At 43.9% G+C, this 208980-nt stretch overlaps 15 protein-coding genes across 23 annotated transcripts; 13 read left to right on the forward strand and 2 right to left on the reverse strand.

Moving 5' to 3' along the window:
- Window positions 1–4303: 4303 nt before the first annotated feature.
- Window positions 4304–33122, forward strand: LOC311112999 (uncharacterized protein). The gene is made up of 9 exons (XM_084156120.1): window positions 4304–4496; window positions 11349–11402; window positions 16381–19002; window positions 25013–25220; window positions 26516–26654; window positions 28013–28082; window positions 30347–30393; window positions 32065–32123; window positions 32270–33122. The coding sequence occupies exons 1-9, from the start codon at window positions 4400–4402 to the stop codon at window positions 32316–32318; spliced, it is 3345 nt and encodes a 1114-aa protein (XP_084012246.1). The 5' UTR covers window positions 4304–4399; the 3' UTR covers window positions 32319–33122.
- Window positions 33123–35402: 2280 nt separating this feature from the next.
- On the reverse strand, window positions 35403–40716 carry LOC311113028 (zinc finger translocation-associated protein-like). The gene is made up of 5 exons (XM_084156151.1): window positions 40284–40716; window positions 39306–39830; window positions 38454–38795; window positions 37716–38201; window positions 35403–37603 (listed from the first exon to the last, which is right to left on the reverse strand). Exons 1-5 carry the CDS (start codon window positions 40417–40419, stop codon window positions 37113–37115), a joined length of 1980 nt encoding a protein of 659 aa, XP_084012277.1. The 5' UTR covers window positions 40420–40716; the 3' UTR covers window positions 35403–37112.
- A 2649-nt stretch (window positions 40717–43365) lies between these two features.
- LOC311112876 (uncharacterized protein) lies at window positions 43366–53408 on the forward strand. 2 transcript variants are annotated; one of them, XM_084156017.1, is made up of 8 exons: window positions 43366–43451; window positions 45380–49151; window positions 49571–50479; window positions 50659–50714; window positions 50809–50870; window positions 51179–51496; window positions 51623–51734; window positions 52026–53408. In XM_084156017.1, the coding sequence occupies exons 2-7, from the start codon at window positions 45603–45605 to the stop codon at window positions 51724–51726; spliced, it is 4998 nt and encodes a 1665-aa protein (XP_084012143.1). In that variant the 5' UTR covers window positions 43366–43451; window positions 45380–45602; the 3' UTR covers window positions 51727–51734; window positions 52026–53408. The 2 variants fall into 2 exon arrangements, with proteins under 2 accessions (XP_084012143.1, XP_084012142.1); XM_084156016.1 differs by having other exon boundaries at window positions 51623–53408.
- Window positions 53409–55039: 1631 nt separating this feature from the next.
- LOC311112877 (evolutionarily conserved signaling intermediate in Toll pathway, mitochondrial-like) lies at window positions 55040–60475 on the reverse strand. The gene is made up of 7 exons (XM_084156018.1): window positions 59900–60475; window positions 59437–59598; window positions 57229–57640; window positions 56803–57084; window positions 56233–56381; window positions 55894–55999; window positions 55040–55727 (listed from the first exon to the last, which is right to left on the reverse strand). The coding sequence occupies exons 2-7, from the start codon at window positions 59575–59577 to the stop codon at window positions 55450–55452; spliced, it is 1368 nt and encodes a 455-aa protein (XP_084012144.1). The 5' UTR covers window positions 59578–59598; window positions 59900–60475; the 3' UTR covers window positions 55040–55449.
- Window positions 60476–61131: 656 nt separating this feature from the next.
- LOC311113053 (echinoderm microtubule-associated protein-like 3) lies at window positions 61132–92141 on the forward strand. Of its 3 annotated transcripts, none has more exons than XM_084156187.1 (25): window positions 61132–61317; window positions 61405–61563; window positions 77957–78133; window positions 78338–78452; window positions 78682–79182; window positions 81182–81298; window positions 81595–81623; window positions 84183–84212; window positions 84552–84672; window positions 85042–85191; window positions 85378–85447; window positions 85543–85653; window positions 86071–86166; window positions 87247–87381; window positions 87891–88029; window positions 88372–88523; window positions 88651–88776; window positions 89319–89450; window positions 89542–89609; window positions 89865–89953; window positions 90113–90210; window positions 90446–90533; window positions 90666–90764; window positions 90875–91005; window positions 91108–92141. In XM_084156187.1, exons 2-25 carry the CDS (start codon window positions 61539–61541, stop codon window positions 91306–91308), a joined length of 3000 nt encoding a protein of 999 aa, XP_084012313.1. In that variant the 5' UTR covers window positions 61132–61317; window positions 61405–61538; the 3' UTR covers window positions 91309–92141. The 3 variants fall into 3 exon arrangements, with proteins under 3 accessions (XP_084012313.1, XP_084012314.1, XP_084012312.1); XM_084156188.1 differs by having other exon boundaries at window positions 61156–61317; window positions 61452–61563; XM_084156186.1 differs by having other exon boundaries at window positions 61156–61563.
- Window positions 92142–92864: 723 nt separating this feature from the next.
- mta2 (metastasis associated 1 family, member 2) lies at window positions 92865–135550 on the forward strand. Of its 2 annotated transcripts, XM_084156287.1 has the most exons (19): window positions 92865–93267; window positions 98888–98955; window positions 99680–99697; window positions 99927–100020; window positions 103033–103150; window positions 103703–103766; window positions 104041–104158; window positions 120701–120803; window positions 121233–121332; window positions 121560–121748; window positions 122051–122125; window positions 123875–123933; window positions 124018–124118; window positions 128200–128339; window positions 128765–128993; window positions 129149–129238; window positions 129485–129606; window positions 132143–132291; window positions 133180–135550. In XM_084156287.1, exons 1-19 carry the CDS (start codon window positions 93240–93242, stop codon window positions 133331–133333), a joined length of 2019 nt encoding a protein of 672 aa, XP_084012413.1. In that variant the 5' UTR covers window positions 92865–93239; the 3' UTR covers window positions 133334–135550. The 2 variants fall into 2 exon arrangements, with proteins under 2 accessions (XP_084012413.1, XP_084012414.1); XM_084156288.1 differs by lacking the exon at window positions 99680–99697.
- A 910-nt stretch (window positions 135551–136460) lies between these two features.
- Window positions 136461–138461, forward strand: LOC311113000 (uncharacterized protein; the record flags this gene model as incomplete). The annotated part of the gene is made up of 2 exons (XM_084156121.1): window positions 136461–136469; window positions 137412–138461. 2 exons carry the CDS (start codon window positions 136461–136463, stop codon window positions 138423–138425), a joined length of 1023 nt encoding a protein of 340 aa, XP_084012247.1. The 3' UTR covers window positions 138426–138461.
- Window positions 138462–142520: 4059 nt separating this feature from the next.
- LOC311113029 (metastasis-associated protein MTA2-like) lies at window positions 142521–148039 on the forward strand. 2 transcript variants are annotated; one of them, XM_084156153.1, is made up of 4 exons: window positions 142521–142790; window positions 143004–143182; window positions 144614–144762; window positions 145652–148039. In XM_084156153.1, exons 2-4 carry the CDS (start codon window positions 143036–143038, stop codon window positions 145803–145805), a joined length of 450 nt encoding a protein of 149 aa, XP_084012279.1. In that variant the 5' UTR covers window positions 142521–142790; window positions 143004–143035; the 3' UTR covers window positions 145806–148039. The 2 variants fall into 2 exon arrangements, with proteins under 2 accessions (XP_084012279.1, XP_084012278.1); XM_084156152.1 differs by having other exon boundaries at window positions 142523–142790; window positions 142990–143182.
- Window positions 148040–148949: 910 nt separating this feature from the next.
- LOC311113001 (uncharacterized protein) lies at window positions 148950–160670 on the forward strand (the record flags this gene model as incomplete). The annotated part of the gene is made up of 2 exons (XM_084156122.1): window positions 148950–148958; window positions 159623–160670. 2 exons carry the CDS (start codon window positions 148950–148952, stop codon window positions 160634–160636), a joined length of 1023 nt encoding a protein of 340 aa, XP_084012248.1. The 3' UTR covers window positions 160637–160670.
- Window positions 160671–164915: 4245 nt separating this feature from the next.
- LOC311112915 (metastasis-associated protein MTA2-like) lies at window positions 164916–170264 on the forward strand. 2 transcript variants are annotated; one of them, XM_084156056.1, is made up of 4 exons: window positions 164916–165004; window positions 165218–165396; window positions 166842–166990; window positions 167879–170264. In XM_084156056.1, exons 2-4 carry the CDS (start codon window positions 165250–165252, stop codon window positions 168030–168032), a joined length of 450 nt encoding a protein of 149 aa, XP_084012182.1. In that variant the 5' UTR covers window positions 164916–165004; window positions 165218–165249; the 3' UTR covers window positions 168033–170264. The 2 variants fall into 2 exon arrangements, with proteins under 2 accessions (XP_084012182.1, XP_084012181.1); XM_084156055.1 differs by having other exon boundaries at window positions 164923–165004; window positions 165204–165396.
- On the forward strand, window positions 169180–173233 carry LOC311113002 (uncharacterized protein; the record flags this gene model as incomplete). Its single annotated transcript, XM_084156123.1, has 2 exons — window positions 169180–169209; window positions 172114–173233. The coding sequence occupies 2 exons, from the start codon at window positions 169180–169182 to the stop codon at window positions 173125–173127; spliced, it is 1044 nt and encodes a 347-aa protein (XP_084012249.1). The 3' UTR covers window positions 173128–173233.
- A 4143-nt stretch (window positions 173234–177376) lies between these two features.
- On the forward strand, window positions 177377–182724 carry LOC311112893 (metastasis-associated protein MTA2-like). 2 transcript variants are annotated; one of them, XM_084156033.1, is made up of 4 exons: window positions 177377–177481; window positions 177681–177873; window positions 179311–179459; window positions 180348–182724. In XM_084156033.1, the coding sequence occupies exons 2-4, from the start codon at window positions 177727–177729 to the stop codon at window positions 180499–180501; spliced, it is 450 nt and encodes a 149-aa protein (XP_084012159.1). In that variant the 5' UTR covers window positions 177377–177481; window positions 177681–177726; the 3' UTR covers window positions 180502–182724. The 2 variants fall into 2 exon arrangements, with proteins under 2 accessions (XP_084012159.1, XP_084012160.1); XM_084156034.1 differs by having other exon boundaries at window positions 177393–177481; window positions 177695–177873.
- On the forward strand, window positions 181642–185639 carry LOC311113003 (uncharacterized protein; the record flags this gene model as incomplete). Its single annotated transcript, XM_084156124.1, has 2 exons — window positions 181642–181671; window positions 184590–185639. The coding sequence occupies 2 exons, from the start codon at window positions 181642–181644 to the stop codon at window positions 185601–185603; spliced, it is 1044 nt and encodes a 347-aa protein (XP_084012250.1). The 3' UTR covers window positions 185604–185639.
- A 4008-nt stretch (window positions 185640–189647) lies between these two features.
- LOC311113100 (metastasis-associated protein MTA2-like) lies at window positions 189648–195163 on the forward strand. Of its 2 annotated transcripts, none has more exons than XM_084156233.1 (4): window positions 189648–189916; window positions 190130–190308; window positions 191748–191896; window positions 192785–195163. In XM_084156233.1, the coding sequence occupies exons 2-4, from the start codon at window positions 190162–190164 to the stop codon at window positions 192936–192938; spliced, it is 450 nt and encodes a 149-aa protein (XP_084012359.1). In that variant the 5' UTR covers window positions 189648–189916; window positions 190130–190161; the 3' UTR covers window positions 192939–195163. The 2 variants fall into 2 exon arrangements, with proteins under 2 accessions (XP_084012359.1, XP_084012358.1); XM_084156232.1 differs by having other exon boundaries at window positions 189649–189916; window positions 190116–190308.
- Window positions 194081–198148, forward strand: LOC311113004 (uncharacterized protein; the record flags this gene model as incomplete). The annotated part of the gene is made up of 2 exons (XM_084156125.1): window positions 194081–194110; window positions 197029–198148. 2 exons carry the CDS (start codon window positions 194081–194083, stop codon window positions 198040–198042), a joined length of 1044 nt encoding a protein of 347 aa, XP_084012251.1. The 3' UTR covers window positions 198043–198148.
- Between the last annotated feature and the right edge of the window lie 10832 nt (window positions 198149–208980).

A 208980-nucleotide genomic window follows, 5' to 3' on the forward strand; every position in this document is an offset into this window, starting at 1 on the left:
TATCGACTGAACAGATGCATTTATGGAGATGTAGTTCAACATTGCACCATTGTTGCCAAAACATCCTAATAAGGATCACCGGCAGAGGGCAACATTATAACGAGATATTGATACATTGTTACAAAATGGGAACGTGATAAACATTACATAATGAAAAAGAGGCGTGTACACCCCCCATGTGAAATGGAATGGTCTCGCAAAGCAATGTTTTTTTTTTTTTTTTTACGTAATAGGCCTAACATATTTCAATGGAATGTTTTTAGATTATTGTATGTAGAAAGATTGATCCTAACACATGCATACACTGGGCTTCTTTTTATTATAGCCTAAGTAAAAAAAAAATAGGGTAATGTTTGCATAATAAAATGTGGTTTGTCTTTTGCCATGAATAGGCTATGCATATACAGTGCATTCGGAAAGTATTCAGACCCATTTACTTTTTCCACATTTTGTCATGTTACAGCCTTATTCTAAAATTGATTAAATTCTTTCCCCCCCCTCCTCAATCTACACACAATACCACAATGACTAAGCAAAAACACGATTTTAGAAATGCTTGCAAATGTATTAAAAATAAAAAACTGATATTACATTTATGTATGTATTCAGACCCTTTACTCAGTACAGTCGTGGTCAAAAGTTGAGAATGACACAAGTATTGGTCTTCACAAATTTGCTGCTTCAGTGTTATGATATATTTTTGTCAGATGTTACTATGGTATACTGAAGTATAATTACAAGCATTCCATAAGTGTCAAAGGCTTTTATTGACAATTACATTAAGTTTATGCAAAGAGTCAATATTTGCAGTGTTGACCCTTCTTTTTCAAGACCTCTGCAATCCGCCCTGGAATGCTGTCAATTAACTTCTGGGCCACATCCTGACTGATGGCAGCCCATTCTTGCATAATCAATGCTTGGAGTTTGTCAGAATTTGTGGGTTTTTGTTTGTCCACCCGCCTCTTGAGGATCGACCACAAGTTCTCAATGGTATTAAGGTCTGGGGAGTTTCCTGGCCATGGACCCAAAATGTCGATGTTTTGTTCCCCGAGCCACTTAGTTATCACTTTTGCCTTATGGCAAGGTGCTCCATCATGCTGGAAAAGGCATTGGTTGTCACCAAACTGTTCTTGGATGGTTGGGAGAAGTTGCTTTCGGAGGATGTGTTGGTACCATTCTTTATTCATGGCTGTGTTCTTAGGCAAAATTGTGAGTGAGCCCACTCCCTTGGCTGAGAAGCAACCCCACACATGAATGGTCTCAGGATGCTTTACTGTTGACATGACACAGGACTGATGGTAGCGCTCACCTTGTCTTCTCCGGACAAGCTGTTTTCCGGATGCCCCAAACAATCGGAAAGGGGATTAATCAGAGAAAATGACTTTACCCCAGTCCTCAGCAGTCCAATCCCTGTACCTTTTGCAGAATATCAGTCTGTCCCTGATGTTTTTCCTGGAGAGAAGTGGCTTATTTGCTGCCTTTCTTGACACCAGGCCATCCTCCAAAAGTCTTTGCCTCACTGTGCGTGCAGATGCACTCACACCTGCCTGCTGCCATTCCTGAGCAAGCTCTGCACTGGTGGTGCCCCGATCCCACAGCTGAATCAACTTTAGGAGACGGTCCTGGCGCTTGCTGGACTTTCTTGGGTGCCCTGAAGCCTTCTTCACAACAATTGAACCTCTCTCCTTGAAGTTCTTGATGATCCGATAAATGGTTGATTTAGGTACAATCTTACTAGCAGCAATATCCTTGCCTGTGAAGCCCTTTTTGTGCAAAGCAATGATGACGGCACGTGTTTCCTTGCATGTAACCATGGTTAACAGAGGAAGAACAATGATTTCAAGCACCACCCTCGTTTTAAAGCTTCAAGTTTGTTATTCTAACTCAATCAGCATGACAGAGTGATCTCCAGCCTTGTCCTCGTCAACACTCTCACCTGTGTTAACGAGAGAATCACTGACATGATGCCAGCTGGTCCTTTTGTGGCAGGGCTGAAATGCAGTGGAAATGTTTTTTGGGATTAAGTTCATTTTCATGGCAAAGAGGGACTTTGCAATTAATTGCAATTCATCTGATCACTCTTCATGACATTCTGGAGTATATGCAAATTGCCATCATAAAAACTGAGGCAGTAGACTTGGTGAAAATTAGTATTTGTGTCATTCTCAAAACTTTTGACCACGACCGTACTTTGTTGAAGCGCCTTTGGCAGCGATTACAGCCTCAAGTCTTCTTGGGTATGACGCTACAAGCTTTGCACACCTGTATTTGGGGAGTTTCTCCCATTCTTCTCTGCAGATCCTCTCAAGCTCTGTCAGATTGGATGGGGAGCGTCGCTGCACAGCTATTTTCAGGTCTCTCCAGAGATGTTCAATCGGGTTCAAGTCCGGGCTCTGGCTGGGCCACTCAAGGACATTCAGAGACTTGTCCCGAAGCCACTCCTGCGTTGTCTTGGCTGTGTGCTTAGGGTCGTTGTCCTGTTGGAAGGTGAACCTTCGCGCCAGTCTGAGGTCCTGAGTGCTCTGGAGCAGGTTTTCATCAATGATCTCTCTGTACGTTGCTCCGTTCATCTTTCCCTCGATCCTGACTAGTGTCCAAGTACCTGCCACTGAAAAACATCCCCACAGCATGATGCTGCCACCACCATGCTTCACCGTAGGGATGGTGCCAGGTTTCCTCCAGACGTGACGCTTGGCATTCAGGCCAAAGAGTTCAGTCTTGGTTTCATCAGACCAGATAATCTTTTTTCTCATGGTCTGAGAGTCCTTTACGTGCCTTTTGGCAAACTGCAAGTGGGCTGTCATGTGCCTTTTACTGAGGAGTGGCTTCCTTCTGGCCACTCTACCATAAAGACCTTATTGGTGGAGTGCTGCAGAGATGGTTGTCCTTCTGGAAGGTTCTCCCATCTCCACAGAGGAACTCTTGAGCTCTGTCAGAGTGACCATCGGGTTCTTGGTCACTTCCCTAACCAAGGCCCTTCTCCCCCAATTGCTCAGTTTGGCCGGGTGGCCAGCTCTAGGAAGAGTCTTAGTGATTCCAAACTTCTTCCATTTAAGAATGATGGAGGCCACTTTGTTCTTGGGGACCTTAAATGCTGCAGACATTTTTTGGTACCCTTCCCCAGATCTGTGCCTCGACACAATCCTGTCTCGGAGCTCTACGGACAATTCCTTCCACCTCATGATTTGGTTTTTGCTCTGACATGCACTGTCTACTGTGGGACCTTATATAGACAGGTGTGTGCCTTTCCAAATCATGTCCAATCAATTGAATTTACCACAGGTGGACTCCAATCAAGTTGTAGAAACATCTCAAGGATGATCAATAGAAACAGGATGCACCTGAGCTCAATTTAGAGTCTCAAAGCAAAGGGTCTGAATACTTATGTAAATAAGGTATTTCTGTTTTTTATTTTATTTATCTAAAAACCTGTCCAAAATAAGCCCAATGCATTTCGCCTGCCTTCCTGCCTTTGGGACAACAATTCCCATTGTTAGGACGGAGACATGAGCATCTCCTCATTATATACAGAACTCTGTTTTATCACCTACAACAGTGTACTACACAGGAGGTTGGTGGCACCTTAATTGGGGAGGACGGGCTCGTGGTAATGCCTTGAGCGAAATGGTATCAAATACATCAAACACATGGTTCCAACTTTTTATGTAGACCTTTTTTGGAATTACATACCGGCCATGATGTTAGTAATGATGATAGTTGCTCAGTGAAACTAAATGTTTTGGTAAGTATGTAACCTAACATATTTTGACATTATTAAGCTTGAAAAGCTGGTGAATGGAAAATTGAAAGGCTGCTTCCTTGGCTTAAAGGAGAATCGCCATATTCAACGTCTCCTTTAAGGCCAGATTCTGGTTCAGTTTATAACTACAACTAGTTAAGTCGAACATTTCCGAGTTTCCTAGTTCCGACTAGCACATGAACGCAGCATATAATGTACTGTAGGCCTGAAACACAATGGGAAAATGTTGGGTATTGCCCTTTAAATGAGCCAAAGGCAAATGTCAACCTTGGGTATATTCATTCTGCCAAACAGTTTGTAACTCAAACGAGAATTTCTATTGGAGAAATTCAGGAAGGTCCCGCCCCGTTTCGTTCCTTTTGCTTCCGTTTAAGAAACGTTTTGCAACAGAATTGTCGGAATGAATACACTCCTTGTTTTGCTCTCTCGGTCCGCCCTCCACCATACAGTGCCCTCCATCCACACAGTCAACAGGGCTTCAGTACTTGGTACATGCGCGTGAAGGTGCACAAACTCGGTGACACTGCGGCCAGGACTTGGGGAATACGAGGCAAGTTGGAAGAAGACATTTTAAGGACAGCAATAATACACAACAAATTATCGCCGCCACCGTGCAGAATTCTTTAAAATTATAGGAAAATGGCAGATCCAATGACCCAGTCCGCCCAGATATCATCGTCGCAGGGGCTTGCGGATAGACAGAACTCTGTTGCGGCCAAAGACTCAAAAATGTCCGGTAAGAGAAAGCTGTACCTAATTCAACGGAAACATAGAAATGGTGTATAAACTTTCAATAACCCAGGTACTTTGAGATAAAGTAGTCCGTTGCTTTAATGGCAGACGGTCAAAACCACAAATTGTTTTAGGACGGTTAAAGGGAAGTAAATTAAAATACGTGCACTTATTTTTCCGTTGGTTATGCAGACTATCATATTGGCCTCTTCTCTGTAGACACTTGATATGGTAAAGTTGTTGAACAGGTACAAGTGCAGGCCTTGTAAGCCGATGTGAGGCAATTTGCAACATTGTGAGCGTTTAAAGGGTGTTTTATTAGAAATTATACTAGACCAGTAAGCACCCACCGCCCTTTATGGAATCGAACGATATTACACTGACGAGAAATTGTTCTAGAACACAGATAGTTGGCTGGAGAAACACGCACCACGATTGGATGGAATATCAAACCAGTCTCCCGCTGGTTGCAAGGCTTCGGGGGCTGTCTTTTGTGTGCTTTGTCAACGTTCCCTCCAACCTCTACTTTGACCTAACTTTTATTTTTAGTGTCAGACAAGGGAGCAGAACATGGTGACATATTTTATTCCCTAGTTGGCCCGCGGTGAAATGGCTACATATTGCGGCGACGGTGATCTGCACTGCAGATGCATTGTTACTGGGAAACGGCAAATGAAGGGAGGACCTCCAAATCGTCTCTGCATTGGTAAACAAACCCATGCGAGAAGATTAGTGTTTCACAGTCCAATCCCTCTCATTCGTTACAATGATGCATATATTCTATGGTCTTTTTTTCTTAATTTTTTTAAATCCTAGAATGTGTAGCATACAGTAGGCTTTATTGCATGTTCTAAACAACTGGAAACTCGGAAATCTCTGACTTCCGACTAAAGTGCGTTCACGACAACTGGGAACTCGGGGTAACAAACGAGCTCCAACTGGGAAAAACCAATTTGAACGGTCATCCAACTCGGAATTCCAAGTTGGAAACTCGGGCATTTTTCTAGAGCTCTGACTTTCCTACCTGAAGATCACTGACATCATGATTTGACCTGATTTTTTCCCAAGTTCCAAGTTGTCTTGAAAGCACCAATAGGCTTACATAGTCACAACAATGATGCACATGCATCAATGTGGCCAGAAGGCGTGTAAAATCATGACGTCAGGGATCTTCAGGTCGGAAAGTCGGAGCGCTAGAAAGATGCCAGATTTCCCGACATGGAATTCCGAATTGAATGACCTTTAAAAAATATTTTCCCCAGTTGGACCTCGTTTTTTCCGCGAGTTCCCAGCTGTCTTGAACGCACTGAAGTCGGAGATTTTCGAGTTCCTAGTTGTTTTGAATGCGGCATGATACCATGTCTCGTTTTGAGATGTTTTGATGTCATGTCAATTCGCTAGATATCTAACCAACAAATGTAACAATGTATTTGAGACAAGTGCTAATTGTGCAAATGTATTTATGTTTTCAATAAACATTCGGAGACTAAATAAAAAGGCCTACAATAAAAAAAAAAAAATGGAGAAAATGCATCCCATAACATTTTAACATGGGAATAGATGTTCTATCATTCAGCCTATAGTAGCAGCCAATTTGTGGTGTTCAATGTAGGCCTACATTCCGTGAGACTTTAAAAAAAACATGCAGGGTTTGACATTAATCTGTTTATCCACTTGTCCTTCAGACAAGGAGGTGACTGAAAATGTTGTGTTGGATGCAAGAAACCACTTTACAAAATAAAATGCATTATTATTCCCATACCATTATTACAGAGAATCAGACAAATTATACTACCCCCACCTACTTAGCTTATTCAAGCCTGTCTCAAAATACAATACTGCCTCTTTAAGACAACAAAAAAAGCTCTTTACCTGACTAGCTTTTCAAAGATGTCTAGAAATGTACATGTTTTGTGCTCTTGTTGGAAGCAATCAATCCCCTATTGTTGACTACAAATGAACTATAACTGGGCTAATAACTCACTAAGTAGCAAAGGATATGAACTAAATGTGCACACGGGCTACATGCAGCTCTCGCTTTGATCTCAAAATAAGTGCATCTACTCACGACCGCTCATGCCGTAAACACAGTCCAGTTCAAAGTAAATGGCACAGTTCCATACATGGCAATGGTCTATTTGCATATAGGCCTACGGCAGCTCTGATTGGTTATGCCGCACCGGTCTGTGTAGAGTACGGGCTGAGGCGTGCATGTCAATGGAATAGAATCCTACTCCAATGAGTACTGCCTACAACAAAATCTCTTGCATAGTTTGTTTTGTTCCGGTATGTTGTATTGAAAGTGGCTAATATTGCGTTGATTCAATCACAATTGCCACAGTAAAGAGAAATGTTGATAGTGTTAACAGGGAAAACTCTAGAACAGTGGTCACCAACCTTTTCTGAGTCAAGATCACTCTCTGAGTCAAAATGCAAGCCGAGATCTACCGCTCAGATTTTTTTTGTTAACGTGACTTAAAAAATGTAAGCCTATGCAACATTAACCAATTAAAAACATTACTTTAGCAATGAGGTTTGTGCAGTAAGCTATAGGCCCAATACAATATCACTGCATATTGGCTTTGCTTGAATTGTCAATGCATTGTTGTTTGGGCCATTTTCTAAAATGATATTTAAAATTTTGAGGTAGGCTATATGATGACACCGGTAATAGATCCGTTGTTGTATTACTTGTGAGGCACAGCTGAGTGAGCATACATTTAAATAATTTGCTTTTTATTTGTATTTTACTGGGCTGATGGTGCCGGCATCTGATGGTCAGTCTCAGCAGAGGGAGAGAGCAGCAGACTGATGGTCCGCCTCTCAACATCCCTCCGCTCTCCCTTTCCTCCACTGCCTCTCAACCTCCCTCCACTCTCCCTTTCCTCCACTGACACTGACCAAAAAGGGACACCTTCTTCCAGCTGATGGCGAAACTCTAGTCGCACCGCATTATTTCTGCCTCATGCACAAATTCGTTGTTACTCCTATGAACAGAGAAAGTGAAATATTCCTCGATATTGAAAAAGAACCAAGCCGCTAATAATAACAACGCAAGCCTATCAATACACTTTCCTACTCATTCATTACTGCTGCAGTGCTTATTGTAGCCCTGAGTGGAAATATGAAGAATGTGCATTTTATGGCTTATAAAAGTGTTGAATACAAAGTGTTGACAGTGCTGAGGAAGAACTTAAACATGAACTCACTCATACAAACAGCAGCTCTTTGCTGTATTCGTTGACAGTCTCTCTAGTCATGGTTTTAAACGTTTTGAAATCTGTGTCAACTTCGCTGTAACTTTCTTTTATGTCTGCTATGTTACTGCAGACACGGTAATCTGAGCCATCTGATTGGCCAGTGCACTTGATTTGCTCTCGCACAGGGCAGCTGAATCGGGTGCACCTACCGCTAACAGCCCGAGACGAATGAAAAAAAATAAAAAAGGAACACAAGGCTTTATCATTGGGTTTTTTACAGAAATGTTTGGCGATCGACTAGGAATGCCTTGGAGATCAACCAGTTGATCACGATCGACCGGTTGGTGACCACTGCTCTAGAAAGTTGAGTGACGTTCAATCTCGTGCTCCTCTCCGTGGGCTGATATTTCTTCTGCGCAGCAGTCCTGGGGGCTACTGCGCACCCGTGCACGCGAGAAGCTTAGAGGGAACATTGCCGTCTAGGCCTATATGATGAAAACAAATGGACACTCTTGTCTCTGCAACCATCTTCAAACTGACAGCTTATTGGTCATTAGGGAGGAGCATTTCAAATCAATTTAATTGATCTATTCAGCTAACCATGTCTCACAAGTATCCGTTACCATAAATTAATAACAAATGTCTTTTAAATATAGTTTACTGTATATCATTTCAAAGGCATGCTACAGCCCTTATTGCAAATGGGGAATGCCTTCTGTAATCTGTATTCGACTGAATACCAGTTGCAGTGTCTCAAAGTGGTTATGTTACAATAAAGGTATTTACTAACCAATACATGTTTTAAAAGGGGAGAGTAATATTAATGCCAGTGTGTTTCATTTTATTCTGTTTTTAAAGCGTAAATACTTTTTTTGAACTATTCTCCAAGAAATTGGCGTTGCCTTGGCATTTTTCTGAAGTAAATCCTTCAAACCAAATTTTCATTTCACCTGAGTCATGGAGAACAGATGTCTGTTACTTGCTGACTTATCGGTGCCAATTTCCTCCTTACCTCGGCTGTATGATCAGGCAATGATGACACCAAAGATGTCACTGGACCCTTGGCGCTGCTGTCATACAGGGTCAGATATCACATGGTAGAGTTAACATAGCACGCAGTCTAGAGGAAACCAAATGCACCTATAAACAGTATATTTACATTTACATTTTAGTCATTTAGCAGACACTCTTATCCAGAGCAACTTACATTTTTCATACTGGCCCCCCGTGGGAATCGGACCCACAATCCTGGCGTTGCAAGCGCCATGCTCTACCAACTGAGCCACAGGAGGCCCCATGCAGGCCTTCACATTAATCAGTACCAGTCAAATGTTTGGACACACCTACTCATTCAAGGGTTTTTCTTTATTTTTACTATTTTCTACATTGTAGAATAATAGTGAAGACATCAAAACTATGAAATAACACATATGGAATCATGTGGTAAACAAAAAAGTGTTCAACAAATCCAAATATAATTTATATTTGAGATTCTTCAAATAGTCACCCTTTGCCTTGATGACAGCTTTGCACACTCTTGGCATTCTCTCAACCAGCTTCACATGGAATGCTTTTCCAACAGTCTTGAAGGAGTTCCCACATATGCTGAGCACTTGTTGGCTGCTTTTCCTTCACTCTGCCGTCCGACTCATCCCAAACCATCTCTATTGGGTTGAGGTCGGGGGATTGTGATCGATAATGTAATTTTACCGGCCGTTATCAAAGCTAAACCCGGTGCTCTACCGGATCTCCGGTTTCATAGGCTATGCACATTTTATCTGGTTCTGCACCTGTTTTCAATTAGAATGACAGTCAAGGTCAGAGACAACGACGAGATTCATGTTTAGTTTGACAGACACGTCCCTTCCAAATTACATTAAATATACAGTAGTGACTAGGGAGTCCTTTGGACTTGTGATCTAATCAGGTGTAATGCTGTATTTCACAGAGTAGGGATTCAACATTCTGCTGGTTTTATCTTGAGAGCGATAAAGGTACAGATACAGGCTGAGGAATGATCCAGAATCTAGGCCTATGCAGTGAGGAGCATGCAGATATGGCCGTAGTTTATGTGAGAGAGTCTGGAGAGAACATGGGGTACTTTCGGCTCCCTTTCCCTCTGTGCCATTCTCGTTTTCTGTCTCTCTCTCTCTCTCTCTCTGTGCTACTCATTTCCTCCCTCTCTCTGGGAGACTGCCGCTCTGCTCGGGCAGACTATATCATCTCTAAGGTCAGTGAATCGGGCTGAGGCAGCAAACTGACCCCGGGGGTTTTGGGTGTCATGACTTGGCTCTCCTCGGGATGGGGCGTTACTTGGATGCAATGTTAGACCCTCGTCCAGTTCAGTATCATCTGCCCTCAGGGGCATAGGCCTACATCCAGATCTAGTAGTAGAGTATAGGGCGGCATAGTGGCAAAGCTGGTTCACTTCCTATTGATGTCGGCTGCCCATGATAGATTTGTCACATGGCTGGAAGTGTTGGAAACATGAGCTATATGAAGCCATGTTTAAACCATGTTCTAAAGAGAACCCTTTTCCTAGAGAGAACCTAGTCTAGAGCCATGGTCCAAGTCTGTAAAAAGGCATTTTTCGCCTTGGTTTGTCCGCTAAAAGGGTTTCTCTGGCATAGATCTTCTTAGATAAGTAACATTTTGAGGATGGGTTTTTTGTGGATGCTTCGGTCCGAAGTGTTTAATGTACTTGCACGCTACCACCAATGGTTTCAGAACGTTTGGAAATGTCTGCGAAAAGAAGCAGAATGTTGACTCATCTCTGATTGTGGGAAAGAATGAAGGTGTGGCATAGGGAGAGTAAGAGTCTGGGTGAGTCTTTTTAACAGAGGAATTCTGTACAGCAAGGGCTCGTCAACCTGACCGGCCAGTCTCTGATGTGATTCATTTTGCGCGAGGATATTGCTTCTTGATCAACCAGCTCATGAACTTTACATACCACCCCGAGCCGTGAGAAAGAAAGAGCAAAGCCGTGCACTTCTTGTTAGTTTGATGTTCATGGAAGCTGTTAGATGGTACTAGTGCTCTACAAAGGCTGTTCTTGTTCTTCAAGATCACATGAGATTCAGAAGTGAGGCAGAAAATGTGTTCACTCTGCATAATTGCCATCAAGTGAGTGCAATGTTGCTGCTTGGTTTGCACCGGGTATCGTAAACCATGGGAGAAATATGTACAAATTGCATGGAAAATGCCATATAATTGTCTATAATAAAATGATATTGTCGGAAGCATCGTTGTTATTTTTGTGTAGTAAAATAGAATTTGTGTTTGTCATAGTTTGTTGTTGGTCATATCTCTGTTATTGTCTTCTCTTTGTCTGCATAGGAAATGTTAAGTGCATGGATTAAATTGATCATAGGTGTTTATTGGTAGTAAATTTGTGGACGCTAACAGTTGCATGGGGCTAGAAAGAGTATATTAGTAGTTCTTTCAATGTAGCTTCTGACACTGTCTAAGTTTTATAGAGCATATTGTACACTTATAAGGTTGGAGTGTGGAGGCCCCACCAGGCATCCAGCTAATTCATGTATTTTGTTTTGTTAATGTATAAAATCGGGCAGGGTGGGTGCGGGTTGTTATGGAGATGGGAGTTATTTTCTGCCACTGTAGGATGTTCATTCTTCTGTCTTTTTAATTTTTTTCAGATTCCTTTCTTTCCTCTTCGCCTGTATCTCTCATTCAGTCTCCGCAAGGCAAGTGTATGGTTCTCTTACGCTGCTCGCCTGCTATCCTCTATCCTCCCTCTCCCTTTTCTCTCTCTTTCTCTGTCCTTTTCTCTTGCTCGGCTGCCGCTGTAATGCCTTCCATCCCCTCTCTCTAGTGCCCCTCTCCTCCTCTAGGCCAGACCAGACCAAGAACGTACTAGAGGCCGGCAAAGAAACCTGCAACCTATCATCCCCCACTACGCAATCTTCAACCAACCCCCACCACGCTCCCTCCCTCTAGAAGCCCTGTAACGTTATCCCATCTGTTTCCTATGCTGTTGACCCTCTGCCGCCTGCACTAATTGCAATTTCGCAGGGTAGCGAGGCCCATCCCTCTTTCAACAGTGTCTGACAGTTCTAATTTTCTAACCCCCCCCCCCCCCCCCCCGGTTTAATCTCTGTATGTACCATATTGTCTACAGTATATAGGCAAGACACAGCCGTATACGTGATGAAGTGATTAATCCACAGATCTAATCGCTATGTACAGTAATTGAGCAAGCCATCTTTTGATGGTGTAGTGCTACAGTACATTGATTCCCAATGGAATGCATTGACATTCCTAATTGGAATAGATCCGTTCCCAATGGAATAGATTGGAATTTTGATTGGAATAAATTGGCAACAAACACTTGAAAAGGGAGACAGAGTAGTATTATATACTCAAACAAGCAACACAGTGAAGAAGAGTAGAGCATGTTTCAAATGAGTTTAGTTATTCCCCCAAGCTTTCGTACTCCCCTCCAAAAGCACCCTGCTCTATGTTCTCACCCCCATCAGAAAACTGACAAGATCTACAAATCAAAGATGTGGGAAAAAACGTCTCCACTCCCCACAGTATGACATCAAGCTGATCCATTTCCAGTCTTTACTGCCTGCTCTGCTCTGCTCTGTCACATTATTTAGGTCAACGGCACTGTAGGTCCAAGATAATCCCAAGATTGCTACTTATTTTAAGAAAGCAGAGAAGTTCAAGTTCACTTTGTGTGCGGGAGGTGCTAAAACTCTAAAAATGGATCAGGTTTGTTGTCCCAGGGGGCCCTAGCTGTCCTTGGATAGATGGCCCCTTCCCTACAGGCCTTAGGTCCTATCTCTAGGAGCCCCCCTCCCCATCCATCCCACCCCAGTACTATCACCGGCACTGGAGGATGAGAAGCACTGTGAAGGGATCCACTCCACTCGCTGCTCTAAGCCTTCTCCAGGCCGGGGTCTGAGCCCTGGACCCTGGCTGCTCGCTGCCCCACCACCTCTGCTTATGGCTTCTTAGGCTTTTTGCATGTCACCTCTGCTGGAGCCAAAAAGTAGGTTTTCTTTTATGGTATTATTGTTTGGATTTTGTTCTTTTGATTTTGTTCTTTCTTGATTTGGCTTTTTGGAGTTTCTTTTCTAAAGTACCATTTTGTAGTATTTAGAATATACAGTGTGTTTGTAGGCCTAGGTAGTAACCTAAAGAATGGATAGTATAGAGAGTATTAAACCCCGACTAGACGGGCAGAAACTGAAAATATACCCTATGTAGAGCTAGGATATCTAACGATGGAGTCTAACGGTGAGCTAGTCACACAATGAGGGAGATAGGCCTTGGACCTATTCCCGCCATCACTAATTGGATATGACAGGGCTGTACCCAATGGAATTTGATCCCTTATCATACTGTGACTCCTCTTCACCTCAGCAAAAATATTTGACTGGATTCAAACTTTTGCGAATGCTTAACAATAACAGATTGTAGGCCTACCACCACGGGATTCGATGCAGAAGTGGAATGTGACTTAGAGGCGCAATATCCTCTTGCCATGTAGTTCTAGTCCTTTTTAAAGATATCTAGCTTTTGCTTGACTAGAGGCAAACGTGCATCCTAACCAAGATGGAATCCTTAATGGAATTACTGCAAGACTGTCTTATCAAGTAAACAATTTGACTTGTTCTCATAGTGTCAAAATGATTGAGGTGATAGAGACTATCTCATCATGAAGAAGCACATCCCTTTTAAGTCGCCTTGCTAGGCATATTATGAGATGTGAGACGTTGGTTGGCCTGTGCCAATGATTGTCTATTATATTGACAAGATAGTCAAGTGACCGCTCTCACAATGGAAATGCATGTCCTCAAAAATGGAAGGCAGGCGGGAGGAGACGAGATCAGGTGGGACCATTCTAGCCAATGAGAGGGCAGATAAGCGTGTGAACAACAGGCCATAAGAGATAGAGGACTCCTCTTTGACAGCATGGACAGCGCCATTGAGGCTATCTCCATTTTAAAGGAGTCAATCATGTGATGATTGGAGCAGTTGCTTGGGACATCTTGCGACTACGTATGTATGCCCCCCGCCCCAGGATGCCCGTGGCACTGTGTCATGTGAGGGGGATCCTTGTCCTAGTCCAACTCTAATCTCCATTTTAAAGCAGTTAATTTTCTTCATTGGCTAATTGCTCCCAACCCATCTGAATCCCCACCCAGTTGACTACTTTAAAATGGTGAAAGCCCTCAATGGCAATGTCCTTGCTAAAACGGGTTATATCCATGATGAGTCCTCATTCCATCTCTATGACAACAGGCACAATGGCGATATAGTTGTTCTTTTCAAAGTTACCGAAATGCCATTCACTTATATCAGTGCATTCGTAAAAACCTAACATTATAAAACGTATATTCTGTCAAATAAGCCTCGCGTAGCAAATTAGAAATTAAATTTTTTGTTGACCAAACTCGACACTGTCATTGACCTCCATACAAAAATTCCTCACTTCGTGGGCTTATTTTCGTGGACAGATTTTGGGAGGAGTAAAACCTCTCGCTTCGCCTCTTCCTCTCTGCTCAATAGTCCATTAAAACAGGGATTAGTAATGAAAGTGTCCCTTTTTGATGCCCACACACTTTAACACTCTCAGTCAACTCCAATGACTGTGGGGAGTAGATTGCGTAAGAGGAGTGAGGCGTGGAAATACAGTGATGCTCTCAGTTGAGGATGAATGAGTATTACAAAACAGTTCAAGTGGGTGACAATAGATAAAACTCCCCTTTTGGCAGTGTTTCTTATGAAGTGTTTTGGGTCGTGTTATTAGTGATTACAAAATACTACATTGCTTTCTGCTAGATAGAAAGTCCATTCTTGTATGTGGCCTAGTGTGAACAATGCATAATGGCCCTCAATGGGAGGGGAAGGCGGGGGTCCAGACCAAGACAAAGTTCACCAGTGAGGTGTGGACCGATGAACAACATGTCCCCAGTACTTTGTTTTAGGTTTTCTGCAGGGTCACGCTGACTGGCTCAAACCAACTTACCATGACAAAATACTACAGATAACTCGTTGATGTAAGCTGTTGGGTTGGCTAGTTTATGAAATGTACAGTAACATTTAACATGAATTGAAAACACCATTGATTTATTCTTCTTTCATACTTTTTAGACTAATTCGTATAAATGTCCAGTCTGTTTTTTATAGCTGCCAATTCTCCATCATGTTCGCTTGTTCGCTCGGTGATGAAAATGACAGGGGGGACCATCGGACTGAAAAGGGATTATGTGATTATTGCGGACTATGTATGTATGACCCCCCCCCTGCCCCAGGATGCCCGTGGCACTCTGTCATGGGAGGGGGATCCTCGTCCCAGTCCAATTCTAATGTCACCTCAGCTGTGGCACGAGGAAATGGCTGCGGGTTAGCTCGCTTAGTGACGTGATTGACAGACAGCAGCACAGGGGGGACATCCATTATTTAGGAAGCCTCCCCACACCAGGGACATTGTCCAGCTTTTTATCTGTATTTTTCTTACTTTTAATCCTACCCTGTGATGTCACAGAGAAGCATTTTCTTTAGGACCGTTCTCATGTTTTTAACCACAGATCATAGAAACGTGCCATTTTCACAAATCTAGACACTGGTATTGTGCTGGAGATCATGAATAGTGGCGGAATTGTGGCGGAATTGCCCTTAAAAAATCTCTTCCTCTGAGCAACTGTATTAGTATAATATAATTTCCCAATTTTTGGGGAGCATACAATATAGCTCAGTATTTTAATTATTTATTCTATAGTATTTTTTTGCTCATCTTTATCAAGGGTGCCAATAATGATGGAACCCACTGTATGTGTTAATTAGACCATTATGGAAATAATGTAATATCATTGAACTATTTTATACCAGGCTGCGGTCACTTGACCCTAGTCTCTGGCCCATAAATGGCATTGGGAGTTAAAACAGGGAGCGTTTATCCTATGCGACCTTTGCTACCAGACTTGTCTTCTAGGCATGTTTTTATATCTCGTCCCCATTGTGTCACATTCAGTTCTATGATATCATCCCTGTAGTCTTCTTGTTAGTCTTCTGGAGATGTGAAGTGACTGCTCAACGGTTCTCATGAGATCGTTGATATAACCCAGATAGCGGAAGGAAGGATGAGGGAAGAAGATTAAGGGTATTAACCAATCTGTTTCTTCAGATGTGATAACATTGGGTGGTGAGTTGATAGGGCTGCCAGATAAACCGAGCGGTTTGTTTTTTCATTAATAAAGTGTCAAGTATTTTGTATTTTGATTAACAAACCCCAGCCATATTCTGTGCAGCTGGAAATATATTAATATGCATAGCAAAAAATATATGTGATCGTAATTTAGATAAATGCATATACAACCACAGGGCACACAGTTGTATAACAGTATTGTTTATTTATGCAATTTTGTTATTTTGTTTGGAGCTTCTTCATTTCGACCATGCAAGACATTTCGAACGTTGCCTCATTGAAAATGCTCTTCAATGGCAACAACTTGAGATGTTAAGTCAGCATGCCGACTGACACACCCTCATCCATTACTGCAGTTATACTGTGCCATGCAATGCATGACTGCTTGGGCTGCAACAAAATGGCCTCCGCCGAATATAAGTGCATGGGAGTTTGAGTGTATCTGTGATTTTTATTCCCTCCCCCTTTCTCCCCCTTCCCCTCCCTACCTCTGTGCATGGCCGATGCAGACAAAATAGTGGTGCTGGGTTCTGACAAGCCCTCCTCAGAAGCCGTGGCCACCTCCCTTCGCTTCGCCGGTCCTTCTCAGTCCGGCTCGTTTTCGCCCGCTAACTATGGGAGCGAAGCGTCATCGGGTCCGTCTGATGGAAAGCCAGATTCACCAATCGTGACGTCCCCCGTGTCTGAAAGGATAAAGGCACTGGAGGCCTTGGCAGCAAAGAAGGAGCCCGAGCCCAAGACCGATGGAGGCTTGACTCACTTCAAAGAGCGCCACTATGAAAAGTCTCCTACTGAGGCGCCGGCAGAGACCACCTCACCCTTCCAGAAAAAAGGAGCCTCCACTGATCAGGATTCACCAGAATCTCCATTTGAGGTCCTGGGAGAAGCACGGCAAGGGAGTGAGTTTGAAGATACCGCAGAGTGGATGAGAGCTCACTTACCCCCTGTGCCTGACTTTGAGGACAAAGTAGATTTAAGCAAAGATGCTCTTGTATTAGAGAAGGATGGCAAATCCCAGGAGATAAAAGGGGCAGATAAAGTGGTAGCTGATGTTCCAGAGGCGTTTGCGTGTGTCCCTGATGCTTTCATGGACTCTCCCATCGAAGGGCCTAAACTTAAAAATGTGTTCAAAGACCCAGCGCAGCAGTCTAGCGTTGAGGAAGAATCTGAATTTGACCTGAGCTTCCTACCTACAGCGTACATGACAGACACCCAAGGCCCCCCTGACCTTGACTCAGAGCTCCCTGCCTCTCCTGCCCCTCCTTCTGGTTTTGACTCTCCCCCTCAACCCCCTCCTTCTGACTCTAACGAGAAGGACTCGAAGACCAAGCAGGCCCCATGGGGTGGTGAGGTAGTCGAAGTCGACAGCTCAGGAGACTCTGATGACACTGTCATTGAGGACGCAGCCTCCATCCTTGCTCCCTCCATCCTTGCTCCCTCCATCCTTGCTCCCTCCATCCTTGCTCCCTCCATCCCTGCCCCCTCTTTGTCAAGCGATACTGCACCTGCCCCCAACCCATCTGTTCCCTCTCTCCCTACTGAAGAAAAGGAAACCCCGCCAGCAAAGCAGCCAATGCGGGTCCCTACCATCAATGTTATTGAGACAGACGAGCCGAATTACAGCGATGATGAGATGGAGATGGAAGTGGAGGAGGAGGAAGAATGTTCTGAAGTTGTGAAAGAGACACCAAAAATCCCTGAGCCACAACCAGATGTAACTAAAAAGGAATCGTCCAATATTCCCCCCTTAGAATATGAGGGTTACTCTCCTCCCTCCTCTCCTGTCGACTCTGATGCTGAATACTCACCTAAACACAAGATCTTGAAATCTGAATGCGATACAGATAACCAAAAGACCCCAGCATCTAATGATGGGATGCAAAGTGCTGCTGTGTCAAAGAGCTCAACTGATGAGGTGTCACAAGCCCAGAAAGTGGAGTCTGACAAATCACAGACCCCCAATGAGTCTAATGAAAAGTCTTCCCCATCCACTGCCAAACCTTCTGAGAAAACCGCAGAGAACATTTCAGACTTTCCAGACTATGATGACGATGACTGGTCAACTGACGCACAAGATATCTTGGTAAAGTCTAGCTCTGCTAACGTTACTGTTCAGGATCCTCCACTTCACCCCATATCCAAGTTTGAAGAGAAGCCCATGTCTGATATTAAAGAGGATAATATGCAGACAGTTGAGTTTTCAAAATCCAACTACATGCAGGATGACACAATCCGTAAATCCGACAGACAATCTTTTGAGGATGAAGATGCACTGCCACCCACGGATGACACCATTGACGATAAAGAGCTGAACTTTGACAATGTACCAGAGCCTTCTCCCTCCGATCCAACCTCTCCGATCCATATCGAAACACTACTCCCTCAAAACAATGCAACTACCATGATCTCAGATTTGGAGAATATCACCTCGATGGATGAAGAATCCTTCCCCAAGCCAGTCGGGGGCCAGCCTTCTCCCAGGAAGTTTCCCAAAGATCCATTCTCCTCTTTCCAGAGCGAACCGCCTGGTAACACCATGGAGCCCAAGACTGAGAAGAAACCTAACGATGACATCATGGCAGATAGCATGGTCAACAGCAAGACTCTCCCACCACAGGAAGCTGGGTTGGAGAAGGACAGTAAAGCAGGACACCATTCACCAGACAATACCAGTGACCCAGAAAGCATTGAGCCGGACTGCTCTGTCTCTGGTGCCACAGACAGCTTCGTCGAGTTCATGAGGGAGTGCCTGAAGTCACGACAGGACGAAGATCCAGAAGACCTCCGTCAAGGTCTCACAGGCAAGGATGCGTGTCTTCAAACGGGCACTCCTCCCTCCCAGTCCACACCAACCATGGTTATGGATCTGGAGCAGGAACGCCTCACTATCAAAGCCCTTAAAGAGTTAGGCAGCAGCCAAGAAGAGGAGGATGACCTTCAGTCTAGTATCAAGGCCTCTGAAAAATCCCAGTCTTCCTTCACCTCAACAACCTCCGACCATCCTTCTCCCCAAAACAAACCTGCGTCCGACAGCGCGTATTCCAAAGAGGTAGAGGCCATCGACGTGTGGGTGGCCGAGGCCTACCACCTTGCAGAGCATGTCTTGGCAGCAATACTAACGCACTTGTCAGGTAACATGAATTCCCTCTGGGCTCTATGCCTGCTAACCTCACGCAAGCATAGCACAATGACCACACTCTTCCCCCCTCTCACTTGCACCTTTCTCCCAGCTTGTGGTCCTCCTATTCAAAGTGTGAGTACACTAACTATATAACACATGGTTGCATGTGTCTGAGAATCTGGATAACACCATTTAGATTTTTAAATTTTTTCTGATACAGTATTACTTATGTGCCAGACTGAAATCTGGCTCTTACAGTCAAGCCTTCTGAAGGTCTCCACGTTCACATACCGATTGCAGTTGTCACATAAGTAAAGGGTCAAACTATATTGTACTGGGTGGTGTGTGTGAACATGTCAGCTGTATGTATTCTAAAACGATCCCCTCCCTGTTTGAGGCTTTGACCCTGTCCTACTCCCCCCCCCCCCCTCCCACTACTTGGTAGTAATCATGGTCGGACAGTGGGTGGTGGGGAGTTCAAACATGGTGTTCTGGTGTCTGCTTGCAATGCCCCTGGATGTCAGGTGGAACAGTCGATCCACCAGTGTTGGGTTTCTGCTTTGGTGCAACTTTCCACACTACACTGCACTTACACAGGACAGGCGACGATCATTCCAGAGACGCATTTAAGGCGCAGACTTTACTTAACCTTTTATGATGGTCATCATTCATTATTATCGACGAGCTGGATTGGATGTTACAAAAGCATGACCAGACGCCCTAGAGGAACTGCAAAAAATAATAGCTTAATCGTGCTTTGTCCAACTCCTCTGACTAACGTTGCCATGCCAGTGTGAGTTGGCAAAAGCACATACAGATGGGACCAGGCTAGGGGGCATTGCTCCTCTTATTTTGTGTGACAAATGTCACTAGGCTCAGAGGCAGAGTGCCAACCACAGTAATTAGCTAGATGTCATAAGAGCTTTTAGTGCCCTTTTCGTCATCTCCTCTTGAGCCTTGTCACAGCCCTCCCACCCTCCCTAGAATATTAGATTTTTCTTGTGACCTTCCTTGATTTTAATGGTGCAAAGGACACAGTAAATACACGTTATATACACTGAACAAAAATAAAACGCAACATGTAAAGTGTTGGTCCCATGTTTCATGATCTGAAATAAAATATCCCAGAAATCTTCCATACGCACAAAAAGCTTATTTCTCTCAAATGTTGTGAACAAATTAGTTTACATCCCTGTTAGTGAGCATTTCTCCTTTGCCAAGATAATCCATCCATCTGACAGGTTTTGCATATAAAGAAGCTGATTAAACAGCATGATCATTACACAGGTGCACCTTGTGCTGGGGACAATAAAAGGCCACTCTAAAATGTGCAGTTTTGTCACAACACAATGTCACAAATGTCTCAAGTTTTGAGGAAGCGTGCAATTGGCATGCTGACTGCAGGAATGTCCACCAGAGCTGTTGCCAGATAATTGAATGTTCATTTCTCTACCATAATCTGCCTCCAATGTCGTTTTGGAGAATTTGGCAGTACTTCCAACCGGCGTCACAACCGCAGACCATGTGTAACCACGCCAGCCCAGGACCTCCACATCCGGCTTCTTCACCTGCGGGATTGTCTGAGACCAGCCACCCAGACAGCTGAAGAAACTGTCTGTTTGCACAAACAAAGAATTTCTGCACAAACTGTCAGAAACCGTTTCAGGGAAGCTCATCTGCATGCTCGTCATCTTCACCAGGGACTTCACCTGACTGCAGTTCAGCGTCGTAACCGACTTCAGTGAGCAAATGCTCACCATCGATGGCCACTTGCAAGCTGGAGACGTGTATTCTTCTCTTGGATGAATCCCAGTTTCAACTGTACCGGGCAGATTGCAAACGGCGTGTATGGCGGTGTGTGGGCGAGCGGTTTGCTGATGTCAAAGTTGTGAGCAGAGTGCCCCATGGTGTCGGTGGGGTTATGGTATGGGCAGGCATAAGCTACGGACAACAAACACAATTGTATATGGCAATTTGAATGCACAGAGATACCGTGACGAGATCCTGAGGCCCGTTGTCGTGCCATTCATCCACAGCTATCACCTTATGTTTCAGCATGATAATGCACGTCCCCATGTCACAAGGATCTGTACACAATTCCTGGAAGCTGAAAATGTCCCAGTTCTTCCATGGCCTGCATACTCACCAGACATGTCACCCATTGAGCGTGTTTGGTATGCTCTGGATTTATGTGTACGACCACGTGTTCCAGTTCCCGCCAATATCCAGCAACTTCACACAGCCATTGAAGAGGAGTGGGACAACATTCCACAGGCCACAATCAACAGCCTGATCAACTCTGCGAAGGAGATTTGCCGCGCTGCATGAGGGAAATGGTGGTCACAACAGATACTGACTGGTTTTCTGTTCACGCCCCTACCTTTTTTTTTTTACCAACCGATGCAGTTCTGTATTCCCAGTCATGTGAAATCCATAGATTAGGGCCTAAGGAATTTTTTTCAATTGACTGATTTCCTTAAATGAACTGTAACTCTTTAAAATCTTTGAAATTGTTGCATGTTGCCTTTCTATTTTTGTTCAGTGTAAAAAGCTTGAATATGGCTCTTATCTGAGCTTCATCTAGTTTATATATCACATCTGCCAATATAACATGCCTTATCAATGCTGCCATTATTACCTACTGGCTTACAAGATGTTACATATACTCTAAAAACACACTAGGTCACAGCTTACTATACATTTTGTGTAATCGTCGTCTGTGATTTGATTTACCCCAAGGCAGAGTGGCCCTCTAATTCTAATTCACAGTGTAGAATTGAAGCAGATCAGCTCCCCCCAATAGGGGACCCCTTCCGATGCTATGCCCGCTCAGTGCAAACATGAAATCCAAACCTGACACACATATAAACTGGTATGCAGACAGGAGTGAAGGCAGGATGCCTGACGCATGGACTCAAACAAACACGTTCATGTGCTGCGAGCGTAACCTACACCACGGGCACGCTATGGAACTGTAGGTCGTCGCTGAGGCAACCAGTAACTAGGGGAAAGTGTACGCCATGCAGGAGTCGTGGAGGGAATTATAATGAAGTATTACAGTTAGCTACTGTTTGAGAGGTGCTTTAGGACAATGCATATAGATGGTGTAGGGCATATCTTCTAACATATCAGACAATAATGCACTATAAATTATTTTTACTAGTGGTTTCTGTATACCTAAAGACCAAAATTCAAGTAGCATAGCTTACATTTGGGGGGTTATTTCCCCTCAATCTGCTACAATCTGCTCTTTAAGTGCCCCGTTTCCCTCTTGAACCTTGTCCTTTCCCTCAGCCACCAACCATTCTATTTTAGTCATCCTTCCGCAGTGTTGCTGCCTCAACTCAGTGGGTAATTAGGCGGGGTATGTCTGGCTAGGTGAGTTAAGATTACTTTAGTGGGTGTAACTACCTGTTTTAGTTGGCTTGGCTCCATTGATAATGCAGCATGGTCATAACAGTTCTCCCTCAAAAGGTATGAATCAGTCATCCTCCCAAATAGGGTACACATTTAAACTGTGGCCAGAAAAAGCTCTTCTCTCTTGGGCTAGTTAGAATATCTTGACTTGCTGCCAGGCCTTTAAAGATCAGTTCAAATCTGGCAGTCCAATTGTAGTAGGAAGATTTGTGTTAATCCTGTGTGTGTGTGTGTGTGTGTGTGTCTTTAGACTAGGACTGGGAGGGATAGGGCGGGGACCAGCCAGGCATTGTCAGTCGGGAGGGAGTGGATCATGTGAATACTTGAATCAGACTTATCCACCCATGCCAATGTGTGTAATCACCTATGGTATTTGACTTGCTTAATGAAGCTTTAGAAGCTGGTTTAGCTTTGCAGGAGTAAAACATTGAAATCTGTTGCCAGGCTATGTTGTAATGGGGTCACACACATTGACGCAAATAGACGCGCGCGCACACACACACCCACACACTGGCAATGTGGTGTGGTGCCTGTACCTTTAAGAGCTGCTAACTGCACAGTGAGGTAGAAAGCAGGCCACTGCGGCTCTGCTGCCACTGGGACTCGCTGCAAGATCTGGGGCCTATAACGCAGAGAGGGTGGGAGGGAGGGAGTGATGGTTAACGAGGGCCGTCAGCCCAGGCTGCCTCCCTGTGGGTACCAGCAAAGCATGCTGGGAGGGACTCAGACCCCTGCAGCGCTGGGTGAGGAAACCCCACTCATTCACTGAGCACTGCTCACCAGCCAGCCAGGCAGCATCAGGAACAATAGAGTGCTGTCTGTGTTCTGCTACAAGAGGGGCGCTGCTTCTCTGCTCTGTCAGGATGACTTGTCTGTAAACATGTTTTTTTTTTTCACTGTGTCAAGCAGCTGTGCTGCACATTTGAACTGATACACAATATTGCTCCTAACTCGATATTGTAGTATATTTGGAACATTTTGATATTTAATGGAGATTTTGATTTTTGAAACATAAAAATAAAAATGTATGCCTGCGGAGGAGCAGTGCTTGTGAATTAAGACTATTTTGTTTATTTTTATTACATTTGATGTAGCAAACTAAACTAAATTGGAGGAAGGGTAAAAGAGGACTATGATAAACCAAGTTTCCTCATTTATTCACTCAATCCTCCCTCGTTCAATAAACCCCACATAGTTGTCTAGAATTGGAAATATTTTTATCAGTTACAATTACTGAAGCCTATATGGTGAGTGAGCATTTTAATCATGTAAAACTAACCAGCTGCAGTGTAGCCTAATTACACAACACAATCCTGTCACTAACAGGATATAGATAAGTGATTCTGTTGTGGTTTTTCGCCTCTACTCAATCTCATGTAAGTGAGTGCCTCTACTATGTGCAGCCCTGGATTCATTCCTATTGCCCTTCTGTAACAGCCCCACGACGCAGCTGCTTACAAGCTCATAACATATGGTGAAATTAATCGTAGCTGCCTTTTTTGACTCGGTAGGCCTGTAGATGTGACATGCTACATCTCCTCAGTGTCTGTATGTGGGACCAGATGATGCAGAGCTGCAGTGGCTCCCTCTCAGCTGTGCATTACATGTTAGTGGAGCATGAGTCACATACACAGCAGAGTTAGGTAATGGTGGACGAACAGTGTGCCAGGTAGCGGGTGTGTGTGTGTGTGTGTGTCTCTGTGTGTCTCTGTGTGCCTTTGTATGTCTGTTTGTGTAGCCTATGCACAGGGCTAGAACGATTTGGGTAGAAGCAGTGCTCTGTCAAGCACAGTGTGGGATGAACAAAATTGGGGGTGAAAGGAACGAAGTGGTAAAAAGTGGGCGTGTCCGTTCCCTACGGTTTCTCTAAGCACTTTTCTTGGTAGTCAGCCAAGCCTGCCACCATGGTGTCAAAAACGTAGAAAAGCCTTCGGGGGGGGGGGGGGGGAGAGTTAGCAAAACAACAGAGACGCCAACAGAATTTCCTCTGTGTGGTTGCATTAATGGATCCTCTGTAGAGTGAGGGGAGTGGGAGGGTTGTTGTGTATGCCTTGCTTTCTCTCCCCCTTAATTGGCTGAAACGCACAGCAGCCAAGGTCTGGAGCCCCAAGAGGCATAGTCCCACGTGGAGTCAGCCATTTACACAAGGTTTCTTTAAATGCCCCCTTTTCATGCAAAGGAGGGAGGATATTTAAGTGCGCCATAAAAGGGTTGCGTAACAGCACTGTATAGGGAATATCAGTTCAATTCGTATATACACACACACAAACCTGTACAGGGTTGTGGGAGCAGGTATGATAACACAGTGTCTAATGCATTCTGTATACAGTATGTTATTCTTAGACTAGTTGCCAGAGGGGGAAAACACAGCATTTTTTATAGGTTGGCGGTTGGAGATTACCATTTGCTAGTCTTGTATTCCAAATGTGTGTTGTGCAATAAGCAACTTGAATTCTTCGCTCTTGTCTCCCCCCTAATCTCATAAACAATAATGCCCTCTCACCCACTTTCCACACACTAAAACATGCACTCATACAAACACACATTTTCCTTCCATAAACACACACACCTTTCTCCTACACCCTTTCTTTCACCCACTCTAGTCAAGGATTTGGTGCACTGGCGAGACCCCAAGAAGTCGGGCGTGGTGTTCGGCCTGTCCCTGCTGACGCTCCTGTCCCTGGCGGCGTTCAGCGTCATCAGCGTGATCTCCTACCTGCTCCTCGCCCTTCTCTGTGTCACCATCACCTTCCGCATCTACAAGTCCGTCGTCCAAGCCGTGCAGAAGTCCAATGATGGACACCCCTTCAAGTAAGGCAGCACACTCCATATGGAAACTTGTGATGCTACTAAGTCTTGTATTCATTTGGCTATTAGAACGAATGTGGAAAAAGCCAGTGGTAAGAGGTTGCTTGGTAGGAGTGGTTGTTTTGACAAAATGTCTACCTGAGTAGTCTGACTAGGGCCAGGAGTTTTTTCTCACCACATGACCAGGAAAATATAAATTCCCTATTTATAGGTTATCGTTGTTCCCATTGCTGTTTTTAGTACCATGACTTCGTCTTCATCATAGTATTTTTAGGCGCCAATGGGAAATGACTATCTGCTGAAATCCTTCCAAATGAAAAAATGCAAAGCTCCAGCAGGATGTTTGTGCTTGTCATCACAACCCCTGCCTGAGTGACTCATTTCCTGCTGGTTTTATTAATAGAAACAACCTTTATGGTCCAGTCAGAGCCTGAGGGGGGGCGTATTTCAGTACAGAGCAGCACAGCCCAGTCAAACACAGAATGATGACTTCTTATTTATTTATTTTACCCTTATTTTACCAGGTAAATTGACTGAACACATTCTCATTTACAGCAACTTCTACAATGTACACTGAGTATACAAAACATTAAGAACACCTTCCTAGTATTGAGTTGCACCCCCGCCCCCCGCCCTCAGAACAGCCTCAATTCGTCGGGGCATGGACTCTACAAGGTGCTTCCCACAGTTGTGTCAGGTTGGCTGGATGGCCTTTGGGTGGTGGACTATTCTTGATACACACGAGAAACTGTTGAGTGAGAAAAACCCAGCAGCGTTGCAGTTCTTGACACAAACCAGTGGCACCTACTACCATACCATGTTCAAAGGCACTTAAATATTTTGTCTTGCCCATTCACCATCTGAATGGCACACACACACACAATCCATGTCTCAATTGTGTTAAGGCTTAACAATCCTTCTTTAACCTGTCTCCTCCCTTTCATCTACACTGATTGAAGTGGATTTAACAAGTAAAATCAATAAGGGATCATAGCTTTCACCTGGATTCACCTGGTCAGTCTGTCATGGATAGAGAAGGTGTTCTTAATGTTTTGTACACTCAGTGTATGCCTGAAAACAACTCCTTGAGTAGAAAAAAGCTAACTAGTGAAATCATCAAATCCAGTGAATTGATCAAATTATAAAATGAAAGCAGCTTGGTTGGTTTAGCAGATTAGTACTTCTTAGCAGGTTAGCATTACACGATCAAATAAAAGCCATTGTTAGATTTGACGTGTAGCAGGTTAGCCTGATTGAGTTCACAGCTTCACACTTCTGCTGTGGTTGGTTCTCTTCAGGGCTCTGATGGAGAAGGATGTCAGCATTCCCCCCGAGACCTTCCGCAAGCACGTGGACGTCAGTCTGACCTACATCAACCGATTCCTCAAACAGATGAGCAAACTCTTCCTGGTCGAGGACATCATCGACTCCCTAAAGGTGGGTTTAGGTGTCTGTCCAGCTGCCTGTATCTGAGCCTCTGCCCATGATGGATGTGTTGGTGGACCAGTGATCCATTCCATCGTACCCTGGTGTGTGCGCATTGTTTTGCCTTTTACCTTGTTCATAAATAGACGTACACAACCCTAAAGAAGGTATTAGACAAAACAGTCCTAAACAAGTGACAATCCTGACTTGTTCCCATAGGCCTCTGTCTATTCTCTCCCCCTTAAACTCTCCTCTCCTCTTTTTATAACTCTCACACACTATGGAAGACACTACACAAGCCCTGGCTTAGCACCGCAGCCATCCGATAGCGGCTAGCTAGCTGACCCAGAATGCAGCTCACAGCTAGCACTCTGTGGAGCGAGGGGAGGGGAGGGAAGAGAAGAGACGAGAAGAGAGGAGGAGGAGAGACGAGAAGAGAGGAGGAGGAGAGCCACTGCCAGTGTAACACTTCATTATAGCCCAGCCAACCAGCCATACCAAGATTACTGTTGCTGGTCGATCCCACGGCCACTCATGCAGGGTTAATGCTCCCTATTGTGGCTCCACTCCCAGCCTTTGAAGTTAACATTCCATCCCTTCTGTCACGCCCTGGCTCTGGGGACTCTTATATGTTGAGCCAGGGTGTGTAGGTTTCTATGTTATAGTTTTCTATGTTGTGTTCTAGATCGTTTAGTTTCTATGTTGGCCAGGGTGGTTCCCAATCAGAGACAGCTGTAGCTTGTTGTCTCTGATTGGGGACCATACTTAGGCAGCCTGTTTGGCACAGTTTATTGTGGGATCTTGTTCCGGAAGGTTTGTGTTCAACCCAGGACTTCACGTATCGTTTGTTTTGTTGTTTTGATTCGTGTTGTACATTTAATAAAGAATGTACGCATATCACACTGCGCCTTGGTCCGCTTCATCTAACAACGATCGTGACACCTTCCCTAGCTGGAGGTAGAAGTAGCGCCTAACCACAGATCTAGGATCAGATTATCCTACCTCCCATGCCATAGCCTAAACCAGCAATTGGATTAGAAGATATTACAATATTTGGCCCTAGAACAGATGTTAAGGGACAACTTCTTCCTAATCCTCCCACTCCTGAGTATGGATACCATGGGTATGTATAAAACGAGGATGAATTGGGTCGATGCAACTGTACCGAACATTCCGATAGAAATGTAATGCATAGAGATGACACGATTCCCTATTCTACATGACAGAAAACCATGCCTGTTCTACATTTCACTCTGCAACATTTGAACCGCTTCACCCCTCTGAATAGGCGCCAGGCACACAGTGTTCTAATCATTGACTTAATATGGCATCATTGGCTCTAACCCGGGTCTGTTTTCTTCTTCTCCCAGCTGGCTGTAGTGATGTGGCTGCTGACCTACGTAGGAGCTGTCTTCAACGGCATCACCATCTTCATCCTGGGTAAGAGGCTACCGCAGCACTAAACTGAGGTCATCTTTATGCAGCCAATCAGAGTAGCAGCTAGGGCCCTGAGGGGAAAGGGTTTGAGTCAGCAGCTGAATCAGACCCACTTCCTCCTCACGGCTCCCATGACACAACCAGTGGTTGATATCATTGGACACAACTGTGCACCGCAAGTGGGGTCAAATGTCGGAGAATGTGCTAGAAAATGCAGTGTTGAACATTTTGAAATATAAAAGATGTTGTTAGATATGGATAGCGTTTGAGGTACTTTTATCCAACACATGACGCTGTTGGCATGTCGTGTGTGTATGTGGTTTAAACATGCATGAAACATAGGAGAATAAAAGTGAGACGCGAAAGGTATGCGAAGGCAAAAGGGTGGCTATTTGAAGAATCTCTAATATAAAATATAATTCGATTTGTTTAACACTTTTTTGGTTACTACATGATTCCAAGTGTGATATTTCATAGTTTTTATGTCTTCACTATTATTCTACAATGTAGAAAATAGTAAAATAAAGAAAAACCCTTGAATGAGTAGGTGTTATAAAACGTTTGACCGGTAGTGTATATACATATATATGTCTACAGTATATATACAGTATATCTATATATCCATAAATTGCAGCCCTGAATCTGCAATGGAAATAATAAAATGTAGCTCTGGTAATGAGTCATATTTGAACGGTTTGGGCTAGAGCAGTGGTCTCCAACCTTTTCTTTCATAATAGCTACTTCATACAAAAAAAAATTTTGCGACCTACTCCTATACAGCCTTCATAAATATGTTTGTGACCAATACATTTTGATTTGATTTATTTTGTTATTGTGTAGGCCTAATTTGCTGAATAGAAACAAAGAACAGCACTGGATACATAAAGTAACTGCGTTTTGGTTCTTAAAACCACACATTTTGAACAAAAATCATTCTACTGTAGGCTACCTTGAGAATCTTGCCTTTTTTAAATGAGAGAAGATAAAAGGGTTTTAAATTTGAACAAATCTGTAGCCTGCGGTTACGGGACTATGCTACTATAAATTGTTTTCTAATACATTTTTAATTGTCATTCTGTTGAATAGTGGCCTATTAAACAACACACCACAGTGAGTAGGCTACATATTTGACAACAAATCGTGAAGAAACAGAATAGTCATGAAAATTAAGAGGAATAACAAAAGTTCCGCTTTTCATCTGACATGGACTTTTTTTGGCGCCATTGTTTGAAGCGCTGTCAGTGTCACCATGAAAATGTTTCAAACTTGTCTCAGTAGCATACGTATTTGATGCAACGATGGCAGAAATGGCTTATTTGGTCGATATTACTTACTAAGCAAAGCAGAGCTGTTTTATCTAGGTACAAATATCCTGTGCTTTTTCATTTTGCGCATAGGTACACAAAATTATTTCACAGATTGAAAGTGGGGATGCAGCTGCTCTTTTTGCTCCATTGCTCAGGCGCCTGTGGACATACTGTCACTGTCCACTGTCACATGCCTTCGCCTCTCCGGTTCATGCGCATATGTTTCATGCATGTTTAAACCAACCTGGGCAACGGGACACACTTGAAAGGGGGTCAAAGTTCATAGAATGTGCTAGAACATTTTTATCATCAAACATTTTCCATCAAATAAACTGGCCAATTTAAAAACGTTAGTTCACAATCGCACTGGATTATCATTTTCACTGTGCAATTACATTTGCTATAATGCTTGCCATCGTGGTAAACGGCATCGTTTAGAATAGAAACTCTAGACGATTGCTGTGACTAGAACACCCTGTGGGTCTTGTTAGCGTGTTGTTAGTGTGTCACACTTGTCCAGTGTCCACCCGTGACCTTTTCCTAGATTGACAAGACTGATGATAGTCTGAGGTCACTGGCGGAACAGACTGTGCCTTCATATGATTGGCTCATAAGACCAGCACTACCCAATAGCCTGCAGCTCTGACAAACACAGTATGTCAGGAATATTGATCTAAACTTGCTTAATGGCATGTCACGCCATCGCAGTTTACAGGGTGTTACAGTTTACAGGTTGTTTTTGTGGAGGGATTTCTTACTAGTAAAATGGTCTGCACTGTCCTTAGTCTACCTCCCTGAAAGCAACATTATTATTGTGATGGACTATATAAATGGTAACTTTATATAGGCCTTTGAGTCTCGAGAGAGATGATGCTTTGTGCCTTTTGTAGAGGTCAGATCCTAGTTGTACCCCGTGTTATTTTTATGTTATTTCAATGTTTTTCTTTCTCTCTCCTCCAGCTGACATCCTCCTCTTTGCCGTGCCCCCGTTCTATGAGAAGAACAAGGTGAGAGACTGACCATTGATCTTTTGTCTTCTTATAACATCGAAGAAGTAGAGAATTTTATTATTGCATTACATGCTTTAGAACTATTTAGTGTTGAGTCATGCTGGTGAATCATACCATCTACCTAGAGCTAGACCTATACAGTGCATTTGGAAAGTATTCTGAACCCATTACTTTTTCCATATTTTGTTATGTTACAGCCTTATTCTAAAATTGATTAAATTGGTTTTTCCCCTCGTCAATCTACACACAATACCCCATAATGACAAACGCAAAAATAGGTTTTTTAGAAATTTTAGCGAATGTATAAAAAAATATATATATCACATTTTACATAAGTTTTCAGACCCTTTACTCAGTACTTTGTTGAAGCACCTTTGGCAGTGATTACAGCCTCAAATCTTCTTGGGTATGACGCTATAAGCTTGGCACACTTGTATTTGGGGAGTTTCTCCCATTCTTCTCTGCAGATCCTCTCAAGCTCTGTCAGGTTGGATGGGGAGCATCGCTGCACAGCTATTTTCAGGTCTCTCCAGAGATGTTAGATCGGGTTCAAGTCCGGGCTCTGGCTGGGCCACTCAAGGACATTCAGAGACTTGTCCTGAAGGCACTCCTGCATTGTCTTGGCTGTGTGCTTAGGGTTGTTATCCTGTTGGAAGGTAAACCTTCACCCCAGTCTGAGGTCCTGAGCGCTCTGGAGCAGGTTTTCATAAAGGATCCCTCTGTACTTTGCTCCGTTCATCTTTCCCTCGATCCTGACTAGTTTCCCAGTCCCTGCCGCTGAAAAACATCCCCACAGCATGATGCTGCCACCACCATGCTTCACTGTAGGGATGGTGCCAGGTTTCCTCCAGATGTGACACTTGGCATTCAAGCCAAAGAGTTCAATCTTGGTTTCATCAGACCAGAGAATCTTGTTTCTCATTAACGGAGAGTCCTTTAGGTGCCTTTTGGCAAACTCTGTCTGGCCACTCTACCATAAAGGCCTGATTGGTGGAGTGCTGCAGAGATGGTTGTCCTTCTGGAAGGTTCTCCCATTTCCACAGAGGAACTCTGGAGCTCTGTCAGAGTGACCATCGGGTTCTTTGTCACCTCTCTGACCAAGGCCCTTCGCCCCGATTGCTCAGTTTGGCCGGGCGGCCAGCTCTAGGAAGAGTCTTGGTGGTTCTAAACTATTTCCATTTAAGAATGATGGAGGCCACTGTGTTCTTGGGGACCTTCAATGCTGCAGACATTTTTTGGTACCCTTCCCCAGATCTGTGCATTGACACAATCCTGTCTCGGAGCTCTACGGACAATTCCGTCAACCTCATGGTTTGGTTTTTGCTCTGACATGCACTGTTAACTGTGGGACCTTATATAGACAGGTGTGTGCCTTTCCAAATCATGTCCAATCAATTGAATTTACCACAGGTGGACTCCAATGAAGTTGTAGAAACATCTCAAGGATGATCAATGGAAACAGGATGCACCTGAGCTCAATTTCGAGTCTCATAGCAAAGGGTCTGAATACTTATGTAAATATTTCTTATACATTTGCAAAAATGTATAAAAACCTGTTTTTGCTTTGTCATTATGGGGTATTGTCTGTAGATTGATGAGGATTTTATTTAATCCATTTTTAGAATAAGGCTGTAAACTCACTGTTGTCTTCCTCACTTTCTTCCCCAGACCCAGATTGATCACTACATGGAAATCGTGCGCACTCAAGTCAACACCACAATGGCTAAGTAAGTGTTCCCAACCAAAACTGTTTAAATGCCAACAGGATGTCTCCGATTTATAATCTATCTAAACTAACAGTATTAGTGGTGCCATGTGATCCGAGATGTGTATGTTGACAGTATACATGTTCTCTTTACCGTTTCTCTTCCAGGTTGCAAGAGAAACTCCCTGGAGCCATCAAGCGTACGAAAGCTGAATGATTGGCTCTCAGACATCTTCATCACATTTATCCCATCTTAAATCCCCTCCCCTCCTCCCTGCCTCTCCTCCTTCTCAGTCCTCTTCCCCTATCCATCCTCTAACCTCCCTCCCTCCCTCCCTCCCTCCCTCCCACCAACCATCATACCATCTGCACTGAACCAGCTAGGTAGAAAAAAATGTCAAATGCTACTCAATATTCAATGTAAACTGCGCAGCTTAACTACGAGCATTTAGAAAAAGAACTACACCTACTGCGTCGACAGGAAACACGTCTAGTGGGAGGAAATGATGTAATGCCGTGGCAGGACGCCTGTCTTTGGGCAAACAACAAATTATGCAGGGGGCAAGTGAACTAGACTGAATCTATGACTTGGTTTTGTAGTGTACAGTTGGAGGGTGTAGGGTTTAACATTGACAAGTAAGGATGAGCGTTCGTCTCGCAAAAAAGCAAATGTCTGTACTTTTAACTATATATTTAGCTGAAAGTAAACAACACAAGTAGAAAAGTAAAAATAAATAAAAAGAGCAAACTGATTTTTTAAAATTACGTTTGGGTGTAAATTGTGGCTAGTCCTTTTCCTGCTGTCTCGCTCTGTGGCAGTTGTATGGATAAACAAAAAATATATAGAGTTTGTGTCTGGAACATGGTACTGGGATTTCACTGTTACGGATTGGCCTGTTTTGGTGTTATTGTATTTTGTTCACCTTAAAGGTATTTATGTATGTAAAACGTTTCTGCAATGCACTGAACTTTTTTTTCAAATCCCACGAGCAGGTTATAATAAAAGGATTGGAACACTGAACCAGCTGTGATACTTTTGGTCTAGTTCACCCTGTTTGATTTGGATGCATTTGGCATAATGTTTCTGTATATACACGACTACAACGGGGCTCCCTCTTTCTCTGCTGTATGAAACAAGTTAGCATCGCTTTTTTATAAAAGGAAAACTCACTCTTACAGCGGTCATAACTTGTTTTTTGTCGCACCTGTTCAAGTCATCAATGTCTCATGTTCACCAGTACATTTATATTATTACTATTATTGATATGATTGATATTATTATTATTATTATTATTATTATTATTGCTTATAGGATTGCTGCTTTTGACTCCCTTTTAGCTTTGTAAAGGCTCCATAAAGCTTCATAGTAGCTTCGTGAAGCTTCATAGAGCTTCATAACCGCTTGACTTCTCCAGTGAGACCTCTTGGCAAACTCTTGGATATGGGTTCAAAGACAGTTCCCTTTTTGACGGTAGCTGGAAGTATAACTATGACGGAAGATAGATGCAAGAAAATATTTGGTGGGTGTTGTAATTGTTTAGCTTTATTTGAATGCCATGTAGTGCATGTCATTGCATGAGCTGGAAACATTCTCACACTTTTTATATAGGCTGTTTCATATTCTTAACCCTTATGTTTTTGTTTATAAGATGATCATTAATTGTGATTGCTTAAAAGGTGTTTTGATTTCAATAAAAACCATGGTCATCTATTTTAGGGCTACTTCTCTGTAATGGCAAAGTGTCTTCGAAAGGGATTTTAGAAATTGTTCGTATTCTGATCGTCAATACTCCTAGACATTGTGCCCAAAGTAAGTTTGCACGTCCGTTGTAATTTTTTCAGGAATCCCTCTACATTGGATGGTCACTGAAGATAAAACACTAATGTTGTAACATAAATTATACAATGATCATTTCACATTGCCTCAATGCATCAACAACTACTACTACTACTATTCAAATGTATGTTAACTGCTGAATGTTACCCTGCAACATTGATAGAACATTCCTCCCCATGCATGAAAACCAATGTTTCATAGTGGCCCCGATGTTGTCAGTGGACACACTGCCTCACAGAGATGTGGAGCAACAATGCTTATTGGTTCCCATCTGCATTCATGTGTCTGTATATCTAACTCTGTGGCAGTTCATTCAAGCCACTGGACAATAATCTACTTGCTTCGCTAGGGTCAAGTCTAACTCGACCCTCAATTCATCAACTCAAGCTATTGGACATGTTTGTTCTGGATGTTTGTTTTTCACACACACATACATACACGCTCAGCCACAGTTGAACGTATCCAATGTCTGTAAACCACTGTGTCCTTGTGATGCTGGACTAATTAAACATTCAGTTGCCATGATGATGATGATGACCTCATTATAAGGTGTTCCAAACAGTCAGGCTTTTCATGGGCGCTCCACCACTCAACCTTTTCATTGAAGGCAATGCTACCTTTGTTTTCAATAGATTATAAAACAGACCTCTTACTTTAGTGTCTTTATTTGCTTTAGACAGTGCTTTATTCTTCCATTGTCAAATACAATATAATAATTATACATGCACATTTTAAACTAGTTTCTGTGAAGAATGTGGTTTATTTTCAAATTTTTCCTGCTCTGTTTTTTTTCCTTTCTTGGAGGGGGTTGGCAGGATTTTTTTTCTTCTCTTTGGCATTCTTTGTTTTGCTTTTGACTATATTGGTAACTAGGTGTGTTAACTAACATCTCAGCTCTGTCTGTAAGCAATGACTTTAGATCACATTTTGGAGCTTTGGAAAAAAAGTTGGAAAAAATTAGAGAAAAAAACTGTGATCCCTGTACTGATGTTAAAGTGGAATTAATAAAAATATGTCAAAGGCTGATTTATTTGTCCATCTGTGGTCTGCTCTACAACTTCTAAAGACTAAATATTACAGCATTGTCTGAACCACAGCGTAATACATTGTGTCAAGATTGAAAAATAAGATTGAGTCCAGCATTCGCGCTCCATTTTGGACAGCGGGATGGGATGGTAATATGAGTGTTTTTGACAAGAGTATAATACTGTAGCTACTAATTTTAGACCAGGTCTGCATGTTGAGATAACACAGACATGGTAAACCCAATCAGCAAATGTATTAATTTGCAGTATTGCTTTGAGTTATTACCAGCTGTCTGCAAATGACCATTGAGTCAAGTCAATTTTAGCCATAATTTCCCAGAGACCCAGTCAGACAATATTATTTGGATACTTTTTTATTACAAGTATCATTGATGACAGAATGCATGTCTCAACAACCTTTTGCCATGTACAGATGAAATGCAGAGCGGATACTTGAAACATATGAAACAGAAGAAAAAATATTGAGGAAAGAGGAGGGAATCAGTCCCTAAATAAAACTGAAGATCATTGCTTGTGTCCTCACCCAAGCCAACTAAGTACCACCAAGGGGTAATTTTTACGTGCTCCTTATACACACTGACACAAACATACACGTAAATCATTGCAACAAACAAGGTTTATTCTTATTTATTCAATCACATATTCACCATATTTAAGTACTATTCATTTTTAAATAATAAGTGCTGAGTCACACAAACAACCTGATTCTGTGGCCGTCAGGGGCCAACGTGGCTAGAAGCCCAAATGTAATAAGTATTTCACCACTCCTTGCCCAGTTCCTGCATGCTAAAATGACCACTGCACCAACTAGGGCTGTGTCTGAAAACATTACTAGCTGTCAAATCCTTGCTTCCTCTCTCCTGGTTTCCTCAATTCCTATCAAAGTGCATTAGAGGAGAGGATTCAAGGTCCCTCCTCTGGCCCTGCAATGCGCTTTGAGAGGAATTCAGGAAACAAGGATGGAGAAAGCACAGATTTGCCAACTAGTAACAATTTCAGATCCAGCCCGAGTCACCAATACAGGCAGCGTAGGTTAGTGGAAGAGAGTGGTATTCAACACTCATGTCCCTCCTCTCCACATAACTGGAGAAATGCTGCCATCTGGTTCTTTGAACAAATCAATTAGTCCATGGGTTATAAAGTAGTCATGTTTAGTGGAGTAATTTTGACGAGCTAACAAGAGAGCGAAAGAGCGAGCACAGATGGAAAATGGACAATCCCTGAGTTCTGCTTTTCCTGGTGGAGTGATATTTTAGAGGACACTGAAATAAGGGCAAGTGAGGGGCTCATTTCAAAGGTGGTCAATTTGGCGATTTATTTCCTGACGCGGTTGTAATTTTTATGTTTCTTTTTTATTATCACTTTGTTGCATAAACCTTGTAATAGGTGAGTTATTGAAAATGGTAACCTTGCATGTGAAATCTTGTATAAATATGCTCTCTTATAAAATGCCTCAGCCATTGAAGGCAATCGCTCCACAATCATGCATGACTTCAGAATTCCCATGCAAAATGACATTTACGTGGCATAATTTCATTTGATCAATGAAGTAGACAAAATGGCCGCAATTACAAACCCTTTTGTAAAAAACATGTCTAAAAGTGCTTGTAAAAAAAATAATCATAATAATTCAAATATTCAACACTATAAAATAGATTTTTTTGTGTGAGTGAAGCTTTTAGCTAAGAAGAGTCATGAGAAGCAGAAATAGGTGCTGGCCGGTGCAACAATAGTACTGTGACACTGGAAAAGAGATGGAAAGTAAAATCTTCTCATTCAAGAATGAGACCCATTTCTGGAGGATGTCCATTTACCTCATTGTAAACAAGGAATTTCTGAAATAACAGGATGTATTTGACATAAGTGAATAAAGATAATTGCATCTTTAAGTGGCATTCATTGTCTTAAGCAATAAACCTCAAACACCCTCTCATTCAATCACCTACTAGGTTTAAGTACATTTTTGGGACAGAAAGTGCTATATTGTACGCTCCCTGACACATCAATCACCAACTGTGCCAGACACCACTCACGACAGGGCTCTACCAAGCCTCATGTTTCTAACTTCCTGAGAAAGAGAGACTTGGGGTTGGAGCGGGGAGAACAACCGTGCCTGTCGCCCCTCATCTTAACTGACGAAGAGACTGGCGGCCGTCTCTTTGAGTGCAGAGTGTCCATGGTCCTGGGAGGAGAAACAGTCTTCCGAGTGGACGAAGTGCAGGGCTGTCTGGTTGTAGCTGAGCAGGGCCTGCTGTCTCTCGTCAGGGCCGTACTCCAGAGAATGAGGGTGGACCTGCTGGATGTGTCTCTTGATGGTGCTGACTTTAAGAGTGGCTAACGTTGCCCCGCACACCATACAGATCAGCCCATGTCGTCGGCAGTCGTAGTCCATCAGGAACTCCACCCGCCAGCGCGCCTGGTAGTTCCGCCGCTGGTCCTTGCCCGGGTAGTGTCCGTGGCGTCCCAGAGTGGCAGGTATGGTTGCGACCCCCTCCTCCTTCTTCACGGTCTGGATGGCGGACATCTTTGTGGTCCGGTGGTTGTTGTTGTTGTCGGGCGCTACCTTTTCACCCATCTCTCCTGCCACATGTACGCTGATGATGTCACTGGGGTCCACTTCTGTGGGGGGGGGGGCAAAAACCACTTGGTGAATCACTTAGTATTTAATTTTTCTCTGAGAGTAGCTACAGTCTGTCCTTTACATTGGTTGGAACTTTTTGGAAAGTTTTACCTTCTTTCATCTGCACGGCCAGGTGGTCTTCCGTGGGGGCCTCTTTGGTCCAAGCCTCGGCCATGGCTGCCCTCTCCTCCCGGGAAAGGCTGGTGGTATCAGGGTGGCACTCCTGAATGTGGCGGCGGAAGCTGCTCACCTTGGCCACGGGCAGGGCTTGGGAGCAAACCATGCAGAAGGTGCCACGACCCTGAGGCCCATAGGCCACCAGGTAGTCCAGGCGCAGGCGCCAGGGGAAGCCCCCGCGGAGACGCCTCTTCCTGGGCTGGCGGAGAGGGAGAGGGGGTATGGGGCTGGTCACCTCTGGAGCTCCAACACCACCTCCATCACTGCTACCAACCATGTCCTGTATCTGGGATAATGCCTCATCGTTGTCTGAGCCGATCTGGATGGTCTCCAGGTCATCAGGGAAGAAGTCCACCCCAGCCTCTCTCTCGTCTTTGGTGTTGGGCTCCGATTTGATGAAGTCATTCAGAGGGTCGGATTCTGAAATGGGGCATGGGGTGGGGGTGGGGAGAGAGTATATGAGTGAGTGAAGACATCAATAGGGAATAACAGAATATGAAGGGCTTTTATAACAAAAGCTTTTTAATTCGGTGCTGAAAAGATTCAACTTAACTCTTTCTAGCATTATACAAGACACAAGACATATAGCTGATAAAAAACTAGAGCCACAGCAACAGAATACCTCTTTCCCTGTACTGTTATACTCAACCACGCCCTCCTCCCCTGTCTCACCATGCGTCTGAGCCCAGGTCTGCAGGATGCAGTGCTTCTCCTCCGAGCTGTAGACCAGCGACTGGGGATGGATGTCCAGCACGTGGCTCTTGATGTGGTCCAGGTGGAGCGAGGGCAGCGGACGGCCGCACACCATGCACACCAGCCTGCCCGCCTCTGCCTGGTACTCCATGAGGAACTCCTGTCGGAACCAGGCGTGGAGCGAATCGTTCAGGTAGCGCTCCAGGGTCTGGGCCGAGGGCCCGGAGAGCTCCTCCTGCTGCTGGAGGGGGGCCGATGGAGGGGGAGACGGGGTGGGGGACCGGGGCTGGAGTTTGGGGGTCACCGTACCATCAGCTTTTCCTGTGGGAAGAGATGGAGAGGGGAAATGCAATTGAAATGTATGTTAATGTGAATCAAGAAATAGGCCACCAGGGGACTGTCACATAAGCATGTCATATGCATCCATCTATCAGCAGATCATTCCTGTCGAGATCAGAGGCACAAGAGAAACCTTTCTTCTTACTACTACACCAAGCCACTGCACAAAGGCATCATCCTCTTACACTACTTGACAGCATGGGTATGACTGTATAACATACACACTTCTTATCAGACATGCTCATACTGCCACCAAGTGCAGAATCCTGAAACTCAATACTCTTATCACGTAGTCCAGTGTAGCTCAGTTGGTAGAGCATGGCGCTTGCAACACCAGGGTTGTGGGTTCGATTCCCACGGGGGACCAGTATGAAAATGTATGCACTCACTAACTGTAAGTCGCTCTGGATAAGAGCATCTGCTAAATGACTAAAATGTAAATGATCATAAAACTATGCCAATGTCATTTCATTCCCCCAGTCTCCAGAAAACCCCCACCGGTGGAGCGGCGTGCGCAGTCCAGCAGCTCCTCCTCCTGACCCTGCGAGACGGCGACCACCCCTCCAGCCGGACAGTACAGACTCTGGCCCCCCTCCAGACTCAGGTGGCTCTCCCAGCCCGAGCGAATCACCTCCTTGTCGGACACGCTCCACAGCAGGGAATCCGGGTGCTTCTGTCGAATATGCCTCTTGATGGTGCTGAGTTTGAGCGTGGCCAGTGAGCTCCCGCACACCATGCAGATCATGCCGTGGCGGCGGGGGTCAAAGTCCATCAGGAACTCGCTGCGCCAGTACTCGTGGTAGTAGCGCCGGTGGTCCCGGCCCGGGATGCGGCTGAAGCCGGGACGGGAGGCGCGTTGGACCCTCTCCTTGCTCCCCGAGGGGCCCGGGACGGGGGACAGGAGAAAGGGGGAGTCGGGACCCTCTGTGACACTCCAGTAGCTGGTGCCCGGAGCGCAGAGTGGGGTAACCATCTCCTCATCGCCGTCCACGTGGCCATTGGTCAGATCGTCTTCCTCTAGGTGAGAGAGAGCATTAGGAGATGCACTTACAGTAATAATATAGTTTATTCCATGAAACTGCACATTTCAAAGCTTTATAGCCTATTTCTCAGATAGCTGGTGGCACATACTCTGCCTGACATTCCAGATATTCATTCTGCTAGAAATATGATGACACGATAATAAGGGTTCATAATAAAACCGTTAATCTGTGGATAATATTCCGCACAGCACCACAGCGACTCCATTTAGCCGGTTTAGCCGCCGTTGGTTTCCGCTGGGTGGCGACTGTGCATCACAGCAAGCGGCCAGCATGCTATTTCGCCTTTGTTTATAGTGAAGCCACTAAAACAAGGGGGCATGCTGCTAGATGGCATTGTCCGTCACACGGATTAACTATGACTAAGGGTGGCGGGCGGACAAGTGGTCGAGTCTACGTACTCTCGAAACAAAAACATTACAATCTTTACCTCCTGAACAGTGTCCCAAGTCACTCCGCTCTTGCGTTGCTTCCTCCTCTCCGCGTATTATTAATGAGAGAGAATCTGTCTGCTCAGCACACGGGAGGACCACGGGCTCGCTCTCCCCCGTCTCTTTCTCTTCCATTACTCTGCAACGTTACACTATTTACGATTGCCTTCAATTCGCCTTTATAAACCAGGGAGGCACGGTATTTTTTGAGAATCATTCGGCACGCGTTTTGTAAGCTATCTAGAACATGTACGGACACATCGCTTTTTGGGTGCCCCCGTGCTGTCTCTATAATGTGCCCCTCGCCCCCCACGCGCTCAGCTCTGGAGCCAAGTTAACTTTTAATATATCAGCTCGACATTTGGTCGGTCTTATATCCTTCTTCGAGTCTGCGGGTGTGAGTCTCTCTTGTATATGTTAAGCTATAGTGGCCCCCTGTATGTATTTTAAGGCTCTGCTTGTCTTCGGGGTAGGGAGCCGAGCTTGGGGCCCCTGGGGCTCCTTAAGGGGCTCCTGGGTAAATTTAAAGAGACAGTAGCGGCATTCACGCAGCGACACGCAGACCCGGGGAACAGATCAATGATTTACAGTGCTTATAGAAAGTCTACACCACCCTTGGATTAAATTGTCATTTTTTGTCAAAGATCTACACAAAATACTATAATGTCATAATGGAAGAAAATTTTTAACTTTTTTATTAATTAAAAATAAAACACTACGTATTCACACCCTGAGTCCATACATGTTAGAAACACCTTTGGCAGCGATCACAGCTGTGAGTCTTCATAAGAGCTTTGCACACCTGTATTGTGCAATATTTGCCCATTCTTTTCAAAATTCTTCAAGCTCTGTCAAGGTGATGGGGATCATGGCTAGACAGCAATTTTCAAGTCTTGCCATAGCAGATTTAAGTTAAAACTATAACTTGGCCACTCAGAAGCATTCACTGTATTATTGGTAAGCAACTCCAGTGTAGATTTGGCTTTGTGTTGTAGGTTATTGTCCTGCTGAAAGGTGAATTCCCCTCCCAGTGTCTGGTGTAAAGCAGACTGAACCAGGTTTTCCTCTAGGATTTTGCCTATGCTTAGTTCCATCCCATTTATTTTGGTCCTGAAAAACTCCCCAGTCCTTGCCAATGTCAAATATACCCATACCATGATGCAGCCACCACCATGCTTGAAAATAAGGATGTGTTGTGTTGGATTTGCCCCAAACATAAGGCTTTGCATTTAGGCCAAAAAGTGTATTCCTTTGCCGTGTTTTTTGCAGTATTACTTTAGTGCCTTGTTGCATACATATGCTGTATATTTGTATTCTTCTTTTCACTCCGTCATTTAGGTCAGTATTGTGGAGTCACTACAATATTGTTGATCCATCCTCTGTTTTTTCCCATCACAGCCATTGAACTCTATTTTAAAATCACCAATGGCCTCATGGTGACATCTCTAAGCAGTTTCCTTCCTGTCGTGCAGCTCAGTTCAGAAGGACGACTGCATCTTTGATGTGTCTGGGTGGTTTAATACAGCACAATTATTAACTTGACCGTGCTTAAAGAGATATTCAATGTCTGATTTGTTATTGTTACCCATCTACCAATCACTGCCCTTCTTTGAGGCTTTTGAAAAGCTCCCTGGTCTTTGTAGTTGAATCTGTGCTTGAAATTCAATACTTGACTGAGGGATCTTACAGATGTTGTATGTATGGGGAACAGTGGAAGGGGATTCACAAATCATGTCAACCCCTATTATTTCACACAGCGTGAGTCCATATACACTGAACAAAAAAATAAACACAATATGCTACAATTTCAAAGATTTTACTGAGTTACAGTTCATAAGGAAATCCGTCAATTCAAATAAATTCATTAGGACTTAATCTATGGATTTCACATAACTGGGAGTACAGATGTGCTAGAATATACTGAGTGTACAAAACTTTAGGAACACCTGCTCTTTCCATGATATAGACTGACCAGGTGAATCCAGGTGAAAGCTATGATCCCTTATTGATGTCACTTGTTAAATACACTCCAATCAGTGTAGATGAAGGGGGGAGACAGGTTAAGGAATGATTTTTAAGCCTTGAGTCATGGATTGTGTATGTGTGCCATTCAGAGGGTGAATGGGCAAGACAAAGTATGTAAGTGCCTTTGAACGGGGTATGGTAGTAGGTACCAGGCGCACCGGTTTGTATGTCAAGAACTGCAAGCTGATGGTTTTTCATACTCAACAGTTTCCCGTGTTTATCAAGAATGGTCTACCACCAAAAGGACATCCAGCCAACATGACACAACTGTGGGAAGCATTGGAGTCAACATGGGCCAGCATCCCTGCATTTGTATTTATTATGGATCCCCATTAGTTGCTGCCAAGTCAGCAGCTACTCTTCCTGGGGTCCAGCAAAATTAAGGCAGTTATACATTTTTAAAAAAACATTACAATACATTCATAACAGATTTCACAGCACATTAAGTGTGTGCCCTCAGGCCCCTACTCCACTACCACATATCTACAACACAAAATCCATGTGTACGTGGGTATAGAGCGTATGATATCATGTGTGTGTGTATGCATGTCTGTGCCTATGTTGTGAAACGCTTGACACCTTGTAGAGTCCATGACTTGACGAATTGAGGCTGTTCTGAGGGCAAAAGTGGGGTGCAACTCCAATATTAGGAAGGTGTTCCTAATGTTTTGTACACTCGGTGTATATGAAATTACAAATTATTTAATTGATTGGGTTCTAATGCATTAATTGATTGATTGGGTGCAGTCCCAGTTTTACATATCAACGACATTTTCAGCATGGTCTAAAATTATATAACCAATAGCCTATAATAAAATGTTATTATAGAGAGGAAATGTGTGGCATCATGGATATGGATAAAAATGGCTCAATTTCATTGTCCAATACATGAAATATATGCTGCTGTCTTGATAAACAAAATAATGTCCCCTGTTGTGGTAGTATTGCTTTAAGAGGCTTGTATCTGTCCACGCGACGCAGTTTACACACAAGCAGCAAGGTCCCACATCCTGGTATTTTTCACCGTTGTCAAGGCAGCGATAGAGAGAAAGGCTGGCTCGCGGAAAGTATCTGCAGTGTCCTGACAGTATATCTGTCCAAACGTTAACAAACTGTCCCGGAAAGTTAGGTGTAACTACCAGGTAATGCATATGCATGTTTTTTCACACGTTTCCAAACGTCCTGCTCTTTCACCGATGGCTTGGTTTTATGCTTTTCGATTCATTTAGACAAGGAACACACACGCAGACAGGCGCCAGTCCGTGTGGACAGGGGAGGAGGAAGATATTGTCCATTGTACGCTGGTAGAGACAGCGCTGGTAGAGGCATGAATATCACCAAATTTTCCAATCTTCCGGGCGCTTTTCTTTGGATTTTGTGGCAATACTTGACTCGTCAGCACACTGCGTTTGGTATTCATATGAGAATAAATAAAGAATGAAAAACAGCACACGACAGACAATTTGTGATAGACGAGGGACATGATTTAAAGAGACAGTGCCATTTTTTTTGTAGTGCATGCTGTTAGGAACACGGCCTGCATTTTGGAAGCGTTTCAGATTTCATATGCCAAGATCATGTTGTCTTCAAAGAAAATGTGTGTTTCGCAACACTGTATCCTATAGGTTACATGTAGGCTACTCTGAAAACCAGTCCTATTGTAGAACAAATGAATTAAAATGTCCACAGATACCTCAGAGCTGTTACTATAGTAATGATATTCATCAAGCTCTGTCAAGTTGGTTGTTGATCATTGCTAGACAGCCATTTTCTAGTCTTGCCATAGATTTTTAAGCCAAAACTGTAACTAGGTCACTCAGGAACATTCAATGTTTACTTGGTAAGCAACTCCAGTGTATATTTGGCCGACTGAACCAAGTTTCCCTCTAGGATTTTGCCTGTGCTTAGCTCTATTCCGTTTCTTTTTATCATTAAAAACTCCCAAGTTATTGCTGATGATTAGCATACCCATAACATGATGCAGCCACCACCATGCTTGAAAATATGAAGAGTGGTACTCAATGTTGTGTTGGATTTGCCCCAAACATAATGCTTTTCTATTCAGGACATAAAGTACATTTCTTTGCCACATTTTTTACAGTCTTACTTTAGTGCCTTATTTCAAACAGGATATTCTGTACAGGCTTCCACTGTCGTTTAGGTTAGTATTGTGGAGTAACTACAATGTTGTTGATCCATCCTCAGTTTTCTCCTATGACAGCCATTAAACTCTGTAAAGGTTTAAGTCGAGCAGGGAATTTCAAACACAGATTCAACCACAAAGACCAGGAAGGTTTTGGATGGTGAATCAATACACCCAGTCACTACAAAGATACAGGCCTCGTGGTGAAATCCCTGAGTGGTTTCCATCCTCTCCGGCAACTGAGTTAGGAAGGACGCCTGTATCTTTGTAGTGACTGGGTGTATTGATTCACCATCCAAAACCTTCCTGGTCTTTGTGGTTGAATCTGTGTTTGAAATTCCCTGCTCAACTGAGGGACCTTACAGATAATTGTATGTGTGGGGTATAGAGATGATGTAGTCATTCAAAAATCATGTTAAACACTATTATCGCACACAGGGTGAGTCCATGCAACTTATTATGTGACCTGTTAAGCACATTTTTACACCTGAACTTATTTAGGCTTGCCATAACAAAGGGGTTGAATATTTATTTACTGATTCTAGACATTTCAGCTTTTCACTTTTAATTAATTTGTGAAAAAAATATAAAATCATAATTCCACTTTGACATTATGGGGTATTGTGTGTAGGCCTGTGACACAAAATCTTAAATGATCCATTTTAAATTCAGGTTGTAACACAGCAAAATGTGGAAAAAGTCAATGGGTGTGAATGCTTTCTGAAGGTACTGCAAATGGGCTTTTGCAAACAGTGATGATATGTGGCTTGAAGAAGTATCTTTAATTATTTGCTCTGTCAACTACTAACAAACTATTTCAAGAAGTGATAAGTCAGCTAACCATCCAATCTCAAGCCCTATTATGATTCATATCTGAATGTGAACTTCAGTTGTTTATTCACGTGTTGTTTATTTTCATACTTTTAGGACTTTACCATCTGGCGTCTGTTCATTTCAAGATGTGGCAGGTGACCACCAGAGATGGGAGACGGACATAACAAGACCTATAGGATGTTACTCAATAGCTAAAGGCTGACGATATCCATATCTGGAGAACATTGGATGAAAAAGAGTAGGATGAGTGAGGAGTCCGCAGCCAGCACAGTTTGGTGAAGAGTAGGAACGGTGACCAAGCAGCGACACGACCATCATGCCAACCACCCAGGGAACTGGAGGGGCTGGCAGCCCACGGGTTCAGCGCTACCGTCCGGCCTCGGAGTTTGACGACGCCACCCTTGCCCAGAAGAGAGAGTACTGGAGGACCAAGAAACGAGAGCAGAGGGCTAAGCTGTCAGAGGTCAAGAGGGAGAGGTCAAAAGCAACAAACCGAGGGAGTAAATCCTTGGGCAGCAATGCAGTCCATAAAACCTCAATGGGGTTGAATTCCAGTGCCTCTTGTTCAATAGCAGGGTCTGCCCCCCCTTTGTTGAAAAGTTATGGTTCCTACCAAACTAATGTCGGCGGTGCACCTGTAGTCCTATTGAAGGGAAAGGGTTCTGCTGTCTCCTATAATCAGAACCATAGTGTTGGGGAAGGGGGTCAAAACTATTCCTCAGCAAACCAAAAGCAGAGTTGGTTCCAGAGGATAAAACTCAACAAAGTCTTGCCTCAGTTTCCAACGTCCAGTGCAGGCCCAGGAAAAGGTGCAATGGTCTGCAAGATGGCAGTGAAAAGTTCTCCAACAGGGGGCGCTGTGATTGGAACAGTTACCTCAGCCAAACCCAATGGAGTGCTTCTCAACAGTGGCTCCTTTGTGCCTCCGGTAAGAGTGGCAGTGAGAGCCTCAGGCTCTGCACCTCGCCAACCACAGAGCGGAATTACTATTCTCAATGGCAGCTCTCCTGTAGTGTCATCTCAGCAGCATCTGGCCACCCAGAGTGTATCAAGGCCTGATGCAATGACAAAGACGCAAGTTACAGTGTCTGTTCAGCCTAGACCGCTAACCACTAACATTACCACAGGGAAGACCATTGTGACCACTCAGTCTGCCCCTGTGCTCGTTCACAAACCAGGGGTTAGGCCTAGAGGGATGAAAGTAACACCGCTAGGCGGGAAAAAGAGTGCATTGGTCGCAGCCCAAGGAGTTAGAAGCATCAACGACACATCAGCTACACTGGAGACTGAGGAGGAGCGAGCCGCCAAGCGCAGAGAGAATTGGCGTATCAAGAAAAGAGAACAGCGAGCGAAGCAAGCGGCTAGGTTAACAAAGGCCAGCAAGAGAATCACGAACATGGAGATATCGTTGCAGAAAGCAGAACTATTACCAACCGTGGACGTTGAACGTCCCCTGTCTGCTTTGAGCGGACATGGCCAGAGGCAGTGTGTTAGTAGGGTCAGTGCCCCGTTCATCTCAGCCGGACGCCTGCTGAAGAACGCCAGAGCAGTGGCTAGCATTGCTGTCAAAAGGGAGTCTGACGATTCAATCCTGGCTAAGCTAACCGCAGTCAACGCTAATCAACAGACCATTCAGCTAAGAGTAGAGAATCCACAGGAGGCTAAAGCAACAATGCAGACTGGTATCGCATCTAATATCATTGGTTATAAACCAGCAGGGGAACCAAGCAGAAGGCTTCCTGGTCCAGTGCAGTTTGCCAACGTTAGCCGAGGGATGGTCCGTTGTAGGACTCCGAGACAGAGGTTAATTGAAACCCAAAATAATTTCCTGGGTCAGAGAAATATGAGGAAGTCCCCCTGTCATGCCAAAGCCTTCACAACCCACAATGCACCCCGAGATGACCCAACAGAGACCCCTGAGCAGAGGGCGGCCCGGAAGCGGGAATACTGGCGTGTCAAGAAGCGGGAGCAGCGAGCCAAGCTGTCGGGCGAAGTGCGAGCTAAGATGAAGGAGAGGGATGCTCTGATGCAAAGAGTCAAGCGTTACCAGAGCATACTTGAGGATATGAGGAAGGCCAGAGCGGCGGGCTGCAACACACTGCCACAACCAACAGAAAATAGGCCTACTCACACCAACGCCTCAGAGACCATTGGAGGGTTCATCATGGAGGATGGTACATTGACCAATAACATTCCTCAAATTGATCTCACTACAGAAGCAAAAGAGACTGGGGGTGAAATTGGTAGCAGTAGTGGGATGCCTGTTAATAATTCATTTACCAACACTAACACACACCGCCAACACCAACTGCTTCCCAAACCTACTAGTGATACCTCTAGTAATGTGGTGTTAAGTCATCAAACACAGGACAACCCACCACCTCCTCTAATCCGCTCTGCTCAGTTTAAAGTCTCCTGTCCTCCCGTCGGCATGTCAATCATGAAGCCTCCCAGGTTGGTTTCAATCAGACCGAGGACTGAATTTCGCAGCACACCGAAAAACCTCCAGAATTCTCACACAGTCTTCCAGCCCCAGAGTCATATCACCCTCACACATCCTCAAAACATCCAAAACACCTTTCCTGGTGTGCCTACAGTGATGCCAAAGCCGGCTAGCTGTGTCATGCAGATGGCTGTCAAAGCTTCTACAGCATCAGCAGTGCTTAACTTGGACCCAAAGCTAACAGAGGAGGAAAGTATGGCTAAGAAAAGGGAGTACTGGAGGGTAAAGAAACGAGAGCAGAGGGCAGCCCGTGCAATCCGCCTAAGGCAAGGAGTTCAAGCTAGGGGAAACGCTGCCTCACAGAAGAGGCGGAACCAAAGGTTAGCACGATTAGCCACAGCCAATCCCAATGTCAACACCTCTGTCAACCACACACTCACTATCAAGCCTCTCTCAAACACCAGTGTGTCCACGCCTCCACAGGGGAACCAAATAAAACAAGAGAGAGAATCAATCTCAACAGACGCTCCACTGGAACAACCACTCTGTGTTGATATCAAACCGTCCCGGTCTCCACCACATCCAGAGCCAACAGACCCAGCCTTGAGTGCTGACAGCCAGGCCACCACTCTCCTGGCAGTGGCCTCTATGAAGAAGCTCCTGGAGGAATCCCTCAGCACTGTGGCTGACTGTAAAATGGAACAGCCTGACTGTATTACAGAACAGCTGCCTTGTAAAAGTGAACCCCAGGCTTGTTCCTCCGAGGAGAATGCCGTCCAGATTGAGGTCAAGCCAAATCTACCTCTGCTCACCCTGGGAGACGAGGAGAAGGCCTCCATATCTGGTGACCTATCGTTGGAGGTCAAAGGGTGGCAGGTGGATGCTGACGCCCCGCCACCATGTCAGGTGACCATTTGTCCATTGAGTCCTCATCCTAAGGACTCTCCCCTATCTAGTCCTTGCACTAAGACCCTCTCTTTCTCAGCTCCCCCTCTCACTCTGTCCGAACCCCCCTCTCACACACCCACACACTCCTGCTCCCACAAGGCAGCCTCCGGAGGACCACTCCTTCCTCTCCCTCGTAGAGCCCAGAGGTTGCGTGCCAAAAAGGCAGGCCACCACAACTGCTGCTCCCCAGAACTTCCGAAGCTACACCACCAGCCTCCACAACAACAACCACCTTACCAACTTCAAAATCAACAACAGCGTCAACAACAACATCAAAAACAACCCCAACAACAGCAGCAGCATCAGCAACATCACCACGCCCCAGCAGTGACAGACCAGAATGTGACTCTGCAGAAGAAGAGGGAGTACTGGAGGATGATGAAGAGGCAGCAGAGAGCCAGGAAGGCCAGGCAGGGAGGAGGCGGGCTGAGGCAGGGGGACTACAGCCGACGACTGGCCCTCAAAGCAGCACAGGTGGGGGGATATATTTTGTAATCCATGCTATTAGATTTCATCATAGTGCAGATTTCATGATTTACTATGGTAGGCCAATACCGATCATTTCAATTTAATTTTAGGTAAAAGTATATTTTGTGGTTATGTCAATTGGAATGTGGAACTGATGTATTTTGCAATGCGATACTGTACACAAGGCCACTGTCCAGTCTAACTGAAATACCATGAATTTCTCTCTGGCATTTGACACAAGCAACGAAAATAGAGGGAGAGGGGGAGGAGGTATATGGGTTCTGAGAACTGGACAAACTTAAAACAACCATAAACAAGTACATGTTTGTAAAGATAAACAAATAGATCAAATAACCCTGGTTATAAATTATATATTGTGACATTAAACTAATGTAAAGCTATGCATCGATTGTCTTGTCTTTTAGGCTCCGAATCTCCATATTGTCAAGACACAGACACAGAGGCCAGTGCAGAGAGGCGGGAGCTTCAGTCTACAAGCTGCACCATTTCTCAAACCTCAGCCCTCCCCCCTTCTCCAGCCTATATCTCCCCCTGCCTCTGGACCTCAGACAAGCCTCAGTATGGTCACCAACATCCCTACACTTCTGGTTGTGAGCCCCACCACTTCCAACATTGGACAGCCTTCTGATACACTACAGCTCAAACCTCCGGTCAATTGTACCAGTATTTCCAATTCATCCATTGACCACACAGGGTCCCCCCAGACATCTCATAGCTTCAGTACCGCATTTCTCCCTGTAGGAGGCAGTGTCACTGTCCCTCCATTGGGTGAGGGGAAGAAAGGCGGGCTTCTATTGGTGGAGAGCCAACAGGAAGCAGCCCCAGGGTCCAGCCCTGACTCGCCACGCGTCAGAAAATGGCGACTGCAAGTGCAGGAAAGCTCAGACGCAGACACCTCACCCATCGCTACTCTCACACCTCCGCCCAACCCTCTGACTAGCATCAAGCTCTTACCCATTCATCCTCCCAGTCAAACATCCACATTCACACCAACACAGACCCCTTTCAAATGTCAAGGTGCTCAGATTCCTCAAAGTGGGAATGTACAAAATGTACGATTGCCTACAATGCAGGCGCTCAACAAAAGCCCCATCTACATAAGCTCCATGGGTCCGCCCAAGCCAGTGCCGGGGGAGTCGGAAGAGGAGACTCTGAGGAAGAAGAGGGAGTACTGGAGGGTGAAGAAGAAGGAACAGAGAGCCAGGAAGGCCATGAGGGACAGGGAGCTGACTGAGAAGAAGGCTTCGGTCAACTGGAGGTCCATCCTACCCAGCAGTCAGCCTCAACACCTGCTGCAGGGGCTGGATACACAGGTAATTTTTACAATGGTGAATGTAAAAAAAAAAAACACCATATAATATTGTAAGTCAGAACTATATGGTAAATCGTGTATTGATACCAAGGGGTGAGGATTCAGCCAACTTTTGTTCCTCTTGGTTAGTTAATTTCCATTAGGGCTGACCATAACTCTTTACATTTTTCTCAACCAAAGGAACATGATCCTGACCGGTGGGTCAACACCTCAGAGGACTCTGAACTACATCTAAGGTGAGAGAGTAGTTTTCAGGATCTCTCTGAAGTTTCTCTTATCTCAATGTGTATGTTAGTAGTAACCATTACTGTGATGTCTTTTTTTCCATAGGACTTCCACAGAGACAGACATGGGCTACTTTCCTGACCCAAGCCATACGGAACCTATAGAAGGTAATACATTTGAAACGTATAGATCCCTCAAACTCAACTCTGGTCCTCGAAGCCAGTTCCACTACATTTTTAAATTGTGTTTATTTTTATTTTTTAGAGCTCGGTCCAGCTTTCAATTTACTCATCCAAGTTGTAATAGTAGAATGCACAAGGTGCAATTTCTAAATTGGGTAGTGCATCATCAGTTTTCCTCCTGTCATGTCAGTCATTTCATACCTTAGAGAGCTATGTTCCCCAATGCTAGAAGGGGGGGGCCTGAGTGAAAAACGTTGGGAACCCGTCTTACAATACCACTCTCTTTCCCCCAGAGGAATCAGAGCTCCTTTTCCCAGACGATGATCATGACGACAACTACAACGGCCCCATCTCAGATGCTGTATGGAGGAACTGCTTCCTCATGGACTACGACCCCCTGAACCAGCTGCTGGTGTGCATGGTGTGCGGGGAGCCACAGTACTCCCACAGCCTGGAGGGGGTGAGGGCCCACATCGAGGAGGCTCACCCGGACACCCTGAGCCTGGTGCCCCCGGAGCGCCGGCACATCCTGGAGGCCTGGGACGAGCAGGTGTCCAGGAGAGAACTTTTCTTCACCAGCCAGCTGCAGCAGCACAGCGGGGCAACGGGAGGTAATAAGACACTATTATATATTAGAGGGCCCAGAGTTATTCCTGGTAAAGAAAGGCTCTGGTCCCTGGCAATGGGCACATTTGGGATTGAGGGTTTCTGACATATCCATGCACATTTTGTTTCAGGGGACAGTGCCAACCTGCCAGCAGAAGTAGAAGTAATGGTTGATACAGAGGACTCATCATACCTGAAGAACAGCAAGAGCTCCAAAACCACCAAAAGACTCTGAAAGCTAAGGTGAGCATTTGTGCCTTCTTAACAGTACATTGAACTGACACCCTCCATGTCTAAATATCATAACGTTGACCACAGCTCTGTGTACCAAAGGGGGTATTCCTATCTGTCTGTAAGAACACATTTTTATTCAACATATTTCTGACATTGCACATATTTTTTGACAAACTCCTACTTATGTCTTGATTTGCAGAAGCACAAATAGCTAAATGCCAGACAGCATAAAACAACATTGTCAGAAGAGGAAAATAAAACGTTACTGCTGGTTTCTTTAATGTCTGTTTATTTTTACAGAGCAGTTCACCTCTACAAAAGGATACACTCAGCTTGAACTGCATGCTTGTATATGGGTCATTGAACCACAAGAGACAAGCTTTACCTCATTAACTTTGGGATACACACACATTCGCTGTTTTTGAAAGCGCAGTTTTGTAGCGATTGTCATTCTCTATTACTAAAGCAAGTCTTCTATGCCCTAAGCAAACAGTTAATATTCATGATGTCACTAGGTTCTATAATGTCATTGTGCTTTATGAAACATCCTAAAGCAGACATGAGCTCTCCTAGTCAACAGTAATGGGTTAACATCCCTGTTATGTGCCCATGACAAACAGGTCAGTGAATGACAGGTCTTTGGTCTTACTCCTCAATGTATCAGGATCAATATGATGCAAGTTAGCGGACCTGTAAATTTGACTTGACCATGCGTCCTTTGAAATTGCCTACGGGTGATCAGTTGTTCGATGGTTGATATTTGTCTGTACATACATTTTTATAATTTCATTTTATATTTTTTCACAATTCCTATGTTTTGTTATTCAGAGGGATGTCCTTGCATGTGGGTATTTTAAATATGCCCTAAAAAGTAGAGATTTTTTCGGTCACACTTTAAACGAAGAACAACTTATAAAGCAGGGTTCCCCAACTGGCGTCCCACGGTTTTATTTGCCCCCCAAGTTTTCTGAGCCAAAAAAAATAAGTGTTGGACATAAGACTAAAAACACCAGCTCCGAGATTGTAATTTTGGAAATCTGTTCCAAAGTATTCCCACGCAGAAGAGAGATACACTACCGTTCAAAGGTTTGGGGTCACTTAGAAATGTCCTTGTTTCCGTTAAAATAACATTAAATTGATCAGAAATACTGTGTAGACATTATTAATGTTGTAAATGGCTATTGTAGCTGGAAACTGCAGATTTTTTATGGAATATCTACATAGGCGTACAGAGGCCCATTATCAGCAACCATCAGTCCTGTGTTCCAATGGCACGTTGTGTTTGCTAATCCAAGTTTCATTTTAAAAGGCTAATTGATCATTTTGATCACCCTTTTGCAATTATGTTAGCACAGCTGAAAACTGTTGTGCTGATTAAAGAAGCAATAAAACTGGCCTTCTTGAGACTAGTTGAGTATCTGGAGCACCAGCAATTGTGGGTTCGATTACAGGTTCAAAATGGCCAGAAACAAATAACTTTCTTCTGAAACTCGTCAGTCTATAATTGTTCTGAGAAATGAAGGCTATTCCATGCGAGAAATTGCCAAGAAACTGAAGATCTCGTACAACGCTGTGTACTACTCCCTTCACAGAACAGCGCAAACTGGCTCTAACCAGAATAGAAAGAGGAGTGGGAGGCCCCGGGGCACAACTGAGCAAGAGGACAAATACATTAGTGTCTAGTTTGAGAAACAGACACCTCACAGGTCCTCAACTGGCAGCTTCATTAAATAGTCTCAACAAAACACCCACAAAACACCAGTCTCAACGTCAACAGTGAAGAGGCGACTCTGGGATGCTGACCTTCTAGGCAGAGTTGCAAAGAAAAAGCCATATCTCAGACTGCCCATCTTAATCTTTTCTTTTTATTGGCCAGTCTGAGATTTGGCTTTTTCTTTGCAATCATTGGAACACAGGACTGATGGTTGCTGATAATGGGCCTATGTAGATATTCCATTAAAAATCAGCCATTTCCAGCTACAATAGCCATTTACAACATTAACCATGTCTACACTGTATTTCTGATCAATTTGATGTTATTTTAATGGACAAAAAAATTGCTTTTCTTTCGAGAATTTCTAAGTGACCCCAAACTTTTGAACGGTAGTGTATATGCGATCATATACAAATGTAAACAAGGTTCAAGTCATCTGTAAGCATATGTCATACTCTATAAATGGTGTACAAACATACATAGTGCGTTATGTCACATTTGGCAATTCAACCTACAGTGGGAATTGTCACCCTTTATAGAGTATGACATACGCTTATAGATGATTTGTGAAGCATTTATTTAGTGCTTATGAAGCCTTTGTGAATGCTATATGTTGCACTTTGTTCAAAGTGGGACCGATTTTTCTAGCCATTATACTTTACAACACTGAATCTTCAAAATACTCCTGACACTTTTTTTTTAACGGTTTTCGTAAAACGTTGTTCTAGAATGTAAAAGAAGACTTCCTTTTTGAACATTTAAGTTTTTGTAATGGTGATTTATGACATGTATGCCTGCACTGTAAATACAACATTTATGTTTAAAAGGGGTGGTTAAATGTTAATACCCTTAATGTATTATTTGATTGCCTATGAAAATAAGCCTATCCCTTTATGGTTAGTGGTACGTACTCATATTGCTTCTGATTTGATCAATATTTCCTTGTCTATACATACTGTGTACATTAACTCTTTTTTCAATGTATTTATTTGGTCTGAACAATCAGTCAGTGACACATGACTATTTAATTTGTATTTAATATATCTTTGATTAAACAATCAACTATCAGCATATTTTTCTCAAATTACTTCTAACAACAACAAAAGTATGATCCAATGGCGTGCTGCTTGGATGTGGAGTGATAGACATTTATACATTTCCTATATGTATCAGAAATCATGTGGCAGACATTTTCATTTGCAGTGTTTTTGGTTCACCAATATGCTGAAAATAATGTTAAATAGAGCACAGTTTGTCTTAACGGACTGAAAATGCATTGAAAACAGAATGTACTGTGATAACTTTCTTGTACAGTTGTCAGAAACTTTAAATGTACAGGGGACACTGACCAAGCTGTACTATTTTACCTGTTGAGAATGTACCACTTTGAATTGGTTCCTACCTTGTTTGTTTTAAAGGGAATGTTCAAATGCCTTTAGGTACTAATAAACCCTTTCGGTAACTTTAAAGTGGTTCTATGATTTAATGGGAGGTAGGTGTTATCAAGTAGGGTGGGCTGGGCAAGGCCTGTGAAACAAAACAAAAAACTTGTTCGATATGTTACCATCCATCTTACAAGCCATACAAAAGACAACAGCTATAAAGTAAATAATTTATTGTTTTGTGTTGATTTGAGACTGTCTTGACACACAGTGCAAATTCAAAGTTCCTTTAAGAGTCTTATCAAAGGCATTCTTACAGCAACATTAAATGAGTTGAGGGCATCAGGTTACATGCGTATATATTCTCTACAGTATTTTTGGAATAGCTCACTTAAGCTTAGTTTCTTGAAAGATCATACATGAGTTGATTATAGGTGGGTACTTTATAATTAGGTATTAAATCCACTGTAACTTAAAGACATTCTATGATTACCAGATTTTATGATGAGGGCCAGAAGTGACCTGACAAGGAAGAACTCCTAGTTATGATAAATGCACTGTGATAGAAAGCTAGCTCTCCAGGTAATCTCTGGTAGTGAAATGGGCTGTATCTTAGTCCTGTAGCTGTTCACTGCTTCACTCCCTGGCTACGCTGATGCTCCTCCTCCACAACAATATCTGGCTCTACCTCCGTCTGTGTCTCTGTCTCCTCTTCGCCCTCCTCCCTGTACACGTGGTCTGGGTCTGCCGCTCCCTGGATCTCCCTGGGGCCGGCCTCCAGGCGGAACAGGGTAGGGACGCGGCCCAGGATGGGGTTGGTCTCCTGCAGGCCTGAGATCCATTGGTTCAGGGTGGCCTGGTCTCCCTGGCTTGTCATACACATGGCGAACACCGGCCCTTCATCCACTGCAGAAAACAAAGACGTATACGGTCTATCACTTACTGTACACCACTGCACCTCACATAATGTCCTGTATGAATTATTACAGCTGTGCCCAGCATTAATTTAGTTTGTGAGATATCTAAAGCTTTGTTGAATTGAACTCATTAGTTCCTAGGTGTTTTATCTTACCGTCTTCCACGTCGAAGCTGTCTTCTTCCCCCATGTCCCGGTCCAAGTCCAGGTCCAGCTGAAGAGGGTAGTCGAAACACCTCTCAGGATCGTACGGCTCCTCCACCTGACAGGCAGAAAACAGGTACGCTAATAAATCAACCGTTACTGCTCAAGGTACAATAAAACAAAAACATACAATAATGCTATTGCAATAGTATGGAACAGATACTACTTAGGCAATATTCATAATCAAAATTATAACACTGTAAATGCTACCGTTAAAATATACACCATTATTTACAAATATACAATGTTATCATCCCTTTGGCTTTGACAGAGTTGCACAGGGTCTCCCACCTTCTCCTCAGGGGGCAGTGGGTCAGCCCTGAGTATGTAGTAGTAGACACAGATCTTTCTCAGCCACAGGGGGAAGGGGCCCTCCACAAACACAGGCCTGTTGGGGTTATGTTTAGCCAGCAGCTCCATCTGGTCTGGGCTCTGGATCCCTAACACGGGGGAAAGAGCAGAGAGGTAGGAATTAACATTGAGAGAACAGACACTCCGTTTATCATATGTTTGCATCCTCTAATACAGGGGTGTCAAACTCATTCCTTGGAGGGCCTAGTGTCTGCTGGTTTTTGGTTTTTCTTTCAATTAAGCTCTAGACAACCAGGTGAGGAGAGTTCTGTACTAATCAGTGACCTTAATTCATAACTCAAGGACAAGGGAGGAGTGAACCTGCAGACACTCGGCCCTCCGTGGAATGAGTTTGACACGTGCTCTAATATCATTGTTAACCTAAATATTTGCTGACCACAAAATACGAGCTATATCAACTGAAAACCCTGCAACTAAAGAGAATCGGAGAAAACCTTGGATTTGGATCAGAGTTTGTATGTAAAAGGAGAGGGAACTTTGATTATCTACCTACGATGTGTGGAAAGGTGATCTCCTCTCCTGACTCAGAGATGTCGGTACAGGGCATCTGGTAGACGGTGACCTTAGCGTCCAGGTCGTTGGCGATGCGGTTGAGACTGAGGCGGGCCAGATCTACAGGATCCTCAGGGAGCTGCAGGGGGACGGGGAAGGGGTTGGCATGCTTGAACTTGGGGAACCAGTACATGATGCGCTGGTACTTCCTCATTGGGTGGCTCTTGTCCCCGAAGATCTGGACAATCAGGACCTTACTCTCGACGTTTGGCATGATACCTGATGACACAATTTTTTAAAATGAATGACAAAAAGGGGTCTGTCAATAATAATACACTAGCTACTTATTTTAATGGTTTGAGAGACACTGTTCTGAAAAACTGTTGGCCAAATCTCTCACTCACAAGCTCCCTCCCCACCCACCATAGTTCTCCATCTGTTCCAGCAGTTGCACCCCACACTCCTGCTGTCGGGGGTAGTGGTTGAACATGCGCTGGATAAAGTTCCTTGGCACAAACACCTCCTTGGGAAAGACATCCAACAGCTTGTTGTAGACTGTAAGGTCCCGTTCCACACCAAACTCTGGCATCTTCTTCAAGGCTGCGTATATGAACTCTACGTGACCCCGACGCCGTATGTCCCTCTTACGGAAGACATCCACCACTCTGTTGAAGGTGGCCTTAGTCTTGGCCTCCCTGGCCACCCTCTCAAACAGGTCATCATGAGTGATCAGTGACTTGTCCTTCTTAATTCGATCCTCATGCTCTTCACCTGGGTTTGTGGGTACGGGCTGGCTCTTATAACATCCAGGGCTGCCATGGAAACGCCTGAGTGCCTGTTGATGACGAGGAAATACATTGACGAGGAGATACAAGCAGTCAACATAGTTCAACAAAATGCATAAAAAGGGTAACTTGATATCGTAGTCATCCTAACCCTACGGTTGAGGATAATGATCATCCATCATTATCAACTCAAAACAAACGGCCATGTTGATGTGATTACCTGGGAAACTTCATAAGGGTTTCACCCTTGGTCCCTTTCAGACAATTTTTTGTGCAGTGTGAAAACTCCAAAGGAACTCAGACCCCTCAAAAGAGCCCCTGAAGCGAACTGAACTGAGACCATCTCGAAAGGTGCTCTGAGTTCAGTTTGCTTGAATTTCGCGGTCCGGTTGCCTTTTTTAGGGCAATGTGAACACAAAGCTCCCCAGGTTCGCTTGTGATTATTCCCACACCACACACTAGGCTACTGCAACACCGTTCCCCTGCCATAACCCCTCACATTGGTGCCACAAAAGAGAGAAGATGATGATGATGTGCAGGTTTGCGGAAAAAACGTGTGCTGTTTTTTTGGACATTGATTAACGATTTTCAAGGATGCACAGAAATTCCCAAAAATGTGGAGCTCTTAGTTCAAGATTATTTGTTTGCAATATGTGATCTATAGTATAGGCTAAGAGAGCTTAATAAGCTGTTTATTCGATTGTGGGGTTTGAATAGTGTGAGAAGACAACATAATTCATGAGAATCACAACAGGGTACAAAATCAATTCTAGCTCTTAAAGGGGCAGTAGCCTACATTGGGTGTAAAATGTTCAATTACAGCATTATTTAATCTGCAGTTATTCTTCTGCCATTTATTCTGTTACCAATAATATTGACATGTTAATATTATCTTCTGATTACAATTATGTCTAATCTTTTAAATAAATGCAATCTATTAGCTTCCAAAATTCAAGTAGGTATAGCTAGCTGTCCGTTCTGAAGGAATGGTTTGTCCTACACTTTGTAAAAACCCAGAGTGCATTGAGTGAATTTTGGGAAAAGATATTGGTTCCATTCTAAACATAGCAATTATTAGGGATTTATTATTCTCCTAAACTAATGGGATGACTAACTTAGAAAGAATGCATTCTTGACTGGGCTAATGTAGGCTGTGACACCTGGAAGGCTGTGATTGATGTGAAGAGAAGATAAGGATTGTGTCTTCAAATGCTAGACTATAATAGTTCATTGTGATGTATGAGTCTTCCTTTGACATGGGAATGATGTCTAAGGGAGCTGGCTCTTCTCACTATGACAGGTTGTTATGATAATCTTGTGCCTGCCTGAAGTGTGTAACAAATGGCGCCGAAGAGATGAGACCAACCCCCTGCATCAACGGATTGGCTGAGATAGTTTAAACCACACTCAAGTCTTTACTCTAATTGGCCAGCAGAGAAGTGGGAAACTTCCTCTGTCTAGTATTTGGGTATTGTTTTTGGAGCAATGTGTTAGTTGTCTGGAATGTCCTGCGAGGCATATCAGAGAGCCCGTATATACGAAACATCATATTTACCATTGAAGGTTTTTGCATTAATTAAAATAACTAGTATACCTTAGAAGTCGTGTTGACCTCTTTTGTTCCTGATACCAGATTTGAATTGACGCGACTTTGACACAATGTGAATTCAAAGAGGACTCGAACCACAAAATAGGTGAAGTGAACTAGCTAGAGTTGAGTCCCCATTTAAAGGCAAGGGCAATGTGAATACAAAGAGACCTGAGATCTTTAGCTTCTTCTTTTTTTACCCCCGGAGTTTACTTTAAAGAGGACTATATTTGAAAACAACCCTAGGGAGTGACTTACCTGACCACATGTGTTGTGTACTGTTATTAGGGACAGTGCTGTGGCTGGCTTAAGCAGGGCAGCATTCTGGACAGATGCTCTGACAGAAGGGGCCAGGAACCCTAGACTCTGGAGCCGTAGTAGACAGCGGGCACAGTTCATAGTACATGCATCATGTGGATCCTAAGAGAAAATAGTGACATGATTAACAAGATAAGCAGATGGGACAAATAGTACAGGGACACTTATGAATCTGCATCAATATGAATATTGTTACAACTTGCAAACACATAAGCGTAGTCTGCTGATCAATCTCTGTGGTTTTGAGGGGTGCATGACACGATCATAGACTGTAAAGGAGACAACTGACATACTGAGGAAAGCTAGCAAACTAAGTATTTATCTTCACGCTAGCTATAAGTAGCCATGTTCAATTTATTAATGTGACAGTTCAACTTGTGTGAGACAGAAGCTCGATACTTACACAGGGACGTAAAAGGGTGAGGTTAATCTCCTTTGTATCAAATCTCCTTCAGACATGTCTCTCCATGGGCACCTCCATGTTGAAACCGCTGCGGTATAAGAACCAGAGATACTACAGAAAGCATGAGATAGGAATCACATTGGTCAATGAATGGAGAACGTATAACGCCCCACCCAGCAGACTGTCGACCAATCGCGTTCACGTTGTCATGCTGCGTCACGCAGTTGCTAAGCTAATCGTCATGCAAATCCTTTCTCAAAGTCAGGGTATGAGACGAGAAACCTGCCTATTTTTCTCTAAAGTATGTCATGTCGCGATTCAAAAGCTATACGATATTACAGAGAACAAGTTAATTATCTCACATCTCGGAAAATATTTCTAATGTTGTACTTCTTGTTCACGAAATTCATGCTAATGTTGGGTTTTTGAGCTAACGCCCAATTGACTACCATTCACTTCTTGAAGGAGAGCTCTCCTTGTCCCAGAATCACCCAGAATGCAACGCGGGCCCATTGACGACGCATGGGCAACGTACACAATGACCGTTGATACGATCCAATACATTTTCCCATCTCCTCAAAAGTGTTTCTGTAAGAATCAGGCTGCATTTCCTGTTTCAACCGCGTTTTCATTCCCCCATAATAACAGAAACAAGGACGCCGACTTCCGTTCCGCCATCATGTGGGCGTGCAGTACACAAACACGCCACCAGGTGGCAGGAAATCTCTGTGAAAATTAAAATAAATCAGTTGAACAGAACTTTTGGATGACAGGGGGTGTAACTAATAGTTTATGTATACACTAGATGACTATTTGGGGGCACTGTGTTGAAGCCACCTCACCTCCATCTTGGCACTCCCTTGTAAAAAATAATAATTGGAAGCTATAAAAATTAACTTATTAATGTCTACATTCGTTTCTGCCATGTTTATTCTATTACAGACAGTTTTACATTATATTATGTGAGCTAAACACAAATAAAAAATAAAATACAAATATTTACAAACTAAAGTATAATTTTTTTAGATGACTAATGTAACTGTCCCCACTACAACAACAACATACTTAAATACATGTAATTTTGTATATGAAACATTTAATTGAAATACTGTAGATTTGCATTCATTCCTATGGAGGACTGCTCCTACTGGGGAGTGCCAATATGGCCGACCGATGTCTTCAAATCCTCTCAATGGCCAATACATAGCGTCAGCAATCCAGAGTTTATATACATCATTAGGTGTGTTACAAGTTTCAGTAAGGAGCATATTATTACATGCACATGTAGTCGTAGAAAAACAAGCGGATAGTTAACCCATCCTTTTCTTCAGGCGCATATTTTTGGCAATTCTAGTGCATGTGAATCTATTGAGCATTTGCCCACCCGATGCTCAGCTCATTTCCTGGATTTATGTACAGTAAGTATTTGAGTAAATTTTTTAGGCCAATCCTCTCTAGCAACTGCGTACGTTCGTTGCCATGCATGCCTCCTCTCTTTTCTCAAGAAAGAACTTCAGCACGAGTTCCCGAGTGTGACTTCTGACACCCTCAGGTAAAGCAGCGGCATACAGGATGGAAAATACACCAAAAAACAAACTTCACTACTAGAAAACAGTAAATAACTCCTGGACAATCAATCATGGATGGTTCTACGAATAGTCTAGGTAAGTCAAGCATCTAAAATCTTATTTTTAGTCAACTCTTTATTTATTAAATGTTGAGTAGACTACACAGTAAATTGGCCTTGCGTTACCTAGTTTTGATTTTTAAGTGTAAAATGTCTAGTGTTGATGGTGTAAATAAAAATAACATCAGTGTAGGCCCATTGCAACTGTTTTTTAAAATCTCAATATCAAATAATTTCTGCGTAACAATTAAGTACCTTACTGTGATAGTTTTCAATGAAAATTGTCAAAAAGAAACAAAAATAGCTTCTTAGCTAAATGCTATTTCTCAAGCAAGAATTTTGCTGGGACTTCCTGGGCGTGGTCTGAGAGAGGGGCCTAATTGGAGGAACCTAATGGGAGGGATGTGTAACCTGAAAACTAGCTGTTATTGACAGAGAGGAGGGCAAACTCTCAATTAACTTATACAGGCGGTCCAAAAACCCCACCCAGCAAAACAAGCTAACATTTCAGGCAGTCTTTTCAAACACCTCTTAAAGTGCATTATCATAATTTTCACAATTACACAGAATTATTCAAACCTAATGTTTACTAACTGTAAGTCGCTCTGGATAAGAGCGTCTGCTAAATGACAAATGTAAATGTAATGTAAAATGTAATGTGGAAATATATACAGTGGGGAAAAAAAGTATTTAGTCATCCACCAATTGTGCAAGTTCTCCCACTTAAAAAGATGAGAGAGGCCTGTAATTTTTATCATAGGTACACGTCAACTATGACAGACAAAATGAGGAAAAGAAATCCAGAAAATCACATTGTAGGATTTTTAATGAATTTATTTGCAAATTATGGTGGAAAATAAGTATTTGGTCAATAACAAAAGTTTCTCAATACTTTGTTATATACCCTTTGTTGGCAATGACACAGGTCAAACGTTTTCTGTAAGTCTTCACAAGGTTTTCACACACTGTTGCTGGTATTTTGGCCCATTCCTCCATGCAGTTCTCCTCTAGAGCAGTGATGTTTTGGGGCTGTCGCTGGGCAACACAGACTTTCAACTCCCTCCAAAGATTTTCTATGAGGTTGAGATCTGGAGACTGGCTAGGCCACTCCAGGACCTTGAAATGCTTCTTACGAAGCCACTCCTTCGTTGCCCTGGCAGTGTGTTTGGGATCATTGTCATGCTGAAAGACCCAGCCACGTTCCATCTTCAATGCCCTTGCTGATGGAAGGAGGTTTTCACTCAAAATCTCACGATGCATGGCCCCATTCATTCTTTCCTTTACATGGATCAGTCATCCTGGTCCCTTTGCAGAAAAACAGCCCCAAAGCATGATGTTTCCACCCCCATGCTTCACAGTAGGTATGGTGTTCTTTGGATGCAACTCAGCATTCTTTGTCCTCCAAACACGACGAGTTGAGTTTTTACCAAAAAGTTCTATTTTGGTTTCATCTGACCATATGCCATTCTCCCAATCCTCTTCTGGATCATCCAAATGCACTCTAGCAAACTTCAGACGGGCCTGGACATGTACTGGCTTAAGCAGGGGGACACGTCTGGCACTGCAGGATTTGAGTCCCTGGAGGCGTAGTGTGTTACTGATGGTAGGCTTTGTTACTTTGGTCCCAGCTCTCTGCAGGTCATTCACTAGGTCCCCCCGTGTGGTTCTGGGATTTTTGCTCACCGTTCTTGTGATCTTTTTGACCCCACAGGGTGAGATCTTGCGTGGAGCCCCAGATCGAGGGAGATTATCAGTGGTCTTGTATGTCTTCCATTTCCTAATAATTGCTCCCACAGTTGATTTCTTCAAACCAAGCTGCTTACCTATTGCAGATTCAGTCTTCCCAGCCTGGTGCAGGTCTACAAATTTGTTTCTGGTGTCCTTTGACAGCTCTTTGGTCTTGGCCATAGTGGAGTTTGGAGTGTGACTGTTTGAGGTTGTGGACAGGTGTCTTTTATGCTGATAACAAGTTCAACCAGGTGCCATTAATAGACGTAACGAGTGGAGGACAGAGGAGCCTCTTAAATAAGAAGTTACAGGTCTGTGAGAGCCAGAAATCTTGCTTGTTTGTAGGTGACCAAATACTTATTTTCCACCATAATTTGCAAAGAAATTCATAAAAAATCCTACAATGTGATTTTCTGGATAATTTTTTCTCAATTTGTCTGTCATAGTTGACGTGTACCTATGATGAAAATGACAGGCCTCTCTCATCTTTTTAAGTGGGAGAACTTGCACAATTGGTCACTGACTAAATACTTTTTTCCCCCACTGTATATGTGGTCCTCTGTAGCTCAGCTGGTAGAGCACGGCGCTTGTAACGCCAAGGTAGTGGGTTCGATCCCCGGGACCACCCATACACAAAAATGTATGCACGCATGACTGTAAGTCGCTTTGGATAAAAGCGTCTGCTAAATTGCATTTTTTAATTTATTTTATTTTATTTTATATAAAACACAGGACAATTACATTTTTGACTGCGTTGCCCCTTTAATAACCAGAGTTGAACCAAAACCACGGCCATCATTATCATATTTCCCAGCATACTCTATTGCAGGTAGATTTTTTAGAATTGTTTGTTTCAATGTCTAGGCCTATGTTTTTGCATGCGCATTGATTAATAAATTATGCTACTCAAATATAAATGACACCATTTTCTAAACTAATCCTATCTGTTACTAGGCCTTATTGCACCCATTACTGAAACACTTTAGATGATTTAGGTAGTCTAATACACTGCATGACCAAAAGTATGTGTACACCTGCATGTCAAACTTCTCATTCCAAAATCATGGGCATTAATATGGAGTTGGTCACCCCTTTGCTGCTATAACAGCCTTCACTCTTCTGGGAAGGCTTTCCACTAGATGTTGGAACATTGCTGCGGGGATTTGCTTCCATTCAGCCACAAGAGCACTAGTGAGGTTGAGCACTGATGTTGGGCGATTAGGCCTGGCTCGCAGTCGGCGTTCCAATTAATCCCAAAGGTGTTCAATGGGGTTGAGGTCAGGGCTCTGTGCAGGCCAGTCAAGTTCTTCCACACCGATCTCGACAAACAATTTCTGTATGGACCTCGCTTTGTGCACGGGGGCATTGTCATGCGGAAACTGGATCCTTCCCTAAACTGTTGCCACAAAGTTGGAAGCACAGAATCGTCTAAAATGTCATTGTATGCTGTAGCGTTAAGATTTCCCTTCACTGGAACTAAAGGGCCTAGCCTGAACCATGAAAAACAGCCCCAAACCATTATTCCTCCTCCACCAAACTTTACAATTGGCACTATGCATTGGGGCAGGTAGCATTCTCCTGGCATCCGCCAAATCCAGATTAGTCCGTCGGACTGCCAGATGGTGAAGCGTGATTCATCACTCCAGAGAACGCATTTCCACTGCTCCAGAGTCCAATGGCGGCGAGCTTTACACCACTCCAGCCGTCGCTTGACATTGCGCATGGTAATCTTAGGCTTGTGTGCGGCTGCTCTGCCATGGAAACCCATTTCATGAAGCTCCTGATGAACAGTTCTTGTGCTGACGTTGCTTCCAGAGGCAGTTTGGAACTCAGGAGTGAGTGTTTTTACGTGCTACGCGCTTCAGCACTCGACGGTTAAATAAAAAAGTAATTTGCATCATCAGCATATTGAAACATAGGTTGTTTATTAGCTTTAAGAGTATCCCCTACCACGATGCATGAACCCATCAATAACCCCAACATCTGGGCCCCAAATGAACTCAGCATTGTTTTAAATGGGACAAAAAGTCAGTCAGTGGCTGTTATACTAATTGTTCATGCCTCCTTTTTGCATTGGCATTGGTTATGCTAGCGCCTTGACAATGAAACTTTTACTGGTTCTATAATGTTGGAGTACAATGGGAGCCATTGTGGCACATCTGTTACTGTCCCACCTCATGTGCTGATGTTTTGTTTACCGTCTTGTAAAATGGTGGGTGGTTAGGCACACAGGGGAACAGTCAACATCACGTGGACAAACGCCCCGTTAGCATCTGTGGGCAAGGCCTGTCTGTCAGTGTGTCTCACTGACTAGAATATGTCCCCGTTAGCACAGATCTAGGATCAGCTCATCCTACAGCAATCCTAACCTCAACCATTGAGGGCTTAAGAAGCAAAACTGCCCTCAGATCAGCGCTATGTGTTATTCAGTAAGCAGGATTGGGATGTCAATGTCAGCGAGTTTACATTCAGGGGTCATTGTCATTGTCTGCCTCTGTGGGTGTTAGGCTGAACTGTCCATCAAATAACTGGCATCTCTATGTCTCTCTCCACAGCAAGCTGACACTCCCATGCTGCTCAGTCACCAATCACAAATCAATGCTGACGAGGGTCTGAGAACTTGTCAATGTCAGATAGCTTGCTGATATCTGTACCGCTTCATTCGATACTGCATTTTCATTGCAGTTCATAATTGTGTTTCTTACAAATATCAAATCGGTTCATTGTTCTGACAAGATTTGTGTCCCAATCCCTTGAGTACCCTAAGCTGTTACATTAATCACCCATATGTAACCGGTGTGAAATGGCTAGCTAGTTAGCGGTGCGGGCTAGTAGCGTTTCAATCGGTGACGTCACTCGCTCTGAGACCTTGAAGTAGTTGTTTCCCTTGCTCTGCTAGGGCCGCGGCTTTTGTGGAGCGACGGGTAACGGTGCTTCGAGGGTGACTGTTGTCGATGTGTGCAGAGGGTCCCCGGTTCAAGCCCAGGTAGGGGCGAGGAGAGGGACGGAAGCAACACTGTTACACATATAAAGCCTAAATCTACCGTAAACATCGAAAGAACTCCACTTCAGAAATGTTTAAATTGAAAGAAAAAAAGGTAGGTTCTTTTAACACAGTTGATTATATCCAGCAGCTCTTTGCACTACCATCCTCTGTGTGTGAGATCATACTGGTATTTCTGTAAGATTTATGCTGCCTGTACAAACAGTCAACAGAATACTTCATAGCTTTGTTATCTGCAAGCAAAGCAAGTATGGTCTTGCATAATTTCCCTCTGATTTAGTCTTGGCATCACAATCAGCTCAGTGACACAGTGTTGACCCCAAACAGCTCAAGAAAAATCTCCTCGGGCGTTTAGATGTATATTTTTAGATCGCTTAGATCCTCTTAATCTTGTGTTTAGCCTCAATATTTGCGACCAATATTTAATCTTCAGCTAGTATCAAATACAGAGCATTATATGGTAGGCTTTAGTGAGGATGTGTTATGGATTGATGAAGATGAAGGTCCACAGTTACCACTATTCAATCAGACTATTCTACTCTGAATTCTCTCATATGATAATAAGGCCTGATTGTAAAGAAGAGTTTTCTGTTGAACTTTGGACAGAGAGATATAGCAGCAGGCGGTATTCATTTCCCTGCATATATTCTCTCATGCGGGGTGAGACAGTGAGAGTGTTCTACTGTGATATGTCTGTCTGTTTCGGTTCAGTGTGATGAGTTAGACTGAAGACGGCATCGCCCACCACCCGTGCAGTACAGTACGGCACAGGATGTGTTGTGGTGGCGACATGCTCGTGATCACACGGGTCCCGGGGACAGGTGACGGGGACGGACGCTCGCTTTGGGTGGTGATGCTGCCACGGCGGTGGGGTTCACAGGAAAGGAGCTGACAGAGGGTGGGGGAACTGTGGGAAGAGGCTGTGTGTGTGTGTGTGTGTGTGTGTGTGTGTGTGAGAGAGAGAGAGACTCTCAACCAGCTGTCACTGCTGACTCTTCTGAGAGTCTGGGTTGGAAAAATTATGATAAATCAAATAGGCCCAAAATATTAAGGTGACCTTCTAGAAATATAGGAAATGGACTTTGATACAGCAAGATATGGATAAAGTCTAATTAGAGAAGACAAAACATCTAAAAACATAAAGATAGAGACGATAGCGTCCCCATAACCATAAAACCACTGCCTTGACACCAATTCAAACTTCCATAAAAAGTACCTTTTCCTTGAATGTTCTTCAAAAAGTCAGCCTGGGCAAGAGTGCCTTTTGAGAGGGAGCTGAGCAAATTGATTGAAATTCTCCAAATTGGATGAGAAAGGTAGCGGCTTGGGCACATGCAGTCTGAACAAAGAGTCTGTTTTCTCTGTCCAAACCGCTTGGCTCCTCACGGAACAGCCCTACCGCCTACCGCCCACAAGACCTTAGATGACCCAGGCCACTCAGCATAAGTAAGTGATAGTGAAATTGACTACTAGAGCAACATCCTGGAAGGTTATAAACTAGCCAGAAACCTAACCTAACCTAACCTCACTCAAGTCGTTTATCAGTCTATCATCAATGATGGTTCTGATGTTTCTTTGTGATATGGCGTCATTCTCTGTACAAACATTGGCTTAAACTGAGCTCTTGAATAACAATTTGTTGTGGCGTTGTTTGAATTTCTCACTCAATTACTGTCTTTCAGTCACTATCATGAAGTCAGTATAAAGACAGTGGAGAATATTGTTTTCATTTCCTACCAGTATTGTCATTTATCAGCGTATCATCATTGTGATGGTTCTGATCTGTCTTTGTGATATGTCAGCCAACCCTAGACAAACATTGGCTTAAACTGAGCCCTGGAATGATCATTTGTAGTTCAAGTTTCTCACAGTCTTTCAGTCACTGTCATCAAGTCGGTATATAGACTTAATGGAGAATGAAGTTTTATATTTTACTACTGCCAGTGTGGCATGGGTATGCTTCTGCAAGAAAAACTATTTTCAGCTTTGTTGATTTAAAATGGATTGAAAGAGAGTGGAGAAAGTAAGAGAGACAGAAAGCCATATATATATAGAGAGAGACAGACAGGAAAAGCCAGAGAGAGAGACAGACAGACAGGCAAAGCCAGAGAGAGAGAGAGGGATGAATAGAGAAAATGAGAAAGATGTGAGGAGCAGAGCGGCTCCAAGAGACCACACTCCAATTCAGCTCTCTAGCTGTCGCCAACTCTTGATTGCTTCAAGCCCCATCCAGTCCAGCCATTGTGAATATGTTGTGAATCTCTCCTCTCCAGCTTCCACTTCTGCTAAACTAATGTGACTCACCCTCAGGCCAGTTGTAACGACTACAAGAAGAGAAGCAGGGAAATGTGTAATAGCAGTGTGTGCGTGCGTGCCCACGTGTGTGGTTGTGTACGTGGATGCTTGTGTGTGTGTGCATCTGTGTGTTTATGTGCGTGCATGCATGCTTGTTAGGCTTTACACAGGAAGCCCAATTCTGATCTTTTGGCCAATTATTGGCAAAAGAGCTGAGAGATCGGGATTGGGCTTCCTGTACACTTAGCCTCAGTGTGAATGTGACCGTGTGTGTGAGCAAACAACCCTCTCTGGTTCTCTTTAACAAAGTACAGCATTATTGCGCGGGAAGAAAGGAAACATATTCCCCTATTTCCGTTCTCCTCCTGGACATCCTATTCCCATCTGTTGCTCCGGCTCCCGTTCACAACTGTAAATAGCATACCTCCCCTAAAAACAGACCAAGAACACAAACCTCTAATTACTTCCTGATGTGTTCAGGAGTGCTATTGGCTACGTTCTTGAACATCACCCTGAAAGTCAAAGGTGGCCTGTGGCTAGGACTGCAAGTTCTTGAATTTATGCCTCATCACGAATAAATGCATAGTTACAAGGTACACTATAAATACAAAAGTATGTGGACACCCCTTCAAATTAGTGGATTCAGCTATTTCAGCCACACCCATTGCTCACGGGTGTATAAAATCGAGCACACCGCCATGCAATCTCCATAGACAAACATTGGCAGTAGAATGGCCTTACTGAAGAGCTCAGTGACTTTCAACGTGGCAACGTCATAGGATGCCACCTTTCCAACAAGTCAGTTTGTCATATTTCTGCCTTGCTAGAGCTGCCCTGGTCAACTGTAAGTGCTGTTATTGTGAAGTGAAAATGTCTAGGCGCAACATCGGCTTAGCCACGAAGTGGTAGGCCACACAAGCTCGGTTGCAACACTCACTACCGAGTTCCAAACTGCCTCTGGAAGCAACGTCATCACAGGAACTGTTTGTCAGGAGCTTCATGAAATGAGTTTCCATGGCCGAGCTGCCGCACACAAGTCTAAGATCACCATGCGCAATGCCAAGTGTCGGCTGGAATGGTGTAAAGCTCGCCGCCATTGGACTCTGGAGCAGTGGAAACGCGTCGTTCTCTGGAGTGATGAATCACGCTTCACCATCTGGCAGTCCGACGGACGAATCTGGGTTTGGCGGATGCCAGGAGAACGCTACCTGCCCCAATGCATAGTGCAAACTGTAAAGTTTGGTGGATGAGGACTAATGGTCTGGGGCTTTTTCATGGTTCGGGCTAGGCCCCTTAGTTCCAGTGCAGGGAAATCTGAACGCTACAGCATACAATGACATTCTAGACGATTCTGTGCTTCCAACTTTGTGGCAACAGTTTGGGGAAGGCCCTTTCCTGTTTCAGCATGACAATGCCCCCATGCACAAAGCGAGGTCCATACAGAAATGGTTTGTCGAGATCGGTGTGGAAGAACTTGATTGGCCTGCACAGAGCCCTGACCTCAACCCCATCGGACACATTTGGGATGAATTGGAACTCAGACTGCAAGCCAGGCCTAATTGCCCAATATCAGTGCCGACCTCACTAATGCTCTTGTGGCTGAATGGAAGCAAGTCCTCGCAGCAATGTTCCAACATCTAGTGGAACGCCATCCCAGAAGAGTGGTGGTTGTTATAGCATCAAAGGGGGACCAACTCCATATTTATGTCCATCATTTTGGAATGAGATGTTTGACGAGCAGGTGTCCACATACTTTTGTTCATGTAGTTTATCTTACAGTAACTCTTCTTTGCGAGTGCAGACCTACCTGCAACAATGCATTCTGGGACTGCAAGTGCCCAACTGTACCTTTGTACCTGCCAACTGTACCTGCAAGTGCCCAACCGGGCCCAACTGTACCATTTTAAAAATGGCTAAGGTCTCTCACCCAGTTGTTATGGTGAAAACGTTATAGGCGCCACACCCACTGGTTGCTGTAGGAGTGTTATGCTAGATCCTGTTTTCCATGAAAAATGTACTCAGCACACTAGTTTTATAGGTACATGTATTGAAATGGAGCTCTTTATTATGGGTTTTATTAGTGGTGGCAGTTTTAATGGTTAGCATTAGCAACAGCAGCTGTAGGGCTATCAGGAGAGGGCTAATATTACAAGGCTAACCTTACATACAGTATATTGGCATTCATTTAATTGCTGAAAAATTCTGCCCACGTTCTTGGCTACATCTTTCATACCCCCCTATGACTCATAGAAGCCATGTTTGCTTAGATCAGACCTGTGATTGTTGTCATGAAATACTAGTATGGCTTCTTTCACCACAGATAATGATAATAATAGTGTACTTAATTTCTGTGTTCATTAAAATATATTAACGATAATGTTCAAAGCCCTATGATTCAGAGGTGCAGGCCCACACAATCTGAGGTAAATCAAGACACACTCTATATTATACACACACTGTCATACAATGTTTGTCCGGTGCAAAGTTTACGTGAGTCATTTGTGTATGAAGTTAAGCCTCTTTCCTGCACAAACACTGGGGTTGTGGGAGTGTTGTTGCCTCATGAGATTTTCTTTGTTCATGTGTTTGGCCTGAAGTTAGGATGTGTTCATCATTCTGTGTGTGTGTGTTAGTGGTGCGCGGGTCAGCTGTCTTTTCACCCGCACCCGCCCGCAATTGCTAATAACCCATCCGCAACCGCCCGACTATACAGTACATTCGGAAAGTATTCAGACCCCTTGACTTTTTCCACATTTTGTTACGTTAGTCTTATTCTAAAATTGATTTAATTGTTATTTTTCTCCATCAATCTGCACACAATAGCCCATAATGACAAGGCAAAAACAGGTTTTTATAAATTTGTACAAATTTATAAAAAATAAACTGAAATATCACATTTACATAAGTATTCAGACCCTTTACTCAGTACTTTGTTGAAGCACCTTCGGCAGCAATTACAGCCTCGAGTCTTCTTGGGTATGACGCTACAAGCGTGGCACACCTGTATTTGGAGAGTTTCTCCCATTCTTCTCTGCAGATCATCTCAAGCTCTGTCAGGTTGGATGGGGAGTGTCACTGCACAGCTATTTTCAGGTCTCTCCAGAGATGTTTGATCGGGTTCAAGTCCGGCCTCTGGCTGGGCCACTCAAGGACATTCAGAGACTTGTCCCGAAGCCACTCCTGCGTTGTCTTGGCTGTGTGCTTAGGGTTGTTGTCCTGTTGGAAGGTGAACCTTCACCCCAGTCTGAGGTCCTGAGCGCGCTGGAGCAGGTTTTGTATCATGGATCTCTCTGTACGTTGCTCCGTTAATCTTTCCCTCGATCCTGACTAGTCTCTCAGTCCCTGCCGCTGAAAAACATCCCCACAGCATGATGCTGCCAACACCATGCTTCACCGTAGGGATGGTGCCAGGTTTCCTCCAGACGTGACGCTTGGCATTCAGGCCAACGAGTTCAATCTTGGTTTCATCAGACCAGAGAATCTTGTTTCTCATGGTCTGAGAGTATTTAGGTGCCTTTTGGCAAACTCCAAGCAGGCTGTCATGTGCCTTTTACTGAGGAGTGGCTTCCGTCTGGCCACTCTACCATAAAGGCCTGATTGGTGGAGTGCTGCAGAGATGGTTGTCCTTCTGGAAGGTTCTCCCATCTCCACAGAGGAACTCTGGAGCTCTGTCAGAGTGACCATTGGGTTCTTGGTCATCTCCCTAACCAAGGCCCTTCTCCCCCGATTGCTCAGTTTGGCCGGGCGGCCAGCTCTATGAAGTGTCTTGGTGGTTCCAAACTTCTTCCATTTAAGAATGATGGAGGCCACTTTGTTCTTGGGGACCTTCAATGCTGCAGAAATGCTTTGGTACCTTTCCCCAGATCTGTGCCTCGACACAATCCTGTCTCGGAGCTCTACGGACAATTCCTTCGACCTCATGGCTTGGTTTTTGCTCTGACATGCACTGTCAACTGTGGGACATTATATAGACAGGTGTGTGCCTTTCCAAATCATGTCCAATCAATTGAATTTACCACAGGTGGACTCCAATCAAGTTGTAGAAACATCTCAAGGATGATCAATGGAAAGAGGATGCACCCGAGCTCAACTTCGAGTTTCATAGCAAAGGGTCTGAATACATATGTAAGTAACCTGTTTTCGCTTTGTCATTGATGAGGATTTTTTTTTATTCAATCCATTTTAGAATAAGGCTGTAACGTAACAAATTGTGGAAAAAAGAGAAGGGTTCTGAATACTTTCTGAATGAACTGTATGTGATAGGCTAATGTGAAAATCTGTGTCCCACACCCGACCCTAACCCACTAATATAGAAAATGCGCTGCAGGCTACAGTCAGAGACAGCGGAACTAATTTTTTGACAGGGGGTGCAGGATTTATTTTGCCTGATTTAGATATGTTTCTGCTTATAATTTCCGACATTTTGGTAGGCTATTTTTTGTCAACTATAATTAGATACATGTAGCTTCTCTTCTGTCATTATATGTTACCCTAGAAGACTAAATAAACTCTTGCTCACCAAAGTAATATCATAAATTGATAGAATGAATGCTTGAATTTAGTTGTCATCGGTAAAGTTTTCTGTCATCTCTGCGGAACAAAGACATTTAGAGACCGGGGAGAAAATGCAATAGGCTAACAAAATAAAACTGGAAAGATTTTCTGTGCAAAATCAGTTTGACTGGTTGTAAATAGAAAGATAAGATTTCAGTTTGGCTTTGATGCGTATTTTATGTGGTTGAAATACTATCAGCTTTCATGTGCTAATAAAGATAGCTAGCACCTCAGGAGGTTGGTGACACCTTCATTGGGGAGGACGGGCTTGTGGTTATGGCTGGAGCGGAATCAGTGGAATGGGATCAAAGACATCAAAAACATGGTTTGATGCCATTCCATTTGCTCTGTTCCAGACATAATTATGAGCCGTCCTCCCCTCCGCAGTCTCCACTGATATAGATGGTATCTATATCTGCACATTCGCATTCTCTCAAGATGCTGAAATAAATAAGTCATATTTCTCCACTCCTGTTCCCGAGTCCAATTTTAGCCTCATTTGGTGTATCATTTTACTGCAAGAAATGCCTAATTCTGCAGGAGTTAATATATAGGCTCAGTTTCCATTTAACCCATCTGAACAGTAGGCTACAGTTCCCTTGACGTGCCATAGACCTATTTGAAGTCCCCGTCTTGTGACTTTCGAATTTCCATCCTCTTTTACCACTTCACCAAATCTTTCCAAAACATACATTTTCTGGCCCTCCCTTCTCTTTATTTTCAACTCTCCTTTTGCAGCTTTTCTCTTATTTAAATATACTCTGACATTGAGCTTTTTGCCTCTGTGGTTGGACATTAACTTTTTCAGCCCGTTCCCAAAAGCGATTGGCGTGTAGGCTATTTGGCACCTGATAGTTAGGCCCTAAAGTTTAGGCTCACACTAATGCCACATAGCCTAAAATAATGAAAGAAAATCCTCAGTGTAGCCTATAGATATAAATTGCACAGGAATGAGACATTTATGGATGTTTTACGGTAGGCGATTGTTTTCTCTTTGTTCAACCCGCCACCCACCCGCCCTTCATCCACACAATATTTAATGACCCTAAACCCTCCTGCCCCGCGATTATAACAGCGTGTGTGTGTGTGAGAGAGAACGAGGCTGAGAGAAAGCGAGTGATAGAACGATACTGCATGGAAGAGTGTATCTGCATCGACAAGTGAATAGAATAGATCGTGTTTGAATGCTCCTGTACACACTCCGTTGCATTCTCTCTCCTGTACGTTTCTCATTTCTACTTGGTTTAATTTTTGGCCATTCGTTTTTTAACTTAATGCTTAATGCTTCACGCACAGTTGATCAAGTCAGCTGAGATTTGCCAAAAGAGAGAAGAGTTGAAAGACTGAAAAGGAATCTTGCTGGCTTTTGATTTGGGTTTAAAGCCAGCGGATTGGAGCAGAGGCTAGTTATTGTGTTACAACACAGCTGAGTCCCATAGGCTGCGTTTAGACAGGTATCCCAATTCTGATATTTTTTCCACAAATTGGTATTTTGACCAATCACATCAGATCTTTTCACATTAGATCTTTATCGAAAGTGATCTGATTGGTCAAAAGATCAATTAGTTAGAACATATCAGAATTGGGCTGCCTGTCTAAACTCAGCCATAGAGCCTCACAACCACATTGTTTAGTGTACATTCTGAGATTAGACTTCCTCATTGCACTTCCTATTACCTGTAGGCCACAGAGCATCTACTCTTCACAATGCTGGTGAATATCAATATTCCATAGTGGACATTGTGCCCTAACTCAACCACTTGAGTCAGGTGTTTCCTATCCTTTGTTAGAGTACAGTAGTCTTGCTCTACCGCTAAATTCCAAGCCCTCTTCAAACAAGTGTGTGAAGTCATGTGTGCCTGTATATGTCATCACGACCAAGTTCTTGGAGTTTAACAACAGTTCGCCTGTGATTTATATTGAAAGTGTGGAATTTCAACTGGCAAGAAAATACGTGTAGTGTATCAAAACCATGGCATAGAGTCTAACACACAGTTTTAACCAGAGCCTTAGATATGACTATACAGTATATAGCTATGGTTCTAAAGTATAGACTTAAATGAATCCAAAACGCTTATAATACTGTAATGTTGATATAACTGGAAGATATCCGTTAGCGTCATTCTCCCATTTTCTTCATATTATACTGGGTGAAATTCTCCCATTTCCTTCATATTATACTGGGTGAAATGTCACTGTATTCTTCCATTGCTGTTGTTGTTCTGTCTCTGTGGTGTGTGTCCAGTGAGAGGCCCTGCACACGGTTGGCTCAGTCTCAGTCTGAACACAGACAGCAGAGAGAGTCTCCCTCCCAGCAAGCCTCAAAGACCCCATTGTGTGTGGAGTGAAGCCATGGTTCTGGTCCAGATATTGTGTGTGTGGGTGAATCGAATGAAGGCATCACTGGAATCCCTGTTTATGAAAAGAGAAACAGTCTTGTAGGCCTTAAGGCGAGAGATATTTTCATACTTTCAAGTTGATAAGCCAAACTAGTTCTCCTCTAGTGATGATTTGCATGTTCAGTTGGCCACTGCATTCTTACCCAACCGTTTAAAGTGTTATTGTCGCCTTACAAGCCAAGCAAGGCAAACCGTGAAATGCTTTAAGAGTTCTTAGGAAACGGCTCACCCAGTGCTCAGTAGTAAGTGGGTGAGAGGCACTCAGTCAGAACCACTCCTCTCCGCAATCCTCAATGGGAATAAGCCAACAACAATAACTGTTACATTTTGCTTAACTGCGACAGTGCATTGAGGAGTAGCATAGGGTATACCACCTGCGGTAATAAGGGGTTAAGGAGGAAGAGTAAGTACCAATCTGTGAGTCACTTTCATACCATAAAGGAAACGATAAGCTCCCCAAATTGGATATGATGCATGGAAGGCCTGGGAGAGGAGTAGGAGGTGGAAGAGGAGAGAAAGGAGGGAGGAGGAATAGTAGGTGGAGAAAGAAAGAGGAAGAATGTTGTGGCAGTATTCAGAGTTGAAGTTAACTGACAGTTATGTGCGTCCTCTTGGAACGGACTTGGGAGAATGGAAGCCACACCCACTGGAAGCCAGTTTGTCCTGGTATCGTTATTGCATCACATTAACCCACTGTGCCAGATTCTCAAGGTATATAAACCTCTTGAACCCAGTAGATCGCAGAGCTGTTAAGGCATGTTTGGAACATGATTAATAGTTTTTCATTTGATCCCACAGAAACACTGTTTTAAGTACATCATCAATAGTCTTACAGATCCAAATGCATGATACAGAATATGCAGGCTATGTAATTCAAACAACCATGCATATTGACATTTAAGGTGACTATAGATTACTCTGTAATGTTAAATCAATTCAAACTTTTTTTTCGTAGAACGTTTTACAAAAGTAGACCCAGAGAATCAGTCTATTTATCCACGATCTGGTTCTTAATCAATCAGACAACTTACTCTTTCCCCTGACCCAGAGAGACATAACAGTTTTATGTGACTGCATGGTCATTGGTCAGTCTGGTTACCATAGCAACGCATGTCCAATTTAGGGAGGAGGAAGGATTTCATAAAGTGATAGAAGAAGCAGGGGATTTTCCAACCGGGACCTGTAGACACACACACACACACACACACACACACACACACACACACACACTTTTGTTTTACAATTAATTCCCATTCAAAATCCTATTTTACCTAATTGTAACCCTAAACCTAAAATAGCCTTTTTCTTGTGGGAACCAGCGAAATTGTGGGGACTGGCGAAATGTCCCCACAAAGGACAGTGAAACCAAACCCACACATACATACTGACACACAATAGAACAAATGTTGCCAACCAAAGCAGGAAGTTGTGCAAAAGAAAAGCTTCAGTTGGCTCAGGGTCTGATCATTAGTCACATGACATGTGGATTGTGACACCCTGGAATGCTGTCTTCCTCCCTTTCACCTCTGAGGAAATTTGTTGGAAATGTAAACATACAGGATGATATAATAGTTCCAATCCCAACATGTTGTACACACAGAGAAAGAGTAAGTCTGTGGTGTCTTATTAATAGCCTAACAGATTCAAATCCATTCATTAAACACAACTTATTGATAAACAACTCTTCCTACTGCCATGTCTCGGGAAATTAGCAGGAAACGTGGACATATACAGAATTAGAATGGAAAAGGCAGAGTGCCAACCCATGCACACTACTTTAGAGAAAGTACGTCTGCGGATACTTAACAACCATCTTAGCTAAACCCTTTTCCCCAAACACAACCTGATGATAAACAATTACAACATTCCGCTCCTTTTTTTGCGAGGCTGCCATTGGGAAATTGCAAACGGTTAAAAGAACCAGAAACACATGTTTTAGCTCCTTTTCTCCTAATAGTGTTAATAGTCTCCTGCCTTCTTTTTTTGATAGAAAAGGGACTTAGTTCAGTCAATGAGCAGCATCAAAGCCTCATGAAATTCAAGTATATAAACAATTTCTCTCCAAACTCATAGAAAATGTCATCCTGTCATTTTAAGTTATACACTGTGCTGGATGAGGACATTAATGTTGGCTTCACAGACAGATGGTTGCAGGAGGCCCATCTTCATGCACAATGTAAGTCCTCCTGTCTCTTTGAGGAAGATTTGTGGACTGTTAGCAGTATTTACAACACTCACTGGGGTCATGTCTAACTGTGCCCATCTTTTGAAGTTCTCCCTTCTCTGCAGTTCTTTCACAGTATTCCACCTATACATTGCTACTGCTTGGTTTATACCACTTCTGTGGGAGTTACAATGGGAGTCTACCTTAGCATCTACCAATCCAGACTGTCTAGTTCAATCTAGTTCCATACTATCTCCTGATTGGTTGTCTTGGTCCATCTGCTCAGATGATGTGTCGGCGGGCAGCAGCGCTGAGTACCCAGACAGAGTGTCCATGATGGAGGGGCGCCTTCAGTTGCAGGAAAATGAGATCATTCTGCTGAAGTCATCACTGGCCGACGCGCTGCGCAGGCTCCGCCTCCACGACCAGCTGATCCCACTGCTCAAACAGCAGCTCATCGCAGGTGAGTGGCCAACCATCACACCTTAGATCAGATTACGGTTTTAAACGACTTGGTTTGACTCATGTAAGCTTGTCTACAGTAACAGAAGCCAATAGAATATAATATATTATTATCCCACCCCATGACCATTGTTTTGTGCTGTTTGTTGCATCTATGTGTTCATCCTAAATGTGTGTGATTGTGTCTTATTGTATATGACCTCAGTGAACCCTGCAGCGGCCCGTGTCCTGAACCAGGTCTTCTGCTCTGATGGTTTCTCCAGCTCCCGTAAACTATCGTCCAGCTCAGCCCTGGATGGCACCCGCCACCCTGCCACCAGGTACTGTACCAGCACAGAGGGACTGGGTGGGCAAAGAGTGGGTAGGAGAGACCTATATGAAGACATGGCTCTTAGATTAGCAATGTGTGCAAATAGGGAATTGTTTGTTCAGTCAAGATATTGGATTTATAGCATTCAACTTGTATAGTAAAGTCTTATTAGATTCAGTCTGATATTGTATGATGTTTTATCCTTGTTGATCTCAACTGTACACTGTGTGTGTCTCTAGCCAAGTGGGAAACAACATTGAAGGTGAGAATGGTCACTATGGGGACAATGGATCCCTAGCCCCCATGTGTAAGCCCCCTACATATGATCGGGATACCCAGACAGAGCTCACCCCGCTGAGGCAGGACCAGGGGCTAGACAGGGTCCCCCTGGCTCTCACCAGTGACGTCCAGAGCCTCTCCCTGGAAGATGCCCTCCCCAAGGGGATCTCTCTGACCGAGGGGTCCCTGGCCAAGCTCCACCGCGTCCAGGTGCTAGAAGAGGAGGACGAGGAAGTGGAAAAGGACCTGAGCTGGGCGTCTTCTGTAGAGGAGCCCATCCACCCCACCACCATCCGGAGCCTCCAGAGAGTGGACCTCCAGGACCCCAATGGCTCCACGGAGAGCCTGAGTTCAGCCCGCCAGACCCCAATCTCGGGGTCCCCAGCCCCCCCTAAGGACCTGTCCCCCAGCTCCCGGGGTGGACCTCTCTCCACTATCCTGGAGGGCCAGAATAAACCCTTGTGCGTTATCGCGTCCTCCTCCTTCTCCTCTTCTCCATTCATTCCTGCCTGATTGCATGGCTTTTGGGGATAAATCACCTCTTTTTGATCCCTGTCTCCTATTCTCTATGCTTGTGTTACTACAAACCCCCAGTGTCAAAACTCTAATCTAAGAATCAGTTTGTGGTAGACAGTTGACTGGGGAGCATACATTACGTCGTCTCTCCCGCTGGATCCGGCTGCTGTGTTATTTTCCATGTCTTTGAACCAGGGGCTAAATGAGGGTGATTGGGAACATAAGGCCCTTGTGTCTCATAATGACAGACTCATCGTATGCTGAGTGACACGTCCAAGAGAGGCAACACACACAGAATCAGGCACAGTGGAAAATGTGTTAAGGGTCGTGCGGCTCAACCCTGTGTATACAATATTGGTGAATGCTGGGATAAGCTGGGGGCCACAATGAGCGTTTTGCCATGTCAACACCTCTTTGATGTGGGGCTCTAGAATGCAACGTTTCAAAATGGCCGCATTGGCCAAGCAGCAGCCGTTTCACCGCATAGCCATAAAAATGAATAAAACACAGCCTAGTTATGTCTATAACTAAATTTGGTCTTAGCCCAAAGACTGAGAAGTGGTAGCCTAGTTATGCATGTCAGATGAGTAGGGCCCAAAGTTTTTCCCGTCAATGTAATCTGAACAGGAAAAACTCTGGACCATAGTTAAACTCCATGCCCTACAGATAAGACATTGAATCAATGTTAAGGGTTACGTTCAGAACAACTGGGGTTTGCAGTTAAACACAAGTTGAGTAGTTAACACTGTGTAACAGTAACACTGGGGTTGTGTTCATGAATGCACACTAACCTGATGATCAAATCTGAGCCTCACCCTTTAACAGATTTCTCCTCATTCAAGCATGAATTGATTCAGCATGATTTCCTGCATGTGGATATTTAAATGGGGCTTTTCATCTAAGTCAAATTGGTAGATTCTTTTGCTGCTCCATAATCACAAAAGAATTGCTACAGTATTCCTCTGATTGTGTTTGTGTTCTGTGTGTGTGTGTGTTGTTTTGAATGCTAGTTATGACTTGGAAGAGGCCTATTGCTGATTGATAGCATATGTTTCAGTTAGATCTAGTTAGCTCTATCATGCCACACCATGAGAACGAGTGGTACTATGAATGTGAAGTCATATCCAGAACCAAACAGTAATATGAACTAGGCTATTCAGTTACATTACATACTTAGATACATTATGTAGACAGTATTTGTATGTGTATAATCAGTAGGAGCCACAGGCTTCAGGGGAAGGGAGTCAGCTGGGTTTCACTTCCTAGTTCTACTTCCTGTTACATACCTCAAACATCCCTGGTCACATGACGAGGGCAATTTCCCTCTGATTATTGAGCACATCATTTCCTTACCAGGAAAATGGTCGTGTGGCTTACAGGGAAACTCTGGCCCGTCATAGAATACACGTTGAAACACTGTCACGATCGTTGAGAGATGGGTCAGACCAAGGTGCAGTGTGGTGTGCGAACATGTTTATTAAACTCAATAAACAACATAACGTGACATCCTCAGGCTATACACAGAACACGATCCCACAACTAAGGTAGGCAACCAGGCTACTTAAGTATGATCCCCAATCAGAGACAACGAGCGACAGCTGTCTCTGATTGGGAATCACACCCGGCCAACCATAGACACACAACCTAGAACTGAAACATAGAAATAGACTAACTAGAACGTAAACATAGAATATATAACATAGAAACTCACGCCCTGACCAAACCAACTAAAGACAACAGGACTCTCACGGCCAGGGCGTGACAAACACACACACATTCATAGTTCATCTGAGTGTGTAAGTGTGCGTGCTTGTGTGTCTGTGTTTGTGTGTGTGCATGTCTCTGTGCGCAAGTATGTGTTTGTGTTTCCAAGTGTGGTTGTGTCTGTGTCTCAAACCCAGCACATAAATCCTCTTATGCAGACTCCCTATCCTCATTGTCCAGAGTTCGCAGGAACAGTGAGAAACTAGCAAAGGACCCCCAGGAGAAGACCAAGAAGCGGCTGGACAAAAAGGCAGCATCTTCGGCCAACCTCCTCACCCGATCCCCCAGTCTGGAGAGGTGAGAGAAGGCCGATCCGATCCATCAGCAAGATCATCTTTCAAACTCATCGTAACATCACATTTTCCTACGGCCGCAAAAACGTTACATATTTCACCAAGTAGTCACTCATTGGAAAACAGGTGCCCTTTATTCTAGTTTAATAAAATTCCTTTCCTTTGAAAAGTCTTAGGATCCCCCAATTGCGTGAGCTGGGTCCAAAGACTGTATAATATAATGGTTGGTTCAAGTGTCTGAAAGAGTCTCTTGAATATAATGTGTCTGTCTAACAGTTATGGTTGTTTCTTTTCTCGCAGCCGGACCAAAGATCTCATCGCCAGTGCAGGTAATGCATATCAAACAACACTACTCTCTCCAGACTCCCTATAATGTATTATCCAACCTTAGTCTCTATATTGGCTTAAATGACTGACAGACAGACTGCAGGCCAGATCTGGACTGGATGAATAGCCCATACGTACAGCTCCAGCTAACCTGTGTATTACTTTACCTATTATTAAATGTGTCCATAGCCTCCATTTAGGGGGCCTGTAAATGCAAGAACATAGCCTTTCAGTCTATAACTATCTCATATTTGGTGTGTTAACTTCTCATTCCTATTCTTTCGTTTGGGACACTAAACTGCATACTAAATGTCAAAGATAGTATTCAGATAGAGCAATACCCATGCTTGAGGTTCACTTTCCTGCTTTTTTGAGCGTTTGCTTGGAGTGTGGTTTAGCTTTATAATGGGATTAATTCCTAAACCAAAGAGAGTTAAGAGGACATTCCCTATTTGATTGTCTTTGATTGTCTCTGTGTTTTTACCAGTTGGACCTAATGGGGATTCAATTTGCGGAAAATCTGTTTGATGCGCCCATCTGATTAGCATAATAGTCTGTAAATTTGATCAGTGAGCCACAAGACAAGGGGTTTCTACTAGACAAAGGGTGCATGGAGTGAGCCTCCAAAAGGGCTTACGTCTGTAATAGTAAGAGCATACTACTACTACTACTACAACAACAATATTACTACTACTAATACAATAATGACAGTCATAAAACTGACTGGCCACTGGACATTGCATCCATCCTCTAGTTGTCTCAAGGCCCAAAGGTAATTCAGAGTCCATCATAGTCCATCCCTCCTCCACACACTAAAATCAGCCTGGTCAGAAATATCCCTCATCATACTGTGATCACAGAGATACTTTTTTACACTGTCACTTATTTATGAGGCAGAGCGGCAGCCGTTCCTGATGTTAAACACAGAGAGTCTGTTTAGTGCTCCACCCCTCCGTTCTGGGTTGGGACGATCCCATTGGACTCTTTCTGGAAAGCCATCCATTGTGGTTAACCGTGCTGCCGCACCGCTCCGAGACTCCTGACGGGATGATGGATGGCTGTTATACCCGAGAAGGACGGAGACCAAGAATACTTTTTTTTATTTGTTAATTTCTCTCTTTCTCTTTCTGTGAGCTGGCCAGGACTAGATGTATTCAGTTTTTCACTGTCTCTCTGAGTTGGCCCGGGACAGGTCTGCCTGAATTCAGCACGAGTTAGGTCATCACGAGAGGGTTGTAAAAGTGTAACCAGGTCTTTTAAATTGAACTCACTATATCTTACTCACTATATCCTAACTGAATGTCTATACTTGGAAATGTGAATGGCAATAGTGTGGATATACCCCTAAATTCTAAATAAAACAAAGCCTGATGTTGGAAAATCATCCCACTGGTTTGCTCATAGATCACATTAGAGCGGCTCTGAAACTGGTCCCAGTGGATCCGTAATGTCAGAGCAGAACCTGCTCTGCTGGAATCAGTTGTGATTTAGTGCTCCTAGAATCCATGTGTTTATTTGTCTCTCTCTCTCTCTCTCTCTCTCTCTCACTCACTCACTCACTCACTCACTCACTCACTCACTCACTCACTCACTCACTCACTCACTCACTCACTCACTCACTCACTCACTCACTCACTCACTCACTCTCTCTCTCTCTCTCCCTGTCTCTCACTCTGTCCCTGTCTCTCACTCTGTCCCTGTCTCTCTCCCTCTCCCTCTGTCTCTCCCTCTCTCTCTGTCTCTCACTCTCTCTCTGTCCCTGTCTCTCACTCTCCCTCTGTCTCTGTCTCTCCCTCTGTCTCTGTCTCTCCCTCTGTCTCTGTCTCTCTCTCTCTCTGTCTCTCCCTCTCTCTCTGTCTCTCACTCTCTCTCTGTCCCTGTCTCTCACTCTCTCTCTGTCCCTGTCTCTCCCTCTCCCTCTCCCTCTGTCTCTCCCTCTGTCTCTGTCTCTCCCTCTCTCTCTCTCTCTCTCCCTCTCTCCCTGTCTTTCTCTCCTTCTCTCTCTCTCCCTCTCTCTCTGTCTCTGTCTCTCCCTCTCCCTCTGTCTCTCCCTATGTCCCTGTCTCTCACTCTGTCCCTGTCTCTCCCTCTCTCCCTCTCCCTCTCCCTCTCCCTCTCCCTCTCCCTCTCCCTCTCCCTCTCTCTCTCTCTCCCTGTCCCTGTCTCTCCCTCTCTCTCTGTCTCTCCCTCTCTCCCTCTTTCCCTGTCCCTGTCTCTCCCCCTCTCTCTGTCTCTCCCTCTCCCCCTCTCTCTGTCTCTCCCTCTCTCCCTGTCCCTGTCTCTCCCTCTCTCTCTGTCCCTGTCTCTCCCTCTCTCTCTGTCTCTCCCTCTCTCCCTGTCCCTGTCTCTACCGCTCTCTCTGTCTCTCCCTCTCTCTCTGTCTCTCCCTCTCTCCCTGTCCCTGTCTCTCTGTCTCTCCCTCTCTCCCTCTCTCTCCCTCTCTCCCTGTCTCTCCCTCTCTCCCTCTCTCTCTGTCTCTCCCTCTCTCCCTGTCTCTCCCTCTCTCTATGTCTCTCCCTTTCTCTCTGTTCCTGTCTCTTTCTCTTCCTCTCCTCTCGTAGGATCTCCAGGATCGAGACGAGGAACCCAAGGTACGAGACATCATAGGGGATGTTATGTGTTAACTGTTATGTCATTCAACTACATGTAGGGCTGAGACTTGGGCTTGGGATTCATACAGGCTAATGGCACTGCACTGTTGACTTAACATTATTGAATGAATTAGGATCTAAATGTGATTTGTGGTGTAGATATTGTAGCATCACCAGGATTTTGGTAGTTTAGGCAGGCCGTTGAAAGAGCAGCAAATATCCACATGAAGTTGAGGATAGGATTGCGAAAGTTCATATTGAACCATGGTAGCAGTTGGAGATGTACAAATATGGTCCAGTATTGTCATACATTTTTCTCCATCTGTCATTGGCTGACAGGTCAATCAATCAAGATGTTCATCCGCGGTCGACCAATCACCATGTACGTCCCCTCCAACATCCAGAACTACGATGACCTGAGGATGGAGCCACCTATAGAGAAACTGGAACTCGATTGGGTGTATCCTTCCTAAGTCCCTCTCATAAGTCACGACCAATGGGGCTTTGATCTAGCAACATACTGTATGTTTTTAAATTCCAGTCATAGTTGATTAGAATATTTGATATTCTATAGTGCTAAATTTGTTGGATGAAAGCCATAAAGTACATTTTGCCCATCAGTCAGATAGAGAAACATATGTAAATTCCTTAATGTCTTTTAGCCAAGCCATCCGCTTCTCAGGTCAATGGAAGTTATGTCATCCATAAATCACCTATTATTATAGGTGTAGCTGTGGGTGAAATGTAATTACTTTAGGCTCAATTCATGATTTAGACTGATGAACCAATGAGACGTTTCAGTGATGTCACCTTGACTGGAGCCGCATAGTTACGGTTACCGGGGGCGCGACTGCCGAGCCAATCTGTATCTGCTGGCGTCGGGGGAGGCAGTATACTTCATCGCATGTGTGGTGGTGCTGTACCACATCAACAACCGCACTCAGCGCCACTACAGCAAACACACCGACTGTGTCCGCTGGTGAGTGGCTCACGTTGAACCATGACCTCTCGTATCATAATTCAAGTTTATTTGTCATGTGTATAAAATACAACAAACTGTGCAAAATCAACTACAATTGTTGTTGAGTAAGCAAAATGTGAGAATTGATAGTCAAGTTAAAAGAATATGATGCTGTATAAAAATCACAATTTGTCTGTCCTTCAGTCTAACCATCCATCCAGACAAGGTGCGGGTGGCTTCGGGACAGACGGCTGGGGTGGATAAGGATGGCAAGGTGAGGCAATTCATGGAAGAAAATGTTTACTAAATATATGTACTGTAAATGGTCATATTTATCATCAAGTCCTATACGTCTATTGTGTCTCTCAGCCCCTACAGCCCTATGTCCACATATGGGATTCTGCCACACTGATCACCCTACAACAGATAGGACTGGGCACGTTTGAGCGAGGTGTAGGATCTGTAGCCTTCTCCTTTGCGGTAAGTGATCATCCGTACTACAAAACACCCCTCCCACAAACTAGATGTGACTGAGTTGAATGGTCTATGTTTTTTGTACATTGTCCTTTGTCAACTCACTAAGGCTTTTGAAGAACTCCTGACACCAAATCTCCATACAACACTCACAAACAACCAATACAGGTTTACGTTGATATATATATATATATATATATATATGCCATTTAGCAGATGCTTTTATCCAAAGCGACTTACCGTCATGCGTACATTGTTTTGGTATGGGTGGCCTCAGCGGAATCGAACCCGCGATCCTTCACATGGTTTCACATTAGCCATTGATCTCTGTTTCCCTGTCCTTGTGACTCTGCATCATCTCTCCATCTGACAGCCTCTCACTGGTTCCTTCTCCCCTCGTTCTCACCTCTCCCCTGCTTGCAGGACTCTGGAGCCTTCCTCTGTGTGATTGATGACTCCAATGAACACATGCTGTCTGTGTGGGACTGCGCCAAAGGAACCAAGCACGCAGAGGTTAAGGTAAAGCAATGCACCAAGACACACACGCACGCACACTTGGCATTCATGCAAGCACACAGGCACGGACACAGGCACACACACACCCACATGCATGCACAAACGCACACACAAACACACACACATACACAAAGAGAGTCCTATTCATATTGCACAGTAGGTTTATTGCAGTAAAATACTAATAATCAATATGATTTACGGTATACATCTTGATACTGCTTCCTTGTGCTATAACAAAAAAATCCCCCCATGTACATGTATAGACCTCTGGTGTGTCTTTGCTGGGAGCCAAGTAGTAATTTGCGTACGAAGGCTTTGTTAAAGCCAGCATTCACTAGAGTGATCTGATCTGTAGATGCCTGAAAAAGAGGACTGTTTGCATAGATTTGTTAAAAGAATATGGCGTCCACGTCACCTCGTTCTGTCACAGGCTTTTGTCCCAAATTTCTCAACTTCCCTGAGAGTAAGTTCAGCCGCGTTGCCTCGGCAACTGTGTAAATATTTTAGACAGTGAATTTGTCAGTGTGTGTGTGTGTGACTGTGTGTGTGTGTGTGCGCGCATATGTGTGTGTTGGTGGGTTTGGATGTTAGGTGGGTGTTATGAGATAATTTCCTGTCTTGATTCTGAGTTTCTTGTAGCACACATGCAGAACTTCTTGTATGATTGGCCAAATGGAATTTGCATAAGCATCATTTGTCATGAGAGTGCCATAGATTCAAGAGTCCAGTTTTGGATCTCCAGCTAAAATTGGGAGTGGTCAAAAGGGGGGGGGGTTAGCAGCCCACATAAATATAGGAGTTGGTTCAATGTATGTAACACATGCCCATCCCCCACTGGACTGTAATGGAATAGTCCACTGCTTTTTTTCATATAGTGCAGCTGCTGCACATTGAGACTGGTGCAGAAGTGTTATGCATTATACCCTCTTATACAACATTAATTGTCCTCAACTTAATTCCAAGGGTGGCAAAATCATAGAAGTCCAGCTCTGAGATATTGGCATTCACAGTTTCAATTGATATTTAGCATTTCAATAAATTATTTCACGACTTGAAATCTTCTCCTTGTGTGTGTTAATCCAGAGCACCAACGAGGCAGTGTTTACAGTAGAGTTCAACCCCAACGACAGCACCAACATCATCACCTGTGGAAAGTCTCACGTCTACTTTTGGACCCTAAGTGCTGGCTCACTCACCAAGAAACAGGGCATCTTTGGGGTGAGTGAAATCCCTTATAAGTCCTTACAAGTACATTGACAGCCTTAGAGCACGGCGCTTGTAACGCCAAGGTAGTGGGTTCGATCCCCGGGACCACCCCATACACAAAAATGTATGCACGCATGACTGTAAGTCGCTTTGGATAAAAGCGTCTGCTAAATGGCATATTATATTATATTATATTATTTTTCCACATAGGTTAAAAGGTTAACAGCACCCTGTATATGTGACCGAACTGGGTATATCAAACCCGGGTTATTTGGATGCCTCAATAAATACTATTTTAGACCACTGAGCTAAAGCCTATACTAACCTGGGAGCTAGCACAAGTCTGCAGGTCTCAGGCAAGGCTATTTATCACTGAATCACCTCCACTACATATAGTAATTCAAACGAATTTGTTACATAAATGTTTATCATATTTATCTACTGTCAGAAATACAAAGATCCCAATAAATATAGTCATTCGAACTTGTTTGTAACAGTTTGTAATGTTTCTTCTCTGTTAGAAATACAAGAAGCCCAAGTTCATCCAGTGCTTTGTGTTCAGCCTGACGGGAGACGTGCTAACTGGGGACTCAGAGGGGAACATCCTGACATGGGGCAAATCACCCGGCGACGTCAAGACACTGGGGAAAGGGGCCAAAGGTAACTGTCTGTTCCAACCAGGGTCCAAATTAGGACCAGGTTCTCCATATCAAATAAATGTAATAAAAATACAAACATAAGGAAAAAATATAGTTTCATTTGATTTAGTACCTCCTCAATCAACTATGCTACCAGACTCTGCCTCCATAGCTGTGACTCTTTTTCCCCTTGCTCTCCAAATGTGTGAGGCCTGTGACAACAGTAAGTAAGTAGCCTTGGCTTGTGCGAGCCGGAACGGCTCATAGGGCAGGAGCCTATCTCCTGTTTCTGGACGCGAGTCTATCGCAGGGCCTGTGACAATAGACAGTAAAGTAATCTTCTTCTCTCTTCCTCCTTTTGCAGAGACGTTCCAGATCATGCGGCAGACGCGGGCCCATGACGGCAGTGTGTTTACTCTGTGTATGCTGCAGGGGGGTGCTCTCCTCAGCGGCGGGGGCAAAGACCGTAAGATCATCCGCTGGAGCGCTGACCTTGCACCCGAGAGAGAGTGTGAGGTGAAAGAAGCGTGTTTGTGTGTGTGCATTGTCACACTTAATAACCAAACTGAGCGTGTTAAAACCTTTTTTGTGGGTATTTATGTATTATTTCAGAATAATATCTATGTTTATGTATATATTATAGATTCCAGAACAGTTTGGGGCGGTCCGTTGCATTGCAGATGTAGACGGGGAGGAGGTATTGGTTGGTACCACCCGAAATGCCATCCTGAGGGGCACTTTCTCTGATGGCTTTGTGGCCATAGTACAGGTATGTAAACATTAGCATGATGGAGTATATGTGGAGTGATATGTGGAGTGGTTTGCGGTTACACACCTGGTCTGCACATGTTCTGCGTTCCGATTCCCTCCACTTCTCCCCAAAGTGCACAGCGCACTTTCTCACTCCCCCACATGGATTTAAAAGCATTAGATTGTTGTATCCATGGGGGGAAACTACTGGTGGTATCAAACATGTCTTACTCCAGTCCAATCAGTGTCGAGGAGTGAACATTGAAGCTTAGAGAATAGAAACCTAAAGCCAGTGTGTGGATTGAGTGTGTGATAGTGTGTGGATTGAGTGTGTGATAGTGTGTGTATTGAGTGTGTGATAGTGTGTGTATTGAGTGTGTGATAGTGTGTGTATTGAGTGTGTGATAGTGTGTGTATTTAGTGTGTGTATTGAGTGTGTGATAGTGTGTGTATTGAGTGTGTGATAGTGTGTGATAGTGTGTGTATTGAGTGTGTGATAGTGTGTGTATTGAGTGTGTGATAGTGTGTGTGATAGTGTGTGTATCGCTCTATCCTGTGCAGGGTCATGTGGATGAGATGTGGGGTTTGGCCACACACCCCTCCCAGGATGTCTTCCTCACCTGTGGACATGACAGACAGGTGTGCGTGTGGAACACAGAGGAGCACAAACTGGACTGGTGCACCACGCTAGAGGTGAGCGGGCATAGATACAAACACACAGACACACGCACCTACACACACAAAGTGACACATATTCTTAAATACTATTCCTCATTTCTTTCAGGAGTATGGGCTGTGTGCTGATTTCTGTCCCAATGGGGCTGTGGTGTCTGTTGGGCTCAGCACAGGCAGGTGAGACACTCCACTCTGAAATACAACAGCATCAAATGCGTAGACTAGAGCAGGCAATAGAAGTATCTCATACGTTATCAACTAATCTACAGCATTAATCAGTATCAATGCGTTCCTGTTTATTACGATGTTGATGCTAGATATTTACCCCAAACTCCAGGACGATAAAGCAGAATCATTGTCTGAAGGATCAGACCTTCACGCTGGTTGTCTACCTGTCTTCCCAACCCCCCACCTCCAATCTCCCTGTAACAGGTGGCTGGTCCTTGACCTGCAGACCAAAGATGTAGTCTCAGACTACACCGACGGGAATGAACAGCTGTCCGTAATGAGATACTCACCAGGTCAGAGGTCAAGCTCCTTCAGTGTGTCACAATAGACCGAATGTCAACCATGCTTCAGTAATACGTACTGACTCACCACTAGGATTGATCTCTATTATTTGTATTTATATCTATTTATCTCTATTTGGAACATGCCCTTGTTTTGATTTACCCTTTCAGATGGTAGCTTCTTGGCCGTGGGTTCCCATGACAACTTCATCTACATCTATAACGTCACAGAGAGTGGACGGCGCTACTCCCGCTACGGAAAGTGCAATGTAAGTTGCAGTGCATTCTGGGATGTTGGGGATGGTTGTGGATTATTTATGTAAAATCAAATCAAATTGTATTTGCCACATGCGCCAAATACAACAGGTGTAGACCTTACAGTGAAACGCTTACTTACAAGCCCTTAACCAACAATGCAGTTTTAAGAAAAATAAGTGTTAAGTAAAAAAATATATTCGTCATGGTGTTTGGGTGTTGTCATTTTGTGATGTCTGTTACTTTTAGGGTCACTCCAGCTTCATCACTCACCTTGATTGGTCCAAAGACGGGAAGTACATTATGTCCAACTCAGGCGATTACGAAATCCTTTACTGTGAGCGACTGTGCAAACGTCTACATTTTATTTTTGCATGTCTCAGTTGAACACGTGTATATTTGTATAGGACAATATGTCTAATTTTCCTAACTCAATTATTCTAAGGACTATTTTACTCTACTCAAACAGGGGACATCGCTGGAGGCTGCAAACTGTTGAGGAATCGCTACGAGAGCAAAGACCGAGAATGGGCGTCCTACACCTGCGTATTGGGCTTCCATGTCATGGGTGAGAAGAACCAGCATTCAAACTATCACAAGCCTCTCAATATCACTCAACCCTTTACCTGTGACTGAGTGGCTAGCATGTGTTGTGTGTTATTTTGTGTCGTCCCACAGGTGTGTGGTTGGAGGGTTCAGACGGCACAGACATCAACGCCCTCTGTCGCTCCCACAATGAGAGAATGGTGGCGGTGGCCGATGACTTCTGTAAAGTCCACCTCTTCCAGTACCCCTGCCCAAAACCCAAGGTCAGGAATAATTCAGCGCCACATTTTCAATTGATTTCAATCATTTTTACTCCTTCCACCAGAAAGCTCACCACATATCAAATGTCTTCTTTTACCCATCAGGCCCCAAACCACAGTTATGAGGGCCACGGTAGTCACGTGACCAACGTGCGCTTCACCCACTGTGACAGTCACGTGCTCTCCATGGGAGGCAAGGACACCTGTATCCTCCAGTGGAGGGTCAAGAGAGGAGGGACGGGGGACAGCGGGGGAGACCGCCTACAATCCTCCTCTTCCGCCTCAACCAGCTCCCCAGAACCTTAAAGGAGAGAAAGAGACGTGGAGAGAAAGACAGAGACTGAGAGAAACAGAGAGAGGGTGATAAAGAGACAAAGGGGAGAGAAATGTTTACAGAGGGAGAGGGAAAGGGGGAGAGGGAGAGAGAGAGGGAGCAACGTAGAAAGAGAGAGGCTTCTGGACCTGTGGCGTAGTGGTTGTGTCTGGTTCTTAGATTAAAGCAGGTTTAGGAATCACATCCTTTATGTCCATAGGATTCTCTGTTCAAACACAATGGAGTTTTGTAATGCAGATATGAGCCACACGTGATGTAATGGAAATGTTAATACATCTGGGCACGATGTACTTCTCAGAATGAGTGAAATTCTGTCGAATCTATGTGAATTTTCTATACTGGCGCAATTGAAAAAGGTCAAACTTTGGTATCAACTGACTGTTGGACAAAGGGATCAATTGTTGAGAACATTCCAAAATATCCTATTTTGTTTACTAATTTGTTTACCATGCAAGCTTACCCTAGGGGTGTTTTATGGTTATTGTCTTCTCAGAAATGTCATATAACATCATACATATTTTGCTCTGTTGCGATCTCTATGAATATTGAACTTTTTATGTGCATTTTGCTAAATGGTGACAATCACTCAAGTGCCTTAGAATTGAATAACAAAAATATTTGCTTTACTCATATTGCAGTTGAATCTAATCTCTCCAGAGTATTAGACAAATTCAGAAAGGTTTACCTTTATTGTACACGTCGCTTTTGTATTTGATTTATTCTATGTTTATTTAAAAGTACTTTTGAATGGGTCATGGTTTTCTTTGTCTCCAGATATTTCTATCAATAAACAATGACTAGTGCTTATGAATTCAGAGCATCCTTCATTATAAAAGCATCCCTGCATTTCCAGTGTTACACTGAAGTGCTAAAAACTGTATGCTATCGATATGATCGCTAGAGGGGAGTGTTGCTCAAATAATGGCCATTGAGTTGTCATTTTGCTGCTGTGCGTGCTGTGCGTGCTGTATCTGAATGTAGACTCTAGACTAGAGGAAGTCTGATGGAAGGCTGTCTCTCATCAATGTGCTCATCTGCATACTCTTCATGCCAAATATGCGAATCAGATTATCCTTCTTCAGTATTACTTTGGTTATAACTAACAATGTTGGTTACATTTTGCTATTTTATAATAATATGCCATTTAGCAGACGCTTTTATCCAAAGCGATTTTATCCAAAGCGCATACATTTTTATGTATGGGTGGTCCCGGGGATCGAACCCACTACCCTGGCGTTACAAGCGCCATGCTCTACCAATTGAGCTACAGAGGACCACCAATTTTAATTGCACTTAAGGGCCTGACTACCAGTCCCAGCCTGTTGATACTAGACTCTTGCAAACTGCATCAGTGGCCCTTGGTGTTTGTAATGGTGATGGTTGGAGCAACTCTATCTTGTTGAGAATTGTGTGTGTGTGTGTGTGTGTGTGTACTGAGTTGCCGGAGTTTTCCGATTCTAATTGACGTTATTTTCCGAAGATGACGTTTACAAACGAGGGAGGGCAGTGTCTGTGTACGCGTGTGTGTGTGTGTGAACTGAGCGGAGGTGAAGAAGAGGAGGATGAAGCTGGGAGCGGAGGATGAGAGGAAGAGTGGAGTAAGAGACAGGCTAGCGATCAAGGGCTGTGTATGCATGCCTGCAAGTGTGAATGCGTGAGTGAGTGAGTGTGGAAGAGGGAGGTCGTTATCGGACTGAAACAAAGACGCATTTTGGAACCCCGAAACATTGTAACGGAAACTTTAAACTTTTACCCGCCAGAGCTTGGCTACTGTGCCGGGTCCCGGCTTTGTTTCGCGGCGGGGGAGGTCTCCAATAAATGCAGGGATAAAATAGCTCCAGATCGACATTTTTAACGCAAGAGGGGAATCCCTTGGACAGTGTTTGTTGGGGGTAACGAGAGAATGGCGGCCAACATGTACCGAGTGGGAGGTAAGTCTTTTTTATTTTATTTTGAAGAGCCATCATCGTGAATGTTAGCAAGCTATGCTAGGGTAATTAGCTAGCTGATTTCCATTTGCTAGATTGCTAGCTAGCGAACGATGGTTATTTCCGCGAATGCTGGCTAACTAGCTAGCAGGCTAATGCTACCTAGCTAGCTAACTTAATAGCAAGACATGTTAAATTAGAACGCATTCGTTGGCTAACGATCTAACGCGTCAGATAACTGTATTTTACGACTAGTTAGTCCACTTTCAGTGTAGTATAGTCAACCAAGTTTATATATCTAGCCAGACGCTAATTGCTTAGTTAAAACCAATGATTTATGTCATTGGTTTAAACCAGCAAGTTAACTTGAGTATGTTAGCTAGCTAGCTAGCTAGCTAGCTAGCTAAAGTTACTAGCTAAAACATGGTTTATTTACTTAACTACCACTTGCTGGTTTGACTAGCTATCTTTTACAGTCAGGCTACCTATGTTATCTAGCTAGTTAGCTGTATCTTTTAACTCGCAAGTTACCTTGCGAGCTACGTAGTTAGTTAGCTACTGTAGTTGGCATAAATTAACGTTAGCAAACACAGCAAGGCAATTGATTATAATTGGGAAGACGTTGTATTGTTCAACTTCAGACTACTCCGCAAATTGTAACATATTTTGTAGATACTGTTAGTTACCATTTAGTTGAATTGTTTAGCTGCCAAGGTTAATATAGTACATTTAGCAAAATAACACAAGTCTGCATGTTAAAAAGCCGGTAAACGTGCGTTGCGTTAGGTCGCAAGATGGCCAGAGTTAAGCCGGCTGGACCCTCCTCAAACCCTAGGGTCGACAGCTTTATTTTACCATCAACATTGCAATGATATGAGATAATGTTATTGGTGGTGAGAAAGATTATCAACATCAGTGATCTTAACTTGCAACGTTGTTGTGATTCACGTTTCCTTTCTGTCTTGGCTCGAGTCAGTGTTTTGGTGGGTGCACAGCTACTGACTGAGTCCGTGAAATATAGTCATACACTGATACATTCTGGCTATTTTATCGTTGTGTAAGGTTCCACAAGAGCATCTGTATTTAGGTCACAGTGATTAAACCGTGCAGTCTTATAGAAGATGCTGTCTGCTTTCGGTGCATAATATAACTTAAACAAGCACTTGAACGGTATAGCCTACAGCAGGCATTGAATTCAACATCATTGATAAAGACATAGACCTCTTGCAGAATATGATGATAATGTGTTGAGTTGGGCTGTTTTACAGGCAACAGCATAGATGGATTTAACCCCTGACGGTCTGAAAAACAAATTACAGTGCTGAGACTATTATTTCTTGAAATGCATTGTTTTAGTTGCAGGATTATGCCATCACAGGGCTCTACGCTGACCTTTTTTTTCAAGTTGAAAAATGTAGGCCCACACACATTTAGGAGCACAATTAAAAATATTTGAGGTAATAAAGCTAGAATCCTTAATTTTCCTAGGCGCACTGGTGCTCCTAAATATTTTGGCACATATGAGAGTAAAATGGTCGCACTGTAGAGCCCTGCCCCCCCCCCCCCCCCCCCTCGGTCATCTTGGCCTTGAGACTGTGCCCGAGATGGCACTGCCCCACAGATGGTAGTGTCTTCCGGCCTGTCTGTCGGCAAGGCCTGCTTGCCTAATCCCTCACAGCACTGCATCCTAGCACCTCAGAGCGCGACAAAATGCTTGTTAACCCGTGCACCGTCGCCGTCCTGGGGGGAAACTTCCCAGAGAGCGTGCACACAAGGCAGCCATTACATCTATTGTTGTTCCACCGTTGAGCAAAGTGATGTTCTTGCCAATTTTCCTCGCTCCAGTCAAGGTGGTCACAAGAGCCACTGCCTAGCAGAATATCTACCCAGTTGGGTAGCTCTGGGCCAGCGTTTCAGAGTAGGAGTTCTGATCTTGAATCAGTTCCCCCCCCCCCCCCGTCCATTCAATCTTATTCATTGTGATCTAAAAGGCTCTCCTACAGACGCGTTATACATATGGCCACTAGTCTAGTATGCAGTGGTGTGTCAAAGAAACGTGTTCTTGTCGAATTTCATAGTAAAACCAAAGTGGTTTGTTTAGCGTATTCTGTTATCTTCCCAAACAGTAGAGACAGACCATACAGGACTGCTCCCTTCTTTTGGCTAGTAAGAGTCCTTGAAAATATGTTCTTATATGACTTCACTCAATAGTTGAATGACTCACAGCTACTGACTGTGTCGCTCCCTGTCTGCGGTAGAGTTTCTACTTCTGCTCTGTAATGAAATGACATGTCACTCATGACATGCGTGTGGCAATGGAGTTGTGCTCGAATGATTCATTTGGATATGAGGGTGCTGCGTTATATTTACTCAGTGGCGCTTATTCCTCAGGGTCCCACATGCCATAGCTTTACCATTGTCTCTGGACCTCATCTGAAAATGGATAGTCTACTGGATTTATGCTTACTACTGTATTAAAATATGCCTTTACCTTTTATATAAGACCACACGTCACTTCTGGTGAATTGTGTTTTAAGCATTAGTTGAATTGAATGTCTAGGGCTAGGTCCCGCTTTATAGCCAGAGGAGCCTATTCAAATCAAATTGTATTTGTCACATGCGCCGAATACAACATGTGTCGACATTACAGTGAAATGCTTACTTAGGAGCCCTTAACTAACAATGCAGTTCAATAAATAGTTAAGAAAAAATTTACTCAATAAAATTAAGTATAAAATAAAAAGTAACACAATAAAATAACAATAACGAGGCTATATACAGGGGGTACCGGTACCAAGTCAATGTGCGGGGGTACAGGTTAGTTGAGGTAATTTGTACATGTAGGTAGGGTAAAGTGACTATGCATAGATAAACAGGTATGGGTCCTGTTGATATAGAGCTCATGAAAGGAATCCGTGCTACTGGGAATGCATCAACTGTGTAAGGGGCTAATGCAGGGTCAATGAGATTGAGAACCGGGACTCCCGGCTGACACTTGGTTACATGTGAGTTCATCCTATAGAATTGGTGAAAATCCACGCACCCATGTTTGTCAGTCCAATGTCTCAACAGCAACATGCTATTAATGGATCGTAGGTTGTTTTTAGTGCTTGCCACGGGTGTTTTGTAAGTAGCAATAGATTCACTGGTGTGACTGTGATCCTAAAACGATAAAGCATCCATTGCGTCATTAAAAGACCAAGCTCCTAACGGCACCACAAGTCATTATAAATGTATAAACCTAATTAGGCATTTCTTCAGATTTATTTTAAGGGCTCCCTCCATTCACTGTATTCTGAATCCACCCCCAAGCACCTAACACACTGCGCCACAACTGTAACTGCAATAGACGTAAAGCATATTACTCTTCCTGAGATTATTTCTGCTTCAAAGAATAATTGGTCTTATTGAAATATATAACTAAAAAATGAACATCATAGACATCTGGTTAATGCTGACCGACTCTGAGTGTCTGAGCTGAGGTTGTCTTTTCAGAAGTGCAGATTGTGATCCCCATTCAAAAAGCCCCTGGTCGATTGATCCGCGAGGCACCGCTTTAGCCTGCTGTCTCCCTGTCTCTCACCTATTCATCCAGGCAGACATGGAGCCCCCATAGCGTGGAGAGAGGGCTTCATGTTTTCATTTGTCCCACTGGGGCAAGACCGAGAACATGGATGAATATGGAGAAGGAGGGATGAAAAGAGGATGACAGTGCTGTGTGCAGGTCTTTTCTTCTTCTTCTTTTGAGCCAGATTCCGTCCACCCCAGTGTCGGTGGTTACATAATGGCAGCAGAGGCATTTCTCCCCTCTCATCCACGACGTGTTGTGTTTTAACCTAGGAGTGGAAATAATTTTTGGTATCTCTGATTGTTCTGGCAATTCTCACATAGAAGCTTAATTGGTAGGGAGGACGTTTGTGTTATGTCTATAAAATAAAAAAAAGCTCAATCAAAGGGTCGTTTTGAGAATGATATTTTTATTGTTGAATAAATTAATGTGAACATTTGTGTTTTAGAATCTAGACATACTCAAAATTTGAGAGGACACTATAAGGAGTATAATGACACTAAGATGTTGTCTGTATCATGTACGGTTCACAGATCAGAGGGTTGAAACTGGGCCTAAAATGTCAAATGTCATCAAGCTTTTCAAAAAAGTGGTTTGTAATACAAATGTAAAAAGTATCCTTCCACCCAATGAAGTTCCAATGTGAGATTTGCCAGAACAATCTGAGATACCAAAAATATTTTCTGCTCCCGCTTGCGTGGAATCGCCCCTGAGCTACATCCTATGAACTCTCCTTCTATAGAATAGATATGATTGCTGATGCATTGCGATGTTAGTCAATGTTGGTGTCCATCTTAAAGTTAGTGTCCCTGATCAGATGCAATGCGACAGCATTGCTCATAGACACCATTTCCAATATGTTTTCTGCATTAGCCTAGTTTGACTGTCTGTAGACAATGTCCAGTCTCCGCGATAGTTATGGATATTATCACATTATTTGTTTGTGTTTCGTAGATTAATGTTGAACAGAGCTGTTGATTCATGAGGACAGTTATTTAGCTGCGAGTTACGCTACAGGCCCTGTGGCTTTTGCTATGACCTGCAAGTGACCCCTAAAACACACTGGTGGGTTCCCCTTCCACTTCACTGCTAGAACCAAAATATTGGCCACTTGAGCCAAAATATCGTCTGTCATGCCTATATCACTGGCGAGAAATAATTTTGGGTGGGTTTGATATTGTAACCTTAACCGTAGTAGTAGGCTAGGCCTATAATAGTGGGCATACCAAAACTATTTTTGTGTTGTCTTGAGAGACTCTTGAATAACTGACTACTCTTCTGGGTAATTAATTGATTAGCTTAGTATTTATACTCCTTTACTACAGTCATTCAGAAAAACTCCATCCTAGCCAGCCCTAGTAGTAGTAGCTACACTCTCGTGAGCTTGTGACCGTTGTGGGATGTAGCCAGGCCTCTGGGATGTCACTACAGCCATTCTTTTGCCTTGACCCTGGGTATAGGCTACTATCAATGGGCTGTGTGGAAGAGACTGAGGCCCATCATCTCTGTAGACAAAGACAGAGTAGGTAAAGGCGCCGGGCTTTGTTCATTGGTCACTTTTCAGGAACACCAGCATCTCTAATTGTAGCCCTATCATTAGATATGAGGGAAATTCCTAAACGTCGAATGCAAGCAGAAATCATGTTATAGTGGTACTGTAGTCTGGCGTAGCCTATAGCGTAGGATGGCTGAGTGAATATTGTCTCACTTGTCCTTGAAATGGCAGACACAGACGGGATGTGTTGTGCAAAGCTATTAGCTCTCCCCACCAAGCACCTGTAGGCTTTTTGATGGATGGATTTTGCCTGGCGAAAGCCTGTCTGCATGGTGTTTGACGTCATCTGCCGTTAGTGGTGGTGGATTCCCCTTAGTCATATCAATAAGTGACTGTACAAAGACTCCAACAGAGTGCAATCTCCACACAGACACATTACAATGGTTTTCCGTTGAACATGTTAGAGTAACCGGAGAGGTCATGTTCAAAGTCATGCGCTGAAATGAAACGATACAGATTTTTATGATTCATATGACTCATATTTTGTCTTTACCTTTCAGATTACGTGTACTTTGAGAACTCCTCCAGCAACCCCTACCTAATCCGCAGAATAGAAGAGCTCAACAAGGTTGGTACAATAATCTGTCCTTCACATCTACCCTCTGATTCGGAGCATTTACATAAAAACTCGCTGACATTGACAACCCCATTTGTAAATGGAACGCTTATCATATCTGACCTGATAGCCTGTTTGTCTGTAACCCATCCCTACACTGGGACGATGATGATGGTGGTAAAACACACACACACCCAGAGAGAGATTCACACACACACACACACACCTCCCAGGTTCTAACCACAATTTTCTTGCCACACACACACACACACCCCCGCCCATCTTCCCGATGCATTGTGCTTTGGTTAGCCAGCCGGCACTACTACAGGATTGACAAGATGCTGGTGAAAGAGCCATTCCATAATGCGGCTGGCTGTAGCAGTAGCATAGCGGCGGATGACCCAGGCTTGTTTCCCCCCAGTCAAAGGATTACGCTCATTTATATAACACTCTTAAATTGAAGGGGGTTGTGGCAAGCACCGCTAGGAGAACTCCATCCTTCTGAGCACTAATGGGAGCAGAGGAGGAGGGGCAATAATAGATATGATTATGACTGAGGCTGCGTCTGAAAGTTCCCTTCCCTATGTCGCGCGCTACTTTTGGAAAGAGCACTGGCCTAAAAAGCAGTGCGCTACATAGGGAACAGGATGCCGTTTCGGACATTACCTGAGTGTGAATTAGACAAGGAGCCCAACATTGAGGCCTCAGTTTGTCGTTTCTCTCTCCCTCTCTTCAGATCATGGTTAATCCAATGGTAATGATGGAGAGTCTCGCGTCACCCCCTCGTCACTTACAGCCCCAGTTTAAGTTCTAGCATATATTCAATACATTTGATTCAATTCAAAATGGCCGATTTCCATTCATAGATGGGAAATCGTATCTATGAATGTGGCATGCCGTTCAGAGAATAATATTGTGATATGGCAATCATTCAAAGTATTGGCCAGTAGTGACTGACCGCTCTTGTCACGTATGTCTCTCAGACGGCCAATGGGAACGTAGAAGCCAAGGTGGTGTGTCTGTTCCGGAGGCGGGACATCTCGGGCAACCTCAACACTCTGGCCGACAGCAACGCAAGTGAGTACAACAATCTTTCTGTCTGTGCAGTCTCATCTCAGTCCATCCGTGCTCTGCTCCTTCACTGCGTTCAGAAAGAGATCAAGAGGCCTATTACACACCACTTGAGAGCGCCAACTCTTAGCTCTATGCCAAACTCTAATGCTGTGCAGTCTATGGCCTGTGTAAAGTTATTGGAGAGCATTATTAGAGTAGACGTCTCTTTTCATATAACCCAGTTTATTATCTCGATCCAGGATATGAGTACTGTGTTTTGTTCCAATCAGATTGGGATCTCCCTCTGCACTACCAGCAGGCAATTGTCTCTCTCTCTAAGTAGAGGGATGCTCCGACTGCGTCCCCAAATGGCACCCTATTGAATGCACTACTTTTTGACCACGATCTGGTCAAAAGTAGTGCACTACATAGGGAATAGGGTGCCATTTGGGCGCGCCCTTTGTCTCCAGCTGAAGCAGAACAGTGTGTGTGAGAGTGTGCATACTGCATAGTGCTATTCCACTGCAGCTGCCAGGAAGAGTATGATACTAATGTAGGATTCATTCACAATGGAGATGGAAAATTGGTTTTAGTTTCTATCATGAATCGTGCTGTACTTGTGGGTTGTTGTTGTAGGAGTAATAGTGGCTGGCTATTGGTTTGAGAGTCAGTGTTTATCACACACGTTTCCAGTAAAGGGTTGCCCACTAGAGTGCCCTGAGTGGTGCATTTGTACGGATGCCCAGTGATCAGAGGACGAGATGCAGAGCGGGGGAAATGGAGAGGGAGAAGCGGCCGCCGAGGTAGTGTTGTGATGCTAATGATACTCAGATTACCTAGAGCCCTGACCGGATTCATTTACACACATGCGCGCACACACACACACACACACTCCTCTAACATAGTGGGCTGCATGCTGTGGCAGGGCTCCAGACAAAAGACATTCAGATCCACACCTCAAAATGGATGCATTTTCCAGCCGTTTCATAATGGCAACTACTACATCTATCTCGCTGACGAACATAGCCTACCTACTTTGTTTCTCTTTGGATAGAAAATGTGATATTTTTTATTATGAGTTTGACCTGTAGGCCTGTACAGTGCCTCCAGTTTGGTTTCATGAAAGAGCCTACTTATTGCAAGTCACTCTGGATAAGAGCTTCTGTTTGCTAAATGACTAAAATGTAATAAAAAACGTGTCCTCTCTGTGGTCATTTAGCGACAATAGGAGGTAGGAACTCCAGTAGGAAGCAGGGATGGCCAGGGGCTCTGGGTAGGTGGGTGGGTGATCTCCTGTCCTGCCCTGGAAGTCCCTGCTAGCTGATTGGTTATGTCACTGCGGTGTGTTAACGTTAACTGCCCCTGTGTACTGCAGAGGTATTCCATCTAACCTCCCCTGGGGGTCAGTGGAGAAACACACAGACTGAAACTGGCTGCAACCAGTCGAGAGAGCCTGGGAGAGAGGAGGAGGCTGGGGTTGGGTTGCAAACAAACGGCCATAACTGGGCCGGTGTACAGACCGAGTGCCCAGTCTAGCCCCTGCCACCCTCGGGACCTGGCCCGGCTGCCTGGTCCACTCTGGTCTTGCAGACCCCCCGCTACACACACACACACACTGTCGGCTGTTACGTTATGCTACGCTACTCTACGTCCCTCTCCGGCGTTTTGGCTCGGGCGCATGAAAAACGCCTGTGCTCCCGCCTCCCGCTCAGTAGCACGAGCCACCGCTTTGGCACTGTCCTGTTACACAAGACCTGGGCTTCTCTCCCAGCCTCTCTCTCTCTCTCCCTCCCTCCAACAGTACCCCCCCCCCCCCCCCCCCCACTACTCCTTTATTCTCCCCCTCCTCTCTGCTTATCCTCCGGCCCAGGCACGCTGCTCAGAACAAAAGGCCCTTGATGTGTCCCACAGGGCTGCGGCACACAACGGGTTAACTCTGACTTGCCTTGTCTTTGTCAAGGAAGAAAGTGTGTGTGTATGAGAGAGTGTGTGGAGGGAGAGAGCGCGTACACTGCTCTGCTGGAGCGCCACTGCACGTGGGTGTGCCTTGAGGGCCTGTCTGTGTGCAAGTTATTTTTTTTTTGTGGGGGGTGGATACATGATGAGGGGGATGGGCGCCTCAGGTTTGATGCACAGGGTTTCCCACTTAGTCTGGCAGGGACTCGCCGGACAAGGGGGGGGAAAGGGGTTAACAGAAAGGGGTGTGGCCTGAGGTCTTGTCCCCCCTCTCTACTGACAGGGTTTCCTGTGGCTGAGTGCAGGGGCGGAGTCCGTGGAGATCGAGTGATTGTCCTGCCCAGTTCGTTCTCCCCCCGCTCAATCCACCACCACCTCACACATTACTGACTCACCCGCCTCAAATTAGGAATGCACAATTTTAGTGGTGTAACACTAGATATAATGCAAAACCATCTTCCATATGGGGAAAAGTAATGTTTCTTTATCTACATGGACTAATTTTAGCCTGCCAGGTCATATAGGCTATATGCAGTCATTTGTTTACATTGACTGTAAAGCTTTAGTAGGGCTATAGTAGGTCAGTCACTAGAATAGACTAGAAGAGTTTGTCCTTCCGAGTAGGAAATTATTTTCAGTGTCCGGTATTGGTTACACATAAGTACAGTTACAAGTTTAAAGTTCCAGGTCATAGGTTATGATAGACTTGGACAGTCACAGTAGAAAAAAGGGCAATGTATATAGTCAGTTTCACTTTGCTGTTTTAGCGTGTTTGATTTCAATAAAGATACTGCTGTGTGCCGGCAGCGGTTGGATCCACTGTTCCGCCACTCTGAGCTTGATCCCTCTTACCGTTTCCCCATCTACATTTCTAACCTGTATCTGTCAATAAGACTTGAAAATGCCAAAACAAATCAAATAAAGGTACAGCGGGAGCGTCATCCCCATAGCCACAATTATCAATTGGTTATATTGATATGAATTGTGTGATTGAACATACCCTGATCAAGATTATTAGAACCCAGGTAATTGGAAAATGTCCATTGTTGCTAATGTGTCTTTGTGTTCTGTGTTTCGTAGGAGACTTTGAGGAGGAGTCCAAGCAGCCCACCGTGTCTGAACAGCAGAAACACCAGCTGAAGCACAGAGAACTTTTCCTCTCTCGGCAGTTTGAGTCTCTACCTGCAACTCACATACGGTAAGATGGAGAGTGTGTGTGAACGTGTGTGTCTCCCCTGAGGCGTAGACTCACCCCATAGCAGTAGCTGCAAACAAGGGTGCTGCCATTTTAACCCTTTCAACTCTGACAGGATATAGTGTCATGTGACAGGACTGATATGCACAATTAACCCTAAACCTTGAAAATTATCCTCTGGCCCATTCACAATCATTAAGCCACTGATGTGTTCCAACTGTCCCTTTTTATAACACGAACCATCACCACTGTTCAGGCTCCTGATTTTAAAATGCAGTTAGTCAAGGGATTCTAACTGTTGAAATCATTTAACTGTGTTGAAATGATCTTGCATGATCAGAAGTTGTTCTTTCACGGGATCTCCACAGACATTCCTTTGTTTTTCAGTGCCTTATTGGGGATAAAGGCCTAGTACAACAGCAGGGTTAGGTGCCGCTCAGTTCAGATTAATGAAAGACCCATGGGAGTATTAACGGGGTGTATTGCAGGGTGCCGTATTGACCTTTGACTACCCCTCACTCTGTCGCTTCTCCTGGCACCTCTCTCCCTCCCCAGAGGGAAATGTAACGTCACACTCCTCAACGAAACGGACGTCCTCGCCGGCTACCTGGAGAAAGAGGTGAGCTTCAGTCTCTCCTAAGCGTCACTGTTCATCACCAGCAAGTCTGTCCCACGTATTACAATGAGAACTGCACTGTCGAAGGATTTATGGCGAAAGAGTTGTGCATGTTCTTCTAAAAGTGGTGTATGTTTTTATGACTGCCTTTTTTGAGTGAGGACCATATGTATTGTTTTGATACAATAAAGCACGTAAATATACAGTGTATTGGCTGAGAATGTCAATTCTTCAGCTCCATCCATTCCTAACATATGTTGTTCATCTTTCTGTCCAGGAGTGTTTCTTTTACTCACTGGTGTTTGACCCGGTCCAGAAGACCCTCCTGGCGGACCAGGGAGAGATCCGCGTAGGCTCCAAGTACCAGGCCGAGATCCCTGACAAGCTAGCCGAAGGTGGGTGTGTGTGTGTGGGGTGTGGGGGGGGGAGGCTGGGCTGGGCTGGCTGAACTCTCACCTTTTAGACTGGACTATCACATTGCAGCCTATTGTGGTGGTCATAGTGCTGTCAGACTACACACTCTTGGGGTTGAGTTCCACCCCACTTCTAAAAGTGCTGGTTTGAAAGAATGCCTTCTATCACGTCTTAATGATGGCGTTGTATGAGTGAGTAGTGAGACATGGGTCATGTTCAGTAGGGCACACATAGGAAAATGTTTTGGGATGGAAAAAGGAAGTTTGTGTTCCCTTTAAGTCGGTCACTTGGTGTAACATACTATGGGGAGTCAATGACCAATCCTATTCACCTGAAGCAAACTGAAATCACGCCCAAAGGGCCATTGGATGCCGAGCCCGCCCTCGGAAGCCCCGCCTTCCTGGCTATAATACCGGGGCTCGCATCCATTTCCCAAATTATTCGCTCTTCAGCTCACCTGAAGAAAGAACGTGTCACGCAATTTACAAACTTTTCAAGCGCACGAAGGCTATGAGATTTGGCCCCGACATAGGTCTCTGTTAGTGGGGAGAGAGTATTCGTCCCCCTAGATGTTGCGCATTTTGGGTCTTTGTATCGGTTTGATGAAAACCCACTACATTCTGCTTTGCTTGTGTAGCCAGTGCTTCCTTGCTTGAGTAAGATGGCCAGTGGTAAAAGTAAGTTCAAAAAGGCTAACCAGCTGAGTTTGAACCGCCGACTGTGCCCTAGGGCATGTGGTTTCACAATGAAAATCAAATATACTCACGAGTGCTGTCCTGTTGCCAGGAGGCCTTGGCTTGGACCAGTCCGTTTGACCATTGTCTCCTGCTGGGTTCAACTTCCATTGGGAGTCAGGCTGACTTTGTGCGGAAGATTGGTGGTCGGGGTTGATAGGGGAGTCATCCCAGCCGAGTGAGGCTCATTCCGGTTTTTCTGGCAGTGTTCAAAGTCCAGATTCCGGGGATGATATACTATCCCTGATTGGCTGTGGAGGGTTTTCGGTGTGTGAATCGGATGACATCAGTACAGGGCTGATATCTGACTTTGGATTCGGTGGGGGAGACTGAACCATTGGAGGTGAATGCGCCTTTGGTGTTTTCTCCCCCGCAGTGGAGTTCTTTCAGCTTTGGCGGAAGGTATTTACCTTTTGTCCCAGCAGCGGAGAAGCGTTGCTTACCCCTGTTTCAAAGATTTCACCGATGCGTGGCGAGTTACTTCGCTACTGTGGCAACAGTGCTCCCAAGTGGTTCGGCCAGTGGGGGCAAGTTACTGGTTGTCGAGGTCTCTGAACCCGGTGTGGGCCGGGTATCAGAATGCACATTTCCTTCCCCACGTTCAGACGCACAGTTGTCAAGAGTGGTGGATATCAAAACAAGCGTGACCACAAAACATTTTTTTTTCCTGGTGCTCTGCCCCTTCAGGAGATAATATATGGGAGACTTTGAGCGTGCTCCATCCAGTGGCGTGCATGCACAGTTTCTCCATGGGTGATGACGGTGACGAGGGGGTACGGTCTGTGCGCTGTCCGTCTTCCTTTTCGTGCTGTCGTTGTGTCAAAGGTCCCCGAGGTCCTAGCACCTGTCTTAAGAGGAGATCTCCTCTCTCCTTCAAAAGAAGGCTATTCGGGTGGTCCCAGTGTCAGAAGTACAGAGTACTGCCGGTACTTCTAAGTTCCCAAGAGCGAAGAAGTGTTGAGTCCCATCCTAGAAAAGCGTGTTTTAACACTAGAACTGCTAAAGCAGTCATTTTGACTGCTCATAAATTGTATTTATTTATTACTCTGCCATTTTTTAAAATCATGCCCCCCTCCGTTCTTGACTTTTCCTAAATAAGTCTTTGTAACACTGTCGTTAGAATCTTAATATCACAAACAGAACTGGAGTCATAACCAGTTTTAGGAGGGCATGTAATTATTATTTTTGATGGTTTTCCCACGTTGCCTCTCCGTTTCCCAACAGTAAGGCCTGCTACGCTCCTCCTTCCGACAGTTGAAAGTTCAGTGCCCAGCTGATAATCACATAATTGCCTCGAAACTGATCCTAAACTACACAAAACTAATTTCACACATTTTACATTTTAGTCATTTAGCAGACGCTCTTATACAGAGCGACTTACAGGAGCAATTAGAGTTAAGTGTCGTTTATAAAAAGAAGAGCGTTCCAGCAAATATCCTTTCTATTTCATAGTTGTAACAAAGGCACTCCATGAATATAATTGATTGAACACTTTAATTTTGGTGTTTATTTTTGTGTGTTTTTGTTTTTACAGCCCTCAAACTCAACTCTGGACCTCGAAGCCAGTTCCACTTCATTGTTTCAATGTCCCCCTCTAATCAGGGACTGATTTAGACCTGGGACACCAGGTGTGTGCAATTATCAGGTAGAACAGAAAACCAGCAAGCTCTGGACCGTGAACCCCTGGCCTACAGTAACATAAACTAATGAAAATGCTATTTTTATTTGAAGAAAAAAAAACGTATTCTGTTACCCAAGGCCTTCATAAACAAAGCCAAATGGTTATTTTTGCAATAGCATATATGAAATATATGAATTACACTGTTAGTGTTGCAGTCAGAATTACTGCTCATTAGCTTGAAGGGGGGTCCATCGAGGCCCAGCGGTTCTAGTGTTAAACAAGCACCTTAGATTTGAGAGTTCTAAATGCTCACACTTGCACACGCTGGCTATTGCAGTTGGTGCGTTCACGTCCATAGATCTGAAGGATGCATATTTTCATGTGCTATACATTCTACCTATCGCCCCTCAACTTTTCTATGGTGGTGGAGGCGGCTTTGGCACCAGTGCGGTGCCAGGGGATCAGAGTATTGGCCTATCTGGACGATTGGCTGGTCATAGCGTAGTCGACGGAACAGGTGGAGCTCCACACTGGTTTCCCATATTCAATATCTGGGGTTGATAGTGAGTCACAAGAAAAGTAGTTTGACTACTGCTCAACACATTCAGTTTCTGGGTCTCGTTCTGGACTCGCTTCTGAATCATGCGTTTTTGTTCGCATTCCGGGTCTGTCTGGCACGGTTTCAGCTGGGGCACCCATGCTTTTTCGCTTGTGCCTGTGGTTATTGGGTCGGATGGCCTCTATGATAGCTGTGTTGCCTCTGGGATGTCTGATGCGTCTGTTTCAGCGCTGGGTGGTTGCTACGTGTCTGTCCGCTTCTCGCCACTGTCATTGATTGCTCAAGGTATCCCTGTCGTGCTTAAGGGCGTTGACTCCTTGGCGAGACCGGTGAATGCTGTTGCAGGGGGGTTCTCATGGGCCGGGTAGTGTCCCGCAGGGTGATCATGACACTCAACCTTACTGGGATGAGGAGCGCAGTGTGGGGGCTACTCGGAAAGAGGGATTTGGTCAACAGTGCAAAGGGTGCTGCATATCAACTACCTAGAGCAGGGGTGTCAAACGTCCAGCCCGCAAACGGGTTTAATCCGGCCCGCGAGATGCTAAAAATAAAATAAAAAAATATAAACAATTTTTAAAGTATAAAAATGCGCTGCAATTTTTCAATAAAATAAACTGCTGTTCCAATTGCGTCCACTGGATGGCGCAATAGCAATTGTGTTAAGCAAGCAAACTGTTTATACCGGGGCAGAGCAAGTAGGTCAAGCACGTGCAGCCAATGAGCTACTTTGTTTTGCCTGCGATATTTATTACGGCTTCTACTTTTAACATTATGTGCTTTGGCACCCTCATTGCCCCAATATGTCTCTGTCAAAAAAGAGAAAAGTGGACGCAGAGTGCAGAGTGTTCCAAGAAAAATGGTCATCCTATTTATTCACGGAATTGAATGGGAAAGCTGTATGTTTGGTGTGTTCAGAGCATGTTGCAGTGCTGAAAGAATATAACCTTCGTCGCCACTATGTGAGTCTTCATGCCGACAAATATGACAACTTTCAAGGACAGCGGAGATGAGAGAAGGTGAATGAACTGTTGGCGGGTCTGAAGAAACAGCAGTCTGTGTTTACTCACAGCCGAGACATCAGTGACGCTGCAGTGAAAGCTAGCTACCTCATTGCTAATGAAATCGCAGTGGCTTCAAAACCATTTAGTGAGGGTGAATTTGTAAAAACATGCATGATGATGGCAGCGGAGATTGTGTGCCCTGAAAAGCGGCAGGCTTTTGCAAATATCAGCCTGACAAGAAACACAGTTGCAGACAGGATTTCCGATCTTTCAGTGGATTTGGACAGCCAGTTGAAGCAAAAAGTAAAGTTATTTATTGCGTTTTCGGTTGCAATTGATGAAAGCACGGACATTACAGATGTTGCACAACTGGCCATTTTCATCCGCGGAGTTGATGACACATTGACCGTCACCGAGGAGTTCGTGGAGTTGGTGCCGATGACAGATACAACGACAGCAGCTGATATTTTTAGCACACTCGTCGGCGCGCTGGACAGGGTCGGAGTGGACTGGTCCCGCGATGTCAGCCTGGCTACAGATGGTGCGCCCTCAATGATCGGGAAAAAAGCAGGCGTTGTGACAAAGTTCAGAGAGAAAGTGCAATCTGCAAATGGAGGACGTGATTTTTTGACTTTTCACTGTATTTTGCACCAGGAGGCTTTGTGTTGCAAGTCATTAAAGATGGATAACGTCATGAAGGTGGTCATCCAAACTGTTAATTTCATCCGATCCAGAAGCCTGAATCACCGTCAGTTTGACAGCCTTCTCAGAGAGAAAGACCACATCTATGGCCTGCCATACCACACTGAGGTAAGATGGTTAAGCCGAGGTGCTGTGCTGAGGCGTTTCTTTGATTTACGAGAAGAAATTGAACAGTTCATGGAAGAAAAGGGCAAACCAGTGTTAGAATTTCATTCCGCAGAATGGATGCAGGACCTTGCATTTATGGTGGATGTTACAGAGCACCTGAATAACTTGAACAAACAGCTGCAAGGGCGCAACAAAGTTGTCACGCAGTATTATGACAGCATACGTTCTTTCAAGTTGAAGCTGTCATTGTGGGAGACGCAACTTGCCGGTGGTGATGCAGCTCACTTCCCCTGTCTGAAAAATGTGTGCGCGACCCAACATGTGGCAGACATGAAGCGGTTCAAAGATAAAATAACGGGACTGTTACGGGAGTTTGAGCAACGCTTTCAGATTTATGTTTATATGTTTTTATGTTGATGTGCTATTGTTTTTAATTGTTTTTATTTTATTTGTATATTTAACCTATTCTTGACTCTGTGGTTCTTGCACTTGTTTGGGGAACAGGATTTCATTATTTTTATCTACATTTCTGCCTGAGAAATGACACCCTGATATAGTTCTGTGATCTGTGATATACTTCTGTGAATCACTGAGGCATTGTGTGTTCTTTGTCCTCAGAACTTTCAAATAACTTGAGGTGTTTTATGATTAATAGTGATGTTGTGCTTTTGGTCACTGTCCTCAGGCTCCAGCTTTATGTTTATATGTTTTTATGTTGATGTGCTATTGTTTTTAATTGATTTTATTTTATTTGTACAGTGGGGGAAAAAAGTATTTAGTCAGCCACCAATTGTGCAAGTTCTCCCACTTAAAAAGATGAGAGAGGCCTGTAATTTTCATCATAGGTACACGTCAACTATGACAGACAACATGAGGAAAAAAAATCCAGAAAATCACATTGTAGGATTTTTAATGAATTTATTTGCAAATTATGGTGAAAAATAAGTATTTGGTCAATAACAAAAGTTTCTCAATACTTTTATATACCATTTGTTGGCAATGACACAGGTCAAACGTTTTCTGTAAGTCTTCACAAGGTTTTTCACACACTGTTGCTGGTATTTTGGCCCATTCCTCCATGCAGATCTCCTCTAGAGCAGTGATGTTTTGGGGCTGTCGCTGGGCAACACGGACTTTCAACTCCCTCCAAAGATTTTCTATGGGGTTGAGATCTGGAGACTGGCTAGGCCACTCCAGGACCTTTAAATGCTTCTTACGAAGCCACTCCTTCGTTGCCTGGGCGGTGTGTTTGGGATCATTGTCATGCTGAAAGACCCAGCCACGTTTCATCTTCAATGCCCTTGCTGATGGAAGGAGGTTTTCACTCAAAATCTCACGATACATGGCCCCATTCATTCTTTCCTTTACATGGATCAGTCGTCCTGGTCCCTTTGCAGAAAAACAGCCCCAAAGCATGATGTTTCCACCCCCATGCTTCACAGTAGGTATGGTGTTCTTTGGATGCAACTCAGCATTCTTTGTCCTCCAAACACGACAAGTTGAGTTTTTACCAAAAAGTTATATTTTGGTTTCATCTGACCATATGACATTCTCCCAATCCTCTTCTGGATCATCCAAATGCACTCTAGCAAACTTCAGACGGGCCTGAACATGTACTGGTTTAAGCAGGGGGACACGTCTGGCACTGCAGGATTTGAGTCCCTGGCGGCGTAGTGTGTTACTGATGGTAGGCTTTGTTACTTTGGTCCCAGCTCTCTGCAGGTCATTCACTAGGTCCCCCCGTGTGGTTCTGGGATTTTTGCTCACCGTTCTTGTGATCATTTTTACCCCACGGGGTGAGATCTTGCATGGAGCCCCAGATTGAGGGAGATTATCAGTGGTCTTGTATGTCTTACATTTCCTAATAATTGCTCCCACAGTTGATTTCTTCAAACCAAGCTGCTTACCTATTGCACATTCAGTCTTCCCAGCCTGGTGCAGGTCTACAATTTTGTTTCTGGTGTCCTTTGACAGCTCTTTGGTCTTGGCCATAGTGGAGTTTGGAGTGTGACTGTTTGAGGTTGTGGACAGGTGTCTTTTATACTGATAACAAGTTCAAACAGGTGCCATTAATACAGGTAACGAGTGGAGGACAGAGGAGCCTCTTAAAGAAGAAGTTACAGGTCTGTGAGAGCCAGAAATCCTGCTTGTTTGTAGGTGACCAAATACTTATTTTCCACCATAATTTGCTAATAAATTCATAAAAAATCCTACAATGTGATTTTCTGGAGAGAAAAAATTCTCAATTTGTCTGTCATAGTTGACGTGTACCTATGATGAAAATTACAGGCCTCTCTCATCTTTTTAAGTGGGAGAACTTGCACAATTGGTGGCTGACTAAATACTTTTTTCCCCCACTGTATATTTAACCTATTCTTGACTCTGTGGTTCTTGCACTTGTTTGGGGAACAGGATTTCATTATTTTTATCTACATTTCTGCCTGAGAAATGACACCCTGATATAGTTCTGTGATCTGTGAAACAGTTCTGTTAATCACTGAGGCATTGTGTGTTTGTGTGTTCTTTTTCTTTAGAATTTTCAAATAAACTTGACGTGTTTTATGATTAATAGTGATGTTGTGCTTGTACTATTTTGGAAACACTGTCCTCAGGCTCCAGCTTTATGTTGTATGTTGATCGTATTAAAACAAAGAAAACAATCTGAAGTTGTTGTTTTTAAGTTATATATACCATGATTTTTCCGGTCCGGCCCACTTGGGAATAGATTTTCCTCCATGTGGCCCCTGAGCTAAAATGAGTTTGACACCCCTGACCTAGAGCTACTGACTGTTTTGCTAGCACTGAGGCATTTCCTTCCGATATTGGAAGGCCTGCATGTGTTGGTAAGGTCCGACAACAGGACGGTGGTGGTGTACATCAACAGGCAGGGAGGGATGCGATCTCTCGCTCCTAAACCTGTCCCGTTATATGCTTGTATGGAGCAGTGCGCGTTTCCTGTTGCTCAGGGCGACGTGTCTTCCCAGATATCTCAACGTGGGTGCAGATTTACTTTCCGGGGGGGGTCCTATCTCTACGGAGTGGAGTCTGCACCCCTTGGTATGGGACCGGTGAAGCAGGGCCGACCGCAGATATCGGCTCTGTGGGTTTTGTCCCTGAAGGTTGAATTTGACGGCTAGGGATTTACAGAGAGGGTTGTATACATAAGTGGCGTGCGTTTGTGGGATGGTGTCAGGTGTTGAAGGATGTTCTCCTTTTTCAGAGCTCTTTGGTAGACATTTTGATTTTCTTGCAAGACCTTTTTGAGCAGGGCTTTTGTATGTGTACACTTGCTCGTCGAACATCTCATTCCAAAATCATGGTCATTAATATGGAGTTGGTCCCTCCTTTGCTGCTATAAAAGCATCCACTCTTCTGGGAAGGCTTTCCACTAGATGTTGGAACATTGCTGCAGGGACTTGCTTCCATTCATCCACAAGCATTAGTGAGGTCAGGCACCGATGTTGGGCGATTAGGCCTGGCTCGCAGTCGGCATTCCAATTCATCCCAAAAGTGTTAGATGGGGTTGAGGTCAGGGCTCTGTGCAGGCCAGTCAAGTTCTTCCACACCGATCTCGACAAACAATTTCTGTATGGACCTCGCTTTGTGCATGGGGGCATTGTCATGCTGAAACAGGAAAGGGCCTTCCCCAGACTTTTGCCACAAAGTTGAAAGCACAGAATCGTCTAAAATGTCATTGTATGCTGTAGCGTTAAGATTTCCTTTCACTGGAACTAAGGGGCCTATTCCGAACCATGAAAAACAGCCCCAGACCATTATTCCTCCTCCACCAAACTTTACAGTTGGCACTATGTATTGGGGCAGGTAGCGTTCTCCTGGCATCCGCCAAACCCAGATTCGTCCGGTGGACTGCCAGATGGTGAAGCGTGATTCATCACTCCAGAGAATGGGTTTCCACTAGGGGTGTAACGATTCGTTTTAACAACGATTCGATTTGTATCACGATTCGTGGTTGTCGATACGATTCAAGGACGATATTGGTTCATTTAGAACGATACGATCCGAAACGATTCAGTGACTTGAAATCGATTCAGTAACCTTTTAGCCAAAAATTCAACCAGTGTGACTGAAATAAATACCTGGATACTGGACAGTGCAGGTGAAGTTTCCTAGATTCCTGTTTCTTGTAAGGACCGCAATGGTGGCTTGATAATTTCTCGCTCGTCGGCTTCTCCTCTGTCGTCCGCCATGCTATGTTTTGTTGTCTTTGCGCCTTTGCGCTGCTGTTGGCGCGATGACGTCACGGATAGGCAGACTGAATCGAGTAATGTTTAAAGCCTATCATTAAAAGTGCTAAGAAAAAACATCCATATAAAGTCTGACGTGCTTAAATCCAATGGGTTATTTCCTAGTATCGATACAATCGATTTATTACATTTTAAAACGATGTTAGATCGATATATGTTGTCCAAAAGGCCAACTCGCCGAGCACAGATCGATGTAGTTGGATCATAGGAATATAAATCGATACATCGATGTAGTAGATGGATCGTTACACCCCTAGTTTCCACTGCTCCAGAGTCCAATGGCGGCGAGCTTTACACCACTCTAGCTGACGCTTGGCATTGCGCATGGTAATCTTAGGCTTGTGTGCGGCTGCTCGGCATTTGGAAACCCATTTCATGAAGCTCCCGATGGACAGTTATTGTGCTGACGTTGCTTCCAGAGGCAGTTTGGAACTCAGTAGTGAGCGTTGCAACCAAGGACAGATCATTTTTACGCGCTTCAGCACTCGGCGGTCCCACTCTGTGAGCTTGTGTGGCCTACCACTTCGCGGCTGAGCACCTACAGTTGACCGGGGCAGCTCAAGCAGGGCAGAAATGTGAAGAACGGACTTGTTGGAAAGGTTGCATACTATGACGGTTACACATTGGAAGTCACTGAGCTCTTCAGCATGGGCCGTTCTACTGCCAATGTTTGTCTATGGCGATTGCACGGCTGTGTGCTCGATTTTATACACCTTTCAGCAATGGGTGTGGCTGAAATAGCAGAATACACTAATTTGAAGGGGTGTCCACATACCATTTCGGCGGGCTCCACCCATGGTCTTATCTGGTGGTACGGTTCCTGAAAGGCGTGCGTCGGCTGGGACTTGGCGTTGGTCCTGGATGCTCTGTGTGAGCCTCTGTTTGAACCATTGGAGTCTGTGGACCTGAAGGTCCTTTGCTTCGAGACTGCCCGGCTCATGGCCTTGGCATGACCACACGCTATCAGAACACCCTTCCTGTTTGGAGTACGCGCCTGGCGACTCCAAAGTGAAGTTACGTCCTAATGCAGTTTGCGCCCAACGTTATGCTTATGTCTTACAGGTCTCGAGCTTTCGAGCCTCCATTTCCTTCCGTTAAACAACAGTTGCATGGCCTGTGTCCAGTTCATGCTTTACGCATGTACAGTGCATTCGGAAAGTATTCAGTCCCCTTGACTTTTTCCACAATTTGTTACTTTACAGCCTTATTCTAAAATTGATAAAATAAAAATCATCACACACTACCCCATAATGACAAAGTGAAAACAGGTTTTTAGACATGTTTGCATATTTATTTAAAATAACAAACAAATACTTTATTTACATAAATATTCAGTCCCTTTGCTATGAGACTCGAAATTGAGCTCAGGTGCATCCTGTTTCCATTGATCATCCTTGATGTTTCTACAACTTGATTGGAGTCCACCTGTGGTAAATTCAAGTGATTGGACATGATTTGGAAAGGCACACACCTGTCTATATAATGTCCCACAGTTGACAGTGCATGTCAGAGCAAAAACCAAGCCATGAGGTCGAAGGAATTGTCTGTAGAGTTCCAAGACAGGATTGTGTGGAGGCACAGATCTGGGGAAGGGTACCAAAACATTTCTGCAGCATTGAAGGTCCCCAAGAACACAGTGGCCTACATCATTCTTAAATGGAAGAAGTTTGGAGCCACCAAGACACTTCCTAGAGCTGGCCGCCCGGCCAAACTGAGCAGTCAGGGGAGAAGGGCCTTGGTTAGGGAGGTGACCAAGAACCCGATGGTCACTCTGACAGAGCTTCAGAGTTCCTCTGTGCAGATGGGAGAACCTTCCAGAAGGAAAACCATCTCTGCAGCACTCCACCAATCAGGTCTTTATGGTAGAGTGGCCAGAAGGAAGCCACTCCTCAGTAACAGGCACATGACAGCCCGCTTGGAGTTTGCCAAAAGGCACCTAAAGGACTGCCAGACTGTAAGAAACAAGATTCTCTGGTCTGATGAAACCAAGATTGAACTCTTTGGCTTGAATGCCAAGCGTCACGTCTGGAGGAATCCTGGCACCATCCCTACGGTGAAGCATGATGGTGGCAGCATCATGCTGTGGGGATGTTTTTCAGCGGCAGGAACTGGGAGACTAGTCAGGATTGAGGGGCAGATGAACGGAGCAAAGTACAGAGAGATCCTTGATGAAAACCTGCTCCAGAACCTGCTGTAATTGCTGCCAAAGGCGCTTCAACAAAGTACTGAGTAAAGGGTCTGAATTCTTATGTAAATGTGATATTTCACTGTATTTTTAATAAATTATATTTAGAGCCCTGTTTTTGCTTTGTCATTATGGGGTACTGTGTGTAGATTGAGGGGGGAGGGGGGAGGGGGATTATTTAATCAATTTTGGAATAAGGCTGTAACGTAACAAAGTGGAAAAAGTCAAGGTGTCTGAATACTTTCCAAATGCACTGTATATTGATAGGCACAAGGATGTCTGCGTTTGTGAACAGCTTTTTGTCTGTTTCGCTAATCCAGCTTGGGATAAGGCACTTTCTAAACTGCGTCTTTCTAATTGGATTATGGAGGCTATCTTCCTGGCGTATGACAACAAAGGGCAAGGGTTGCCTAGCGGTGTGCCTGCTCAATCTACTAGGGGTATGGCGGCTTCTTGGGCATTGTTCAGGGACATGACAATTGTTTATCTGTGCTGCAGTGAGTTGGGGTTCCCCACATACTGTACCTTTGTGCTTTTATTGCTTGGATGTAGCTGCTCCCAGTGTGGCTCATAGTGTTCTTATGGCTGGGTCCGGGAGTGGCTGTTGAGCAGCGCACAGGTTGCGCATTTATCCAGGTTACCACAGTTCTCCTGTGGGATTGAGCCTTGCGCTGTCTTGGTGTCCGCCACTGCGCAGATTCAAGTTTTAATGTCACATAAACAAGTACAGTGAAATGCCCTAATTGCAAAATCAAAACCCAACAATGCAATAATCAATAACAATGTAATACTAGAAGAAGAAAAAACATGAGAAATATGAAATATAAAGAACACAATAAGTAAGCATACTATATAAAGGGTCAGTTCCAAATTCATATTTACAATGTGCAGGGATACTGGAGTGATGGAGGTAGATACAGTTGAAGTCGGAAGTTTACATACACCTTAGCAAAATACATTTAAACTCAGTTTTCATGACATTTAATCCTAGTAAAAAATTAAGTTAGGATCACCACTTTATTTTTAAGAATCTGAAATGTCAGAATAATAGTAGAGAGAATTATTTATTTCAGCTTTTATTTCTTTCATCACATTCCCAGTGGGTCATAAAGTTTACATACACTCAATTAGTATTTTGTAGCATTGCCTTTAAATTGTTTAACTTGGGTCAAACGTTTCGGGTAGCCTTCCACAAGCTTCCCACAATAAGTTGGGTGAATTTTGGCCCATTCTTCCTGACAGAGCTGGTGTAACTGAGTCAGGTTTGTAGGCCTCCTTGCTCACACACGCTCTTTCAGTTCTGCCCACAAATTTACTATAGGATTGAGGTCAGGGCTTTGTGATGGCCACTCCAATACCTTGACTTTGTTGTCCTTACGTCATTTTGCCACAACTTTGGAAGTATGCTTGGGGTCATTGTCCATTTGGAAGAACCATTTGCGACCAAGCTTTAACTTCCTGACTGATGTCTTGAGATGTTGCTTCAATATATCCACATCATTTTCCTTCCTCATGATGCCATCTATTTTGTGAACTGCACCAGTCCCTCCTGCAGCAAAGCACCCCCACAGCATGATGCTGCCACCCCCGTGCTTCACAGTTGGGATGGTGTTCTTCGGCTTGCAACTCCCCCTTTTTCCTCCAAACATAATGATGGTCATTATGGCCAAACAGTTCCATTTTTGTTTCATCAGACCAGAGGACATTTCTCAAAAAAGTACGATCTTTGTCCCCATGTGCAGTTGCAAACCGTAGTCTGGCTTTTTTATGGCGGTTTTGGAGCAGTGGCTTCTTCCTTGCTGAGCGGCCTTTTCAGGAAGATGTCGATATAGGACTCGTTTTACTGTGGATATAGATACTTTTGTGCCTGTTTCCTCCAGCATCTTCACAATGTCCTTTGCTGTTGTTCTGGGATTGATTTGCACTTTTCACACCAAAGTACACTCATCTCTAGGAGACAGAACGCGTCTCCTTCCTGAGCGGTATGACGGCTGCGTGGTCCTATGGTGTTTTACTTGCGTACTATTGTTTGTACAGATGAACGTGGTACCTTCAGGAGTTTGGAAATTGCTCCCAAGGATGAACCATACTTGTGGAGGTCTACCATTTTTTTTCTGAGGTCTTGGCTGATTTCTTTTGATTTTCCCATGATGTCAAGCAAAGAGGCACTGAGTTTGAAGGTAGGCCTTCAAATACATCCACAGGTACACCTCCAATTGACTCAAATGATGTCAACTAGCCTATCAGAAGCTTCTAAAGCCATGACTTCATTTTCTGGAATTTTCCAAGCTGTTTAAAGGCACAGTCAACTTAGTGTATGTAAACTTCTGACCCACTGGAATTGTGATACAGTGAATTATAAGTGAAATAAGCTGTCTGTAAATAATTGTTGGAAACATGACTTGTCATGCACAAAGTAGATGTCCTAACCGACTTGCCAATACTATAGTTTGTTCACAAGACATTTGTGGAGTGGTTGAAAAACAAGTTTTAATGACTCCAACCTAAGTGTATGTGAACTTCCGACTTCAACTGTATGTATATGGGTAAGGTGACTAGGCAACAGGATATAAGATACAGAGTAGCAGCAGCAGCTTGTATATGAGTTTTATGTGTAGAGTCCGTATAAATCTATCTGCATATTATTTGTGAGTGAGCAGATGGAGTGATTGAGAGTGTGTGAGTGTGTAGGGCCCTGTGAGTGTGCATAAAGACGGTGCAAAAATAAAAGGTCAATAAAGATACAAGGTTAACTCCGGTAGTCCGTGTAGCTATTTTGTTAGCTATTTATCAGTATTATTGCATTTTCCAGGGCTCCCTTCCACTCCGCCTGATATAGATGTCCTCGATGGCAGGGAGCTCGGCCCCAGTGAAGTACTGGGCTGTCCGCACCACCCTCTGTAGCTTCATGCGATCGAGGGCGGTGCTATTGCCATACCAGGCAGTGATGCTGCCAGTCAAGATGCTCTCAATGGTGCAGCTGTATAACTTTTTGAGGATTTGCCAGCCCATGCCAAACCATTTCAACCTCCTGAGGCGCAAGAGGCACTGACGTGCCTTCTTCGCGACTGTGTGCGTGTGTTTGGAGATGAATTCTTAAGTGATTTGTACAGCAAGGAATTTGAAGCTCTCGACCTGCTCCAATACTGCCCAGCCTATGTGAACAGGAGAGGACTAAGCACACACCCCTGTGGGGAGGGTCAGTGTGGTGGAGGTGACGTTGCCTACCCTCACCACCTGGGGTCGGCCCGTCAGGAAGTCCAGGATCCAGTTGCAGAGGGAGGTGTTTAGACCCCGTGTCCTAAGCTTGGTGACGAGCTTGGAGGGGACAATGGTGTTGAACGCTGTGCTGTAGTCAATGAACAGCATTCTCACATAGGTATTCCTCTTATCTAGGTGGGTGATGGCAGAGTGGAGAGCAATTGCGATTGCGTCATCTATGGATCTGTTGGGGTGGTATGCAATTTGGACTGGGTCTAGGGTGTCTGGGATGGCGGAGTTAATGTGCCATAACCAACCTCTCAAAGCACTTCATGATTACAGAAGTGAGTGCTGCAGGGCGGTAGTCATTGTGGCATGAAGCCTTTGAGTTCTTTGGGACAGGAATGATGGTGGTCATCTTAAAACATGGGTATTACAGACTGGGACAAGGAGAGGTTGAAAATTACTGTGAATATTCCTGCCAGCTGTTCTGCGCATTCTCTGAGAACGCGCCCTGGAATACCGTCGGGGCCTTGCGAATTTATCCGGCTTACCACAGTTTCCCTGTGGGTTCGAGCCTTGGGCTGCTGTGATTCGTTGACGAGGCGGCACGCAATTGCGCATTATCAAGCCACAGCAGGTGCCCTGTTGTTTTGGACTTGCATTCCTTGTGAGTTCTGGCATTCGACTCCTTAGGTGTCTGTGTGAGCCTTTTGGAACTGGTAGGGTCTATGGACTTGGGCCGCCGTGGACGATGTTAGGCAGCATTTTGTGGTCAATGTTAGGCAGCATTTTGTCAGGGTTACCACAGTTTCCCTGTGGGGTTTAGCCTTGGGCTGCTGTGGCAGTGTGCAAGTACACTGTTTCCAGGTTACTGCATGTTTTTTGTGGGTTTGATCCTCTGCTGCCGTGGTTCATCGACTCTGGGTGATGCTATGTAGCGAGCATGTGCGCTTTACCAAGTCATGACAAGTGTTCTGTTGTTTTGGACTTGCGGTTCCTTTTGACTTTTCAGGCATGTATGTTAAGTATTGTTCCTGGAAACGTGGGGTCTATGTACTTGGGCTGCAGTGGCAGCGTGTCAGTTCGCATAGCCAAGTTGCAGCAGGTTCTGGTTCCCTATATGGGGCTGTGACAGTTTAGGCCTCGTGAGGCTCAGTTCAGGGTTCTCGGGTAAGTATTAGGGGGAAAATGTGGCTTCTGTAACGCCTTTTTGGAGCCGGTGAAACCGGTCAGCTTGGGCTGCCGTGGGCCTCCTAGTTTGGTACCCTTTGAGCCAGCTTTGGGCGTGATTGAATGTCCCCGTAGTATGTTATACCGACTGAAAGGGAAAGTACAGTTATGAATATAACTACTCTTCCCTAAAGGAGAGAACTATGTATAACATATTTTTTCCCCGCGCAGTCAGGGGATTTGGGCTCGCTGAAGAGCGGTAGTGAATTGAGGAAATGAATGTGAGTATGTTATACCTCGTTCCCTCCTTCAGGGAACAGTATTTATATTCAGAACTGTACATGTTCTTATTGGAGAATTTGCTCCCCACTGAACACGAACATGGATAGGGCCCTTCTGGCAGGTAGTGTAGTAAGAGGTTGCCCTCTTTTTTTTTTTTCTTCCCTAGTGTAGCCAGTGTTTAAGTTGAAGGTTGACATTTTGTGGAAGGCGTTCGAGCCCCTGTGTGTCTGACACTGGTTCAGTCTGGTCAGACGGACATAGCTGCTCATCCTCCGGAGAAGGAGTAGGAGGAGTCAGGACTGCCTGCACGTGCTGTAATTTCTGTCTTCTCTCTCTCTCTCTCTCTCTCTCTCTCTCTCTCTCTCTCTCTCTCTCTCTCTCTCTCTCTCTCTCTCTCTCTCTCTCTCTCTCTCTCTCTCTCTCTCTCTCTCTCTCTCTCTCTTGCTCTCGCCCACCCTCCCTCTTGCTCTCGCATCCTCTCTACTCATTCATCTTTCTTTCTCTTCTACTCATCCCTCTCTCCTATTCCTGTCTTTCACCATTGCCTATCCTCCTCTCAAGTCTCTCTCTTGTTATCGCCATAGACCAGTGTTTCCCAAATAGTGGGTCACACAACCACAACCAATATCTTTAACTATCTGCAGCCTCATTAGTTAACATGATCGTTGTTCTATTGGTATTGTCCCTCACAGGTGAATCAGACACTCGTATCCAGGAAAAGCTAGAGACCAAGGTGTGGGACCCTGACAACCAGCTCAAAGACCCCCAGATCGACCAGTTCCTGGTGGTGGCTCGGTGAGTGTCCCCTGTCCCCCTCCATCTGTCACAGGTTGCCCTGGTTACGTTACAACCCGGCCCTGTTGCTATGGAGGTTCTTGTCGTCAGGACCTTGTTGTCAGGGTAGCACAATCATTTCCTTTAGACATATTTGAATGATCTTGTCTAAGAGCTGTAGTAGCAGGAGGACCCCAGTCAACACACAGCATGTTCAGGCCCAGGTCTGTTTTTGGAGGGAATCGCCATAATGTAGTGAATGACTCCTTTGTTGATTACATCAAGCTGGAGTGCCATCTAGTGGCCATATGATGGACATTCACACATTTACAAAACCGCATCTGATAGGGTGTTTTTGTGTAGGCTTTTTGATAAGTTAGGAATGTGTGTGTTTCAGTGCTAGGTTTGTCATAGATTCTAATGATGATATTTGATGGTTGTGTGTTCCAGTGCTGTGGGGACGTTTGCCCGGGCCCTGGACTGCAGCAGCTCCATCCGTCAACCCAGCCTGCATATGAGTGCTGCAGCAGCCTCTAGAGACATCACACTGGTGAGACACACACACACTTTGTCCATGTCCCATGGTGACTAGACAATCAGCAAGTGCTCTACTACCCCTAAACTAACAGACATCTACCTTGCCCTAATTAGTAGATGTAATGTACATTGTATCGTAATATATATCTAATACTATATACAATATCACATATTTACAAAACACCCGACTAAGGCAACCTGTGCCTAAATCTCCACTATCTAATCTCTCCCCGTCGCTAGTTTCATGCGATGGACACCCTGCAGAAGAACGGCTACGACCTGGCGAAGGCCATGTCCACGCTGGTGCCGCAGGGCGGGCCGGTCCTCTGCCGTGACGAGATGGAGGAGTGGAGTGCCTCAGAGGCCATGCTGTTTGAGGAGGCCCTGGAGAAGTACGGCAAGGACTTCAACGACATCCGCCAGGACTTTGTAAGTAGTGAACACACATCTCAATGACACACCTACGGTCCTTCATCCATGAATCCAATGTTCATTAGGGCGCACAATGGAAAATGTTATTAAACATTTAGCCACGAAAGCTAAATTAGCGCTTCTTATTGGACAAGTCCAGGATGCTCCTACCTTTTTTGTGTCTGTTTTTTTCTCTCGTTTGGATACCTTAACACCTTCCATGTTGTCATGATATACACCTATGGTGTATGTTCTACTGGTCACAGATGGTGTTGATGGTGATTCTGATATGTGTGGTGTTTATTTTTTATTTTTTTTAGTTGCCGTGGAAGTCACTAGCCAGTGTGGTCCAATTCTACTATATGTGGAAGACTACTGACCGCTACATCCAACAGGTAATTCACAACACCTCCTGTTCTCACCTCTCAATAAGAATATAACATGGTTTGTCTTCTTCAGTTGTTTCACTGATGTAGAAATAGTAGTTTTAATGTACACTACCGGTCCAAAGTTTAGACACACCTACTCATTCAAGGGTTTTTCTTTATTTTTACTATTTTTTACATTGTAGAATAATAGTGAAGACATCAAAACTATGAAATAACACATATGGAATCATGTGGTAACCAACAAAGTGTTAAACGAATCAAAATATTTTATATTTGAGATTCTTCAAATAGTCACCCTTTGCCTTGATGACAGCTTTGCACACTCTTGGCATTCTCTCAACCAGCTTCATGAGGTAGTCACCTGGAATGCATTTCAATTAACAGGTGTGCCTTCTTGAAAGTTAATGTGTGGAATTTCTTTCCTCCTTAATGTGTTTGAGCCAATCAGTTGTTTTGTGACAAGGTAGGTGGTGGGGGGGTATACAGAAGATAGCCCTATTTGGTAAAAGACCAAGTCCATATTATGGCAAGAACAGCTCAAATAAGCAAAGAGAAACGACAGTCCATCATTAGTTTAAGACATGAAGGTCAGTCAATACGGAACATTTCATGAACTTTGAAAGTTTTTTCAAGTGCAGTCGCAAAAACCATCAAGCGCTATGATGAAACTGGCTCTGATGAGGACCGCCACAGGAAAGGAAGACCGAGAGTTACCTCTACTGCAGAGGATAAGTTCATTAGAGTTACCAGCCTCAGAAATTGCAGCCCAAATAAATGCTTCACAGAGTTCAAATAACAGACACATCTCAACAGCAACTGCTCAGAGGGGACTGTGTAAATCAGGCCTTCATGGTTGAATTGCTGCAAAGAAACCTCTACTAATGGAAACCAATAATAAGAAGAGACCTGCTTGGGCCAAGGAACACGAGCAATGGACATTATACCAGTGGTAATCTGTCCAAGGGAATCGGTCTGGAGTCCAAATTGGAGATTTTTGGTTTCAACCGCCGTGTCTTTGTGAGACGTGGTGTGGGTGAACGGATGATCTCCACATGTGTAGTTCCCACCGTAAAGCATGGAGGAGGAGGTGTTATGGTGTGGGGTTGCTTTGCTGGGGACACTGTCTGTGATTTATTTAGAATTCAAGGCACACTTAACCAGCATGGCTACCACAGCATTCTGCAGCGATACGCCATCCCGTCTGGTTTGGGCTTAGTGGGACTATCATTTGTTTTTCAACAGAACAATGACCCAACACACCTCCAGGCTGTGTAAGGGCTATTTTACCAAGAAGGAGAGTAATGGTTTGCTGCATCAGATGACCTGGCCTCCACAATCCCCCGACCTTTACTCAATTGAGAGAGTTTGGGATGAGTCGGACGACAGAGTGAAGGAAAAGCAGCCAACAAGTGCTCAGCATATGTGGGAACTCCTTCAAGACTGTTGGAAAAGCATTCTAGATGAAGCTGGTTGAGAGAATGCCAAGAGTGTGCAAAGCTGTCATCAAGGCAAAGGGTGGCTATTTGAAGAATCTCAAATATAAAACATTTTGGTTTGTTTAACACTTTTTTGGTTACTACATGATTCCATATGTGTTACTTACATTTCCATAGTGTTGATATCTTCACTATTATTCTACAATGTAGAAAATAGTAAAAAATTAAGAAAAACTCTTGAATGAGTAGGTGTCAACTTTTGACTGGTACTGTACTTGTTATTCCTGTGCTAATTTATCAAATGTTTATACCCTTTCAGAAACGACTAAAGGCAGCAGAAGCAGACAGCAAGCTGAAGCAGGTGTACATCCCCACCTAGTGAGTATCAGTCCGAACTGCACTAACCTCAATATACTATCCTTGCATCAAATACCATAATGACACATTTTTCCCTCCCTCCAGCACCAAACCCAACCCTAACCAGATCATGGCTCCTGGTAACAAGCCCGGCATGAACGGGGCCGCTGGCTTCCAGAAAGGACTGAGCTGCGAGAGCTGCCATAGTGAGTACACGTGTGTTTTTGTGTGTCTTGAAAGTCTCTCTGTCTCACTGTACTGATCAATGCATGTATACCTGTGCATGACAGGACGTTAACTTTGTTACTTTTCTTTAATAATTTTTTCATTTTCTTGTTGGGGGGAGGGGCTACATGCACAATACACAAATTCAGATAATTGAATAGTTGGCTTGCATCAGAGGCAAAAAGTAACTAAGTTTAGTATGTGTGAAGAGAGGGGAAAAAAGTAAAGAGTTGAGCCTCCACCCCCAACGCCACTCATCCAACATGTCTCCCTCCAACCACCCACCTCCCGCCCCATCACTCGGAAACCATGTTTTCCACCCCTTCCCACCCCCCCTAGCAACCCTCCCCATACCACCCCTTCCCCGTGGGCCTGAATGCAAAGAAAGTAAAACAGATGAAAATGTGTACATTTACATTGCCTTCAGAAAGTATTCACACCGCTCGACCTTTTCCACATTTTGTTTTTACACCCTGAATTTAAAATGGATTCAATTTAGATTTTGTGTCACTGGCCTACACACAATACCCCATAATTTCAAACAGATATTATTAATTACACTTTGGATGGTGTTTCAATACACCCAGTCACTACAAAGATACAGGCGTCCTTCCTAACTCAGTTGCCGGAGAGGATGGAAACCACTCAGGGATTTCACCATGAGGCCAATGGTGACTTTAAAACCTTTACAGAGTTTAATGGCTGTGATAGGAGAAAACTGAGGATGGATCAACAACATTGTAGTTATTCCACAATACTAACCTAAATGACAGAGTGAAAAGAAGGAAGCCTGTACAGAATAACAAATATTTTCCAAAACATGCATCCTGTTTGAAATAAGGCACTAAAGTAAAACTGCAAAGAAATTGGCAAATACTGACTGGTTTTCTGATCTATGCCACTACCTTTAAAAAAAAAAAGGTATCTGTGACCAACAGATGCATATCTGTATTCCCAGTCATGTGAAATCCATAGATTAGGGCCTAATGAATTAATTTCAATTGACTGATTTCTTTATATGAACTGTAACTCAGTAAAAAAATAAAAATGTTGCATGTTACGTTTTATATTTTTGTTCACTGTGTGATAATTCGTAAAAATCCAAATAACTTCACAGATCTTCATTGTAAAGGGTTTAAACACGGTTTCCCATGCTTGTTCAATTAAACATAAACAATTAATGAACATGCACCTGTGGAACGGTCGTTAAGACACTAACAGCTTACAGACGGTAGGCAATTAAGGTCACAGTTATGGACATTTAGGACGCTAAAGAGGCCTTTCTACTGACTCTGAAAAACACCAAAAGAAAGATGCCCAGGGTCCCTGCTCATCTGCGTGAACGTGCCTTAGGCATGCTGCAAGGAGGCATGAGGACTGCAGATGTGGCCAGGGCAATAAATTGCAATGTCCGTACTGTGAGATGCCTAAGACAGCGCTACAGGGAGACAGGACGGACAGCTGATCGTCCTCGCAGTGGCAGACCACATGTAGCAACACTTACACAGGATCGGTACATCCGGATGGCAACAACAACTGCACGAGTTACACCAGGAACGCACAATCCCTCCATCAGTGCTCAGACTGTCCGCAATAGGCTGAGAGAGGCTGGATTGAGGGCTTGTAGGCCTGTTGGAATGCAGGTCCTCACCAGACATCCCCAGCAACAACATCGCCTATGTGCACAAACCCACTGTCTCTGGACCAGACGGGACTGGTAAAAAGTGCTCTTCACTGACGAGTCGCGGTTTTGTCTCACCAGGGGTGATGGTCGGATTTGCGTTAATCGTCGATGGAATGAGCGTTACACCGAGGCCTGTACTCTGGAGGGGGATCGAGGTGGAGGGTCCGTCATGGTCTGGGGTGGTGTGTCACAGCATCATCGGACTGAGCTTGTTGTTATTGCAGTCAATCTCAACACAGTGCGTTACAGGGAAGACATCCTCCTCCCTCATGTGGTACCCTTCCTGCAGGCTCATCCTGACCTGACCCTCCAGCATGACAATGCCACCAGCCATACTGCTCGTTCTGTGCGTGATTTCCTGCAAGACAGTAATGTCAGTGTTCTGCCGTGGCCAGCGAAGAGCCCGGATCTCAATCCCATTGAGCAAGTCTGGGACCTTTTGGATCGGAGGGTGAGGGCTAGGGCCATTCCCCCCAGAAATGTCCTGGAACTTGCAGGTGCCTTGGTGGAAGAGTGGGGTAACATCTCACAGCAAGAACTGGCAAATCTGGTGCACTCCATGAGGAGGAGATGCACTGCAGTACTTAAAGCAGCTGTTGGCCACACCAGATACTGACTGTTACTTTTGATTTTGACCCCCCCTTTGTTCAGGGACACATTATTCAATTTCTGTTAGTCACATGTCAGTGGAACTTGTTCAGTTTATGTCTCAGTTGTTGAATCTTGTTATGTTCATACAAATATTTACACATGTTAAGTTTGCTGAAAATAAATGCAGTTGACAGTGAGGACGTTTCTTTTTTTGCTGTGTGTGTATATATATATATATATATATATATATATATATATATATATATATATATATATATATATATATATATATATATATATATACTTTTTTTTTTTTTGTATATCTTTTTTCTGTTTGGCCTTTATAGATTGTTTATTTGTATGTGTTGGGCTTTAGCTCAGATTATTCTTTAGTCAAGTATATTTGTCCAGGCCTCAATTGTTTGTTGCCTATCACCATTCATTCTCGCTGTTGATAATTCTGTTAACTTCTAATAGTAACTGTATCCACTGGCGAATTGGGAGAGTGAGGGGATTGCCATCTAAGAGCCAACATCTTTTTTGCAGCAGCGCTGCCTGCCAGCAGTAATCGTCTCTGATTTATTGATTTTCAAGGAGCTATCATCGTTAAGTAACATAGTAGATGCAAAGTATTGAAAATGTACATTCATGCACTTCGAACTGAATTGTGTAACTTTGTCCCAGAAGCATTTAACTGCAGAGCACTCCCACATCATATGGGTTAGGGGACACTGAACATTTGGGAGTTGGGGCAAATTTCATTGTGAAACGTTTCCTTGGTGTTAAATACAGTCTGTGAACAAACTTAAAATGTATAAGTTGATGGTTTGGATTACGGGATGCGAAGGTCATATTTTTCCATATTCAATTTCAGTTAAAGGGTTGTTTATATTCACTTAAATCTGTGGAACATACTTTTTTAATGACTAGCTCAGAATATGAGCTTTCCAGAAGTTGTTTATATATTATAGAGATCAGTCCTTTCGGGAGCCCAGATCATTTTTTATGAATCCTATCATTGGATGGTTCGGTAGTTGGGTTTTCCATGTGACTCCATAGGCCAGCAAAGTAGACCTAAGTTATACATATAGAAAAAAGGAGTTGCCTGGTAATGTCTTTCAAATCTAGGAATGTTTTCAAACCATTATTGTCCATGATATTGACATGGGTACGGATTCCACATTTGGACCATTGGGGGGGATGCAAAACGCCGCCCTCCAGATCGCAAGGCATTATTGTGAAATATTGAAGTATGGGATTACATTGTTTTTACATTTTGTGCCAAATAGAGATTGTGTGAGCAATAATCGGACCAAAGCGTAGTTTACATTGTTTAAGGGATATAGTGAGCTCCAAAAGACAGTGACACATTTCTGTTGTTTTGTCTCTATACTCCAGCACTTTTGGATTGGAAATGATGCAATGACTGAGGTTAAAGTGCACAGTGTCAGCTGTCATTTTCATCCATATCGGGTGAACCGTTTAGATATTCCATAAGTAGAGATGGCGTCCTCCATCGGGGGCTTGAGAGGCAGATTTTGTTAGTTATTTTATATCTTGAGATGGAGCTGAATTTGTCTATGATCTTCAAAGCATTTGGGAGGGATTGAGATACATTGTCTAGATAAAGTAAGATATCGTTGGCGTAATGAGATGGCGTGATCCGTCGAATTGTGACATTGGTGTATTTTCTTTCGACTGTCTAATTGCCTGGGCCAGGGCTCCTTAGACAATACAAATAGTGTTACTTTTCTGATGAGCTAATATAAACGCTTTGCCTCTTCCAGCCGCCCAGTCAGCACAGTGGTACGCATGGGGTCCTCCCAACATGCAGTGCAGACTGTGTGCCTCCTGCTGGATCTACTGGAAGAAGTACGGAGGCCTGAAGACCCCCACACAGCTAGAGGGCACCGCAAGATCTGTCTCAGTACGTCTGCTTTCACTAACCAGCTTCCCTAAACCTGGATGCATCTCAGTAGCCTTAAGTGGTTTCCTTTCCTTTATCTACATTGGACAGGGAAGAGTGCGTTCATATTTATATTTCATAATTCCTGGTGGGCATCCACCTTGTTGCTTTCAACTATCCTGTGTTATCAGATCATTACAGCGGCAGGAGACGAGGAGAGGAAGCCACTGTAGACTAGTGAGATGGTCAGTGCTATCCGGCATCCTTGGGTCGTCCCTAATCTAACCCTTACCATAACCATTTAAAATGTCAACTTCAATGGGGTAGGGACGTCCCAAGGAGCCCTGATAGCACGGACCCTATTGAAATGTACCCACTGAACTGAGTCAGTGTGACCAGTCATGATATTTCAATATGTTAACTTGACTCTTTTGACCCCTCCTCAGGAGTCCACTCCGCGCGGTCACATGACCCGCCAGGAGGTGCAGGGCCTGTCCCCGTTCACGACGAGCGGGGGGCGTGCCAAGCTGCTGGCCAAGAACCGCCAGACGTTCATCCTGCAGACCACCAAGCTGACGCGTATTGCCCGCCGCGTCTGCACTGACATCCTGCAGCCCCGCCGCGCGGCACGCCGCCCCTACGCCTCCATCAACGCAAACGCCGTCAAGGCTGAGTGTGAGTAGAGGAGATACTTTATACACACACACACTGTGTATATATAGACACCCACACAGACATGCATTACATGCGCACACACACACATTATACACAATCAGACACATGATTTTCACATATGCACTGCTTATTGTCATCTTTCTTTTCTTCCTCAGGTATGATAAGGCTTCCTAAAGCAACTAAGGCCCCTATAAAGAACCGTTCGATCCCTCGACCACTGCTGGCCACCATAGTGAAGGAACTGGGTAAGAATCCACCAACCACCAGAGAGCTCCTAAGAGATATTTTATTTATTACTTCTCAAAATAGCATTGTAAACTCTTGGCACTCAAAACACTTGCCTGTAGTTTTCCCCTACAATTCTCTTTTTGTAGTTGTATGTCAATTCTCTTTCAATACTCTTTATAGCTTCAACGGGATAGTTAGGCTCCTTTCTATTTTAAGTGGCTTGATTTTGGTTTGTGATTGGTCCTCTCCTGTCCTCTCCCTAGCCATCCAGGCTCCACTCAAGCTGAAGGCCCCCAGAGGCGCTCCCACACCCATCAACCGTAACCAGGCCAACCAGCCCCGCGGGGGATCAGGCCTGCTCGGGAAGAGGCCCTTTGACAGCAGCGTGAGTACTCTTCAGTCCACACTCACACACACACACACACACACAAAAACACACCACGACCACACCACAACCACCATTTTGACTTCCCCTATCTCTCTGTCTGTCAAACTATATATGTGACACTGACAGGTTCTTGTTTGGTATAGACAGCCTGTTATCTTTCCTCTGTGACTGTAACCTTGGGTGGTGTCTCCTGTCCCTGTCTACTCAGACTGTGGAGAGGGACAGACTGGCACACTGGTTCTTCTGTAACAGTGGGAGATTCACTGACTAGAGCCCGACCGATAAATCGGTTGACCAATATCGTCGGCCGAAATTAGCCTTTCACTGAAATATTTGTATCGTTTTTTTAAAGCGCGGATATTACATACATAGAATAAACAAATACGTCTGCTCATTTGCGTTTTTTAAATATTTTGCCTGAAGAGGGCGCTCTACCAGCTGCTCATTGAACATCATTCAGCCCTAGGTCACAATGTGAGAGTAGGCATGGTGGTTTGACGGTGAGTAGCTTGTTACAGGCAGCGTATTTGAATAAGTAAATAATCAAAAGTACACTTCACCATGCAAGCAGCCCAGTCCTCATCACATTCTCACTTAGTTAACGTAGTTAGCTTAGCTATCTAGCCAGCAAGGTAATTAGCTTAGCTAGCTAGCAATCTGTTCTACTTATGTGCTGACACTGGACTGGTGCCAAAGTGAACACTTGTCCTTGATACAAAAAGAACACTGTTACTGTCTGGGCCTATTATGTTAGCTAGTGGGTTTATTTAGTTTGTTTTCCGAAATATGCAATCTGAAAAAAGTGAGACATTTGCCACAGATCAATCATTCAGGCCATGTGTTTGCGTTCATTATGAGATGAGTAACTAATGTTAGTTAGCTAGCTAAATTAGAATGTGTGACTAAAACCAGTGCGGCAAACATTTGCCTGCAGTGCCTTGTGGCTCAGTTGGTAGACCATGACGCTTGCAACGCCAGGGTTGTGGGTTCTATTCCCACAGGGGACCAGTACTAAAAATGTATGCACTCACTACTGTAAGTCACGCTGGATGAGAGCATCTGCTAAATTACAAAAAAAAAATGAAATAAAAATGTTCAGTCATCAGCGCATGCCATTTGCAGTTGACATTTATAAGCAATACATTTTGTAAACAACCCTGCATCCCACTGCTGGCTTGCCTCTGAAGCTAAGCAGGGTTGATCCTGAAAGGTCCCTGGATGGGAGACCAGATGCTGCTGGAAGGGGTGTTGGAGGGCCAGCAGGAGGCACTCTTTCCTCTGGTCTTTTAAAAAAGAATAACCCAGTGCCCCAGGGCAGGGATTGGGGACATTGCCCTGTGTAAGGTGCCGTCTTTCGAATGGGACGTTAAACGTGTGTCCTGACTCTCTGTGGTCACTAAAGATCCCATGGCACTTATTGTAAGAGTAAGGGTGTTAACCCCGGTGTGCTGGCTAAATTCCCAATCTGGCCCTCGTACCATCATGGCCACCTAATCATCCCCAGCTTCCAATTGGCTTATTCATTCCCCATCCTCTCCTCTGTAACTATTCCCTAGGTCGTTGCTGTAAATGAGAATGTGGTCTCAGTCAACTTAACTGGTAAGTGGTTAAATAAAGGGTTAAATAAAAAACATTTTGTATTGAATAACAGTGTAATGAAGAAAACATTGTTGTAAGGAACAGCTAGCTTGTGCTTGTCATAACATACTCGCATTGCTAGGTTGCCATAAAGTGTTTGTTTACATGACCTTTGACTGTTGTAAACACTGGAGTATGTCTACTCAATACAAATGCTGACACCTAGTGGTGACATTACGAACTGCATTTCAAAGCTTATTTGTGAACTTGTCAACAGTGCCCTTTCAGATTTACTTTGAGACAAAGTTTCATTAATTCAGCCAGCCACCCCTTGTGGTGGTTTAGCACAAACACTTGTGCATACTTATCCACTGCCATAGATATGCATATCTTTAAGTGGTACCTAAGAAGGTAAACTAAATAAGTTTTGTATTTACTGTCATATTTATAGAGGATATAGTAGATTTTTGATGGATATCCTGTAAACCACAAATAAAATGTTCTTAAATTATGTAAATTGTAATATTTTGTTAAGAAATCATCATTTAGAGTGTCTGTTTATCCTTTGGAGCACAAATTGTGTAAAACATTTTTTTTGTAAAACATTGTTTTATTCCAACTCTAAAAATATATATATATCGGCAGATGTATCGGTAATCGGTGACTTTTGCTTCCCTAAAATCGATATCGGACCCAAAAATACCATATTGGTCGGGCTCTACCACTGACCATCTGTCCAAGTCCCTCCACCACCTCTGAGCAAAGCAGCATCACCACAGCTTGGGCCAAGTGGCTACACACACACACACACACACTTGCATGCGGCACACACACACAAACACACAGGCGTGGAACACCACGCGCACACACACACATACACACACACACACACACATACATACACACACGCACGCGTACACACACCTCTCTTCCCTCACCGCTCTTCTCTCATTAGTCACAGGCGGTAGGGCTGCCGTTCCCCACCAATGGGAGGCCGTTCACATCGGGCATGAGGACCACCTCCCAGTCGGTGATCAAGCGTCAGAAAGTGAACCAGGGAGACGCACCCAACCCTGTGGTGTTTGTGGCCACGAAAGACACCAGGTACTGTCCTTAGCACAGAGTTCTGTCTGTATCTAGTAGCAGACAGCAATGGAGGATACTAATTAGATTCTGTCCTTTTTTGTTGAGAAATGTACAGAGTTGTACCCTGAGTGTACAAAACATTAGGAACATTGCTCTTTCCATGACATAGACTGACCAGGTGAATCCCGGTGGAAAGCTATGATCCCTTATGGATGTCACTTGTTAAATCCACTTCAAGCAGTAGATGAAAGGGAGTAGACCGGTTAAAGAAGGTTTTTTAAGCCTTGAGACAATTGAGACATGGATTGTGTATGTGTGCCATTCAGAGGGTGACTGGGCAAAACAAAATATTGATGTGCCTTTTGAACGGGGTAGTAGGTGCCAGGCGCACCGGTTTGAGTGTGTCGAACTGCAAAGTTGCTAGGTTTTTCACACTCAACCGTTTCCCGTGTGTATCAAAAATGGTCCACCACTCAAAGGACATCCAGCCAACTTGACACAACTGTGGGAAGCATCCCCGTGGAACACTTTCGACACCTTGTAGAGTCCATGCCCCGACGAATTGAGGCTGATCTGAAGGCAGAAGGGCTGCAACTCAATATTAGGAAGGTGTTCCTATTGTTTTATACACTCAGTGTATATATGGAATACCTGACATAAAGGGATCAATCAGATCTCTATGGCAGTAGATTCAGTGGGGGAATTTGCCTTGCCAAAGTTTTTTTTTTTTTTTTACCAAAAGTTTGCATTTGTTGATTCATGTGTAATATTGCATTAAACTAGCTTGAAGACGAGAAGGATTCACTTCTTTGCACCTGTGCACTTTGATATTAGACTCCTAGGTGTGCTTATGTGGATCTTGTCAGTCCTATAGCTAATTTACTGTGTTGTTTCTCTCCTCTCAAGGGCTCTGAGGAAACACCTGACCCAGTCTGAGATGCGGCGTGCAGCCAGAAAACCTCACCTCCCTGTCAGGGTCAAGCTGCCCTTAGGCCCCCGGCCCCTGGTACTGCCCATCATGCCATCCAGCACCAGCGAGCCCATCGTCCTGGAGGACTAACCCCCCCCCCCCCCTCTGCAACACTGGCGCGCACCACCGCGCACCCACCTGCTAGTGCAGCAGGGCACGTCATACCCAGTAGTCGTTTTCTGTTGTCAGATTTTTTTTATTGTCTTCTGTTCTGTTACTTCGCAAAAGCTGACGTACTGCTCACCTCACACACACTTTAGTGACACTCACATGCATACTTTGCATTGAGTTCACACATATACATGGCACCATTACTTCTCTACACACACTTACACCCACTTACACGCGCTAGGCTTTGGGCTTTGTAGTATTTTATTCCGGCTCTTTTTGCTCAATTATTTCGCTCCTCTTTTTTTAATGGCAAATATTTTTAAATGTGTAATTTAAAATCAGAAATATTTCTCATCCTGAAATAATGGTGTTAAAACACACTTTATTTTTTCCTCCAGATCTTATTTGTGTAAATATTTGCAGAATTTTGAGGGGGTGACACCTATTTGGTTGGGGACGGGTGGGTGAGTGGTTGTGGGAGGGCCATAGAAAGAAATATAAATACTAGAAGGGACAAAGTCCCTCAGACCACAGCAATTTGACTGAATGTCCATTCTAGGTATTCTAATTCTATTGGGAATTTTTAGCATGTTTCTTTGATTCTTTTTCTGGGAAAGTCTATTTAGATGAAGGTTTCATTCACATGTTCCATCATAGGTCTGGGAGGTTGAGGTAAAGTGCTTTGTATGACCCATCATTCAAGCATACTTGTCAAATAATCCGATTTTACTTTTTGACACTCATTCTGTTAGACTTTAATTTGCACCATCACCCTGCCCCTCTCCACACACCGAAATAAGAACTGACCCCCCCTATCGCTCCACAAGCCTATCAGAAGTTACGTTTGATGGGTTGATAGTGAGGAAACACATGCTGTTGACCCCTAGTAGTTTGAGCGCCGTTTTTTTCTAGTTGATTGTTGTCACAATCAATTTGAGTCCTGTCTTGTCTCCTATCACTTGATTGTCATGCTTGTTACAGCCATGTTTTACCCATCTGGAGAGAGAGACATTCTGGATCCTTCTCTGTAAAGCCTTTGGGGTGCGTTTTGGTTTTGACCCGCTAGAACGACTGCTCGAGTACAACGGTCTTGTATCATCAATACAATGGTAGTGGAGAGTAATGGTTTAGGAAAGGTAATGTAGGTTAACAGGATAGAAGAGATTCATCTCACGTAGGTTTGGAAGATATTCAAAAGTGTGTTCTGGATGCGGATCTGATGGGTTACTGTGGTTTGAGACATGCGGAATAGATGCTGTTGTCTTTAAGGCCCTTATTGTGAAAAATATGGGTTATTTTTCGTGAAGGAGACAGAATTAAGCCATAAACATTCAAGGTGTGTATAACTCTATTCTAAGATGGCCCCTGTGCATGTTTCCACCTGTACGTATAAAACATACTTTCAGATCCCCCACCCATAGACTAGGTCACAGCATTTATGACAATGGACTGTTTGGCTCTTGCTTTTGAATGGAAATGGAAAAATTATGTTACGAGCTGGTTGTCAGAATGTCGTTACTAAAGCAGCAATATGTATTGGCTTGGGTACAGAAGTCATGTTTTAAATGATATGATGATGGGAGAGGAATCTCCAGTGATGTCTCTACTTGTGGATTGATTTGGTTTGAATCTTTATTTTACCCTTTTGTGTTTTATGATGAAAGGGTGCGTTAGATTAAATCAATGCTTAATTGGATATTATTATAATTCCTCATACTCCCTCAGGTGTTGTGAACTGACAGCCAGTACTGAGGTAGAAATGAAGGATTTATATGCAAGTTTGGTCCCAATGTGGGCTTTTGTAATGTTTCTAAAACAAATTGTAGTGTTAAAATGCTTAGCGAAAATACTAATCTGAAGAAGAAAAAACTTGGCCTATTGAAAACGTCAGTGTTTTTTTTATATAAAACCTTTAAAAAAAGCTTGTAATTACTTCATATTTTGGAGAGGGTTAAAATACTGTACATGTGAACATTGCTCTCCGTCATTGAGTGGGATTGGGATGGGAGACGGGGGATGGTTGGCCATCAAAGCAGTTGGGAGGGATGAAGAGGGGGTTAGAATTTTGTATGTTGGGAGAGAATTATGCTACAATTAAACATTTTTTCTCAAGTGTTTTTTATTCCAATGTGTCTGTATCCTTTTAATGTATCTTGATAAGAAAATAAATAAAGATTTTTTTTCTTCGTGGTCGTATACACATTTCTCTTTTTCATGCCTGTACTTTTTCTGAGTGTGTATGAAATGCATTGTCCTCTAGTTGTCAGTGACAACAAATGTAAACACATGATTAAAATGTAATTACATCTCACATTAAATGTAATCCTATCAATTGAAACCTAAATTGTGAGGCATACATATGAGCCACATGATGGTGTTGGATTTGTTTGTTTTTTAAAATACTGTAACCCTAGCTAGATGAGTCCCCCAAACATGCAAATTATATTTTATTATATTCAAACAGGGGCATTATCAATCATGATCACACAATATTGAATGTCACACAAAGGTTTATATTTTCCCCCAACAGAAAGCATTTAATTAACAAATTACACGGGTGAGAGGTTGACCTCCAACTGTGGTGTAAATTGACACAGAATGGGTGTTGATGTACTCAATGGGCTTACCGTTAGTAATCAGGGAAGTAATTGTTTATTGCGCCTGTGCGGCCCCTCTGATCTTGCCTACTTTGATATGGGGCCATTTCATCCGGCGCTAAAACTGCAACGTTGTCGCAGAGCTTCAACGCAATTGGCCGGTTGCTAATGAATACCAGCTACGTTGTATCTGGTTGGTGGATTCGAACGCCCACCGGACTTTTAGGGTTGTACAGCTAAGCCACATTTTAAAGGGAACGCGGGAGTGGGAACTTGATCAATATATTTTTTAAACTGTACACAGCGACAGATAGTACATGCGACTTCATAACAAAGAAAGCAGGGTAGTATGTAGTCCACGTCTTTAGCGAAATACGTTTCCCTTTTTCCGCAATTTCTACGAATTGCATGTCGAAAACGTATACATCTAGAATTTGGTTTGGACATTGAGGTTGCGATCTAACAGGTGTTGAGTACTTCGGGGGAAATCTTACCTTCAATTCGCAACAATGTTTGAGGTAAACGGCTTGTGTGATACAGTACTTTGTTTCAGAAATAGTTTGTCAGTGTGATACTCATATTCGGTAGCATACACTGCTTTATTGCATTTTCTGAGTAAAAAAAAAGCCTTACACTTTATCCACTTTAAATTAGTCAGTTGTTTGTGGCAGCTGTTGAAATGCAGTATTCAGTCATGTAGATAGCCAGCCCAGATTCCGACTTTCATTCATTTATTCTCTAGTCGAACGGTGCTTTTCCATAATGTGGGTAGGCAAAGTGCTGTATATGGCTTGTAAAATGTACTTCAATCCAGGGATGGATTATGTCGCTGTACTACTAATTATCCAGACATGGTGAATCGAAAAGATTGGAATATTGTTTAAAGTAAACTGCCGTTTTCGTCAGCATGGTAGGCTAATACTTTAGCGCATTTAATTCAATGAAAATGTGACAGCCAGTGTTGTCGAATCCAATGGTTTGCATTAGCTAGCCTAGCATGTTGACGAAAACGGCATTGTAACTAAACTAGCAGTATTTCAATCTTCTCGACATAAAATGTTGGATAATTAGGAGTACAGCGCCCTCTCCCATCCCTGGATTGAGGTACATTATCTGAGCCATATCTCGCCCCGGCTCCGCGGTGTCCTGATCATTGCAGCCTGCCATTCAGACCTTACAGGGAAATGTAATTACAGCGACCATGATCTGAATCTTTAGGCTATCATGTGGATAGATCAGATTAGCATGTCCTTTTGTCAGCCTACTCTTGTTTTTTGACATTGCGTGATTTTGCTGTCATTAGTGTCTTCACCTACACAATACACTGAGATCCAGTATTGCTAGAGTACTGTTGAATTTTGACCTTGCCTCTAGACCCAGTTTTTCATGGGCCTAAATAGTCTAGGCCTACCATCCAAATAATAATTTAACCCTGATATTAAATATGCTTTTCTCCTCAGACCAGCAGTGACAACCTGCCCTTGTTCTCCTACCAAGATGAGGGGATAGATGACCTGTGCCCAGGGGAGCAGGGCTCAGCTGGTGTTGGGGGAGACATGTCCCTGGCTGAGGCCCTCCTTCCCCTAGTAGAGTCTCCCTCTCTCCCCCTGATCCCCTGGAAGTGTTCCACCCGCTACAAGACAGAGCTCTGCAGCCGCTATGCTGAGACGGGCTTCTGCATGTACGCAAAGCGCTGCCAGTTTGCCCACGGCTTCCATGACCTCCACGTGCCCTCCCGCCAACTCAAGTACAAGACGGAGCTGTGCCGCACCTTCCACACGGCAGGCTACTGCGCCTACGGCATCCGCTGCCTGTTCGCCCACAATGCCATGGAGCAGCGCCCCACCCGCCACCTCAACATCCCCTGCCGTACCTACCGCTCATTCGGCGTGTGCCCCTTCGGCAGTCGCTGCAACTTCCTGCACATTGAGAGTGACGGTAGCGGCAGCTTCAGTGGTGGCGGCCTGGAGTCTCCAGACAGCGCTGCTGAGGATAAGGTCCCCATTGCCAGGCCCCAACCATACACTCAGGGCTGGAAGCCCCGCAGGGCCCTGTGCCGCACCTTCAGCTCCTTTGGCTTCTGCCTCTACGGCACCCGCTGCCGCTTCCAGCACAGCCTGACCAGCAGCATCAGAGGCCCTGACTCCACCACCCAGGGGGGTGACTGCACTCCTCAGCTGTCCGGTGGGAGAGCCCTGTCCACAGCCTCAGACATGTTCTCCTCCTCACCCTGCTCATCCAACTCCTCCTCGCCCCCCTCTGGACTACCCTCCCCGATCTGGCCAGACGACTCGTCTCCCCTGACCACCCTGCTGAACGAGCCCGTGGCCCACAATGCCTTCACCTTCTCCTGCCAGCTGAATGATCTGCTGCTGCCTTTGGCCCTCAGACTCCAGCAGCTAGAGAACAGCCAGGCCATGGCCGCTGCCTGCACCATGCAGGATGTGTGCGAGAACAAGCCATGGTCACTGTAGTCAAGACCACAGTATTTTTGTTGTAATGTATAGTGTATATAGTCATGTATACTGTATATAGTGATTTGCTATGAGCTTGGAAGCCATATGCGTCAATGTATCTTAATTGAGGGGGTTGGGCTGAGTGTCGGTTTTGGTGTTCCATGCGTTAATCTTCCATGATAGTTTGGAGAAATGTTGGGACTGTCCTGCACTACATTTGTATAGCCTCTGTTGATTTTATCAAATTATTATAATTTTTTTACAATGAGTTTTGACTCACCCATCTCTATATGTAAATTAGGTTTTTAACTATTTGAATCAGTTATCAATGTTGGATTCATAAATGTCATGTCTAAGTTTTTCAATAAAATTTATTGTGACACTTCTGCCGCAAAGGAACTTAAAAAAAATATATATATATATATATATATATATATATACACACAGTTGAAGTCGGAGGTTTACATACACCTTAGCCAAATAAATTTATACTCAGTTTTTCACAATTCCTGACATTTAATCCTAGTAAAAATTCCCTGTTTTAGGTCAGTTAGGATCACCACTTTATTTTAAGAATGTGAAATGTCAGAATAATAGTAGAGAGAATTATTTATTTCAGCTTTTATTTCTTTCATCACATTCCCAGTGGGTAAGAAGTTTACATACACTCAATTAGTATTTGGTAGCATTGCCTTTCAATTGTTTAACTTGGGTCAAACGTTTCGGGTAGCCTTCCATAAACTTCCCACAATAAGTTGGGTGAATTCTGGCCCATTCCCCCTGACAGAGCTGGTGTAACTGAGTCAGGTTTGTAGGCCTCCTTGCTCGCACACGCTTTTTCAGTTCTGGCCACACATTTTCTATAGGATTGAGGTCAGTGCTTTGTGATGGCCACTCCAATGCCTTGACTTTGTTGTCCTTAAGCCATTTTGCCACAACTTTGGAAGTATGCTTGGGGTCATTGTCCATTTGGAAGAACCATTTGCAACCAAGCTTTAACTTCCTGACTGATGTCTTAAGATGTTGCTTCAATATATGCACATCATTTTCCTTCCTCATGATGCCATTTACTTTGTGAAGTGCACCAGGCCCTCCTGCAGCAAAGCACCCCCACAGCATGATGCTGCCACCCCCGTGCTTCACGGTTGGGATGGTGTTCTTCGGCTTGCAAGCCAACCCCTTTTTCCTCCAAACATAACGATGGTCATTATGGCAAAAAAGTTCTATTTTTGTTTCATCAGACCAGAGGACATTTCTCCTTTGTCCCCATGTGCAGTTTCAAACTGTAGTCTGGCTTTTTTATGGCGGTTTTGAAGCAGTGGCTTCTTCCTTGCTGAGTGGCCTTTCAGGTTATGTTGATATAGGACTCGTTTTACTGTGGATATAGATACTTTTGTACCTGTTTCCTCCAGCATCTTCACAAGGTCCTTTGCTGTTCTGGGATTGATTTGCACTTTTCGCACCAAAGTACGTTCATCTCTAGGAGACAGAACACGTCTCCTTCCTGAGTGGTATGACGGCTGCGTGGTCCCATGGTGTTTATACTTGCGTACTATTGTTTGTACAGATAAACGTGGTACCTTCAGGCGTTTGGAAATTGCTCCCAAGGATGAACCAGACTTGTGGAGGTCTACAATTTTTTTTCAGAGGTCTTGGCTGATTTCTTTTGATTTTCCCATGATGTCAAGCAAAGAGGCACTGAGTTTGAAGGTAGGCCTTGAAATACATCCACAGGTACACCTCCAATTGACTCAAATGATGTCAATTAGCCTATCAGAAGCTTCTAAAGCCATGACATCATTTTCTGGAATTTCCAAGCTGTTTAAAGGCACAGTCAACTTAGTGTATGTAAACTTCTGACACACTGGAATTGTGATACAGTGAATTATAAGTGAAATAATCTGTAAACAATTGTTGGAAAAATTACTTGTGTCATGCCAAAACTATAGTTTGTTAACAAGAAATGTGTGGAGTGGTTGAAAAACGAGTTTGAATGACTCCAACCTAAGCGGATGTAAACTTCCGACTTCAACTGTATGAATGTTCCTTCACTGAACTAGCTGGAACTTCTCACTGCTAAACGCACTCCCTTTATTTTTTATTTGACTGGGTAGGCTTTCTACCTATTTGGCCATCAGGCTTTATTTGAGATTTATTGCATAAACCATGCTCTCCAATGGCAACTTTTCTGTCAATTTACTTGACCATTTTGGGATGCAACCCTCAGCCTGTGTGGATTCGAATGCACTCCTTTACTAAAGATTGTTTTACCTTCCTGGCACTGCTGTTGCAGATGCAGCTATTTTCAAGGGTCTACTTGCAATAACGTTTATTTTCCTTTGAAACTTGGCGTTCAACTAAGTCGCTCTGGATAAGCACATCTAAATGACAATGTCATGTAAATGTATAATTACACAGGCTCACGCATCTAATATCAAGACAAGTATAGGACTTATAATGACAATTTGGGCAATTCAAACAGCTAAGAGACTTCATGCTTGTTTGAAAATGTGGTCGTAGGCGCGGTATGGATGGTGTGACGCAATTGCGGAGCCTCGGGATACGCAGAGGCCAAATTGAGCTCATTTGTAACGATGTGGAGGGCTCCGTATTGACATGTTTGGTTTACGGGAGGTTCTGTATAAACGCACGCACTCCTTTACAACTTCCTTCACAACAGCGCTGCTCAGCGACGCGCAAGAAGTATGAATGCCCTGACTTCTGCAGAGGCCATATCACCCTTAATACTGCACAGCCAATGTAGACCTCAGATTGACCATGTAGAGCCTTTAAGACTTTTTAGTAACGCTTGGTCCCCAACCAAGTAAAAGGCGCTACATGGTCAATTCCACGTCTGAAGTGGGCGGACTGCATTTCCTGCATGCAGCCTCTACAGACGTCAGAGCTTTCAAACTTGCGTTTAGCAGAGCTATTGTGACAGAAGACGTCAAGGAAGTGAGTTTGTGTTTATACAGGACTAACTGCCCCCAAATATCAACCAATCATGTCAATGCGGAGCTGTAAGGCGCCCTGCACATTGTTACAAAATTTGAGGCGCACGGTGACGCTGGATTTGGCCTCAGCGTTCCTGCGGAGGCGCAGCAATTGCGTCACACTTTCCATAGGAAGCCTCCGACCACATTTTCAGATCAAACTTAAATTGCCTTTAACTCTATGGAAAGATGTGGCAACATTGTTTCAGCTGCTGCACACTTTCACCACCTTTGTCAAAGAGTAGGAGGGTCTTAGTTATGTGTACAATGAAAGCAAGTATGGGCAGACATAATTTTTAGGTGATGGGAAACTCCTTTGGAATCTTATTAGCGCCCATTGTGTATGTTGCCAATGCTACGTAAATGGGCCTCGGGGTGCGTACTGGGACTAGGAGAGCGCTCCTTCAACGAGTGAATAGGAGTCAATTGGGTGCTAGCTCAAAAACCCAACATTTGCATGAATTTCGTCAAGAAGTACAATATTACAAATATTGTATAGCTTTGGAATCGTGACATTACATACTTTCGAGAAAAATAGGCACAGTATGAAAAATGTATGCACTCACTAACTGTAAATCGCTCTGGATAAGAGCGTCTGCTAAATTACTAAAATGTAAAAGTTAAAATCTGACTGAGAAGAGATTCCGTGACGATGAGTTAGGGACCAGATGACGCAGAGGACGTGAACGCGATTGGTCGACAGTCTGCTGGGTGGGGCGTTAAACGTTCCTCCATTCATTGCCCAATGGGATTCCTATCTCCTCCTTTCTCTAATATCTCTGGTATGGGTAGCTGCAACCCAATATGGCGACCGGGGTCTGGGCGAGTGGGTGTGTCGAAAGGATACTGGGATGTTGCCACCCCCTTCTCAATGAAAGAGCGAGAGGGCCGGGGGGTTGGCTGTGGAGATTGGGACCCTCAAGGCTCAATAGTACATTGAAACTGGCTGGGAAACATCCGACTGGGAGGTGGGATCATGGAGACAGTGGAACACGTTCTATTTCAGTGCCAGAAAAATGGGAGGGAAAGGGAGCGATTGTTATTGGATTTGAGGAGCAATGGGGTTGAAGAGCCAAGATTAAGTGAACAGCTGGGTAAATCTTCAGGGGATGTATTGGGTAGGATTTAGACCTTCCCTGTCTCTGGTCCACACTACAATCCAGTTGGTAGCTGTAATGCACATGAAAATTGGTTGCCAACCGCCATAAAAAGAAATCCGCAGAAGTAGTGGTTGTGGGAGTGACGCACATTTGAGTGATAGCCAATTGGACCAATCTTTGTTCTCGGAAGGCTGGCTTTCCGGAAAATGTCAGCGGCAGCCGAGTGAGGTTCCTGTGCACGGTTTAGAGCGATAACCTAGCAAATTCATACTATCCAGTTGCACCAGTAGGTAAGTGATTGAGTGGCATTGAGTTACAGTCTGTTGGCATTGTTTTCGTGTAAAGTTTTAATCGTCGCCTTGCACGAATCAGTTAATATTGAAGGGTGCACGCATCAAAATAAATTGGCTAGCTAATAAACCATATTCGTTCACGTTAGCTAGCAAGCTAACTATACCAGCAAGTTACACCTGTGTGGTTATTTTGCAGGTCTCTCTCTGCAGAGCTGCGGGTGTACCGGGACGCTGCCGTGAGCATGGCGGACAGGGAGGAGAGGCGCTTCGCTGAAGTCCCCAGAGAGTCTGTCAAACTCATGGCCGAGAGTGCAGAAGTGGAACTCAGCGACGATGTGGCTGCTTTGCTGGTTGAAGATGTCTGCTACCGGCTTAGGGAAGCCACACAGGTAAACAATGAAACAGGTACCAAATCGATGTTTCAGTCATCAGCGCATGCCATTTGCAGTTGACATTTATAGGCAATACATTTAGTAAACAACCCTGTATCCCACTGCTGGCTTGCCTCTGAAGCTAAGCAGTGTTGATCCTGAAAGGTCCCTGGATGGGAGACCAGATGCTGCTGGAAGGGGTGTCGGAGGGCCAGCAGGAGGCACTCTTTCCTCTGGTCTTTAAAAAAGAATAACCCAGTGCCCCAGGGCAGGGATTGGGGACATTGCCCTGTGTAAGGTGCCGTCTTTCGAATGGGACGTTAAACGTGTGTCCTGACACTCTGTGGTCACTAAAGATCCCATGGCACTTATTGTAAGAGTAGGGGTGATAACCCCGGTGTCCTGGCTAAATTCCCAATCTGGCCCTCGTACCATCATGGCCACCTAATCATCCCCAGCTTCCAATTGGCTCATTCATTCCCCATCCTCTCCTCTGTAACTATTCCCTAGGTCGTTGCTGTAAATGAGAATGTGTTCTCAGTCAACTTACCTGTTAAGTGGTTAAAAAAAGGGTTAAATAAAAAACATTTTGTATTGAATAACAGTGTAATGAAGAAAACATTGTTGTAAGGAACAGCTACCTTGTGCTTGTCATAACATACTCGCATTGCTAGGTTGCCATAAAGTGTTTGTTTACATGACCTTTGACTGTTGTAAACACTCTAGTATGTCTACTCAATACAAATGCTGACACCTAGTGGTGACATTACGAACTGCATTTCAAAGCTTATTTGTGAACTTGTCAACAGTGCCCTTTCAGATTTACTTTGAGACAAAGTTTCATTAATTCAGCCAGCTACCCCTTGTGGTGGTTTAGCACAAACACTTGTGCATACTTATCCACTGCCATAGATAGGCATATCTTTAAGTGGTACCTAAGAAGGTAAACTAAATACGTTTTGTATTTACTGTCATATTTATAGAGGATATAGTTGATTTTTGATGGATATCCTGTAAACCACAAATAAAATGTTCTTAAATTATGTAAATTGTAATATTTTGTTAAGAAATCATCATTTAGAGTGTCTGTTTATCCTTTGGAGCACAAATTGTGTAAAACATTTTTTTTGTAAAACATTTTTTTATTCCAACTCGGCAGATGTATCGGTAATCGGTGACTTTTGCTTCCCTAAAATCGATATCGGACCCAAAAATACCATATTGGTCGGGCTCTACCACTGACCATCTGTCCAAGTCCCTCCACCACCTCTGAGCAAAGCAGCATCACCACAGCTTGGGCCAAGTGGCTACACACACACACACACACTTGCATGCGGCACACAAACACACAGGCGTGGAACACCACGCGCACACACACACACACACACATACATACACACACGCACGCGTACACACACCTCTCTTCCCTCACCGCTCTTCTCTCATTAGTCACAGGCGGTAGGGCTGCCGTTCCCCACCAATGGGAGGCCGTTCACATCGGGCATGAGGACCACCTCCCAGTCGGTGATGAAGCGTCAGAAAGTGAACCAGGGAGATGCACCCAACCCTGTGGTGTTTGTGGTCACGAAAGACACCAGGTACTGTCCTTAGCACAGAGTTCTGTCTGTATCTAGTAGCAGACAGCAATGGAGGATACTAATTAGATTCTGTCCTTTTTTGTTGAGAAATGTACAGAGTTGTACCCTGAGTGTACAAAACATTAGGAACATTGCTCTTTCCATGACGTAGACTGACCAGGTGAATCCCGGTGGAAAGCTATGATCCCTTATGGATGTCACTTGTTAAATCCACTTCAATCAGTAGATGAAGGGGAGGAGACCGGTTAAAGAAGGTTTTTTAAGCCTTGAGACAATTGAGACATGGATTGTGTATGTGTGCCATTCAGAGGGTGACTGGGCAAAACAAAATATTGAAGTGCCTTTGAACGGGGTAGTAGGTGCCAGGCGCACCGGTTTGAGTGTGTCGAACTGCAAAGTTGCTAGGTTTTTCACACTCAACCGTTTCCCGTGTGTATCAAAAATGGTCCACCACTCAAAGGACATCCAGCCAACTTGACACAACTGTGGGAAGCATCCCTGTGGAACACTTTTGACACCTTGTAGAGTCCATGCCCCGACGAATTGAGGCTGATCTGAAGGCAGAAGGGCTGCAACTCAATATTAGGAAGGTGTTCCTATTGTTTTATACCCTCGTTATATATGGAATACCTGACATAAAGGGATCAATCAGATCTCTATGGCAGTAGATTCAGTGGGGGAATTTGCCTTGACAAAGTTTTTTTTTTTTTTTTTTTTACCAAAAGTTTGCATTTGTTGATTCATGTGTAATATTGCATTAAACTAGCTTGAAGACGAGAAGGATTCACTTCTTTGCACCTGTGCACTTTGATATTAGACTCCTAGGTGTGCTTATGTGGATCTTGTCAGTCCTATAGCTAATTTACTGTGTTGTTTCTCTCCTCTCAAGGGCTCTGAGGAAACACCTGACCCAGTCTGAGATGCTGCGTGCAGCCAGAAAACCTCACCTCCCTGTCAGGGTCAAGCTGCCCTTAGGCCCCCGGCCCCTGGTACTGCCCATCATGCCATCCAGCACCAGCGAGCCCATCGTCCTGGAGGACTAAGGTGGGGCTGAGAGCCCCCCCCCCCCCCCCCCCCCCACACTGCAACACTGGCGCGCACCACCGCGCACCCACCTGCTAGGGCAGCAGGGCACGTCATACCCAGTAGTCGTTTTCTGTTGTCAGATTTTTTGTCTTCTGTTCTGTTACTTCGCAAAAGCTGACGTACTGCTCACCTCACACACACTTTAGTGACACTCACATGCATACTTTGCATTGAGTTCACACATATACATAGCACCATTACTTCTCTACACACACTTACACCCACTTACACGCGCTAGGCTTTGGGCTTTGTAGTATTTTATTCCGGCTCTTTTTGCTCAATTATTTCGCTCCTCTTTTTTTAATGGCAAATATTTTTAAATGTGTAATTTAAAATCAGAAATATTTCTCCTCCTGAAATAATGGTGTTAAAACACACTTTATTTTTTCCTCCAGATCTTATTTGTGTAAATATTTGCAGAATTTTGAGGGGGTGACACCTATTTGGTTGGGGACGGGTGGGTGAGTGGTTGTGGGAGGGCCATAGAAAGAAATATAAATACTAGAAGGGACAAAGTCCCTCAGACCACAGCAATTTGACTGAATGTCCATTCTAGGTATTCTAATTCTATTGGGAATTTTTAGCATGTTTCTTTGATTCTTTTTCTGGGAAAGTCTATTTAGATGAAGGTTTCATTCACATGTTCCATCATAGGTCTGGGAGGTTGAGGTAAAGTGCTTTGTATGACCCATCATTCAAGCATACTTGTCAAATAATCCGATTTTACTTTTTGACACTCATTCTGTTAGACTTTAATTTGCACCATCACCCTGCCCCTCTCCACACACCGAAATAAGAACTGACCCCCCCTATCGCTCCACAAGCCTATCAGAAGTTACGTTTGATGGGTTGATAGTGAGGAAACACATGCTGTTGACCCCTAGTAGTTTGAGCGCCGTTTTTTTCTAGTTGATTGTTGTCACAATCAATTTGAGTCCTGTCTTGTCTCCTATCACTTGATTGTCATGCTTGTTACAGCCATGTTTTACCCATCTGGAGAGAGAGACATTCTGGATCCTTCTCTGTAAAGCCTTTGGGGTGCGTTTTGGTTTTGACCCGCTAGAACGACTGCTCGAGTACAACGGTCTTGTATCATCAATACAATGGTAGTGGAGAGTAATGGTTTAGGAAAGGTAATGTAGGTTAACAGGATAGAAGAGATTCATCTCACGTAGGTTTGGAAGATATTCAAAAGTGTGTTCTGGATGCGGATCTGATGGTTTACTGTGGTTTGAGACATGCAGAATAGATGCTGTTGTCTTTAAGGCCCTTATTGTGAAAAATATGGGTTATTTTTCGTGAAGGAGACAGAATTAAGCCATAAACATTCAAGGTGTGTATAACTCTATTCTAAGATGGCCCCTGTGCATGTTGCCACCTGTACGTATAAAACATACTTTCAGATCCCCCACCCATAGACTAGGTCACAGCATTTATGACAATGGACTGTTTGGCTCTTGCTTTTGAATGGAAATGGAAAAATTATGTTACGAGCTGGTTGTCAGAATGTCGTTACTAAAGCAGCAATATGTATTGGCTTGGGTACAGAAGTCATGTTTTAAATGATATGATGATGGGAGAGGAATCTCCAGTGATGTCTCTACTTGTGGATTGATTTGGTTTGAATCTTTATTTTACCCTTTTGTGTTTTATGATGAAAGGGTGCGTTAGATTAAATCAATGCTTAATTGGATATTATTATAATTCCTCATACTCCCTCAGGTGTTGTGAACTGACAGCCAGTACTGAGGTAGAAATGAAGGATTTATATGCAAGTTTGGTCCCAATGTGGGCTTTTGTAATGTTTCTAAAACAAATTGTAGTGTTAAAATGCTTAGCGAAAATACTAATCTGAAGAAAAAAAACTTGGCCTATTGAAAACGTCAGTGTTTTTTTATATAAAACCTTTAAAAAAAGCTTGTAATTACTTCATATTTTGGAGAGGGTTAAAATACTGTACATGTGAACATTGCTCTCCGTCATTGAGTGGGATTGGGATGGGAGACGGGGGATGGTTGGCCATCAAAGCAGTTGGGAGGGATGAAGAGGGGGTTAGAATTTTGTATGTTGGGAGAGAATTATGCTACAATTAAACATTTTTTCTCAAGTGTTTTTTATTCCAATGTGTCTGTATCCTTTTAATGTATCTTGATAAGAAAATAAATAAAGATTTTTTTTCTTCGTGGTCGTATACACATTTCTCTTTTTCATGCCTGTACTTTTTCTGGGTGTGTATGAAATGCATTGTCCTCTAGTTGTCAGTGACAACAAATGTAAACACATGATTAAAATGTAATTACATCTCACATTAAATGTAATCCTATCAATTGAAACCTAAATTGTGAGGCATACATATGAGCCACATGATGGTGTTGGATTTATTTGTTTTTTAAAAATACTGTAACCCTAGCTAGATGAGTCCCCCAAACATGCAAATTGTATTTTATTAAATTCAAACACGGGCATTATCAATCATGATCACACAATATTGAATGTCACACAAAGGTTTATATTTTCCCCCAACAGAAAGCATTTAATTAACAAATTACACGGGTGAGAGGTTGACCTCCAACTGTGGTGTAAATTGACACAGAATGGGTGTTTATGTACTCAATGGGTTTACCGTTAGTAATCAGGGAAGTAATTGTTTATTGCGCCTGTGCGGCCCCTCTGATCTTGCCTACTTTGATATGGGGCCATTTCATCCGGCGCTAAAACTGCAACGTTGTCGCAGAGCTTCAACGCAATTGGCCGGTTGCTAATGAATACCAGCTACGTTGTATCTGGTTGGTGGATTCGAACGCCCACGGACTTTTAGGGTTGTACAGCTAAGCCTCATTTTAAAGGGAACGCGGGAGTGGGAACTTGATCAATATATTTTTTAAACTGTACACAGCGACAGATAGTACATGCGACTTCATAACAAAGAAAGCAGGATAGTATGTAGTCCACGTCTTTAGCGAAATACGTTTCCCTTTTTCCGCAATTTCTACGAATTGCATGTCGAAAACGTATACATCTAGAATTTGGTTTGGACATTGAGGTTGCGATCTAACAGGTGTTGAGTACTTCGAGGGAAATCTTACCTTCAATTCGCAACAATGTTTGAGGTAAACGGCTTGTGTGATACAGTACTTTGTTTCAGAAATAGTTTGTCAGTGTGATACTTAGTCTCGGTAGCATACACTGCTTTATTGCATTTTCTGAGTTAAAAAAAAGCCTTACACTTTATCCACTTTAAATTAGTCAGTTGTTTGTGGCAGCTGTTGAAATGCAGTATTCAGTCATGTAGATAGCCAGCCCAGATTCCGACTTTCATTCATTTATTCTCTAGTCGAACGGTGCTTTTCCAGAATGTGGGTAGGCAAAGTGCTGTATATGGCTTGTAAAATGTACTTCAATCCAGGGATGGATTATGTCGCTGTACTACTAATTATCCAGAAATGGTGAATCGAAAAGATTGGAATATTGTTTAAAGTAAACTGCCGTTTTCGTCAGCATGGTAGGTGTTGATAAAACAAGTTTACTGGAGAACGGAGACCAAGTAGAGACTTTTGGACAAGGTGGATAATTGTATAATATAAGGCAGTTTATTCAAAGGTAAAGATATCTGGAATCGCGTGCACGGACCCGTTCGTCAATCTCGTAGGGAGATATCTGAGAGAGCCCCGAAACATTGTGTGCTGACATTTTATACAATAAAATGAAGTAGGTTGATTCTAGTAGTTCTGATCTTCTGATTGGTCCTGATGAGTTGGGCGAGGTCCCCTCCAGGTTAGTATCACTGTTGCATTGGCTCTGAGTCGGGTTCTCTGTCTTCAGATGTTCAGCCTAAGAGAAGGGGATTTTTGTGTGTGTGTGTGTGTGTATGTGTGTGTGTGTGTGTGTGTGTGTGTATGTGTGTGTGTGTGTGGGGGTGTGTGTGTGTGTGTCCTCAGAGCAAGAACTCGTGAGTTGGAAGAACTGAGAGACCTATGGCGTGGGTGTTGTCCTTAGCCACCTGCTGATAAGGCTGACAAGATAGGACTCTTTTGTGCATTGTATTGAATACAAAGGCCCAACACAAAATGGGTCATGCACAAGATTTTAGTCAGACCAAGCTATAACATTATATATTTACTACGACAAATCCCTCTCTTCACGTCTCCCCAGAGACGTGACCAAGTAACAGTAAAGAAGGAAAACTTAAGACGTGACACAAGCTAACAGTGTATTTGGCAAAATAGGGAAAACTTTATCAGAATATAAAGTTTTAATTCCCCCTCTTCACGTCTCACAAGAGACGTGACACAAGCTAATAGTGCAATTGGCAAAATAGGGAAAACTTTATCAGAAGATAAAGTTTTACATTCCCCCTCTTCACGTCTCACAAGAGACGTGACAAAAAGCTTAAATGCTATTCATCATCCAGATATCCTTGGTCAGCATCGTCAATAGCAAGCAAAGGAAACATCTGACCGTTATCTGCAGGATGTGGATCAATAGCGGTGGTTATAATCCTGGTTGTCAGCGTCCGTATGCATGGAATGCAACAGCATCCACAAAGCACTAGAATTGCAGCAAAAACAGAGATGGATACAAGTATAGAAGAAACAAGCGTTTTATATTTACCAAACGCATCCATCCAAGAGTCCCACATTGAAGTATCCACCCCTGAGTGGCTCTTCATTTTGCCATTAAGAGTTCGTAACCCTTCCAGGGCGACAGTCAAGCTGCCATCTGTGGCTGTATTGTTGGGAATAAAGGTACAACATTGTTCACCAAACATAGCACATACTCCTCCTTTTTCAGCCAGGAGCATGTCGACAGCAATACGATTTTGGAAAGCCATGAGAGAGGTTGCAGCCAACTGGCCATGCACCTCCTCAAAACCTTGTTGTGTCCAATTGCCTAATTTTTGAACATGAATGTATGTAGTTAATTCTATCGACGTTTTTATTAATGGTATAACAGTCAGCACCCAAAAGACACTAACTGTACTCCATGTACCCATGTTCAAGGACAGTTTCACAGACAACAAAGAGAGAGTGTTCTTATCAGCCTGTTATGTGAAACAATCCATATCAGTACAGTGCTCCTCCTTAATGCATTCCTTCCAAGCTATTCATCACATACAGATCCAATTAAAAATAAAAGCCAACAATTTTATTGTGTCACTCTAAACAGAGTATAATCACCCTTAAGAATAACAGGATATGGAAATTAAATCACAACATTTAATGTTAATAAAAATAAAAATAATAATTTTAACCCTCTATTCCTCCCCTACACCTAACATGTACTGAGTTGGCTACCAGCCACCCAGGAATCCTTTACCTTCACATCAGGAAGAATAAACAATCACAGTGGTTAGTAAAAACATAAGGTAATAAATGAGCAAGAACTGAAAATAAATGCGTGTATGTATTTTACTAGGCAAAACATGGATCATCCAGCTTGGTCTCAGAGTCAGTAGCAGAGTCACCTGCATCATCCTGGGCCGGTAACAACAGCATCATACCTGACGCCTGCACCACTCCTACCACTGACCTCCTGAGACAGGGGACGATGCAAGCAGCACAACACATTAACAGCAAAAACACAATTACTAGGGTCAGAAATCCAGTAACCACCATAGAAGAGTACTCACCAAACCAATCACTCAGCCAGGAAATAAGGCAACATCCACAAAGAACAAGTATACCCATAGAGGCCATAACTTCACCCAGAATAGTCACAACAATAGTTTTCCATTTACCAAATATGTTATCAAACCAACCGTTTATGGAGCTATCAATACCAGAGTTCTCAACCAGTTCGTTCTCCAGCGTGGTGATGGTCACTCAAGCGCTTTGGTCACGGGCCCGTCCGGTGCTATATTGTTGGAGATGAAAGTACAGCACATATATCCAAACAGAACACAAACCCCGTCCCGCTCAGCCAAAAGCATATCTAAAGCTATTCTATTCTGCCATGTCATTAAGCTAGTTGCCGCTGTCTGCTCAGCTAATCCCTTTATTGCATCACGAGTGTGGTTTATAAATATTTTGCTGGTTATATTAAATATAATTTATCCAATCTACATTTTTATTAATTGTTTGACCACCAGAAAATACTTGATTCAAACCCAGCTGCGATCTGATTGTGGATCCCATCAATATATATCCTTTCATCAAAGGATCCCGGGAGGAGGTCCTACTTTCTATGTGACAACTCACCAGTCTCTGACACGTTTGATTGTTTGCGTATGTAGGTGAGTTCACAATCAGTTATCACCACACATCCATCAGATGTCAGCACGGGTCTGGTTTTTTGGCTCCTAAAATCCTCTGGCTGCAACAAAGAGGAGAGATTAGTCATGGTCTCTTTAGGTGTGACATTCTCTGTGTGGGAGCAGGAGCTAAAAGGCCCTACCCTGTATCCTATCCTTACTAGTCCTAGAAAAACAATTAGAATCCCCTTTGACTTCAAACTGAGGCAACCCAGGTCGGGATGACTTTGTTATCGGGGGAAACAGATAGTGCAAGTTACCATAAGACTCTTTCACCACATTCCCAGGTGGCTTGCATGGAGGAAAAACCTGACAGAGAGTTAAAGCCTGTCAAGGGGAACGGAGTAGTTGTTAACCCTGGTTTGGCTGTCCCACAGGCAAAACAGTCCTCTTTAGACATCGTTTTTGCCATATACTGAATCCATTCCAACCACAGGTTAAGATTTCTATACCCCGTTTCCACCTGTACTACTTCCTCCAGGTCTATAGTTTTGCACTATCTTTATCACAGCCCCGGTCTCACTACCTCCCTCAGAGAGGTTTACTCTAGAATTTCCCCTTTCCCTACGTCTAGCTGTCTCCTATGCCTTTTCAACTTGTGTTAGGTTAACTACCACTTCTGGCTGAAACAGGAGGGTCCGTGTGTGCTAGGAATATGGCCCCCACAATCAGACAGCTACCTACCGTCGGGAGACCTGTGAATCCCCACCCTTGCCCTGAGAACATGTCAGATGCCAGAGGCCAACCCATTGCTTTACCTTCTATCGAACTCACACAGGGATGATCAGACAGGGTAAGGGAATCTTCGTTAAGGAGCCAACCCCCGAGCCCTAGTGGTAATCGGATCTTTCTCCTAACTCTGTGTTTGTTTGTCAGGTGTAGCTGGTTTTGCCTTTTTACAGTGTGTGACATGGACCCAGATGGATCTCTCAGCTATTCTGCTGGCAAAGGCAGTACTTGGTAGGGCCCTTCCCGCCAGGCCTGATTCAGTCTCCTGGTTAGATAGAGTGGGTCACCTTCTACTTTAGTTCACCTGTGGGGCACAAAACCTCTGACATACAGGTGTGGTTAATAAACTATCATACAAGTTTTTAAAAAAAAATTTTTTTAAGTATTTTGTCCTCTCCTTCGTATATATTTAATATTTAATCCAACCATCCCCCTCTTTGACACATGATTTGGCCATGTGTCAATATTACCACCTACCTATTTTACCCTCAACTTAGTAAAATAAACTATCTTAAAGTCCTCCTCTCATGCCTTTAGAATTTACTAGTGTGGATGATTAAAATAACACCAGAATGTTAAAACAGAGTTCAGAGGCCATTGAAATCATTTAACGAACTGTTTATTCCCATAGTATACTAAACATTACCATTATTCTAAATATTTCATAAATGTTAGTTATCCCAAGTGTTCATTAAGTCCTCATGACATTCATTCTCATAAGAAATCATATATACCCCAAACTCAGCCAAAACCTAAAAAAATCCATAAAATTCACTGTGTGCACCTTTAAGACCTATAACCCTTGACCTGCTGAAAACCCTCCAAAATTGAAACAACAACATTTTACATTTTAGTCATTTAGCAGACGCTCTTATCCAGAGCGACTTACAGTTGGTGAGTGCATACATTTTTCATCCTGGCCCCCCGTGGGAATCGAACCCACAACCCTGGCGTTGCAAACGCCATACTCTACCAACTGAGCTACACGGGGCAATAAAACCTTGCCTGGAAATGCAAGACACAGATGACTATAAGCACGATTAGCAGTCATAGATTCTGTAGCACTCGATTGCTCCACATTGAACGGCCCACTTCATTCAGACAAATTATGCAGTAGTGCTGCTGTAGTAATAACAAAATAACACAAAAATAACAGCAAATATGATCACAAGAGGGGAAAAAACTAACACGCTTCACTTCAGAGTTCTGGTGCAGATAGGAACATGTTCTTTCCAAACTCTAAAAGCTAGGACTATGAATACTACATTTATCAAATACTCCAAGTGCAAGATATGTCCACAGTCCACTATCTTACCTAGATAGAAACAAATATGTTCTCAGAAATAAAAACTACCTCAGGCCAAACTGAGCTGCTTTGAACTTGTGGTCAAGTTCCTGGAGAATGTCAAGTTCGTGGCAGGGGAGTACTTCAAGTGTTTAAGTAACTATTGTTCACATTCACACTCAACCCAATCACTCACACACACACACACAAAAATACAATATATTCGCATAGTGGTCCTAAGGTTACTAATAGTATAGCCTGTACGACCTACAAGGACCAGCCTAGAAACACATTTGGGCCATGGCTGCCCTAAAGACACAGGTAGTAACATCTGGACCAGGGATAAAGCACACCAACCACTGGTCCACCAGAAACATAAGAGCCAAGCTATCAATAGGAAAATAAAAGGAAACCAAAAAGGAAACCGGAGGCATCAACTTTCACTGCATGACAAGCAGAAACATATTAAGCGTAAGGAGTCACTGGACTTTATTAACATCATACTAGGTGTGTTGTTTTCTATTTGAAAAGCCCAATTAAAAAACAACAACCAGACAGCCAGGTCATGAGGACTCCTGATTTCTCTCTTCCCCTTCTGCCTACAGTTTCTTAACTGGTGCCCTTTCCTTGCAGTAACTCCACGGTTCCTCACATTCTCTAGCAAAATGTCCCGTTTTGTCACAATTGTAACACTTCCACTCACTCCTGTCTCCACTATTACTATTTCCTTCTTGTCTGTCTTTGCTACCGTAACCTCTCTTCTCTCCTAGGTATTGACTAATAGTCTCACTGTCTCTAATTCAACACAAAACCCCATCATCCAATTAATTTTCATACCCATTACTGTCAATGCCAAATTAGGTTTCTCTGTTCCTGTTGAAGTGCTGAGTCAATAGTAGCCAATTCAAACACCTCACAATTTGGATCAAAAGGGTTCCTTAGTCTTCCCCCCACTAGAGTCTACTATTTCTCCCTCAAGGACTAATCACGCCTTATCTTCCTCTTTCTCACGCTCAAAGCTGGGGGATGGACTTCTCTCTCCTCTCTCCTGTCTGATGGATTGCATGTCTCTCTGAGACTATTACACAATTCAGTTATTTTCCCAACATACTCTCCGTAATCGGCCCATGGCAAAAGTGTCCTATGGGCATCCCCTGAAACCCACTGCCCTCTAACGGCAGCCCAAACCTTACTATTCCTGTCATGGGGTGGGTCATTCTTTCTACCGCTCTGGCCACGTCCTCTGTGTTCATGGCCTGTCTGCTAAATGGCATATTATTATTATTTCTGTATATATCTAAGGTTGCTGGGGCCCCTTTCATTCCCCGCCAATAGATTAGGTAAGGCTATCAGTGGGTACTGGCCCCCTCCTTTGGTTATATAATGGAGATTTCTTCTATTCCTGGATTCCATTTTAATTACATCAAACATTTCTCGTCCCCAGTAAATTCTGGGACCTCTTGTGAGGATTTGCCCCCCCCATGGTTGGTACTGTTAAAAATCCCTTAGCCACCTCTTCTATATTATAAGTCAATTTAACAAGTAATTCAAAATAGCTTCACACAACAACCCCTCATAAGGAGTGCCCAGCAGGAGTCCAATTCCTATCAGAAAACATACATACAAACATTCAGACACTCCCAATCTCTCCCAGGGGGAAAAAGTTCTTCTTCACCCTGGGTGAGATTGTTGTTCCCATAAGGGTTTCTTCATTGTGTTGTCAGGATTGGTTCTCGCTGCTCAAATCAGCTCTTACTTCAGACAATGGTCTGGAAGGAGTGGGGGCTGGAGTGCAGTGTGTTAGATGGTGCCAGGGTGCGCCTGATTTACCTCTGACCTGGACTGAGTGTGAAGTAACCTCCTTCACTTCGTACGGTCCAGTCCACCTGGGTTCCAGCCACTTTCTTTTGTGGACTTTCACCCTCACCCAGTCTCCCACTTTTACCTTCAGTGGCGCCGGATCTCCTGTCAGCTCCCCCTCTTGGACCTTGTGAATCTGTTTGGAGAGAGCTGCAGAAAGTTCCGTCAGTTTTCTCACAATTTTACAGATTGGTATTCAGTTTCATAAGTTTCACTATAACTTCCCATCACCCATTAACGCGTTATAATACATAAAAACACACAACCCAAAAAGCCAATTGGAATTACAATGCTTAATGTATTCAGGCTATCAAAGCGTCCTAGAACACATTCTCAGTTCGACTGCCACCCTTCACACAGCCTTATTTAGGCACCTTCATTATGTGAAGTCACAGAAGCAACTGGATCCCTTAGAGATTTTTTTTTCTCAGGTTAACTGCACCTTTCACACAACCATTTAAATGGAATGTTTTAAATGTGAAATTACAGAGATAGCTGGCATCTCCGAGAATTTAGTACCTCTGGTCAATTTCGGTGATTCTCCCCCACCTAATGATGGGTAAAATCTTATCCACTCATACGTCAAAACACACCTACCACACAACCTATCTATTAATAGGACCTTTTAACTGTGGAAACTCACAACCTATCAGGGATAGTAGTGACGGCCATGGCTATTTCAGTATATATATATATGTATATAGAATTTCGGGTAAGGTCCGACTATCTTGGTGTACTTAGCCCGTCACTGGCCGAGGCCAGCAATGTATTCTTGGTGCCAACACCGACTTATCTCAGGTGCCCCACCCTCGTACACAAAGAATTTTCAATAATTTATTATTAGGAATTATTTTGCAAAAGGTATTATTGTTTTTCAGTTATTCGAGTTATTATATATTTTCCCAAAAGGTATCAGAATCGCCCTTTTGGAACAATATATTAGCAAACCCGAGCGCTCCCAAAACAATCATCAATTTAATCCCAGGAATTATTTTGCAAAAGTTATTATTGTCTTTCAGGTACTCGAGCTATTATATATTTTCCCAAAAGGTATCAGAATCGCCCTTTTGGAAGAATATATTAACAAACTCAAGCGCTCCTAAAATAATTATCAATCTAATTCTAGGAATTATTTGCAAAAGTTATTATTGTTTTTCAGGTATTCGAGTTATTATATATTTTCCCAAAAGGTATCAGAATCGCCCTTTTGGAAGAATATATTAGCAAACTCGAGCGCTCCTAAAATAATTATCAATTTAATTTTAGAATTTAGGGAAATACCAACACCACAAGAGGGAAAAAGTACAAGTCAGCTTTTAGCGCAGCGGCTGCATAACAGGCAAAATAGGACTCGGTGGTCCTCTTAAAAGTTATCAACTAGTTAGTCTCATGAAACGGCCAATCTTACACAACATTCAGGTTAACATTTTCAACATTTACATTTTGCATTTACATATCAACATCAACACACGAATTCAGTTTGAGTTCCTCACAGTACATCTAGTTGAGTGCCAAGTCAACCATTGCCCGACTATCTGAACTTGTATTTTTATTTTATTTTATTGATTCTCCTCAAGGAGACTCCCAGTCGTTTAAACCATTCAACTGGCGTCTAGTCGGGAGAACCTTTTCTGGACTTGGATTCTCACGGAATTAACTCAACCCGACTATCTGAATCTTTTTATCAAGTCACCAGATCCTTCTCTTGTGGATCAAATAAAAGGGTCCATTTCTTGTGAACCAAAACCTCTGTAATAGCTCCTCACTAGAGAGCCACACTTCAACAGAAAATAAAAGTCGGTCCTTCTCTTGTGAACCACTGTAACTAGACTTCTTCTCTTAGAGTCACATTTCAACAGTAAAAACCTAAGATTTCAGATATCAACAGTAAAAATAAAAGGGTCCTTCTCTTGTGAACCAACACCTCTGTAACTAGACTCCTCACCTAGAGAGTCACATTTCAACAGTAAAAATAAAAGGGTCCTTCTCTTGTGAACCACTGTAACTAGACTCCTCTCTAGAGAGTCACATTTCAACAGTAAAAACCTTAAGATTTCAGTTATCTTTACATATGTGCCTTTTGAGTCATAATAGATATGTTATAAATTTAACAGTAATCCATACTCACGCTCAGTACTACTGATCTTAATTTTGGTTTATCCTATAATACAATATGCAGATTTTGTTTTAACAGGTTCTGCTTACCTTTGTATTGACGGCCGTCTAGATCAGTTTCCTGAGGCGAGCTGGATTCCCGGCTGCTCCTGCGAACAGGTCACCCGTCCTTTCTGATCCGTCTCTTACTTGTCTCCTTTCTCTATCAACTTTCTATGGACCGAATTCAGAGAAGAAAACCATCCTCTGCTACCAATTTTGTTGATAAAACAAGTTTACTGGAGAACGGAGACCAAGTAGAGACTTTTGGACAAGGTGGATAATTGTATAATATAAGGCAGTTTATTCAAAGGTAAAGATATCTGGAATCGCGTGCACGGACCCGTTCGTCAATCTCGTAGGGAGATATCTGAGAGAGCCCCGAAACATTGTGTGCTGACATTTTATACAATAAAATGAAGTAGGTTGATTCTAGTAGTTCTGATCTTCTGATTGGTCCTGATGAGTTGGGCGAGGTCCCCTCCAGGTTAGTATCACTGTTGCATTGGCTCTGAGTCGGGTTCTCTGTCTTCAGATGTTCAGCCTAAGAGAAGGGGATTTTTGTGTGTGTGTGTGTGTGTATGTGTGTGTGTGTGTGTGTGTGTGTGTGTATGTGTGTGTATGTGTGTGTGTGTGTGTGTGTATGTGTGTGTGTGTGTGTGTGTGTGTGTGTGTGTGTGTGTGTGTGTGTGTGTGTGTGTGTGTGTGTGTATGTGTGTGTGTGTGTGGGGGTGTGTGTGTGTGTGTCCTCAGAGCAAGAACTCGTGAGTTGGAAGAACTGAGAGACCTATGGCGTGGGTGTTGTCCTTAGCCACCTGCTGATAAGGCTGACAAGATAGGACTCTTTTGTGCATTGTATTGAATACAAAGGCCCAACACAAAATGGGTCATGCACAAGATTTTAGTCAGACCAAGCTATAACATTATATATTTACTACGACATAGGCTAATACTTTAGCGCATTTAATTCAATGAAAATGTGACAGCCAGTGTTGTCGAATCCAATGGTTTGCATTAGCTAGCCTAGCATGCTGACGAAAACGGCATTGTAACTCAACTAAACTAGCAGTATTTCAATCTTCTCGACATAAAATGTTGGATAATTAGGAGTACAGCGCCCTCTCCCATCCCTGGATTGAGGTACATTATCTGAGCCATATCTCGCCCCGGCTCCGCGGTGTCCTGATCATTGCAGCCTGCCATTCAGACCTTACAGGGAAATGTAATTACAGCGACCATGATCTGAATCTTTAGGCTATCATGTGGATAGATCAGATTAGCATGTCCTTTTGTCAGCCTACTCTTGTTTTTTGACATTGCGTGATTTTGCTGTCATTAGTGTCTTCACCTACACAATACACTGAGATCCAGTATTGCTAGAGTACTGTTGAATTTTGACCTTGCCTCTAGACCCAGTTTTTCATGGGCCTAAATAGTCTAGGCCTACCATCCAAATAATAATTTAGCCCTGATATTAAATATGCCTTTCTCCTCAGACCAGCAGTGACAACCTGCCCATGTTCTCCTACCAAGATGAGGGGATAGATGACCTGTGCCCAGGGGAGCAGGGCTCAGCTGGTGTTGGGGGAGACATGTCCCTGGCTGAGGCCCACCTTCCCCTAGTAGAGTCTCCCTCTCTCCCCCTGATCCCCTGGAAGTGTTCCACCCGCTACAAGACAGAGCTCTGCAGCCGCTATGCTGAGACGGGCTTCTGCATGTACGCAAAGCGCTGCCAGTTTGCCCACGGCTTCCATGACCTCCACGTGCCCTCCCGCCAACTCAAGTACAAGACGGAGCTGTGCCGCACCTTCCACACGGCAGGCTACTGCGCCTACGGCATCCGCTGCCTGTTCGCCCACAATGCCATGGAGCAGCGCCCCACCCGCCACCTCAACATCCCCTGCCGTACCTACCGCTCATTCGGCGTGTGCCCCTTCGGCAGTCGCTGCAACTTCCTGCACATTGAGAGTGACGGTAGCGGCAGCTTCAGTGGTGGCGGCCTGGAGTCTCCAGACAGCGCTGCTGAGGATAAGGTCCCCATTGCCAGGCCCCAACCATACACTCAGGGCTGGAAGCCCCGCAGGGCCCTGTGCCGCACCTTCAGCTCCTTTGGCTTCTGCCTCTACGGCACCCGCTGCCGCTTCCAGCACAGCCTGACCAGCAGCATCAGAGGCCCTGACTCCACCACCCAGGGGGGTGACTGCACTCCTCAGCTGTCCGGTGGGAGAGCCCTGTCCACAGCCTCAGACATGTTCTCCTCCTCACCCTGCTCATCCAACCCCTCCTCGCCCCCCTCTGGACTACCCTCCCCGGTCTGGCCAGACGACTCGTCTCCCCTGACCACCCTGCTGAACGAGCCCGTGGCCCACAATGCCTTCACCTTCTCCTGCCAGCTGAATGATCTGCTGCTGCCTTTGGCCCTCAGACTCCAGAAGCTGGAGAACAGCCAGGCCATGGCCGCTGCCTGCACCATGCAGGATGTGTGCGAGAACAAGCCATGGTCACTGTAGTCAAGACCACAGTATTTTTGTTGTAATGTATAGTGTATATAGTCATGTATACTGTATATAGGGATTTGCTATGCGCTTGGAAGCCATATGCGTCAATGTATTTTAATTGAGGGGGTTGGGCTGAGTGTCGGTTTTGGTGTTCCATGCGTTAATCTTCCATGATAGTTTGGAGAAATGTTGGGACTGTCCTGCACTACATTTGTATAGCCTCTGTTGATTTTATCAAATTATTATAATTTTTTTACAATGAGTTTTGACTCACCCATCTCTATATGTAAATTAGGTTTTTAACTATTTGAATCAGTTATCAATGTTGGATTCATAAATGTCATGTCTAAGTTTTTCAATAAAATTTATTGTGACACTTCTGCCTCAAAGGAACTTAAAAAAAAATATATATATATATACACACACAGTTGAAGTCGGAGGTTTACATACACCTTAGCCAAATAAGTTTATACTCAGTTTTTCACAATTCCTGACATTTAATCCTAGTAAAAATTCCCTGTCTTAGGTCAGTTAGTATCACCACTTTATTTTAAGAATGTGAAATGTCAGAATAATAGTAGAGAATTATTTATTTCAGCTTTTATTTCTTTCATCACATTCCCAGTGGGTCAGAAGTTTACATACACTCAATTAGTATTTGGTAGCATTGCCTTTCAATTGTTTAACTTGGGTCAAACGTTTCGGGTAGCCTTCCATAAACTTCCCACAATAAGTTGGGTGAATTCTGGCCCATTCCCCCTGACAGAGCTGGTGTAACTGAGTCAGGTTTGTAGGCCTCCTTGCTCGCACACGCTTTTTCAGTTCTGGCCACACATTTTCTATAGGATTGAGGTCAGTGCTTTGTGATGGCCACTCCAATGCCTTGACTTTGTTGTCCTTAAGCCATTTTGCCACAACTTTGGAAGTATGCTTGGGGTCATTGTCCATTTGGAAGAACCATTTGCAACCAAGCTTTAACTTCCTGACTGATGTCTTAAGATGTTGCTTCAATATATGCACATCATTTTCCTTCCTCATGATGCCATTTACTTTGTGAAGTGCACCAGGCCCTCCTGCAGCAAAGCACCCCCACAGCATGATGCTGCCACCCCCGTGCTTCACGGTTGGGATGGTGTTCTTCGGCTTGCAAGCCAACCCCTTTTTCCTCCAAACATAACGATGGTCATTATGGCAAAAAAGTTCTATTTTTGTTTCATCAGACCAGAGGACATTTCTCCTTTGTCCCCATGTGCAGTTTCAAACTGTAGTCTGGCTTTTTTATGGCGGTTTTGAAGCAGTGGCTTCTTCCTTGCTGAGTGGCCTTTCAGGTTATGTTGATATAGGACTCGTTTTACTGTGGATATAGATACTTTTGTACCTGTTTCCTCCAGCATCTTCACAAGGTCCTTTGCTGTTCTGGGATTGATTTGCACTTTTCGCACCAAAGTACGTTCATCTCTAGGAGACAGAACACGTCTCCTTCCTGAGTGGTATGACGGCTGCGTGGTCCCATGGTGTTTATACTTGCGTACTATTGTTTGTACAGATAAACGTGGTACCTTCAGGCGTTTGGAAATTGCTCCCAAGGATGAACCAGACTTGTGGAGGTCTACAATTTTTTTTCAGAGGTCTTGGCTGATTTCTTTTGATTTTCCCATGATGTCAAGCAAAGAGGCACTGAGTTTGAAGGTAGGCCTTGAAATACATCCACAGGTACACCTCCAATTGACTCAAATGATGTCAATTAGCCTATCAGAAGCTTCTAAAGCCATGACATCATTTTCTGGAATTTCCAAGCTGTTTAAAGGCACAGTCAACTTAGTGTATGTAAACTTCTGACACACTGGAATTGTGATACAGTGAATTATAAGTGAAATAATCTGTAAACAATTGTTGGAAAAATTACTTGTGTCATGCCAAAACTATAGTTTGTTAACAAGAAATGTGTGGAGTGGTTGAAAAACGAGTTTGAATGACTCCAACCTAAGTGGATGTAAACTTCCGACTTCAACTGTATGAATGTTCCTTCACTGAACTAGCTGGAACTTCTCACTGCTAAACGCACTCCCTTTATTTTTTATTTGACTGGGTAGGCTTTCTACCTATTTGGCCATCAGGCTTTATTTGAGATTTATTGCATAAACCATGCTCTCCAATGGCAACTTTTCTGTCAATTTACTTGACCATTTTGGGATGCAACCCTCAGCCTGTGTGGATTCGAATGCACTCCTTTACTAAAGATTTTTTTACCTTCCTGGCACTGCTGTTGCAGATGCAGCTATTTTCAAGGGTCTACTTGCAATAACGTTTATTTTCCTTTGAAACTTGGCGTTCAACTAAGTCGCTCTGGATAAGCACATCTAAATGACAATGTCATGTAAATGTATAATTACACAGGCTCACGCATCTAATATCAAGACAAGTATAGGACTTATAATGACAATTTGGGCAATTCAAACAGCTAAGAGACTTCATGCTTGTTTGAAAATGTGGTCGTAGGCGCCGTATGGATGGTGTGACGCAATTGCGGAGCCTCGGGATACGCAGAGGCCAAATTGAGCTCATTTGTAACGATGTGGAGGGCTCCGTATTGACATGATTGGTTTACGGGAGGTTCTGTATAAACGCACGCACTCCTTTACAACTTCCTTCACAACAGCGCTGCTCAGCGACGCGCAAGAAGTATGAATGCCCTGACTTCTGCAGAGGCCATATCACCCTTAATACTGCACAGCCAATGTAGACCTCAGATTGACCATGTAGAGCCTTTAAGACTTTTTAGTAACGCTTGGTCCCCAACCAAGTAAAAGGCGCTACATGGTCAATTCCACGTCTGAAGTGGGCGGACTGCATTTCCTGCATGCAGCCTCTACAGACGTCAGAGCTTTCAAACTTGCGTTTAGCAGAGCTATTGTGACAGAAGACGTCAAGGAAGTGAGTTTGTGTTTATACAGGACTAACTGCCCCCAAATATCAACCAATCATGTCAATGCGGAGCTGTAAGGCGCCCTGCACATTGTTACAAAATTTGAGGCGCACGGTGACGCTGGATTTGGCCTCAGCGTTCCTGCGGAGGCGCAGCAATTGCGTCACACTTTCCATAGGAAGCCTCCGACCACATTTTCAGATCAAACTTAAGTTGCCTTTAACTCTATGGAAAGATGTGGCAACATTGTTTCAGCTGCTGCACACTTTCACCACCTTTGTCAAAGAGTAGGAGGGTCTTAGTTATGTGTACAATGAAAGCAAGTATGGGCAGACATAATTTTTAGGTGATGGGAAACTCCTTTGGAATCTTATTAGCGCCCATTGTGTATGTTGCCAATGCTACGTAAATGGGCCTCGGGGTGCGTACTGGGACTAGGAGAGCGCTCCTTCAACGAGTGAATAGGAGTCAATTGGGTGCTAGCTCAAAAACCCAACATTTGCATGAATTTCGTCAAGAAGTACAATATTACAAATATTGTATAGCTTTGGAATCGTGACATTACATACTTTCGAGAAAAATAGGCACAGTATGAAAAATGTATGCACTCACTAACTGTAAATCGCTCTGGATAAGAGCGTCTGCTAAATTACTAAAATGTAAAAGTTAAAATCTGACTGAGAAGAGATTCCGTGACGATGAGAGATTCCGTGACGATGAGTTAGGGACCAGATGACGCAGAGGACGTGAACGCGATTGGTCGACAGTCTGCTGGGTGGGGCGTTAAACGTTCCTCCATTCATTGCACAATGGGATTCCTATCTCCTCCTTTCTCTAATATCTCTGGTATGGGTAGCTGCAACCCAATATGGCGACCTGGGTCTGGGCGAGTGGGTGTGTCGAAAGGATACTGGGATGTTGCCACCCCCTTCTCAATGAAAGAGCGAGAGGGCCGGGGGGTTGGCTGTGGAGATTGGGACCCTCAAGGCTCAATAGTACATTGAAACTGGCTGGGAAACATCCGACTGGGAGGTGGGATCATGGAGACAGTGGAACACGTTCTATTTCAGTGCCAGAAAAATGGGAGGGAAAGGGAGCGATTGTTATTGGATTTGAGGAGCAATGGGGTTGAAGAGCCAAGATTAAGTGAACAGCTGGGTAAATCTTCAGGGGATGTATTGGGTAGGATTTAGACCTTCCCTGTCTCTGGTCCACACTACAATCCAGTTGGTAGCTGTAATGCACATGAAAATTGGTTGCCAACCGCCATAAAAAGAAATCCGCAGAAGTAGTGGTTGTGGGAGTGACGCACATTTGAGTGATAGCCAATTGGACCAATCTTTGTTCTCGGAAGGCTGGCTTTCCGGAAAATGTCAGCGGCAGCCGAGTGAGGTTCCTGTGCACGGTTTAGAGCGATAACCTAGCAAATTCATACTATCCAGTTGCACCAGTAGGTAAGTGATTGAGTGGCATTGAGTTACAGTCTGTTGGCATTGTTTTCGTGTAAAGTTTTAATCGTCGCCTTGCACGAATCAGTTAATATTGAAGGGTGCACGCATCAAAATAAATTGGCTAGCTAATAAACCATATTCGTTCACGTTAGCTAGCAAGCTAACTATACCAGCAAGTTACACCTGTGTGGTTATTTTGCAGGTCTCTCTCTGCAGAGCTGCGGGTGTACCGGGACGCTGCCGTGAGCATGGCGGACAGGGAGGAGAGGCGCTACGCTGAAGTCCCCAGAGAGTCTGTCAAACTCATGGCCGAGAGTGCAGAAGTGGAACTCAGCGACGATGTGGCTGCTTTGTTGGTTGAAGATGTCTGCTACCGGCTTAGGGAAGCCACACAGGTAAACAATGAAACAGGTACCAAATCGATGTTTCAGTCATCAGCTTATGCCATTTGCAGTTGACATTTATAGGCAATACATTTAGTAAACAACCCTGTATCCCACTGCTGGCTTGCCTCTGAAGCTAAGCAGTGTTGATCCTGAAAGGTCCCTGGATGGGAGACCAGATGCTGCTGGAAGGGGTGTCGGAGGGCCAGCAGGAGGCACTCTTTCCTCTGGTCTTTAAAAAAGAATAACCCAGTGCCCCAGGGCAGGGATTTGGGACATTGCCCTGTGTAAGGTGCCGTCTTTCGAATGGGACGTTAAACGTGTGTCCTGACTCTCTGTGGTCACTAAAGATCCCATGGCACTTATTGTAAGAGTAGGGGTGATAACCCCGGTGTCCTGGCTAAATTCCCAATCTGGCCCTCGTACCATCATGGCCACCTAATCATCCCCAGCTTCCAATTGGCTCATTCATTCCCCATCCTCTCCTCTGTAACTATTCCCTAGGTCGTTGCTGTAAATGAGAATGTGTTCTCAGTCAACTTACCTGTTAAGTGGTTAAAAAAAGGGTTAAATAAAAAACATTTTGTATTGAATAACAGTGTAATGAAGAAAACATTGTTGTAAGGAACAGCTACCTTGTGCTTGTCATAACATACTCGCATTGCTAGGTTGCCATAAAGTGTTTGTTTACATGACCTTTGACTGTTGTAAACACTCTAGTATGTCTACTCAATACAAATGCTGACACCTAGTGGTGACATTACGAACTGCATTTCAAAGCTTATTTGTGAACTTGTCAACAGTGCCCTTTCAGATTTACTTTGAGACAAAGTTTCATTAATTCAGCCAGCCACCCCTTGTGGTGGTTTAGCACAAACACTTGTGCATACTTATCCACTGCCATAGATAGGCATATCTTTAAGTGGTACCTAAGAAGGTAAACTAAATACGTTTTGTATTTACTGTCATATTTATAGAGGATATAGTTGATTTCTGATGGATATCCTGTAAACCACAAATAAAATGTTCTTAAATTATGTAAATTGTAATATTTTGTTAAGAAATCATCATTTAGAGTGTCTGTTTATCCTTTGGAGCACAAATTGTGTAAAACATTTTTTTTGTAAAACATTTTTTTATTCCAACTCGGCAGATGTATCGGTAATCGGTGACTTTTGCTTCCCTAAAATCGATATCGGACCCAAAAATACCATATTGGTCGGGCTCTACCACTGACCATCTGTCCAAGTCCCTCCACCACCTCTGAGCAAAGCAGCATCACCACAGCTTGGGCCAAGTGGCTACACACACACACACACACTTGCATGCGGCACACACACACAAACACACAGGCGTGGAACACCACGCGCACACACACACACACACACACACACACATACATACACACACGCACGCGTACACACACCTCTCTTCCCTCACCGCTCTTCTCTCATTAGTCACAGGCGGTAGGGCTGCCGTTCCCCACCAATGGGAGGCCGTTCACATCGGGCATGAGGACCACCTCCCAGTCGGTGATGAAGCGTCAGAAAGTGAACCAGGGAGATGCACCCAACCCTGTGGTGTTTGTGGTCACGAAAGACACCAGGTACTGTCCTTAGCACAGAGTTCTGTCTGTATCTAGTAGCAGACAGCAATGGAGGATACTAATTAGATTCTGTCCTTTTTTGTTGAGAAATGTACAGAGTTGTACCCTGAGTGTACAAAACATTAGGAACATTGCTCTTTCCATGACGTAGACTGACCAGGTGAATCCCGGTGGAAAGCTATGATCCCTTATGGATGTCACTTGTTAAATCCACTTCAATCAGTAGATGAAGGGGAGGAGACCGGTTAAAGAAGGTTTTTTAAGCCTTGAGACAATTGAGACATGGATTGTGTATGTGTGCCATTCAGAGGGTGACTGGGCAAAACAAAATATTGAAGTGCCTTTGAACGGGGTAGTAGGTGCCAGGCGCACCGGTTTGAGTGTGTCGAACTGCAAAGTTGCTAGGTTTTTCACACTCAACCGTTTCCCGTGTGTATCAAAAATGGTCCACCACTCAAAGGACATCCAGCCAACTTGACACAACTGTGGGAAGCATCCCTGTGGAACACTTTCGACACCTTGTAGAGTCCATGCCCCGACGAATTGAGGCTGATCTGAAGGCAGAAGGGCTGCAACTCAATATTAGGAAGGTGTTCCTATTGTTTTATACCCTCGTTATATATGGAATACCTGACATAAAGGGATCAATCAGATCTCTATGGCAGTAGATTCAGTGGGGGAATTTGCCTTGACAAAGTTTTTTTTTTTTTTTTTTTACCAAAAGTTTGCATTTGTTGATTCGTGTGTAATATTGCATTAAACTAGCTTGAAGACGAGAAGGATTCACTTCTTTGCACCTGTGCACTTTGATATTAGACTCCTAGGTGTGCTTATGTGGATCTTGTCAGTCCTATAGCTAATTTACTGTGTTGTTTCTCTCCTCTCAAGGGCTCTGAGGAAACACCTGACCCAGTCTGAGATGCAGCGTGCAGCCAGAAAACCTCACCTCCCTGTCAGGGTCAAGCTGCCCTTAGGCCCCCGGCCCCTGGTACTGCCCATCATGCCATCCAGCACCAGCGAGCCCATCGTCCTGGAGGACTAAGGTGGGGCTGAGAGCCCCCCCCCCCCCCCCACACTGCAACACTGGCGCGCACCACCGCGCACCCACCTGCTAGGGCAGCAGGGCACGTCATACCCAGTAGTCGTTTTCTGTTGTCAGATTTTTTTTATTGTCTTCTGTTCTGTTACTTCGCAAAAGCTGACGTACTGCTCACCTCACACACACTTTAGTGACACTCACATGCATACTTTGCATTGAGTTCACACATATACATGGCACCATTACTTCTCTACACACACTTACACCCACTTACACGCGCTAGGCTTTGGGCTTTGTAGTATTTTATTCCGGCTCTTTTTGCTCAATTATTTCGCTCCTCTTTTTTTAATGGCAAATATTTTTAAATGTGTAATTTAAAATCAGAAATATTTCTCATCCTGAAATAATGGTGTTAAAACACACTTTATTTCTTCCTCCAGAGATCTTATTTGTGTGAATATTAGCAAAATTTTGAGGGGGTGACACCTATTTGGTTGGGGACGGGTGGGTGAGTGGTTGTGGGAGGGCCATAGAAAGAAATATAAATACTAGAAGGGACAAAGTCCCTCAGACCACAGCAATTTGACTGAATGTCCATTCTAGGTATTCTAATTCTATTGGGAATTTTTAGCATGTTTCTTTGATTCTTTTTCTGGGAAAGTCTATTTAGATGAAGGTTTCATTCACATGTTCCATCATAGGTCTGGGAGGTTGAGGTAAAGTGCTTTGTATGACCCATCATTCAAGCATACTTGTCAAATAATCCGATTTTACTTTTTGACACTCATTCTGTTAGACTTTAATTTGCACCATCACCCTGCCCCTCTCCACACACCGAAATAAGAACTGACCCCCCCTATCGCTCCACAAGCCTATCAGAAGTTACGTTTGATGGGTTGATAGTGAGGAAACACATGCTGTTGACCCCTAGTAGTTTGAGCGCCGTTTTTTTCTAGTTGATTGTTGTCACAATCAATTTGAGTCCTGTCTTGTCTCCTATCACTTGATTGTCATGCTTGTTACAGCCATGTTTTACCCATCTGGAGAGAGAGACATTCTGGATCCTTCTCTGTAAAGCCTTTGGGGTGCGTTTTGGTTTTGACCCGCTAGAACGACTGCTTGAGTACAACGGTCTTGTATCATCAATACAATGGTAGTGGAGAGTAATGGTTTAGGAAAGGTAATGTAGGTTAACAGGATAGAAGAGATTCATCTCACGTAGGTTTGGAAGATATTCAAAAGTGTGTTCTGGATGCGGATCTGATGGGTTACTGTGGTTTGAGACATGCAGAATAGATGCTGTTGTCTTTAAGGCCCTTATTGTGAAAAATATGGGTTATTTTTCGTGAAGGAGACAGAATTAAGCCATAAACATTCAAGGTGTGTATAACTCTATTCTAAGATGGCCCCTGTGCATGTTGCCACCTGTACGTATAAAACATACTTTCAGATCCCCCACCCATAGACTAGGTCACAGCATTTATGACAATGGACTGTTTGGCTCTTGCTTTTGAATGGAAATGGAAAAATTATGTTACGAGCTGGTTGTCAGAATGTCGTTACTAAAGCAGCAATATGTATTGGCTTGGGTACAGAAGTCATGTTTTAAATGATATGATGATGGGAGAGGAATCTCCAGTGATGTCTCTACTTGTGGATTGATTTGGTTTGAATCTTTATTTTACCCTTTTGTGTTTTATGATGAAAGGGTGCGTTAGATTAAATCAATGCTTAATTGGATATTATTATAATTCCTCATACTCCCTCAGGTGTTGTGAACTGACAGCCAGTACTGAGGTAGAAATGAAGGATTTATATGCAAGTTTGGTCCCAATGTGGGCTTTTGTAATGTTTCTAAAACAAATTGTAGTGTTAAAATGCTTAGCGAAAATACTAATCTGAAGAAAAAAAACTTGGCCTATTGAAAACGTCAGTGTTTTTTTTATATAAAACCTTTAAAAAAAGCTTGTAATTACTTCATATTTTGGAGAGGGTTAAAATACTGTACATGTGAACATTGCTCTCCGTCATTGAGTGGGATGGGAGACGGGGGATGGTTGGCCATCAAAGCAGTTGGGAGGGATGAAGAGGGGGTTAGAATTTTGTATGTTGGGAGAGAATTATGCTACAATTAAAAAAAAATTCTCAAGTGTTTTTTATTCCAATGTGTCTGTATCCTTTTAATGTATCTTGATAAGAAAATAAATAAAGATTTTTTTTCTTCGTGGTCGTATACACATTTCTCTTTTTCATGCCTGTACTTTTTCTGGGTGTGTATGAAATGCATTGTCCTCTAGTTGTCAGTGACAACAAATGTAAACACATGATTAAAATGTAATTACATCTCACATTAAATGTAATCCTATCAATTGAAACCTAAATTGTGAGGCATACATATGAGCCACATGATGGTGTTGGATTTATTTGTTTTTTTAAATACTGTAACCCTAGCTAGATGAGTCCCCCAAACATGCAAATTGTATTTTATTAAATTCAAACACGGGCATTATCAATCATGATCACACAATATTGAATGTCACACAAAGGTTTATATTTTCCCCCAACAGAAAGCATTTAATTAACAAATTACACGGGTGAGAGGTTGACCTCCAACTGTGGTGTAAATTGACACAGAATGGGTGTTGATGTACTCAATGGGTTTACCGTTAGTAATCAGGGAAGTAATTGTTTATTGCGCCTGTGCGGCCCCTATGATCTTGCCTACTTTGATATGGGGCCATTTCATCCGGCGCTAAAACTGCAACGTTGTCGCAGAGCTTCAACGCAATTGGCCGGTTGCTAATGAATACCAGCTACGTTGTATCTGGTTGGTGGATTCGAACGCCCACGGACTTTTAGGGTTGTACAGCTAAGCCTCATTTTAAAGGGAACTTGATCAATATATTTTTTAAACTGTACACAGCGACAGATAGTACATGCGACTTCATAACAAAGAAAGCAGGGTAGTATGTAGTCCACGTCTTTAGCGAAATACGTTTCCCTTTTTCCGCAATTTCTACGAATTGCATGTCGAAAACGTATACATCTAGAATTTGGTTTGGACATTGATGTTGCGATCTAACAGGTGTTGAGTACTTCGGGGGAAATCTTACCTTCAATTCGCAACAATATTTGAGGTAAACGGCTTGTGTGATACAGTACTTTGTTTCAGAAATAGTTTGTCAGTGTGATACTTAGTCTCGGTAGCATACACTGCTTTATTGCATTTTCTGAGTTAAAAAAAAGCCTTACACTTTATCCACTTTAAATTAGTCAGTTGTTTGTGGCAGCTGTTGAAATGCAGTATTCAGTCATGTAGATAGCCAGCCCAGATTCCGACTTTCATTCATTTATTCTCTAGTCGAACGGTGCTTTTCCAGAATGTGGGTAGGCAAAGTGCTGTATATGGCTTGTAAAATGTACTTCAATCCAGGGATGGATTATGTCGCTGTACTACTAATTATCCAGAAATGGTGAATCGAAAAGATTGGAATATTGTTTAAAGTAAACTGCCGTTTTCGTCAGCATGGTAGGCTAATACTTTAGCGCATTTAATTCAATGAAAATGTGACAGCCAGTGTTGTCGAATCCAATGGTTTGCATTAGCTAGCCTAGCATGCTGACGAAAACGGCATTGTAACTCAACTAAACTAGCAGTATTTCAATCTTCTCGACATAAAATGTTGGATAATTAGGAGTACAGCGCCCTCTCCCATCCCTGGATTGAGGTACATTATCTGAGCCATATCTCGCCCCGGCTCCGCGGTGTCCTGATCATTGCAGCCTGCCATTCAGACCTTACAGGGAAATGTAATTACAGCGACCATGATCTGAATCTTTAGGCTATCATGTGGATAGATCAGATTAGCATGTCCTTTTGTCAGCCTACTCTTGTTTTTTGACATTGCGTGATTTTGCTGTCATTAGTGTCTTCACCTACACAATACACTGAGATCCAGTATTGCTAGAGTACTGTTGAATTTTGACCTTGCCTCTAGACCCAGTTTTTCATGGGCCTAAATAGTCTAGGCCTACCATCCAAATAATAATTTAACCCTGATATTAAATATGCTTTTCTCCTCAGACCAGCAGTGACAACCTGCCCTTGTTCTCCTACCAAGATGAGGGGATAGATGACCTGTGCCCAGGGGAGCAGGGCTCAGCTGGTGTTGGGGGAGACATGTCCCTGGCTGAGGCCCTCCTTCCCCTAGTAGAGTCTCCCTCTCTCCCCCTGATCCCCTGGAAGTGTTCCACCCGCTACAAGACAGAGCTCTGCAGCCGCTATGCTGAGACGGGCTTCTGCATGTACGCAAAGCGCTGCCAGTTTGCCCACGGCTTCCATGACCTCCACGTGCCCTCCCGCCAACTCAAGTACAAGACGGAGCTGTGCCGCACCTTCCACACGGCAGGCTACTGCGCCTACGGCATCCGCTGCCTGTTCGCCCACAATGCCATGGAGCAGCGCCCCACCCGCCACCTCAACATCCCCTGCCGTACCTACCGCTCATTCGGCGTGTGCCCCTTCGGCAGTCGCTGCAACTTCCTGCACATTGAGAGTGACGGTAGCGGCAGCTTCAGTGGTGGCGGCCTGGAGTCTCCAGACAGCGCTGCTGAGGATAAGGTCCCCATTGCCAGGCCCCAACCATACACTCAGGGCTGGAAGCCCCGCAGGGCCCTGTGCCGCACCTTCAGCTCCTTTGGCTTCTGCCTCTACGGCACCCGCTGCCGCTTCCAGCACAGCCTGACCAGCAGCATCAGAGGCCCTGACTCCACCACCCAGGGGGGTGACTGCACTCCTCAGCTGTCCGGTGGGAGAGCCCTGTCCACAGCCTCAGACATGTTCTCCTCCTCACCCTGCTCATCCAACTCCTCCTCGCCCCCCTCTGGACTACCCTCCCCGATCTGGCCAGACGACTCGTCTCCCCTGACCACCCTGCTGAACGAGCCCGTGGCCCACAATGCCTTCACCTTCTCCTGCCAGCTGAATGATCTGCTGCTGCCTTTGGCCCTCAGACTCCAGCAGCTAGAGAACAGCCAGGCCATGGCCGCTGCCTGCACCATGCAGGATGTGTGCGAGAACAAGCCATGGTCACTGTAGTCAAGACCACAGTATTTTTGTTGTAATGTATAGTGTATATAGTCATGTATACTGTATATAGTGATTTGCTATGAGCTTGGAAGCCATATGCGTCAATGTATTTTAATTGAGGGGGTTGGGCTGAGTGTCGGTTTTGGTGTTCCATGCGTTAATCTTCCATGATAGTTTGGAGAAATGTTGGGACTGTCCTGCACTACATTTGTATAGCCTCTGTTGATTTTATCAAATTATTATAATTTTTTTACAATGAGTTTTGACTCACCCATCTCTATATGTAAATTAGGTTTTTAACTATTTGAATCAGTTATCAATGTTGGATTCATACATGTCATGTCTAAGTTTTTCAATCAAATTTATTGTGACACTTCTGCCTCAAAGGAACTTAAAAAAAAAAATATATATATATATATACACACAGTTGAAGTTGGAGGTTTACATACACCTTAGCCAAATAAATTTATACTCAGTTTTTCACAATTCCTGACATTTAATCCTAGTAAAAATTCCCTGTTTTAGGTCAGTTAGGATCACCACTTTATTTTAAGAATGTGAAATGTCAGAATAATAGTAGAGAGAATTATTTATTTCAGCTTTTATTTCTTTCATCACATTCCCAGTGGGTAAGAAGTTTACATACACTCAATTAGTATTTGGTAGCATTGCCTTTCAATTGTTTAACTTGGGTCAAACGTTTCGGGTAGCCTTCCATAAACTTCCCACAATAAGTTGGGTGAATTCTGGCCCATTCCCCCTGACAGAGCTGGTGTAACTGAGTCAGGTTTGTAGGCCTCCTTGCTCGCACACGCTTTTTCAGTTCTGGCCACACATTTTCTATAGGATTGAGGTCAGTGCTTTGTGATGGCCACTCCAATGCCTTGACTTTGTTGTCCTTAAGCCATTTTGCCACAACTTTGGAAGTATGCTTGGGGTCATTGTCCATTTGGAAGAACCATTTGCAACCAAGCTTTAACTTCCTGACTGATGTCTTAAGATGTTGCTTCAATATATGCACATCATTTTCCTTCCTCATGATGCCATTTACTTTGTGAAGTGCACCAGGCCCTCCTGCAGCAAAGCACCCCCACAGCATGATGCTGCCACCCCCGTGCTTCACGGTTGGGATGGTGTTCTTCGGCTTGCAAGCCAACCCCTTTTTCCTCCAAACATAACGATGGTCGTTATGGCAAAAAAGTTCTATTTTTGTTTCATCAGACCAGAGGACATTTCTCCTTTGTCCCCATGTGCAGTTTCAAACTGTAGTCTGGCTTTTTTATGGCGGTTTTGAAGCAGTGGCTTCTTCCTTGCTGAGTGGCCTTTCAGGTTATGTTGATATAGGACTCGTTTTACTGTGGATATAGATACTTTTGTACCTGTTTCCTCCAGCATCTTCACAAGGTCCTTTGCTGTTCTGGGATTGATTTGCACTTTTCGCACCAAAGTACGTTCATCTCTAGGAGACAGAACACGTCTCCTTCCTGAGTGGTATGACGGCTGCGTGGTCCCATGGTGTTTATACTTGCGTACTATTGTTTGTACAGATAAACGTGGTACCTTCAGGCGTTTGGAAATTGCTCCCAAGGATGAACCAGACTTGTGGAGGTCTACAATTTTTTTTCAGAGGTCTTGGCTGATTTCTTTTGATTTTCCCATGATGTCAAGCAAAGAGGCACTGAGTTTGAAGGTAGGCCTTGAAATACATCCACAGGTACACCTCCAATTGACTCAAATGATGTCAATTAGCCTATCAGAAGCTTCTAAAGCCATGACATCATTTTCTGGAATTTCCAAGCTGTTTAAAGGCACAGTCAACTTAGTGTATGTAAACTTCTGACACACTGGAATTGTGATACAGTGAATTATAAGTGAAATAATCTGTAAACAATTGTTGGAAAAATTACTTGTGTCATGCCAAAACTATAGTTTGTTAACAAGAAATGTGTGGAGTGGTTGAAAAACGAGTTTGAATGACTCCAACCTAAGTGGATGTAAACTTCCGACTTCAACTGTATGAATGTTCCTTCACTGAACTAGCTGGAACTTCTCACTGCTAAACGCACTCCCTTTATTTTTTATTTGACTGGGTAGGCTTTCTACCTATTTGGCCATCAGGCTTTATTTGAGATTTATTGCATAAACCATGCTCTCCAATGGCAACTTTTCTGTCAATTTACTTGACCATTTTGGGATGCAACCCTCAGCCTGTGTGGATTCGAATGCACTCCTTTACTAAAGATTGTTTTACCTTCCTGGCACTGCTGTTGCAGATGCAGCTATTTTCAAGGGTCTACTTGCAATAACGTTTATTTTCCTTTGAAACTTGGCGTTCAACTAAGTCGCTCTGGATAAGCACATCTAAATGACAATGTCATGTAAATGTATAATTACACAGGCTCACGCATCTAATATCAAGACAAGTATAGGACTTATAATGACAATTTGGGCAATTCAAACAGCTAAGAGACTTCATGCTTGTTTGAAAATGTGGTCGTAGGCGCGGTATGGATGGTGTGACGCAATTGCGGAGCCTCGGGATACGCAGAGGCCAAATTGAGCTCATTTGTAACGATGTGGAGGGCTCCGTATTGACATGTTTGGTTTACGGGAGGTTCTGTATAAACGCACGCACTCCTTTACAACTTCCTTCACAACAGCGCTGCTCAGCGACGCGCAAGAAGTATGAATGCCCTGACTTCTGCAGAGGCCATATCACCCTTAATACTGCACAGCCAATGTAGACCTCAGATTGACCATGTAGAGCCTTTAAGACTTTTTAGTAACGCTTGGTCCCCAACCAAGTAAAAGGCGCTACATGGTCAATTCCACGTCTGAAGTGGGCGGACTGCATTTCCTGCATGCAGCCTCTACAGACGTCAGAGCTTTCAAACTTGCGTTTAGCAGAGCTATTGTGACAGAAGACGTCAAGGAAGTGAGTTTGTGTTTATACAGGACTAACTGCCCCCAAATATCAACCAATCATGTCAATGCGGAGCTGTAAGGCGCCCTGCACATTGTTACAAAATTTGAGGCGCACGGTGACGCTGGATTTGGCCTCAGCGTTCCTGCGGAGGCGCAGCAATTGCGTCACACTTTCCATAGGAAGCCTCCGACCACATTTTCAGATCAAACTTAAATTGCCTTTAACTCTATGGAAAGATGTGGCAACATTGTTTCAGCTGCTGCACACTTTCACCACCTTTGTCAAAGAGTAGGAGGGTCTTAGTTATGTGTACAATGAAAGCAAGTATGGGCAGACATAATTTTTAGGTGATGGGAAACTCCTTTGGAATCTTATTAGCGCCCATTGTGTATGTTGCCAATGCTACGTAAATGGGCCTCGGGGTGCGTACTGGGACTAGGAGAGCGCTCCTTCAACGAGTGAATAGGAGTCAATTGGGTGCTAGCTCAAAAACCCAACATTTGCATGAATTTCGTCAAGAAGTACAATATTACAAATATTGTATAGCTTTGGAATCGTGACATTACATACTTTCGAGAAAAATAGGCACAGTATGAAAAATGTATGCACTCACTAACTGTAAATCGCTCTGGATAAGAGCGTCTGCTAAATTACTAAAATGTAAAAGTTAAAATCTGACTGAGAAGAGATTCCGTGACGATGAGTTAGGGACCAGATGACGCAGAGGACGTGAACGCGATTGGTCGACAGTCTGCTGGGTGGGGCGTTAAACGTTCCTCCATTCATTGCCCAATGGGATTCCTATCTCCTCCTTTCTCTAATATCTCTGGTATGGGTAGCTGCAACCCAATATGGCGACCGGGGTCTGGGCGAGTGGGTGTGTCGAAAGGATACTGGGATGTTGCCACCCCCTTCTCAATGAAAGAGCGAGAGGGCCGGGGGGTTGGCTGTGGAGATTGGGACCCTCAAGGCTCAATAGTACATTGAAACTGGCTGGGAAACATCCGACTGGGAGGTGGGATCATGGAGACAGTGGAACACGTTCTATTTCAGTGCCAGAAAAATGGGAGGGAAAGGGAGCGATTGTTATTGGATTTGAGGAGCAATGGGGTTGAAGAGCCAAGATTAAGTGAACAGCTGGGTAAATCTTCAGGGGATGTATTGGGTAGGATTTAGACCTTCCCTGTCTCTGGTCCACACTACAATCCAGTTGGTAGCTGTAATGCACATGAAAATTGGTTGCCAACCGCCATAAAAATAAATCCGCAGAAGTAGTGGTTGTGGGAGTGACGCACATTTGAGTGATAGCCAATTGGACCAATCTTTGTTCTCGGAAGGCTGGCTTTCCGGAAAATGTCAGCGGCAGCCGAGTGAGGTTCCTGTGCACGGTTTAGAGCGATAACCTAGCAAATTCATACTATCCAGTTGCACCAGTAGGTAAGTGATTGAGTGGCATTGAGTTACAGTCTGTTGGCATTGTTTTCGTGTAAAGTTTTAATCGTCGCCTTGCACGAATCAGTTAATATTGAAGGGTGCACGCATCAAAATAAATTGGCTAGCTAATAAACCATATTCGTTCACGTTAGCTAGCAAGCTAACTATACCAGCAAGTTACACCTGTGTGGTTATTTTGCAGGTCTCTCTCTGCAGAGCTGCGGGTGTACCGGGACGCTGCCGTGAGCATGGCGGACAGGGAGGAGAGGCGCTTCGCTGAAGTCCCCAGAGAGTCTGTCAAACTCATGGCCGAGAGTGCAGAAGTGGAACTCAGCGACGATGTGGCTGCTTTGTTGGTTGAAGATGTCTGCTACCGGCTTAGGGAAGCCACACAGGTAAACAATGAAACAGGTACCAAATCGATATTTCAGTCATCAGCTTATGCCATTTGCAGTTGACATTTATAGGCAATACATTTAGTAAACAACCCTGTATCCCACTGCTGGCTTGCCTCTGAAGCTAAGCAGTGTTGATCCTGAAAGGTCCCTGGATGGGAGACCAGATGCTGCTGTAAGGGGTGTCGGAGGGCCAGCAGGAGGCACTCTTTCCTCTGGTCTTTAAAAAAGAATAACCCAGTGCCCCAGGGCAGGGATTTGGGACATTGCCCTGTGTAAGGTGCCGTCTTTCGAATGGGACGTTAAACGTGTGTCCTGACTCTCTGTGGTCACTAAAGATCCCATGGCACTTATTGTAAGAGTAGGGGTGATAACCCCGGTGTCCTGGCTAAATTCCCAATCTGGCCCTCGTACCATCATGGCCACCTAATCATCCCCAGCTTCCAATTGGCTCATTCATTCCCCATCCTCTCCTCTGTAACTATTCCCTAGGTCGTTGCTGTAAATGAGAATGTGTTCTCAGTCAACTTACCTGTTAAGTGGTTAAAAAAAGGGTTAAATAAAAAACATTTTGTATTGAATAACAGTGTAATGAAGAAAACATTGTTGTAAGGAACAGCTACCTTGTGCTTGTCATAACATACTCGCATTGCTAGGTTGCCATAAAGTGTTTGTTTACATGACCTTTGACTGTTGTAAACACTCTAGTATGTCTACTCAATACAAATGCTGACACCTAGTGGTGACATTACGAACTGCATTTCAAAGCTTATTTGTGAACTTGTCAACAGTGCCCTTTCAGATTTACTTTGAGACAAAGTTTCATTAATTCAGCCAGCCACCCCTTGTGGTGGTTTAGCACAAACACTTGTGCATACTTATCCACTGCCATAGATAGGCATATCTTTAAGTGGTACCTAAGAAGGTAAACTAAATACGTTTTGTATTTACTGTCATATTTATAGAGGATATAGTTGATTTTTGATGGATATCCTGTAAACCACAAATAAAATGTTCTTAAATTATGTAAATTGTAATATTTTGTTAAGAAATCATCATTTAGAGTGTCTGTTTATCCTTTGGAGCACAAATTGTGTAAAACATTTTTTTTGTAAAACATTTTTTTATTCCAACTCGGCAGATGTATCGGTAATCGGTGACTTTTGCTTCCCTAAAATCGATATCGGACCCAAAAATACCATATTGGTCGGGCTCTACCACTGACCATCTGTCCAAGTCCCTCCACCACCTCTGAGCAAAGCAGCATCACCACAGCTTGGGCCAAGTGGCTACACACACACACACACACTTGCATGCGGCACACACACACAAACACACAGGCGTGGAACACCACGCGCACACACACACACACACACATACATACACACACGCACGCGTACACACACCTCTCTTCCCTCACCGCTCTTCTCTCATTAGTCACAGGCGGTAGGGCTGCCGTTCCCCACCAATGGGAGGCCGTTCACATCGGGCATGAGGACCACCTCCCAGTCGGTGATCAAGCGTCAGAAAGTGAACCAGGGAGATGCACCCAACCCTGTGGTGTTTGTGGTCACGAAAGACACCAGGTACTGTCCTTAGCACAGAGTTCTGTCTGTATCTAGTAGCAGACAGCAATGGAGGATACTAATTAGATTCTGTCCTTTTTTGTTGAGAAATGTACAGAGTTGTACCCTGAGTGTACAAAACATTAGGAACATTGCTCTTTCCATGACGTAGACTGACCAGGTGAATCCCGGTGGAAAGCTATGATCCCTTATGGATGTCACTTGTTAAATCCACTTCAAGCAGTAGATGAAAGGGAGTAGACCGGTTAAAGAAGGTTTTTTAAGCCTTGAGACAATTGAGACATGGATTGTGTATGTGTGCCATTCAGAGGGTGACTGGGCAAAACAAAATATTGAAGTGCCTTTGAACGGGGTAGTAGGTGCCAGGCGCACCGGTTTGAGTGTGTCGAACTGCAAAGTTGCTAGGTTTTTCACACTCAACCGTTTCCCGTGTGTATCAAAAATGGTCCACCACTCAAAGGACATCCAGCCAACTTGACACAACTGTGGGAAGCATCCCTGTGGAACACTTTCGACACCTTGTAGAGTCCATGCCCCGACGAATTGAGGCTGATCTGAAGGCAGAAGGGCTGCAACTCAATATTAGGAAGGTGTTCCTATTGTTTTATACCCTCGTTATATATGGAATACCTGACATAAAGGGATCAATCAGATCTCTATGGCAGTAGATTCAGTGGGGGAATTTGCCTTGACAAAGTTTATTTTTTATTTTTTTTACCAAAAGTTTGCATTTGTTGATTCGTGTGTAATATTGCATTAAACTAGCTTGAAGACGAGAAGGATTCACTTCTTTGCACCTGTGCACTTTGATATTAGACTCCTAGGTGTGCTTATGTGGATCTTGTCAGTCCTATAGCTAATTTACTGTGTTGTTTCTCTCCTCTCAAGGGCTCTGAGGAAACACCTGACCCAGTCTGAGATGCAGCGTGCAGCCAGAAAACCTCACCTCCCTGTCAGGGTCAAGCTGCCCTTAGGCCCCCGGCCCCTGGTACTGCCCATCATGCCATCCAGCACCAGCGAGCCCATCGTCCTGGAGGACTAAGGTGGGGCTGAGAGCCCCCCCCCCCCCTCTGCAACACTGGCGCGCACCACCGCGCACCCACCTGCTAGGGCAGCAGGGCACGTCATACCCAGTAGTCGTTTTCTGTTGTCAGATTTTTTTTATTGTCTTCTGTTCTGTTACTTCGCAAAAGCTGACGTACTGCTCACCTCACACACACTTTAGTGACACTCACATGCATACTTTGCATTGAGTTCACACATATACATGGCACCATTACTTCTCTACACACACTTACACCCACTTACACGCGCTAGGCTTTGGGCTTTGTAGTATTTTATTCCGGCTCTTTTTGCTCAATTATTTCGCTCCTCTTTTTTTAATGGCAAATATTTTTAAATGTGTAATTTAAAATCAGAAATATTTCTCAACCTGAAATAATGGTGTTAAAACACACTTTATTTCTTCCTCCAGATCTTATTTGTGTAAATATTTGCAAAATTTTGAGGGGGTGACACCTATTTGGTTGGGGACGGGTGGGTGAGTGGTTGTGGGAGGGCCATAGAAAGAAATATAAATACTAGAAGGGACAAAGTCCCTCAGACCACAGCAATTTGACTGAATGTCCATTCTAGGTATTCTAATTCTATTGGGAATTTTTAGCATGTTTCTTTGATTCTTTTTCTGGGAAAGTCTATTTAGATGAAGGTTTCATTCACATGTTCCATCATAGGTCTGGGAGGTTGAGGTAAAGTGCTTTGTATGACCCATCATTCAAGCATACTTGTCAAATAATCCGATTTTACTTTTTGACACTCATTCTGTTAGACTTTAATTTGCACCATCACCCTGCCCCTCTCCACACACCGAAATAAGAACTGACCCCCCCTATCGCTCCACAAGCCTATCAGAAGTTACGTTTGATGGGTTGATAGTGAGGAAACACATGCTGTTGACCCCTAGTAGTTTGAGCGCTGTTTTTTTCTAGTTGATTGTTGTCACAATCAATTTGAGTCCTGTCTTGTCTCCTATCACTTGATTGTCATGCTTGTTACAGCCATGTTTTACCCATCTGGAGAGAGAGACATTCTGGATCCTTCTCTGTAAAGCCTTTGGGGTGCGTTTTGGTTTTGACCCGCTAGAACGACTGCTCGAGTACAACGGTCTTGTATCATCAATACAATGGTAGTGGAGAGTAATGGTTTAGGAAAGGTAATGTAGGTTAACAGGATAGAAGAGATTCATCTCACGTAGGTTTGGAAGATATTCAAAAGTGTGTTCTGGATGCGGATCTGATGGGTTACTGTGGTTTGAGACATGCGGAATAGATGCTGTTGTCTTTAAGGCCCTTATTGTGAAAAATATGGGTTATTTTTCGTGAAGGAGACAGAATTAAGCCATAAACATTCAAGGTGTGTATAACTCTATTCTAAGATGGCCCCTGTGCATGTTGCCACCTGTACGTATAAAACATACTTTCAGATCCCCCACCCATAGACTAGGTCACAGCATTTATGACAATGGACTGTTTGGCTCTTGCTTTTGAATGGAAATGGAAAAATTATGTTACGAGCTGGTTGTCAGAATGTCGTTACTAAAGCAGCAATATGTATTGGCTTGGGTACAGAAGTCATGTTTTAAATGATATGATGATGGGAGAGGAATCTCCAGTGATGTCTCTACTTGTGGATTGATTTGGTTTGAATCTTTATTTTACCCTTTTGTGTTTTATGATGAAAGGGTGCGTTAGATTAAATCAATGCTTAATTGGATATTATTATAATTCCTCATACTCCCTCAGGTGTTGTGAACTGACAGCCAGTACTGAGGTAGAAATGAAGGATTTATATGCAAGTTTGGTCCCAATGTGGGCTTTTGTAATGTTTCTAAAACAAATTGTAGTGTTAAAATGCTTAGCGAAAATACTAATCTGAAGAAAGAAAACTTGGCCTATTGAAAACGTCAGTGTTTTTTTTATATAAAACCTTTAAAAAAAGCTTGTAATTACTTCATATTTTGGAGAGGGTTAAAATACTGTACATGTGAACATTGCTCTCCGTCATTGAGTGGGATGGGAGACGGGGGATGGTTGGCCATCAAAGCAGTTGGGAGGGATGAAGAGGGGGTTAGAATTTTGTATGTTGGGAGAGAATTATGCTACAATTAAACATTTTTTCTCAAGTGTTTTTTATTCCAATGTGTCTGTATCCTTTTAATGTATCTTGATAAGAAAATAAATAAAGATTTTTTTTCTTCGTGGTCGTATACACATTTCTCTTTTTCATGCCTGTACTTTTTCTGGGTGTGTATGAAATGCATTGTCCTCTAGTTGTCAGTGACAACAAATGTAAACACATGATTAAAATGTAATTACATCTCACATTAAATGTAATCCTATCAATTGAAACCTAAATTGTGAGGCATACATATGAGCCACATGATGGTGTTGGATTTATTTGTTTTTTAAAATACTGTAACCCTAGCTAGATGAGTCCCCCAAACATGCAAATTGTATTTTATTAAATTCAAACACGGGCATTATCAATCATGATCACACAATATTGAATGTCACACAAAGGTTTATATTTTCCCCCAACAGAAAGCATTTAATTAACAAATTACACGGGTGAGAGGTTGACCTCCAACTGTGGTGTAAATTGACACAGAATGGGTGTTTATGTACTCAATGGGTTTACAGTTAGTAATCAGGGAAGTAATTGTTTATTGCGCCTGTGCGGCCCCTCTGATCTTGCCTACTTTGATATGGGGCCATTTCATCCGGCGCTAAAACTGCAACGTTGTCGCAGAGCTTCAACGCAATTGGCCGGTTGCTAATGAATACCAGCTACGTTGTATCTGGTTGGTGGATTCGAACGCCCACGGACTTTTAGGGTTGTACAGCTAAGCCTCATTTTAAAGGGAACGCGGGAGTGGGAACTTGATCAATATATTTTTTAAACTGTACACAGCGACAGATAGTACATGCGACTTCATAACAAAGAAAGCAGGGTAGTATGTAGTCCACGTCTTTAGCGAAATACGTTTCCCTTTTTCCGCAATTTCTACGAATTGCATGTCGAAAACGTATACATCTAGAATTTGGTTTGGACATTGAGGTTGCGATCTAACAGGTGTTGAGTACTTCGGGGGAAATCTTACCTTCAATTCGCAACAATATTTGAGGTAAACGGCTTGTGTGATACAGTACTTTGTTTCAGAAATAGTTTGTCAGTGTGATACTCATATTCGGTAGCATACACTGCTTTATTGCATTTTCTGAGTAAAAAAAAAGCCTTACACTTTATCCACTTTAAATTAGTCAGTTGTTTGTGGCAGCTGTTGAAATGCAGTATTCAGTCATGTAGATAGCCAGCCCAGATTCCGACTTTCATTCATTTATTCTCTAGTCGAACGGTGCTTTTCCAGAATGTGGGTAGGCAAAGTGCTGTATATGGCTTGTAAAATGTACTTCAATCCAGGGATGGATTATGTCGCTGTACTACTAATTATCCAGAAATGGTGAATCGAAAAGATTGGAATATTGTTTAAAGTAAACTGCCGTTTTCGTCAGCATGGTAGGCTAATACTTTAGCGCATTTAATTCAATGAAAATGTGACAGCCAGTGTTGTCGAATCCAATGGTTTGCATTAGCTAGCCTAGCATGCTGACGAAAACGGCATTGTAACTCAACTAAACTAGCAGTATTTCAATCTTCTCGACATAAAATGTTGGATAATTAGGAGTACAGCGCCCTCTCCCATCCCTGGATTGAGGTACATTATCTGAGCCATATCTCGCCCCGGCTCCGCGGTGTCCTGATCATTGCAGCCTGCCATTCAGACCTTACAGGGAAATGTAATTACAGCGACCATGATCTGAATCTTTAGGCTATCATGTGGATAGATCAGATTAGCATGTCCTTTTGTCAGCCTACTCTTGTTTTTTGACATTGCGTGATTTTGCTGTCATTAGTGTCTTCACCTACACAATACACTGAGATCCAGTATTGCTAGAGTACTGTTGAATTTTGACCTTGCCTCTAGACCCAGTTTTTCATGGGCCTAAATAGTCTAGGCCTACCATCCAAATAATAATTTAACCCTGATATTAAATATGCTTTTCTCCTCAGACCAGCAGTGACAACCTGCCCTTGTTCTCCTACCAAGATGAGGGGATAGATGACCTGTGCCCAGGGGAGCAGGGCTCAGCTGGTGTTGGGGGAGACATGTCCCTGGCTGAGGCCCTCCTTCCCCTAGTAGAGTCTCCCTCTCTCCCCCTGATCCCCTGGAAGTGTTCCACCCGCTACAAGACAGAGCTCTGCAGCCGCTATGCTGAGACGGGCTTCTGCATGTACGCAAAGCGCTGCCAGTTTGCCCACGGCTTCCATGACCTCCACGTGCCCTCCCGCCAACTCAAGTACAAGACGGAGCTGTGCCGCACCTTCCACACGGCAGGCTACTGCGCCTACGGCATCCGCTGCCTGTTCGCCCACAATGCCATGGAGCAGCGCCCCACCCGCCACCTCAACATCCCCTGCCGTACCTACCGCTCATTCGGCGTGTGCCCCTTCGGCAGTCGCTGCAACTTCCTGCACATTGAGAGTGACGGTAGCGGCAGCTTCAGTGGTGGCGGCCTGGAGTCTCCAGACAGCGCTGCTGAAGATAAGGTCCCCATTGCCAGGCCCCAACCATACACTCAGGGCTGGAAGCCCCGCAGGGCCCTGTGCCGCACCTTCAGCTCCTTTGGCTTCTGCCTCTACGGCACCCGCTGCCGCTTCCAGCACAGCCTGACCAGCAGCATCAGAGGCCCTGACTCCACCACCCAGGGGGGTGACTGCACTCCTCAGCTGTCCGGTGGGAGAGCCCTGTCCACAGCCTCAGACATGTTCTCCTCCTCACCCTGCTCATCCAACTCCTCCTCGCCCCCCTCTGGACTACCCTCCCCGATCTGGCCAGACGACTCGTCTCCCCTGACCACCCTGCTGAACGAGCCCGTGGCCCACAATGCCTTCACCTTCTCCTGCCAGCTGAATGATCTGCTGCTGCCTTTGGCCCTCAGACTCCAGAAGCTGGAGAACAGCCAGGCCATGGCCGCTGCCTGCACCATGCAGGATGTGTGCGAGAACAAGCCATGGTCACTGTAGTCAAGACCACAGTATTTTTGTTGTAATGTATAGTGTATATAGTCATGTATACTGTATATAGTGATTTGCTATGAGCTTGGAAGCCATATGCGTCAATGTATTTTAATTGAAGGGGTGGGGCTGAGTGTCGGTTTTGGTGTTCCATGCGTTAATCTTCCATGATAGTTTGGAGAAATGTTGGGACTGTCCTGCACTACATTTGTATAGCCTCTGTTGATTTTATCAAATTATTATAATTTTTTTACAATGAGTTTTGACTCACCCATCTCTATATGTAAATTAGGTTTTTAACTATTTGAATCAGTTATCAATGTTGGATTCATAAATGTCATGTCTAAGTTTTTCAATAAAATTTATTGTGACACTTCTGCCGCAAAGGAACTTAAAAAAAAATATATATATATATATACACACAGTTGAAGTCGGAGGTTTACATACACCTTAGCCAAATAAATTTATACTCAGTTTTTCACAATTCCTGACATTTAATCCTAGTAAAAATTCCCTGTTTTAGGTCAGTTAGGATCACCACTTTATTTTAAGAATGTGAAATGTCAGAATAATAGTAGAGAGAATTATTTATTTCAGCTTTTATTTCTTTCATCACATTCCCAGTGGGTAAGAAGTTTACATACACTCAATTAGTATTTGGTAGCATTGCCTTTCAATTGTTTAACTTGGGTCAAACGTTTCGGGTAGCCTTCCATAAACTTCCCACAATAAGTTGGGTGAATTCTGGCCCATTCCCCCTGACAGAGCTGGTGTAACTGAGTCAGGTTTGTAGGCCTCCTTGCTCGCACACGCTTTTTCAGTTCTGGCCACACATTTTCTATAGGATTGAGGTCAGTGCTTTGTGATGGCCACTCCAATGCCTTGACTTTGTTGTCCTTAAGCCATTTTGCCACAACTTTGGAAGTATGCTTGGGGTCATTGTCCATTTGGAAGAACCATTTGCAACCAAGCTTTAACTTCCTGACTGATGTCTTAAGATGTTGCTTCAATATATGCACATCATTTTCCTTCCTCATGATGCCATTTACTTTGTGAAGTGCACCAGGCCCTCCTGCAGCAAAGCACCCCCACAGCATGATGCTGCCACCCCCGTGCTTCACGGTTGGGATGGTGTTCTTCGGCTTGCAAGCCAACCCCTTTTTCCTCCAAACATAACGATGGTCATTATGGCAAAAAAGTTCTATTTTTGTTTCATCAGACCAGAGGACATTTCTCCTTTGTCCCCATGTGCAGTTTCAAACTGTAGTCTGGCTTTTTTATGGCGGTTTTGAAGCAGTGGCTTCTTCCTTGCTGAGTGGCCTTTCAGGTTATGTTGATATAGGACTCGTTTTACTGTGGATATAGATACTTTTGTACCTGTTTCCTCCAGCATCTTCACAAGGTCCTTTGCTGTTCTGGGATTGATTTGCACTTTTCGCACCAAAGTACGTTCATCTCTAGGAGACAGAACACGTCTCCTTCCTGAGTGGTATGACGGCTGCGTGGTCCCATGGTGTTTATACTTGCGTACTATTGTTTGTACAGATAAACGTGGTACCTTCAGGCGTTTGGAAATTGCTCCCAAGGATGAACCAGACTTGTGGAGGTCTACAATTTTTTTTCAGAGGTCTTGGCTGATTTCTTTTGATTTTCCCATGATGTCAAGCAAAGAGGCACTGAGTTTGAAGGTAGGCCTTGAAATACATCCACAGGTACACCTCCAATTGACTCAAATGATGTCAATTAGCCTATCAGAAGCTTCTAAAGCCATGACATCATTTTCTGGAATTTCCAAGCTGTTTAAAGGCACAGTCAACTTAGTGTATGTAAACTTCTGACACACTGGAATTGTGATACAGTGAATTATAAGTGAAATAATCTGTAAACAATTGTTGGAAAAATTACTTGTGTCATGCCAAAACTATAGTTTGTTAACAAGAAATGTGTGGAGTGGTTGAAAAACGAGTTTGAATGACTCCAACCTAAGTGGATGTAAACTTCCGACTTCAACTGTATGAATGTTCCTTCACTGAACTAGCTGGAACTTCTCACTGCTAAACGCACTCCCTTTATTTTTTATTTGACTGGGTAGGCTTTCTACCTATTTGGCCATCAGGCTTTATTTGAGATTTATTGCATAAACCATGCTCTCCAATGGCAACTTTTCTGTCAATTTACTTGACCATTTTGGGATGCAACCCTCAGCCTGTGTGGATTCGAATGCACTCCTTTACTAAAGATTGTTTTACCTTCCTGGCACTGCTGTTGCAGATGCAGCTATTTTCAAGGGTCTACTTGCAATAACGTTTATTTTCCTTTGAAACTTGGCGTTCAACTAAGTCGCTCTGGATAAGCACATCTAAATGACAATGTCATGTAAATGTATAATTACACAGGCTCACGCATCTAATATCAAGACAAGTATAGGACTTATAATGACAATTTGGGCAATTCAAACAGCTAAGAGACTTCATGCTTGTTTGAAAATGTGGTCGTAGGCGCCGTATGGATGGTGTGACGCAATTGCGGAGCCTCGGGATACGCAGAGGCCAAATTGAGCTCATTTGTAACGATGTGGAGGGCTCCGTATTGACATGATTGGTTTACGGGAGGTTCTGTATAAACGCACGCACTCCTTTACAACTTCCTTCACAACAGCGCTGCTCAGCGACGCGCAAGAAGTATGAATGCCCTGACTTCTGCAGAGGCCATATCACCCTTAATACTGCACAGCCAATGTAGACCTCAGATTGACCATGTAGAGCCTTTAAGACTTTTTAGTAACGCTTGGTCCCCAACCAAGTAAAAGGCGCTACATGGTCAATTCCACGTCTGAAGTGGGCGGACTGCATTTCCTGCATGCAGCCTCTACAGACGTCAGAGCTTTCAAACTTGCGTTTAGCAGAGCTATTGTGACAGAAGACGTCAAGGAAGTGAGTTTGTGTTTATACAGGACTAACTGCCCCCAAATATCAACCAATCATGTCAATGCGGAGCACGGTGACGCTGGATTTGGCCTCAGCGTTCCTGCGGAGGCGCAGCAATTGCGTCACACTTTCCATAGGAAGCCTCCGACCACATTTTCAGATCAAACTTAAATTGCCTTTAACTCTATGGAAAGATGTGGCAACATTGTTTCAGCTGCTGCACACTTTCACCACCTTTGTCAAAGAGTAGGAGGGTCTTAGTTATGTGTACAATGAAAGCAAGTATGGGCAGACATAATTTTTAGGTGATGGGAAACTCCTTTGGAATCTTATTAGCGCCCATTGTGTATGTTGCCAATGCTACGTAAATGGGCCTCGGGGTGCGTACTGGGACTAGGAGAGCGCTCCTTCAACGAGTGAATAGGAGTCAATTGGGTGCTAGCTCAAAAACCCAACATTTGCATGAATTTCGTCAAGAAGTACAATATTACAAATATTGTATAGCTTTGGAATCGTGACATTACATACTTTCGAGAAAAATAGGCACAGTATGAAAAATGTATGCACTCACTAACTGTAAATCGCTCTGGATAAGAGCGTCTGCTAAATTACTAAAATGTAAAAGTTAAAATCTGACTGAGAAGAGATTCCGTGACGATGAGTTAGGGACCAGATGACGCAGAGGACGTGAACGCGATTGGTCGACAGTCTGCTGGGTGGGGCGTTAAACGTTCCTCCATTCATTGCCCAATGGGATTCCTATCTCCTCCTTTCTCTAATATCTCTGGTATGGGTAGCTGCAACCCAATATGGCGACCGGGGTCTGGGCGAGTGGGTGTGTCGAAAGGATACTGGGATGTTGCCACCCCCTTCTCAATGAAAGAGCGAGAGGGCCGGGGGGTTGGCTGTGGAGATTGGGACCCTCAAGACTCAATAGTACATTGAAACTGGCTGGGAAACATCCGACTGGGAGGTGGGATCATGGAGACAGTGGAACACGTTCTATTTCAGTGCCAGAAAAATGGGAGGGAAAGGGAGCGATTGTTATTGGATTTGAGGAGCAATGGGGTTGAAGAGCCAAGATTAAGTGAACAGCTGGGTAAATCTTCAGGGGATGTATTGGGTAGGATTTAGACCTTCCCTGTCTCTGGTCCACACTACAATCCAGTTGGTAGCTGTAATGCACATGAAAATTGGTTGCCAACCGCCATAAAAAGAAATCCGCAGAAGTAGTGGTTGTGGGAGTGACGCACATTTGAGTGATAGCCAATTGGACCAATCTTTGTTCTCGGAAGGCTGGCTTTCCGGAAAATGTCAGCGGCAGCCGAGTGAGGTTCCTGTGCACGGTTTAGAGCGATAACCTAGCAAATTCATACTATCCAGTTGCACCAGTAGGTAAGTGATTGAGTGGCATTGAGTTACAGTCTGTTGGCATTGTTTTCGTGTAAAGTTTTAATCGTCGCCTTGCACGAATCAGTTAATATTGAAGGGTGCACGCATCAAAATAAATTGGCTAGCTAATAAACCATATTCGTTCACGTTAGCTAGCAAGCTAACTATACCAGCAAGTTACACCTGTGTGGTTATTTTGCAGGTCTCTCTCTGCAGAGCTGCGGGTGTACCGGGACGCTGCCGTGAGCATGGCGGACAGGGAGGAGAGGCGCTTCGCTGAAGTCCCCAGAGAGTCTGTCAAACTCATGGCCGAGAGTGCAGAAGTGGAACTCAGCGACGATGTGGCTGCTTTGTTGGTTGAAGATGTCTGCTACCGGCTTAGGGAAGCCACACAGGTAAACAATGAAACAGGTACCAAATCGATGTTTCAGTCATCAGCTTATGCCATTTGCAGTTGACATTTATAGGCAATACATTTAGTAAACAACCCTGTATCCCACTGCTGGCTTGCCTCTGAAGCTAAGCAGTGTTGATCCTGAAAGGTCCCTGGATGGGAGACCAGATGCTGCTGGAAGGGGTGTCGGAGGGCCAGCAGGAGGCACTCTTTCCTCTGGTCTTTAAAAAAGAATAACCCAGTGCCCCAGGGCAGGGATTTGGGACATTGCCCTGTGTAAGGTGCCGTCTTTCGAATGGGACGTTAAACGTGTGTCCTGACTCTCTGTGGTCACTAAAGATCCCATGGCACTTATTGTAAGAGTAGGGGTGATAACCCCGGTGTCCTGGCTAAATTCCCAATCTGGCCCTCGTACCATCATGGCCACCTAATCATCCCCAGCTTCCAATTGGCTCATTCATTCCCCATCCTCTCCTCTGTAACTATTCCCTAGGTCGTTGCTGTAAATGAGAATGTGTTCTCAGTCAACTTACCTGTTAAGTGGTTAAAAAAAGGGTTAAATAAAAAACATTTTGTATTGAATAACAGTGTAATGAAGAAAACATTGTTGTAAGGAACAGCTACCTTGTGCTTGTCATAACATACTCGCATTGCTAGGTTGCCATAAAGTGTTTGTTTACATGACCTTTGACTGTTGTAAACACTCTAGTATGTCTACTCAATACAAATGCTGACACCTAGTGGTGACATTACGAACTGCATTTCAAAGCTTATTTGTGAACTTGTCAACAGTGCCCTTTCAGATTTACTTTGAGACAAAGTTTCATTAATTCAGCCAGCCACCCCTTGTGGTGGTTTAGCACAAACACTTGTGCATACTTATCCACTGCCATAGATAGGCATATCTTTAAGTGGTACCTAAGAAGGTAAACTAAATACGTTTTGTATTTACTGTCATATTTATAGAGGATATAGTTGATTTCTGATGGATATCCTGTAAACCACAAATAAAATGTTCTTAAATTATGTAAATTGTAATATTTTGTTAAGAAATCATCATTTAGAGTGTCTGTTTATCCTTTGGAGCACAAATTGTGTAAAACATTTTTTTTGTAAAACATTTTTTTATTCCAACTCGGCAGATGTATCGGTAATCGGTGACTTTTGCTTCCCTAAAATCGATATCGGACCCAAAAATACCATATTGGTCGGGCTCTACCACTGACCATCTGTCCAAGTCCCTCCACCACCTCTGAGCAAAGCAGCATCACCACAGCTTGGGCCAAGTGGCTACACACACACACACACACTTGCATGCGGCACACACACACAAACACACAGGCGTGGAACACCACGCGCACACACACACACACACACACATACATACACACACGCACGCGTACACACACCTCTCTTCCCTCACCGCTCTTCTCTCATTAGTCACAGGCGGTAGGGCTGCCGTTCCCCACCAATGGGAGGCCGTTCACATCGGGCATGAGGACCACCTCCCAGTCGGTGATGAAGCGTCAGAAAGTGAACCAGGGAGATGCACCCAACCCTGTGGTGTTTGTGGTCACGAAAGACACCAGGTACTGTCCTTAGCACAGAGTTCTGTCTGTATCTAGTAGCAGACAGCAATGGAGGATACTAATTAGATTCTGTCCTTTTTTGTTGAGAAATGTACAGAGTTGTACCCTGAGTGTACAAAACATTAGGAACATTGCTCTTTCCATGACGTAGACTGACCAGGTGAATCCCGGTGGAAAGCTATGATCCCTTATGGATGTCACTTGTTAAATCCACTTCAATCAGTAGATGAAGGGGAGGAGACCGGTTAAAGAAGGTTTTTTAAGCCTTGAGACAATTGAGACATGGATTGTGTATGTGTGCCATTCAGAGGGTGACTGGGCAAAACAAAATATTGAAGTGCCTTTGAACGGGGTAGTAGGTGCCAGGCGCACCGGTTTGAGTGTGTCGAACTGCAAAGTTGCTAGGTTTTTCACACTCAACCGTTTCCCGTGTGTATCAAAAATGGTCCACCACTCAAAGGACATCCAGCCAACTTGACACAACTGTGGGAAGCATCCCTGTGGAACACTTTCGACACCTTGTAGAGTCCATGCCCCGACGAATTGAGGCTGATCTGAAGGCAGAAGGGCTGCAACTCAATATTAGGAAGGTGTTCCTATTGTTTTATACCCTCGTTATATATGGAATACCTGACATAAAGGGATCAATCAGATCTCTATGGCAGTAGATTCAGTGGGGGAATTTGCCTTGACAAAGTTTTTTTTTTTTTTTTTTTACCAAAAGTTTGCATTTGTTGATTCGTGTGTAATATTGCATTAAACTAGCTTGAAGACGAGAAGGATTCACTTCTTTGCACCTGTGCACTTTGATATTAGACTCCTAGGTGTGCTTATGTGGATCTTGTCAGTCCTATAGCTAATTTACTGTGTTGTTTCTCTCCTCTCAAGGGCTCTGAGGAAACACCTGACCCAGTCTGAGATGCAGCGTGTAGCCAGAAAACCTCACCTCCCTGTCAGGGTCAAGCTGCCCTTAGGCCCCCGGCCCCTGGTACTGCCCATCATGCCATCCAGCACCAGCGAGCCCATCGTCCTGGAGGACTAAGGTGGGGCTGAGAGCCCCCCCCCCCCCACACTGCAACACTGGCGCGCACCACCGCGCACCCACCTGCTAGGGCAGCAGGGCACGTCATACCCAGTAGTCGTTTTCTGTTGTCAGATTTTTTTTATTGTCTTCTGTTCTGTTACTTCGCAAAAGCTGACGTACTGCTCACCTCACACACACTTTAGTGACACTCACATGCATACTTTGCATTGAGTTCACACATATACATGGCACCATTACTTCTCTACACACACTTACACCCACTTACACGCGCTAGGCTTTGGGCTTTGTAGTATTTTATTCCGGCTCTTTTTGCTCAATTATTTCGCTCCTCTTTTTTTAATGGCAAATATTTTTAAATGTGTAATTTAAAATCAGAAATATTTCTCATCCTGAAATAATGGTGTTAAAACACACTTTATTTCTTCCTCCAGATCTTATTTGTGTAAATATTTGCAAAATTTTGAGGGGGTGACACCTATTTGGTTGGGGACGGGTGGGTGAGTGGTTGTGGGAGGGCCATAGAAAGAAATATAAATACTAGAAGGGACAAAGTCCCTCAGACCACAGCAATTTGACTGAATGTCCATTCTAGGTATTCTAATTCTATTGGGAATTTTTAGCATGTTTCTTTGATTCTTTTTCTGGGAAAGTCTATTTAGATGAAGGTTTCATTCACATGTTCCATCATAGGTCTGGGAGGTTGAGGTAAAGTGCTTTGTATGACCCATCATTCAAGCATACTTGTCAAATAATCCGATTTTACTTTTTGACACTCATTCTGTTAGACTTTAATTTGCACCATCACCCTGCCCCTCTCCACACACCGAAATAAGAACTGACCCCCCCTATCGCTCCACAAGCCTATCAGAAGTTACGTTTGATGGGTTGATAGTGAGGAAACACATGCTGTTGACCCCTAGTAGTTTGAGCGCCGTTTTTTTCTAGTTGATTGTTGTCACAATCAATTTGAGTCCTGTCTTGTCTCCTATCACTTGATTGTCATGCTTGTTACAGCCATGTTTTACCCATCTGGAGAGAGAGACATTCTGGATCCTTCTCTGTAAAGCCTTTGGGGTGCGTTTTGGTTTTGACCCGCTAGAACGACTGCTTGAGTACAACGGTCTTGTATCATCAATACAATGGTAGTGGAGAGTAATGGTTTAGGAAAGGTAATGTAGGTTAACAGGATAGAAGAGATTCATCTCACGTAGGTTTGGAAGATATTCAAAAGTGTGTTCTGGATGCGGATCTGATGGGTTACTGTGGTTTGAGACATGCAGAATAGATGCTGTTGTCTTTAAGGCCCTTATTGTGAAAAATATGGGTTATTTTTCGTGAAGGAGACAGAATTAAGCCATAAACATTCAAGGTGTGTATAACTCTATTCTAAGATGGCCCCTGTGCATGTTGCCACCTGTACGTATAAAACATACTTTCAGATCCCCCACCCATAGACTAGGTCACAGCATTTATGACAATGGACTGTTTGGCTCTTGCTTTTGAATGGAAATGGAAAAATTATGTTACGAGCTGGTTGTCAGAATGTCGTTACTAAAGCAGCAATATGTATTGGCTTGGGTACAGAAGTCATGTTTTAAATGATATGATGATGGGAGAGGAATCTCCAGTGATGTCTCTACTTGTGGATTGATTTGGTTTGAATCTTTATTTTACCCTTTTGTGTTTTATGATGAAAGGGTGCGTTAGATTAAATCAATGCTTAATTGGATATTATTATAATTCCTCATACTCCCTCAGGTGTTGTGAACTGACAGCCAGTACTGAGGTAGAAATGAAGGATTTATATGCAAGTTTGGTCCCAATGTGGGCTTTTGTAATGTTTCTAAAACAAATTGTAGTGTTAAAATGCTTAGCGAAAATACTAATCTGAAGAAAAAAAACTTGGCCTATTGAAAACGTCAGTGTTTTTTTTATATAAAACCTTTAAAAAAAGCTTGTAATTACTTCATATTTTGGAGAGGGTTAAAATACTGTACATGTGAACATTGCTCTCCGTCATTGAGTGGGATGGGAGACGGGGGATGGTTGGCCATCAAAGCAGTTGGGAGGGATGAAGAGGGGGTTAGAATTTTGTATGTTGGGAGAGAATTATGCTACAATTAAACATTTTTTCTCAAGTGTTTTTTATTCCAATGTGTCTGTATCCTTTTAATGTATCTTGATAAGAAAATAAATAAAGATTTTTTTTCTTCGTGGTCGTATACACATTTCTCTTTTTCATGCCTGTACTTTTTCTGGGTGTGTATGAAATGCATTGTCCTCTAGTTGTCAGTGACAACAAATGTAAACACATGATTAAAATGTAATTACATCTCACATTAAATGTAATCCTATCAATTGAAACCTAAATTGTGAGGCATACATATGAGCCACATGATGGTGTTGGATTTATTTGTTTTTTAAAATACTGTAACCCTAGCTAGATGAGTCCCCCAAACATGCAAATTGTATTTTATTAAATTCAAACACGGGCATTATCAATCATGATCACACAATATTGAATGTCACACAAAGGTTTATATTTTCCCCCAACAGAAAGCATTTAATTAACAAATTACACGGGTGAGAGGTTGACCTCCAACTGTGGTGTAAATTGACACAGAATGGGTGTTTATGTACTCAATGGGCTTACCGTTAGTAATCAGGGAAGTAATTGTTTATTGCGCCTGTGCGGCCCCTCTGATCTTGCCTACTTTGATATGGGGCCATTTCATCCGGCGCTAAAACTGCAACGTTGTCGCAGAGCTTCAACGCAATTGGCCGGTTGCTAATGAATACCAGCTACGTTGTATCTGGTTGGTGGATTCGAACGCCCACGGACTTTTAGGGTTGTACAGCTAAGCCTCATTTTAAAGGGAACGCGGGAGTGGGAACTTGATCAATATATTTTTTAAACTGTACACAGCGACAGATAGTACATGCGACTTCATAACAAAGAAAGCAGGGTAGTATGTAGTCCACGTCTTTAGCGAAATACGTTTCCCTTTTTCCGCAATTTCTACGAATTGCATGTCGAAAACGTATACATCTAGAATTTGGTTTGGACATTGAGGTTGCGATCTAACAGGTGTTGAGTACTTCGGGGGAAATCTTACCTTCAATTCGCAACAATATTTGAGGTAAACGGCTTGTGTGATACAGTACTTTGTTTCAGAAATAGTTTGTCAGTGTGATACTTAGTCTCGGTAGCATACACTGCTTTATTGCATTTTCTGAGTTAAAAAAAAGCCTTACACTTTATCCACTTTAAATTAGTCAGTTGTTTGTGGCAGCTGTTGAAATGCAGTATTCAGTCATGTAGATAGCCAGCCCAGATTCCGACTTTCATTCATTTATTCTCTAGTCGAACGGTGCTTTTCCAGAATGTGGGTAGGCAAAGTGCTGTATATGGCTTGTAAAATGTACTTCAATCCAGGGATGGATTATGTCGCTGTACTACTAATTATCCAGAAATGGTGAATCGAAAAGATTGGAATATTGTTTAAAGTAAACTGCCGTTTTCGTCAGCATGGTAGGCTAATACTTTAGCGCATTTAATTCAATGAAAATGTGACAGCCAGTGTTGTCGAATCCAATGGTTTGCATTAGCTAGCCTAGCATGCTGACGAAAACGGCATTGTAACTCAACTAAACTATCAGTATTTCAATCTTCTCGACATAAAATGTTGGATAATTAGGAGTACAGCGCCCTCTCCCATCCCTGGATTGAGGTACATTATCTGAGCCATATCTCGCCCCGGCTCCGCGGTGTCCTGATCATTGCAGCCTGCCATTCAGACCTTACAGGGAAATGTAATTACAGCGACCATGATCTGAATCTTTAGGCTATCATGTGGATAGATCAGATTAGCATGTCCTTTTGTCAGCCTACTCTTGTTTTTTGACATTGCGTGATTTTGCTGTCATTAGTGTCTTCACCTACACAATACACTGAGATCCAGTATTGCTAGAGTACTGTTGAATTTTGACCTTGCCTCTAGACCCAGTTTTTCATGGGCCTAAATAGTCTAGGCCTACCATCCAAATAATAATTTAACCCTGATATTAAATATGCTTTTCTCCTCAGACCAGCAGTGACAACCTGCCCTTGTTCTCCTACCAAGATGAGGGGATAGATGACCTGTGCCCAGGGGAGCAGGGCTCAGCTGGTGTTGGGGGAGACATGTCCCTGGCTGAGGCCCTCCTTCCCCTAGTAGAGTCTCCCTCTCTCCCCCTGATCCCCTGGAAGTGTTCCACCCGCTACAAGACAGAGCTCTGCAGCCGCTATGCTGAGACGGGCTTCTGCATGTACGCAAAGCGCTGCCAGTTTGCCCACGGCTTCCATGACCTCCACGTGCCCTCCCGCCAACTCAAGTACAAGACGGAGCTGTGCCGCACCTTCCACACGGCAGGCTACTGCGCCTACGGCATCCGCTGCCTGTTCGCCCACAATGCCATGGAGCAGCGCCCCACCCGCCACCTCAACATCCCCTGCCGTACCTACCGCTCATTCGGCGTGTGCCCCTTCGGCAGTCGCTGCAACTTCCTGCACATTGAGAGTGACGGTAGCGGCAGCTTCAGTGGTGGCGGCCTGGAGTCTCCAGACAGCGCTGCTGAGGATAAGGTCCCCATTGCCAGGCCCCAACCATACACTCAGGGCTGGAAGCCCCGCAGGGCCCTGTGCCGCACCTTCAGCTCCTTTGGCTTCTGCCTCTACGGCACCCGCTGCCGCTTCCAGCACAGCCTGACCAGCAGCATCAGAGGCCCTGACTCCACCACCCAGGGGGGTGACTGCACTCCTCAGCTGTCCGGTGGGAGAGCCCTGTCCACAGCCTCAGACATGTTCTCCTCCTCACCCTGCTCATCCAACTCCTCCTCGCCCCCCTCTGGACTACCCTCCCCGATCTGGCCAGACGACTCGTCTCCCCTGACCACCCTGCTGAACGAGCCCGTGGCCCACAATGCCTTCACCTTCTCCTGCCAGCTGAATGATCTGCTGCTGCCTTTGGCCCTCAGACTCCAGCAGCTAGAGAACAGCCAGGCCATGGCCGCTGCCTGCACCATGCAGGATGTGTGCGAGAACAAGCCATGGTCACTGTAGTCAAGACCACAGTATTTTTGTTGTAATGTATAGTGTATATAGTCATGTATACTGTATATAGTGATTTGCTATGAGCTTGGAAGCCATATGCGTCAATGTATTTTAATTGAGGGGGTTGGGCTGAGTGTCGGTTTTGGTGTTCCATGCGTTAATCTTCCATGATAGTTTGGAGAAATGTTGGGACTGTCCTGCACTACATTTGTATAGCCTCTGTTGATTTTATCAAATTATTATACTTTTTTTACAATGTGTTTTGACTCACCCATCTCTATATGTAAATTAGGTTTTTAACTATTTGAATCAGTTATCAATGTTGGATTCATAAATGTCATGTCTAAGTTTTTCAATAAAATTTATTGTGACACTTCTGCCTCAAAGGAACTTAAAAAATATATATATATACATAGTTGAAGTTGGAGGTTTACATACACCTTAGCCAACTACATTTATACTCAGTTTTTCACAATTCCTGACATTTAATCCTAGTAAAAATTCCCTGTTTTAGGTCAGTTAGGATCACCACTTTATTTTAAGAATGTGAAATGTCAGAATAATAGTAGAGAATTATTTATTTCAGCTTTTATTTCTTTCATCACATTCCCAGTGGGTAAGAAGTTTACATACACTCAATTAGTATTTGGTAGCATTGCCTTTCAATTGTTTAACTTGGGTCAAACGTTTCGGGTAGCCTTCCATAAGCTTCCCACAATAAGTTGGGTGAATTCTGGCCCATTCCCCCTGACAGAGCTGGTGTAACTGAGTCAGGTTTGTAGGCCTCCTTGCTCGCACACGCTTTTTCAGTTCTGGCCACACATTTTCTATAGGATTGAGGTCAGTGCTTTGTGATGGCCACTCCAATGCCTTGACTTTGTTGTCCTTAAGCCATTTTGCCACAACTTTGGAAGTATGCTTGGGGTCATTGTCCATTTGGAAGAACCATTTGCAACCAAGCTTTAACTTCCTGACTGATGTCTTAAGATGTTGCTTCAATATATGCACATCATTTTCCTTCCTCATGATGCCATTTACTTTGTGAAGTGCACCAGGCCCTCCTGCAGCAAAGCACCCCCACAGCATGATGCTGCCACCCCCGTGCTTCACGGTTGGGATGTTGTTCTTCGGCTTGCAAGCCAACCCCTTTTTCCTCCAAACATAACGATGGTCGTTATGGCCAAAAAGTTCTATTTTTGTTTCATCAGACCAGAGGACATTTCTCCTTTGTCCCCATGTGCAGTTTCAAACTGTAGTCTGGCTTTTTTATGGCAGTTTTGAAGCAGTGGCTTCTTCCTTGCTGAGTGGCCTTTCAGGTTATGTTGATATAGGACTCGTTTTACTGTGGATATAGATACTTTTGTACCTGTTTCCTCCAGCATCTTCACAAGGTCCTTTGCTGTTCTGGGACTGATTTGCACTTTTCGCACCAAAGTACGTTCATCTCTAGGAGACAGAACGCGTCTCCTTCCTGAGTGGTATGACGGCTGCGTGGTCCCATGGTGTTTATACTTGCGTACTATTGTTTGTACAGATAAATGTGGTACCTTCAGGCGTTTGGAAATTGCTCCCAAGGATGAACCAGACTTGTGGAGGTCTACAATTTTTTTCCAGACGTCTTGGCTGATTTCTTTTGATTTTCCCATGATGTCAAGCAAAGAGGCACGGAGTTTGAAGGTAGGCCTTGAAATACATCCACAGGGACACCTCCAATTGACTCAAATGATGTCAATTAGCCTATCAGAAGCTTCTAAAGCCATGACATCATTTTCTGGAATTTTCCAAGCTGTTTAAAGGCACAGTCAACTTAGTGTATGTAAACTTCTGACACACTGGAATTGTGATACAGTGAATTATAAGTGAAATAATCTGTAAACAATTGTTGGAAAAATTACTTGTGTCATGCACAAAGTAGATGTCCTAACCGACTTGCCAAAACTATAGTTTGTTAACAAGAAATGTGTGGAGTGGTTGAAAAACGAGTTTGAATGACTCCAACCTAAGTGGATGTAAACTTCCGACTTCAACTGTATGAATGTTCCTTCACTGAACTAGCCGGAACTTCTCACTGCTAAACGCACTCCCTTTATTTTTTATTTGACTGGGTAGGCTTTCTACCTATTTGGCCATCAGGCTTTATTTGAGATTTATTGCATAAACCATGCTCTCCAATGGCAACTTTTCTGTCAATTTACTTGACCATTTTGGGATGCAACCCTCAGCCTGTGTGGATTCGAATGCACTCCTTTACTAAAGATTGTTTTACCTTCCAGGTGTAGCCGGCGCGGTCTGCTCGTTGCCGACTACTGCGTTGTGTTCCGGTGCACTGAAGACAAGACACTGGCGTACTTGAAGGCACTTTATTGTGTACAACTCTCTCAATCTGTTCAACATCAAGGAGAGAAAATGTTCAAAACTCTACCCTCGACCAGAATCCGCCTCCCTCAGTCGAGTAAAATGCAGACTGAGTATAATCACATTCAAAAATACAAGGAATAAAATACAACATAATTGGAAAATAAACATCGCATCTGGTGTATATCTTATGTATGTGTCATATTGCATGTTATCTCTGCCAAAAACTCTGAGCTTTTAGCCTTTACATTAATACTGTGCAACATGACATAAACCATCTTTCAAATAGGTAATACATACAGTAATATGCACGAAGCAACATGTAATCCTTCACATTTGAGCTTTTCAGTGCCATTAAACACTAATCAATACATGAAAACATTTTAAATGAACACATATTTTTAACCTGATATAGGGAATACATACCTGTTCAACATCAAGGAGAGAAAATGTTCAAAACTCTACCCTCGACCAGAATCCGCCTAACATAAAAAGAACAACGTGGGCTTCAACACAAGAGGATAGAATGACGATTGCTAACTTACAGCTAAACAAAACACGAGGTTAGCTAAGTTAGCAATTTCTCAAACTCTCAAAAATAGCTAAATTCACGACACAGCTTGATTAAATGTACGTACACTCATCATATAATATACATACAAGTTACTATGTGCACTAAAACGTTTTAGTTTTAACAGGTATATCAAGTTTATATCACGCCGAAGTGAACACATACCTCTCTCAGTCGAGTAGAATGCAGACTGAGAAAAGCATGAGACCACTCCGCATATAACCAAACCAACACTCTAGAGGGCGCACTTACACAACTAACTCTCCCAATATCTGTAAACTACACGAAATGCTGAACAATACAATATTTTGGTGAAATCAATGCAAAAATCTGTAATTCTTTGACCTGTTACATTCACCCCTCTTTGATTTCACCAAAATCCTTCGCACGTCGAGGGTGGAAAATAACCAAAAACATATAGAATATAACTCTTGTCCACTTGGTCCAAGATAGCCCTGGGACTCCATTTCCCATATACAGCGTATAAAGCTACTTACAAAGTAAGTTAAAAGAAAACAGCAGTTGATCAGGCTACTGCCCCTTCTAGTGAATATGATGCCTTATACACCATATGAAATCTTGGAACACTTTCCCTCCAATATGAACATCTCATGACCCAGGTCATACTACTGGTAATAAAGAAAAATATCTTAATCTCAAAAATGTATCTAAAATAAAGAACGGAAAGACAGTGACCTTCTGACTCCTGTAACAAAACCCTTGGTGAGTGGTTTTTGCACCATGTTCTCTATCAAGCGATCGACTGCCTTAACAACCCTGCCAGTACGTGTTCTGACAACCTGACTTTCAAACCCTTGTACTTGGGAGGGTATCTGACTATCAATCAGTGTAACAGGTGAATTGACGTCCGAAGACCCTGTCTCATCTAAGTCAGGAACATCAATTGGGGCAACAGAGTCAGTGTCAGTCATGTGCAAATCAGGGGGGTCACTGGAATCCGACAAGTCTCTCACAGGTGAGTGTTCATTTTCCCCTTGGCCTCTGACCTCTTTAGACTGGGCTCTCGTGGGTGTCAGTTGAACAGACTTCCTGGACAGAGAGTGGGGCATCTCATTCTCCATCTCAGACTCATCAGCTTCTCCAATAGACTCAGAGTCAGAGGATGCGTTCAACCACGAACATGTACGGTCCTCAGAAGCATCTACTGCTAGGCCACTCAAAGCATCAACAGAAGGAGGCTGAAACTCACTGGCCACATCCGAGGCAGCTCCATTCATCTCTTCATCGCTTAGTTCTGGCATGGGCAAGAAGCTCACGTCCAACATCAAATTCCAATGAACAACTTTTGTTTTCCCACTTTCGTCTCTGACTTTGTAAACGTGAGTCTGAGGGTTCCGGTCTATGATGGTATACATAGTGGCTTCCCACTTATCTGCTAACTTCCTCTTCCCTCTCTCTGCTTTATTAGCTAACAAAACTCGGTCGCCAACGTTCAAGTGGGTTCCACGAACTCTCTTGTTGTAGCCATCAGCTTGATGTTGCTGTCCTTTCCTCGCATGCTGCTGAGCTATGTCGGCAGCCACATGGAGGTTCGCCATCAGTTTCTCTGCATAGGTCTTATAATTCACCACGACTGGATCCCTCAAGACTTGTTTGAAGACCATGTCTACTGGGAGTCTGGGGACTCGACCATACATCAAATAGAATGGAGGATATCCAGTTGTTTCATGAGTGGTGGCATTATACGCAAAAGTCAAAGTCTGTATCTGTTGGACCCAGTGTTGCTTAGCTGTCAGAGGTAGGGCACGCAACATACTGCCAAGTGTCCTATTGAACCTTTCGGTTTGCCCATTTCCCATGGGATGGTATGCTGTTGTGTGTGTTTTCATAATCCCTGTGAGGCTGAGGAGTTCAGCTATGAGTTTGCTTTCAAAATTGGCCCCTTGATCAGAATGTATTCGCTCTGGGAAACCATAGATGCAGAATACGTTATCCCATAACTTCTTTGCCATTTGCTTTGCAGTTTGGTTTATGCAGGGAAAGGCATGAGCCAATTTTGTAAAGTGGTCTGTTATGACTAACACATCGACAGATCTTTGCTTACAGTCCTCAGCACTCCAAAAATCAATGCACACCAGCTCCATGGGTGCCGAAGTGCGAATGCTCTCCAAGGGAGCTCGGGCAGCTGGTTCAGGGGTCTTTGCAAGGATACAGCGTTGGCAGCATTTCACATATTCCTTGATATCTCTTCCCATTTGCGGCCAGAAGAAACGCTGTCGGGCGAGGTGTGCTGTTCTAGCCTGCCCTTGATGCCCAGCGAAGTCATGCACACCAGCGAGAGCTTTGGCCTTCAAGCTAGCAGGCAGCACAAACTGATACCTCTTCTCTCTGCTTAATGGGTCTTTGGTTACCCTATATAGGACTCCGTCCTGGACTTTTAGATGATGCCACTGCTTGCACAGTGTCTGGGTCGTAAGAGCTAACCTCCTCCTCCCTCGCCTAGGTGGTGGCTCACCCCTCTGAATGAGTGGCAGGACTTCCCTGATAACTGGATCTATTTCCTGTCTGTGCCTCAGCTCGCCGATGGAGAGGGCTGGAAGTGTGTCTTGTTCTGAGGGCACCGCCTGGGGAAGAACATTGAGAAACTGTGTTGCTCTTATCTCTGCTCCCCTTTCCCACTCTACATGAGCTTCACAAGCAGATTTCACATGAGAGGGTTCTTGACTGCCGGCCAGCCTGTCTTGAGTGGGGTCCATAGTTACACAGCACCCTGCATCATGTGCCTGGAGACACTGGGTCTTACTCCGGAAGAGATCTTGGACTTTCTCCTCTTTGGTTCCCTCCGCCTCGGCCAAAAGACTTTCATAGGGCTCACTGATCAACCTTTGGCTCACTGATTTAGCAAACGGATCTCTACTCAGGGCATCTGCCACAATGTTCTTTACCCCAGGAATGTGTTTGATACTGAAGGTGTATGGGGAAAGCTTTGCCACCCACCTCTGTTCGCAAGCGTCAAGTTTTGGTTTGGTCATTATATAGGTCAAAGGATTATTGTCGGTCCACACTGTAAAAGTGTGGCCTTTCAACCAGTGGCTGAATTTTTCACAAACACTCCATTTGAGCGCCAAGAACTCCAGTCGGTGAGCAGGATACCTCTTTTGTGAGCCAGTGAGGGTCTTGCTGGCAAAGGCGATCGGGCGTGCCTTCGTTTCTCCTTCTGGTATCTGGGACAGAACTGCCCCAAGGCCATCAAGAGACGCATCAATGGACAGAACAAAGGGCTTAGAAAAGTCTGGATGGCTAAGGACCACACAATTCAGGAGCTTCCCCTTAAGGCCGGCGAAAGCGGAATCGCAGTCAAGGGTCCAATCCGCAGGTTTGAGCTTTCTGTAGACTCCCGCATTCTGACTGTACTTCCCGGCCTTTCCTCTCCGTTTCTGGCCAGCTGTGAGAGCAAACAGGGGTTTTGCGATGGAGGAGCAATTTGGTATGTAGTGTTGGTAATAAAATACCATCCCCAGGAACGACTTCACTCTGCGAACTGAAGGAGTGCAGCCATCATCTTCCATCAAGTCCCTCTTTGACATTTTGGTGATGACCTCGACCTTCTCTGGGTCAACAGCAACACCGTCACTGTCAACGATGTGTCCGAGAAACTTCACAGATCTCCGCAACAGATGGCATTTTTTTGGACTCAACTTTAGATTGTGCTCCCGTAGCCTCTGGAAAACAACCTCTAATCTGCTGAGGGCCTGCTGTTCATTGGGGGCAAATATCAAGAGATCATCTAGGTAGCACAAGAGACTGCTGAAGTTAAGATCGCCAAAGATACTCAGCATCATCCTCATGAAGGACGCTGGACTGTTGCAAAGCCCCTGTGGCATTCTGTTATACTCGTGCAGGCCTAATGGTGTTGTGAAGGCGGTATACTTTTTGTCCTCCTCATGCATGGGCAAGTTATAAAATCCAGACGTGAGGTCCATGGTGCTGAAGACAGCATTACCGCCAAGGGCAGCCAAGCAGTCCGATTGATGGGGCAAAGGATGAGCATCCTTGATAGTTCTTGCATTCAGCCATCGAAAGTCTGTGCATATCCGGAGGTCGCCATTTTTCTTCCAAACCATCACGAGTGGAGAAGCATATTCACTCATTGATTTCCGTATGATTTCCTGTTCCTCCATCTCGGTGAGAACTTGGCGCAGCTTTTGATAGTGGGCTGGCGGCACTCTGCGATATGGAAGACGGAAGGGACGGTCATCAGTGAGGCGGATCCTATGGGCAAAGCCCTTGGCTTCTCCACAGTCAAGATGATGCTTTGAAAATATATCCTGATATTTCTCCAGCAATGTCACAAGTTGGAGCTTGGTGGAGGGGCTCGCTTCACAATGATCAATGTCGACATTTCCTAGACCAGACTTCTGCAGTCTGTCTTTCAGGTCACCGTTGTCGTCCTGTTTCACATGAGTCACTCTAACAGAGCCAGCATCACTCTGACAGGAACCCTGGAACAGTGTGAGATCTTCAGCTGCAACACAAGTAGAGACGTCCGCGAGCTTGCTGTTCCTTTTCAGTGTGAGTGGTTTGTCTGAGATATTAGTGATTTTCATGGGAGTCCAGCCATCTCCCCATAGCGGTGTTACCACTCTCCCCACCATAATGCCCCGAGGCACACACCTGGAGGTTGTAGGCTCCACCATAACTGTACTCCCAGGTGACTTGGGCATATTACTTGGAAGTCTTCCCCACAGCAGGTACTCTTGTTTGGGAAGGAGAGTCACCGCCTGAGTTAGCTTCACTGTCCCTACTTTTCCTGGGACATCTTCACCCCTCCATCTTGTGAGACTGGTCATCATTTCTAGAAACTGTTCGCCATCTGGAGACCCTTTTGTGTTGCTCGAGATAAGTGTCCAATAACTGTTCTCGTTTTTCAGCTGATGCAGTACACGTTTCAACATGTTGGTGCCTACTATTATGTCGTCTTTCTGACCAGTGATCACCAGAACTGGGACCATGCACTTTACCCCATACAGACTTAGTTCCATGTCATACATGCACTTGGGGCGCACTTGTACTCCTCCACAGCCAACAAGGATGATATGCTGTGAGAGTTCTTGATGTGGGGTCAAGACGCTATCCGATAGCAGTCTCTGCTCTGCCTCTTCACTTATCGTGCAGGCCATTGAGCCTGTATCGAGGAGCCCTTGCAACTGAGCACAGCCATTAACTGTCACCGGTGCGTGAAATAACTCACTGAACGTCTCAACTCTGTGAATATTCTGAACAATTACCGTGCAATTATCAGACATTGCTTTACAGACATTGACATACATCTCCTTCAATTCTTCACTTTCTTCAAGGGTTGAATCTTCAACGCTCACACATCCCCTTTCCGTATGTGAGCTATCTAGTTTAAACTGGCTCCACCTTGCTCAGAGTTAGGTGGTGTGTGCGCTAACTGTGGCTGAGCGTTAATTATTGGCCGGCGCTGTTGGCATTCTCTCTTCCAGTGGCCGGGCTTGTAACAGCCCATACAGAGGTTCGCCTGTCTACAGTGTGCAGTAGTTGAGTGTTCGGCAGACTGACAGACTTTACATCTACTCTGAACAATGGCTGCTGGCCCCCTGCTTGGTGGCACGACTGCTGTTGTGTGTGCCGTCTGCTCTAGCACACGGTTCAGCAAGCCAATGAGAGACTGCATGCAGATGCTCTCTGTCTGAGGAGAGGATGGAAGCCCCATTGCCTTTGGGTAACCAGTAAGGTCTGTTGGGTTTTCAGCAGCGACTGTCTCTGTGGTTAATGCCTGAGCATGTGCACCAATGTTCTTTGGCCGATAAGATTTGGCTTGACACATTGTTCTAGCCTCTCTCTGATGTTCAACGAGGTGTTCCTGAATCTCATTTGCTGTACACTTTTCAGCTGTTTTGCACTTTAGGACACTTGCAAGAGCGGGGTCGGGACAGTGTTTCACCAGCATCATTGTGACTTCGTGAGAGGGGTCCTCAATGTTTCGCCCCTGCCTTCTCAGACACTCATCTGCGACATCCACAGCCTTGTTCAAGCGTATCCAATAGTCCATGGGACTTTCTCCGGCCAGAGGAAGTGTGTTATAGAAATCTGCTAAAGGCATAGAGGAGTAGGTTAACTCACTGAAATGTTGTTTCAGAATATCAAAGACGAGCTTGGAGTTCTCAGCTGGCTGCAGCGATGGCATACTGCGCAGGGTAACTTTAACAATGTCTCTAGCCTTTCCCATTAGTCTTGACATTATCTCCTGGGAGTGCTCTTGCGGGTGTACACCCCTCTTATTCAGGTAAACGCTCATAATATCTTCCCACTCATGCACTGTGTGTTTGTCTGTTCCATCACCCCTGAAGTACGGCGGCTCTTTGACATCTGTCTTCATGACTAACTTTACTCCTGTCATGTTCAAATCAGACTGTCCATATCCTAAGTTCAGGCTAGGCGTAGGAGTGGTTTGGTTATCTGCACTACCAACAGATCTCTGTAATTGGCTAGCAATGTTCTCTCCTATTTCATGAGCTAACTGTGTGATGAGACTCCCTAGGTCTGCAGAACTCACATGTGAACTAGACACTGGCTGACGTGGAGAATGTTCATCTGTTTGGGTGTGAGTGTATGAAAATGCAGGACGGCCCACTGAACTAACGCTGCTTGCAATGTCTGGAGCATCTCTTAAGCTACGCATGTGTGGTGCGGGGGAATATTCATCAGTGCGTAAGCGTGTGGACGAGAGTACAGGTCTGCCTAGTATACCAGCACCCCTAACCGGCGTGCTCTCCACCCTACTCATAAACCTGCCCCTCCCCAGGCTTACCCCTGCAGCATCTCCAACACTAAATGGTGTCTGCGCATCCTTACCATCAGTCATTTTTTTAAAAAAAATAGAAAGTTGTAATAGACTATGGTAATGATATGTGAATCACCAGAACATGTGAATATGAAGAAAAAAATTTGTAAAATGATAGAAGTAGCTGAGGTAAGCAATTAAGAGCTACAATTTACACATTAATGTTTGCCCTTATACTTGTCAACGTTCCGAAGAGGTTCCTACTCGTCACAGCAACCACCGGCGATCACCCTGGCGATGATCTGAAGCGAAGATATCCGGGTCACGGCACCAATGTAGCCGGCGCGGTCTGCTCGTTGCCGACTACTGCGTTGTGTTCCGGTGCACTGAAGACAAGACACTGGCGTACTTGAAGGCACTTTATTGTGTACAACTCTCTCAAAATGTTCAAAACTCTACCCTCGACCAGAATCCGCCTCCCTCAGTCGAGTAAAATGCAGACTGAGTATAATCACATTCAAAAATACAAGGAATAAAATACAACATAATTGGAAAATAAACATCGCATCTGGTGTATATCTTATGTATGTGTCATATTGCATGTTATCTCTGCCAAAAACTCTGAGCTTTTAGCCTTTACATTAATACTGTGCAACATGACATAAACCATCTTTCAAATAGGTAATACATACAGTAATATGCACGAAGCAACATGTAATCCTTCACATTTGAGCTTTTCAGTGCCATTAAACACTAATCAATACATGAAAACATTTTAAATGAACACATATTTTTAACCTGATATAGGGAATACATACCTGTTCAACATCAAGGAGAGAAAATGTTCAAAACTCTACCCTCGACCAGAATCCGCCTAACATAAAAAGAACAACGTGGGCTTCAACACAAGAGGATAGAATGACGATTGCTAACTTACAGCTAAACAAAACACGAGGTTAGCTAAGTTAGCAATTTCTCAAACTCTCAAAAATAGCTAAATTCACGACACAGCTTGATTAAATGTACGTACACTCATCATATAATATACATACAAGTTACTATGTGCACTAAAACGTTTTAGTTTTAACAGGTATATCAAGTTTATATCACGCCGAAGTGAACACATACCTCTCTCAGTCGAGTAGAATGCAGACTGAGAAAAGCATGAGACCACTCCGCATATAACCAAACCAACACTCTAGAGGGCGCACTTACACAACTAACTCTCCCAATATCTGTAAACTACACGAAA

The sequence above is a fragment of the Coregonus lavaretus genome (assembly GCF_964263955.1).
Source record: "Coregonus lavaretus genome assembly, chromosome: 39".
NCBI classification, from domain to species: domain Eukaryota; kingdom Metazoa; phylum Chordata; class Actinopteri; order Salmoniformes; family Salmonidae; genus Coregonus; species Coregonus lavaretus.

Coding starts and splice junctions, on each gene's coding strand:
- LOC311112999 (XM_084156120.1), top strand. CDS start 4,400: ATGGCAGATCCAATGACCCAGTCCGCCCAGATATCATCGTCGCAGGGG. Junction 4,497..11,348: donor CAAAGACTCAAAAATGTCCG/GTAAGAGAAAGC, acceptor AATTTTTTTCAG/ATTCCTTTCTTTCCTCTTCG. Junction 30,394..32,064: donor CGTTCTATGAGAAGAACAAG/GTGAGAGACTGA, acceptor TTTCTTCCCCAG/ACCCAGATTGATCACTACAT.
- LOC311113028 (XM_084156151.1), bottom strand. CDS start 40,419: ATGGAAGAGAAAGAGACGGGGGAGAGCGAGCCCGTGGTCCTCCCGTGT. Junction 38,202..38,453: donor GACCTGGGCTCAGACGCATG/GTGAGACAGGGG, acceptor GCCCCATTTCAG/AATCCGACCCTCTGAATGAC. Junction 37,604..37,715: donor GGCCGTGCAGATGAAAGAAG/GTAAAACTTTCC, acceptor CCCCCCCCACAG/AAGTGGACCCCAGTGACATC.
- LOC311112876 (XM_084156016.1), top strand. CDS start 45,603: ATGCCAACCACCCAGGGAACTGGAGGGGCTGGCAGCCCACGGGTTCAG. Junction 49,152..49,570: donor TGGCCCTCAAAGCAGCACAG/GTGGGGGGATAT, acceptor CTTGTCTTTTAG/GCTCCGAATCTCCATATTGT. Junction 50,715..50,808: donor GACTCTGAACTACATCTAAG/GTGAGAGAGTAG, acceptor TTTTTTCCATAG/GACTTCCACAGAGACAGACA.
- LOC311112877 (XM_084156018.1), bottom strand. CDS start 59,577: ATGAACTGTGCCCGCTGTCTACTACGGCTCCAGAGTCTAGGGTTCCTG. Junction 57,641..59,436: donor TACACAACACATGTGGTCAG/GTAAGTCACTCC, acceptor CGTCATCAACAG/GCACTCAGGCGTTTCCATGG. Junction 56,382..56,802: donor CACCTTTCCACACATCGTAG/GTAGATAATCAA, acceptor CCCCCGTGTTAG/GGATCCAGAGCCCAGACCAG.
- LOC311113053 (XM_084156187.1), top strand. CDS start 61,539: ATGGATGGTTCTACGAATAGTCTAG. Junction 61,564..77,956: donor TGGTTCTACGAATAGTCTAG/GTAAGTCAAGCA, acceptor CCATCTGCTCAG/ATGATGTGTCGGCGGGCAGC. Junction 90,211..90,445: donor CCCGCTACGGAAAGTGCAAT/GTAAGTTGCAGT, acceptor TGTTACTTTTAG/GGTCACTCCAGCTTCATCAC.
- mta2 (XM_084156287.1), top strand. CDS start 93,240: ATGGCGGCCAACATGTACCGAGTGGGAG. Junction 103,767..104,040: donor CCGGCTACCTGGAGAAAGAG/GTGAGCTTCAGT, acceptor CTTTCTGTCCAG/GAGTGTTTCTTTTACTCACT. Junction 124,119..128,199: donor GAGCTGCGAGAGCTGCCATA/GTGAGTACACGT, acceptor TGCCTCTTCCAG/CCGCCCAGTCAGCACAGTGG.
- LOC311113029 (XM_084156153.1), top strand. CDS start 143,036: ATGGCGGACAGGGAGGAGAGGCGCTTCGCTGAAGTCCCCAGAGAGTCT. Junction 143,183..144,613: donor GGCTTAGGGAAGCCACACAG/GTAAACAATGAA, acceptor TTCTCTCATTAG/TCACAGGCGGTAGGGCTGCC. Junction 144,763..145,651: donor GTGGTCACGAAAGACACCAG/GTACTGTCCTTA, acceptor TCTCCTCTCAAG/GGCTCTGAGGAAACACCTGA.
- LOC311112915 (XM_084156056.1), top strand. CDS start 165,250: ATGGCGGACAGGGAGGAGAGGCGCTACGCTGAAGTCCCCAGAGAGTCT. Junction 165,397..166,841: donor GGCTTAGGGAAGCCACACAG/GTAAACAATGAA, acceptor TTCTCTCATTAG/TCACAGGCGGTAGGGCTGCC. Junction 166,991..167,878: donor GTGGTCACGAAAGACACCAG/GTACTGTCCTTA, acceptor TCTCCTCTCAAG/GGCTCTGAGGAAACACCTGA.
- LOC311112893 (XM_084156033.1), top strand. CDS start 177,727: ATGGCGGACAGGGAGGAGAGGCGCTTCGCTGAAGTCCCCAGAGAGTCT. Junction 177,874..179,310: donor GGCTTAGGGAAGCCACACAG/GTAAACAATGAA, acceptor TTCTCTCATTAG/TCACAGGCGGTAGGGCTGCC. Junction 179,460..180,347: donor GTGGTCACGAAAGACACCAG/GTACTGTCCTTA, acceptor TCTCCTCTCAAG/GGCTCTGAGGAAACACCTGA.
- LOC311113100 (XM_084156233.1), top strand. CDS start 190,162: ATGGCGGACAGGGAGGAGAGGCGCTTCGCTGAAGTCCCCAGAGAGTCT. Junction 190,309..191,747: donor GGCTTAGGGAAGCCACACAG/GTAAACAATGAA, acceptor TTCTCTCATTAG/TCACAGGCGGTAGGGCTGCC. Junction 191,897..192,784: donor GTGGTCACGAAAGACACCAG/GTACTGTCCTTA, acceptor TCTCCTCTCAAG/GGCTCTGAGGAAACACCTGA.